Here is a 205,794-nt window from a genome sequence, read left to right as displayed (position 1 = left end):
CTTTATATTTTTCTGTATATCTGAAACTTTGTAACAATCATGTATTACTTATCAATCAGAAAAGGTAAGTGATGCATTGACATCCAAAATACATAGAGCTCATGCACCTCAACAAACAAAAAGCAAATAATCAAATTAAAAAATGGGCAGAGGATCTGAACAGACACTTCTCCAAAGAAGAAATTCAGATGGCCAACAAGCACATGAAAAGATGCTCCACATCGCTAGTCATCAGAGAAATGCAAATTAAAACCACAATGAGATATCACCTCACACCAGTAAGGATGGCCACCATACAAAAGACAAACAACAACAAATGTTGGCGAGGTTGTGGAGAAAGGGGAACCCTCCTACACTGTTGGTGGGAATGTAAATTAGTTCAACCATTGTGGAAAGCAGTATGGAGGTTCCTCAAAAAACTCAAAATAGAAATACCATTTGACCCAGGAATTCCACTCCTAGGAATTTACCCTAAGAATGCAGCAGCCCAGTGTGAAAAAGAAATATGCACCCCTATGTTTATCGCAGCACTATTTATAATAGCCAAGAAATGGAGGCAACCTAAGTGTCCATCAGTAGATGAATGGATAAAGAAGATGCGGCACATACACACAATGGAATAGTATTCAGCCATAAAGTAGGAAAATCCTACCATTTGCAACAACATGGATGGAGCTAGAGGGTATTATGCTCAGTGAAGTAAGCCAGGCGGAGAAAGACAAGTACCAAATGATTTCACTCATCTGTGGAGTATAAGAACAAAGAAAAAACTGAAGGAACAAAACAGCAGCAGACTCACAGAACCTGAGAATGGACTAACAGTTACCAAAGGGAAAGGGACTGAGGAGGATGAGCGAGAAGGGAGGGATAAGGGGGAAAAAGGGGCATTACTATTAGCAGACATAATGTAGGGTGGGGGGCACGGGAAGGGCTGTACAAGACAGAGAAGACAAGTAGTGATTCTGTGGCATCTTGCTATGCTGATGGACAGTGACTAATGGGGTATGTGGTGGGGACTTGATAATGGGGGGAGTCTAGTAACCATAATGTTGCTCATGTAATTGTAGATTAATGATACCAAAATAAAAAATATATATATGTATATATATTAAAAATAAGTAAGTAAGTAAGTAAATGACATAAATAAATGATAAAAGTTCTTCCTACACTGTATTTCATGAATCAGTCCACCGGGTTCTAAGCCAAATCACCCCTCACCTGAGATACTGTGGCTGCCTCCGCAACAAGTCCACTCCCTGCATCCATCCCAACCCCCTCCCAAAGCTTGAATGACTTTTTTAGAACACAAATCTAGTCAAGGGAAGGCTTAAGACCTTCCCAGTGTTGTCACTGTATCTGTATTTGGCCCAGAAAAGTGGTTTTCAAACACAAGGGTACCTACAAGTTACCTGAGGAGTTTACCCAAAATGGTGATTCCTGAACCCCCACCTCCAGAGCTTGTTTTTCTGGAGCCCAGAAATCTTCATTTTTATTAAGTACTCCAAGGGATTTTGCAGTTGGTCCTCTCCTTTTACTTAGGGGAAAAAAAACACCTAGAAGCTTCTACATGATCTGGTCCTTGCCCACCTCACCTCTCTTCCCTTGCTTTCTGTACACCAGCCATTGTGGCTTTCTCTCATGTCCCTGAACACTGTGCCTCTTGCTCTTCAGGGCCTTTACACAGGTTTTTTTTTTTTTCCTTTCTGGAATGCTCCCCTCTCCTCTTCTCTTTGCCTGGCTAACTTTTACTCATCCATAGAGCTCAATTAACTATCACTTCCTGAAAGAGGCCTCCTTTGACCCTTTAAATTAGATCCCCTTGTTATATTTGTTTTCATTGACCTTGATAACAATTTGTAAATTTACAGTTATGGCATTATCGGTTCAGTATCTATCGCTTCCCCTAAACTGTAGGCTTCTTGAATGCAGAAACCACACATCTTCTCCCAGCACAGTGTCTGGAACAAAAAAAGACTAGATGGATATTTGCCTATTTGTCAGATGAAATGAATGAGTGTTAGAAGATTAAGCTAAGATAAGCACTTTCTCACTGGACAATGGACTCTCAGCAGAAAGGTCACCACCATGGAGCCATCCCGTGTCACTCCAAGACAGAGGTCCTCTTGCCTGCATCCCTTCCCATAACAATGGTGCCACCCACTTGCACAACCTTGTGATGCCTCCTGGGCAGTTAAGCTGGGTTGGGACTTTGCTTTCTGGTGCTTATGTTTTGCCTCCCCAGAGTGTAAACCACTGGAGACAAGAGGTAAGATCAAATTTCGTTTTGCTTTTCCAGTACCTACCACATCACCTTGCGCAGGTAAGGGCTTGGAGGCACTAAAGACTCTGGAATTTCTTCTCTAGAGATCTCAGAACATGGGGAGAGAACCTCCCCATCTGGGATGATAGATGTCAATAACTGTCTTGTGGAGCACCTTTGCCAGGCACTTCCCCTTCCACAGATAAGGGGATGAAGGCTCACAGAAGCTAAATAACTCGCCCAAAGTCGAGTTCATGAAAGCAAGAACTGGGATTTAAACCGAGGTCTTTGTGTCTGTCCTCCAAATCCAAGGAACAGGGCCTTGTGCTCTTCTCTGGAGGTCCCTTAGATTATCACCTCAGTCCCCAGTGGCCAAATGCCCCCAGAAATGATGAGAATTCACCACATAGTGCCTCAGGGAGCACTTAGATTTCCCCTTCTGAGCTAAGTGAACATTAAATAATTCCACATCGATTCTACATGTTTCTTTAGTTCCTGTGGTAGGTGTTGGGAATATAAAGATAAATCTGCCTGTAAGGAACTTAGAGTTCCTCTAAGAGATTAAACTGTCTTTTGTTATGAGTCCCTCGGGTAAGTCCTTGCCAACATCATCCATGACAGAAACAGGGGTAGTGGGGCTATCTGGTTAACCACTGCCTCAGTTTTCCAATGTATAATGATCCTGCAGATGGGATCTAGTAGCTGCCTGGGGACCTTCCGATCCTGGGACCCAGCGGTGAATTTGGCATGTTGGTAGGAAGTGATCAATCTCAGAGGAGAGACAAGCATATGACCTCTATATAGCCTACAGGTTGGCTGCACTATTGGACTTGGAGAAGGAGACATTAAGGCTCGGGAGAGAAGGAGGAGTAGAGAGTAACACTGTTAGGGGCTCTGGGAGTAGCTACTCCTGCTTAAATCATGAGAAATGTCCTGGCCTATACTTAGAGCTGGAGAGGAAGCAACCTCCCTGCTCAGTGACAGCTGGCACCCATCTCCTCCACATCCCCTCTCATTCACCCAGGGTCTATGTCCTCTGAAGCCAGCATTGCCTGGGACCAGACAGGACACCCAGTTCACTCCAAACTCGCACCCAGAATTCCCCCTGGGGTAGAAATCCTCAAATCTATGGGCAGGATTCGAGAGGCTCTGGGGAGGCTCTGGCCAGAATGGTATAGTTCACAGTTCTGGTCTCTGGTGGAGCAATACCTAAGTGGCCCTGTGGGCCTCCAAAGAGTGCCTGGGGTGGAAATAGTCCAGTTCAGCCTAAATATGGCCTTGGGCAGAAAATAATATACAAGGAAGAACTGAGCTGCTAAAACTAATCAATAAACATTTATTAGATATTTATCAAAGGAAATATGCATAATTTTTTAAAGCTTTTATCAGCTACCAAGGGCAACTTGTACATAAGGCATCTTGTTTCTGTTCCACACAGCAAGAATTTATTGAGCATAATGAAAAGTTACAAGGCCAGCACAATGCTAGGTACTATGGGGACGCAAAGTAATAAGAAAAGAGGACAGGAGGTGAGAAAACCTGGGTCCTAGGTTCAGCTCCTTCCTGGTGCTGTTACATGAATCATTTCCCCTCCGGGCCTTGGTGTCCTAATCTGGGAAACAGGACTCACTTCTGTTCTCTGAGGTCCCCTTCAGTTCTGACACTCTGTGAGTTCTGAATCAGATGTGGTGACAGACATAGTAGAGTCCAGGACAGTGCTGGGCTTCAAATTTTAGGCTTTAAAGTCTAGTCCTGCTCTTGGGCTGTTTACAATATGCTCAAGATCCAGGAGAGAGTTTATTTCACGGCAAACTATCCATGTGCCCAAGGCACAAAGCAAAGGCATGTGATTGAGGACTGAATTATGCAGTGTGTAAAGAAAACTGCCCCGGGATATCTGAGTTTGGCCCAGTGTGTGACCCTGGACAAGTCCCATCCCCTCTCTGGGCTTTTGTTACCTTACTTGTAGGATAAGAGCGTTGGACTGGATTTCCTTACTTTCAGCTGGAGACATTTCTGGGTGGCCCAACAAGGTGAAGTTCCCCTTCCCATCTCTCTTGCCCCTTCCCTGCTGGGACCCTATCCTCTGGGCTGAAGGAAACTGGTTTGAGGCCAGCATCCTGCATATAGTCATGCTTGACTATAGGCAGTGTTTGGGGGAGGAGCAACAGACAGGTGCCTGAGCAAGCTGCCACTCCTTTGACCTCAGCTTCCTTGTTTGTAAAATGGTATGATTGTGTGAATGATTGGTGAGGATTTTTCTAGATCTGTGAGCTAACAATTCTGGAGTTATAGCTAAAACAACAAACAAACAAACAAACAAAAAACAAGGAGGGCCTGGCTGGAGGCATGGGTCTCAGTCATTTTTCACTTGAGAGCCTTTGCTGGCTCTTGACACCTTCTGTCCCTTCTAAGGCCTCCTAGCTCCTGCCTTCCTGGCCCAGAGACTGCAAGCAGGCCACACTTAGCAATGGTCAAGTGTGGGGAAAGCCAGCATTGCAGCTCCTAGAACAAGCTATGAATTTGTTTAAAACTAAAGACTATTCTGGGTGCAGCTACCACCATTTGTCATGGGGCCTAAAGAATAAATAAAAGAGTGTTGTTTGTATGTGTGTGTGTGTGTTATCTGGAGAGAGCAGAGCAAAGCAGCCAGTCCCGTGGTCTGCAGGTCCCACATCAACCCAGAGCCTCCTACAGCAGCCAGGTACTTGCTAAAGGCCTGGGACAGAGATAGGACCTTAGGCCAAAGTTTCTCAGCCTAAATCCCCCAGGGGCCTGAAGTGGCCCACAGTGAGCATTCTTAACCCCCTAGCAGGAGCAGGAGATCCATGAGCATGGCTGAGAAGAAAGCCTATCCTCTTCCTCAGCTCCCCAGTGGACCTGGCAGTGAGGCCCAGGATTTCCTGGACTGTAGGGGGTTCCTGCCTGCCAGCCTGCTTAGGAGTCAAGGCCACATGAACACAAGAGTTGCAACTGACAGCTGTAGCTAGTCACGTCCCACGTGTCTGGATTCCTTCAGAGTGTCTTCACTAAGCAGAGATGCATGTTTGGGAAGGGACAGAGACTGTAAATGTGCCTGCCTGCCCTCTGGGAGATTACGATCCTGTGGAAACAAGAGGGCCCCAAGAAGCAAGGTGGAGCAGTGCAGGAGGAGGGATCCTGGGAGCCACAGGCCAGTTCTGTCTTTAGAAGCTCAGGCAAATCATTTGCCCTCTCAGAGCCTCAGTTTCCCCTCTGTGCTTGGCAGGTTGAAACCTGTGATCTGGAAGGCCCTCTTTAGCCCTGAGGTCATGAAACAATAGAGAAAAAGATACAGTGGACTTATATGCTACATGGAGGGGCATGGACAACAGCCGCACAAAAACTGGCCCAATTGCCTTCTCTCCAGCAATCGGTCTTTGGTTAACATCCATTTGCCCACCTCTCTTTGTAAACACTTATTGGGTGACTTCCTTTTGAAAGGTCCTGTCACATATATGATCATTCACAAGAAGTCTACACGGTAATATTATGTACATATTATGTATGTTTGTATGTGTTATGGACTTCATCTTATAGATAAGAAGATGGAAGCCCAGGAAGGTTAAGCAATCAAGTAGCAGGGCCAGAGCAAAACCAGGCTCTCTACAGGTAGCACCAGGTGAGGTTTCCCCAGGTTACAGAGGTCTCTCCCAAATAGACATACATGTGTCTTTTTTTTCTGGGAACCCCCCTTGAGGACCCAGGACACCCCAAAAGTAAGCCTTGATTCATGTGTCTGGAAGGCACATTCATCATCCTTCGCAGCAGGATGTCTGGCACATCCCTGAGGACACATCCAGCCCCACAGGGCACTAGACAACAGACTTTACCTGCACCCTTCCTGCTTCATCCTCCAAACTCCACAGGTGGGCATTATTATTATTACTATTATCCCCATTTTTAAAATGAAGGACCTGAAGTTCAGAAGACTTAAAGAAGTTGCTAAAAGCCACTAACCCAGGAAGTGAGGATGGCGGGTTCTGATTCCAGGTTATTGGAGCCCAGAGCCTGCTTTAACCGTTGGATTCCACCCCAATGAGAGGATAAACACCTTGACCTGGTTGGAGGCTCTGCCACTTACCAGTTGTGAATTTGGAAATTTACTTTATTTCTTAGAATCTATTTCCTTATCTGTAAAATTGGACATCCTCCTCCTCACTGGGTTGTGGGGCATCACATGGAGTACCTGTGCGGAGAGCTAGCACAGGGCATGGCAGAGGGTAAGCCCCACCCTCCCCTCCAGCCTTGGGGTTATTGCTCCCTAGTTCTGGGCCAGCTGAAATGCTACTGGCCACGCCCACCCCCTGAGCAAGGTACTCACCTTTCACACCAGAAATGGGTCCTCTCCCATCTCTCTTACCCTGGCTTTGTAGAATTGCCCTGGGGCACTGGGGGTGGGAATGCAAGCCCAGATGTCCACCCCAAGTCTGCTTCCCTGCCCCAGAGATCCTGCAGGAACAAGGACTCCAGACTAGGGTTGACAAAACTAGCAAATGAAAATGCATACAGGATGCCCAGTTAAATTTGAATTCCAGATAAATAAGGAATCATTTTGTATACTTACATTAACAGTTCATGACTTTTGGACTTATTTATTTTTATACCTATATGAAAAAATTTTTCCTTATCTGAAAATCAAATTTAAGTGGGTGTCCTGTATTTTACCTGGCATCCCTACCCCCAGACCTTGAGGTCAGGTTAAAAGACTTGACATTAATGGCAGATAGCCCAACAAATGGCTTTTGTTAAGAGGTTTTAAACAACTTTAAGTATAATTCACATAACACAAAATTACCCATTTTAAGTGTACAATTCAACATTTTGTAGTAAATTTGCCAAGTCGTACAACCATCACATAATCTAGTGTCATCATCCCAGTAAATGTTCCTCTAACAGTGAATTCCCACTACCGCCCCCATGAATGGCATTTTAAATTATGTAATAAATTAATTATTTTTCTGCTGTAAAAAGTCACAAAACTCTTAATGTAGAAGTTCTCAGGGGGGGGGAAAGTCTGAAGTACAAAGAAGAACATAAATCACTCCTAAATCCATAATCTAATGAGAACAATTGTTCATAAGTAGGCAAAAATTTTTCTAATTTTTTCCATGTACATATTTTTTCAAGAAAAACTGTTTCACACTGTATACAATATCTTACAATCTAATGTTTTATGTAACACATCATGAAAATATTCCCACGGCATCAAATCTTCCTCCATAGAATCATTTTCAGTGGCTGCTAGTATTCCACTCTTTGTTTTATCAGTTTCTTTGCTCAATCCCCTTTTGATGGACATATGGGTTGTTTCCAATTTTTCACCTTTTTAAATAATGTTGGGATGCACATTTTTATAACTAAATCTTTGTACACATCAGTTATTATTTTCTTAGGATAAATTCTTAGCAGTGGAGCTGTTCTGTCAAGGGGCCTACACATTTTTAAGGCTTTTGAGGATATCTTCTGACCCTGTATGGACATCACCATTGAGACAGGGACCATAGGCTTAGATTGAATAGGGTGAGGGCCTCTGGAAAAAGCAAGGCAGGATATTTACAGTCAGAGCAATGTAACTACATGCAAGAAACCCCCTACCAAAACTCTGTTAAACATTAAGCTCTAGAGTCATTCTTCAGAGAGATAAGTTAATATTACCCAGATAAAGAAGAGTTGCACATGTTTTTATTATGCTAATCATTTGTAATCATGTGTAAGATTCACTTTAGCATGCTAAAAGGCCCAGGCCTATATGCTGTCTTTCCTCCTTCAGACCTGATGAGGTGATTTGCAAACTGGGCAACTAATTTAGCATGCAGGCCCATCCATAAACAACATAGTAAAAGGCAGGAAGGATTCCACCTTAAAGACAAGATTGCATTTTAATACAGAGGAAGTTAAGAAGTAAGATTCTTAACTTATTCTTTAGCGAACAGACAATAAATCTGCCCACCTTGGGGGTTGGGCAGGTGGCCTTGTTTGATATGCTTCCCGACCAAGACTCCGGTATCCCAGGGAGAAATTGGAGCAGTAAATTTCTTGTATTAAGTTAATTCTAAATATTCAGGGACCACTTAACAAGTCCACACCCCTAAGCTTTTATCTGGTTCCCCCAAATCCTCAACTGCCTATAAAACCCCTAGACAACACACCACTATGGGCTCTCTTGCACACCAGGAGCTCTGTCCTCTCACTGTATCTCTCAATAAAAGCCTCTCCCTGGCTCTCCTGCCTTGGCTGTTTGCTAAGTTCATTCTTCTAATCTGCAGACAAGAACCCCGGCATCACCATGACACCCAGTTGTCTAAATCAGAAGCTTCAGGTAAGATTCAGTCCCAAGAGAAGTCTGACTGATGGAGGGGGAGGTGGCCATACAGTACAGGTGGGGTAGTGCAGAGGAGAGAAACTACCAGGCTCTGAAGATTGTCAGGTACTGGGGAGACACTTTGTGGAACTTCACTAGAAACCAGAGGAATACTGTTACTCCCTCCCCCTCCCCTCCTCACCACTACTACAGGTGCTCCAGGTAACAGGGCTTCAGTATCTCCTTCCCTGCTGTCCCACCCCCCAGTTTGTCTCAATGAGTCTCCAAGCAAGCTGTATGCCAGCTCTGGAGATCCAGCCAGCTGCAGCCTGCCCTGAGCCCCGCCCACTAGCACAACCCCGAATGGATCAGCCCCTTTTCCAAAGGCAGACCCTGGCACCCCCTGGTACCCCACCAGGGGTCCAGCTTCCTTGCCCCCACCCTCCAGCCTTGGAGGTGCACCAGCTGCGAGAAGCTTGGGAAAAGTGGGTGCTGGATTGGGGGCAAAGATCTTGAGATGACTCACATGCTGTCAAGGGGAGAAACAGAGTGGGGGTGGGGGGAATGAATGGATTGCGAAACGGAGGGAGGGCTAAGGAGTTGAGCGTTGGTGCCTTGATTCGCCTGTGTCAGTTTCTTCAACATCTGCAGTGCGTGGGGTTGACTGATCCCACTGGGGGGTTGTGGCTGGGAGGATGGCTGACGTTTGCTTTCCGCTGCCTGGGTTGGCCCAAGCAGTTTATGAATGACTCACCTCATTGTCAGGCTGATTCACTGCTCGCCTGGGGACTTAGGGGGTTGAAGGAGGCGGCAGCAGCCCCCACTGTACGTCTCACACGCTCACACACACGCGCACACACGCACAGGCTGGCCGCCAGCGGGTCTGTTTACCTGCTGGGGTTAGAAAGAAGTAGATGGGTGTTAAGTCCGGGGAAAGGAAATCCTGGGGCAAAATACCTCTAAACACCGAAATCAAAGGGAAAAATAAAGTTTAAAATCCGTTTATTGCTTACAAACTGCAGTCCAGGGCCATCTCTCTTCTACTCTGGCAGAAGCCAGCAAACCAGCTCCTCCCTTTAACCTCTCAGGTTCAGATAAGTCCTCAGTTGCCCAGGTAATTACCCACTGATACGGAGACGAACTTCTCTCCACCCCTGAGGATATGCAAATGCACTAAAGCCAGGCAAGATATTCTGGAAATATTGCAATTTTACCCACAGGCCACCCCTCCAGAAATCTTGCCTTACAATCTACTCGTTCCCCCTCTTCCGCAGTGGTCCCTGGGCAAGAAAACTGGAGCATTGTGGCGAGACTAATGACATAGCAAAGCAACAGCAATAAAATTATGACAATCCTCAAGGTGCAGGATTCAGCTAGGTTCAAAGTCTTACGCAGTAAGTCCATAGCTCGTCCATTCCCTAGGCAGGCAGTAGCTGAGGGTTCAGAGCAATCATCATGCGGCAGCTGCAACCAGGGGGCGCACTCAGGCCACAAGGTCTGTAGGAGAAAATAACCTTAAGGGCGATAAGATACATGTTTTAATGACACCAGCATAGGCAAATCTTGTCCATCGGGTAGGATACAGGCAAGAGAGTGGTCCTGTGATAAAACAGTGGCAGAAATCGGATCTCGTCCTAGTCTAGTGTACCAGACTTTCACCCCCCTCCCTGTCGTAGTTACAGATGGATCAATATACAGGGCTACAGGAGGTATATGCACTGGCCATAAAGACAAAACTTACCCGCAAGATGCTCTTACCTCCTGGACGTTTTGGGTACACTACCGTGATCTTTGGGGGCCACTCAGCTGTTATTCCAGGAATACACACAAGGCCAGCTTCCAGGCCTTTCCCCCAAGGTGCCAGAAGGGTCAGCGGTTGCTGGTCCATGTGTCAAAATGTCCAGGGCCACGTCCATTCAACAGTGTCTCCAGGGCTTAATGCAGTAGGGGCTGGCAGCAGGGTGTTGCTCTGCTGGCCATATCCTGGCTTCAATAACTCTTCTTTGGTTTGGACACACAATTGCATAGTAGAGGCAGCAAGGTGTGTGAGCATATCACAGGGCTCAAAGCCCCTTTACATGGCTCCTCATTCAAACGCCTCAACACTATCCATAGGCGAACTGACCAACCCCATAGATTATTGGTGTCTGACTTTAGGCCAGATTTCAACAAACCATTGTACCTCTCTATCATGCCTGCCCTGGTAGGATTATATGGTACATGAAATTTCCACTTTATTCCTAATTACTGCACCCATTCTTGTAATGCATGTACAGTAAAGTGGGAGCCTTGAGCACTCTCAATTACCTGCAGCCGGCCATAGGCTGCAAAGAGATGCTCCAGGCCTCTCTTGGTGGTTTGCTGATCTGCACAACATTCAGGAAAAGCAACCAATAGTCCAATAGCCATGTCCACACAAGTCACGGCACACTGATATCCTTCTGATATGGGCAGAGGCCCAGTATTGTCTATTTGCCACCTGACAAGGGGTTTTGGCCCCTTTGCTATTGTCCATGTTGCTGTGGGACTTGGTGTAAGTCCCTCTTAGAGCACACAAGGCACTCCTTCTGGGCTCTGCTGACTTCTTCAAAGGTCAATGGCAAGCCCCACTGATGGGCTACAGCCCACATTGTCTTTTGCCCCTTGTGCAACAAACGCTGGTGTAGCCATTGGACCACATCAGAGGCAGGTTTTCCTTCTAGCCAGCACACCTGGGCCAATGTGTCTGCTTCATCATTCCCTGGGGATGCCAAAGGCAAGTGGCCAGTCACATGATATACATTAACAGTCTTAGTCTGACCAGAGGCCCATAGGTCTTGTCACAACTCTTGCCCCCAAAGGGGCCGGTGACCAACCATCCAGCTGGCATGGTACCACGTTGGTAGCCATGGGGTCAAGCCCTGATAGACGGCCCAGCTGTCGATGCAGACAATTATGGCAGAAGGCTCCTGGGTGATCACGACCCATACTGCCTGCAACTCAGCGCATTGGCTGCTCTTCCCCTCTCCATCCTCTATCCATAGTGTCTCAGTCTTAGGATGGAAAGCCACAGCCCTCCACTTCGGGGGCTGCCCATGACTGGAGCCGTCTGTGTACCAAGCATCTTCAGGTATAGGGGCTTTTCCCTCCTAATAGGAAATATTGGCTACCAACGGCTCAAAAGCAAGTTCTTCCTGCTTTCCGCTGGTATAGGTCACTGGCCCCAATAAGCGTTGGAGTTCTCCACTTAAGGGGCTAGTAGAGAGGGCGCTGTGCTGCTGTAAATATGCGCCCCATTTGGCCAGTGTAGGTGTCTGTGCCATGCCACTCTGTGGCCTTTGGGTCCAGTCTTACACCCACCCCGCGATGGGATAGGTGGTTATTACCTTGGTCAGAGCTGTTCCAGCAATGGGCTCCGTAGCCAGCAAGGTGTGGTGCACAGTAGCCAGTTGCTTCTCTATCAAGGTGTACCGGACCTCTGCTCCTTTCCATAGTTGTGACCAGAATCCAATAGGTTGGCGTGTCTGTTCAAGCTTCTGTAAGACTCCATCCATAACCATTTTTGGTTACATGAACATCTAGTTCACAGGACCTTGATGAGTCCATTACTTTCAAGGCCTGTACAGCCTTGACTGCCTGCCTGGCAGCAGTAAAAGCAGCCGCACATGTCTCATCCCAGCCCCACCTGATGCCCTTTCGTACCAACCAGTGTAAGGGCTTCAGAATTTGTGCCAAGTGCAGGATAAACACTCTTCAGTAGCCCAAAAGACCCAAAAACTCTTGTAGTACTGCCACAGTGGTAGGGGTGGGGAAAGCCTGGATCTTGTCTATAACTGCTTCACGAACAACTTTAGTTTTACCTGACCAGCTAACCCCCAAGAACTTCGCAGACAAACCAGGTCCCTGAACCTTGGTGCTGTTCACAGCCCATTCTTTTTCCTATAGATGCTGCAATAGTCTAGGAACTGCCACTTCTAAATCTGAAAGAGAATCAGATGTGAGCATAATATCATCAATGTAGTGATACAACCGCACTGTTTGTGGTTTCTTCCATGTGGCCAAGTCCTGGGCTACAAGTCCATGATAGATGGTGGGACTGTGGAGATATCCCTGTGGAAAGACAGTGAATGTCCACCGCTGGCCTTCCCACGTGAAGGCAAACTTGTTTCTAGCTTTCCTGTGCTATGTCAATAGAGAAGAAAGCATTAGCAAGGTCTACTACATAATGATATGTTCCCAGCTCATGGCTGAGAATGTCTGCTATAGAGGGGACAGCAGCATGCAAAGGGGGTGTGACTTTATTCAATTTCCTGTAGTCCACAGTCATATGCCAGGAGCCGTCTAGCTTTCTCACTTGTCATACTGGGGAATTAAAAGGACTACGAGTGGGTTTTATGATGACCACCCTCTCCAACTCCTGTAGAGTTTCTCCAATTTTCTTGTGCCCCCCAGGCAATTTATACTACTTAGTATTTGTCACCTGCCGAGGTACAGGCAGAGCTACAGGTGGGTGCTTAGCATGCCCCCTCAGAACTGCCTTTACCGCACATACCCTCAGTCTGAACTCACCTGCAGTGGTCTGTAACCACAGGTCCTGCAGGATATCTACCCCAAAATATATTCAGGGATGGGAGAAATGTACACGGTACACTCCTTTGGGGGTAAATGCCCTATCCCCAGTGAGATTTGGGCTTTCTTCACTCTAATTGCCTTCCCCCCATAGCCATCTATCACAGCAGGGGTCCTGGGAAAACGCTCAGGGTTACCATGAATCAGAGAACACTCAGCTCCTGTGTCCACCAGTGCCAGGACACATTGTACATTCACAGGGGACGAATGAATTGCTAATTCTACATGTGGCCTCTGGTTCCCACCATGTCCCCCACATGTCATCCTGTGGGGGTGAGGGCTCAGCTGAATCCTGAGTACTGTCTCCCATGAATTTTTCAGGGACACAGGCTGGGCATGAGGCCTTGACTCTTGGTTTCTATGTCCTGGACCTCAGTACCTGGAACTGCTGCTCTGACTTTAATTGGTGCCACAGTTCTAACAATATTCTATTGGGCTGCCTATCAAGTTTTTCTTTCATTAACCCGGCCTTTATCTAATCAACCTACATCTGGGTCCTCAAGACCTTCATAGGGCCTTTTGCACTTCTTTCAGTTGTAGCCCATACTTCCCTCCGTGCCCTTATTGTTTCAACCTCCGCCAGATCTGCTGAAGAACGAGTAGCCTCACTTATGGGTTGCCCTAGGTGGGGGGCCAAGAGTATTCACTAGAGACCCAAAGAGAGATGGGGGAGCTGTATGCAGCACGAGATTTCTCAGTCCTACAGTGAACACTTCCTCATCATGGCCCTGGGGGTCCATTTTATAGGTGATATTTTTCATACCCAATTCTTGCAGTACCTGTTGGAGCTCTGCATACATTTTCTAACTACTGGGAAAACATGGTAAATCACCCTGATTAGGCCAAACTACCCTGATGGCAGCTGTCAGCCATTCCAGGAGCATCTGATTCCCTAAGGCATGAAGGGCATTTTGCAACCACTGCTGGAGGGAAGGGTGAATCGTCAGGGAAGCCATTCTACTCATCTCAGTACCCGACATAACAATGTTTTCCATTCCCATATCCTAGAGATGTAAAAGTCATGTAAGCAGAGATTCCAGTGGCCTCTGCCTAAACTTGACACTCATGTCCACCAGCTCATCCTGGGTATAGGGAAAGAGCAAAGAATGCTCTACAACCTGGGGAGGGAGTGATACCTCCTCCACCATCTCTGGGGCTGAAGGCACTACTCTTTCCTCCCTCTCCCCCATGGTCTCCTGCATCGGGGCTTTTCCTGCCATCTCCCCCTCGTTGTTGCTAAGGAATCTCCTAGGAGAGTGACCTGCCTTTTCAGAAACTGTCTCTCTTCTTTAATAGCATCCCATAGGTTACCGCCCAGCTCCTCCAAGTGATGCTGAGTGTGTCTCTCTCCTGCCTAAGTTCCTCTCTCCTGTATAACATTTTCCACTATCTCGATGAAAAAAGAACCTACAATGCCAGCTGCTACACGACCCCCTAAAGTCTCCAAGGTCCAAGCAGTCTTCCAACTCATGGAGGGCTAATTCTGCAGCTTCTGGTGTTTCCACCCTTCCCCAGTTCTGGGGAAGGCCCCACCCCTCTAAGAGGTAATTTGCCCTAGACCAATTCACCACTATGGGTTCCCAAATTGGAAGCCCCACAGCTGGGGGGATAATAACAGGTGAAGCTGCACCCTCTGCCACTGCATCCACTGGGGCCTCCTTGCCATTCACAGGGGGGCTTCTGGGCATTTCCCCACCATTTCTAGGGTCAGCCCTCCCAAAGGTCACACCCATTATGACAAATTTCGGGTTCAGAGGAATCCTGCCGACTATGCCAGATTTAAGTCTGGGGAAAGGAAATCCTGGGGCAAAATATCTCTAAAAACCAAAATGAGTCAAAGGGAGAAATAAAGTTTAAAATCCGTTTATTGCAAAACAGCAGCAGAATCACAAAACCCACGAATGGACTAACAGTTACCAAAGGGAAAGGGACTGGGGAGGATGGGTGGGAAGGGAGGGATAAGGGCGGGAAAAAGAAAGAGGGCATTACAATTAGCATGTATAATGTGGAGGGGGTACGGGGTGGGCTCTACAACACAGAGAAGACAAGTAGTGATTTTACAGCATCTTACTACGCTGATGGACAGTGACTGTGAAGGGGTATGTCGGGGGGACTTGGTGAAGGGGGGAGCCTAGTAAACATAATGTTCTTCATGTAATTGTAGATTAATGATACCAAAAAAAAAATGCGTTTATTGCTTACAAACTGCAGTCCAGGGCCCTCTCTCTCTCCTGCTCAGGCAGAAGCCAGGAAGCCAGCCTCTCCCCTTAACCTCTCAGGTTCAGATAAGCCCTTGGTTGCCCAGGTAATTACCCATTGATATGCAGACGAACTTCTCTCCACCCCTGAGGATATGCAAATGTACTAAAGTCAGGCGAGATATTCTGGAAATACTACAATTTTACCCACAATGGGTCTCCATGGTAAGAGGGAGGGGGATGCACACCACTCAGTCTGTAGAGACCAGGTGAGAGGTTTCTGTCTATAGTCTACAGTTGGCTAATTCACATTTAAGTTAATTAAATTACATACAATTAAAACCCCAGTTTCTCAGTTTCACTAGCCACATTTCAAGTGCTTGAAAGGCAAATGTGGCTAGTGGTTACTCTATTGGGCAGAGCAGAAGAAAATATTTCCATCAACACAGAAAGATCTATCCAAGAGCCCTGATCTACACAGCTTTTACACACATAAAGCCACACAAAACAGATCAGCTCTCTCCCACCCCCATACCCTCAGTGCCTGCACTTTCTGCAGCATGCAACACACATTTAATTCCACACACATTCCACCTACTCCACATGCAACACCCACCCACCAACACAGCCACATAGACTCTCAGCGCGTGTATACACTTTCAGTGTATGCCATTGTCCATACCAAGGCAAATGTAAATATAAACACATAAACACATCATTACACGGATTCACATACAACTGTTCATACAATAAAAATTAGGGCAAAATGCATTTACAAAAATGCTGAAATCGATATAAACTCAAGCCATGTGGTTCCCATTACAAATCTCAGCACATGTTTGCAAACTCAAGTAGAGGGGAAGGGAACCCACGTTGTTGAGCCCCTGCCAACACACCAGGCATGAAGTTAGCCATTTCAGTGCATTAATTCATTTAATCTCACAGCAATTTTTTTTTTTTTTTTGTAGATAATTATTTTTTATTGAAGGGTAGTTGACACACAGTATTGCATTACATTAGTTTCAGGTGTACAACATAGTGATTCAACATTTATATACATGACAATTCTAGGTACCAGCTATCACCATACCAAGCTGTTACAATATCTTGACTATATTCATTACATCCCGGTTACTTATTATTTTACCACTGGAAGTGTTTACTTTTTTTTTTTTTTTTTTTTTTGTGAGGGCATCTCTCATATTTATTGATCAAATGGTTGTTAACAACAATAAAATTCTATATAGGGGAGTCAATGCTCAATGCACAATCATTAATCCACCCCAAGCCTAATTTTCGTCAGTCTCCAATCTTCTGAGGCATAACAAACAAGTTCTTACATGGGGAACAAATTCTTACATAGTGAATAAATTCTTACATGGTGAACAGTACAAGGGCAGCCATCACAGAAACCTTCGGTTTTGCTCATACATTATGAACTATAAACAGTCAGTTCAAATATGAATACTCATTTGATTTTTATACTTGATTTATATGTGGATACCACATTTCTCTCTTTATTATTATTATTTTTAATAAAATGCTGAAGTGGTAGGTAGATACAAGATAAAGGTAGAAAACATAGTTTAGTGTTGTAAGAGAGCAAATGTAGATGATCAGGTGTGTGCCTGTAGACTATGTGTTAATCCAAGCTAGACAAGGGCAACAAAACATCCACGGATGCAGAAGATTTCTCTCAGAACAGGGGGGTGAGGTTCTAAGCCTCACCTCTGTTGATCCCCAATTTCTCACCTGATGGCCCCCCTGAGACTGTGCCTGTCTTAGGTTGTTCCTCCCTTGAGGAATCTTACCCGTCTCTGGCTAACCAGTCATCTTCTGGGGCCATACAGGGAAATGTGAAGTTGGTAAGTGAGAGAGAAGCCTTATTGTTTGAAATGGTTAGCTTTTTATTTCTTTGCATATTTATGCCCTGTAGCTTCTATACCCAGCATTTGTCTTGAGGTATATTTACCACTTGGAAGAATTATGATACTCGGTAAATCTCACAGCAATTTTATGAGGAAGATGTATTACTCCATTTTCATAAATGAGACAACTAAGGTTCAGAGAGGTAGGATCACACAGCCAGTTAGCAACAGGGTCAAATATGAACCACTATTTGTCTAACTGCATAGCCAATGCAGCATGCTGTCTCCAAACACAAACTAACTCTCTCTCTCTCTCTCTCTCCAGGTGTGCCTTCCTTTGTACCTAAGAAGGTGAGGCTCCTCATTCAGTACCTGCAACTATTTTTTAATGTGAGCATGGAGTTGCCCAGGCTTTTACACTTCTTCCTGACAATGGTATTAAGTCATTCAACAAACGTTGGCTGAGTGTCTTCCATGTGCCAGGTGCTGAGCCAAATGCTGATTCACAGAGGTGAAAAGCCATAGTCATTCCTCTGAAGGAATTCAAAGTCCAACAGGGAGGTATCAGGGAAACCTGAACACAATACAAGGCATATAAGAGACCCAAGTTATAATGGAGATAAGCCCAGAATGCAGGGAGCCAATGAGGAGGATACCTGGGTCTGCCTGGGGCAGTTAAGGAGGGCTTCTTAGCGTCAGCATTTGAGCTGCAGCATGAAAAATGAGTGGGATGGGGAGGGATTGGTATTGATTGGGAGGTTGGTTGAGAAATAAAATAGGGCAGGGAGGCAGATGACAGGGCACTGTAAACTCTGGGGATTATATATGTCATCCTCTGGTAATTGGGGGGATTAACATTTTTTGTGGTAGAAAATAATATCCCATTTGGATGTTCAAAACAATGGACAGAAGGGAGGAGAGCTTGAACTAGGGAGACCATGCAGGAGGCGAATGCAATAGTCCATGCAGGAGATGGTAAGGCCTGATGTAAAGTGTAAGGCATCTGGACAACATGAGGGGTGGGTGGGGTTGGAGGTTGGGGTAGGGTATATCCTGGTCCTGAGAACGTGCAAGGCAACAGGCTCCTGACACCTGAAAATGTGATAAAAGCCACAGATTTTCTCTTAGGACAAGGCATACATGCTTAGGCACATGTTTTGCACATAATTATAGGGAACTTATATTCCCAGAAGCCCCAGGTTAAGAATCCAGTTCCTTGAAATTCTAAGAGGCAAAACAATGTAGTGGTTAAGCCTATGGATGCTGGAGTCAGAATGCGCGGTTCACCATCTCAGCTCCACCATGTGTTATATGAGTTTGGGCAAGACATTGACCCTTTCCTCCAAGTCACTTCTCCAAGCAGAAGTGATCCTAGCACCTATGGCCAGGTTTATTACAATGATCAAGTGAGTCAGTACCTGTAAAGTGCCCAGAACCTTGCCTGAAACACAAAGTTCTCAGAAAGTACTGGCTGTTACTATCAGAATGTTAAATCAGAATGCTATTGAGACTCCCTCACTACACTCACTCCCTCTTGTTTTCTGGTGTGAGCCCTCCTGCTGAAGTCCCAGCACCCACCTTTTCCTTCCCTGAACCCACCCCTTCCTGTTGGTCTGAGTCTCCGTTATCCTCAATCCTGGTTACTAAATTTAAGCCCACTAACACCTTTTCTAAAGGAGGAAGAAGACAACCTAGGCCCCATCACACAGAACCCGAGTCCTTGCTTTTACATGAAGGTGACAGCATTAGGAAGGAGAAGACTTTTGATTTGTAGAGGGGGAACCCTTCAGCACGAGGGTCCTTTCCAAGTCTAAAATCACAGACAACCTTCTCATCTGTCCTACCTACCCCTCTCTGAAATGTCCTCGGTCCACATTTTCCATTTGCTCCAGCCACTGCCCCCACCTCCGCCCAGGTTCTAACAGGAGGTGGAGGCAACAGATGCCAAATTCATTTAACTTAGAAAAGCAATGGAGGAGAAAACACAGGATTTCCCACTGGAAGATCCTCCACTGAGACACTTTGTGATGCTGAAGAGTCCCTTCCCCTTCTGAGCCTCAGTTTTCTAGTCTATAAAGTAACACCTGCTGCTTACCCTTCACGGGGTTCTTTGTGAAGACAAAATGAACTAAGGTTAAACTTGGAAGCTGTAAACTTCATTGTGCATATTATTCTGCTTGGGCAGTCTAATCTCCCAGCTGGAGCTGACAGAGCCCGAACCCATGGGAAGTCCTATAACTGGGTCTCCAGGACTAGCCACAGCTGGGCAAGATGAGCTTTGCTTGGGATTCCTGTGAGATCAGGAGACCTGTAAATGGGGCTTTGTTTCCCAGCTCAGAAGCACAGAGGCCTTGAGGGAATTCCTAACCTGATTGATAAGAGTTAGGGGTCCAGGTTCCACCTCCCACAGCCATTCTGACATACGACAGGTAACGTGGTTCACATGAAGCTATGATGGAAGCCACAGGCTGCCCAGAGGTGAGGCCAGGCCAGGCCCCCTGGGGAGATTCTGGGTTGGCTCATAACTTGAATCAGCTACTTTCCTCCTGCCTTCTGAGTCCTCAAAACTATGCAGCCCTAGTTGTCACTCCTGTAGTGACAAGCAAGAAGAGACACTGAAGTAGGACTGAGGGTCATTAACCACAGCAGGCTTTCATGACAAGAGCTGGCTTTTCCAGCTCACTGGGCCCCTGCCCATCCCTTTGCACAACTCTCCTGGACTCTGTCTTTTGACCCGTGTCTCCCTGTCCTGTGAACTTGAAGGCACATGGAGTCTTATTCATTTCTCTATCTCCATTGTCAAAGCACTGTGCCTGATACATAGTAGTCATTGTGTCATTCATTCAATAACTCTATTGAGCATTGTGAATACTGCTGGGGAATCAAAGTTGAACAAGCAAGGTCCCTGCCCTCATGGAGCTCATATTCTAATAAAGAAGATATGCAATAAAAATGTAAACCATGACAATTATAAATTATGAAAAGTGCTGAGGAGATAGTATTGTTATGGGAAAGGGTGTTACTTGAGAGAGAAGGTAACAGTAAGATCTGAGATCTCAACTGAAACATGAAGGGTAAAAAGAGCTAGACTAAGAACATGTTTGCTTAATAAATATGTTGCGAGAATAGATGGTTGAATTGATGGATGGCTAAATGAACAGACAGATGAACCAATGGGGCAGATTCTGGTGTGCATTAGCATCACACTCTAGTACTCAGTCCCTAGTGCGCTTAACACAGGAGAGGAGGGTGGGCAGGATTGGGCATAAGGAGCCCAAGATTCCCAACCTTGCTCTCACCTGAACGCGAGTTGAACCAGCGGACTGGGCCAGAGGGGCCGCTAGGGGGCGACTGAGAGCCAAACAATTTCCGTTTAGGGCCCGGGCGGAAAGCTGGCAGATCACTGTCCTTTCTGTCGGCGGATAGAAATAGGTCTACCCCTTTAAGAGGGAGGAGACGCTAGAGTGGCGGCGGCTTCGAATGAGGCCTAGAGTGCTGGCCCCCAGCTCCCCGGCGGCCCTCCCTCGGCCCCCTCCCGGGTCGCAGAGGTGCCTCTCTTCCCGACTTCGTCCCAGAAACATCGTCTCCCAGACTCCGACCCTCCCTCCCTGGCCAAGTCCGAGTACCCGGCGACCCCTCCAGACGCAGCCTGCCCGGCTAACCCAGCGGCCGAAACCCACCCGTCGTCGCCATGGTAATGCCGCGCCAAGGGCCGCTGAGTTGTGTAGTCCCCCAGGGTCGCGGAAATTGCCTTCCGGGTTCCAGGCCCTCACCCGTACGAGCTTCAGGGCCAGATGAGAATTTAGGTGAAAGCTTGATGGCGTCGGGAGATCTGGGTTCTAGTCTGCGCGTGGCATGGACGTTTCCGGAAACCCTTGGGAAAGCCCTCTCCACCCACCTCCCTGTGGGCCTCAGTTTCCTTCCTGTTGCCTTCCGTCTCTTCTAGGACTTCATCCTTCCCCTAAATGCTTCCCCGTCATGCCTCCTGAGCCTGACCCCCACCCCCTAACCTGTCCACTCTGATCCTAGGACACCGGGGGCTAGGTAACCCTAACTGTAGGTTTTTATGAGGTGCTCTGGCCCCTGGGATTAGGCACAGCCCTTGGCTCTGTGTTTGACACACATCTAAAAGCTGACCACAGCAGCCCTCTGCCTAGAAGGAAAGAACTGGACTGGGCATACCACCGGGCTTGGGACCCTAGCTTTTGGGTATTGGACTAGATAGAGGGAAACCATTGGCTTAGCTTTCAGAAACGAGGCCACTGTTCTGGGCATGCTTGGATTTATGCTAGTGTCTCATGTTTGACAAAGGTTCCTCAGGCCAAACCTTTGGGCTGTTACAAAACCCTTAGGCCCACGGGGACAGTTTTCTGAGTCTGAAGAGTGACCCATGCTCCCTTTGGCAGCCTTCCCTTTGCCTCCTCCCCACTTCCAAGATTAATGCAGAGGGATCTGAGTGGATTATTTTATAAGAAAGGACTCCAAGTCATCTAATTCTTTAAGTAAATCCCATCTCTTTTCTCCTCATCCTTTATTCCTCCCCCAACACTAGCCAAAAAAAACCAAACAAACAGTACACCTGATGGTCTTGTTAGAATTGGAAAGAAGCATGGTGAGGACAGAATGTACTTGCAAACAATTATTTCTCTTCTAACCTCAATTGCTTTGTTTTCCTTTCAGGCATGCAGTTTGCAGAAGCTGTTTGCTGTGGAAGAGGAGTTTGAAGATGAGGTAAGGAAGTGTTGGTGATCAGAGACTGCAGAGGAGGTCTTAAGATATAAACACATAGGTCCAGAACATTTTGGAGCAGTCTGTCCCCGTCTCCTTTTACTTGACATGTGTATCTTTTTCATCTGTGAGAGGCTGAAAATGATGAGAAATGTAAACAACCTACTTAACTGTCTTAGAAACAAAAAACCAGCAAGATGAGCTGCCTAATTGTCATACCTTTAAAATGTAAGGGTCCTCGCCTGGCAACTGTGTCATGCAGATGATTTGATTCACCTTCATAATGACATCCTGGAGGTAGGAAGAGCCAGAGACAGCAGTTACTAGATGGCAGGAGGTCTGGGCTCACCAACTGGCTGTGTGAGCCAGGGCAAGTTGCTTCATTCTCTGGCCTTCCATTTTCTCTTCTACAATATGAGGAGCTGCCTTCTGCCTCAAATACTCTTCCTTCCCTCCCTTTGTTCAGAAGATGAGGGATTAGACTAGACCTAAAGCTGGGACATTCGAATCACCCCTGTGGAGGTCCTGCCATACAACAATTAAATCAGAATTTCTGGGGATGGGCCCAGGCAGTGGTATTTCTAATCTCTGGGTGCAGCCAGAAACCACTGAACTAATGATCTGCACATCTCTCTTCCCGTTCAGATCCAGTGGGTATAATTTCATCTGGGAGGCCCAAAATGCTACCTGAAATCCTTTTCAGAAAGAGGCAGGATTTAAGTGAATAAAGCCCAAAAAAGTAAAGTAACCTGCATAAGAATAGGGTATCAATGGCCAGGATGAGTCTTGGTCTCCTGACTCCAGTCTAATATATATGGCAACTACTAAAATACATTTATAGAATAAAATTGCTCTATTTTATTGTTGATAAGCCATTCAAACCTACTTTTTGTCTCCCAGCACTTTGCTTTAAAAGTCACATGTAGAATTTGTCCAGATGACTAATTTGTGTCTACTGTGGTGATGAGTGCTGTACCAGGGACCCTTCTGGCCGCCCAGCCCCACATTCCCTTTCCTTTAAGGCTTTTGGTACCTGAGGTTTGAAGGGAAAAACAGACCTTCCTCAGACCTCTTAAAAATCAGTCTGGCTTGTCTCATTTATTGAGGCCCTAAGGCGTAGTGACAAGGGCATGTAAGGATTCTAGTCCTGGTTTTGTGAAGCTGCTTAACCTCTCTGAGTCGCAGTTTCTGCATCCATAAAGCAGGAATAATAATAGTACTTATTTGAACCCTCCTACACTATTGGTGGGAATGTAAATTGGTACAACAGCTGTGGAAAGCAGTATGGAGGTTCCTCAAGAAACTAACAATAGAAATACCATTTGACCCAGTAATTCTACTTCTAGGAATTTACCCGAAGAAAACAAAACCCCTGATTCGCAAAGATATAGGCACCCCTATGTTTATCACCACATTATTTACAATAGCCAAGTTATGGAAGCAACCTAAGTGTCCCATCAGTAGATGAATGGATAAAGAAGATGTGGTACATTTACACAATGGAATGTTATTCAGCCATAAAAAGGGAAATCCTTCCATTTGCAACAACATGGATGGATCTAGAAGGTATTATGATCAATGAAATAATCCAGGCAGAGAAAGACAAATCTGTATGATTTTCACTTACTTTTGGAATACAAAAACAAAGCAAAACAGAAGGAACAAAACAGCAGTAGACTCATAGACACTGACAAGTGACTAGTGCTTACCATGGGGGAGGGGCTGGGTTGGGTTCGTGGGGAAGGTGAGGGGGATAAAGGGGCACAAAAATTCTCAATCATAGTATAAGTCGGTCACAGGGATAGTAATGCAACCTGGAGAATCTAGTCAGTGATTCTGTTACATCTTTCTGTGTTGACAGTTACTGTACTAGAAGGGGTAAGGATCTAATAATATGAGTAACTGTTGAGCCATTGTGTTGTATTTTTGAAACCAATACAAGATTATATTAACAATACTTCAGTAAAGAAAAAATAATAGTACCTATTCCTAGGACCATTGTGAGAATTCTGGTAAAATGTTTGTTGGTCCCTGACACCCAGTGAGGTTTCAGATGTTAGATGTTTTTGTTATCACTTGGGGACTTGAGTTTTGTTTTCACAGACAATTCAAAACTGCCAAGTTTGTCAAGGACGTGTGTCCTTGTCTTTATCTTTCAGCTTTGGAGATGTGGAATTACAGGCTGATAAAATGACTGTGAAAGTGACCCTCTTGGGTCTTACCAGGTGATGGTAGGGCTGCTAGGCCAAGCAATGGAATTAAGAGAGAAGGACTGACAGCTCAAGTTTCTGCTCCATGACCTGACCTTTTCCCCTTCCCAAGGCAGGTGACATCATATCTGAGAGTGAGCTGTTCAGGGGAAAAGGGATCTATCAACCTCCAGGTCAGCAGGATTCTATTGTTGCTGTAATTCTGATATTATTATTATTATTATTATTATTATTGCTGAATCCTAAGGCAGTCCTGCCAGAGTATGCTACTCCCCTGGTAATACACAAGCAGGAGAAAGCCTTCCTCCGACTCAGTCAGTCCAATGCAGCAGCAGGGGTTGGGTGGAGGAGACCTTCCTATCAGTTAAATCAGCAGTTCTGACTCAAAAAAAAAACACCTTCAGAACAGGTCTGTTGCTCTTGAAGGTGTCAACCTCACCTTGCTTCCCAACTGGAATCCATACTTAATTTAACTCGCCTAAAAAGCTATATTTAACTTCTGCCTATTTTGCTGGATCTAAGGCCTCTCTGGCTTACTGGGGTCAGGAATGGGTTGAGAACAGGCAGTACAACCAACCAGACAGATCCCTTGCATGGGCTGGACACCAGAAAGCTAGTTTTCTTCTGGACACCAGAAAGCTAGTTCTCTTGAGATGGGTGGGTGACTGTGGGTGATTGGTTTGACTCTGGTGCACTGGTACATTTACCTCCTCTAGCTACTCCCCAGCTGCCGCCATTCCCCCAAGCCCCACTTGGGACCTAGTGCTGTGGGTACCTTTCCTGCCTGAGACTGGAGAAAGAGAAAGAAGCTACCTGAAGTCTTAGCCTTAGAGTGTTTCTCACAGAAACCGGGTGGTGGGCTCATGAGCAAGGTCAAAGGTAGTAAAAGACTCCACCACTGCCTTTCATGCCTTGGCTCCTTGCTTACATGTCTCTGCACATACATACATATCACATGCCTGAAACTGAAAGCAGAGTGTTTCTCGATCTCCAGGTGCCAAGACCCACTGTCTCTTCTTTGTAGGATTTCTTGTCTGCTGTGGAGGATGCAGAGAACCAGTTTGCTGGGCCAAGCCCTGTGACTGCTGGGTGCCTGAGACCTGTCTCTTCCAGGCCGCAGGAAGCTGTGCAGGTCCTGTCTTCCACGCAGCTGCCATCATGCCCCACTGCTTCTTCAGAGGCCTCGGGCCTGCCAGCCCCGGGGCTCCTCCTTCCTACCTCCGGCATGCCCAGGGCTGCCAGGGCTCCACCTTCCACAGGAGTACTTCCCCTGAGGCCCGTCTCTACTTCCAGCAGCTGGACTGGTGACCAGAAAAGCATGACACTAACAGAAGTGCTCAAAGAACCAGCAAGACCCCAGTCCTCAGCCTCTTACCCCCTGCTTACCTTTGAGAGCCAACAGCAGGTGATTGGTGGCTTTGAGAGGTTTGAACAAGATGAATTTGATAAGGTGTTGGCAAGCATGGATCTGGAGGGGCCTGGCGTGGAAGTGGCACTTGGAGTCAGCAGTGAGGGCACAGGAGTCCTGCCTACCTGGCAGCAGGAGGACTTGGTTTTGGCTAAAAAGGCCCGAGTAGCTGCTCTGAGCAGATCTTGCCAAAAGGGGCCCATGCCCGCCACCCACATAACTGGTATCATTTCAGCCCAGGGTGATCCTCCAGGGCCTGTTGTCCACTGTGGGACCCCACAGCCCCACTTGAGGCCTGGTGCCATGGGGAGTCTTCCTATCTCAGCTGCCTCGACACTTCCCGCTCAGCAGCCCCACTGGGAAGTCTGTCCCAAAGGTCCTCCTCTTCGAGCCCCCCAGCCTCTCCAACCTGCTGACAGGCCTGTTCAGAGCAGCCCTCAAAATCATTGCCCCAGCCAGTCATTCCAGTCTCCAAATGCCTGCTTAAGTGGCAAACCTCATTTCTGTGGACCACGAATGCCCAGCTCAAGCTGTTCTACTCCCTCAAGGACTATCTCTGGATTATTTCCTCGGGAGCCCGTACGACCCCAGGCTCCATTGTCTTCTGTCGAGTATCCTGTCAGCGCTCCAAAGAGCCCCCTTTCCTCTCTGGTTTCCCAAGCAGCGCTGCAGACGCCCATAGTCACCAACCACCTGGTGCAGCTGGTCACTGCTGCCAACCGGACACCCCAGCAGCCCCCCCGCCCTCCCACCCATATCAAAACACGCCGCTTCCCCGGCCCAGCGGGGATCCTCCCTCACCAGGTGTGTGATGACAGCTTCTCTGGCAGAAGCCAGAGCCATCCAGGACATCGTGGGGTGAGGGAGAGAAGCAGAGTTCCAGCAACATCCAGCCCCGGCGTATCTTCACTCCCGAGGGGGAGTGAAGAAAAGGTGGAATTGCAGGGGGGTGGGGGAGCTTTCAAGGTGTGGAAGAAGTCAGAAGAAGTGGGAGGGAAGAATTAAATACTTGAAAAACCACACATGAGAGGGGTGCTTAAGGTGCTGAGCACTTCACAATTTTCATGCTTTTGTTGAGCACCTACTGTTTACTAGCACTGGGGCAGGGACAGTCATTCACTTATATTTACTAAGGACTTGTATGTGTTGAGCAATTTGCTTGGAACTGAGAATATAGAGAGTAAAATGGAAATAGTTCCTGTTCTAAGGAGCTTGTAGTGTAAAAGAAGCAAGTGGGAACAAACTGACACATAAAGGCACAGTGTGCTTCTGTAGAGGTCATCCCCTGGGTGCCGGGGAGACCCTGGGCTCCTTGGGCTTGCTGAGGGGGCTTTGGATAGACAAGTAGGAGGTTAACAGGTGTGCGTGTTGGAGGACGTAACAGCAGTGGGAAGACGGCACAAAGATTTAAGAGCAGGTGCTCTCGCAGATCTGCGGAACAGTGTTGTGGCTGGGGTGTGGGGTCAACGTGTGGAAGCTGGGGCTGGGCTGAGTGTGGCTTACCGCAGTGGCAGAGGGACAGGACCCATCAATCCAGTCTTGGGTCAGATCCGAGATAACTGGACTCTGAGGATCTGGTGTGGTAGTGATAGGTGCACCACTTTGCTCGCATTTTAAGGGCGTTTGAAACATTTTCTACATGTTACTTGCTCTTCCCTAGCACTTTAAGAGAATTCAAAGAGGACATCTGTATTCCTCCTGGACTAGATCTCTGTAGGGAATGGTTAGGTCCCTGAGAAGGGGCTGCGGGAAAGCTGCCCCGTTGCATATCACAGGCCCCTCTATTGGGGTCATTGCCCTCCTCAGGAGGCCCTGGGTTTTGCTCCCAGGCAAGCTCCAGCTTCCTCACATTCCTAAAACAATCCCCAAAGTGTCTTTTTTGAGCTGCCAACGAGGCTCCTGAGACTTCGTTAGGAGAGATGTAATATGTGTTAATTGTCCCTGATAGTTTCCTGAGCTCATTATGTAACCCAGACAAGAAGCTGTACTTGTAAATAACAACTGCTGAGCTTGCTCTTGCCTCCTCTCTCCTGTTGCAGCACAGTGGGAAGAATCTGGAGGAGATCATGGTTTCCACACCCCAGACTCCGACTCATGGGGCGCTAGCTAAATTCCGGACAGAGGTAACCATGGTATTCCAGGCAAATGTTAACTTCCTGGGCATCATTTAAGAGTGAGGGATATCCTTGCAAGTTTCAGGAGGTGAGAAAGTCGATGCCTCTAGGCCACTCCCTGGGATTGCACACCTAAGGGCATTTGGGGAAGGCAGTTTGGGGATATGGCAATCTTACTGGCATTAAACGAAGCCTATCCTGACGTCTACTGGTCTATAACAAATGCCATGGGTCCAGCCTTTTTCCCCATCTAAGAAAAGCCCAGCTAATCCTCCCTCAGGGGTGGAGATTGTAATAAGTATTAGGAAATTGTATCTCAAGAACGCTTCCTTAAGTTTCTGGGAATTGAACTGGCAGGGATCGATCTTCTCCTTGCCTCCAGTGGGTTCCCTTTTGGTGGATGAGAACCATCCTCCAGCCTCGCTGGGATTCTGGCTGACCTGCCCTCCCCTCAGACCCACTTTTTTTTTTTATTAAAGTATCATTGATATACACTCTTCTGAAGGTTTCACATGAAAAACAATGTGGTTACTACATTCACCCATATCATCGAGTCCCCCCCAACACCCCATTGCAGTCACTGTTCATCAGTGAGTCACTACTTGCCTTAGACCCATTTTTGCTTTCAATTTTCTCTAGCCGTTTTTCTCTTGGCTGCAATTCCAGAGAGCCACCGGTCCATTTCAGATCCAAGCGTAAATACTCATCTGGACTCAAAGCATTTTTTAATATAAGGAGGTTAATAGAGCCACAGGCATCCCAATTAAAATACGACTTGTTTTGAAATGACTAAGGCACTCTGGGAGTGTGTAAATGTATGTGGGGCTCCTAGCTCTAAGACTTTTCAAGTCTTTTACAAGAGGCAAGTCTTTTGTAAGTGGTTCTACTCTGGATAGCCTTTTGCTTCAATGTAATTCAAGTCAGGACCTGATTTAAAATAAAGAGCACCTTTGCTGTTGCTGCTGAGTGAAAGATATGATACGCAATGAGATTTCACATACCACTTTCTAACCTGGAAGATGAGGGAGAAACTGCGGCCTCTGTGCTACAGGAGTTGTCTTCCTCTCCTGCCCCTCCAGCTGTCTCAGTCAGGGATCCATTAACACAGGCTTTCTCTGCTCTGTGGTGACAGATTGTTACGAGTTCCCAGGCATCGGTGGAAGAGGATTTTGGGCGCGGACCATGGCTGGCCATGAAATCTGCTCTGGGCCTGGATGAGAGAGACCCCAGCTGCTTCCTCTGTACCTACAGCATCATCATGGTGCTGCGGAAGGTAAGGCTCCTGGTATGAAGAGGAGACCATTTTTATTCCTTTCCCTGGCCTGCAGTCCCACTCCCCCTTAGGAAAGGGACTCTGTTTGCTCCCTCTCCCTGCAGACCTGTCTCTGTATGGCGCCCTGAAGTCTCTTTGGTTGTCTTCCACACTCACCTCACTACTATCCACAGTACTGGCCATAAGCAGAAGGAGAGAGTAGGCTATGGGCCATGTCTGTGCATATCCAGGCCCTAGATGGGGTGGGATCAGCACCCTTAGCGCTTCCCAGGGTCAAGGGTCAGGTGCAGACACATGTTAGTACATGTGCTAACATATCCCTGCCCATGGCCTGCCATGGTAGAGCTCTGTATGAATATGTAGACACTCAAGAAAGGAGGCAGGGAGAGAAATGAAGGACCTGCCAGCTCCAGGTTTTCCAGAGGGAGATGGGATGAGCCCTTTAAACCACCCCTTTGCCCTCCACAAAGCAAGATCATCACACTTGTCTGCCCTTCTCCCACCCCCTGGTCTGCCCTGCACACTTGGGAACCTTATAGGCATACTCAGCAAATGCTCTCTTGTAACCAGGCAGCCCTGAAGCAGCTTCCCAGGAACAAGGTCCCCAACATGGCAGTGATGATCAAGTCCCTAACTCGGAGCACAATGGACGCCAGCGTGGTTTTCAAGGACCCCACGGGTGAGGAGTTAGGTCTTGGGAGTGTCTGATGAGTGGCCTCCATTGAGGTCAGGAGGTGAGGAGGAGTCACCCTCTCCATCTGCAGATGGGAAGATTGAGGCAGTGAGCAGCCTGCTTCCCAGCGAGCACCCAAACCAGTCACTTGCACTGTCCTTGACCCCGAGACTGATGGGCCATGTGGTATTTGCAGGAGAAATGCAGGGTACCATGCACAGGTTCCTGCTCGAGACACGCCAGAATGAGCTGAAGCCTGGCTCAGTGCTGCTTCTAAAGCAGGTAGGGGGGCTCCTTTGGAGACCTGCTCTCCTTTCCTCCCGCCCTGGAGAAGGCCCCCAGGTCACCTGTATGGCATCTTTCCCTCCCAGGACCCAGGCAAGGGGTGCTAGACCCTGTGCTAGACCCTGGCTTACTGGAGCTGAGTAAAGGCCTGACTCCGATTCTTCAGGGCTGGTTGGGGATGGGGCTTGTGCTGTGAGGTGAGGAGGATGTAATAAGTGGTTCTACTCTGTCACCAGGGATGGGACAGGAGCAATTTGTGTGACACTGGTGCAGCAGTCACCAAGGAAAAGGCAGGTGGGGACCAGGTGGCCATCTGGCAGCACCTAGCACTCCATCAGGGCACTGACCTTCCCTTCCTCAATTCCAGATTGGAGTGTTTTCTCCTTCACTCCGAAATCACTACCTCAACGTGACACCCAACAACCTGGTCCATATTTACAGCCCAGATTCTAGGGATGGGAACTTCCTTAAGCCTCCTCAGCCTTTCCCCAAGGTAAGAGGAACAAGACGGAATGGGGACTGGTAGAGCCATTTTCTGCCTATATCTTCTGATATCTTGCCCTCCACCCTGAGGAGCAGAAGTATGGAGAGATGCCTTTGGGGACAGGGCCACCTCATCCTGTCCCTGGTCCAGCTGCCTGCCAGATGGCACAGTAACAGGACTTAGAGAAGCATTCTGAGTGTCTGGTTAGGAGGGTTGAACATCAGAGAGGGTTGGAGTCACTTCTGAACTAACCAAGTTGAGGGTCCACCATAGGGCAGTGGCCCTCAGGAAGTGACTAAGGGGCAGATTTGCTACAGGTGGTGGTGCAGAGAACAGTGAGCTGCAGATGGCCTGTCAGGTGAGCCACACACCCGCTTTGGGATCTGAGAGAGACTGGGGTTCCAGGCAGCTCCACTCCAGGGTAAGAGTGCAGAGCCTGGCCTTGAATTGGCACACAGTGTCCCCTCTGTGGCCACCCCCACCCTTCCTGGGATCCTGGGCTGGGGGTCAGGAGACCTGGGTCATGTCCCCGCTTCGCTGGTAATCTGTCACATGACCTCAGGCAAGTCCTGTCCTCTCCCTTGCTGTTGCTTCATCTGTAAAATGAGTGGGTTAGACTCTGACTTCTTGTCAGGTTTTACCTTTAGCTCTGACTTGCTATTTCCATTACTCTCATCTTCCCCTTAACCTTCCACATTCTCTCAAAATACCCCCAAAGTCATCTTTATTTTTGTTTTCAGTTTCAAGTCATCTATACTCATTGAAAAAAATTGCGGTGGTACAGAATAAAGCAAAACATGAAATTTACCCTTCCCTACTCCCATGCCCCAAAGCTAAGTAACCATGGTTAAGGGTTTATTTACTAATTTTAATTACCTGTCCAAATATTAGCTAGTTTGGGGATTGTTAACAGCTAATTTTTAATCCCAGGCTAACTTCTTACCATATTTCTGAATGGCCTTTTTACTCTCTGCTCTAGTTACATAGATTCCCTAAAACATCAGCTACCAACAGAACTAGGAAAGAAAATCAGCCCATAAAATGTTTTATTTTTTAAATTATCTGCTGTTTTGGGTATTTGACATTTCAGCTCCCTTCTTGCAACATGGGCGTGGTTGGCTGGCCCCTGCCGCACTCCATCCTGTCTTTCCTGAGCACCCACTTATTCCTTTGAGGTTGTCTAGGCAGAAATGGTACTATCTGAGGGATTTCAGAGACACAGGCCTTGGTAACTGGATCCTCTGTCCTCAGGATTCAGGAAGTTTCCATGGCCTCCAACATGAAAACATGAAGACTAGAAAAGGCCACATAACAGCACGGAACCCAGACGCAGGAGCACCCTCTGAGGAAGAACTCCCAGAAGCAGGTAAGAAAGGCAGCCTGCCCAGGAAAAAAAGACGTTCTATTTCCTCTTGTTCTGGCTGCATCTTGTTCCCCCTTCTGTGAGTCTTTGGATCTTATGGAACTTTACAGAAATCAGATGTGGTGTCTTCTCTGACAAGACTGTAAAGCCACACACTAATTAACAGTGTAATAAAAGCCAATAGAGTGTGACCCTCAGGCCTGCACAATTCAGAGCCATGTGCTGTTAGCTACAAGGAGGAGATGGACTGGCACCATCCTTGTGCCATGCTCTGAGTCTTTTGTGGGCTCATGGCTAGACCACAGAGGCAGATATCCCCAACCTAAGTTCAGAAGCCCTCCAGACAGCGCTGACAAATCAGACATCCATGGGTTGGGGTGGGATGAGGATACAGGTTTGTGAGGCCCGAATACAGACCTCTCATGGAAGGCCAACTTCTTCCTCAGGAGGTAGCATCACCCAGGTGAAGCTCGCAAAGCCCAGGTCTGGACCTTGGCTTTGGATTCCATAAATTCTATCCTGCCTGGCCCCGAAGTTCATAGGATTATGGGTAGGTGTCCCACATTAACCAGATTCACAGGAGATGATGGATAAACCAGAGTCCATTTATTTGTATCTTATGAAGAAGTATTTACTCCTTATGCTGGGATCTTCTCTGGATCTTGCATTCTCTCCTTATAAGTAAGCTTGATGACAAGCCAAACCATCACCAGGAGGTTGCTAGTGGTCATGGAATAAGAGTGAAGAGAGTTGCCTGGAGATTGTGGCTGGTGTCACATTCACATCTCTACTGTAGGGACAGACCTGCCAAGCAGGCAGCTGCTAGTCGTGGCTGGACAGGGCTTGGAGATACAAAGATTCATTCTTTATATATATATATGTATATATTTAATTAAGTATTATTTGTATACGCTCTTATGAAGGTTTCACATGAAAAACAATGGTTACTACATTCACCCATATTATCAAGTCCCCCCCCATACCCCAATGCAGTCACTGTCCATCAGCGTAGTAAGATGCCACAGAGTCACTGCTTGCACAAAGACTCATTCTGACTTTGACTTTAGGTTTCCTAGGCCCACACTGACTGCTCATTCCCCTTCATCTAACACAGTGTTTCTCCAAATACTATAGTGTGTATCCAAATACTGTGGCTAGTGAGGGGCAACTTGTTTTGTTATAACCAAATTCTAGCCCTGCTTTCCTGAGTACAGTGCTGGCCACCCTAATTAAATTTGGAATGGCCCCAGGCCGACTCCTATCCTTCCAGGAGCAATGTTTATCAAGTCCTGTGTGCCAGCCCGGGACCTAGCCTCTGCAGGTTAGTTTCCAGTCTGACTTAGTCTTAGGGCTGCCTGATTCCATCCATTAAGCAGGAATTTCCTGATTGGAAGCTGTTGCTGTGGTGTCAGATGGAATTTTGAGTATGCTCACCAAGGGCAAGTTGTCTGACCTCTTTAAACCCTGTTCTCTCAGGTGAAGTGGGGATTATAACCAGAAGTACCATGGATGCCCTACGAAGGGGTACTGTGAGTCTGAATGAAGTGATGAGTGTAACACGTGTGGCCCTGTGCCTGGCACAGAGCAAGCACTTAGCAAGTGTTAGCTGCTGTTGTTAACAGTAATAGTAGCATAGGGATCACGAAGGTCAGCTCTGTTTCTAGTTCTCAGCCATAGGCCCCATGCGAGAACTGTAGTCAGGAGTAGTGACTTTTATTTCCTGTGCCCCCAGAGGCACCTTGGGGACAGGGTTGATGTTCTCTTCCACTCTTCAGGGGAGAAACCAGATTAATGAACAGCGTGGTTCTGAACACCTCTAATGCCTTTTCCCAGCTTTATTTCTCCCCTACCCCATGAGAGGGTTGCATTAGGGGACATCTGAAGCCTTTCTTCTCAAGCACTGTGCATGCCTCTGGATGGGAAGAGAGGGAAAATTGAAGCCCCAGGGGAGCCTCTTAACAGAATGATCTTAAGCGCTTTGCTGTGTATGGGTATGTGGCTAACAGGGAAGATGGAAGGCAGGCTAGCCTCAGGCCCATTAGCACAGGCACCACTGCCCAAAGGGAGCCTCCTCCCCGACTGTGCAGCCAAGTCCAGGCCCTCCTGAAGGGCAAGAGCTTTGGTCCGGAGTCACGTGGAACCCTAATGTGTCACTAAATCTACTCTCCTCTCCATTCCCCTGCAGATGACCTGGATGGACTCCTGAGTGAGCTCCCTGAGGACTTCTTCTGTGGGACCAGCGGTTGGGACTGCTCCAAGGCAGGGCACCCACCCTGAGCCGACCGCCTCTCAGCACCCGGGCAAAGCTCTGGTTGTGTCTGATAATGTCCAAGGTTGAGAGGAAGACAAGCACAACTGGAGAATAGACAAAGCTCGGGACTTCTGTGGCTGCCTCCGCCTGAATGCTTTCCCAGGATTGCCTCACCCCTCGGACTCTGCACTGCCACCCCTTTGGCTCTCCCTCTGGCCTACCAGGACTTGGCCCCAAGCTGGCTCCCTGGCCCTCTGTCCTCCAGGGTCTTGGGTGCATCGCTCCTTCTTCTGCCAGCAGGGAAGGTGCATCACTCTCCCACCTCAGCTTGACTTTAAAGTTAGACAGTTGGCCCAGGCTCTTAACTCCCTAATTCCCGGACAGCCGAGGAGCCACGCCACAGCAGCAGTGACCTGTCCCCCTGGGCAGGGAAGGAACACACTCAGACTTCCCTAGGCTTTGTCTCTTGAGGCTTGTAGCTGTCCAGCTTGCCTGTACCCAAGGTTCCCAGGTGTGGAGGCAGGGGAGTGGCCATTGTGCCATGTTCTGAAATAAAGCAGCTGCCTGCTTCACCTGCGTCTCTCTCTTTTCCACCCCTGCTTCTGCTCGTCCTGTCTGCCCTGCCAGTGGCACTTTGGGCCAGGGCAGAGCCACACTACTCATTTTCTTTCTCTTTCTCTCTCTTTATTTAAATAAGCTTTTTTATTTTGGACAGTTTTAGATTTATAGAATTATTATGAAGGCATTACAGGGAGTTCCCACGTACTCCACATCCAGTTTCCCCTGTTATTCCCACCTCACATTAGTATGGTAAATTTGTCACAACTGAAGAACCAATATTGATCCATGATAGTTAACTGAGCTCCATACTTTATTCAGATGTACTCAGTTTTTCTGCTCTGGGATCCTGCATTACATTTGTCATCGTGTCTCTTTAGGCTCCTCTTGAGGCTGTGACAGTTTCTGAGACCCTTGCTTTTTATGACCTTGAAAGCTTTGAGAACTTTGGGTTGGGCATACTGTCGGATGCTCTTCTATTGGAAATTGATGTCTTTTCATTAGCAGACTGGGGCTATATGTTTTGGGGAGGAAGATCACAGAGGCAAGGTCCTATTCTCATCACATCATGAAAAGGGCTGATGTTGACCTTGATCACCTGGTTGAAGTAGGATTTGTCAGGTTTCTTGACTGTAAAGTTACATACTGTTTCTTCTCCCTTTCCGGACTGTCCTCCTTGGAAGGAAGTCACTATGTGCAGCCCACACTTAAGGAATGAGGAGCTATGTTCTGATTCCTTAAGGGCAGAGTATCTACATAGATTATTTAGAATTCTTCTGCATGGGAGATTGGTCTACTCTCCTTCATTTTTTATTCAATCATCCATTTATATCAGTATGGACTCCTGGGTATTTATTTTATACTTTGGGCTATAATTCAATACTAGTTTATTTATTTTGTTGCCAAGTAACTCTTTGTCACTTTAGCTTTCTGTACTACCTTTCAGACCAGAGTTGGGAAAGGGGCATGGTCAGGGGGTAAAAAGCCTAATCATACCAAGTTGTCAACCTTGTTTTCTGTAATAAAGGGAAGAAAGGAAGAACCTCCCAATTTATGGTTATGGGGTGTGGGTTAAAGATCCCAGTTTGACCACCAGCCTGCCCTGCCTCAGCCTTGGCCTTCACCAAACACCCGTGAGTCTGGGGTCTCCAGTGTGCTGCTCTGGGGGAAGGTATTAATCTCCCTTTTCCCAGACAGGCTGATGTGAGCAAGTGCTTTAAGAACTCCATGTGCAGCTGGTCGCAGGTCGCAGTGGGGCCCTGTTCTAGAAGACTTGTGTTCCAAGCCCACAAGCAAGAAGGGACAAATTCACTAGCACCCTTGCCCCTTCACACTACCTGAGCAGACCTGCACTTCTTTCTCTTCAACCCACTGCTGATAACTCCTCAGCTCTGCCTACATAGCTTAGAGTTGGGCCAGATCCCACCTATGCTGTGTGGTCTTCTGCACCTAAGCTACCACGTGCCCCTGGCCTGCAGAGGCCTTCCCCACCCAGCCTCCTGGAGCCCTGGTCTCTACTGCTCACAGTCCTGACAGATGCCCTGGTTCCCTGTGGTGCTTCATCTCCCCACAGGCTCTGAGCTTTATAAGGCAGTAGAGGTGTCCAATCGCCTGGCACTGTTCCTGCCTGTCAAATCGGGTTCCCTGTGGGCTCCTGTGTGGGTTGAGGTAAAGGCCTCCTTTTTTGCCCTCAGGAAATTAAGGCTAAGGACAGGCGATAACATGGTATCTCTGGGGCCTGAGCTTTAGTCAGGGCATCTTCAGGCATATGTGACGAAGGCTGCAGAGACTCGGGCGCACATCCCTGGGCCCCAAAGGCCATGACTATTGTGTGTCTCAGGAGGAAGGAGACACCCACCCTGCTTCTGGCCCCACCTGCCTTGCCAGCTCCCAACCCTGAGAACCTAGCTGTGGGTGCTCAGCCTGGCCGTTGGTGGGGCAATTAAAATATCGAATGGGTTCCAACAGAGTTAATCACAGCTGCTTTTATAAAAGTGCCTTTCTCTGAGGATCTCCAAACCCTCACTGCACATGATCTCATTCCTCCTCTGGGATCCCCCACCCTGGGATGCCACCACCAAGCTGGGGCCAAAGTGGGTGAACGGCAGAGTAAGGGCAGTGCTGGAAGCAGTCAGACTTCCACCCACTTGGGCAGGCGGATAAGTGTTTGCTGTGGCAGAGGACAGAGGCCCTCTGTCAATGCACTACACATAAAAAGCCAGCCTGCTACAAGCAAGTGCTTCCAAACACAATGTCCAGACATACCATGTGCCAGGCCCTGCTGGGTACCAGATACCCAACCAAATAAATTCAGGTCCTGCTCTGGAGCCCACATCTGGCATGGCAGACTGTTCACAGTACACTGAAACAGGAGCTTTACAAAAGGCACATGAAATCGTTCAGGAGCATGGGTTGGGGAGCGGCTGGAACCGTAGGGGTGGGGGACCTGGGTTGCCATAGGAATGTCTCCCAGAGACATTTGAAGTAGACTTTGAGTAATGAGGAAGAGGGAATTCCAAGCAGAGGGGCAGGGTGAGGAGCCACATGGGAATGCTATGTGGTTAGACCAAACCAAGGAATCGGGCTTAGTTGGAAAGGACAGGTGTCAAAGTCAGCCAAAGTTTCATGCTTGAAAATTAGCTGTTTTAGATCATTCCATCTGGGCTGTGAAACAGAGGGGACGTGGCTAGAGGGAAGAGCATGAGGTAGGGCACTGGGCTGTCCAGGTTAGAGGCATTGAGGTGGTGAATGGGAGCTAGAACTTAACTTTGTGAGGGGACCAGGGAGATGAAGTTAGGGATAACTGAGCAGGCGCTGCTGCCTGGCAGGGAGGAGAAGGACAGTGGGCAGAGGAGCCGGCAGTGGGGGTGGGGTGGGGGTGCAGCGCGATGGCAGACCAGCCCTTCCCTGAATGGCCATGGGGCCAGCCCGCTGACACCCTGTGAGCTCCAGGTTAGGAGACCTGAGGCCAGGGATGGCCTTCCTCCCTCCTTTCCCTTCCGCGGCTGGGCAGCCACCCGACTTCGTGCTGTTTCCTGGCCTCATTCCTCCCCCTAGAGGCTCCTCCTGGAAGCAGAGCCACGCTCTCCCGAGGGCGAATGGGTCTGTGGCTTGAAAGTCTCTTTGGTCAGAGTCCCCAGAGTTGTGAAGTCAGCCCCTTGGCCCTCCTCAGGCAGGCATGTGAGCCCTTTCAGGTGCTGGGGGGGGAAAAAAACAAGACTCAGTGAAGGCAGTTTCTAGAGACCATGCAGTCCTGCTTGGGGAGTGGGGAGAACCTCACAACTGTCTTCAACCTCACATGACCACAGCAGCTGGAGCCAAAGTGTACCATCTATGGAGTCAGGCGTCCTGGTGTCCTAGTCTTGGCTCTGCTCCTTACAGACTGTGACCTTGAGCAAGTTGTTTTACTTTACTAAGCCTCAAGTTCCTCATCGGTAAAATGGACATAAGACCACCCATCTCAGAGATGTTCAGCTGTGACATTTAGCCTGATCATGTAATTTATTGTCAGAACCAAGCTTACTGTTTACCTAGCAAGTCAGGAAGTATGGTCACTGGAGTGAGGATGGATATAAAGGTGATTTAAGTATTGTAAAGCCCCGTGCATATATGTGCAGAGTTACTGCTATTATTACAGATCCTGGGAAGAGCTGTTCAAACTCTCTCCCTACCTGCCCTTCCTCCTTGGGCTGGGGTGTGCCCTCCAGCCCACATCGGAGAGTCTGGGGACTCTGGTTCTTCCTCTCTCTCTTGTCCATCTCCCTATTGACTATTTCATGCATCTTGCACCTTGCCAATCCAAGATGCTCAATCCAGAGAAATGAGAGGATGCAGACCCTGGGGTTAGGGGTGGCCTCAGCTGAGGGCTGACTGCTCAATTGGAGGGTATCAGCAGGGGTAGGGGTTGGCCCCAGGCCTGGCTGAGGGTTGGCCCAGCACCTTCTCTGTACCAGGGTCATGACTCTGGGCAACTCATGTTTATCAGAGCAGGGAAGGACCTATTTATAGCCCCAGCTGCTCCTCTCTGGGTCATCAGTGAGGGGGCAGGGTGGCTCCCAGAGCAACTGTGGTAGCTAGGCTGAGGACACCTGGCTCTGCCCAGCTGCCACTGCCCAGACCCCTGGCCCCTACCCATGGCAGAGAAGACCTTCCCTTTCACCTCCTCCACACCGTGCGCTCTCCGCCTGCAGCGGGAGTGGGTGGAGTGGGAGGACCGGCAGCGGGCAGCGGCCCAGCAGTGCCGAACCTACAGGTGCCCCCCAGGTTCCCGGGCCCAACTCACTGGGCCTCGCCGTTCCTGCTGAGACTCTGCTGTCCACAGTGCCCTGTTCTTTGGCGACCTGCAGCAGGTCCAAGCCCTGTTCCAGGGTGAAGAGGCTGGCAACATGACTGTGGAGACTGTGAGCCACTAGCTGGCCTGGTCAGCTGGACAGGGTAGGGAGTACCAAGCTGGGGCAGAAGTAGAGGGAGAGAAAAGAGGGAGCAGGGTTGGGAGGGGGGAGAGTCTCGGCCCCATCCCCTCTCTCCAGACATGAGGCTGGACCATCCCTTCCCGCCGCCCATTCTAGCTCCCTCTTAAACAAGAGATGAGGCATACGTCGTGGTTTGTGGGTCTTTTTGGAATTAAAATTATATTAACATATTAATTACATAGAAACACAGTTATGTTCTAATGCAATTTTTTCTCTGAACATATATCCACACATACAATTATTTTTTCTTTCATGGAATGAAATTGTACTCCGTATGTTATTCTATGATCTTGATTTTTTTTAATGTAACACATATGTGAATAACCATAAGTCCACAAAATATTTTAAATAAGTGCATGAACTATTGTATGGGGGTGCTATGGCTTATATAACTAGCCCCCATATAGAATGGGTAGATTGGGCTGCATTTTTTTTTTTTTTAGTTGTTGTAAATAGCAGTGTGACAAACATCTCTGGGTACTTGCCAGATGATTTCCTTAGGATCTAATCTGATCAGAGGGTTTGTCCCTGTAGACCAAATACCTAAAATGAGATTACCCAGCTCTTAAAGTTTGACAGGAGATTGCCTTGAACCCCACCAGTAGATTTTGGGGTTCAAAATCCTTGGAGAGCTTATGCTTTCATAGTCACACAGGCCCCAAGTTCCTGCTTGGCTTGGATTGTTAGAGCTGTGGCCCTTCCCAGCACATCCTATTCTCATCTACAGCACGTGCATCATCCTCCAGGTGGAACTTGGCCTCAATTTCAATCCTCATTAGAAGCAAAACCTGCTTTACCCACGATTTAAGCAACCCAGGGATATATTTCATTGCAATGCAAACAACTTACAGTTGGATATTAGACATCTATGTCTTTTAAACATCCTTGGCCATTTCTACAATTCAGATCCAATCTCAGTCCCATGATCAAGCCCTCTCCCTACTCCTCCTTCCCTCACCCCCACCTCTTATTCTCCTCCACTACCTCGCCCTACCTCCACCCCACACTCCCTGCCCCCAGAGTGTCCTAGAACTCCCAGCTCGGCTCCTTTCTCTCTGCTCTTTGGCCCCTCCCAAGCTCAGCTCCAGGTCCTCCTGTGCATAAGTCCCCCCATCACCAAAGTCAGAGCACCCAAGGGAGCAAAGGAGTAAGCGACTCCATCAGTGGCTCAGAGACCCACGGTTTCCTTAGCAAGATTCACCCTCCTTAGTTGCCCTTATGGTTTTAAAGAGCAATTAATTTTTTTTTCTGTGACACACATATGTTTTGTTACAGATTAACAAACTGTTCTAAAAGGCTGTTTAATTTACACTCATGGTTAGTGGGTCTTCTTAGGGTTTGAGTGAGTCCCATTCCACATGTATAGCCTGGCACAGCACTGGTGCTCAGGGAAGGCCAGCGTCAACTACACAAGTGCCCTGCTGGCCGGTCTCACATACTGCCACCACACTGCCTGGTTTCACCAGGGTTCTGGGTGCTGACCCCCAAGACCAAGCAGACAGCACCCCTCACCATCGTTGCTGCCCGAGGCTATGCCGACTGTACCCGCCACCTGATCCAACAGGGGACCAGGCAGCCTTGCATGAGGCCTACGCCCAGGCCCAATCTGACTGTGTGCAGCTGCTGCTGACCTTCGGTGCCAAGGCCAATGTGTTGTCTGAGGAGGACACAACCTCCTTGCACCTCTGCACAGCCCCTGAGTCCTTGCAGTAGGTGCCCAGGGACTGAGATGGTTTGGGGAGTGGTATGTGTGTCTCCAGCTCACATGGTCAACAGAAGGGAAAACACCTCACATATACACGTCCTAACAATAAGCTGAGAGACAAGTCTCATTTTATGGGTGAGAGAACTGAGGCTCAGGAAGGTTTAGTGACTTGTCCAAGGTCACATCAGGAGGCAGAAGCCCCATTGCTTTTTGGATAAACCCTGTTTCAACTGCAGTCTCCTATTTCCTGTGAATCGTCTGTAACCAAAGCCTAACTGTTTTGAGGTAGCCATCAAGAAAGATTTTGCCCGGTGTTTCCTAGCCTTAATATGAAAACCCCACATTTTTCAGATCAAAGTTTCTTGGACCCTCCTACATGTGGTATTTGCACTTTTACAAAGCAGGTCCACAGAAGGGGCCAGCAGGGATCAGGAGTCAAGGGCTCCCGAAAGACACTCCATAGCCCACATGCTGGCAACCTCTCCCCAGCTGGATCTAGATCAGTGGTGGACCCAAAAGTGATCTACATTTTCTAGCCCTTTCTTGAGTTCTTATGTTCACTTTGCAACAAGCTTTATCCTTTTAAGTGACGTGAGAATAGTTCTACTTACTGGAGCCCTATTGAGTGAGTTTTTCAGTGTGATTTAAATTTAGTATTTAGAGATACAAATTAACCCATGATTAGAATTTACCAAGGAAATAAATTCAGTAGTTTAGGGATGACTGGCTCCTACTCAACTCTTGGCCTCTGAGCAAAGCATCTACTGGACATGTGCTCTGAAGGGTGAGCTGGAATTCTGGCCACTTTGGGGAAGAACACTTAGTCATCAGGGGTTCATCAGGGCTGATAAATCTGCTCCTAAGTTTCCAATGGCTACCACTGTACCTTTTAAATTATAAATTACTATTAGTTTAGTGTGATCATTCATTTAGTGTGCTGTGTATTGGTTTATCCCACGGTGGTTAATGATTCCTATTTATTTCAACAGTGTTCTGAACAGAAATTTTTCCAGGAACTAGAAGACTGTGAAATGTGCTCCTTAAAACCTGGTGTTTGTTGTTTGGTTCCGTTTTCCCTCAGGGAGAGTGGTGTAGGCAGGTCCCCCAGTGGCCTCCTTGCTTGAGTGGGTGTGGCTGGTCTGGAAGAGTGATCCTCATGTTTGGAGGCAGGAAGAAGGTATTAGGACTTTCATTTCTTTTTCTTTTTTGGCTCATAGTGCACACAGTGGTGGGTTTTCAAAACTTTCAGTGCTATCAGAATGTTAGGAGACCGGAGCTCTGGGTCCCAGTCCCACTGGGGAGTAATAAGGTAGAATCTGGGAGGGAGTGTTTGAGTATTACTGAGTACTAATTCTGGCACAGTCACTAACTTGCTGTGAGCCTTTGACTACACTGTGACCTTCCTGAAAACTGAAAATACTCCTGGTGCCTTTGATGGGCCTTCCACCTCTGCTGTCTGTCCTGGCGCATCTGTGAGTCTGATAGTAGACACCAGGCTCTTCTCAAGGGGGGTGGGGGGTGTAGGAATAAAGAGGGTAAGGGATGACGGCAGGCTGACAGGTTCTCAGACCAGGCCTTGGTCCCTCAGGATTTGTCTCTGGGCCTTGGGCCTTGCCCCTAGATGCTCCAAGCTGCTGTTGGAGGCAGGAGCGACTGTGAATGGACTGGGCAGAGCGGGACAGCAAGGTGATGCTCCTGCAAGTGGCGGCAACGCGAGGCCTGGAGGACCACGTGGATCTCTACCTGGAGCATCGGGCGACATGGGCCTGCGGACCAGCCAGGGCCGGATGGCCCTGAACGCAGCGTGTGCAAGGGCGGAGGGTCCAGGTGGCGGCCGGCAGCACCAGGCAGTGGCGCGCCGGCTCCCGGAGGCGGGGGCTGATGCCCAGGCGGCTGGGCGCAAGTGCCACACGCTGCTGTACAACGCCTGTGCCAACGGCTGTGGGGGCCTAGCGGAGCTGCTGCGCTCCACAGGGCCTGCGCTGGACCAGCAGGGTGAGCCACACTCCCATGGACTGCGCTGCATCCTGCAAGCAGTCCAGGACACCCCCAACGGGGAGCCTGGGGTCCTCTTCACAGTGCTGTTGGACTATGGGGCCCAGCCTGTCTGCCCTGAGGTGTGGGGAGAGGGCCTGGGAAAGGAGGCTCCAGCTGGGTGGGAGACCCTGAGGCTGGAATTGCCCTGCTGTGGGGGAAGGGCCAAGAGAATGAGAGCGCCCCAGAGGTCTGTCCCTATCTTGGGAAGGACCAGTGAGGGCTATAGGGGAGGATGTCCAGAGCAGAAAAGAGCTCTCAAAATAACTGGCTGGGGCCAAGAGGTTGGAACACACTTGTAAGTGGGGTAAACTGAGGTATAGGAAAGGATGAAGAGAGACTCAGACCTTAGCCTCCCAAATTTGGGTGTGTGTGGGGCTTTGGCTTAGGCTGGACTTTGGTCTGTCCTTCGTTGGGAGAGGCATGGTGCCCTTGCAACCCTCTTTTGATTCTTAGATGCTGAAACACTGTGCCAACTTCCCGTGGGCCCTGGAAATTCTGCTTAATGCCTACCCTTGTGTCCCATCCTGTGATACCTGGGTCGAGGCAGTGCTCCCAGAGCTGTGGCAGGTATGTCCATCCCAGGGGCACTGCTCCTTCCTGGGCCCTGGGAGAGGATAGGAAGGATGAGTCCCAGGCCTATCCCTCCAGGAGGGGCTTCCTGGAGGGAGGAACACGAGGGCCCCTGGGCCAGAGGACGGGCAGAATGAAACCCCTGGGTTCCAGGGGCTCCCTGCCCTCCAGCAGCTCAGAACAACCTTTAATTCCACACTCCTCTCCAGCCTCTCTCTCATCTGCATCAACACATTTCTCAGGTATTTCTGACTCAGTGGGCACTGTGCCAGCATCTTGGAGTGGGGTGGGGTACAGACATGGCTGAGACCCTGCCTGACCATGTGGTCCCAGCTTCCATGGCCCCTGCAGGGTTTCTCTAGCTCTGAATCTGAGTCCTCTAGCAATGTACCAAATATCCAGGTGGGTGCATGTTGAAAAATCCCAGAGCCTCCACCACTAAGTTGCCACCAGATGGAAGGACAGAGTCAAGGGTGTTGGGCCATCTGACACTGTTCCATTCCTGGACTAGGAGCATGAAGCCTTTTACATCTTGGCCCTGTGCAGGGTGAACTAGCCCAGGAAGCTACAGCATCTGGCCCGGCTGGCTGTGCGTGCTCAGCTGGGTAGCCGCTGCCAATAGGCTGCTGCCCACCTACCACTGCCCCTGCTCCTTAGGGACTATCTGCTGCAGTATGCAGAGGGGTGCATCCAGTGACCTTCATGTCAGGCTGCTCCAGAGCTTGTCCTGTGCCCTCCATCTGTCATCCCTCCCACCCAACCCTGGCCCTCTTGTTCACATTCCGCATGCCCTCCTGAGCCAGCTCATCCCTCCACTGGCTTCTTGAGCCACCTGCTGGTCTCCAGCCCAACTGCAACTTCAGCTTCTCTCTCCCCTGGGAAGTTCTGCAGACTTAGCCTTTGCCCACCTTCTCCTTTGCTTATGTGGATGGCCCCTCCATCTGCCCAGTCCCCAAGCCAGGAGGAAGTGATCCTTGTTGCCCCCCTTCCTTGCCACCCATGTACCTGTTTGGTCAGTTAAAGAGTGACAGACTCAGCATTGCCGCTTCCCAACCTGCCTTTGTCACTTGAAGGGAGGACCTCACTGACTGGCCTAGAAATCCATGTCTTGCAAGGATGTAGAACAATCTTTGGGAATCATAGCTCTGATCATGCCCTTCAGTGGCTCCTCACAATCTTCAGATCAAAATAAAAATTCAACAAGGCAGACAAAGATTCTAGCCCCTGCCTCTGCCAAGCTCTCTTGGCCTCCTGACGTGCCTTCTCCCTTCTGAGGTTTGTGTAATCCAGCCTTAGCAAACTAGAACCAGTTTCTGGAAATGACCTGCTGTCCTTTGATTCTAGGTGTCTGCATGTGCTGTTCCTTCTGCTTGGTATACATACCCTTCCCCATTGTCTGTCCTGGTTGAGGCTGATTTAATCCTCAAGACTCAACCCAACAGCACTCTCTCTGCAGAACCTTCCTTGTACTTATTTAATTAAGGGCCTGTGTCTGCCTCAACTAGGCTGAGACTGGGACTGTATTTCTTGAACAGGCATTTCATAAATAGTTGTTGAGGGAGGAATAAGTTCATGATGCCTGGGACCCATTTACAGTGGTGTCCCCTACCTCCACCTCTAGTGACTCATGGTGTCTTAAACAATGGTCAGTAGTACACTTGTAGTCTCTGAGGGCCTGTGACAGCCATCAGCTGTCCACCCCCCTTACCTTCTCCTCTGCTCCCAGAGTCAAAAGTACCACCATTTACCTTTAAGAGGAAGCTTTTCAAGCCAAGCACGTTTTTATTAACACAAATATATGATCTGTGCATAGAACCAAAGCATGGATGTTGTTAGGTTGAAATGCGGCTGAGAGTTCTATCACTCCATGTTTATTTTCCCCTTTGTACTTCTCAGTGGTTCCCAAGTTCTCTATACTGAGCAACTTGACAGGGAAAAGGATCTAAGAACACTAGGCCCTGCCAGATCCTAAGCCTGTAGTACCCACTGCAGGAGGGACTGAGGAGGGGCTCCCAGCAGCCTGCTCTCCGTCCTTTTGCTGAGGGGCCTGGGCTCTCCCCTTGTACAGTCATGGGAGATGGGTCAGAAGTCCCGGGGCCTGCCTTTTGCAGCTCTTGCTCAGCTTCCCCTCCTCTGTGGAAAGTGTTATCTGTGAAGATTCTCTTTCACCAACATGAAGACCATCTTCTACCTAGTTATGAAGAGCAGCAACCTCTCCTTTCTGGACAAACTTTTTGCCTTAATTTCCTAGAGTTAAAAGGCCCAAGAGAAGAGAGGGAAATCTTCTTTCAATCCTCCCACAGTGTTTCAAATCTCTCTTGGTGGGAAAGGAAATTGACTTTTGGTGGGCAGTTTAACAGTACCTTAAATATTGCTCCCCAGTTACACAAAAGGCTGGTACACATGGGAATATTCATCCCAGCATTGCTTGCAACAACTCAACATGTGGGAAGTGATAAACAAATCCATACTAGGGAATACAAGTTAGTCTTTACAAAAGGGTTGTCCCTGCAGTGTCAAAGAACTGGGGAGGGGTTCCAAGTGACCAGCACATGCACTGCTGTGGAAAGATTTCCAAGATTGTCGTTAAGGGGAATACAATATGTATAACAAACAAAACCAAACTCCATGACTGTAAATGAATAGAAAAAGGCCCAGAAGGCAGGTACCCAAAATTCCTCTCTAGGGAGGAGAGAGAGACTGGGCCAGTGGACTCTTATGGTCCATATTTGAATTTTTAAAAATCCTACTATGCTTTTTTAAAGTTTTTTTTTGTATTTAATTTTTTTACAAAGGGGTACCCATGGGTTCTTATGAAATTAAAAATAAAGTTTTTTAAGAGAAGAAAAGGCAAAAGGCCCAAAGTTAATTTGGCTATCAACAAAGTGGTTGATGAAATATGAAAAATGTGCAAACTCACTAGTAATCCAATGTTGCAGATTAGAAGAACAAACAACCTTTTGCCTATCAGATTAGTAAATGTGAAACGAATAAGATCTAGTGGCTAGGGAAGATACACTTTTTATTTTTTAATAAAACAGAGTTATAAATGTATTTAATTAAGGCAGCATCCCAGGATTTACATTCACTATTCTATAGCCATCTTCATTGCTCATAAAGGTATAAGAATACTTAAGTTAAAAAATTTAGGAAAAACAAACATCTCATAAACTATATCATAAAAAATGACCAAGGAATTAAGATCCATTAAAATACTGTTAATATTTAATTACTATTATTTTTAAAAGAGACTGGATTTTCAGCAGTGCTGTTGTCCCAACTGCAGGCTGCTTTTCTTTCCTTTCCTTTCCTTTCCACCTTGAAAGCTCTTCTTTCAAAACACCCTCAACCGTATCTTGTCCTTTGCCGTACACACTCACAAAATGCATCCGATCCGTTGTCAGACTCAACCTCCACTTTTCCAACCCTTCATCCCAGCTGCTGATCATTCCAGTCTGTCACCCCTAGCCAATCCTTCCTTCTCCCCTTCCATCCATTTTCCTCACTGCCTGGGCCATTTTAAGACTTCACCTCTGGCCTGCAGATGAGAGATCTCTCAAATTTCCCATCTCTTCGCCACAGTGTCTCTGAATCCATCCATCATTCATTTAATAAATTTTTATCAAGTATTCACTGCATGTAGACATTGGGATAAATTTTGAAGGTACTGGAATAATAAAAGAAAAAACATAGTCGTCTTCAAGAAATCTGGTAAGCTATAAAAATGAAAAATGACAATGTAGTGTGACAATCTTATGGCAGATATCAGTCCATGCAGCTTGGGGAACAATGTAAGTACCTAACCCCAAATGGATGGATCAGGTACCTGGGACAGTGGCAAAGCTGGATTTCCAGCCTCATCCCCAGCACAGTCTTGGCCACTGGCTCAGCCCTCCAGAGCTCCAGAGGTCACTGCTCAGTTATTTCCTTCTCAGATTACCTTTGTCTTCACTTCTCCCCTCTCCTCTTTCCTCTTGGCTTGTAAACATCTTCAGGAGTCACATCTTTCTAACCTTCCGGTCCGGGTCTAGCTTCTGCCCTGTTTTGTGGGAAGGGAACACTAGGGGGTGCTACTCACACTGCTGGTGGGAAGGGAAATATTTACAACCTATAGGACAATGTATCAAAAACCTTAGAAGTGTGCATGACCCATGACCCAGGTTTGTCCATTTTCAGGAATTTTTCCTGGGGAAAAAAATCAAGGATGTGTACAAAAATCTGCCAGCAAAGACATACAAAGATGACTATATAAAACTGTCATCTGTCAAAACACTGTATAAAAATACAGTTCTAAAAAAAATCTAAATGTTCATCCAAATGAGACGATTAGTTTAAAATTATGGTGCAACACGGAAGGTAATACTGTTGAGGAGCTCTTTAAAATTATATTATGATGTTGTAAAAATAACCAGTGACATGGGAAAAGCTTCATGGTATATAGTTAAGTGAAAATAGGGGCCCGGATATTGGCAGTAAAATCAAATATATGTATATATATATATATATATATATATATATATATACACATATATGGAGAGCGAGAAAGAGGGAGGGAAATAGAGAGGGAGACTTGTATGACTAGCTATAACACTAACTGCATAATTTGGACAATTATTTATTCTCTGTGAGCTTCAGTTTTCAACACTGTAAAATGGGTACAATAAGAACTACTTGATAGGGATCCATGAGGTGCTTAGCACAGTACCTGGCACATAATAAACTCTCAAAAGCATTAACAGTGGTTCAATTTATTGGTTTATTTATTCCCTTAAATATTTATGGAGAGCCCTTGAACCTGATATTTTGTTTGGAATTTTGCTTGGTATATCTCTACCCTTTCTTCAAAATTCTGTTTAACAGTACTATGATAAATTTCTCCCTCCTGTGTTCTTCAAAATAAAAACACTTAGCTTTAAATCCAAATGGTACATGTATGCAGAAATTAAAATAGTACCTCTCATCTCACAAACATACTGTTGATCAAAAGAGGCCAGACAAAAGAATTAGAAGCAGGGACTCAAACAGATAGTTGTACATCAATGTTCATAGCAACATTATTTGCGATAGACAAAAGGTAGAAACAATACAAATGTCCGTTAACAGGTGAATGAACAAAGAAAATGTGGTATATACACACAATGGAATATTACTCAGCCTTAAAAAGTAATGAAATTTTGATATGGTCATCAACATGAATGCTTGAAAACATGCTACATGAAATAAGCCAGACACAAAAAGACAAATACTGTATGACCACTTACATGAGATACCTAGAATAGGCAAATTCAGAGAGACAGAAAGTAAAACAGAGGGGGAAAATGAATGGGTACAGGAAGTAGATAGTGGAGATGGGTGCACTCCATAGTGAAGGTATTTGATGCCATTGAATTAGCCACTCAAAACGGTTTAAATGATAATTTTAAAGCATATTTTATAAGTATATATGTACTATATAAGTATACTTTACCACAATAAAGACTTAAAAAAGAAAAAAGACACCAGAGTACACACTGTTTGATTCCATTTGTGGAAAGTACAAGAATAGGAAAACTAATTTGTGGTGACAGAAGTCAGAATAGTGACTCTTCTTTCTAAGTTAGTGGCTAGAGAAGGACAAATAGAAGGGTTATGGAGTGATTTTCTATTGCTTGATTTCAGTGTTGTCTCCACCTGCATGTTCAGTTAAAAACCGCCGAGCTCTTCTCTTGAATATGCATTGTTTATACTTCAATCAATAGTTCACCAGAAAACAACAAAAACTCCAGGACATCTTTAGAAAACATTTTAATTGCAAAAATCTGAATAAATTCTTGAAAGCTGAACCTTTTCCCGTTTTGGGGGGCTCTTGCTTTTCTTGTGCTCTAAGCCTGCGCTGAATCTGTGCCTTATTTGAAATGCTTTCTCACCTTATTCACCGAGGTGCCACACTACCTCCGCATTCTCCGAGCACCCGATGATAACTGAATTGCCTCCTGGTCTATTTCCCAGATTATCCCTGAGTTGAACTCTCCGAGGTCAGAGAAACCAATTTTTACTAATTCCGCTAACACGGAGCTCAGTGCGCGTTACAAATCCAACAGCTCGGGAGGCTGGGATTTGTTACAAAGCATTATAAATCCAACAGCTCGGGAGGCTGGGAGCAGGGCCGGAAGAACAGGCCTGGAAAGAGGGAAGCGCACCTCAGGTTTGCCCAGCGGGGACAGCCGACTCACTCATCCAGATTCTAAGCCAAGAACTTTCCAAGCAACTTCCAAGCACCTCCCCCATGCTCCCGGGCCCCGCCCCTGCCTCGCTAGGGTCCCGCCTAGTGGGCGTGGCCCTGCCTCGGGAAGGCCGCGATCCCGCCAACAATGACTCCGCCCCTCCATCCGCGGAGAAACCTGTCCCTTTTATTTGAAGAATACGTTTACGTCAGCCAGCCTTACGTAGTTTTGCGTCATCGGGGCAAAAAGTGGAGGCGGGACTTCCGGTCTCTGGTTCTAACAGCTTCCGGGAGAAGCCGGAAGGGACGGGATCGTGGACACAGTCAGGGATAGCCAGCCCCTCCCCCGGCCCCTACGGAAAGGTGAGTCCATGGGCCGTTCCGGCGAAGTCAAAACACTTAGTCTGGCTGTTTCAGGTGAGAACCTCCTACCCTATCCAAGCACAGTACAAGTTCAGTCCCCCTTTAATTTCCCATAACTCCCCGCGTACTCAAGCCCCGCCCTCAGTCCCTCGGCCCCGCCCCGAAGTTTGAGGGGTGTGGATGGTTTGTGACCCCCTCACCCGACTCTACTGCTCACGGGCTAGGAGAACTGGGCTTAGGCACGGCGGTCGGGACCTGGCAGCCTTTCGGCTCGGGGGGGCCCACGGACCTCTCTCCAGCGCCGCGAGAATAGGACCGCCCAAACATCGAGCCTTCGTCTGAAAAAAGATGGGGCGGGGACCCCTCCTCACCGTGCGATCAGGGTTGCTCACAGGTAGAGAAGAGAGCAAAGGCCTCTGAGGTGGAAGGCTTGGGGTCCGCCCGGCTCTTGCCCACGAAACTTCCCTGTGCCAGTTGTTTTCGCCTCTGTTCGCTGCCGTTTCTTTCTCTGTAAATTAGGGTTAATGACATTAATTAACCTTACCATCAGGAGTTAGTTGTGGGAGTGATAAACAATTGGTACCATTTATTTATTGAACAATTTGCAATGTGTCAGACACTGTGCTAAGTATTTTGCTTCAATGATTTCTCGTCATCTTCAAAACAACCTTGTGAGGTAGGTACTATTTTTAAGTCCATTTTACTGATGAAAACGTTGAGGCTCTGACAAAGTTATCCTAGGTTACAGAGCTAGTTAAAAGTAAGACCAGGATTATGATGAGTTGTTTTTGTTTTGTTTTCTGACTTCAGGACCCATGTACTAAATAAGGATGTTGAAATTATTCAGATGTTGATATGTTCCATAAATATCCTTTGAGCAACTACAATGACATGCTGGGCAATGTAGCACATAGGGAAATACATGTGATCCTTGCCTTCCAAGAGTCTAGTAGAGAAAGATGGACAGGTAGATAAGTATAATGAAGTTTATAGGTGCTTTGAGAATAGTCTGGTAATGATAATCATCAGACTGGCTTTGCCCAGGGACAGCTGTGAAAGCAGCAGATTCTCCAAGGAAAAGAGTAGGTACTCCAAGGAGCAAGCTGAGGTCCTTCCTGCCTTTCTAAGAAACTGCTGAGGGAGAGCCTACACAGTACAAGAAGAGAGATTGTGTTGTGTATTGTGAGAGCTATTTGGGAATCTTCCAAATCAGTTCCACTCAGGTAGTGGTTTTGCAGTTGTGAGCCTATGGTGATCTAGCAAAATGGTGTTTCTGGTGTCTGTCCTACCTCACTCCCCAGGGCTTGCCAGAAGAGTTTCAGAGGAGGCAGATACAATGCCTGCTGGATAGTGCCTTTTGATGGCCGCAACAGAGTTGCTCCTTTGGGGTGGTCTGGCTCTGCTTTTGAAGATAAAATTTTCTTTGGCTCTTGACATCTGGACCTAGATATGTGACCATGAATGAGAGTTCACATAAGACAATCTGATAAGAGTGGCTGCACTGTGTCTCCAAAGAGGCCCCAAAATAAATTATTCTAGGCCTTTTGGTCTCTCTGAGGTCACCTTGGAGATTTCCTCCGGGGGGCATAGTTGCTTGATCGAATGTTAGACATCCTAGAGAAGCACATGTTTTCCCCTCACCTACCAAAAAGGCAACAACAATAGCAGCGGGCCGCAAAGCTGTAACATCCATGCTCACTGGGGGTTTGGAATGTGAGAGAGGAAGGGTGGGGGACCTGAAAGCTAGCGTTTCACAATAGAGGCAGAGGGTAAGTCCTTAGCTTGAGGTTGGGGGGTCCAGAGTTAGGAGGGGTTTGTTCCTTGTTCTATAGGACACTGAATTCCATTTTCTTTCAGGGCTGAGTCAGTTAGAACCTAAACAAACTAGGAACCTTGTTGCCACGCCACATGCCCTGCTCATGCTATCCCCTTTGTTCCTGCAGCTTGGACCCAGTCAGCAGCCAGGCCATGGAACTCTCTGATGTCACTCTCATTGAGGGTGTGGGTAACGAGGTGACTGTGGTGGCAGGTGTGGTGGTGCTGATTCTAGCCTTGGTCCTAGCTTGGCTCTCTACCTACGTAGCAGACAGCAGTAGCAACCAGCTCCTGGGCACTATTGTGTCAGCTGGCGACACATCCGTCCTCCACCTGGGGCATGTGGACCATCTGGTGGCAGGCCAAGGCACCCCAGAGCCAACTGAACTCCCCCATCCATCAGAGGGTAATGATGAGAAGGCTGAAGAGGCTGGCGAAGGTGGGGGAGACTCCACAGGGGAGCTTGGAGCTGGGGTTGGTGTTGAGCCCAGCCTTGAGCATCTGCTTGACATCCAAGGTCTGCCCAAAAGACAAGTGGGCCCAGAGAGCAGCAGTCCAGAGGCACCCTTGAGATCTGAGGATAACACCTGCCTCCCTCCCAGCCACAGCCTCATCAATGTGCGGCTCAAATTCCTCAATGACACCGAGGAGCTGGCTGTGGCCAGGCCTGAGGATACTGTGGGTGCCTTGAAGAGGTGAGTGGGCTGGAAAGTGGGAGACTGCTCATAATCCATGCCCTCAGCCCTTGGTCACCTCTGAGGAGACATGGGAGCAGCAGGGAAGTGTCAGTCCAGCCCCTACTAGGGGTGGGCAGGGTACTTCCTTAGAAACCCACCTTCAATTTTCTGGTTACGCTGCTTTGTTAGTCCAGGTCTGTCTGCCTTCTCATTCCTCCCCCTCTGCCTTTCCTTCTATCTCTTCTATCCTTACAGTAAATACTTCCCTGGACAAGAGAGCCAGATGAAACTGATCTACCAGGGCCGCCTGCTGCAGGACCCAGCCCGCACCCTGCGTTCCCTGAACATTACTGACAACTGTGTGATTCACTGCCACCGCTCACCACCAGGGTCAGCTGTTCCAGGCCCCTCAGCTTCCCTGGCCCCCTCCTCGGCCACTGAGCCACCCAGCCTTGGTGTCAGTGTGGGCAGCCTCATGGTGCCTGTGTTTGTGGTGCTGTTGGGTGTGGTCTGGTACTTTCGTATCAATTACCGCCATTTCTTCACAGCACCTGCCACTGTTTCCCTGGTGGGGGTCACTGTCTTCTTCAGCTTCCTAGTATTTGGGATGTATGGACGATAAGAACACCGGGAGAATATGAAAGGCATGGTCTTCCTCCTTTATGGCCTCCCCCGTTCCTGGCCAGAGCTGGGCCCAAGGGCCTGGGAGGGAGGGGTGGAAAGGATGTAGTGTGTCCTCCTCCATGGGGCATTGGAGGCAGGTATGGGGCCTCCCCTTCACTTCCATGAGGGTAGGGACATCCCCTCTGTGTAAGCACAACTCAGGTAGAAACGAAGATGTCATCTTCCTTCACTTTTAGGGCCCTGACGTTCAGCATCGAGTTGGTGACCCAGCTCATTGGGGAGCCTGGGCTCTGAGGATTCCCTCCCAGCTGTGGGCCTAGCTCTTCCCATTGTCCTGCATGTTTGCCTCTCAGCACCCAGGGCTGCCTGCTAGGGCAGCTCAGCATGGCCCCAGCCATACTTTTGTGGGGAGCCTGGAGCATCTTCCAGTTCCTTGGGGGAATATCCATCTCGAGATTAAAATCACACAGGCAGGAATGAAGTTTGTGTCAGCTTTCCCTATAGGCACCTTGGCACCTCTGCCTTCTCCTTCCTGCACCCCTGTAGCAGGATAGGGTGTTCTTCATGTTCTGGACAATTTCCAGTGTTCTTTTATCAAAGCACTTTGCTTTTTTTTTTAATAGACCTTTATAGAGTTCAGTCAGGAAGGGGGTGGGGCACAAAGCCAAGCCCCCAGCGTTGGGGGAGGCCAGGCCACAGCTGCTGCTCACCCTAGGCCTAAGGCTGAGCTCTGGCCTTAAGCCATTGTCCTACCCTGCCCAGCTCCAAGGACTAGCTCTGGGTATGGAGCACGGGGCCCCAGGCTTTTGCCTCTGGAACTCCTGGATGGAGGGTTAGTGTCTAGCTGAATAAAGTTACATTTTGTGGCTGTGGATCATCTTTCTGTGACATTGAGAGAATGTCTTTGCTCTGTCCTCAGCAACAAGATAATGAGGGTGGGTAGGCCAGGCTACCAACAGGAGATGCATTTTATTTACACCAGCAGCCATGGGGGCAGGGGAAATACACAGCATTTACAAAGTTAGCTACCTGTACAGGATGGATTACATATGCAAAAATAAAAATCTCAAAAGACCACAGGACAGCGTGAGCCCCGCCCCACCCCCCCTCCCCCAATGACCCCAGCATGCGGTAATGCCAGGCGGGTGGCCCCTGGGCATGCGGGGGGGAGTGATGCATGGAAGGAAAAGCCACCGGCCATGGAAATTAGTACAGAACCCCCCCCAAACACACACTCAGACACATGATAGGATACAGGGTGGACAACACCTAGCCAGGGTGGGAAGGATGGGGCTTGAAGCCCACACAGCCTGCTGTTAGAGGGAGGGGAGTGGGGAGATCCTGGCCCGTTCAACTACATGGTAGAGGGGCACACTCTCCCTGAAAGGAAAGGATTTTGTTTCCTCAGGGTCCCTGCTGGACCAAGCCCATCCCTTACCCAGCCTAGGTAGGGGGCTCTGCCCTGAGGGCGGGCCAAGGAACAATGGGGAAGTGGATGTGGACAAACCAGTTCCCAAACTACTTCCCACTTCTCCCTCCTCCAACCAGAAGGGAGAAAGGGAGAGGCCAGAGGGGAAAGGGTTTATTAGGGCCTGAGCTGTGGCTGCCTCTCGGGAGGCTGGCCCCTGGCCTTCCTCCCTTCACCTTCAACCCACTCCCAAGACTTCATTTGGAAGCAGGCTGGAGGCTGGCTGAGATCCTCCTTTTCCTCTGGCTTCCCCTTAAGAGGGGGAAGACTGTGGAGGGTCAAGAACAAGAGGAGCCCAGGCCTCAGGATTTATTCTAACTCCTGCCAAAACTGGCTTTTTAAAAAATAATCACAATTCTTGGGTTAAAAACCAATTTGTAACCAGACACCAGCCACAATCAGAACCACCCCAGGGGGAGATTGGGGTTCCCTGGACTGGGTTACTACAGCCCCATCTCTGTTGTTTCCTTAGTCCTCTAGGGATTCAGTCAGTCCAACCAGTCCTGGGTACTAGCTACCCAAATGTGGGATGGCTCCTTGGAGGAGGAGGGCAGGGGCCACATCCAGCAAGTACCAGAGAACATGGCTCAGGGTCAACTCCATCTCTGTCAGTAAGCTCTGCTCCCAACCCAGGCTGCAGTCCTCTAGCTTGGCTCCTGGGACGGTGCCCACATGGAGGTGAGATGGTACATCTCTTCCAGATGTAAACTAGGCAGGTGGGCACACTGGCATGACGGTCCCACAGTGGGGCAATGCCTAGGCATGACACCCCCCCTCCACTGACAGCCCAGAGCACAGAGATCACTCTCTCTTCCCACTCCACTCCTAGGAAAGGGGGAGAGGTAACAGATAGGATTTTCCTCAGAGCCCCAAACCACAAGTAGAGAATAAATAACTTAAAAGCGGCTAAGGAAGGGGAAACGGCAGGCTTTGGAGGCAGGAGCATTTAGAGAGGAACCGAAGCTGGTCAAGGTGAAAGAGGGGGATGACAAGCAGCAGTTGGGAACTTGGGCTGCCCTAGTAGGGCAGTGGGGCAGGGTAGGCAGGAGGAACATGGGGCCACCCCAGGAGGGTGAGGCTGGGCCCCTTCCTGGGGCAGGGAATGAGGTAAGAAAACATTTCAAATAAAGCAGCACCGTTCCCTCTCACCTTGGGGCCCCATTCCTCACCAGCTCTGGGTAAGGGAGGAAAGGTAGGGGGGAGTCATTTTGATATACAGCTTCCTCTCCTTACCCTCCCCTTGCCCATTCCTGGAAGCTGTAGAGGCTGGAGGCCCTTTCCTGGCACCCAACAACAAAAGGACAGCTCCTGCTGCCCAGGAGGCCCATGGGGACTGAGGGGAAAGGGCTGCCCCTGTGAGGGGCAGGGAAGGCAGCGGCAATTCCGGACACCCACCTCAGCAGACAGCTCACTGTGCCTGCTTACCCCCGGGATTGGGGGTATTTGATAGGATTTTGCACACAGACAGGACACACCCAGCCCTGCCCCTCAGCTCCAAGCACCGGACCCATTCACAGTGCTGAGGGCAGCTGGGGGAGACCCCCTCCAGGCTCAGCTTCCAAACCACAGCCTCCCGGGTAGCCACAATGCTCCTCGGCAGGGCTTATAGTCCAGTTCCTGGGGTGGTGGGCAGGCAGTGCCCTGGCATAGTGCCCAGGTCAGGCCCCTGGCCTAGCTGGACATCCAGTAACTCACAGAATAAATAGGAAAACCGCCTCCCCACCAAACTTATGTCCAAGGCATAACATGTCCAGGTCTGAGTCCCGCATGCCGAGGGATCGTGCTCCATCGCAGAGGACACTGACACCCCCCAGGGGTGCACAACTGGATCCTCTGCCTGCCTCGCCCACCAAGCTTTCCAAGCCCAAACCCCCAACAGCTGTCCATCTGCCAGGCTCTGCCACCTGGGTGGGGGTTGGGAGAGAGGGCTCTGCTCAGCCAAAGGCTATTCCTTGCACCCAAGTCAGTTGATGTCATCATAGATGCTGGGCGTTGGGGGTGCCGGTGGCTTTGGCTTCTTCTTCTTGTTGGAGCCCAGGCTGGAGGCAGTCCCTACCAGGCTCAGATGGGATTTCTTTTTCTTAGTTTTCCGTGACTCAGAGCTGTTGGTACCTGAAGAGAAAGAGGCACAAAGGTGAGGATTGGGTTCTGGCAAAAGAACACAAGGTGCCCCCAATTCCTTTGCTTCGGACAAAGAGACTCTGGAGCCCAGTTGAATCACCTACCTAGACCCCATCCCTGATTCTCACTCGTCTTGGAAGAGCCTGAATCAGAGGGAGAGAGATCAGAGGAGCCGTCCCACTGAAGCCGGCTGATCAGGGCCTGGCTGTCAGTCATGTCAAAGCTGTCATTATCCAAGGAACTCTCGACCTCTGGGAGGACGCTGGAAAAGTGAGGGGCCAAAGAAGGGCTTTAGGAATACCAATCACTGTCCCAAACATCCACAACCTATCACCCTTCTCAGAGGTCACTTACGCTGAGGGTCCGAGGAAGTAAATCCGCACGGCTCGCCGCTGCTCATCTGTGTGCTGGGGGCACCGCAGGGACCTGGTGGGGAAGAGAATTACCAGACCCTGACGAAGCAGGAAGGCTCTGAGGAACCCAGGTGAAGTCCCTCCCCTCAGCAGAGGCAGAAGGGATGGACACAGACAGGGAAGGGGTGAACAGAGAGCCCCCAGATTGTGACCTAAGGCCTGACCGTTAAAGGAGGGGAGGGGAGGGGAAGGGTGGGAGTGCCACTGCTCAAGTCCAGGGATACTCCTGACCCATGCCAGGGTGAGTGTGCAGGAGGGCCCCTGACCCCCTTTTCTAGGTTCTGAGCTCACCTTGTGCACATCTTCTTGGTGTGTTCAGAAATCACCCCACATTGCTGGAAAAGAAATATAAGCTGAAAGGAGGGATGGAGGGGAACCTACTCTAGACCCTAGTTATTCTCTTCTGTACAAATGCTAGATTGCACAAGCAGAAATGGCCCCAAGGTGTCCAGAGCTGACAGTCCCAGGCCACCATTGGCCAGGAAACCTAATTCCAGAGAGAGAGCAGCTGTATGGCCCTGACTGCTACATCAACTTCCTCCAGGGCTTTGACCACTGTTATGGCTCCAGCCCACTCCCCAGGGCCTCCTCTTCCCTGGTCCCTCACCGTGGTGAGCAGGCTACGAAGCTCCTCTGGCCCCAGGGTCTCATAGCTGATCCCAGCTGAGTTGTTATACTGGGAGAGAACCAGAAGTACAGGTTAGAGAAGGGGCAGCCAAAGAAGGGGGATGGGGTAAGGTGGGGGGAGGAATCAGTCCCTCTCATCCCTTTGTAAAGAAGACCTTAGGACTGCCCAGCAGTTTTCCAATGAGTCTTTCCATCCCACCCACATGGATAAGGACCCAGAAAGAACATAAATATCCAAGACCTAAGTACCCCATCCAGTGCTATGTTTGGCAGCATTCTGACCCGTCTGTCCAAATCCCACCCACCCACAACCAGGAAACTAAGGGAACCTAAGAAGGGCAGTCTCTACTCACCTTAAAAGGATCCGAATTGCTAAGTTCCCCTGAAGAAGAAAAAAGAAGGGGAAGGGTGTTTGATGCAGTGGTACAGACAGAGAACCCTGAAAATAACCAGAGAGGAAGTGGGGGTGACAGAACGATCACAGGCCCTCCCTCAATAGCCCTGTCACCCAAGCTCCCTACCTCCACCCCACAGCGATTCCCCAAAGACACAGCTACAAGCAAACCCATTGTTCCAGCTCCACTTACCATTTTTGTGTTTTAAAGACTTGGATCTTCGAGGGGAATTGGGGTTCTGGAATGGGAGATACCATAGCTTTGGGGAAAGGGTAACGATAAGGGGAAGCCGAGAACCCAGGGAAGGAAAAAAGATTTGACAAAGAAATATCCTCAAATTCCTATTCTTCCTCCCCTCTCTACCCATATTCCCTCTTCCCCCATTCCCTCAAGGCCTCTGCTTCCCTCCTGCCCACCAGACACCCTTGCCCCAAAACCCGGAAAGATACCCAGTGACCTCAGACTTGAGTCAAGATACTGGAGGACTCCCTGCCCAAAGGGGAGGGTATTGGTCCTTCGCCCAAATTTCCCTCATGCTTGCCCCCAGCTCTCACCTTGTCTGATTTTCTCTTCTTGGCTGTGTAGGACAAAGGATAAAGGGCAGGATCACTTTAAATTCTCAATCTAAGGGCACCTAAAGGAAAGTGCAAAGCTACACTCCCCCCAAACTCAAGATAACAACTTGTGACTGTTTCATAACCAATTCCTGCTTGCCCACCTCACCCCAATGCTCCCCAAATCCCCAAACACCTTTCTTCTCTGAGCCGTAAGACCAGTCGTTGTCATTGATGTCATCGTTATCCTCTTGGTCACTCTCAGACTTGTTCATATTGTTGCTATTGGCAATCCTACCAAGGGTAGGGAAGAAAGAATCAAGGTTGCCACCTCTCTCTGCCCCCAACTTTAAAGGTATAGGGGAGCATCTGGGGCCAAGCATGCCTACCCTCTATACCCTACAAACACCCCAGGGGCCTACACCATGGTGCAGGCTGCAAAAGGTGAGCTCTGGTTCTAGTAGGGGGAGAAGCCCTCACCGGCGGTTGGCGATTCGGCTGCTGTTCCGACCCATTCCCAGGCACTTTTCCAGATGGGGAGCAAAGCGGGAGGCAGCAATGCTGCGGCTGCAATTGGGGCAGACACACTCCTTGCTCTTCCACTGGTTGAAAACCTGTCCAAAGATGTCCAACCCCGGCTGGTCCACGATCTCTGGGGACAGGAGAGGCGTGGCGATCAGGGCAGGCAGGAGAACCTCACCTCTTGTTCCCACCCGTGGCCCATGGCCTATCCAAACCCCCTGCCTAAGCTCACAGGAGCTCCAGGCTCTACATCAGGTCCAATTTCCAGAGAAGAAATCTCCAAGCACTCCCAGGGCAAGGCTAGATTGCTCTCCTTCAACGCTGAAGCTCACCAAAATCCTTCATGCTATCAGGGTCTGTGTCGTCCAGGAAGAAGTAGCCACACTTGACAGCCCGGTGTACCTCAAAGCAGAATCCCAAACAGGAATCCTCGACCAGGTCCGCATATATCTCCTGAGCGATGGCCTGGGCCCAGGGGAGAATATCCATGGTCACGAGAGTCACAGCCCCCTGGACTGAGAGCAACTCTCACCAACCAAATCTCCTGCCAATTCGCTCTGGCCCAAAATAATGCTTTCTTTGCCATTTTCCCCATCTTGACTTTATGTTCTTTCTTCCAGATCCTTGGGCCTTTTCAGCTGGCTATTCACTTTAAGGAACGAGGCTGACTACCCAAATTCCTCTTTGGCGTGGATGCTGGATATAGTGACGTAGAGACATCAAGAGAAAGAACTAGAGGCACACGTGGGGGAGCCCTCACCTCTAGTTTGCTGTTATCCAGGCCAGACAAAGACATTTCCTCCATTTTCATTTGTAAACTGTTGTGGAGACGGCGCTCTGACTGCTCATAGCACAGCGGGCGGCAACACGGCTGCACACATGGGGGTGGGGGTGTTGGTGTGAGTCCAAGACACCTCTAAAGACTGCCACCTCCCCTCTGTACCTCCAATGCCCAGAGCTTAATCCTGCCATCAGGATGTACCCTCCCCAAGGCCTAGGATCACTAAGTCTGGACGGTCCTTCAGGGCCTGAAACCAAAGGTGGCCTAGTACTTCCCAGGCCTGAACTCAAGGCCTGGACTCTACTGCCAATCAGGGTCTGCATCCATAGGAGGCAGCAGCTCACCCCAGCTCCCCAAAACTCAAACCCCTCTTCCATACCCATGGTGCAATGCAGCAGGGGGAGGAGAAGGAACTCTAAGGCCTGAAAGCAAACCCACAGGGTGTGGCAAAGAACTGCACACACTCCTAAATACAACGCCCCCCTCCCCACCGCCAGGCTCTCCTCAGAGTCACCTCTGCTTTCAGCCAGGATGTCCACTTGGGGGGGTACTGGTACCAGAAGTAGAAATGGCCCTAGGACCCTAACAACCTTCACACTGCTGTCTTCCGTTGAAATAAGCCTGCCACTACAGGAAGAGAGCAGAGCTCACAGGAACCTAGAGCTAAAGGGGCACTTCTAGCCACCATGAGCAAGTGAGGGTACAGCCCAGTGGGATGGCATGCCAGGAGTGGGCACTCCCTTGGCCTGTTCTTCTCTCAGATAACCGCCCTCCCTCCCTCAGGACCAGCTCGGAAGTCTCTCCAAGAGCCCCAAAGTCCAGGAATCCCCACCAAAGGATTCAGAAATAGTGCCCACAGTCCTTGGGCCTCTGAACGGTGGGTACGAGTTTGAGGATCTGCTGGCCTAGAGTGGGGTGGGGACTGACAAATGAGCCAGGGGCACTGGGGAGGGTAGGAAGCCGGGCCTCGGCTCATCCCCCGTCCCTGCGGCACTGGTGCTGCATCATACCGACTGGGGGGAGGAGAGCCGAGCCGCCGGAGGCCAGCGCCGGTCCGGGACAGACCGATCCCTAGAGTGGGGCAGAGTGGGACGCGTCCTGGCTGCTCTCCTTCCCAGTCCGCTGACTGCCCTGGCCGGCCGGGGAGAGGAGTCCGGGAGGGTGTCTCTATTGTCCCGGGGGCTGGGGCCTGGCTCCCTAACAAAGGCCCCGCGCCCCCTCCCCGGCCGGCCCTGCCCCGCCCAAGGGGGACCCAGACAGGGGGAGAGCAGGGGGCCCCGGCCCGGCCGGGAAGCCGGGGGAAGCCGGGCGTTTCCGCGTCGGCCGGGGGGGAGGGGAAGGGGCGCTGACCCAGACCTGGGGGGAGGGGGCCCAAGCCCCGCCTCGGGTCCCGCCCCCCGCAGGCCCCTCCCCCGTCCCCGTCTCCGTCCCGTACTCACCCCGCCCGGGGGGCCGCGCCGGGGCCCGGCGGCCTCTCAGGGCCGCGTCCTCCGGCGGCGGCGGCGGCGGCGACTGCTCCGGAGCCCCATGTCCGTCGGTCCGTCCTCGCCTTTCCCCGGGGCCCAGGGCCCGGGGCCGGGGGGTCGGGCCGCCCCCCCGCCTCGCCGGCTCACCGGGCAGCCATGGCCCCTTCCCCTCCCTTCTCGTCCGGTCGCCGCCTCCTCCTCCTCACCTCACCCCGCCCGCGCGCACTCCGCGCGCCGTCCGCGCGCCCCTCCCCCCGCCCCCCACTCCAGCCCGCCTCTGCCGGGCGGGGGGTGCGGCGCGAGCCCGGAGCGCGCGCGCGTGCCGCGACCGGAGGATGGATGGATGGAGCGAACGAGAACGCGAGCGTGCGCGCGCGCGCCCCTCTCCCCCTCCCTCCGCGCGGGCGCGAGGCCAAGCGCGAGCGCGCTCCAACCTCCTCCTCTTCCTCCTCCCGCCCCCCTCAACACCCCGCCCCCGCCCTCCCTTCCTCTTCCTTCTTTCGCTTTCGCGCGCCCAGCGACTGCTCGCGCCTGCTAGAAGGGCCCGAGCGCGTGCATCTGCCCCGCGGCCGCAGCTCGGCAGCATTTGCTCCAGGGGGCGGGGACCGGGCGGGGAGGAGGGGCGCCACGCCGCCGTCCAAAGTACCGGCGGATGGGGACGAGGGCGGGGAGATGGGCGAGGCCTTCAGGAGCTACCTTGGCCAATCGCTGTCTCGCCTTGGCCTAGCCGGCCCAATAGGATGGCAGTGGGTGGAGCGGCGTTCAAGGTGAGGTGCGCGGTGCGCTGGAGGCGGAGACGTTGTGCCGTCCCGGCCGGCTCCGGGGCGGGGGCAGCGGGTGGCGTCGAAAGAGAGCGCCGGCTCCCAGCCGATCCTGGGACGCCTTCCGGCCCAGGTTCCCCCGCCCTTCCCTCGGGGCTCCCTGCTTTTTCCCCTGACACCCCCAGCCCCGCCACCCCGGCATTTCCCTGAAGCGTGCAGCTACTTCTGTGAAGAGACCAGAGTTGAAATGGGGCCAGTTAGCACCTCAGGACTGAAAACTCATGGAGCCGAAAGGCTCGTCCCGAGTTTCCGTTTCCCCGTTTCTGGGCGGGTCTTATCCCACTCCTAGCCTGTGAACCACGAAGCGCCCGAGAGAGGAGGGTCCTCCGCTGAGCGGGGAGGCCGGGCTGTGCCCTTCTGAGCGGAGCGCCCTCCCCTCCCTCATCCTGATTTAGCTCCCACACCTGCTGGCCTTCCTTCTTCTGGAACCCACGCTGGACCCTCTGCCCCTCAGCCTGCCTGCCTGGTACTAACCAGACACTTCCCCAGACCCAGTGTTGCCCCCCTGGCTGTGCCCATGTCAGCGCGTTCTCACAGTGCCACTTTACCTTCTGGACGAAAAGTCCTCTCAGCCGCAGTAAATGCCTAGACTAGAGCTTCCATCTCGGTTACTCTCTGTGGGGACAAAGTGTGACAGCCCCCTCCGATTAGAAGAGAAGATTAAACGAGGAAAGTTTTAAATACTTTGAGGCCATCACGGGCTCTTCAGTCTTCAGGAAACGTTTATTGAGATGATAGTCCTAAGTGGTAAATATGAGGAGTCAGTTCTGAATTTAAATCTTTGGGCTTTACAAATGAGCTTGGGCAAATGAGCTCTCTGTTGCCTCTGTTTCCTCTGTTGTCCCTGGGTATAATGATACTACCTATCTTATTAGGTGGTTGTAAGGACTGACAAGTCAGTGCATGTGACACTCTTAGCTCAGGGTAAGTGCTCCATTAAGTCTTAGCTGTTACTCTTACAGTTCTCTGTAAAAATTCCTACCATGCATACATGCTAGGACGCAAAGATCAAGTAAGACAGTTGTCTTCCTCAAGAAGTTCACAATTTGTGAGCTGGACAGACATGTAGAAAAATAACTGCAAGCAGTGTTATAAAAACAAGAGAAATATGCATAGGGGGCGGAGGTGGCCCAGAGGAGAGGTCAGATGATATAAGACAGTTGGTCAGGGAAGGCTTCTTGTAGTGAGAGATGGACCAGGTCAAGGTAGGACAAGAAGGCACTAGACACCCCAAACAGTAAGCTTTAGAAGTATGGTTCAGTCTGGGGACTGGCTGAAACATAGGAATTGGTGGGGAAATAGCAGGAAGTGAGCGAGTCAGACTATATAGAAGTAAAGGTGTGCTGAGGGATGCAGGTTTTAACCTAATAGGCCATGAGGAGTCCTCAAGGGGGATCATTTGACCAGACTTGAATTTTAAATAAGTCACTCTGGAATACCTTAGAAGCAGTAGGTTGTTTTTTTAAATTTAAGTATCATTGATACACAATCTTCTGAAGGTTTCAGTTGAACAACATTGTGATTTCAACATTCACCTGTATTACAAAGTCCTCCACCTCCCCCCGTTGCAGTCACTGTCTATCAGTGTAGTAAGGTGCTATAGAGTCATTACTTGTCTTCTTCGTGCTGTACTGCCTTCCCTGTGACCCACCTATGTTGTGATTGCAAATTATAGTGACCCTTAAGCCCCTTCTCCCTCCCCACCCACCCTCCCCATCCCCTCCCTTTTGGTATCCACTAATCCCTTCTTGGAGACTCGGAGTCAGAAGCAGTAGGTTTTTATTATCAATTGAGGTGCATGGGATAAAGGAGAAAAGCCCTGAAAACACCTTTAACCAAGATGAAGAGATGTGAGGATACCGGAGAATGACAAATTCGGTTTGGGATAGTTGGAGTTGCTGTGGGATCAGCTGGTGGAAACTCTCAGAAGGTGGTTGAGTCTTGAGAAACCTCCACAGTATGATCAGGAATTATCCACCCCAATGATGCTGTTCTGTTTCTTAGGCTCTAAATATGCCCAGTACATCCTACCCTGAGGAATTGATACTTGCCCAGGAAACCTTTCTGTCTCCTCCCTATATACCTAAATCCTTCTTCACTTATCCACTAGGGCCATCCTCACACCAAACTCCTTTACAAATGGATTGCACTATTCATTCTGCTCTTGGCCTGGGCTGCTCTGTGGTGGTGACCTCTTTGGGCACGTGCCTGGTCTCCACAGTTAGCACCAGTCAATAAACACTAAGGACTGCACTGGTCCAGGCTCTGGGTGAGGCCCTGGGGTTACCGCAACAAGCCAGAGAGACACACTGACTTTGTCCTAGTAGAGCTTACAGCCCAGTAAAGCCTGATGTGGAAGAAACAAGACCGAGTGTGAAGGCATCCAGGTTGCGAGCTGCTGAAGAAACAAATGGCATAGAGATCTTTTTGTCAGGGGTTCATGGAAGCCTATTGCCCCCAAAGTGATCTTTTAAGTGGAGCCCTGAATTAACCAGGCAGAGAGTGAATAGGAACATTCTAGGCAGAGAGGAGGTTATGTGTATAGGCAGAGCATGTATAGGCCCTGGAGGAGAGTGTTGTGTTTGAGGCACAGGTGGCTTGTGTAGCTGCAGTTGCGCCAGAGAGACCAGCAGAGGCAACAGATCATCCGGGACCTTGTGGGCCATACTTACTCCCTCATTCAGTAAATGTTTCTTGACTGTCAAATGTATGCCAATCAATTTTAGGTGCTGAGATTACTGTAACAAACAAGCAGATAAAGTGTCTGCTTGGAGAGAGAGACAATAACCAAGTAAACAGTTACAGAAACAAGGAGATTTAGGAGGAGGCCTCTATAGAGAAAGTGGTCAGGGAAGACCTGTCTGTTAGGTGATATGTGAGCTGAAGCCTGAAGGATGAGAAAATCAGCAATTTGTAGAGTTAGGAGAACAGCATTTTGGGCAGAGAGAACAAATGCAAAGGCCTTGTGATAGGCATGTTTGAGGAACACAAGGGAGAGATCACTTGGCTGGTTCATTGTGAATGATTGGAAGAGGGGGGCCAGAGAATGTGGGAGAAGGGAAGCAGGAGAAAGGCCTTGTTGGGCATGGGAAGCCATGGTAAATTTAAGTACAGAAGTAATCAGATTTATTTTTCAGACAACTTGCTGTGTGCAGAATGGACTGTAGGGGGCAAGAGTGTAGGCAGGAAGACCAGTTTTAGGAGGTTTGCAGAATTTGAGCAATGGCCTTGACTAGGACCAGGATGGCAGCAGTGGATAAGGGGAGGCAGATGTGAGAGAGACAGGAAGTGGAATGGACAGGTCTAGGTGTACAAATAGATGTGGAAGAGGGAGAGAGTAGTCAAGGCTGATACCCTAGTTTCTACATTGAGTGACTAGAACATTTTGGGCGTTGAGGTATAAGATGCCTTCAAGATATCCCAGAGTATACTCAAAAGTCAACACAGGTCTATAGCTTGGGGAGAATGGTCTCTGTAGATAACCACATCTTGGAATGGTTACCTATGGGCGACAACTGGAAGTTCATAGGGCAACATGAACACTTCAGATAGAATGAGGAGGAGGAGCCCATGCCATTAAAGTAGACCAAGATGTCAAGAGACAGGTGTCCCCTGGATGTAATGATGAACATTACATAAGGTGGTAACCTTAGAGAATCCCCCCGGGGAAGTGGTGAGTGGGAGATGAGGAAGTGGGAGACCATGAGAAGCAAAGGGCTTTTCAGCAGTTCAGCAAAAATAGAAGAATGTGGGATTGAGGAAGAGCCCTTGAAGGAAGCCTAGATCTTCAGCCTTTGGTGGTTACAGGAACCCAGCCCGGGCTTGTGCACGGAAGGCTGTCTTCCTTAACCAGAATCATCTAGGCCCAGCCTGCTTCCCATCCGATGTCTGAGTGGCGTCAGGAAGTCATCCCTAACCCTAGGTTATGGCTGAGGGTTCAAGGTGGGAGGTGACCCCAACTCTCAGTAAGCCCTGCATGACCAGAGTGAACCCCTGACCCTAAAAGTTCATCACTCCTATTTTTCAAGGCAGTGCACTCTGGGAGAAAATAACATAGCTGTTCTCCAAATTCTCACTCAGAGTCCTTAGTGTGTCTGACTACCCAAAGTGAACAATTGAGAAAGTCCAAGAAAAGTAGCGTGTAACAATGTGAAGGGTAGGTTGCTTGTGGAGTCTTCAGGAAAGAAGGGGCAAACAAGCTGGCTTCAAGTATCTTTCCACACTGAACCTGTTGGGTCTCCCCTGCACCCTGCCCTTCATTGATTCCAGTGACCACACAGCAGTCAAACCTTTGTTTTTCACTTTATTGTACAAAAAAAAGGGAAAACAAAACTTCCACAGTTGACCTTAAGCTTAGGCAGACACCTCTAAGCCACTCCCTCCCACCTCCCATGATACAAATTCAGGTTGTGGTGGTTGTTGAAACCTACAAAAATCACTCCTTAAATATTAGAAAAAAAAGGGAGGGGGAGCAGATGTCCTCCCACCCCAGCCATTCCATCCCAGTGCCAAAATGCACTCAGAGTGACCTCTTACAGTACCAACACTCCCATCCCCACAGCCCTGTTCATACTGTAAGAATTTTTCACTTTTTAAAATGGGGGAAAAAAGTGCCCCAAAGTTGTTTTTAAATGAAAACACATTCCACTAAAGCACAACAGTGCAGGGGCACCCAAATAGGGAAATGGGTTCTTTGCAGGGGCTCTTGGTTAGAAACGGAACCTACGAACCCCTGTACCAGGGTCATGACAAAGGAAGGGGAGTGGGAACGGAGGGTCCCTTTCCCCACCCCAGCACCATGTCAGAGGCAAAGTCGACTGTTTGCCTTTCATTGGGAGCGGGACCCCTCTTTCCCACCCCTCCTCCTAGGCAGAGTTCCCACTCTTCCCCCATCCTTTGGCTTTCATTCAGAGCGGGAAGGTGGAAAAGCACCAAGCCACAATAGCTCACTGACATGATTAGAAAAAAAAAAAAAAGCCAAAATTTAATAAAAAAACAAAAACAAAAAAATCCAATCCAGACAAGGTGGCTTGGCTTAAGATTCTAAGAAAGCGGGGCACCAAAAACTTGGGGATGGCTGGGGAAGGTTAGAGAACGAGCTGCAGAAGCTGCTTTTGCAAACACCTTCCCCAGCTGTGAGTATTAGGGGTGGGTAGGGAAGGGAGCAGACCTGAGAAATCAAAGGAAATGGGGGTGGGGTGCTGGAGGATATGGGGAAGAGGCAGGAGGGACGTGCTTCCAACACATTTCTTGAAACCGAGGTTCTGAGCCCAGGGGTAGCCAGGCAACACCTCAGATGAGCTGGAGAGGTCTTTCCCACCAAGTAAGAGCTTTACAGTTCAGTCTGTCTACCCCCCTACTGTCCTGCTTGATCCTGGAGATCAGCAGCAGCTCAGCTATGTGAGCCTGGCAAAGGGAAGGAGGTATAGGAAGCATCAGAGAGGCTTCAGTATACCCTCCCAAATGGAGTCAAGATTAGGCAAAGCAGAGGATGTTGAGAAAGGGGCTTCCCCAGCTGTTCCCACCAGGACCAGTATCTCCTTGGCCCTCACAAACCCTTTTACCAGATTCACAGACTGAGGTGGGCTTCCCCTTCTCTCTCTCTCTCTCTCTCTCACACACACACACACACACACACACACACACACAGCCTTTGCACACATCCACAGGGCACCCATGCTATGTACACACCACACACACATACACATACACACTTCACCATACACATCAAGACTGTTTTAAAAAAAGTCCCAAACCTATCCCCTAAACCCTCCCCCTCCAAGAAATGACAACAGAGACGGCAGCCGAGATCGGTAGGAAACGTCTCGTTGACAGCTCAGAGCTTAAAAAAAAAATATATACACATATATAAAAAACACTTCTGCCCCCTCCCCCACGAATGGGTCCAGGCAGCTCCTTCCTGCAGGGGCAGGGGAGAGGGCTATGGAGCAGCACCTACATTCTCATAGGCGCCCGCCTCCTCCTCTCCCAAGTTCCCTGCCTCCAGTTCCAATGTAGGTCCAGGCAGCAAGCTCCTCTGGGAAGGGAGGGGTCCTACCCCCCCCCAGCTATCACCCTCTCATGGGTTGGGCTGCAGGTGTAGAGGGCCTCTCTCAACGCTTTGGGACCCCCACCCAACTCCCAGGTCCATTGTCCATGCTGGAACTGCAAGTGCAGAAGACGGGTGGGCCGGGCGGGTCCAGTGGTGGCTCAGTCTGATGGTCGCACTCCTGGAGGGCCCCCCAGGGCTGATGTCTCTGAGGCTGCAGAGTCCTGGCCTGGGCTCCTCCAGCCCCTCCCCCCACCATATTTTGTTTAAAAAAAAAGAAAAGAAAAGAAAGTAGGGGAGGCCAGGGGTGAGGGAGAGAACATGGGGGAGAAACAAAGGTGGTGAGTTTGGGAGGGAGCCCTGGTAGGGGCCGGGCCTCAGTTGGAGTCCGAGTCCGAGGAGTCCCCGGAGGAGGAGGAGCTGGAGCTGCTGCCCTCTGACTCATTGTCCTCGTCCTCGTCGTCATCCTCGTCGTCGTCCTCATCTTCATCCTCCTCCTCATTCTGGGGGCGGGGGGAGGCAGGGAATGTGCAGTCACCAGCTGGCCACCCTGGGGGGGCCCACCTGCCCCTCCCGCCGTGCCCCGTCCACCCCACCTCATCCCCGTCCTCGCTCTCATCCTCGCTGCTGGACTCGGAGGAGTCCCCGCCATCCTCGGAGGAGTCCCCGTTCTCCTCCTCCTCCTCCTCTTCATCCTCGTCCTCGTCCTCCTCCTCCTCTTCATCCTCCTCCTCGGACTCCTGGGGAGGATGGAGGCGTATCAGACCTCTGCCACACCCCTCCAGGCACCGCAGACCCCCACCTGCCCCCAAGTTTGGGAAGAGCTCCTTACCGACTTGGACTGTAGGGTAGTCCGACTGGATTTGGGGTTCGGGCCTCGCAGCTTGGTCATGCTCTTACGTTTCTACAGGAGAGGATGGGGACACAGACAAAGGGAGCAGCCGTGAGCTCCAGGTACCTCCCGCCGCCAGCCCAGCCCAGTGCCACCCTACTCCCAGACTCACACTGGAGATATACTCTTTATATGCTGCACGGTCCTGGGGAGACAGACTCTGGGGAAGAAAGAGGAAGAGAAGATTGCAACACTGCCCCAAACTCCTGCTAACCAGTGCCAGGCAATAGGTGAGCATTTATGTGCCACCACCCCATCTGTACTCCCATACGTTGGGTCTCTGTGGAGAGCCCCTGGAACCTGAGAACGCAGCTCCAGTGTTTCTGCTTTAAGATGTCCTGAATCCTTTTCTAAGCCACCCTGTCCTAAGGCTACTGGTTTTCATGTCCCTCCTGTTGCTGTACCCAAATGGAAGCTCAAATCAGGGCCTTCCTCAACTCAAAGAAGCCCCCCATAACGATTCCCATAGCCTGGCATTATCACTCCCATCCAACACCAAGTCCACAGCTACTGATGGGACAATCTGGAGCTCGCCCAACTTCTGGAATACCTAAAGCCTGCTCTTTTCCTAGGTCTTTGACCAAACTGCCTAGGTGGCTGGGAAAGGCATGGGTGACTCTCCCCACTTTACAGATCTGACTTTGAACCAAGGTGCAGAGGGGGGGCTCAGAGACTGGGGGCCAAACCAGAGTCTAGGAGAGGTCCCAGATGGAGAAAGGAAAAGGTAGTCTGACTTGGACTGTTCTACTTCTTAGCTGTTGATATTAGGTAAGTTACTTAATCTCTCTGAGCCTTGGTTCCCTTATCTTCGATAGGAATCATTACCCTGTAGCACTGCCGGGACACTGAATGAAATCATGAATGCAAATCAATTGGCACGATGCCTCACTCTTCCCCTGCCCTCTCACCTTGACCCAGAGGTCCAGGTGCACTTTGTACTGCTTCTGCTGCTCCTCTGCCAACTTTTTGTAGTGCTCCTTCTGGCTCTGGGAGATGCGCTGCCAGCGGCTGCCAATCTCCACCATACGCTCCTTGAGAGGCAGGTGGTTCAGCTCCCCGTTGGACAGCAACTCCTGGGAGAACTTCTGGTAACCGTTCCTAGGAGGCAGGGGTGGTGCAGAGGGTCAGGATGCCAACCAAGCAGTCCTCCAGCCTGGACCCTGTCCACCGCCAGGGTAGGCTCCAGCCCCCAGACTCACATAGGAGGCTTCTTAGGTTCTCCCTGGAACTTCATCTTCTTGGATGAGTTTGTAGCAGCTGGTGGTGCCCGCATCTCACTCAGCTCTCTCTGCAGGGAAGCCGGGCAAGGTCACCCTCATCCCATGCGCCATCCCTGAAAGATTTCTACCTCTTGCCCCATGCCATCAGTGCCTTAGCAGGCTCGCCTTTTATATATCAGGAAGGAGGAGAAACTGAGGCACAGCCAGGAAGCAACTTCTTAACAACTCACACCTATGTCAGGCACTGTTTGGAAGTGTGTTCATAGTTGCATTAACATGACTGGTATCACCCTGATTTTACAGATGTGTGACTGAGGCTCAGAGAAGGAAGGTAAGGGACTTGCTCATGGCCACACAACCAAGGCTGGGTGGGACTTCTGGCTCCAAGCCTCCCACGGTTAAGGAAAGCTGCCCAACCAAAAGGATGCTTCTGAGTTTTATGTGGAGGGAGGTGGCCCCAGCTCCACCCCACCCACTGTGCTAACCAGCAGGCCCTTCCCACCTCATATCGCTTTTGGTCTTCAGCTGCCTTCTTGATCCACATCAGTTTTTCCTTCTTCTCCATGTTGTTCCAGGTCATCTCCATGGCTTTCAAGGCCTTCACCCGGTCATTCTAGGGATAGGCAAGGATGTCAGCTTTGGGAGGGGTCGCCTGGGGATGGAGGTGGCCTGCATGGGCAGGCTGCAGAACCCCTTTCCCTCACCCTGCTACCTTGAAGCGGGCCAGGTAGTCGCCGATGACACTCTGTTGCCAAATCTCCTCGGCCCTCTTTGGTGACTCTGGCAGCTTGCCCCGATCCTCACGATCCCCACCTGGCTTCCTCTCAGACTGGGCCTTCAGTGCTGCCTCACGGGCCTTGTACTTGGCCTGCAGAGGGACAGCAATGGGCATCAGCCTTCTGGTGGCCACCTCCAGGGGGCGTGCGTTCACCATCCAGCAGCTGAAGGCACCTCCCCCTCCCCCCCACTCCACCATCGGCACCTCCAGGGTGGGGCAAGCAAGAGGCGTGGGCTGGTGCAGATGTCTCCAGCCTGGGGCTCAGCCCCACCAACCGCTCTGCTCCCTAGGGAGCTAACAGCCCTCAGCAGACAGCTTCCCACCTTCCCGCTTCCTGGACTCTCAGCCCCACCGTCTGAGCCAGGCCCACGTGTGGCTCATGCTGGGCAGGGGTGAGGAAGTGCAGCTAGCCCTTCTGGGAGAAGCGGCCCAGACTCAGCCCCACAACCCCTCTGGTCTGGTGGGCCTGACCTTCTTCTTCTCTGACAAGTCGTTCCACATGCGGGCCAGAAGGCGGGTCAGTTCACTTTCTGAGAGCTCAGGCCGTTCCTCCTGCAGCTGCCGCCGCTTCTCTTCAGAAAAGATGAACATGGCTGACACGGGCCGCTTGGGCTTCTCTGAGCCGCCCTGTAGGTGCACAAAGAGGATCAGGGTCCATGGGTGTTGACAAGAGCCCCGCCTTCCCTGCCCCAGTGCTGTGTGGTCATGCTCCCAGCCTACCTTGCCCCCTTCCTGGGAGGGCTTCTTAGAGGCTGGGCCAGTGGCTTGCTTCTTGCTGATGTTCAACATCTTCTCCTCCCCCAGGACCCGCTGCTGCTCCTCCTCAGGCAGGCTCTAGTCCAGGGAGAAGAGGTGTTAAGGGGCTGCATGCCTAGGTCCCAGGCTGTCCTGAGGACTTTGCCCACCAATCTCCAGGCCTCTCTGCCCAGTGCCCCACCTAAATGAACACTTACCTCAAGGAAACGGAGCAGTTCCACCTCGTAATCTTTTTTTTTCTGGGAAAGGAAGGGGAGTCAAGGTCAGTCTCAGGGCGGATCTTCCAGTGCTTGGGGAACAATAGCCCTCAGGAAGATGTCCAGAACCTAGGGCCTAGTGTCCTCCACAGACGGAAAGCACAAGGTCTGAGACCGTCTGCCCAAGTCATGTCTGACCAATGACTGACTGACGGTGGTTGGGGTCGGACCTCATGCTTCAAACGACCGAGGCAGGGCCCAGGAGTCTCCAGAAGTCCTTGCCACACAGCTCACCTGGTCGCACTTCTTGTGGTAAGCATCTTTCTCCTTCTGGGAGAGCAGCTTCCACTGCTGGCTGCATAGCACCATGCGCTCTGTGCTGGGCACATCCTTCATGTTGGCCATTAGCTCTGCACAGTACAGCGAGTAGCTGTTCCTATCAGAAGAGGCAGGACGGGAGGAGTGTCCCTGTGAATGACCAGGGCAGCCCAGGGCAGTGGGCTTCCTCACTTGCAGAGCCTGGCTGAGGTCCTTCACCGGCCCAGCTAACTGCTCCCTTGCCCACTCACCCACCCGCCCCAGGGCAGCGCTCACGGAGGTGGCTTGGTGGGTCGCCCATCAAACTTGTCCTTGAGCTGGCGTTCGGCCTTGGTGAGGGTGGACTTGGTGATGCCCTCCTCACTGATGTTCAGCTCAGGGTGCTTCTGGATATAGTCACGCATAATCTCCTGCAGAGTGAGGTGGGGGAGGATGGAGGGCAACGGGGTGTGGGGTTAGTCGGGGCTGGGGAGGGGGGAGAGCCGCTGGGGAGGGGAGGCAGGGAGCAAAGCTGGGGGTGGCCGTGTGTCTGCTGTGTCACACGAGATGTGGTACCCTGCCCTGCCCTAGCCTGAGATCTCATGGGGGGAGGGGCGGGGGCCTAGGGGCAGAGGTGAGGGGCCCAGAAGGCCCCTCCCTCAGTGGAGGGATGGAGAGTGACTGCCTCCTGCAGAGTGCGGAGGCCAGAGTCAGAGGGCAGAGGCTCGTGAAGAGCCGGATGGGGAGGAGCGCAGCGGAAGCCTAACCTCGTACTCCTTCCGCTGCTCCAGGGCCTTATGAATCCATTTCAGCCTCTTTTTGTCCGAGAGCTGAGACCACTGCTTCCCCAGGGAGTCCTTCACCTCCTTCGTAGTGGCCTGCAAACCAAAAGCCGTCAGACACACACAGGCAGCCAGGGGCAGGGGGAGGGGAGGGGGACGGGGGCACAGAGGCCCCCACCCCCTCAGGCCACAGGAGGTCACACAAGTGTCCCCCACAGGCCAGGAGGGGAAGGTAGAGAGGCGGGGGTCCCGCCTGGGTGCAAGGGGGACAGGCTCACACACGCTCGCACGCACACGCTCGCACGCCAGCTGGCCCAGGCCCTGTCCATGCAGCCCACCCCTGGGGAGGGGCCTCCTCTCCTGCTCCCCTGCACCGGCTGACCTGGTGCGGCTCCCCCCACTTGCCACCACCGTGCGCACTCCGCCCCCTCCCCTTGGCCGGACACTCACATCTGGCCGCACTTTGAGATACACCTTCTTCTCATGGGTGTACCACAGCTGCTGGGGGGTTTTGGGCTTCTCAGGGATGTCCGACTTCTTTGCATTCTGGATTAGGTCAGGGTGATCCTCCCTAGCCCAGGCATGGGAGCAACAATCAGCAGGTAGAGAAGGATCGTGCTAGGGAGGCCCCAGCTACTGGCCCCACCCACCAAGGTTCCTAGGCCTATTAACTGGGCCTAGCAGGACAACAGCTGTCTGCTTTCCCTGACCTTGAGCATGGCCCACTGAGGTCTACATGTAACCCATCCATCTTTCATGCCTCACAGAGAGCAGGCTCAAGGCTCTGATCAGTGTTGCCCTATCCTGCCACACCCAGCGCCCTGTGGCCCTCCTTGGGCTCCACTGCCTTACCTGAATCGGGCCAGGTTTCGCTCGAACTCCTGTTTCTCTCTCTGGAAGTCCTGAATATATTTCATCTGGGGGGAGGAGGGGACGGGGTCATCCACGACCCAAGGCCTGAGCTATAAAAGTCACTGAGTCCTCCTTGCTATTTTGCCTCCCAGTGGGTAAGGTAGACTAGAGAGAGCAGGAGCAGGCACAAGATGGCAGCCTGCGTTCCAGTGAGCTGGTGGGACTCAACCGTAGCCCAGACTGTTGGCTTGGAACCACAGACAGTGAGAGCTACAGGCATCTCCCAGGACACATCCTACATCCTATTCCCTCCTTTTATGAGAGGGAGAGTCCCAGAAGGGGAACATGGCATTACCCAGTTACAGTGAGCAGTGACATGGCTGGGATTCCCCATGACCCTACCAACGCAGCTTTCCCCAACACCACAAACTCTTACAATACCAAGTCACGAGAAGGTGTGGCCTTGTCCCTGTTGCTTCCTACTACCATGTGGTAGCTGGTAGTGGTCTGCTCCCTCAGAGGTGGCCCACAGGGCCAGGGGCAGGCTGAGTCCAGCTTCCAAGGCATGAGGGCAGATTGTGTTGACGGGGACCCAGGATCAGTTTTTGTAATGCTAATGACATCTTAATAGACCTGTTTCCCGATTTTGGATTCCCCCCCCCCATCTACTCCCTCTGGGTCCCTGGTTATCCTTTGCACACCTCCACCATTCTGACCCACTCCCAACTCCCCTTAACCATCACCTCCTTCCTGCCTCCCAGCTCTTCCTCCAGGCTGCCTGCCTCCTCAAACCTTCCCTCCCTCAGCCCACTCGTTCTCTGCCCCTTGGCTTCTCCTCCTTCACCACCCACTTTCATCAGCCAGGCCTCCCTTCCCACTATCACCTGCTCCTGCTCTGCAGCTTTCCTCCCTCCCCACATTCCTCACTCTTCCTTTCCAGTGTCCCTCCCTCCCTTATCCACCTCCTGTCCTGGCTCCTGCTCAATGTCCATCTTTCCTTCCTTTTTCCCCCAGTTCCCAAATCAGCCTTGGATGGGGTCAGGGCTCATGGTGATCAAGCCCAACCCTTGCCTCTCACAGAAGAGGCACCAGGTACAGGGAGAGCAGCAGCCCCACTTTCTCCTGGAGTTCCTGCAGAAAACCAGGAGCAGAGCCCAGCCTCCTCTGCCCCAGTCTCAGCCCTCAGCACACTAAACAGCAGCTTTTAGAGCAGGAGGGAGGCACATAGATCAGGCTCACCCTCCACACCTCAAATAAAGACCAGGCCCAGAAAGCTAAGTGACTTACCAAAGGCCACACACACAGCGGTTCAGTGGCAGTCAGGAGAATAGGCCCATGTCTTGTATCCGCCAGGCCGGCACCCTGTCCACTCTACCACATAGTTTCTCCCATCCCTCTCTGGTCCTCAGACCTTCTGCCTCTCCCTCCCATTCCATCAGTGTCTGGGTGTCTCATGTACAGTTAGCTCTGCAGTGTCTCCATCAGAAAGGTCAAGAACTCCAGCCAATTCATCCTCTTGCTCAGCTCAGACAGCAGTTGCAGACAGCTGGTTTTACCCAGCCAATTAGATCCTTTCTTGGGTAAAGAACCAAGGCCATGTGAGCCCACAGCCAGAGTGCACAGACCAGGAAAAGAGCTACTCACAGTGTGATGGCTGGTGCCATCTGCCGAGAGCCGGTTATGTACAATTTTTTTCCCTTTCCTGGCAAATGTGCCTTCCTGTCTCTCCTGCTTCCCCTCACCGACATCTCTCCCTGGCTCCATTTCACCACCCAGCATCTCCTCTTAGTGTTCATCTCTCTGCCCACCCCATCTTGTGTCCTAGCTGCAGGCTCCTCCAGTGATGTGTTGCCTATCTCTGTGAGGGACCACCTGACCTCACCATGCTCAACTGTGTCCACCCCTGCCCAAGAGGCTGGGGCAACCTCTGCTCAAGGTTAACATGAGACCACAAGGGACAACATGCATCCTCAGGCAAATGTGTATATGGAGGAAGGAAGCCCAACTAATGTGTGGATGTGGCAGTGAGAAGAGCATTAAATAGGGAGTTGTGAACACTAAACTGAAGTCCCGGTCTGGTGTCATTAGTTCTGTGACTTGGGTAACGATTCCCTCCCAAACCTCAGTTCCTTTCCCTCATAATTGGGATAAGCCCTTCTCCTGGAGTTCCCTTTATGAGGAATATTGCAAGCATCAAATGAGATAATGTGGGGAAACATCAGAGGGTAAACTGCTGTGCAGGCCTAACAAAATGCATTCCTGGGAGCAGAGCTCTGTGGAGGACTCTGCAAATTGTCTGGGGGTGAGAGGTTGGTCTGAGCACTTGCCTCAGTCTGGGTTATACCTTCGACTGTGCCGTACAGTATGTGGGCCTGGGAGGGGGTGGTCAGGTGGAGCTACCCAAGACCCTACACTCTGCTCTGCTGACCCACCCATATCCCTGATGCCAAGTCCCTCTAAGTACTGCCCCCCAACCCAATGGCTGACCTACACTACATCAGCTGCTCCCAGCCGCCTCCCTTCCCCCACTTTAGTCCCCTCCCCCCACCTTCTTCTTCTCGGGCAGCTCTTTGTATTTCTTGGACAGAATCTTGGTCAGGTCCAGGTTGCTCATCTCAGGGTGCAGTTTTGCGTATTTGGCCCGCTTTTCCATGAAGAAGCGGAAATAAGGGGTTAGGGGCTTCTTTGGGAAGTCCGGGTGTTTCTGGAAGGAGGGACAAGGTCATGGTGAAGGTCAGACACCATCCATTCTTTGGACCATTTCTCTCCTACCCTTCATGTTCCTCCACCTGGAAACTCACCTTGAGTTTTTTGCCTTTGTAAGGATTTTTAACATGTTCCTGAGCATCAAGGATCAATTCTGTCAACGTACGGAACTTCCTCACCTGGAGGGAGAAGGGAAGTGAGTGGAACGGGAAGTTCAGAAAAGATAAGCACCCAGGAGCATACCCCCATTTCTAACAGATCTCCTCTACTTCCCACTAGACTGAATTTATCAAAGGAGGAGAGGCAGAGGCCAACAGCCACACAACTCAGGAAGCCCCTGGCACCCAGGCAGACACCCAGGCACTGGCCCATGCTTACTGCAGAGGCCCAGGCAGTCAGTACACACCAAAGGACAGCAACAAAGTGACCACCTGACCTCGATGTGGTTGTCCATGCCAGCACCTCATTCAATCCCCAGAACAGCTCAGGCGACAGAAGCTCCAAGACGGTAAGTGTTCAAGGCCACAAAGCTAGAAAGTGGCAGAACTGAGAACTCTAGGCCAGTGCTGTCAACCATGCCACCTCCCAAAATGCACAAGGGCGACCACATGAGCACCTCGCCTGGTCTTTTTCCTTCCTGTTTATAGGCTTGTTTCATCTCCCCCACCAGGAAGGCTGAGGCAGGGGTACATGTATGCATACATCAGGAAGGGGAAATCAGTTACCTCATTAGAAATCTCCACCCATTTGAGCTTGCACATATCTCCAGAAAAGTCTTTAAATGCTACTTTTTCCCAGTCCATATGTGACTCAGTGGTTTTGAACTTGGAGCTGTCATTGGATGGTAGGTTGTTCTTCATGCATTCCAGCAAAGTCAGCATATCTTCCTGGGACCAGCGGTCTGCAGAGGGGTTAAGAAAGGCGATCACGCCTGGCTTATGCTATCTCCCCATCTGTTCCCCAGTCTTAAGTGTTCAACCCTTCCTCCCCAGAGTTTCCCAGATCCTTGGTTACCTTCCCTCTAAAGGTACAGACAAGAAAAGAAAAACTGTGGTCATATAGATTAGAGAAGGGACTCTAGTCCAGACAGCATCATACCTAGTAAGCCTGGCTTACTTCAAAGCTATTATCATTTCTAACATGCCAGGCTGCCATGGGCCTCCGTTTATTGTGGGGAAGGGGAGGAAATGAAGCTACAATGATTCTGGGCCCTGAGGGAAGACAGCTAGCTTATCGGAGAAGGAAGGGAAGGAAGCAAGGAGGCAACACATCTAAATGTGTCACCAAGTTCAAGTTCTAAGTGGATACCCTAAATGTGCAAGGATTGCGGATGGGATGTGGGCAGTAAGGAGAAGTCAGGCAAATGTTTCCCTCCAGCATAGCTGGAAACCAACATTAGAGATATGTATGTTCTATCAACCCCCTCCCTCTAGGCCCCTCAAGGGAGACCAAAGAAGAATTTTGGGCAAGTAAGAAAAAGCAAATGGAAATGAAGAACCACACAGGGCAGCTGTGAGGCAGAACAGGCAGGTGGGCAAACAATCTCAATGCCCTTCCCTGAGTTGAACCTCCAGAACTGAGTTGTCTTCTCAGTTGAACTCCCCAGAGAGGAAAAAAAAAGAGGGTCTGGACCAACTATTTCCAGCCACTGAAATGCAGCTCCAGTGAGGTTACTGTGGAGGGTGGCTATCCTGACAAGGTAAGCTGGGACAATAGCTACCCAAGGCTAGGAGTCAAAAGGGCTCTTCATTTGCATTTGCATCTTGGAACCTGGGCCAGGGACACAAGACAAGTCACATGGATCCATAATCCTTTTTCCTCTCAATGCCCAGATGAGAGGATGCTCACTGCCAGATGCTCAACCTCACCTTGCTCCCTGCCCCCATACACACTGGATCCCTACTGGACAGGGTAGGGTCTAGTTATGTATCTATCTCCATGGGTTGGAGCCTCAAACCACCAAAACACCCTTTCTCTCCACCTGTCTCACCACAACCTTGTCCTCCTCTTCATAACAATAAAAGCCTGGAAAGCCTTCCCAACCCCTTTCTCTTTCCTCCACATTCCTCATCCTTCCTCCTATTCCAGGCCACTGGGCTAGACTCCTGGCTGACTGGGAACCCCAGAAGGAAGGTTTGCACATGCTGCCTCTTCTCAAACTTGGGGGGGAAGGAGTATGAGAAATACTTTTTATAGGCTCAAAGCCAAATGTTTGGAGTTTAGTTAAACCCCCAGTGTGAGATATGCTTGACTCTTATAAACACTAAGGACCACCCCCTACCATCTCAATTCAGAGACAAATCCTTTGGAAGAGGAGTGGGCCCTGCAGGCAGCCCTGTGAGAAAAGAGGATTTAAGTTAAAGAGGGATGAGGATGGGAGCTCCTACCTTGGCCTTTGGGGGCGGCCATTTCCAGGTCTGTGGGGCAGTCGGCTTCTCCGTTCATTCTCTAGCCGTCCAGCCACCTCCTCTTGCTGGCCGGGCAACCCGGGGTCAAAGCGACCTCAACCTTTGGAAGAGATATGTCCCCAACTCAGGCGGGCTGAGAGGTAAGGGACTTTCTGTTCCTCCCTCCCCTTTCGGGGTAAGAAGGTACAAGTCCCCAATTTCATAGAGACTCTGCCAAGACCCTAGAAGACTTAATGGATCGGTCCGTGCGCGAACGCCCTCCTCTTCCTCCTATATCCCTGTCCCCCACCACCCCCTGCAACCTGGGTCCGCGGCGTGCGCCCTCCCCTGCCCACGCAAGAGGCTGCTTCCAGCTCCCGCGTGCAGCTAGCGCCCGCCCTCCTTCCCCCACCCAGGCCGAAAAAAAAAAAACTCCTCCTCCGTACGCCCGCCCGGGGGAGGCCCCAGGCTGGAGGGCGGGGGAGGAGGAAGGGCGGGTAAAGGGCGCGCGCGGCCGCGGAAGCGGCCGCGCGCCACAGTCTCCTCCTCTCGCCTCCCCCCGGCCGGTTACCCCCGCCTCCGCAACCCGGCGGGGACCCGGACGCCGCGCAGCCGCCGCCAGCCCCGGAGCGCAGCGGCCGCACCGCCCCCGGGGACCGGATCCGGATTCCCGCGACCCCCCCTTTCGGGCTCCCGACGCCGTCCCCGCCTGCCTGGGCGGGCAAGCAGCCGGAGAGAAGCGTCCTAGCCTGCCCCCCGCCCCCGAGCCACCCACCCCGGCCAGAGGCGCCGCTACCGTCCAGCCACCGCGACGCGCCCGGAGGATCCCAGCGCAGAGGCGCGACCACGGCGGCAACCGTCGCCTCCTCCCCCGAGCTTGCGGCCCAGCCCCGCCGGCGCCCCCGCCCCGGCCTCCGGGGAGCCGAGCCAAGGAAAGGGCGGGAGGACGGCGGCCGGGAGGCGGGGGCGCAGCGCTCACCGGCCCCGATGCCCCCTCCGGCGGCCGGCGAGAACTGCGCCTGGCGGCTCGGAGAAGCGCGGGCTCCTCCGCCCGCGGCCGGGGCTCGGCTCGGGCCTCGCTTCCTGCCCTCCCCTCCCCCGGCTCTCGGCGTCCTCTCCAGTGTCCTGGTTCTCCCTGGCCCAGTCCCCTGCTGGGAGATCGCCCTGGGGCCCCTCCGGGCGTCCACCGCATTCGCGGGTCGCTCCCCGCCGCCCGACCCCGGCGCGCGTCCTCAGCTGCCTCGGTTACCCGGAGCAGAGCGGCCTCCACGCTTCCCGCTCCAGCGGCTCCCTCCCCAGCTCTGAGCGGCGGCGCCCTCCCCCGTTCGGCCGGGCACAGCCGCAGCTCCCTCCCGCGGCGGCAGCGGCTCCTCCTCCGGGCGCGGCGGCGGCGGCGCTGGGCGGCGGCTGCTGCTGCTGTGGCGGCGGTGGCTGCTGCTTGCTGCTCCTCGCGGCGAAAAGCACAAAGCACAGCGCCCTCCGCCTGCAGGCAGCCCGCCCGCCGCCCGCCCGCCGGCCCCGGCCTCAGCTCGCACACCCCCTGCCGCCGCCGCAGCCTCCGCCGCCGGAGCGGGGAGGAGGAGGGAGAAGGGAGGAGGAGGAGCGGGAGGGGGGGCAGGAGAAGCGGGGCAGCGAACGCGTCCTTCCCCGTAGAGCGCACACCGACCCCCGGGGAGCGAGCGCCAGCCCGCCCGCCTCGCCGGCTCCGCTCCCTCCCACAGCCTGCCCGGGCGGGCTCCGCGGGGGGCAGCTGGGAGGAGGGGCGGGAGCTTGGGGGGACCCGGGCGGCCGAGGCGGAGGAAAGGAAGGAGGGGAGGGGGTGGTGGTAGTGGCGGCAGCGGCGGCTGCTGCTGCTGCCGCCGCCGGGGAAGGGGGGGCCGGGGCAGGGAGACACGCAGCCGCCCGGATGGCGGCGGGGCTCGGAGCCGAGGCGGGCGGGCGCCGAGAGCGACCTCGCCAGACCCGCGGGGGAACTAGCAGGCTTCGCCGGCGCGGGAGGGAGGGCGCGAGGCGCGGCCGCAGAGAGGGTGCCGGGAGGGCCCCCAGGCGGCCAGGGAGGCTTGGGGTGCCTGCAGCCTTGCTATGGAGCTCTCCCCGACGTCCTCCCAGCTCGGATTCGGGCTTCCATTGCAACCCTTTCCCGCCTCCCAAGCGGGCGGTCCGCGCCCACCCTCGTCCCCGGACCGTGGCCACCAGCTTGGGGCGCACGCCCGCCGATAGCGGCGCCAGGCTTCTTCGCCTACCTCGCGGTTCCCTCGCAGCCGAACAGCACACACACGAAACTTAAAAAAAAAAAATTACCTCTACAAAATACTCTCCCTGCTAATTAAAAAAAAAAAAAATTCCCTTCGCGCCTTACACCCAGGAAACGGCGAGGCGACGACGGGTTCCGGCGTTGAAGGCTCTTTGGGAGCCGGTTCAATCCAGCCCGGCATGGCTCCCCGGGCCTGCCCGGGCGCATGGAGATCGGCGCCGCCGCCACTCGCAGCAACCCCTCTCCCCCGAAATCGGCCGCGTCGGGGCTCACTTACCGAGCGTGTAAGAGAGCGCGGGCCAGGGATACCTAGGGTTGCGGCGGGCCGAAGAGCCGAGCCGCAGCCGACGCCGGGGCAGCGAGTCGCCAGACAAAGCCCGAGATGGCGAAGCGGAGCGACGGCTAATGGCGAGCCCCACGCGCCGCGCTCCGCCCGCCCCGCTCCGCCCGCCCGCCCGCCCGCCTCGGCGCAGCGCAGCGCCGCTCCGAGCGCTCGCCCGTCAGAGCCTCCTCGGCGCCGCCGCCTCCCGGGCCACCCTGGCCTCGCCTGGCCCCTCCGCCTCCTCCGGGCGGCTCAGCCTCACCCCTCCCCTCCCTCCGTGTTGGGGGCTGCACGAAAATAAAAAGAGAAAAATGCTTTTTTTTTTTTTTTTTTTTGCAGGGCGGCGTGTTGAGACTTTAGGGTCTTGCCCCCAGCTCGCACTCACCTGCGGAGCCTCCGGGATGGCTGGGGGTGGGGGCGCGCGGGGCTGGAGCCGGCGAGCGCGGGTTGAAAGCTAGCCAAGCTCTGCAGCGCCCGACCCGGGCGTATACGCCGCCGCCAGTCCCCGCAGAGAAGTCGTCCTCCTACCCCCGCCTCCATCGCTCTGCGTTTCTCTTCCAATCAGCCGGTCGCTTGGCGGCTCCTCCATTCTCCGGCCAAGCCCGCTGCGTAGAGCGAGCTCCACTCTTCCATCTGCTTGCCCGGCTTCTCGCTACCCTGCCGGGGCCGGCGAGGCGATGTGAGGCCGGAGGGGGATTTGCGAGGGAACCTGCCTCCTTTCCCGCTCCCATTGCTCCCCTCGTGCTGCTGCCTCCTGCCTCCTGCTTCTCTCCTGCGTCTTTCCAACTCTCCCCTGTCGCCACTGGTGTGTCTGAGTGTGTGCGCGTTTTTTTTTTTTTATTGCTCTTTGCTTTTGCAACCCTGAAGCCGGGGAGGGGGGCCGGGGGGGAGTTACCAAAAAAAGCGAGAAAGAGCTTTTAGATTTGCAACACACTGAAAAACCGGGGGAGCACCTCGCCGCGTCCTATCTTAGTGCCCCGCGAGGGCCTTCCGGGTTTCAGAGCGAGCTTCTCGTTCTCAGTGACCCTCACCTCCTCCGGGTTTAGGATCCGAGGAGTTCGGGCACAAAGTTCTCCCCCAGGGCCGTAGCAAGGGGTGTCAGGGTGGGAGTTGGGGAGATTTCTCGAGAAGCAGCAGTTATCCTTCCCACCCCGGCCTTGGTGGCTGGGCCAGGGTGGGGGTGGAGAGCAAAATCCCTGTGGGTTTGAGCGACGGAGCTTCCGGAGCGAAGTCGGAGTCAAGCGACCGCGCTTGGCGCATCTCCCCCTCGGTCTCTGCCTCCTGTCCCCTGCCAGCTCCCCCTTTAATTTTTTTTTTTCTCTCTCTCCTTTAATCTAATTTCTTCCAACTCCACCTTTGTTGTTACCGGCGTCACGCCTGGGCCAGCCAATCCCCGCCACGCAGTCAGCTTGTCAAAAAGGCTCGGCCAGCCCTGGGAAAGCAGGCCGCGGGCGCTGCCCCCCCGGCGGCGACGGCGGCGGGGATCCGCGAGGGGAGCCTGGCACCCGGCCTTGCCGCCGGAGCAGCAGCCGGGCAACCTCCGCGTTCCACCATCCTGCGGACCGGAGGTTGAAAGACCTGGGAGGGGACCCCCATCCACCCTCCGACGGCTGTGTTTCTGCCTCCGCTCCTCAAAGGAAGAATTATCGGGACGCAGGGAGCCAGAAGACTTAAGACCGCCTGCTTCCAACAGCCGAGCCTACTGTTTGGGCCATCGCTCCGGAGGCAGCGCCATTGCTCCCGGCTTCCAGGGCTTCCAGGCTGCCAGTCTCCCGCACCGACACGGCTACTGCCCACATCTCGGCCAGTCGGCCACAGTCCCTTCAGACCCTCCTCTGGCACACAGCCTTCTCCATCACACAACGGCCTTGCTGTTGCTGTAATTCCTCTTGTCTCCTAGGAGAAATGACATTCCGTTCCCAGGACTTCCACAGTCCACATCTGCCACGTTTCACAAACGGAGGAAAACCCTGTCAAGATCTGGTGTGTCCGGATTTTTTAGTGGGCAGGAGAGGCCGCCTTTAGTAGGAGAGGCTATTTACCTTAACGCTAATGAATCTTAAGCTTCACGACCCCTCATTTGCAGGGCTTGTGCAAAGCCCTGTACTTATTTTTGATTCATCTTTTGGTATTATTTTTGTTAAAGAGAGCTCCCCCCCTTCTTTTTACAAGTTTTGACCCCACAAATCCCGCTCTGTCTTTGGAATGTACACAACATTTTGTGTAGGATCAAGCCATCTCACACCGTACGTGAATCGAGCAGAGACTGACTTTCTTGTTTTAATTGGTGAAGAGTAAAGGGTTTGGAGTCAGAAGTCCCAGCTCCAGTTCTCACCTTTCACCACCTTCATAATAGCAGCGTGTGAGTTTGATCAAGTCACAACTTTACCTGATCTCAGTTTCTTTGTCTATAAAATTAGAATAGCAGTTCTTTCCTCTGCTTTCCTCCCCAGCAGTTGGAAAGTAAAACTGTAGGATACCCCACAGTGTCACTTGCTGCAGTTACAGTGGGAGAATCTTAGGTCCCAAGAAATTTCTAAGTCTTTCACACACAGATTTGGAGTCCAGGTGTTGAGGCTCCTGGCTCTGAACTTCTTGGCTGTGCCATAGCACCTTTTGGTAAAGTGCTTTGGAATAAAATAGGGTGAACATGAATCATAAGAATGATTATTATTGATTTTTCATTTCTTGGGCAACAAAAATCATGGCTGGCACTCTTCCCACTTGGAAACCAACTGGCTTATTTTACATCTACTGTGTCCCTGGTGAGGTCAGGAGTCTAGGACTTGGGCTATGGGCCAGAGATGAGAGAATCTGCAGAGATGAGAGAATCTGCCCTTGGTCCTTTTTCTTTAAGCCCCTTCTCCCTGTTCATCTCGTATCTCCCAGTTGTCTTTCCTCCATCTTGAAGCAGAGCCTTAGCATTCCACAGCCCCAGCCCAGGCTGGTGACAAGGCATAATCCTAGCTACTTTCAGCTTGTCCCCGGTCCTTCCCTGGATTGTCGGTATCCCAGGACTAGTTCACATAAAACCCCTAGTGTACCTGGAACACATTAACCACAGTGTAGTACTTGAATTCCTAGTATATATGGAGTAATTTAAAATGGTATACAGATGAACATACTATTTCAATTATATAAAATGCATATATATATTTAATGTGTATTGGAAATGTTCTGTTTTTAAGTTTTTCTTGAAGAGTTGACAAAGACTTTTTCTCTTTTAAGCTACTGTCCCTTATTTATTTATTTATTTATTTATTTATTTATTCTTACTGAGGTGTAACTTACAGGTAATAAAGTGCATACATCTTAAGTGTACGGTTTGATGATTTTTACATATATATACACAGTATACATATTGCATATATATACCATGTAACCGTGTAACCCACCCAGATCAAGATATTGACTATTTCTAGCATCTAGCAAGCTCAGGCAAAGTCAATTTTCTCCTCCAAATGTCATTGGTATTTGAGCTTTATTGCCATTGAAATAGCCTGTTTAGCCTGTTTTTGGAATTCATATACATGGTGTCGTGTCGTACACTATATACTCTTACAAATGGTCTTTTTCATGCAACATTATGTCTGAGATTAATTTATGATGTTGCATGTAATAGTGGTTTATTCCCTTTTGTTGCTATGTAGTATTACATTGTAGAAATACACCACAATTTATGCTTCTACTTCTAAGGGCATTTGGGTTGTTTTCAATTTTTGACTATTATGAATAAAGCTGCTTCAGACATTTCATGCATATCTTTTGGGGAATATATTCATTCCTCCTGAGTATATTTCTAGGAGTGAAATTCCTGCATTATTACATGTAAATGTATTGAACATTAACAGATATTGCCAAATGGTATATGGCCAGTATTTTTAGATTTTGGCCATTCTGAGATCTCATTATTTTAATTTGCAGTTCCTTAATGGCATATAACGTTGAATATCTTTTTATATGCTTAGCTGCCATCTGTATATCTTTTTTGGTGAGCTGTCTGTTCAGATACTTTGACCATTTTTCCATCAGGTTGTTCATTTTCTTATTGGTGAGTTTTAAGAGTTCTTTGTATAATTTGGATAACAGTCCTTTATCAAATGTGTCTTTTGCAAATGTTTTCTCCCAGTCAATGGCTTGTCTTCTCATTCTCTTGATACCGTCTTTCAGAGAGCAAAAGTTTTTAAATTTAATATCCAGTTTATCAGTTATGTCTTTCATGCCTTTGGGATTCTAGCTTAAAAAGTCGCAAGGTCACACCCAAGGTCATCTAGGTTTTCTACTATCTTATCTTCCACGAGTTTTATAGTTTTGAGATTTACATGTAATTCTGTGATCTGTTTTGAGTTAGCATTTTGTGAAAGATGTAAAGTCTATGCCTAGATTAATTTTTTTGCATGTGGACGTCCAATTGTTCCAGCACCATTTGTGGAAAAAATTATCTTTGCTCCATTTTTGCCTTTGCTCCTTTGTTGAAGGTCAGTTCACTATATTTATGTGAGTCTATATCTGGACTTTCTATCACGATCCATTGACTATTTGTCTATACTCTCACCAGTACTATACTGTCTTGACTACTATAGCTTTATAGTACATCTTGAAGTCAAGTAGTGTCAGTCTTCGGACTTTGCTCCTTTCCTTTGATATTACATTGGCTATTCTGGGTCTTCTGTCTCTCTGTACAAACTTAAGAATCATTTTGTCAATATCCACAAAATATCGGGATGGGATTTTGATTAGATTGCTTTGAATCAATAGATCAAAATAGGCAAGAACTGACATCTTGACATTATTGAGTTTTCCTATCCATGAGGAGGGAAACCTCTCCATTTCTTCTGTTCTTCTTTGATATCTTTCATCAGAGATTGGCAGTTTTCCTTATGTAGCTCTTATACACTTAGATTTATATTTAATTATTTCAGTTTTTTGAGTGCTAATGTAAGTGATAATGTTTTTTTCTTCTTATGTTGGTTTCAGGGCTACAACACAGTGATTCGACAATTATAACACTCAGAATGGTAAGTGTAATTCCCATCTGTCAATGGACAAATGTTGTGTTTTTAATTTCAAATTCCTCTTGTTCATTGCTGGTATATAAGAAAGTGATTGACTTTTGTATGTTAACTTTTCATCCTGCAATCTTGCTGTAATCATTTATTAGTTCCAGGAGCTTCTTTTATTGGTTCTTTCAGATGTTCTATATTGACAATTATGTCATCTGCAAAGACAGTTTTTTTTCTTCCTTCCCAATCTCTGTAACTTTTCTTTTCTTTTCTTCTCTTATTGTATTAGCTAAGATTTTCAGTACGATGTTGAAAAGCAGTGGGGACATCATTGCCTTGTTTTCAATCTTAGTTGGAAAACTGAGTTTCTCGCCATTAAATATTATGTTAGCTGTATGTTTTTTTGTAGACATTCTTTATCACATTGAGGAAGTTTCCTTCTATTACTAGTGTACTGAGAGTTTTGATCATGAATGGGTACTGAATTTTTTAAATGCTTTTTCTGCATCTATTGATATGATATGTTATGTAATTTTCCTTCTTTAGCCTCTTTATGTGATGGATTACACTAATTGATTTTCAAATGCTGAACCAACTTTGCATACCTGGGATAAATCCTATTTGGTGTAGTATATAATTCTTTTCATATATTGTTGAATTCAATTAGCTAATAGTTGGTTGAGGATTTTTGCTTCCATATTCATGAGATATATTATTCTGCAGCTTTCTAGTAATGCATTTGGTTTTGGTATTAGGGTAATGCTGGTCCTCATAAATACATTAGGAAGTATTCCCTCTGTTTCTATCTTCTGGAAGGGATTGTAGAGAATTGGTATAATTTCTTCCTTAAATATTTGGTAGAAATCACCAGTGAACCCTTCTGGATATGGTCCTTCCTGTTCGGGAAAGTTATTAATTGTTGATTCCATATCTTTAATAGACATAGGCCTGTTCATGTGGTCTATTTCTTCTTGTGTGAATTTTGGAAAATTATATCTTTCAAGGAATCGGTCCATTTCACCTAGGTTATCAAATTGGTGGGCATAGAGTTGTTTATAATATTCCTGGATTATCCTTTTAATATCCGGGACATCTATAGTGATGTCTCTTTTTTCATTTCTGATATTAACAATTTGTGTCCTCTCTTTTTTTCTTAGCCTGACTAGAGGCATATCAATTTTATTGATCTTTGCAAAGAACCAGCTTTTGGTTTTGTCGATTTTTTTCTGTTGATTTCATGTTTTAAATTTCATTGATTTTGACTCTGATTTTTATTACTTTTCTTATGCTTAATTTAGATTTAATTTGCTCTTCTTTTTCTTGTTTCCTAAGGTAGAAGCTTAGATTATTGATTTTAGGTCTTTCTTTTCTAATAGATGGATTCAATACTATAAATTTGCCTCTAAGCAATGCTTCTGCTGCATCCTACAAACTTTGATGTTGTATTTTGTTTTTGTATTATGGTTCAAAATATTTAAAAATTTCTTTTAAGATTTTTTCTTTGACCAATGTGTTATTTAGAAATATGCTGCTTAATCTCCAGTGCTTTTTGGGATTTTCCAGCTATTTTTATGTTGTTGATTTCTAGTTTAATTTCATTATGGTCTGACCATACAGAATAGACACTGTATGATTTCTGTTCTTTTAAATTTGTTAAAGTATGCTTTATGGCCCAGAATGTGGTACTTCTTGGTGAATATTCCATGTGAGTTTGAGAAGAATATGTTATCTGCTGTTGATGATGAATAGTCTATAAGCATCAATTATAGGCAGTTTATTTATAGTGCTGTTGAGTTCAACTATGTCCTTACTGATTTTCCACCTGCTGGATCTGTCCATTTCTGATAGAAGGATGTTAAAATCTCTAACTATAATAGTGGAGTCACCTATTTCTCCTTGTACATCTATTAGTTCTTTCCTATGTGTTTTGACCCTCTGTTGTTAGGCCCATAAACATTAAGGATTGTTAATGTCTTCTTGGAGTATTGACCCCTTTATCATTAAGTAATGCCCCTCCTTGGCTCTGAAAACTTTTCTTGCTCTAAAGTCAGTTTCAGCTCTGTCTGAAATTAATATAGCTGTTGTCACTTTCTTTTGATTAGTGTTAGTATGATAGATCTTTCTCCATCCTTTTACTGTGAATCTATATGTATCCTTATATTTAAAGTGGATTTCTTGTAGGTAATATATTGTTGAGTCTTTTGTTTTGTTTTGTTTTTGGTAACATAGGGACACAATTTAATGGTTCTAATATTTTTTGTAGTTTTTTTTTTTACAAGTCAGGTGCCATAAACATTCAAATAATCCATCCTTTAATAAGTGTGTTTATAACATCACAAGAATTAAGATGAAATATAAACCTTCTTACTTACAGTTTATATACTGATTAACCAAATCACAAATATCACAAATAAGTGTTAAATTGTAACAATATAAAGAATAAATATTCAGATTCTTAGTAAAATCCTCCTTTGACATTTTTTAACTTATCATTATTCTAAATGATCTATGCAGAGTTTTTGGAGGTACAAGAAGGTACCAACAGTACAAAGCAGATACAAAGCAATTTCAGAACTTTCTTGAGTGCCCACAACAAAGAGGCAATGTGCTTTAGGTCAACCTGGGCAACCCTAGAGAATTTCCTCTGTATTCCCAGCCATTCCTAATCCATTATGCCCAGTTGGATTACAGTGAGAGAAACCACATATTTCCTCTACTGTTACATGCTTCTCATCTGCACTGTAGGAGCATCATATTTCAAACCCCAGCATAACAGTTTTAAAACACAATGCTTTAAAAATATGTTGCTCAGCTTTTCAAAGCCACTGCATTTATAAAACTATTTCCCTTAAACTTGGGATTGCTCCAAAACACTGATCTACAAATATTAAAGTCTTATGGAATTGCGTCTTGTTTTTTCATCCACTCTTACAATCTCTATCTTTGAATTGGTATATTTAGATATTGATGTTTAAGATAGTTATTGACAAAGTTGGATTAATAACCACTGTATTTGTTACTGTTTTCTATGTGTTGTCCTCGTTCTTTGTTCTCTTTTTGTCTATCACACTTTTTCTGCCTTTTCTGATTTTAACTGAGTATTTTATATGTATCTGTTTCTCTCCTTTAATAACATCTTATTATATTTATTTTTTCATATTTTTTAGTGGTTGAGAGTTTACAATATATATTTACAATCAATCCAAGTCCACTTTCAAATAACACTATATCATTACATGGGTAGTACAAGTACTTTAGAACCACAAAATAATCCGAATTCTTCCCTCCTGTCCCTTGTATCATTGTTGTTTCATTTATACATAGGCATACATAAGTATATATACATACATACATATATATATATATATATATATATGCACACACACACATACCCACAAATATATTGTTGCTACTATTATTTTGAACAAACTATTACCTATTAGATCAACTAAAAATCAGAAAAGTAAAGTTTTATTTTATTTTCACTTATTCTTTCTCTAATACTCTTCCTTTCTTAATGTAAATACAAGTTTCTGACCTATCATTTTCCTTCTCTCTGTAGAACCTCTTTTAACATTTCTTGCAAGGCAGGTCTACTGGCAACAGATTCTATTCTTGTTTGCCTGGGAAAGTCTTTACTTCTCCTTCACTTTTGGAGGATAATTTTGCAGGGTACTGAATTCTTGGTTGGTGGGATAGTTTTCTTTAACTACTTCACTTCCTCCTTTCTTGCTTACATGGCTTCTGAAAAGCTGGATGTAATTCTAATCTTTGCTTCCCTATAGATAAGGAGTTTTACCTCTGACTTCTTTCAAGACTTTTTCTTTTTTCTAACTTTTTCTTATTTTTAATTTTCTAAAGTTTGAATATGATATATCTAAGTGTATATATATATATTTATTTATTTGGCATTTATCCTGCTTGGTGTTCTCTGAGTTTCCTGAATCTGTGATTTTGGTGTCTGATATTAATTTGAGGAAATTCTCAGTCATTATTTCAAATATCGCTTCCATTTCTTTCTCTTTTTTCTCCGTTTGATATTCCCATTATGTGTATATTAGTCCTTTTGTATTTATCACACAGTTTTGGGTATTCTGTTTTTTTTTCTCTCTCTCTCTCAGTAATTATTCTCTTTGCTATACAGTTTTGGTCATTTCTATTGTATTGTCAAGCCCAGATATTTTTTCCTCAGCCATGTCCAGTCTATTAGTAAGTCTGTCAAAGGCATCCTTCATTTCTGTTATACTGTTTTTTATGCCTAGCATTTATTTTTGATTCTTAGAATTTCCATCTCTCTGCTTACATTATCCATCTGTTCTTGCATGTCACCTACTTTTTCCCTTAAATCCCTAAGCATATTAATCATAATTATAAAAAAGTTCTTAGTCTGATAATTCCAATATTCATGCCATATCTGACTTTTGTTCTGATGCTTGTCCCAACTCTTTAAGCTGTTTTTTGCCTTTTAGTGTGCCTTGTAATTATTTGTTGAAAGGTAGATATGAAGTACTGGGTAAAAGGAACTGTTATAAATAGGCCCTTAGTAATGTGGTGGCAAGTAATGTGAGAGTGGGGGTGGGGAAGTGTTCTATAGTTCTGGTTAGGTCTCAGTCTTTTGGTGAGCCTGTGACCCTAGATTATGAACTTCACCAATCAACTAAAAATCAGATCAACTAAAAATCAGAAACTAAAAATGCTTCTCAGTTTTTCCTCCCCCTTAGGTGGGACAGGATGACTATAGGGGGCTGGTGTTGGATATTTCCCTTACCAGTTAGGTTAGGCTCTGTTAAAATAATTTCTTCTATAGGGCAAAACTTGTTAGGAAGAGAATGTTCTGGCATATTTCAAAATTGCTCATTTTTCTCTCCCCCTGCCAGAGCAGGAGGGGATTTTTCTCTGAAATTTACTCTGAGGACCTGGTAGAGCTTCTAGAGATAAAACTCACCAAATTTGTCCCCTTACCCCATGACTGGGTCACCCTAGAGTTTTTAACTCTCAGACATGTCCACACTAAGTCTCCAGCAATTTGTTAATTATGGTTCAGGTTTTTCTGTCCTGGCCTGGTTTCCATGCAGGTTTTTGCTCAAGTAAATTGTGATTCTCTGTATCTGCCTGTCTGTCTCTCCAATTTTGGGTGGCAGTGGTTTGCCCTGTGACCTCACTTCTCTGATGGATCTAAGAAGAGTTACTGATTTTTCCGTTTTTTCAGCTTTTTACTTGTTAGGATGGAGTGAAGACTTCTAGGCTTCTTACATTCCAGACCAGAAACCAGAAGTCTTCTATTTCTTTTTTGTAGTTTTTCTTTTTGTTTTCTCTTGCTATCCTATTTTATTTATTATTTTCCCAAATTTATGGCAAAATACATGTAACAAAACCTATCATCTTTCTGCTAATTGATTTCTGATTTAACTTCATTATGGACACCTATTACTTTCATGATTACAATTCTTTTACATTTGTTAATGTTTGTTTTATGGCCTAGAATATGGCCTATTTTGGTAAATGATCCACGTGCACGAAAAGAATGTGTATTTTACTTTTGTTGGTTGGAATGTGCTACAAATGTAAATTAGATCAAGTAGATTGATAATGTTCTTGTTCTATATCCGTAATGATTTCCTGTGTCCTTGGTCTATGGGTTATTGAGAGAGTGGTTGGAGTTTCCTATGGTAATTACAGATTTGTCCATTTTTCCTTTCAGGTCCATCAATTTTTGCTTCGTGTATTTGAAGCTGTTTAAAAGTTATATATGCTCTATTTAAAAAATATGTGAATTAATGATTAGATATAAATAAATCGGGAGGAATATACTCTGAATTATTAACAGTAGTTATTGGGGGAGTTGTTGGCAGAGAGCTTCTAGTCTCTGTTAAGTAGTTCTATAATTTGAAGTATTTTATAAGGTACATATTTGTGAAATTTGAATATATAAATTATGTTTTAAAGGAGGGGAAGAGATGGTTGCCTGACTCATCTTGGAAAAAAGTCAACTGGGTGCTCTCTGCCTATCCCCCTCCTGCCAAGCTCCCAGACCATGGCCCACACCTCCTGCTTCTGCTTCCTTACCAGCCCTTCCTTCCTCACCTCCTGTCAGCTGGCTTTGGGCCCAGGTACCTGGGAAAGAAACAACTTTCTGAGGTCACTATGTGGCCTACCAACCCAGCAGACTTTCCACCATGTCACTTGACTTTGCTGAGCAAATTTCAGCCACTTTATCTTCAGTTATTTCCATTTTCTAGACCCTTATTCCCTCAAGACATCCTCCCTCCCAACCAACTTTTACTTTTCCTCAGGAATGAAAGCAAACATCTCTGCCTCCAGGAAGCCTGCCTAGCCCTAGTGCCTCTCTCCTCCCACCACTCCCTGCAAATACTTATCACTCCTGCTGAACACCTGGCTCCCGCACTGACTGGAGGTCCTGTGAGGATGGGGGCTATGTCTACTTGCTTTTGCTATCAACTTTCTTAACATGCGTATTCTCAGTTTGCCTCCTTGCAGCCAATCCCTCCTGTATAGAGCTCCCAGGTGAATCACTTTAATCATGTCACTCTCCAGTTCAAAAACCTGCAATGACTCCCTAGTGCCTACTGAATTAACTCCAAATTCTTCCTCTTGGGTATATTCAATTACATCAAAATTAAAGATTTCTGATCAATGAGGTGGATAAAATTAAGAGATGATGAAATGGGAGAATATTTTTGTAAGGTCTAAAACCAAGAAAGGATAGAATCTTCCAGGATCTCTTGTAAATCAACATCCAGAAAGTATCAACCTCAGTAGATATATAACCATATAATATGAAATGACAATTTATATTAGAGGAGATCTTAAAGACTAGTCAGCCAGTGCAGAGATGCTCAAACTCTTTAGTGATCAGAGAAATGTTAAAAACCAACAATGAGGTAATACCTCAGCCAGACTAGCAAAAATCCGACAGCTGGATAATGTCAATCACTTAGGGATATAGGAACCTCCTGGCTTGCCTGTGGGAGTGTGGGTTGGTACACACAACATGGAGACAAATATCACCATATTTAGTCAAGTAGAGACAGGATATTTATATCCTATGATCTAGCAAATCTACTCCTGGCTCCTAGGTATATAACCCAAAGAGACTCTCACCAGATTCTTATGGGTACATGCGTGAGGACTCACACTCATTGTCGTCTGTGGGAGGGGAGTTGGGTACAGCCAAGTGTCCCTCCCTGGGAGAGTGGAAAGGCCAAAGGCGGAGGTGCCCTATGGAGCACCTTGCAGCAGTTAAAGCAACTCCATGTTCACTGAGCAGCCTGGATCTTAGAACCTCAGTGCAAAAAGGACCAATGGAGGGAAGCCTGGGATGCGATGCTGGTGCAGTACAAAGACACACCCATGTTGAGCCAAGTGCAAGGAGACATTTTGAGAAATCTGATCACGGATTGGATATTAGATAACACCAAGGCATTTGTGCTAATTTTATTGGATGTGATGATGGCCCTGCAAGTAGGTCAGAAAATGTTCTGTGTTGTGGGGAATGCATAGCTGAAGAATATAGGGGTGAAGTGACATGATGTCTGGGATTCATTTTATCTTTTCAAAGGTAAATTAAAATGATTTATTTTTTTTACTTTCAGAAAGGCCAAATAGATTATTATTTCAGATAATCTATTTAATGGATAATCTTGGTGAGGATGTTGGTGAATATTCTTTTTTTTAAATTAAAGTATTGTTGAAATACAATCTTATACTGGTTTTAAATATACAACACAGTGGTTCAATTATTATTAACTCCTTACCACCTCCTCCCCACAGTGTGGTTACTATCTATCAATGTAGTAAGATGTTACAGAATCATTGACTCTATTCTCCATGCTGTACTACTGTCCCTCTGACCAGCTTATATTGTGATTGTCCCTGAATATTCTTTTTTAAATTGAAGTATAGCTGATATACAATATTATTATTGGTTTCAAGTATACAACACAGTGATTCAACAGTTACTTTACACACATTGTTAAATCCTCACTCCAACTAGTGCAGTTACTATTTTTTTTTGTATCATTAATATACAATCACATGAGCAACATTGTGGTTACTAGATTCCCCCCATCATCAAGTTCCCACCACATACCCCGTTACAGTCACTGTCCATCAGCATAGTAAGATGCTATAGAGTCACTACTTGTTTTCTCTGTGCTATACTGCCTTCCCCATGCCCCTCCCTATGTTATGTGTGCTAATTGTAATGCCCCTTATTCCCCTTATCCCTCCCTTCCCACCCACCCTCCCCAGTCCCTTTCCATTTGGTAACTGTTAGTCCTTTCTTGGGTTCTGTGAGTCTGCTAGTGCAGTTACTATTTATCAACATAGAAAAATGTTCTAGAACCATTGGCTATGTTTTCTATGCTTCACTTCCATTCCCGTGACCAATTTATATTATGATTGAGGTTTTGCTTTTTAATCCCCCTCACCCGTCCCCCCAGGATTCATTTTAAAGTATTTAGTTCAGCAAAGAGGGAAAAAAAAGAGAAAGATAAAACAAATGTTATTTTAGGCAAAGATTTAAGCAAGACTTCAAGGCCAAATCTTGATAGTATTTGAGGCTGGGAGATGAGTATATGGGTGCTTGTTGTACTATTGTCTCTACTTTTGTGTATGTATTAAACATTTCATAATAAAATTCCATAATTTAAAACAATATCAATGATACATATTTTCAATAACATAGTCACACACAAAAATACACATTAAACATGTTAGAGTGGCTGCCTATGGTGGGAGAAGAAAATAGGAGTAAGGGAATTAGACAAAAGGAAGGGCAGAAAGGAGGAAGGAAATAAGAAAGGTTAGTGATCATCTGTCCTGAACTGAAAAGGATGAATAACTTAACCCTCTGCCCCTGAAGTCCAAATGAAGAAGGAAAAAAAACTGGAAGCCCCCACAACTCTATCACCTTGGCGTTGTAATTTCTTCTGTCTGTCTAAACCTCTAACCTTCAATCCTGTGTACCTGTTCTTTTCCCCACAGCTGTCACCTTAACAGTTACATTCCTTTGTGCTGTGCTTAACAAGCAGGAACAAACTTTGGCTTATAACTGCCAGCACTGGGCTAGGACTTCTAGGTATGTGATCTCAATTTATCCTCTCAGTGACATTGTGAAGTATCATTATCTCCATTTTATAGATGCCAAAAACTGAGCTCAGAGATAAAATTCTTTTTCCAACTCCTACTAAGTCACAAAGCTGGAATTTCAGACCTCTTGGACTCAAAGGCCCTGGATAATGTGATTGCACCAAGCTAATCCAATGACTCCTACACCATTATTATTTTTAAGGCCTGCCTAGTAGTCCAAAAGCAACTCCATGTTCACCAAGCGGCCTATATTGATGGAAGGTAATTTACTGTAATTTAGTATCTGGGCTCTTTCTAGTTTTTTGCTTTTGTAGATAGTCCTGCAGAGAATATCTTCAGGTATAGAATTTTTGGATTCTGTTGAGTTATTACCATGCCAGGAGTGGGGTTACTTTGTGTTTACATAAAAGGGTGGATTTTATTACCGCAGCTAATTGACATTGTAGTAGTTTACAAGAAAGGGTTAGACAGGTGAGCAGGATTTAAAACTGCAGAGATTTTGAGGGAGTGTGTTTCTTGGAGGGTCCGAGGAGAGCAGAAGGGAAGCTCTTAGAGGAAATTAAGGGGGTGGGGAGGGTGGGGGAGGGCACAGCTGGGCAGGAAATGCAGGGGGAGTGAGGCCTCTGGCCAGGCGGGATGTGGGAGCCCATTGATTTCTGTGGCCTTCACATTTCCCTAATGCCTTCCTGCTCAAGGTGGCCAGTTGAGTTCTGGCAAGCCCTGGGATCAGGGCCAACTGCTGTGGGGACTTGAAACTGCTGTGTGTCAGGAGTAGGCGTCTGGGGCCACTCTCCCTGGGGCCAGGGTAGCTCTCTGGCCCTTTGGTGGCTGCCCTGGCCAGCCTGGGAGCCGTCAGCTGGGGAGAGGCAGCAAGTAAATATAGATCCAGGGAAGGAAGCCAGGAGGCCCGGCCCTACACTGACCTCTCGCTGGAAGACTGGGGAGAGATTACGTCCTGGCACCCTCCTCTCAAGGAGTGCGTGACACCTTGCCCAGCAGCCCCCTAGCATTGCTGAAAGCTCTGGTAGTGGGGGGCGGGGTAGAGGCTCCAAGGGGATCATAGTGGGGGCTAGTGGAAAGCGGTCTGGAGGTGCTGTTCCTGTGTGACAGACGGCAAGGCGCATTGCCTCCCTCAAGAGGAGCTGCCCCGTGTGATGAGGAGCAGCCCCAGGCTGAGGGGCTGACTGGTCCAAAGGGATTATGGGGTCCACAGTACAAGGGGCAGCATCAACGGCCCCTTACAGCTCCCCTCCCCACTCCGTGACTTCTCCAGAGTTCACACTTGTCTTCCGCTGCTCTTCCACCCCCCCACTTGTTGCTGGCCCTCTCCACCCTAGAACTCAGAGCCACCAGCCCTGCCCCACCCCCAGCTCCGGCGCTACACCCCCAGCCTGGCTTTCCTTGGCCCCCAGGGCCACAGCCCTGCACCAGCTCCGCACTTTGCGTAACATGTCCTGATCCAGCCAAGACCCCACGGCCCCACCGACTCTGGGAGTGGAATTCTAGCAAGGCAGTCCCTCCACCACAGACACATTCATAGGCAAAACCTGTTCCCAAACATTGAGAGGAAGGGTGTTAGTGGAGTAGGTGACTTTTTTTCCTTTTCTTAGCAGGGCTCAAGGGGTAAAAAAAGGGAGAGGGCTAGGGGGAGGGACACCTCGATCCAAACAACAATACCAGCAGCTGACATTTATTGAACTCTTCTGTAAGGCTGAGGCCAGGCTGTTAAGCAAGCATATTACATGCACTGTCTCATTGAACAGTAACAACCTTACAGAGGCAGGTACTATTATTGTCCCCATTTTACAGATGAGGAAACTGAGGCAGCAGTCAGCCTTCAGGGATGCACCTGAGAGCCGTCCATTGGGAGCCCGTGGCCTCCTTTCTTCTCTGTCACGTTCTGGTTCTCAGTTTCTTTTTATTTTGGTATCATTAATATACAATTACATGCTGGTTCTCAGTTTCAACCATCTCTCACCACTTCCAGTTCTTTTGAACTCTTTTTACATTTTTGTTTTGTAAAAAAATAGGTTTTGCCCATATTCTGCAGAACCTACTGTCTCCTACCTCCGTTGGCCAAATCTGAATTTTCCTCAAGATTCCGTTTGGGTAGGGTTGGGGACAGTGGGTCTCTAGTGGGGGACCTGGGCCAAAGTACAGTGTGTGAAGCCAAAGTACAAGGAAAGCTCTTAGAAAATACACAATCAATAAATTACAAACCTCCCTCCCCCCTCCCTACCTCCCCACCCCTCTCCCACTCCCCATCCAAATCTAGAACAGACTATGCATTGCCCCCCACCCCCTACCCCAGGGTAGGGTCTGTCTCTGCGTCTGTAGGGTCCAGGCCCCTCGGTAAATGTTTGTGGAAGGACTGACTGAGTGTAGTATGCATGAGAGTACGGAGGGGAGGGGGCAGGGAGAGAGACCCCTGAGTCCCAGCCCCGCTCCTACGGTTACTGGCACCTTGACTGCATCAGCACCAGGAAGCCCCCCTCTGCCCCAGAGAAGAGAGTCCCAGGGGACAGGGCAGGGAGGGTGGGTGACTGAAGCAGAGCACAGAACTCTGACCTCAGGGTCAGGAGACCCGGTTCGAAACGCAGCTGTATGGCTCAGGAGCTGTGTGCCCTTGGGCAGGCTTGAAGCAGAACCATCACTACTCTGTAATAGTCCTTGCTATTTGCTTGAGTTTATAAAGCCCTTTTTTCACATTTATCTTTGGTCCTCAGTAACCCTCCCGTTAGGTGGGCATCATTATAAAAATACCCATTTTACAGAAGAGGAAACAGAGGCTGGAGAAGTCAAGGGACTTGCCCAAGTCACACAGCAAGCAGGGAGTTGAACTCCACCCCCCATTACCGCCCTTGCTACAGACCCCGCGTGTGCATGAGGAGGTGGGGCTCAGATCTAAGTCTCCCAGCATGGGATACCATGTGGCAGGGTGGCAGCAAGGGGGCCTGGGCAACAATCCCCTAATGTGGGTCCCGCTGGCCATCTCCAGCCTGAAGAGCCAGTCTGCTCTTCGTGGAAGGTTTCCTAGATGCCCTTTCCTTCCCCCACCCCCAGCCCTGGGGCCCCACCTGCTGCCCCAGGAGGGAACTGGGAGTCCATGAGATGACCATGAACTGTTTTCCTGAGAGAGTGGGGAAGTGGGGTGGTGAAGGGGGCTCCGGGGCCAGGGCCCCCCTCACATGGGCATAGGCACCTCGTCGTATTCATCCTGACCCTCCTCGTCAAAGGTCGGCTTGGCATCGTCAGCATCCAGCTGGAGGGTGGGGTAGGAATGACAGAGGGTTAGCGGCCCAGGGGCCAGATGAGCCCTTCTGCCAGTGCTGAGCGCTCCCTGGAGTTAGGAGAGGGCCTGGCTCTCTTTGAACCTTGGACAAGTCTGTCCTGCCCCTCAACCTCTTTGTTTGGTCTGGATGAGTGATTTCCAAAGGAGGGGAGCCCCTGGATAAGTAGTGGTCCAGCGGGACAGGGCCGGAGGGTAGGCAGGGAACCCTTCACAGGGCAGCCCTACAGTGACCTGGGTCATGTTGGGAAGGATGCTGTTGGAAGAGTGCCTCTGTGCAAAATGATTTGGAAGACTTTAGGACAAGCCACTCTGGTCAGGAGAGCCCACATGGAATGCACCTGTGTGTCTCTTAACTCTCTCACCAACTCTGCTTTTATCCCTCCCTTATAGGTGAGCAAACCGGAGGCACAGGGAAACAAGGCCACTTGCTCTGGGTCTTACACTAGGATCTGGACTCAGGCCAAGACTCACACCTTAACCACAGTGCTCTTCTGCATTCCTTAGTTCCAACAGCCATCCCTCACTCCTCCCAGCCCCTCTGATGACCCCTTCAGCCTCTGCCCTCTCTGCACCCTTCCTCCCACCCCAGGCCCAGAGGTCGGGGCCTGGGGGCTGGGAGCAGCCACTCACACACTGGAGCTCCAGATTCCTGAAGATGACCGGCAGCAGGAAGCGGCGCAGGGGCACTGTGAGGATTAGGATGAAAGGCAGGGCCAGCGAGGTGCTCTGGAAGGACTTCACCACCCACAGCACCGCCAGGCAGATGATCTGGATGATCGTGAACAAGTGCATGCGCCAGGTCTTTACCTGCAGGCAGAAGCTGGGGTCATCGCCTGCCCTGCCCTGGCACCCAGCACCCCTCACCCCACCCTGAGCTGGGCAGTTGGGAGGGCCCTGTACCCGCTTGACGTAGGGCACATCCGGGTGGTACTTGGGTGGCTTGAGCAGAAGCAAGATTCGGTCAAAGAGCTGGATGCCACTGAGGGATGTGACCCCCATGTAGAGGAAGATGCCAAACAGCACAGCCAGGGGGATAAGGGACAGTATGGGCCCCATGAGGATAGACAGGCCTGTGGGGAGAACAGTGCACCCTCAGCCCCAGCTGCCCTGGAGGACCAGAACCATCACGGGCTGCAGAATGCAGCCACCAAATGGAGCCTTTTCTGTTGATCTCCTTAATAGGCATTACCCCCAAACAGACTCAGAGAGGTGAAGCAACTTGCCTAAGGCCACGCAGTAGTAAGTGGCAGAGCAGGGAGTCAAATTCCTGCCTGCCTGACTTCAAAGTCTATTCTTTTCTTAACCCAGGAGGGCCACAGAGGTCAGTGAAGCCCACCTTTCCCCTCACCCCAGCCCCGAATGCCTCCATCACCCTCCACCTATCCAAATCTGAACTCCCCGCCAGCTGATATTAACTTCACCTCCTTTAAGAAACTTCCCTGGCCTCTTCATCAGCAACCATGGCATGGCCCACCCTGAGCCCAGTTAGATTTTCAGCTGCTCCAGAACTCAGATCAACTTCAGTGATCCTCATTCTTCTCCTTCCCAACCCCCAGATTATGCCCAGAACTTTGCCCTTTGCATCAGTCATTGAGCAGCTGAGCTAGAGAGATGGCAGGGGTATTTAATGAACCCTCTCATGGTGCAGACAGGGAAACTGAAGCAGGGGTAGACCTCCCTCCCAGTTCACTGAACTTGTGTTGGATAAGCTCTGAATATAGGGTACTGCCTAGAGAAGGCCTCAGGAGTGGGGCCCCCTCCTTCCTTCCCTGTTCACCAGCCCAGTGCCTTGGGGATTTCCTCCAGAATTTTCAGTGTGAATAACTCACACTGGGGAGATGTGGGCAGAGTGTGTGGGGAGCCTGGTGCAGGGTGGGCAGGACTGGAGGGGGCACTGGATCCTAAGGGGCAGGGCAGGGCCACAGGTTGGTGGGGAGTGGCCAGACCTCACTCACCCACAAGCAGAGAGACCAGGAGCCCACTAATCCGCTGCTCCTTGACCTCCTGGACCTGGGCTGCAGCCCCTGGGGTGCTGGCTTTGCCCATGACGGTGAGGGCATTGGCGTGGGTGACAGAACGCACGGTGGTAGCGCTGAGCCAGGGCATCCCAAAGAGGGCAGCCACCCCACCCATGACCATGACCAGCAGCAGGTCCAGGTGGAAGCCAGAGCCCTTGATCATCTTGCGCTCCGGTTTGCTGATAATCAGCCTGGGGGTGTGGGAGTCAGAGGTAAGCAGGGCTCTCCCCCACCCTCACTCCCCTGGCTCCCTTCTCCCTTCCCCACATTTAGGCCCCTCTGTACCTCAGTTTATCCTTCTGTGCCCATATCCCTTGGAGTTCCTTGCTCCCCTTCCCCCCACCCCATCTTGAGAATGCAGAATTTAAGGGCAGTGTCTTCAGATGTCACCTAGAATGTCCACAGGCAGATTTCCTCTGAAGCTAATGAAGTGTAAACTTCAGGGAACCTCACTGGTACTTTCAAATTCTTGCACCTGATTTTATAATTCTCATTTTGTATACTTTTTCTTAAAAAGGGCTCCCCAAATTATACAATGTTGGGGCCCACAAAACCTGGGCCTGCCCCTGCCTGTCCTTCATTCCTACTAGTCAGGAGGGCCATACATCCAGCTGGACCAGTGCTGAGCCCTTGGTATCTCGCCTGCCCCTCTTCTTGCCCCAGACGCTGGCTCTTACGTGGTGATCTGGGTCTCAAGGAAGATGAGAATGAAGACCAGCAGGGCAGGCAGGGCGGAGGCGAACATCATCCAGATGGGGAAGTGGGAATACAAGCCCAGCGGGTGGATGATCCAGCCCCGAGCTGAGGAGTTGGACACCGTGAGGCCCTCAGGCACACTGAGTTTCTGGGGGAGGAGGATGCTGGTGAGAATTCCAGGGCAGGGGGATGGGGAAAGGCAGGGGCAGGGGGAGCCAGGGTACCGGGCACGTGGGGACTTACTTATATTTGGTGTCTACTTTGTACCTAGTCACTGCACTGAGCCCTTTACATGTATGTTCTTATTCCCAACTTTATAGATGAGGAAAGAGGAACGGAGAGAGGTTATGTAATTTACCCTGCATCTACAGCTATTAGGTGGCAGAACAGAGATTCGTACTCAGATCTTCCTGGCTCCAAAGCAGGTCCATTCCTATTGCTCTGGATTAAGGAGTAAAGGGGCAACCGGGCCCAGGCCCTTTCTTCAGCCAGAGGGGTCCTATAGGACTATGGGGCTCCCAGGGGAGGAAGGGATGGGACAGGGGTAGTTCTAGCTGGCTTCAGGTTTGAGAAAGCTGTTCTGGGAAAGGAGCGTGCTGGGGGGATGAGGGTGGGAGGAGAAGGTCACCTGGGTGTAGGTGTCCTGGATGAAGAAATCCACCAGGACCATGATCAGGATGGAGATGGGAACGCCAAAGTCCCCGATGACCCGTCGTAGCTGAGGGCAGGTAGAAGGACCCGTGGTTAGTGCCTGGCTGCTCGGGCCTCCCAGTTGCCGCCCTCCTGCCCCAACCTCATTCAGGGGATCCATCAACATCTAATATCCTGTCCTGCCCCTCAGAACATCTACCTCCATTCTTCGCCCCCTGGCCCAGCCCCATCCTGGCCCCACAGCTTCCCCACCCCCTTCTAAGAACTGTTCCTGGCTCTCCATTGGGTTCTCGTCTGGACATGCTGATAAAGGGAGACAGGCCGGCCTGAAGGGTGAAATCTGGGTGAGGAGGGAGCCAGGGAGGCTTGGAATTGGGAATGGGAGTCAGGATGGGAAGGGGAGCTAGCAGCATCAGGGAAGCTGGGGGTGCTGGGACTGGGAGAGGGCAGTGCAGGCAGGGGCCGGCGGGGAGGATGTGCTGACCTTGCCGGGGAAGTATGAGCTATTCTTGAACTTGCGAAGCACCATGGCTAAGAAGAAGGTGCCGGCCATGAGCACAAGGGAGAGGAGGGCTGTGTTAGGCAAGGGAAGCTGAGGGCTGGGCACCATCGTCACGTTGTGGTGGTAATGCTTCTGCAGTGGGTGGTTCTGGAAGATCTGCAGTAGAAAACCAAAGAATCCTGTTCCCTCCCATCCATCCATTCTCCATCCATCCTCCTTCCATCCCTTATCCATCCATCCATCCCCCATCCATCTACCTATTATCTTCCTCAACTGACATGGTAGCAGGGGGGCTATAGCTTGGTCTCCAGGAGTGAGGACCAGGCTCCATCTGGGTGGAGTGGGCCATGGAGGCAATGAGTTTGTGGGGGGGGGTGTATGTGTGTGTGTGCATGCGTGTGAGCATCAAGGGCCTGGGAAATGTGAGATGACCGCAGGGCAGGAAATAAGTGCCAAGGAGGTTGCTAAATCAGGCCTCAAAGACTTGGAAACAAAAAGACCCACCAAATAACAGAATCAGGGGCAGATTTATAGTGTCCACCCTTCCTTTATATAAGGCACAGATATGGAGGCTTGCACAGTTTAAGGTGACAGAGCTGGGAGGCAGGTGTTTCATTCATAGGCCCTGCAGTTCTTGAGGGCCAGATGGAGCAGGAGTGGGAGTGGGGGAGCCTCCTGAACTCCCACAGTCCCCATCATGCCTACTGTTTCCCATGTTCAGACCTACATACATACTTGCCCATTAGTCATTCTGTATATGCTTATAAACATGGACGTGTGCACACAGGGCACCTGCTCATGCACAGTTACTCTGTGCATCCATGGCAATAATACCATCTCACAGGCAGCAGGTGTCAACATGGATGTGGTCACAGTCACGTACTATGGAAACACGGCCACACAGATGCCTTTCAGACATGTATGCAATGACACACATTACATGGTTTATGGACGGGCTCACACAGGCACACACATGCTCGTTAACACTACCATGGACCCCACCTTGACCAGCTTGGTGAAGGTCTCAAAGATGAAGATGAGAGAGATGAGGAAGGAGAAGATCTCTTGAGTGTAGCGGGAGATGAAGCGAACCAGGAAGCTGCCCTCAAAGGCCACCATGAGCACCACCAGCAGGATGAGCCAGAAGCCGATCCACACACGGCCCACGATGTACTCCAGGCCATTCGTTTCGCAAAACTGCCGGGCAGTCAGAGGGAGCTGGGGTTACCCAAATTGATCCAGGCACCGTGCATCAGGTAGATGGGGTCAGGGGCCAGTTACAGGGTCACAGTGGGGCCAGAACAGAGCTACCGAGAAGAAGGCTTCCTCAAACACAAGGAGGGGTCCTGAGAAGCCAACCACAAGCAGGGGCTGAGCCCCCAGCAGGGCAAAGAGAATGCCCTGCACAGCTGTGGAGATGAGCAGCTCCGATACGCCCATCTGGTTCCGGGTCTTTTCTCCTGTGGGTAGAAGTTACAGTGGGGTCAAGGTCAGGAGAGAATTTCCAGGGTTCAGTAGAGCATTTCAAGGGCAGGCCGATGCAGGGGTCCAGAGTATTAGAGTGGGTCAGATGTCAAAGCCGACATAGAGGCCACAGGGTCAGAGGTGAGGGTCAGGGAGACAGGCAGAGGCACTGACCCAGGAGGCCGCCAAAGGTGATGGCCGGTGACAGGGCTGCAAAGTAGATGAAGATGACGGCAGCCAGGACCTGGGGGCTGAGCGCGTCTGTGATGTCACTCAGGTAGCGGGGGTAGCGGCGCCGGATGTCCCGCACTAGGCCCCCAAAGAGCCAGCCTGTTCGCTGCAGAGGGTCATCGGGGCCACCAGGGATCCCTGGGCCCCCATTTAAATCTGTATCAAAGGACAGGACCATGGTCACAGGGGTTAGCAGGGGGAGGTGTGTGGAGAGGGGAACTGAGAGGGTGTCTTCGGATGAGAATGGGTCAGCCAACGAGGCTGGGAAGCATGAGGTCAGGGAGAGGGGACACCAGGGTATATGACGGGAAGTGGGGAGGCAGGGGCTCATAGGGACGTGCTGGGATGTGTGAGGGTCTGTGGGGGCTCAGAAAGCCTTGGGCTGGGTAGGGCAGATACCTAGGCCCTTGTAGTAGCTGGGGTCTGGCTTGCCAGAGCTGGGCAGGTAGCGTCTCCGCAGCAGCTCCTTCTGCACAGGCACCAGACTGAGCAGAGCCTGCTCGGAGGGGACATCTGAGGGAGGCAGCACCAGGCTGCAGTCCAGGAAGTCCTCCAGGTTGTGCACCAGCTCTGCCTGGCTTTGGGCCAGGTATGCATCAGTGCGGAACACCTAGGGCCACAGAGAGGGTCAGGGCTGCCTGAGCTGCTGAACAAAAGGACCCAGGAGTCCACAGCCAGGGCTTCCAGGGAGCAGAATCCTCTCACCCAGTGTCTTGCTAGGAAGTGCTTTTCCTTCCCCTACCCCTCCTAGCCCCTACCACAAAAGGGCTTTGGGGCTGGTGCAGACAGGGCCCTGAGTGGAGAAAGGAGAAAGGACTAGGGGACACCAGATGGCTTACAGCAGACCGGATGGAGCTAGCACAGGCCCGGCAGGCCCGCTCGGAGCCAACCAGGTAGAACCCAGTCGGAGCGGCCGGACTAGATGAGGCCAGATCAGGCAGGCCCAGGACAGACTACGTGGGCCTGCACTACCCCTGGTCAGACTCGACAGAAGCAGCTGGATGCGGCAGAATGGGCCACAGTAGTGAAGCTGAAGTAACCCAGGCCGGTGCGGGCTGGAGGACGGGCCTCATCGGCCACCTCGCCCTCTGGGGTCTCCCAGCCCCGCCCGCCCTTCCTCACCCTCTCCGACATGAGGGTGGCAGCAGCCCGACCAAGCTGGGTGTAGTCGGTGTGCGGGGCCTCGGGTCCCAGCAGCACGAAGAGGAAGCGCACGGGCAAGGGCAGCTGCACGGCGTCCAGCCGCACGGCCTCCAGCAGCCGCACGAAGCCCAGCACTGGCCGCTCCAGGAACACTGCTCGACCTTGGAGGGGGAGAGGCGATTGAGGTGGTCAGGCCAGACTGGGGGGCTGCTGGGGTCCAGGCTTAGGGAGAGGCGAGCTGTGCCACGGCAGGAGGCAGAAGCTGGGGTGTGGAGCAGCGAGGGGTGGAGGCACCTGCCGCCTACCCACTAGCACCAAGGCAGCCTCTGAATCCTGGGGAATGGAGTCCTCCATGATTCCAGATGCCACGTGCCCTTCTGTGCCCTCTTCTTCCTGGTGGAAGGAGGGTGGTGAGGGGTGTCCTCTGGCTACTCTGGATCCAGACCTGACCGTCCAGGCTCCTCCTCCGCTATGCCCTCTGGTTTCTAACCACGTTCAGGTGGAGGGCTTTCCCACTCTCCCCATCCACCCCTGCTATAACCTTACCTGCTCGTGGAAGAGCTGTGTCTCCAGTGAGGGGTGCTGGGGGAGCAGAGGCTGTAAAGCACCCCCAGAACGTGTCACAACTGCGGGCTTCACACCCCCCAGGGCCTCTAGGTCTCCAGCATGGCTGCAGGACACACAGGGGACATGGGCTGAGTAAGCTGCTCAGGCTGGGCTTCCAGCAGAGTGGGGGACCGGTGGCAGGAGGGATCAAGTGGGACTTCCCAGTGACCATACTAAAGAGACCCTGCGTGGGGGACGGGGTGGTGGGGAGGAGATTCTGCCTACTCTCAAAGGGCATTGTAACTGTAAGCTGAGGACCTCCGGAGGAGCTGGAAGAGTGGATGGAGGGAAGGGTCTTAGAGTCTGCCCTCCTCGGGACCTGTGGCCCCCACATCTGAGCATGGAGACATGGCCACCCTTTGAGAGATGTCAGAGGCAGGAGCTATTGTGGAAGAAAAGTGGGCCCTGGCCTGATGGGGAAGGAGTCATCTGGACCCCCAGGGAGAGCTTGGGGCGGGTGGGCTGGGGAGGTGGGCCCTTGGGGTACGGAGTCCAGGTCCTGGCAGACGGGGGCACCTGCGTTTGAGCAGCAGGACCCGGAGCAGCTCCTCTCGGTCCTGAGGCCGGATCTGCTCCTCGTAGATAAACCTGTCCAGCAGCTGGCTGGCCACCCCGGCCAGGGAGGTCTCCGACAGGTCCAGGAGGACAGTGCCTGAGGCAGGGAAGGGGGGAGCTGCAGGGCTGGACTGTGGCCCTCCTGCCCACCGAACCTCACTGCGGGGGCCACAAGGGGCACGATGGGGCTCACCCTTAGTGAAGGCTCTCTGCAGCTGCAGGAGGCTCCAGAAGGAGAGGAAGGACAGGTGCGGGCGGCCCCAGGTCCCATCCGCCCTCAGGTTTTCCTCCAGGTGCACCCAACGTGCTGCCTCCATCCACTGTAGCTCCTGGTTCTTCTCATCCATCACCAGTTCCTGCAGCTCCACACAGACCTGCGGCCCCACAAGCCAAATGAGTCCATCAGGCCCAGGGCAGGCCCATGTGGAGACTGGAAGCCCAGAGCCTGGTGGGCACTCAGCAGGAGGCCCAGGGTCCTGGAGCACTTGGGGGCAGACCCTGAGCTCAGGGGGGACTGTCAGCAGCTGCAGTGGGGAGCCCTGAGGGAGGGGGAAGTGTGGTCCTGGCTCTGTGTGGTGCTGCCCACACCTCTGGCTCTATATCCCGACTTCCTAACCAGGCCCCTCTGCCCATTTCAGAGGCATTTGAAGAAGCTCTGGAGCAAAAAGCCTTTGGGGTCCTTGGGCTGGTCTCCTGCTTCCAAGATGATTGCATGGGTTCAGCACACACTTGGGTTTCCTTGGGGCCCAGTGGCCACTCCCAGGGCCTTGCTGAGGACAAACCCAGTTTCCTAACCAGCTAGAGAATCTGGTGCCCAGCAGGGATGTGGGGGGCCTGGTGGGCCTGGGCAGAAGAGAACATGTATTTCACTCTGTGCTTCCCTCAGGAGCACCTGGCAGCCCAGCCAGGGCCAGAGGACCTGGGGGCCCAGGCCCCCAGCAGTCAGATTCTCTCCACCCAGGGAGCTCCTCACCCAGTGGAAGGGTGGCCCAGGTCTCCCAGCTCAGTAGGGGATGTCCTCTCCCCTCCCACCTACTTCTGAGATGCTCAGCCCTTCCCTGATTCTCCACTAGGTCTCCCTCCCCTGAAGCTGTCTCTCCCTCTGCTCCTCACCCCCACCTCCCCATAGAATTATGGGTCCCAAGGATGACACAGGCAAGAGATCTGCAGGAGGCTGGGGGTCTTCACCTTGTGGATAGTTGGTTGTGAGGTGGTGTGATAGTCTGTGGCTGTCGGTTCAGTGTGGTCGTCTGTGGCTGCTGGCTCGATGTAGTAGTCTGTGGCTGCTGGCTGGGTAAAATAGTCTGTGGCTTCTGGTTCGATGTGGTCGTCTGTGCCCACTGGCTCTGTGTAGTAAGCTGAAAACCCAGAGGCTGTTTAGTGTTGCCCCCAGACAACACCCCCACCACCCACCATGAATCTCAGATTAGCACAGATGATGCCCCCACTTGGGTGATGCCCTGCTCCGCACCTTGTTCCCCCTGGCTGGAACCCCAGTACCCCAACCCCACGCCCCACTGCTCAATGGCTTGTGCCCCCAGTGTCTGTTCCTGGCTTATCTTGGCTCTGTCACTCCCCATCTGAGCACTGTGGAGGGCCCCTGGGACACATCTCAGTGATGACGGGACGGTCATCTCTGCGGTGACCGGAGAGTCCTGAATGGCACTTCTCAGGATCCTCCTAGGGTCTCCTCCCTCTCCAGCCACCTGCTGCGACCAGATTCCTTTCCTTCTGCGCGCCTGCCTTAATGGTCCCACCAGCCCTGGAGCTTCCCAAGGGAGATCTGGGAGCCCGGGCGGGGTCTACCCTTATATTGCCCCCTACCCCCACCCCCAGCCCTCATTTCCCAGGGGAGCCTCTTATCTTTAACACAAATTGCCAGCACTTAAGCCCTGTTGACAGTAAATAGGTCCCTCCTGGGGCTCCCCAGCTGAGACCTTGGACAGGCTCAAGAGGTTCCTTGATGTCTCTCTGCCCTGGGGAGTCCCCGTGACCCCCCATTTCTCAGGACCTCTGGATCCCCAAAAAGAATGATATTCCCAGAACAGACCCAGTACTTGGCCTAGAAGCTGGCATTAGATGGGCACAGGTGGTATGTGGACACATGCCCTTGTCCCAGTCAGGCCTGGCTGCCTTCTCACAAATCTGAGGGGCACAGTGACAGGTGACTGGCCCTGCCCCAGCCCTCCAGTCACCTCCTGTGATCATTTCAAACAAAACTCTGTTTATCCTTCAATCAACCAGGATTGTGGGAGAACTGGCCCTGAGGGGCGGGATAAAGAGGGAGGACAGCAGTTCCTCCCAGCAGGAGAGGGAGACGGGGCTCACCTGCTGGCTCCTCCACAGGAGGCCCAAGGACACCTGGGTCTTCATATTCTGCAGGCTCTAGAGTATTCTCCATCTCCTCTTCATAATTCTCCTGTGGGAAGTGGCCATAAGGGCTGGGCTATGAGGGGCTCCTCAAGCCCCCACAAACTAAGACACCCGAATGGGCCAGGTTCCCAGAGCCCCCAGATAGAAGCCCTGCAGGTGTCAGGAAATACTCACCTGTGAATCCCCCACGGTGCTGTTCTGATCGTTCAAATCCTCCACAGTGCTGTTCTGATCATTCAAATCCTCCACAGTGCTGTTCTGATCGTTCAAATCCTCCACAGTGCTGTTCTGATCGTTCAAATCCCCCATGGTGTGGACCTGTTCGCCCATCTCCCACATGGTGTGGTCCTGATTGTTCAGTTGTCCACAGTGATCAGAGCTCCCAGCATAACCCCCACTTTGGGTCCCTGCAGGGGACAGACACCGGCTGAGTGAGACACAGGTCATCCTGGGGTTTTCTGGTCCTCCCCCCACAGAGGGGTGGCATTTGAATGAAGGGGGGTCCCAGGTGTTGGGAGACGGTGGAGTCAGAGATTGGAAGGGTGGGTAGGAACTTGGGGGAAGGTGCTGATTTTTAAGTGAGGGCAAGGGCCAGGAGAGATGGGCCAGTCCAGGAAGAAAGAGCTTGGCTGGCATCAATCTAAGGGTGTTTGGGAGCATAGAGGGTGTCCTTCAAATCTGACTCCTACCTCTGTACCCCAGGCCTCACCTGGCTTCTTTTCCTGCCCATCCCTAGGACTCAGCTAACTCCAGGGTATGACCTGTCCCCTCTTCAGGCAGCTTAGCTCCCCGGAGTCTCCACAACATACTCTCTTCTCCCAAAAATGGCTGCTCCCCTCTGGGCACGGGGCTGCAACATTCTCAGGAGTGGCTCACAGGTCCTGGATGGTATGGCCCTGCTTCTCTCTCCCATCCCATCTTGAACTCCCTTGCTCTCTCACTGCCTATCCCATTGGCCTCCTCACCAAGCTCTTTGCTGCCCCAGGGCTTTTGCACATGCAGTTGCCCACATGGTAGATGCCCCTCCCCTAGCACCTCATCCCTTCTCACACCTCAGCTCACGTGTTATCTCTTCAGATTCCCTTCCCTACTACCCTAACATTCACTAACCTAATCTCTCATTTTCTGGCTTTTTTATTCAATTTGTGTATATATCAGCTGATGATGCCTGTAGAAGGCAAGTCACATGAGTGCTAACACCCTGCATGTCTCAGTCCCCAGTGAGTCCTGCATTCCTAGCAGAATGGTTGCCAATAGTAGGTAATCAATAAATATGTATTGAATGAATGTCAGAAGGACTCTCCTCTTTCAGGCTTGGGACTCTGGGACTAGGGAGACAGGATGACTAGGACCCAGCCAGGAGACTGCTGAGTCCTGGGCCTCAGTTTTCTTAGTTGTGCCTCTAGCAGAGAAGAAGGTATGGCCACTCCAGGAATGTGAGGATCGGCCAAGGGGAGCTCAGGGTCTCCTGGGGTGGCCTCAGACGTTCCCCCTCAACCACTGTAGCTCAGGGCGCTGAGGCAACCTGGATTTGGGTCAGGTTGACAGATGTGCCCAGTCTGCTTGCATGGTGCTGAGCAGTGAGACACTGAGATGAACAAGACACTGTCCTTCCTCTCAAGAAGTTCCCAGCTCTGACTGGGGACACAGGCTGGCAGCACATGACAAGTTAACTGGTTCAGGAGGTAACACATTCCCCAGACTAACAAGTAAAGAGTAGACTGTGCAGGGTGCCAAGGGTCTGTATGGCAGGAGGAGGACCAGGACTCACTGGCGGGACTGGGCAGTGGAGTGTCTCTGGGCGAGCGGCACTAGCACTGGGCCTAGAAGCACTGGCTGCATCTGACCAGCTGGGAGAGGGAAGGCAGGCAAAGGTGCAGGGCAGGGCCCTGAAGGCCAAGGCTGGACGTTGCAGGAGGACTAAGGCAAGGGTCTATGTGCAGAAAGAACTGTACAAAGAACTTCCTTTCTGAGGAGTGGCTGGCCCTGCAGTCCTTAGAGGTAAGAAGAGGGGCATAACCAAGCCCCACCAAACTGAGAAGGTCAGGGGTCCCTTCCTGGGGTAGCGGTGGGGCGAGTGATGGCAGTGGGAGGGTCCCAGAGCCTGAGGAGGGAACACCCCTCCTGCTGGGACCTGCCCCTTTTCCCATCCCTTCTGTTCTTCCCTGTCCCCTTTTCCCCATACATCCCTGACTTCCTCTTCTCCCATCTTTATTCTTTCTCTTCCTTCTCTGGCCTGGCCCCAGCCTGGTCGTTAGATCCCTAGCAGCCTCAAGGGTATTCAACCCTAGGTGCTAAAAGTCTCACCCCTGGGGCTGGGAGTGTGGCCTCAGTCTCCCATCTGAGAAGTGGGATGAGCAGACAGACGCCCCAGAGAACCCAGGAATCCAGGCTGCCTCTTTGCCACTGACTTGCCCAATGGCGGTGGGCAGCTCCCAGCATCTCTCTAGGTCTCAATAATCTCATCTCTTCAATGGGAGGGCTACCCTACCAGGCCTCTGAGACATCGGTGAAAGAGAAGAAGGGAGAATGGAGGCACCTTGAGCTCAGCGGGGGCCTTAGAGGGTGCTCCCATGACCCAGATTGCTGCCCCACCGGGCCCAGCCTCTGCCCAGCTGCAGGCCCTGCCCTGCCTGGCACCGATAAGAGCCTGGGCTCCGATCACGGCCCCAGGTCTGGAAGTACACCAAACACCTGGCCGGCCAGCCAGCCAGGGCAAGGCCAGATAAGGGTGGGCAGAGCATCTGGAGCCCAGACAGCAGAGCACAGCTGGGAAAGGTGGGGGGCCTGGGGTGACCGGACGATGGGGAGGGCTCCCTGGTGGCACAGCACCGCCGCTGTGTATCGGCCCCGCACTCACAAAGCTGTGCTGTCTCATCTCTCATGATCCCCAAACCACTTTGTGAGGTGTGTAATGTCACTAGATCCATTTTGCAAATGAAAAGGCTGAGGTTCAGGGAGGTTTACCTGCTTCAGTTCCCTACTATGTGGGTATCTGGCTATCTGATTAAACCCTGGCCTACCTGACTACATCTCTAACCATGGTGCTGAGTTGCCTCCCAGAAGAGAAAACAGCTGCTAGCTGGTTTTGTGTTAGTGATTAAGGACATGGACTCTGCAGTCCAACTGCGGGGATTCAAATCCCAGCCCTGCCACTTACTAACCATGTGCCCTGTGTGACCTCAGGCAAGTGACTCAACCTCTCTGTGCCTCAGTTTTCTCATGTATAAAATGGGGTAATAAAAATACCTACTTCCTAGACCTGCTGTAGCATGGAGTTCATATAAAGCACTTAGAGTAATGCCTGGTACATAAAGAACACTATGTAAAGTTTGCTATCATTATCAGCGCTACTGGGGATCAAGGCCAGACTTTCTGTTTTCATCTCCCTCTGATTTTCCTTCAATTCCCATGGAATTCGCCAAGTGCTTTGAGACCCTCAGGTGGCGGAGGACTCCTTCTTTCCTGCTAAACACTCCCTAGGATGGGGACAGCGCCAGGTCTCCCTGGTAGACTCCCTGGAAGTATCCCAGATGGGCAGCAGGGTCAGCTGACAGCTTCCCTCCCAGGAGGGAGCGAGGTGGCCTGGGTAACCCCGTACATGTAGCGTGAGGCCTGAGTCTGTGGGCTTCAAGGGGCTGGTCAGTGGGAGCCTGACAAGGACCCACACATGGAGAGGGATCAGATTTGCCTGTCCCCTGCTCCCTCCAATTCACACACCAGCTATATACACCTCTGCTGGGGTTTTTCCCCTAACATCTACACCCTGGCTCTCCCCAGCTGCAGGCGCCTACAATCTGGTGCCCTTAGGGGTAACAATGCACATCTTAAAATTCTCACCCTACTTATCAGGACAACCCCTGGGAGGTCAGGTTTCTGACCTTACAATTGACCACTTGGGCATAGATTCAGGCTGGGCACCTGCAGATACCCTCAGGACAGGTGCCACAGGACCACCCCAGCGCTGCCCGGCCCTGCTCACCTGTTCACGAGCCTCGGGTTCCCTCAGTGAACTCCTGCAGCTGCCACTGGTGCCCTCTGTGCCCATCTGAGCTCACACCCACTCTAACAGCGCCAGGTCCTTGCTCCTGCACCCCAGGGGCAGCTTGCAAACCCCTGACTCATGCCCCCGCCTGCTAATCTGCCCGCCCCATGGCCCCCAGGAGCCCCTTCTCACCTCCCGCCCTGCTCCCTCTGGATGCCTAGTAAACAGAGTTATCTCTCGTGCACATCTGGACAGCTGTGAGTCTGGCCCACTCCACCCCAGCTGGCCAACCCCCAAGACTTCCCTTGGCCCTCTGGTCCCTAGGAGTCTGCTGGGTGTTCTTCATGGGCTACAGTTTGGTGGTTGGGTTCTTGGAGCTCCCAGCCTCCCAGCAGGTCTGCCAGAGCCTCTGGAAGCCCCTATCCTGCCTCTGTCCATCCTCCCTCCCAGGGTCCTCTGCTCTGGCCCCAAGATGCCTCCTTCTCTCTCTCTCTCTCTCTCTCTGTCTCAGTGTCCTCCCTCAGGGCTCTTCCTCTGCAGCCTTGCCCAAGGGATCTGCTCAGTGTTCTGGGACCCAGGCAGCCCCTCCCCTTCTTGCCCCAAACTAGGGTGCCCTAGCTACCCTCTCCACAAGACCCTGGGTGGCTCCAAAGAGATGGCCCCTGGCTCTAAGATGCTGCCACTCAGTCAACCTGAAACAACATCAGGTCAACAAAAACAACTGTCCCACAGGGAGCTCAGAGCTCATGAAGCCCCACTGTCTGGGCACACTGGCTCTGTGGCCAGAGCAGCCCCACATCCTTAGCCCCCACCATGTGTCCCCCCATTCCCCAGCAGGGCAGTCTCTGCTGGGGGAAGGGGAGGGCTGGGGCCTGTCACCTATTCTTAGTCTCTGGTTGCTAAAGAAGCAGAGACTGAAAGATGAGTTCAGATCAACAAGAATGAAGAGAGGTTTTAAAGCAGACAGAAATAGAGTTTTGTGGACGCTGCTCTGGGCATGGAGAGAGAAAAGCATCCTAGCTCAGCTCTAACACTGACTGGCTGTGAAGCCCTCTCCGGGCTTCAGTGTTCTGATCTATAAAGTGGGAACACCCAGTTCTGTGGCCACCAGCTTGGGGATCCCCTGCTTCAGATGCAAACAATAGAAACTCAGATTCAAGGACAGGGAGATGGGCATACCCAGCAAGCCCACCACCATTTCCGGGGCCTTGACCACAGGCCCACACTATGTGCCGAGCCCTGGCAGATAGAGAAGGTGGCATCTGGTACCCAGAGCTGGAGTCCTGGATGCCAGCCGCTGTGCTGGTGGTCGCACTTAATCCTTATAGCCTCCTCATTTTACAGGGGAGGAAACGAACATGATGGAGAGGGAAGGTGGCTTCCCAGTAAAAAGAACAACTGTGGATGGGCACTGGGTGGTGCAGGCACTGTGCCCAGCTCTTCACGTAGCTCACCCCTCTGAGCTCTCCAAGGCCTTCTGAAGAAGGCATCACTTATTGTTATTATCTGCTTCTTACAGCTGAGGGAGCCAGGGTGGAGAGCTGGGTGACCGGTGGGGCGGGAGCAGGGACTTAGGCCTGCATCCTGCCTGATGCTAAGCCCTGTGCTCCCTGGTGCCACCCTCGGCCATCAGGCCAGTGGGGATAGAGAGGCCCCGGCTGAAGGGGCTGGGAGACACCTCTAGTCTCTCCAGGATTGGTGCTCACTCTCCAGGCTGATGGAATCTGTCCCAAGTTCAAGACTGGGCTGTGGCCTGTGGCAGCTGGCAGCAAGGGCCAAGTGAAGGCTCTGCCTCCCACCACAGCCTCAGGGCCCAGGCGCCTTGCCCCATTGCCTGTTCCAGGAGCCAAGAGGTGCTGAGTGCAGGAGGCCGCAGTGGAGCCCCTCTCCTGGGGCCCAGAAGCCCTGGCAGCTAGCTGGGTGGGGGGCGCTAAAGGGGCAACAGACGGAAACATCTGGCTTCGGAGGAGAATCTGTCCAGCTGTTTGGCTGCTCTACAGGTGCCACCCCTGGCAGACCACCGGTACCCATGCAGCAGCAGAGCAGGCCTGCATCTGGCCCTTTCCACGCACTCCACATGTTCTAGGTCATTCTTGCTGCCCTGACTGACTGTGGATGTTTCCCCAAATCTGCCCAACAGCACATTTTCCATGTTTTCACTTTCCCAGGAAGAAATGAAGGCTCCTCTCACTCATTTTATTCCAATTCAGAGTTGAGCCAGTTTAATTCAGCTGAAGGCCCCATGTGCCTGGCACTGGGCTGGATGCCGGGGAAACAAGACGAGACAGAGTCCTTCCTCCCTTCAGCCACACCTCGGGGCTGGGCAGACATGGTCAGAAAGCCTGGCATTTGGGGGAATTGAGCAGGGCCCCCGGATGCCTTGAGAGGGTATCCTGATTGGCCACACCCAGCACAGCCTGCCCTCCTCCCATGGAGTCCCTCTTGCCAACCCCCTACCCTGCCATTTCCTAGAGCATCAAGGGAGGAGCCACCAGGCTTCCCTCCCCAAGGCCCAAGGCCCCTGGGTGTCCTTGTCCAAGTCTGTGCTCATAGAAAGCTGGCAGCCAAGGGCAGATGCCATCTGGAAGGAGGTGAGCTGAGGATGGGCCCCCAGGCTGGGCCTGCAGAAGCCACTCTAAATAGTGATTTGGTTTCACCCCCCATACTATGTTATTCCAGACCACACAGTCCAGACTGTGGGCTGAGACAGGTTGTCCCAGAGGAAGAACCTGTGAGCAGAGGGTGGCATTCTCCTGAAAAGATGAGACTTTCTCATTTCAATCGTGCTGCAGTCAGTCCTCCGTGAAGACTTGGGAGTGGGCCTTGGAAGGGAGGCCCACAGGAGAAGAGGCTTAGACTCTGGGGTCGAGGGGCATTTCATGGTGACTAGGTAAGCTGTCCCTTGCAATGGGCTTGGCAATGAGGCATTGGGTTGGAACAGTTTGGGCCTATGACCACGGAAGTCAGACTCATCTCCTAATCTCACACCTGCTCTTTGGTGCTCAGAGGGGAGTCTTGGCCGTTCTTCTCAAGTTCCCAGCAAAGCCCTGCTGGATGGTTCCCCTGTGGGACTTGAGGGAGGGTTGGGCCCCCGCTCAGGCAAAGCAGGCTATGGTTTGCAGTGGCAGCTAAGGTGAGTGGATGTCCAGATGGCATGGGGTGACCCACAGAAGGGAGCCAGGGGGCTGGCAGAGGGGCGGGGTCTAGCCAGGTGACAGGGAGGGGCCCCTCAGTATTCCCTGGTGAATATATGACTCCCTATGCCTTCATGGATTGGGGACTCAGACCCTGGGATTTTGCAGTAAAGGAAAGGGCCCCACAACTGGGCCATTCTGGGGCAGGAGGCTCTGCCAGTGGGCCAAGTGACCTTGAGTTGGCGATACCCTCTCTTCACTCTTGGTTTCCTCTCTGGGCTGTTGTGAAGACCAAATGGGATGGCAGCTGGGAAGGAGCTTGAGAACGTAATCTGCTCTGGACGCAGGGAAGGGGCTGAGCTTTGAGTGGGGAGAAGGAGCCGTGGGGACTGAATGTTGCTTGTGCATCAGGTGACCAGGACCATGCAGCATCCCTCCCAAGGAGTTCCCGTCCCATGGGGAGGATGGGTGCGGCACACAGTAACCTCACAGTGAGATGACAGGAGTATGAACAAAGGATGGGGGCCAGGGGACAGTGATGTGGAAAGTAGAGTTGACCCCAGGCAGTCCTCTGAGCTCAGTCTTAGAAAAGTTTGTCAGGAGAAGAGGGAGCAAGGCCCCCCAGGTGGAGGGTGCAGGGGTGTGAGGTCCAGCATGAGCTGGGGGTGCAGAGCAGGCTGGGGTAATGGAAGTGGGCAGTAGCCCCAGCACACTATGAATAGACCAGTCGTCGTCTGGAAGGCATGAGGGAGGAGAGGGTGGGAGAGTCGGGTAGCAGGGGGTGGGACGGAACCGGAAAGGCACTAAGGAATGAGCCAGGCCAGCCCCTTCCGTTTCATGCCCCCCTCCGTGTCGCTCCTCAATCATCCAGGAGCCTCCCACTCATCTTCTGGCTTCACTTGGGCCCCTAGGTGCCACCCAGCACTCAGAGTGACCTTTAGAAACAAATCAGAAGACATCACCCCCCTGTGTACAATCCTTCATGACTTCCCCACCCGTGGAGTAACCCCCATTCCCTGGCTTGGGCCGCTCTTGCCCTCTGCTTACCCTGCTCGATCTGCCCCGTGAAGGTTCCAGCACCACTCCTGCCTCTCTCTCCCCACACTGCCTGGATGCTCCGCCTCAGTCTCCCTGAAGCTGGCTCCTTCTCACCATCTGGGTCTCAGATCATATGTTACCCCTGCAAAAAGCCTTCTTTGACCACCCATTTAGAGATAATCCCCAGCCACTCTATCACTGTGTCAAGGAAAATCAGGGTGGGCTGTGTGAGAGAACACACACACACAGTGGCTTAAGCATGACAGGAGTTTACTTTGCTTTGATGTAAAACCTGGAGGTAGGAGGCCCTAGGCTGGTATGGTGCTCCACAGTGTGAGGGACTCCACCCAGGTGCCTTCTATCTTATGGCGTCTTCAGCTGGTGGCTTTCTCTTCATAGTCCAATATGGCTGCTTGAGCTTCTGCCATCACCTCTGCATTCCAGCCAGCAGAAAGGAGGATGGGTAAAGATAGATGTGCCCTTTCTCTTTAAGTACATTTCCTGGAGGCTGCTTCTGCTTACATCTCATTAGTCAGGACTTAGTCACATGGCCTCACTTAGCTACAAGAGAGCCTGGGAAATAGTCTTTATTTTGGAAGGTCATGTGTCCAGAGTTCTATTACACAGTAAGAAGAGGAGAATGGAAATTAGAGGACACCCAATAATCTCGGCCAGAATCACATTACCTGCTAAATACTCTGCTTTTTTCTACCAGCTAATAGTTTCCTGTTTAATTGTTTGCTTATTATTGTCTCTCTCTAAACTCCATGAGGACAAGTTCCTTGTTAGGCTTCTCCATCACTGTATCTCCAGAGCCTAGCACAGTGCCTGGCACAGACAGGCTTTTAATTTTTACTGAATGAATGATTGTATGACTCCACAATAATTGTTTGAAGAATGCATTGTCATTCCCATTTTACAGATGGAAAAAATTAGGCTCAGAGAGATTAGGTAACTCATGGAAGGTCACACAGTAGGCAAGAGGGCCAAGATTTGAACTTTGCTCTGTGTGACTCCAGAGCTCTCTCTACTCTTTCTACTTAACGCATTGGCTCCTCTGATCTCTCAGCTACACCCTAGGTCAAGTTAGAAGCCAGTAAACAATCACCTGGAGTCTGTCAGTGCTGTTTCTCTGGGAAATCCACCTCCAGTTCTTATTTATGGTGTGCCTTTAGTCTCTAATGGGTTCAACATCAGAAATGGTTGTTTGGCAGTAATTCCACATCTGGAAAACATCACTGAAGAAAACAAAATAACTAATTGAAAAGCATATATACACTCTTATGTTTATCGCAGCATTATTTACAATAGCCAAGATATGGAAACAACTTAGGTGTCCATCTATAGATGAACGGATAATGATGTGATACGTAAATAAAACGCAATACTACTTGGCCATAAAAAAGAATGAACTCTTACCTTTTGCAACAACATGGATGGACCTAGAGGATGTTAAGCTAAGTGAAATAAGTCAGACAAAGACAAATACTACATGATTTCACTTACAGGTGGAATCTAAAAAACCAAACAAATGAAGAAACAAGAAGAAAACAGAAATAGATTCATAAACACTGAGAACAGACTGGTGGTCGTCACAGGGGAGAGGGGTGGGGAATGAGCCAACTAGGTGAAGGGGATTAAGAGGTACAGACTTCCAATTATAAAATATATTAGTCACAGGGATGAAAATACAGCACAGGGAATACAGTCAATGATGTGTGCTGACAGATGGTAACTATACTTACAGTGGTAAGCAGTTAGTAATGCATATAATTGTCAAATCACTATGCTGTACACCAGAAACCAATATAATATTATATATCAACTATATTTCAAAAAAAATTTTTTTTAAAGAAAATGTTGTTTGGGACATTTCTGTAACCTTTTGTGCAAGTCACTAGGTGAGGATATTATATTGAATCCATGAAATACATTCCTCATGGAATTAAGCACTAGGAAGAAGTCTGGAACTTCAGATGAACTGACAGCTTTCTTTGTTTCAGGTAACAGAGAACTACTGAACTCATCAGGTTTTTCTTTTCACCTCAGTTGCTAGGAAATGCAGAGTTTAAATCATATGTGCAGAGCAGCTCCAGCCTCAGGAGAAGTGCTGTAGGGGACTGAGCGTGTGGGACTTGGAAACAGGGAGCCAGGAGTTGAGTCTCAGCCAAGGTTCTGTGAGCAAGACATTCAAACTTTCCTGGACCTTAGAGCCCAGGTTATAAACATATCGTCTTCCCTCCCAGGGCTGTTAGGAGGATTAAGTGAGTTAATATACGGGAAAGCTCTCTAGGAATGACTCCATGATGCACAGATGGTCTGCCCTGTTCAGGTAGGAACAGGAGCACTCAGCTCGCCAAGGCTAAGCTGAAGCTTCTCAGGCCCCAGGAATTCTCCAATAGGAGAGCGAAGTGGTCAGGGAAGGCTTCCAGGAGAAGGTATCTTGAGGAATACTTGGGACCCTCCGATGCAGAATATTTGACAGTATTATATTTATCCCTGTCCCCTGCCACGCTCACCTCTGAGGTAATTTCCTGGCTCCATCTTCCCACCTTTTCATGTCATCTTATTTATCACTAATCCCACTGTTTAACCTCTGTTTCCAAGCAGTGAAGCACAGCCCACAGGTGGACAGAGCAGCTCTAGGCTGGCTCACAAGTCCCTGGAGACTGCAGGACTTCAAAATGAGGAAGAGCTGAGTCTTGGAGCAGGCCCCAGCCCAGTGAGAGGCTGGAATCTAAGCCATGTCCCCTGTCTCTTCCCCATTAACTAGCAACCTCTGACTCTCTGCTTCCTTATCCTTATAAAACGTCTTAATCACATGCTATAATGACCACCCTCAGGAAGGTATATTGTCTTACAGGCTCTTCTCAGTGAATCCTCACAATACTTGAAGAAAGTGGGGGCACAGAGAGGTGAATAACTTCTCAGAGGTCACACAGATCATAAGCAGTGGAAATGGAACAGAATTCACACACAGGCAGCCAGGGCATAAAGCTTGGGATGGGGACAGAAAGGGAAAACCCTCAAGGAAATGGCTTTTTTTGGTACTGTGGTCAAGCCGGTACACGCGCGCCTCTCAGTCTCCAGCAGGGCTGCAGGTTCCGGTCCCAGATCCACTAAGGGCCTAGCTTGTGGCACACAGGCAGCAGCAGAGAGGGCAGAGAACCTGTGGGGTGGGGAGGAGAACCCGCAGGTGGCTGGCATACCTGGTCCTGTGTGCGTGGGGAAACCCACACGTGGGGAGCCCTGTGTGGATGGAGGACCTGGGGACAGTGTCGCCTCTTCCTTCTCACTGAGGGTAGGATGCATGTGCCCCAGGGGCCAACCAACCCTGCACTCCCTGCTCCACTCCCAGCTGCTCCTGGCGGCTTCGGGACCAAGTCCAGCTTCCTGCTTCTGACTGGGTTTCTGCCAACCTCCTGGCCTGGCTGCTTGGCTGTGAACTTGCTCTTGATCCCAGGCCCTGCTGTACTGGTACTGATCTCTCTTCGCCTAGCTAGATGTTTAAAAATTGAGCCCAGTCCCTCCTCCAATCCAGCCACTTCCCCTTCTGTTGACTTGTCAACCGAGCACCTCTCGGGCTCCTCCTGCAGGGATCACCACCACAGTGTTCCTTTCCCTCCTGAGCGCCCCCTGCCACTCAGTCACCCTCTGCTTTCCGGCTGGGCCTGCACCCAGTAGGAGCTCAGAACTAGGTGGGGCAGGCGCTGACCACGGACGATCCAGGCCATGAACCATCCTCTGAACACTGCCTCTCTCTGCTCTGTCTCTTCCACACCCAGGCCTTTGAAATACTCAGAATAATGGGTGGCATCTTTTGCAAGTAGATGTGTGTTGTTGAGGGGGGGGCCAGGCAGTATCCCTGGAGGCTCCTGATGCCAGGAGCGAGGACAAGGGGTGCTGTGTCTAGAGTCACACACTCCGGAGCCCCTGAGCAACTAGCCCCTGGAACCCTGGCATTAAGGAGGGGTCTCCCGTAGACTCCCTCTCCTGCACACTTTATTTGAAAACAACCACGAGCTGGTAAAATATGTATCACCACAGCTGCAATTCCACATCACACCTTAACAGTAATAACTGACCGGGACCACACTCCCCGGGCTAGGCCTGGCCTAGGGTATGAAGGGGGAAAAGGAAGGATGGGAGTAAAGGGAAGATTCCAAGGAATTTGTGCTGCCGATTCCCTAGTGAGTGTGTGTGACAAGACAGTTGTTGGTACACGTGAAGGGGAGAGGAAGGAGTTGGGGGTGATCAGCTGCCATCTGCGCCCTCTGTCTTGTCTCTCACATGCATCCCTTGGGGTTTCTCTCTGTGGTTGACCCACCCCTCCTCAGGGCACCTAGGTCTCCCTGTCGGTCTGGGTCTCCCTTCTCTGGCCATGAGGGCCCCTTCTCTCTCCATCTGTCCTGGAGGAGAGGACAGAAAAGGGCGAGGTCTGATTTGGGGGCAGCCCCGCCCTCTGGGAAGAGCTGCATCCCTTCTTGGTCTCTCTTATCTGATGAGCCAGATGTTCAGGGCCTCTGCCTGACAGCTGATGGCAGGGTCTGTCTTAGGGCCTGGGCCTATGGGTGTGTCCCTCACTGTGTGTGTGTGTGGTGGGGGGGCGGGGTTGGGTTGTGTGGTTAAGCCAAAGGCTTTGGAGTCAAACCAGTTGGATCTGGCCTCTTACTAGCTGTGTGACCTTGAGTAAGTTCCCAGATGTCTTTAAAGTCTCAGATTTTTCATTCATAACATCCAGCCTCCCAGAGAGATTGTGCAGGTAGAATGAGCTATTGTACGGGAAGCCCTTAGCACAGCTCCCCGCACATCAGAGAGCTGGATAAATTGTAGCTGTTGGAGAAAACCCCAATCAGCATTGAAGAAAACGGAGTTTCTTGCCAGTGCCCTCCATATGCTGCCCTCTGAGGTTTGGTGCTCCCAGCAGGTGGGGGTAGATGCCCAAAGGCCTGGCTGATGGGGAAGAGGAGGAGCAAGGCCTCTGGGCCCCCAACCCCTCATCCTAGCTTCTCCTCCTCCATGGACTGTCCAGTCAGGGGACCTTGAGCTGCCCACCCCTAATCCCAGCAGGAAGGTTGAGCTCTGGGGAGACTTGTGCGGAAAACCTCAGAAATCTCTGTTCCTCCCATGTGCCTCCGTCTTCCTGGGAGGAAGGCCAACCAGACTCCCGCAGACAGCTCATGATTCAACTGCCCCTCCAAGAGCCTGGAGGAGGGCAGGGAGCTCCCAAGCCCAAGTCGGAGCTCTTGTTTCTTTTTGAACCTACCTTGGAGCAGCCAATCAGGGCTCAGAGCCTCAACGCTGCCCCTGCTGGTTAATTTCAACTGGCCCGTAGCCAATGGTGCAGAAGGGGCCCAGGGCTGGGTAGGGTGGAGAGTAAGGAGTGATGTCTGTAGGGCCCAAACCCCTATCTCAGGATCCAGTGCTGTCTCCTGGGATACTTGGAAGGGGACAACATTAACCCATTTTGCTTTGGAGAAAAAATACTAGGTCTGATATTAGGCAGGAGAGAAGGATGGGGTAGGAGTTTTCAGTCTGTGCCTCAGTTTCTTTTGGATAACTGGAGGAAATGAGGTTTCCTAAGCCTCACCTTTGACAAGATGGGGGCATTAGTTCATCAGTTCATCCAAGGAGTAGGTTCACAACATTTATTTTGCACCTATTAATGTGTCCAGCGCTGTGCAAGGTGCTTAGAGATAAAGAAGCCCCAAACCCAGGTTGAAGTGCCTCAGGGACAGTAAACATTGTACAGAGAAAGGCAGCAGCTCAGAACCCATGGGAGCCTCCGGTGCCCCAAGCCACACATGATTTTGGCCAGTAAACCCCAAGAGTAAGCAGGGCTTCCCTCCTGTGGTTTAGTGGAGAGGTAAATAGATGAGCTCAAAGCACAGCAGCAGGTGTGCTGAATGGGTTTACAGTTTGGTGGATCCTGCCATCCCCTCTCCATCTCAGACAGGGGGGCCCAGAAGGCAGACACCAAGAAGGACTGCCAGGACCTGTAATGTATACTTCATCTCTCTGCCTCACCTGCCAGCAGTCCTTCACACCTGGGACTGTGCTGTGGAAGGACATCACTCAGCCCAAACGTGGCCCAGCACCAAGGCTGTGCTCTCTAAGAAGTTGCCCACTCAAGGGAAATAAGATTCCCAGGATGGCAGTGGTTTCCATGTCCTGGGGTAGCAATAAAACTCCCAAGGATGCTGAGGGGCAGCACCAAGCATTTTCTGCCAGGCAGGCAAAGTTTGAGCATCAGAAAGACGAGGATAATTAGGCTAGCCTGAAATAGGCTAGGTGTGCAAAGTAGTGGGACAACACAGACAGGATGTCCAGAGGGTCAAATCATGCTTCTGATCATGGACAGGTCTCTGCAGGACAATCATCCATCCTTGTGCCCAGAGGGGCAGAAAACGAAGGCAAAAATGAACAAGGACATGAGAGATGCCTCTACATGGTGCTTTTAAGTTTCCTCTCCTTGTTTCGTACTTTAAAGACAGAGTTTAGATCATTGCAAAATAACCACTGCAAAGAAGCCTCAGTTTACCCAGTAAACAGACGTGATACATTTGGAAATAATTTTATTTATGTATATTTTGTGGGTATTTTATTTGTGTATATTTTGCCAGTTGTTCAAGGTGTTTAAAATGTGCAGAAAAACCAGCCATTGTTTTCATTACAGTGTGTAATTGTAGTAGAGATTATTGGGATTTTGGTTTAAATGCCAATTCTAACACTTACCAACTCTGTGACCTTGGACAAATCATTTCAAAATAAGAATCAGGTGATAATAATAGTACCTTCCTCCTGGTGGGGTCATGAGAATATGAAGGTATACGTGTGAGGCACGTCAAACAGTGACTGGCCCATAGAAAACACTATATTAGACATTACCTATTTTGTTGTCAGTGTTTTGGTAATTCATGTTTAAAATGTTTGGAGTAATTTAATTTGTCAAATTCCTAAATGTCAACTTTTACTTGGGTGAATAGCTTTTACTTGCGCTGATTGTTTAAAGCAATATCAATTATTCAGTAGATTCAGAAGGTTGCTAAATTGGACATGAAACCAAATAGGATTTCTCTCCATCAAAAGGCCCTTGGACTTCGAAGAATGTAATAAATAACCTCTCCTCCCCTAACCCCTGTGAACTGGTCTGTACTGACACCCCCTGTCCTCCAGGGGGCCCAGGCTGGTCAGTGCCACTCCTTACCCCACCCCAACAGTGCACACCACTTCCGGTCCTCCTCCAGGCTTCCCCTGTCTCCTGCTCGCTCCTTCCTGGCAACCCTCAATGGGCTCAAGCCTATCCTGTTAAGGTAAAATAACCAGTCTTCTCTTGACCCGGCAGCGATTGCTCTGTTGCTCTCCCCCTCACAGCTCAACTCAGTGACTAGCAGCACTCCCCTCTGCCTCCCCTCTCCTTCCCTCTGCCCACGACAGCCCGGCTTCCCTCGTATCTCCCCTTTCCACTAATAACCTATTAGCTGCCAAATCTAAAGGACACTCCTCAGCTCCCCAGCTGGGTTTCTCTGTAGTATTTGACATGCACAGCCTCTCCCTTCTTGGAAATATCTGTCCTCAGTTCCCCTCCTATCTCTTTGATGGTTTCTTCTCTATCATTTTGGTTGGCTCTTCTTCTTCCTATCACCTCCCCCATGTCAGTGCTCCCCAAAGTTCGTCTTTCCTGAGCTATCTTCTCCTTCCACTCTGCACACTCTCATAACTTGGCCTTCTTCCAAGGTGCCCTATCTGAGCCAGGGACACCCCAGCCCACTCATTGCTCAAGCCAGAAACCTGGGAGTGACTGCAGAACTTCTTCCTTATCTAGCCAATCACCAGGGTGCCATCCATCGGCTTCCTTGCAATGATGACCTTTCTGAAGGCCAAATCGGAGCCTGTCACTCCTTCCGAATGTTCAAATGCCAGTGTTCAAACCTCTATTTAATCTCTAGTTTCATTCTTCCTCTTCATTCCCTCCCCTTATATACCAAACTACATATAGGTCTTATATGATTAGCACAAGGCATGGCACAAGTAGGCACTCAGTGTTTGTTGAATATGCATGCTGAGACATAAAGGTAAGAAATGGGAAATATATACCCTGCAATTCCCAGTGACCAAAGCTAGAGCAATTTGAGCAACAAAATAAACTAGTACTAGATTATATTGATATATGTTAATGATTGAGTAAATTAATAAATGGAAGAGAAAAGACAAATCTCCCATGTAGAAGAATTCCAAATAATATATATTGATAGTCTATCCTCAAGGACAGGGAGCGTAAGTCCCCACTGTAAGTGCAGGCTGCACATAGTAACTCCTTTCAAAACGTTACAATTTGGAAAGCAGTGGAGGGGGAATCATTTTATGGTGGAACAGCCTGACAAACACTACCTTGGCCAGTGAGCCTGGGCAGCGTCATAAGTCCTAAGCTACATCGATAGTATGTACCCTTGATATAGTGGGAGGAAAATGAGCCTTTGGGATCTTTTTCGTGTGCAGCGGTATGATGCTTAGTTCTCTGTGCCAGCTTGGCTGGTCTGCAGTGCCCAGTCACTCAGACACTAACGGAGGTGTTGCTGTGAAGGAATTTGTACACGTGATTAACACCTATAATCTGCTGACTTTAAGTAAAGGATATTCTGGATGGTTCTCATCCAATCAACTGAAAAGCCTAAAGAACAAAACTAAGGTTCCCTGAGGAAGAAGAAATTCTACCTGTGGACTGAATTGTCAGTACCTGCCCTGCGGATTTCCAGCTTCCTAACCAGCCCCCACAATGGAGTAAACTGATTCCTTGACAATAAAGCAGTAAATTTCAATCTCTCTCTGTGTGTGTGTGTGTATAGATATATATATCTATACACACACATACACACACACATATACACTACATATGTATATTTATCTATAAAACATCAATCTATACTAATGTGCTAAAGCAGAAACCATAATAGAAATTATAAGATGTTTTGAACTGAATAAAGAAATATTTGTGGGATATGGCTAAAATGATACTCAGAGAAGAATTTATAGTCTTAAATGCATATATTTGGAAATAAATTTATAATGGATAATCTATGAACCCATTTCTATAATTTAATGGAAGAACAAAATGAGTCCCTTAAAAGTACAAAGAAGAAAAATAAGAGGAAAAAATATACATAAAACACAAAATAAAACAGCAATAGAGGGAATCAATAAAGACAGTTCTTTAAGAAGATTACTAAAATTTTAAAAATCTTTAGTGTGATTTGTCATTTAAAAATCACATACTGCAAATATCAGAAATGACAAGATGAACTTCACTACCAGTTTTAAGGGCATTAAAAAGATAAGAGGATATTATAGATGAATTTATTTTATGCCAAAAAATCTACAATTTTCAATAAAATGGACAAAGTCCTAGAAAATGATGACTGAGCAAATCAACTCAAGAAGAAATTTAAGGGAATTCTATCTCATCACAATCGAGTTCCAGGGCCTGACCTGTCTTGCTAGAAAAATAGACAAAATATATGAAACAATAGTTTAAGATACAGGTTTTAGGCAGTGCAGGGCTGAAATCTCCAGGAGAAGGGGAACAAAGCGAGCCTCATGACGGCTTCTGCATGAAGGCACTCTGTAGAGTGTCCCAAAGCAGTGGGTTTGCCAGATTGAGATGAGAAATCAGAGTTTGGGGAGGCTGTGACACCTGGAATTTGCAAAGTAGAGTATTAAAGAAAAAGGAGCTATGTAGAGAAAGAACTCCAGAAATATGCATCAGAGTGTCCTTGAGACTATTGTTAAACACTAAAACATGCACGTGAGGGTGAAACTCCATGCATCTAAGAGTCAGCAGCATGAGTAAGCTGAAGAATTCCCAGAGCTTACAGAAGACTAGGATGTGCCAAAGTAGAGAATCTTTGTCTCAGAGTAGAGACCCCAGAAAGGTAACACTTTAGTAGTAGGGCTATCTTACTTTAGAGTAAAGGGAAATTTAGACCTTCCCTAACACCTTAAAAATTAGCCTCAAGTAAATTAAGTTTATCATGAGTAACTTAACTAGTTGTCTGTGAGAACAAAGTCCAGCATTTTGGAAAACAACAAAATTCAGTACTTTGATCCTTACAGCAAGTCACAGTCTGGGAGAAAATGTTTGCCACACATAAATCTGACAAAAGACTTGTATCTAGAATACGTAAAGAAATCCTGCAACTCAATAACAAAAAAGACAAACAACTCAACAAAAAAATGCAAGACTTTAGCTGATACTTCACAAAAGAAAATATACAAATGGCTAATAAACTCATGAAAAAGCTCAACATTGTTAGTCATTGGAGAAGAGCAAATTAGATCCATAATGAGATACCACTATATCCCCACTAAATGGCTTAAATGTAAAGACATTGATGATACCAAGTGTTGGATAGGAGATGGAGCATAGGGAACCTTTCACATTTGTACATTGCACAAATGGTACAACCACTTTGGAGAATGACTTGGCAATTTCTTAAAAAGTTAATCATATACTTATCCTATGATTTATTCATTCACTCCTAGATATTTATCCAAGAAAAATGAAATATATGTCACAAAAACCTTGAATGAGAATTTTTGTGGAAGTTTTCTTCATAATAGCCCAAACTGGGAAAAGCTCAAATGTGTAATGAGAGAATGAATAGATAAACTGTGGTATACATCTCATCAATAAAAATAAACTACTTATACATGCTATAACATCGATGGATCTCAAAAATGTTATTCTGAATGAGAAAAGCCAGTGTCAAAGAGTATGTATTGTATGATTCTATTTACATAAAGTTCTAGAATAGACGAAACTGATCTATGGTTCTGGAAATCAGGTCAGTGATTGCTTCTGTGATGGTGGGGATTGACTTCCTGGGGGTGATAGAAATGGTCTGTGTCTTACCTGGTATGTGGGATACATGAGTGCATGTATCTATTAAATTGTTGAATGGCATGCTTAAAACATTTTGCTGTACGTAAATTATACTTCAGTAAAGAAGAAGCATGCTGAGGTACAACCACCTACCCATTGGAACAGCTAAAATTAAAACAAATAAAAATATGAGTTTGGGGGAATATATGAAGTAATTGGACCCCTCATACATTGATGGTAGGGATGTAAAATGGTACAACGACTCTGGAAGTTTCCTATAAAGTTAAATATATATTTACCATATGATCCAGCTATTCAACTTTTAGTTATTTATCCAAGAGAAATGAAAATACTTGATTACACAAGAGTTTATACCATTTATAGCTTTAGTCAAAATAGTGAAAAGAATTGAAACAATCCCAATATCCATCGACAAGTGAATGGACAAGTAAATTGTGTTATATCCATACAATGGAATACCAGACAACAATAACATGAATGAATTAATGATACTTGCAACAACATGAATGAATTTCCAAAATGTTAACCTTAATGAAAGAAGCTAGACACAAAATAGTATCTCCTATATAATTTTATTTTTATGAAATCCTAAAAAATACTAGAGTACAATGACAGAAGGTAGATAAATGACTCCCTGGGGTCAGGAGTGGGGCAGGGGATTGACTGGGAAGGGGCAAAAGAAACTTTTTGGGGATGGAACTGTCCCACATCTTGATTGTGGGTATACATCTCATCAATAAAAATAAACAAACATTTGTCAAAGTAAGCATTTGTCAAAACTCATTAACCTGCACGATTAGCATGGGTGCATTTCTTGTAGGTAAGTTATTCTTCAATAACGTTGATTTTTTAAAAATAGAGAAACAAATTGACAAAGTCAAAATAAAAACCTAGAAATAAAGAAAGAGTAAATAGACTACCTGGATAGTCTACAGCTATTAAAGAAATTGAATCAGTGGTCAAGATATTCCTATAAAGCAAGTTGCATGACCAGACAGCAGCATCATTAAATTCAATCACATATTCAAGAAGCAAACACTTCCAAACATTCACAAAGTATAGAAAAGGGAGCAGCACATCTTAACTAGTTTAACAGCGTGATTTTAATACCAAAACCTGGTGTGGACAATAAAAGGAAGGAAAATAACAAGTCAAGTCAATATCATGCATGAAAATAAATCCAAAAATCCTAAATAAATAAAACATTGGCAAACTGAAACCAGTAATATATTAAAAAGATAATACAACATGACCAAACTAGCTTATCCCAGAAATGGAGTTTGATAACATGACAAAAAATCAATTAATATAATCCTCTACATGAACATGAGTAAAGAATAAAAACCATATATTCATCTTAGAAACAGAAAAAGCATTTAATACAACTTGTCATCCATTAATGATTAACACTTTGAGCAAACTAAGAATAAAAGGGAAATTTCTATAACCTGATAAAATATCTATAAAAAACCTACAGCAAACATTACACTTAATATTGAAATCTTTCCTTCCAAGGTCAGAAACAGGATAAGGATGCTTGTTATTTGGTGAGGAAGAAACAAAAACCTGTTATCTGTAAATGACCTAACTGTGTAGCAAGAAAATATCACTAGTCATCAGGGAAATGCAAACCAAAACCATAACGAGATACAACTTCACACTTACGAGGATGGCTGTTACAAAAAATAGAAAATATCAAGTGTTGGTGAGGTCTTGGAGAAATAGGAACCCTCATACATTACTGGTGGGAATGTAAAATGGTTCAGCCGCTGTGGAAACAGTGTGTCTGTTCCTCAAAAAGTTAAACATAGAATTACCGTATGACATGGCAATTAAAAAGAATTGCAAACAGGCACTCAGACACCTGTACACAAATGGTCATAGTAGTTATGATGAAGGGCGATGAACATGTTTTGGAAACAGATGATGGTGATGGTTGTACAACGCTGTGAATGTACTTAATGCCACTGAATTATACACTTAAAATGGTTTCAATGGTAAATTGTATTATATATTTTTTAATACAATAAAAATTGTTTATCTGCACTACCAGCATTAGAAAATAAAATCTTAACAAGGTACCTTTTAAAAAATAACACAAAACATGTGAATAACCTAGGATAAATCCAACAAAATATGTATAAGACTTCTTTGGAGGAAGTTATAAAATTTTATTGACAAATTTTAAGGAAAAACTAAATAAAAAGAGAGATACACTATATCCAAAGATTGGAACACTCAGGATTATAAAGATGTCAATTCTATCCAAATTAAGCTATGGATTCAATGCAATCACAATTCCAATATAAACCCTAGTGAGGTTAATTTGTTTTTGTTGCACTTGCCAAGCTAATTCTAAAATTATTATGGAAACGCAAGAGGCCAAGAAAAAACAAGACACTCTTGAAGAAGAATAAGTCATAATTCTTATAACTTATACAGAATAATAACTTATAAAGTTTCGATAATTAATACATTACAATTCGGTGCAAGGATAGACAAAAGCCCACCGAAGCAGAATACAGAGCTGAGAACAGACCCACACATGTAAGGATGCCTGATTTAAGAGAGAAGTCACTGTAAAGCACAGGAGAAAGTACTTAAAAAAATGGTGCTGGATCAAAATGAAACTGGACCCACACCTCACACTATACACAAAATTTACTCCAGGTGAATTAGAGACTTTAAGGTAAAATGGCACTATAAAACAATGATTCATCTGGTTTGGGCAGGGGCCAGACTGATGAGTTAAATGGAGATATAACGGGACCACCACTCCTGCATCATTTGTGGACGCCTATAATTGCTGTCACTCCCCCTGAAATGGGGTATTGCTTCTGATTTACTATCATGGCAGGAGTAGGGGGCAGTTTCCACTTCACTTTTCCCACTCTAGTGGCTCTTACTTCAGGAAACAAATATGAGGGCTCTGCCAGCTGTTAAGGACATCTAGTCTTCTAACTATGGGTTCAGGGACCAGGGAAATAACCAACAGGTGAATCTGTGGACCTACTGGACCTGCTGTGAGAGGGATTTTCCCAGTTCCCTTCTATCTCCTGGCTCCGTCTGCCCCACTCTAACCTGAGTCCTTAATAGCGTTTTGATCCCCTTAGGGTCAGTGTCAGCTCTGATCCTGCATCCAAAAGCCCTTAGGGATCTGAGTGTTTCCCTTTCCCCAGTGTTCAGTTGCTCTGTTACTGCTGTTAAGTACCTTTGGGGGAGGAGTCAGATACTAACTATGATATAAACTTCCTGTGGCGCTGTGAGATTTTTCCTGAGGGGAACTGACCTCCCCTTCAATCAATGGGTTCTGCAGCCAAAAAATTGGTTGGCTTTGGAACCTGGGTGAGGGATCAGGAATTTCCTTTGCAGCGGCTAACACCAGCCTTCTTCTCATTCATTCTTTTTTTTATTTTTATTTTTATTTTTTATTTTGGTATCATTAATTTACAATTACATGAGCAACATTATGGTTACTAGACTCTCCCCATCATCAAGTCTCCACCACATACCCCATTACAGTCACTGTCCATCAGCATAGTAAGATGATGTAGAATCACTACTTGTCTTCTCTGTGTTGTACACCCTCCCCTTGCCCCCCACCCCTTACATTATGTGTGCTAATCATAGTGCCCCTTTTCCCTCCTTGTCCCTCCCTTCCCACCCATCCTCCCCAGTCCCTTTCCCTTTGGTAACTGTTAGTCCATTCTTGGGTTCCGTGAGTCTGCTGCTGTTTTGTTCCTTCAGTTTTCCTTTGTTCTTATATTCCACACATGAGTGAAATCATTTGGTACTTGTCTTTCTCCGCCTGGCTTACTTCACTGAGCATAATACCCTCTAGCTCCATCCATGTTGTTGCAAATGGTAGGATCTGTTTTCTTCTTATGGCTGAGTAATATTCCATTGTGTATATGTACCACATCTTTATCCATTCATCTACTGATGGACATTTAGGTTGCTTCCATATCTTGGCTATTGTAAATAGTGCAGCAATAAACATAGGGGTGCATCTGTCTTTTTCAAACTGGAGCGCTGCATTCTTAGGGTAAATTCCTAGAAGTGGAATTCCTGGGTCAAATGGTATTTCTATTTTGAGCATTTTGAGGAACCTCCATACTGCTTTCCACAATGGTTGAACTAATTTACATTCCCACCAGCAGTGTAGGAGGGTTCCCCTTTCTCCACAACCAACCCAACATTTGTTTTGTTTGTCTTTTCAATGATGGTGGTCCTTACTGGTGTGAGGTGATATCTCATTGTGGTTTTAATTTGCATTTCTCTGATGACAAGCGATGTGAAGCATCTTTTCATGTGTCTGTTGGCCATCTGAATTTCTTCTTTGAAGAAGTGTCTATTCAGCTCGTCTGCCCATTTTTTAATTGGATTATTTGCTTTTTGTTTATTGAGGTGCGTGAGCTCTTTATATATTTTGGATGTCAACCCTTTATCAGATCTGGCATTTATGAATATATTCTCCCATACTGTAGGATACCTTTTTGTTCTATTGATGGTGTCCTTTGCTGTACAGAAGCTTTTTAGCTTGATATAGTCCCACTTGTTCATTTTTGCTTTTGTTTCCCTTGCCTGGGGAAATATGAAGAAGTCACTCATGTTTATGTCCATGAGATTTTTGCCTATGTTTTTTCCTAAGAGTTTTATGGTTTCATGACTTACATTCAGGTCTTTGATCCATTTTGAATTTACTTTTGTGTATGGGGTTAGGCAATGATCCAGTTTCATTCTCTTACATGTAGTTGTCCAGTTTTGCCAGCACCAGCTGTTGAAGAGGCTGTCATTTCCCCATTGTATGTCCATGACTCCTTTATCATATATTAATTGACCATATATGTTTGGGTTAATATCTGGACTCTCTATTCTGTTCCACTGGTCTTTGGGTCTGTTCTTGTGCCAGTACCAAATTGTCTTGATTACTGTGGCTTTGTAGTAGAGTTTGGAGTTGAGAAGCGAGATACCACCTGCTTTATTCTTCCTTCTCAGGATTGCTTTGGCTATTTGGGGTCTTTTATGGTTCCGTATGAATTTTAAAACTATTTGTTCCAGTTCGTTGAAGAATGTTGTTGGTATTTTTATAAGGATTGCATTGAATCTGTAGATTGCTTTAGGCAGGATGGCCATTTTGACAATATTAATTCTTCCTAGCCAAGAGCATGGGATGAATTTCCATTTGTTAGTGTCCTCTTTTATTTCTCTTAAGAGTGTCTTGTAGTTTTCAGGGTCTAGGTCTTTCACTTCCTTGGTTAGGTTTATTCCTAGGTATTTTATTCTTTTTGATGCAATTGTGAATGGAATTTTTTTCCTGATTTCTCTTTCTGCTAGTTCATTGTTAGTGTATAGGAAAGCAACAGATTTCTGTGTATTAATTTTGTATCCTGCAACTTTGCTGAATTCAAATATTTGTTTTAGTAGTTTTGGAGTGGAGTCTTTAGGGTTTTTAATGTACAATATCATGTCATCTGCAAATAGTGACAGTTTGACTTCTTCTTTACCAATCTGGATTCCTTGTATTTCTTTGTGTTGTCTGACTGCCGTGGATGGGACCTCCAGTACTATGTTGAATAACAGTGGGGAAAGTGGGTATCCTTGTCTTGTTCCCTATCTTAGGGGAAAAGCTTTCAGCTTCTCTCTGTTAAGTATGATGTTGGCTGTGGGTTTGTCATATATATATGGCCTTTATTATGTTGAGGTACTTGCCCTCTATACCCATTTTGTTGAGAGTTTTTATCATGAATGGATGTTGAATTTTGTCGAATGCTTTTTCAGCATCTACTCTCATTCGTTGTTGCTCATTTTTGCCTACGTAAGTCAAGACATACTCTCATTGACTGTCCACCTACCTAGGAATACCATGGTCTACTGGCCATTACAGTAGGTCCCAGATTACCATTTCAGTCCTTCTACCCATTATGTCCACCTTGATGCTGATGACTAAGTGCTGTTATCTCTGTTCTGGACTCTCGTCATACACTGACCGTAGGAAGCCCAGTTCCATAGCAACTTCCACTACCTATCAACTTTGGCCTGCAGAGGAGAGCCACTACTGAGTAGCAAATGGTGCCAGTGGCCCTCCACCAGCTAGCACATTTCTTATCACTTTATTGAAGGGAGGAACACAATAGGCTGGAGGGTTCTCTGGTCATATATAATAACAATTTCATTCTGATGTGCCCACTGCTCAGAATCTTTTGACCCCTTCCCTGGTACTCTGCTAAGGAAGTTCCAGTATCTCCACTTTATTTGCTATAAGGCATAGTTTTTCCTAAACTTCGAAGATCTATTCCAGTAGCATATTCACCTGGCTCCAGATGTTCTTGCCAAGCCTTAGAAATGTTAAATCCTCATCATGGTTGAGTATCTCAGATGAATGAACCCTTCATTATCCATTTTTATTTATATTCCACCCCCTGACCCCAGCCCAGCACCCTCATGATCCATCCCTAAGCATGATCTCCCAATTTCTGCTGCTGCACATTAGCCACATCCTGCAGCTCTTTTGGTGAATAATTCCTTTCTCCCTACAGCTGGGATAGTACTTCACCACTTGGTACATGATGAGGCTTGACCATAGTTATTGGCCTAGAATCATGGAGGGAGTCAGGTTCAGATCTTGAAGAGGGCAAGTATCATCCTGTGAGGCATCTGCCTCAGGTAGCACTTTGCATGATATCCAGACAAGGAGAGGAGGCCCCAAGGGTTCTGGAAAATCTGGGAGTTCCAGAGCAGATAATGCCATACCAATTCTCAGGGTCCTACTCCTTCTCTATCAGGGTGTGGACTTGCTGGATCTTTAAATATATAATTCTACCACTCTCATAATCAGAGTACGGGACTGATTTTCAACACAGTCTGTCCTGCACAGGATGCAGATGAGAGTTCCTCTAAATGCTGCTATAGAAGCCTTCTGACTTTTATACTGTACCCTGTGAGTTGATGATTGGTTGATGTGAGTGTCAATTTTTTCTTTTAGCACTTGGATTGCACTTAACAACAACTGACCGACTCTACAATCCTTAGAATTACCATTTCCCTCTATAGCTCACATACTAGAGAGAGGCACAGGCTCCTTTCCCGTATTCACCACTGTGAGAGTTTTAGTAATCGCTGTGGTGCAGCTCTCCAGTGGATGCCAACACCGAATTTACCCCAACAACGAAATTCTTATTGCCATCTGGATGGTGAGTGATCCAATTTCAGAGTCCTTTCCTGGGGATCTGCTTCCTAGGACCCCCTCAGAAACGAATTGCATTTTTTTTTTTGGTAGAAGTAGAACACAAGTCAAGGATTTAAAGGCAAATTTATTTGAGAAATAATGCTTGGATCCACCAGGAAGTGAGTGGGAAAGTAACACAGGGAAGGAAAGGAGACTAATAAAAGGTGTGTCACCAAGCAAGTTGACAGTGTGGACAACTGGAGCTTAATCCTGCTGGAGAACTCAGGGAGTTAGTAATGAGCCTCAGGACCACCCCGCGGGAGGGCTGAAGGAGCTCGGGTGCTTACCCACCAATCCCCATTGGTTATTGCCTGAGGGTTGCTATGGATGAAAGTATAATTCCCCAGAACGTTCAGCCTGCCCAGTGTTAGTATCACAGGCTCAGTGGCCAAAGAGAGCTCTCGGAGAAAGAGTTGCAGTTTTTCTGGCAGTTGCAAGTTCATCCCATGTGCCTAGACCTGAGGGAATCTGAGAGAGGCATTGGCAGCATTTACTACACCAGGGGAGGAATCCCTTCACTAGATACAACAATGGCTCCACTAAACTGGAAATTAAGATTCTCACCAAGGCTCAGAACAAAAAGGGAGGTTACCCTTTGGGGTGATTAGTCCCAAATACCAAGGGGAAATTGGGTTGCAGCCACCTGGTGAACATAGGGAGGACTATGCCTGGACCCCTTGGGGTTCTCTGGTAAGCCCCTTCCTTCTTCCAGATCTAATAGTGAAAGTTAAAGAAAAATTACAACTCAATCCTGAGGATTTAGATTCTTCAAGAATGAAGCTTTGGTCACCTGATCTGGGTAACACATATGAACAAACAAGCCAACTGAGGTGCTAGCTGAGGGCAGAGAGAAAACAAAATGAGTAATGGAAGAGGAAAGTTATGAAGACCAACTTCTGAATATAAGGATTATAAAAGCTATAGGTATTTTCTTTTTTGCTTGTTTTGTATTATATATTCTATGTATTAATTTCCTCTTCTTCGTTTCCTTTATTATTTTGTATGAGGACCGTTGTTGGTAGTGAGCTTTATAACTTAGTCTTCAGGTTACAGAATCCTCTAGAGGAAATGTGACTGAACTAGGAGAGGTATTAGTTATCACCCAGAGATGGATACTGTTACTGTAGGGATTTTGCATCTTCACTTCTGGGGGAAGAGGCCAGAGCATCTGTGTGGAGGACACTTGCATGTTGTTAGGCAAAGGCATGATGTTGTTACTGTTCAAATATGTATAGAGAGGTGGTATGTGAATGCTGAGCAGGAAGAGGCCAGTTACTTATTTCTTGCCGTTCTGCTCAAAATCCGCTGTGTGTGTGTCTCTGGTCTCTGATGCTGGGTAGGCCTGGGACTCTGCAAACTTGTTTCTCACACTTCATTACTACTTGGCTTTCTGTTAGGTTCTGCTAATAGGAGGCACTAGTGGGAAGGCAGGAGGGGAAGGGACTATCTCCCCAATTTTTTGGTTTTGTTCAGAGTCACGCTATCATTGAAAGCTGACTCCAGTCTTCAGCTTCTTTCCGCATTCCAAGAATCGGCTTTGTAGTGGCTCCTCTGAGGAATAAGCGTCAGGCTGCTGGTGGCTCTGCCTGTCAACGTCCCAACTCTGCAGGGCACCACCTCTGGGCTCCTAGAGTATAGGAAGCACACCTCTTTCATTTTGTTTTTCTCAGCTCTTGCTGCTTCCTTTAGTTACCAGGTCCACACTGTCTCAGTGTTCTTTCTCTTTTTGCTCTTCCAACTCCGGTGAAACCAGTCCTCTAGATTAGATCCCTTCTAGTTGCAATACATAATGTGGTTTCTACTTTTCTGACTAGGCCCTGGTACACAAAGTCATCCTCAATGGTTGAATAGATAAATTGTGGTATTGACATGCTCTGGGATAATACACAAGGACAATGAATCTCCCTAACATGATATTGAAAGAAGCAAATCACAACTGAATGCATACTGTATGACTCCACTTCTACAAAGTTTAAACACGGACATTAAACTATATATTTTTTATTGATGGACATGTAGATTATAAACTATGAAGAAAAGCAAAGAAATGATTTTTGCAAAAGTCAGGATAATAATTATCTCTTGGGGGTATGGTTGAAGACGAGATCTGAGAAAAGCATGGGGGAGATCCCGGGGTGTTGATAATGGTCTGTTGCTTGGTCTTTGAGGGTGTGACAAAGTGTTTGCTTTGTAACTTTAAACTGCACATATGTTTCTGAGTGCTCTTTTGTGCATATGATATCTCTTGCAATCAGAAAACAAAAGAACATCATGATTATTATGGGTCTGGAAGCAGGAGGATAAGAGGGGCTTCTAGAAGTAAGATGAGGGAAAAGGCAGAGGAGTGACTGAAGAGACCAAGTCTGAGATCCCAGAAGCCAAGAACTGAGGCTGAGGCTGACTGAGAGAGATTGGTGCTGGGAGTCAGGACCTCTCCCCAACCTGCAGGGAGTCAGAGCAGTGTTGGGAACTTCTGTATGTCTTTCATCTCTTCCTCCTTTGTGTAACAAATGGTCATATTCAGATATGGATGCACATCTGAATCAATGTGGAGACACTGACTACCCCCTAGCAGAGTTGAGCAGATCTTGTAGGTGGGCAGAGTTAGTGAATAGATCTGAGCTGAGCCCTGTGATGGACATCCCTGAGGTCAGATGGAGAAATTGGGAAGACCTCCTTTAATCAACACAGAAAGTCTTTCTGTGGGAGCTGAGGATTTCAGTGGGTAAAAGAGAATAGCTTGAAAGGAGCAAGTGGGAGCAGGAATGGATAGAGTAATGGGGAGGCAAAGGATGGCGTGGAAGCCAGACTGTACCTCCATTTCCCCCACCTTCCTGTAAAAGTGCAATCAGCTTTTGGGGGCTCTCCTGTCTTCAAAAAGACGTGATGGCACCATGCAGCTATGTTGGCAGCCAAGAGGTTAACCCTCCAGCCAGTCGTCCCAGGAGTGATATGAGGGTGATGCCGGGGTTCTTGTTCGAGGAGCTGAAGAATGAGCTTCACAAACAGTCAAGGTAGGAGAGCAAGGTACAGGCTTTTATTTAGAAATAAAGTGAAAGGACAGAGCTCCCGGCTCACGCCAGGAGGGGACAAGAGAGTCCGTAGTGGTGTGTTGTCTAGGGGGATTTGTAGGCAGTTGAGGATTTTTCGAGAACATGAAAAAACTTAGGGGTGGGGACTTGTTAAGTGGTCCCTGATTATTAAAAATTAACGTAACTGTAAGGAATTTCCTGCCTTGATTTCTCTCTGGGACACCGGCGCCTTGGTCTGGGAGCACATCAAAAGGCTGCTTGCCCAGCCCCCAAGGTGGGCCGAGGTATTGTCAACTTGCTCAAGAATCTTGCCTCTTCAACTTCCTGGGCGTTAAAATGCAATCTTATCTTTAAGATGGAATTGTTCCTGCCTTTTACCATGCCGTCTACAGCTGGGTCTGCATGCTTAGTTGCTCAGTTTGTAAAATCACGTTGTCAGATCTGAAGGAGGAAAGACAGCACATAGGCCTGGGCCTTTTAGTATGCTAAAGTGAATCTTACACATAGTTACAAATGATTAGCATAATAAAACATGTGCTACTCTTCTTTATCTGGGGAACATTAACTGATCTCACTGAAGAATGATTCTAGAGCTCAATGTTTAACATAGAGTTTTAGTAGGGGGGTTTCCTTGCATGTAGTTACATTGCTCTGACTGCAAATATCCCGCCCTGCCCCCTCCGGAGGCCCTCACCCTACTCTGACTACACCTATGGTCCCTGTCTTAAGGGGGTAGGGCTGTGGGGAAGCAATGCCTTGGCTTCATCTCTCCAGTTGCTTTGGCACCACTGCGGGCACCAGCACTACCGCTCCACAGAGCCCATGCTCCCAGCTGCCAGCTCACTCCTCACTTCCTAAGGCGTATTCTGGATTCCCAACCCCCACCCTAGGAGCGGTAGACTCCACCAGACTGGTGCAGACAAGTCAAGTCCGGGAGCAGAGAGACAAATACGCAGTCTCTGACTGCCCTTGGCCTCCTGGGTCAGCAGCGTCGGGCCACCTGCACTCTCTGGACGCAGACCTGGTCCTAGTCTGGCTGGGAATGCCAATACTGAATGGGTGGAGCGCGCGTCTGGATGAGGGTACAGGAGGTGAGGACCTCCAGGCCCCAGGCTGCTAACTGGGAGAGAAATCTGAGATAGACACCATCAGTTACAGGTCAGAAGCAAGGGACTAAAGTCGTCAGAGCTCAGAGAGGCGAAACGAGGGGTCCCGGACCCTGAGTGTGGGAGAGGTGAACAGATCAGATGCCTCTTCTCCCTCCTTCCAGTCGCTGCCTTTTCCGGGGACGCCCCTCCTCCCTTCCTGGGGCCCCAGGCCTCTCCCCTCCCCCAATCCTGCACCCTCTGCGGATTGGTCCCCGGCCTGCAGGGGGCGGGGCCCGAGGGCCTTAACGTCACCTGCCGAGGGGGGCGGACGGCTAGGGGAAGGGGGTGAAGGGCCCCGGCTCAGCACCTCGGAGAGCTCCCTCACCGGCCTCATTTTGCTTCGGAATCGCCGCCGGGGGAGGGAGCCGGGGGGCTGGGCAGCAGGCGCAGGGGCAGTGGGATGGCCTTGGAGGGGTCTAGGGGCCCCGGCGGGCAGAGGGCCCAGCGGTGATCCAGCAGGGGCTGGGGCGCCGGGCCGGGTGCAGGGCAGCTGACAGCGGCAGGAGTTGCCGCACATCTGGATGGAAGCGGGCCTTGTCCAGACCACCATGGCTCTGGGGCTGTCCTCCAAGAAAGCGTCTTCCCGCAATGTGGCCGTGGAGCGTAGGAACCTGATCACCGTGTGCAGGTGGGCGCCACTGGCGGGCGGGGGTGGGGTGGTCAGGGAGAGGCGTCAGGGCGGGCTGCGGAAACCTGGACCAGCGTGCCCGCCGGAGGACGCACCGCAGCCGCAGAGAAAAGGGAGGAAGCACAGATAAGGAGGAACGTGTCCACTGTACCTGACAGGCCCAGACCCGGATGGGGCTTGGGGGTCTGGCCCCTACTCTTCTAGGCCAAGCCAGGCCCATGCCCAGCCTGGGGCCTGGGGATGAGGGGTGTTTAATTGGCACTGCCGCTTCCTGTGAGAACCAGGAAGTGACACTGTGTGTGAGGGGGAGGGGTGTGGATGGCTGGCTCCCCTGCTGGGGCAGGGTGGCGGGGTGGGCAGAGGAGTTCTGATGGGGTAGGGGCATGCACCCCTCACTCCCACCGTGGCACCTCTCTGGGGTGGGGCTTTCCTGGGCAATCTTTGGATGCTCAAATCCTGGAGCAGAGAGAGTGCTCTCCTCAATCTCTGGGCAGCTGCAGCCTGTGGCGGGCCAACTGGGCATGTGGGCCAAGCCCCTGAATCCAGCCAGTGAAGGGTAAAGGACACTACTCTGCCAGGGGAAGGACTGAGGGCTGGGCCAAAGCAGCCTGGGTGTTCTGGGTTCAAGGGGAGGAGATCCGCAGGGCAGGGCATTGGTCCCTGATGGTGGGGCTGTTGCAGTGTTGGGAAGATTCATCTGCTTTCTTGGGGCCCAGCAAGTGAACCTTTCCACCTTAGCCCTGCAGTGACTTACCCTCCCTGCCCTACCCTGAAGCCAGGAATGGCCAGTTACTCAGCCACTCTTCTTCAACTCCCACCTGCATTTGTGTCTCCCTCCACCTGCAACCGCCCCAAACCCCATACCCTCTCTGAGGGCAGGCTGCTCCCAGTGCAGGGCTCAGCTGTTTTCCCTCACCAGCCCCACCTGCCTGCACCTGAGCCTGGCCCTGCTCCTTCTCCTGGGAATCAGTGCCACCTGATGCCCCGTCTCCTGTCTCCTACAGCTCTATCCAGGTTCCTGGGTGTACACCAACCATACTGCAGGTTTCAGACCTTTATATCACCAGTGCCTAGCACAGTGCTGTGCCCGTCAGGCCTCTAAAAATGCCTGGAATATTATAGATGGAACGAGTGCAGCAATGGTCCAGCCCAAAGCACAGACCATTGCCTCACCCTCTCCACCACCCACTGCCAGTGTGGTGTCAAAGACTTCTGTCTTTCGGGCCAGATGGTCTTGGTTCAAGCTCTTCATCAGTTATTAGCTGTGCGACACTGGGGGAGTCTTCTAGCCACTCAGGGCCTTGGGGGCCTCATCATCCCCACTGTAGATTTAACAGCCATGCCAAAGAATGGTAAAGACATGATTGTGTAGGAGTCTAGCCCAGAGCCTAGCCTAATCCATGAAAATAGCCCTGTCCTGATAACACCCTTCCTGGCCTCTCCTCCCTCTTGATCTCCTGGCTCCACTTTTTGACTGCCAGGACATTGGCATCTCTAGAATGTGTGGGGAAGGGGTGAACTCCTCTTAGCCTAAGCTGGAGAAGCAGAGATACTGATGGATTGGAGGAGTTTAGAGCTGGGGTGTGAGGGCTAGACTCTTAGGGGGGGATTGGGGGCATGACAAAAGCTCAGAAATCCCTCAGGCCTCTGCCCCCACATCACTGTCACATGGTTCACTTACAGCTCCCAAAACAGTTCACTTTAGCAGGCGGAGGACTCCCCTGAGCCCGTCTGGCCTCCCTGTCTCCATGGTAACTCGCAGCAGCCACTGTACCTACTGGCAGGGAGCACAACATGGGGCTCCCGGGGACGATGACCAGTTTCGCAGCACCCCTGGGGACCATGGCAGATGGCTGCCGCGCTGAAACCAGCCCCAGGCCCCCACTGCGGTCTGACCCAGATGACCAGAAGAAATCGTGGGCATGGGGGATGCGTAATGAAGTCCAGATAATGCCCCGAACACAGGCTCCTTCTGGCAGGGCCAACCTTCCCATTAACTGCCCAGCTCCACACCACCCCTGCCCAATGGCCCATATACACTTACCTTCTCCCAGTCCTTCCTGGGATTTCACCAAAATTCGGTGAGGCAGGTACTATTATTGCTGCTTGCATCTGGGAAATTGTGCCTCAGAGAGACTGACTTGTTCAAGGCTACATGGGTATCATAAGGAAACAGGCTTTGAGTCCGCCAGGCCTCCCCTAGTGCAACCCCAACGCTGACCTGGCTGTGATCTCAGGCCAGGCCAACTCTAAGCCCAAAGGAAAGGGAGAGAGGTCCATGGCTCAGCTGTGCCATTGGCCTAACAGCCTCAGAGGCCAGTGCTCAAGGGCTGGAGCCTACAGAGTGGAGGAGAGAGAACAAAGAAGGCAAGGGATGCTGTGGCCTTGGTAATCATGACAGTCATCAGGAGGCCACAAAATGTGGCAGAAAGAGCAAGAACTTTGGAATCAAACATACCTACTTGACTCCTCACACGCTGTCAACCTCTTGGACCCTCAGTTACTTTACCTGTAAAATAGGGATGATGGCAATGATAGGAGGACCTCCCTCCCAGGGCTGTTGTAAGAATGGGTGAGATAATACATGCAAAGTATTATCTTTGGCACATTTCAGGGCTTGATAAGCTTAGGAGGAAAAGGACATTACCAAGCAGCCCCCCATCCCTGGACACCCCGCACCTGCTCTTGCCTCCCACAAAAAGGCAAAAATGGGATATTGGGAGCCTGTCCTCTTCCCAGCCCCTCCCCACTGCAGCAATGGCAGGTGGAGATTGCAGGGGTAGGGACTGCAGAGGAAGCTGAAGCTTCAAGCAGGATTGGAGAGGAGGACAGGGGCTGCTGAGCTCTAGTCCCTCAGCCTCACTGGCTTCTTTTGGCTCCCTTCCTCTCTGAGAAGCCAAGCGTCTGGGTCCCCAAAACCCCTCCCAGAGATCTGTTGCCAATGCCCCCTCCCACTCAGTGTGTGTGTCAGACCTACGCCCTGCACCTCCCCCTGGCCAGCTCTGCACTGCCTGGTTCTGGGCAGCTGGTGTGTGGGCAGCCAAGCTTAGAAAGAAAAGGGGGAAGGCAGGCATCTGTGTGCTGAGTCCACCTGGCCACCCATGCATGCCCACGCTCCATGTGTTCCTTGCCAACTCACATGCCCTGGCACAGGTGATCCCCCCATCCTAAAGGGACTGAAAGGTGTTTCAGTAAAAGCAGAAGACAGCTCAGGATAGGGGCCTAAATCAGCTTCTAGATCTTAGCTGACCCTCACCACACACACACATAGAAACTGTAACTCAAGGATGAAGGGCTCTGGGACAGCCTGTGGCTGCCTCATCTTTCTGCCTGTTGTTCCATTCCCTCTCATATATTGCTCCCAAAGCTTCCTTTCTCTGGCTGTCACCTCTTCTGTCTCCCACCTGCCCTATCACTCCTACGTTGTAGTGCCTCTATACTTTCTCACCTGACTCCCACCCTCTTTCGCTCTGCCTCTCCTCACAACCATGGGCTCTTCATGACCCCTTTTCTGCCCTCTGTTCCCTCATGTTGCCCGACATCCTTCCACTACCATTACCCTTCTCACCTGACACCCCCCTTCCCCTTCTTTCTGCCCACCATCCAGGTTCTCTGTGAAAACATTGCTAGAGAAGTACACGGCGGAACCCATCGATGACTCATCCGAGGAGTTTGTGAATTTTGCAGCCATCTTAGAGCAGATCCTCAGCCACCGTTTCAAAGGTGGGTCCAGATTCCTGTGCCCCATGGCCCAGTCCTTGTATCTCCCAGCCTTTAGCTTCCAGCCATCCCACTCTGATCTACTCTGTGGCTTTTTGAACCCCATCATTGACCCTGGTCCCAATTCTGGGCCATGCACAGAAGCTCATGCACAGAGCTGGCAGGAGGGGAGCAGGTCTTCTAGGCACAACACAGTGGGTGCTCACAAGCCCTACGAACAGGCATGCAGTTGGGGCAGGCACTGTGTGCATGCGTGGCTGCTTATACTGATGCATGTGTGTGCCACATTACATGGCCCCATCCCTGCCCTGGCTCAGCCTGTGCCCCAGCAGGTCCGGTGAGCTGGTTCAGCTCAGATGGGCAGCGGGGCTTCTGGGACTATATCCGGCTGGCCTGCAGTAAAGTGCCCAACAACTGTGTCAGCAGCATTGAGAACATGGAGAACATCAGCACAGCTCGAGCCAAGGTGAGGAGCCTGCAACGGGCAGGGCCAGGGCAGCTGCTCCCTGCTCTGGATATGGGGGACTGCCTGTTCCTTGGTTCTCAGCCTGATGGGCACTGGGGAGAAGGGCCACAGGAGCTCCAGACCCAGCGATGTCCTTCAGATTAGCAATTAAAGGTGAGCACACTTTCCAGGGCCGGGCATGGATCCGGGTGGCACTGATGGAGAAGCGAATGTCAGAATACATCACCACAGCTCTGCGGGACACCCGGACCACCAGGTCAGACCCTCTCAGCAGGGGCCACGGGTCCCACTGTGCAAGTTCATTCCTAAACTCACTTGATCCTTAAGTACGGGCAGCAACCTTCAGCACCTGGACTACAAGTCCCAGAATGCACTGCTAGTTTCCCTCTTTCAGATTGTCCATAGGTCAGCCCTGCCTGCAGTGCCAGAACACACTTAGCGCCACCACCATCTCTTCCAAGTCACATTCATTATTCCCCATCACTCCTCAGCACCCATCTCATGCACAGCTCTACCCTGAGACGCATTTCTGGACAAGCCTCAGCTGTGAATCTTCTTTGTTGGCCTTGTTCCATGCCCTCTAACATACAGCCCTAACTGCTCCCCAGACAGTGGCAGCAGTCTGTACTTGCTACCCATGAACTGCAGAGTCCCAGCATACAGAGCTTCAATCCTTGCACTGTGAGTGTGCAGAGTAGGTCGCAGGGGCAATGTCACAGGCAGGCTGTGTCAGAGGGGATGGTGTGATCAAAGCTGAGCACAGTCCTGAACATGATCCCCGCCCACTCAGTGGTCATACCCAACCTAATGTTTTTACGGCATATTATTTCTAGTCTGTCCTCATCTTTCTGAATTCATATCAACATATTTTTGAGTACCTAACATATGCCAAGCACTAATGCTTAGCACTTGTTCCCCAATGTTCAGGATCTGGATAACCCAGTACTTGTGGGGAAAGGGTAGTTCAGAGGAGGAGGAGAGTCTGTTAGGGGACACAGGGTCTAAAGGCTAATAGATGGAGACACAGGCGCTATCCCTAGGGAGCCCCAGTCTGAAGGGGAAACAAGATCCACACCTGGGGGTGAGCAGGCAAGGGACACCCCCTTCCTCTAGGGAAAGGCTGTACTAAGCAACAAGAGAAGTCCTGGGTGGGGGGCCTCCCTGGGAGGATGCCGCACCATCAGTCCGTCCCTCCTCAGAAGGTTCTACGACTCGGGAGCCATCCTGCTGCGTGAGGAATCCACGGTCCTCACCGGGATGCTGATCGGCCTGAGCGCCATAGACTTCAGGTAAAGTATGCGGGGCGGGGGACGGTGGGGCGTTCTCAGCCAATGTCCGCACTCTCACACCCTCAGACCCACCCCCAAACCTGTGCGTCTGTCCCCAGCTTCTGCCTAAAGGGCGAAGTGCTGGACGGGAAGACCCCCGTGGTCATCGACTACACGCCCTACCTGAAATTCACCCAGAGGTGAGCTGCCTGATTGTGTTGGTGGGAGCGGCAGACTCACCTGGGGGCGGGGATGGCGGGAGGGGGTCCGGCCGGCGGGCAGGCACGTCCCGCTGCCCCCGGGGGCTAGTCAGGGGCGCGCCGCGGGCAGGGCCGCCCGGTGCCCACTGCTCCTTCCCCCAAGCTACGACTACCTGACGGACGAGGAGGAGCGGCACAGCGCCGAGAGCAGCACGAGCGAGGACAACTCGCCCGAACACCCCTATCTGCCGCTCGTCACCGACGAGGACAGCTGGTATAGCAAGTGGCACAAGATGGAACAAAAGTTCCGCATCGTCTACGCGCAGAAGGTGCGCGGGGCGCAGCGGGGGGGGGGAGGAGGGGCGGGACTGGGCGGCGGGGGTGCTCCGAGGTCGGTGGCGGCCGCCGGGGCCCTCCTCTGGCCTCCCGGGCTGAGCCGGCGCCCCGCAGGGCTACCTGGAGGAGTTGGTGCGGCTGCGTGAGTCGCAGCTGAAGGACCTAGAGGCGGAAAACCGGCGGCTGCAGCTGCAACTGGAGGAGGCGGCGGCGCAGAACCAGCGCGAGAAGCGGGAGCTGGAAGGCGTGATCCTGGAGCTGCAGGAGCAGCTGTGAGCACCACCGCCGCCGCCGCCCTGACCCCGTCCCCAGTCACCCCGACCACGTCACCCCAGGGAACCCCCGAATCGCCTCCATTGACCTTTTTGATACTGGCATCAAGCTCAACCAGGCGCTGGCATCAAACCACTTATCCCCCAGTGACCTCACATTATTCCCAACATAAGATCCAGGGAACCCCCAACCCCCCTAAAAGAAAAACGGACCCTCACTTCATCCTAAATTACCCGAAATCAGCTAGAATGGCCATTGAACATTACTCCCGGGATCCCAACATTACTCACAAGAACCTCTAATGTCACTTGGCGACCTTCAACATGATTGCATGACTCCTGCACAACGGTCCTCTGATCTGCACACTGACCGTCATCAGTCGGTGACCCACGACCTCATCAGCCCTACCAATTCCTGACAATTCCCCCTAAACCTTTTTGTTACCCTATGAACCCCCAGCATGATCCCCAAGATATCCCATTACCATTCAGGATTCCCTCGCTATTCTCCCCCATCACCCTGATTCCTCCAACACCCATTCCCTCCAACCGCCAACATGAGCACATTAATCCTTGTCCTCCCTGATCCCCAGTACCCTCCCCTGACTCCCAGGATCTGCCCCATTGCTCTTCAATATTCTATCCCCAGGCTTCATTTATGACCTCTCCCCCACCCCTTGCTGAGCCCCCCTTCCACACTTCTGCTCCTTCTCCCAGACAGGCCTGACCCTCCCTCCCCATCCCAGGACAGGTCTGATCCCTGGTGACCATGCTTCCCTGGCCCAAGGTTCCAAGGAGCTCACCACACCCCTGGTCAACCAATGGCCATCACTGGGAACGCTTAATGGGGCGGAGGGTGCCAACAACCCCAAGCTGTACCGGAGGTAAGCTCCAGCCAGGCTTCATTGGGGCTAAGGGCTAGTCCCTCCTGGGGAACAAGGATCACTGGGGGGCTCTGAGCCTCTGCCCCCACACCAGCTTTCTGCTCTGCCACAGACACAGTTTCATGAGCACGGAGCCGCTGTCAGCTGAAGCCAGTCTGAGCTCGGACTCCCAGCGCCTGGGAGAGGGCAAGCGGGATGAGGAGCCCTGGGGCCCCATTGGTGAGCCCCCCAATCCAGCACCTAGCACCCCTCCAAGGAGGGAGGTCAGGCCTTGGGGCCTGTAGTCAGGCCCTGGCAAATTCGCTCATCCACTCAGCCCTTCCAGAGAGCTTAGAACAGCAATTAAAAGCTTGGTTTGGGGTGCTGGGCAGAGCCTGGTGCAAATCCTAGCTGCGCCTCCTCTGGTTGAGAGCTTGGCCATTCACTTCATCTTGCTGAGCCCTCATCTGGTGGGGATGCTGATTGAAAGGATCACCAGTGTTGGTATGTGGTGAGGGCTCAATAGCTTTTTGGTATTGTGATCTCCTCACAGGCTCAAAAATTCTTGGGGCATTCCTCACCTAATTTGCTCTTGTCTCATGCACTCTGAATGCTTGCCTCACCATTATTTCCCTTTTCTTTGGCTGCCAGGAAGCTCAGAGCCTAATTAGTGGCTCCCTTCAGGCGAATGTCCGGGACTTCAATGCATGCCTTTTGTGTTGCCCTCCCCCTGGCTTCACCTTGGTTTCCCACCCTAGCTTCTCTGGTGCCTGGACTTCTTTTCTAAAACCACACTGTACTGGATGACCTTAGATCTTCCTAGAGACAAGGCAGACTATGGACGTGTGACCCCACCACACTGTGTTTGTGATTGTCCGTGTGTCTGTCTCCCCACCAGACTGTGAGCTCCATGAGGGCAGGGACCATGTCTCATCCGTTCTCTGTATCCCCAGTGCTTGGAACGGAACAAATGCTCACCGTGTTTAATAAATGACAGAGGATGAACCTCAGGGGGAGACAAGAGACATAAACTGACGATCACAACCCAGTGTCCCAAGCAATGTGCATGGCATGGGCAGGTGCTTTTCAAAGTCTAATTGAAAATAGCAAATGCTACAGAAATGAGGTGTTTCCTGGGGGTGACCTGAGGGCTGCCCCTTACTCCTGCGCCTGCTCACCGCCCCCAACTCCCCTCACCACGGAAACACACACTTGCAGACTGGTTGCCTGGCCTCACTAGCCCTCTCTCCCCAGGGAAGGACCCCACGCCCTCCATGCTGGGCCTCTGCGGCTCCCTGGCCTCCATCCCCAGCTGCAAGTCCCTGGCGAGCTTCAAATCCAACGAGTGCCTGGTGAGCGACAGTCCCGAGGGCAGCCCGGCACTAAGTCCCAGCTGAGGAGCGGCGTGGGCAGGGCCGGCCCCACCTGCCAGGGGAACAGACACCTCCCGCCTTAGTTCCCCAACCCAGGCCACCTTTTCAGAGATCGCTGCCCATCCAGCCAGGGGTCTCTGTGGAAGGACATCCTTTGCTTGACCAGTTTAGCTTCCTGCACCGAGGTGGGAGCTGCAAAGGGCAGGTTGGGCCAGGAGGCAGGGGCACCAAGGCTACCGGCAGCCCTTGGGGAAGCTTGTTCCATTCTTCTGACAGCCCTGATGCCTGGCCGGTGCCCTTCTGGACTGTCTTTTGCTCATCTGCCCCACCCTCCTAAGGAGCTGGTGGCCCAGCCTCAGCACCCCCAACCTCCCATACCTCTCCGATCTGTCCCTGTGTATTCCCTGGAGTCACCCCTTCCTCAGCCCCCAGGGCAGGGGCTCTGAGGGGATCAGGCAAATAAAAACCAGAGGACTGAGGGCAGCCTTGTCTGTGGGGGGGCTGGGACAGGGCTATCCTGAAGTGGGCAGAATGCACTGAAGCCAGTGCCAAGCCCATAACCAAGGGGATGCTGGGCCAGATGGAATCAGCGTGCACCTCACGGGAGCAGACCAGTCAGAACAATTCAGGGAGTGCGCAGCTTCTGTGTGAAGTGTCCTAAATACCAGTCTGCTCAGGGCAGGACTAAGCCATATAAGCACTCCTTCAACCTAATACTCTAATGACTTGCTTAACCAAGGCAGGGAAAACACTGACCATCCTGAGAGGCCAAATGGGGGAGGTAAGCCCTGGCAGGGCCATTTCTGTTCCATTGTCCTGAACAACTCAGCTTTAGCCCAAAGTTGCAGACCTTTCCATTAGGACAAAGCCTGACAGTGTGAAGCAACCCTGCCTCCTCTGTTGTCACAAGTGAGCCCTTGGACAGGTCTTACCACCCTTCATCCCGCCCTTACCACTACCTGTCACCCTAGGTACCTCTACTCAACTCTAGGTCCTCACCCTGCTCTGGTTCTCACTAAGCTGGGTAGTGGGGGGAGGTCCCTACATGGGCACTACCTGGACAGGCTCAAGGTCCCTCTCAGGCTCTGTGCGTATCACTCACCAAGCCCTGCTTTTCCCACCCACTCCCTGCAGTCACAGGCACTGGAGCAAGTAGTTCATCATCTTTAGACATAGAATTAACAGGGGTGGGTGCAAACTATGCCAGGCCCAAGGTTTTGTGGCTCCAGGGGACTGGCCCAGCTACAGCAAACTCACAGGGTAATGGGGGAGCAGGAGAGGAGATGGGGCAGTTACAGGTTTGGTCTTGAACTTGGAGGGCTGAAACAGTGATGATCCTTGGGGTCTGGGAATGAGGAGCAGCAAGAAAAAAGCTGTCTGAGGCAGACCCCAGGGGAACAGCGCCCTACTGCTGGGACTCATAGTTGAGAGTTAAGGGAAAAAAGACCCCTCCCCTCAGTGCTGAGGACAAGGCACTTGGCTCAGTCTCCTGCCCCACCCCAATCCATGGAAGAGATGTGGACCTCATCTCCCAGATTCTTTCAAGAGCCCAGAGGCTGCTCCCTGTTGAGCCTCTGGAAAAAGCTTTTGCCAAACTCATAAGTGCTGATCATGATGGCACAGGAGGGGGCTGCCTTGATGATCCTTGGGAGGAAGCCTGCAGTGGGAGGGGAAGGCTGGGGTCAGGCATCAGAATCCCAGGGGGTCCCAATCCCTCCAGGGAAGGACACACACACAGACACTCACCTGCGAAGAGTCCCCTGGTGCCTGACTCGGCCTGGATCCTCCGCAGCAGCAGCCAGGTGGAGTCGGAGTGTGGGGGTGTCACTGTAAACGCAAGGCCCGGCCCAATGAGCCCCCACTTGGACCCCTGCCTGCCCCACCTCACACAGCTAAGCTCCTCACCTCTCACAGCCTCCACAGCTCCCAGCGCTACCTGGCGTTGTGTCTTCACCACATCAAAGGGTAGAGTCAGGATGGCCGCCACCTGGCAGGGGGTGGGCAGAGGGCTCGTCTCCATCCCCAGGACCCCCATGCTTTGCATCCAGCTAAGGGTCTGCCAGCCTTAGTTAGGGCTTCGCATGGGGGAGGAGGGGCGAGCTTGCTCCATGCAGGCAAGGCACCATGATACGGAGCCTCTTCCCCAGAGCATCTCCAACAACCCCCTAAAGATACCTCTGTTGACCTCATCCCCAGCCTGGTCAACTCACCGTCCCGGAGATGCCACCAGCCACAAAGCTGATGCCCACGGATGTCTTGTCTTTTGTCCTGAGACCACTCAGCCAGCTCTTCACCAGCTCATAGTTGAACCAGTACAGGGCTTGGGGACATGGAGGTACACTCATCAGAGATGGAGACTGCTGGGAAAGACCTCCCATCTGCCACTGACCTACATCATGACAACCAGTCCCTCCCAGTTACAAGGCCTGCCTACTACATACATGTCAGTTTCTATAACAGGCTCTTAGCACAAATTGTCCTGTGAAAACCTAGGCGAATACCTTGCCTGCTGAACCCATTTCACAGATGAGATAGTCAAGGCTCAGAGAAGTGAATTTAAGTAGCAAATCTGGGACTTGACTATAGATCTCTTTGTGCATCATCCAAGGGCTCCCTTACCCAAGCCTGCACCCACCTGAGAACGGCACATCCCGAAGGGCAGTGGGGCCCCAGCCCATCCACAGTGAACGCCAGCCACCCTGAACCACAGCAGCTCGGACACAAGCACCCAGCTCCCGGTATGACACATGCTGAGCCTGCAGCTTTGTCCGTACCAGCTCCAGGGGGCTGACAACAGTCACGGTGCCCACTGTAGATAATAGTGCGGAGGGGTTAGCTCACAGGTCCCAATGGCAGCCCATCCCAAAATCTGGAAGCCTAGGACAGCCCCCACCCCTAAATTAGCAGTGGCTGGGGCTGGGAACCAAGACTGGGCTCCAGCACAGGTGGGGTCAGAGGGAGACGTAAGGCCCAGGGCTGTGCTCACAGCGAGCCAGTGCACCAGCCACCATGGGTGTATAGAGGTCCGACGTCAGGGCCCGACCACGTAGGAATGCCTTGAGTTGGTCGTAGGCAGTGAAGTAGATGGCAGTGGCTGGCACAGTCATCACCCTGGGAATGTGAAGAGAGGCAAGCTGGGACTCTCAAAGGCTCCCCAAGACCCCGGGCCTCCTCTGCCCCACCCAGCCAAGCAGGCAACAGAGGAGCAAGGAAGGGATCAGTAGGGTATGGGAGAAGCACCGGGGTACTCACAGTGTGGCTGGGAGGCCACTCCACAGGGTCCTGGTGCCCTCACGTCTCACAATCTTCACAAAAGCATCCTGGCCAAGCAGACACCAGCCCAGGGGGAGGAAGGATGAACACAGAAAAGGCCTGTTATGGAGCTGGCCCTGGCTTGATGCCCTTGCCTCTGCCCACATCCCTGGGTCCTGACAGGCAATAACCCCTCAGGACTCCACACATGCAATTCCCCGTACGGCTCCAGGGGGGCGACTGTCCACCCTTCAAAAACTTCATGGAGGTACTGCTTCCTCAGGGAGGACCCTCCCAGACGGGCCCTCTGCATGCTTTGTACTACCCATTCTTCCCTGGGGCTGCTGCCCGACCAGCCTGGATCCCTCAGGAGTGCCTACAGCCTCTGCTGAGGGTGCAGCTGCTCCTCACCATGGTGCCAGTGAAGCGAGTAGGGTCCTGAAACCAGGTGGCACAGCGGGTGCCATTTGGGCACAGGTACAGGGGCTCCAGGACACCATTGCAGTACAGGAGGCACTTCCCTGTAGATGGGAGAGAGGAGGGAACTGGGGAAGGGAGGGGGCATTAGGGTTTCAAGGCCCTGGAACATTGCAGGGAGGTAGTGAGCCCTGAAAGGCCAGCAGAAGCTAGGTCCCTAGGTGGACATTCTTGTGCAGGATAGAGGAATTATGGATGCAACCTGGAAGCGTGTGCTAGTTCATGGCTGTGGGGCTTATAGGTACCCTGGGGAGACTGGGACATACCCTTCCCTGGATCCTCAAAGCCTCCCATGGCTGGGGGCACTCACATTTGGCGTAGGAGAGGCTCCAGAATCTGGAGTGAGGCATCAGTTCTAAAATACAAGGCAGCCCCTAAAGTGAGGAGAGCCCCACACCCACCCCAGGGACCCCATCTCTGGGAGATCCTGGTTTTGCCCAGGCACCACCCCCTTTTGGCCCCAGGGTTGGGCACTCACCACTGGCTGCAGAGGGACGCTGAGACTGCAAGCGTACCTTCACCACGTCCAGGGGGGTCACTGGGGGAGGAGGCACGTTTGAGGGCTGCTTTTAGGACCTTGCCCCTGAACCCTCCTCCAGGGCTAAGCCACCTCCAATCTCTGGTCTGCCCAGTCCCCAGCTGCCCCCAGGACTTACTGAAGAGGGAGGTGACCACAGCCCCAGCACCTGAGGCCACCATTTGTTGCAGGAGGCTAATGCCCCCAGGGTCCTGGTCAGCCATCTCTTAGCTTCAATACTGAAAAACAAACCTCGGTCATTTGGAGCACCAATTCACAAAGCAAAAGTGGGTGGGAGGGGGAGAAATGAGGCAGGGCACTTTGGGACTTCACCCAGACCCTCACCCCATTCTCTCTTTGAGTGTGAGTTCAAGCAATCCCCACAGCCTCTTTAAGCAGTTGTCAGCTCCACTTTGCCTTTGGGAAGACTGTGCCCATAGAGGTTTGGTGACCTGCCCAAGGTCAGCCTGGGATTTAGTAGGGAATCTGAGATAGTCCCCTATTGGTTATGCGGCAATAAAGACCCACAGCCATTTCCTCATCCTCGTGGCATAGGCTTACTGTGCACTTGAATGCTGGCGCCCGACTTGGCCCCAGGCGCCCAAAGATCAAAACGTCTGAGCTGCCCCCCTGCGCCCCCTACTTCGGCACCCACCCCCAAGGCAGGCACATTCGCGCTCCGCGTCCCCGGCGTGGAGAGGTGGAGCCATATGGTGAGAGAAACAAGTCTGACGGCGGTGAAGAGTCCGTCCGCTTTCTCGGGACTGCGGGCTGGAGTGTCGGCCCGGCCCTGCCCCGCACCCTCCTCCCGTAACCGGAAGAGCCAGTCCGCGCGCCTGAACGGGAAAGAGAATCTCTCTCCTCTTTCTCCCCAAAATAGAGGCCGGGAGGCTCCGCCGAGGGGGCTATAAGTAGGGATGGGGAGACAGGATCTTTCCTTGCCCCTCGGAGACGCTTCCTGCCTCGGTCCCGCGTGCAGGGGGCGCCCGGTGGGGCAGAACAAGTCGGCACAACGGCCCTCCACTCTGGGCCCCCAGTTCAGCCCCGGCTTGGGCTCCTCGGGCCCTCCAGAAACCCGACTCTGGCCTCCGTCCCCAGTCGGGCCCTCAGCCCCGGACCACCCCCGCCCACCTGGCTCTAGGCCGGTGCTCGTGCGGTGCGGGTCCCGGGGCCCGGCGGACCCATGGCGGATCCGCTGCCGGTGCGCGGTGGGCGCGCTCTCGCCGCGCACAGAGGCCGACTCGGAAGCTGCCGAGCCCGCCCCGCCCGCGAGGCCCCGCCCCCTCTGGCCGACAGACTGCACGCCCGGAGTGACGTCGGCCGGCCCACCAGCGGCCTCCTCCTCCTGGACCCGCCTCGCCCGCGTGCTCGCGCCGCTGATGCGCCGCCGCACCCGCGGGCCAAGGTCGCAGGTCTCCACGTCGCGCGTGACCTGGCGGGAGCACCGCCCTTGACAGACTGTTCTCACAAACCCCACCCACCAGTAACCCGGCGGAGCGCTGCACCCGGGCCTCAGGCTCCCACTAACTTTCCAGAACAGCATGGGTGATGCCCTCGCTCCCTCTCCTCATCTGCGTGGCGGCGGGGGTTCGAATTAATTCTTCCAAGACCGCGCGGCGCTCAGATAGTGACGGCCAATAGTTACATCCTGAGCTTCTTGCTGAGGTTTTACGACTTCAGGGCGACCGGACCAAACAGGAATTAGTATCATCCCCATTTCACAGATAAAAGGACTGAGGCGCAGCTCCAAAACAACTTGACAAACGGCAGGGTGCTTGAGGGTGTGGGCAGTGAGGATAGACGAGCCGTAACCCTGCCCTGGCAGGCTGGACAGAAAGCAAAGGGCGGCCTGGCAGCCGGGAAAACCGGGTTCAAGTGTGCTCAGCCAGGGCTTCATCCCACCTCCGTGTTACCTTGGGCAAGCAACAACTCCGTTCTGGGGCTCTGGTTCCTTCTTCGCACAGGGACAGAACTGAGTAGGGGAGAAGCGGATCGACATTTTCATGTTGGCTACTCACACAAAAGTTATTTCTAGTATGTCTCAAGAGTTTTCGAAGTAGGTTATTGTTAACCCCATTTTACAGAAGATGAAACTGAGGCCCAAAGAGCCCGGAATTGGAACCGGCCAGGTACTTCTCCCCACGAGGCTTCCTCCCCGGGTGACAGATGAGTTTACTTACATCCAGCGCTGACGTCTCCGATCGCGCTTCTCAGGGAGCCATAACTCTTGAAGGTCAGTCCAGTACCCGAGACCCCCACCACCAGCCTCGCCTTTAAAACTTTTGTGCCCTAACAAAAATCGAACCCAGAATACGAGCCTGTGCCTTTAAGAAGGATAGACCGTGACTTCGACGTCACCAACTTCCCGCCCCTCCGTCCCATCCCATCCCCTCCGTCCCATCCCAGGCGGGGGCGTCCGGGCCTGGAGCAGCCCTGCGAGCAGGCGCACGAGGGCTTAGCACGTGGACTCCAAGGGGCCAACCGTCAGTTTTCCCTGCGAAAAGGCTTTGCTCCTCCCCGCTGCTTGGAAGCCCGAATTCGGGGGCGGGAATTCGGGGGCGGGTACCGACTGCGGGGGACGCTGGCGCGCTTTCCATTCCCTTCCCACATCAAGCTGAGGTCTGAAATGACACAAAATCATCTTATAAACTGTCGCTTAAGGCGAGAACCCAGCTTCTATTAAGGTCCTTTACAGCCTCGAAGTTACGGTTTACCCGAACAGTTTCATAGCCAACAGCTAAGAGATTACTGTCCTCTTTGTACACAGAAGGAAACAGGTCTTTGTGTGTAATGATTCCTAGTGTGGCGTACAACTCGGACTTCTCCCAGGCGATTTCCCATTTACAGTGAGAAAACGAGGCCCTCAGAGGTCATATCACACCAAGGTGAAAGAGCCAAAATTCAAATCCCAAGTTCAGAGAAGTTCCCACCCCACCCCGTTCTCAACCGGGGTGACCTGCTCACCTGTGAAGATTTCATGTTCTTGCAGGCCTCAGGCTCCAAGAACTCCAAGCAATACAGCGTATACAGGGCAGTGCCTCTTACCTGCCTCAAGATCAGAGCATGTGGGAGGCAGGGACCTGGCTCCAATCTGCCTCCTACAGCAGCTGTGGGACCTCTAGCGAGAATCTTGACGCCGCTAAGCCTCAATTTCCCCATTTATAAAATGAGCTTATGGGGATAATGGATCTATCTCACAGGAAGTATGTAAAATTTTAATGTGTTAATACTTGTAAAGTGCTTAGACCCTTGCCTGCCTTTTCACAGGCACTTAGTTACTATTCTTATTATTACTTATTGCACCCTAGGACTTATGGCACAGAAAGCTCTGGAAAGGGCCTTTAGAGAAACCAGGTTCTGGTCCTGTCTCTGCCTCCAAACGCAGGGACAGATAGTAATAACTCCTTATACCCCTTCCTTCCCAGAGCCATAATTACGTAGGTGTGACATAGCACAGCCAGGAATCAAACCTGGTGACCTTTCAGCTTCAGTTTCCTCCACAGTAGAATGAGAGGCTTGCACTCAATTTCTGCTTTTTTTCTTGTAATAGGATGTCTTTGAGATTTATTGCTATACCTCAGTTTCCTCATCTGAACATAACGATGTCACCTGTTGGGCCTAACTTACAGACTCAGCTAAAGTCATGTCTCTGAAAGCTGTGTGGAGAGTCTACAAATGGTTTTGTGGCCCCAGTCAGGGACTGGGGGCTGAATAGATGATAATCCTTGCCTTCCCCTGCATATACATGCTTATAGTCTGGGAAAACCTTCAGGTATCATTGGTGTGACCAATGGGACCTCCTCTTTGCCCAGTGTGGTGGCAGCAATCAGAGTAGGCAGGGGAGGTTATCCGTGAGTGATGAGGCACCACTAGAGCTGGTAGAGGTGTCTCCCAAGGATGGTCATGGCAGCAGCAGGGCGGATACGAGCCCTGGGATACCCATGAAGCTCTAGAGCCCTGGCCAGACTCCCCTGCCCATAGGAGCAAGCCGGGAGGCCTGGGGTGGAGGCAGCCACTGTCCTGGCTGACTCAGCCACAGTTCATACCACACACCCTGTGGTTCTTCCAGGGGCAGCATGTGGCCCATCACCAGCCTTCTCATCCAACAGAACCTCCTTTCAACTATAAAAAGGGAGAAAATAGTACCATTCCCCAGGGGCTGTTGTATGGACTGATGGACAAGTCCTTGCCTGGCACTGGGGGAGTGACATAAACAGAAGGTGGTTTATTGTTAGACTGCATTCTTCCAGGCCCTGGGGCAGGGGCAGTGTCACCTCCAGCTTGTACTCCCAGGGCATAGGAAGACATTTATGGGAGCTGAAGTAGGGCTCAGATCTTTCCAGTGGACCCCACTCACTCTTCTGAGTTTGGGGTCAGCACTGTCCCTACCTAGAGCTGCCTTCCTGGAGGCAGGGTGTGAGGCTGTAGGACCACTGAGCCAAGATGAGAAATCCAAACTCCAGGCCCATAGCTAAATGCCATGTCAGATGTTTTTATTGGACCCTAAGGACATGGAGGGGTGGGGAGTTACAGAGAACTTTACTGGGACAACTGGAGAAAACTGAGTAAGTCCAGTGTGGCAGAATTTACTTTATCAATGTTGAATTTGAAGTGTGATAACTGTACTGTGGTTTTGTAGGAGAATGTCCTTGTTCTTAGGAACTGCACACTCAAGTGTTTAGGGGTATGTACCTGCAGCTTAATCTCAAGTGGTCTGGCAGAAATAGAGATAAAGCCAGTGTAGCAAAATGTGAACAACCAGTGAATCAGTGTGAAGGGTATATGGGCTCACTGTACCATTCTAGCAGCTTTTTTTGGAAGTTTTTAAGGTTTTCAAAATAAAAAGCTGGTGGGGAAAAAAGATTTCTACCTCTGAAATACATTTATATTACTTACAGAATGCAACAATGCTGTCTTTTTTGAAGGTTAAAAAGATAAATAAAGGTAACAGCTAGAATCAACCCGCCTGACAGAGCTCCGTATCTCCCTCAGCCCTCACTGCCTGAGAAGGTGGGTTGGGTTTCTGGACACCCAAGTGGTCTGAGAAGGTGGCCTCTGGAGGGAAGGGTTGCGGCTAAGACCTTTTAGAATTGTCTCCTGGCCACTCCCAGTCCCCAGCCTGACTCCCAGAACTCTGCGGACAGGTTCTCTCCTGTTCTGGGGAAAGAGATTAATGTACCTCTGTGGAAGGCAGTTTTGGGCCATAACTCAAAGTTCCAAATGCCAAACCCCTATGACCCAGCCAGGCCACTTACAAGAATTCCTCCACTTTCCTCAAAAAACTAAAAATAGAAATACCATTTGACCTGGGAATCCCACTCCTTGGAATTTACCCAAAGAATACAACTTCTCAGATTCAAAAAGAAATATGCACCCCTATGCTTATCACAGCACTTTTTAAAATAGCCAAGATATGAAAGCAACCTAAGTGTCCATCAGTAGATGAATGGATAAAGAAGATGTGGTGCATATACACAGTGGAATGTTATCCAGTCATAAGAAAGAAACAAATCCTACCATTTGCAACAACATGGATGGAGCTGGAGGACATTATGCTCAGTGAAATAAGCCAGGTGGAGAAAGACAAATGCCAAATGATTTCCCTCATTTGTGGAGTATAACAAAGAAGCAAAACTGAAGGAACAAAATGGCAGCAGACTCAGAGACTCCAAGAATGAACTAGTGGTTACCAAAGGGGAGGGGTGTGGGAGAGCAGGTGGGGAGGGAGGGAGAAGGGGGTTGAGGGGTATTATGTTCAGTACACATGGTGTGGGGGATCACGGGGAGAACAGTGTAGCACAGAGAAGGCACATAGTGGATCTGTGGCATCTTGCTGTACTGATGGACAGTGACTGTATTGGGGTATGGGTGGGGACTTGATAAAATATGGGTAAATGTGGTAACCACATTGTTTTATCATGTGAAACCTTCATAAGAGTGTATATCAATCATACCTTAATTAAAAAAAAAAGATGAAGAATTCCTCCACGATGCTCATGGCACATGTGCGAAGTGATATACCAACTTTGCCTTCGTGGTAGCCTTGTTTGTGACAGCAGAATGCCATCCAAAGGGAACTGCCTGACAGAACCTCCATCTGACGAATACCTCAGCTTTGAAAGAGATGCAGAGCTCCACATCATGATATAAAACAATCTCAAAGACAGAGTTAAATTCAAAAGCAGGGCGCTTGAAAATGTGCTGGGAAGTTGTTTTCGACCAGAACACTATCGCCCCCTAGGGGACACTTTGGAATTTTATGAGGCCGTTTGTGGTGGTGGCAAGATTGGGGCCCCTGGCATTTGGTAGATAGCAGGCCCGGGATGCTAAGTGTCCTGTCAAATGTACAACAGTCTGACACAGCAGGAATTGTCCCGTACACCTCTCAGCTTTCTCTGTCTTTCTGAACAACCACATGCAAGAGAAACCTGTTCATAATTATCTGAGTTATGGTTGTGAGTAGATCACAAGCCTTGCCTTCCAGCTTAGAAGCTGGCTGTTTCACCGCTATCTTTTTTTAATGGTTTATGAATTTTCGAGGAATAAAACTACCATGCAATTCTAGGGAAGATTTGGATTTGTCTCCATTAGACCTTTACGAAGATCATTCACCATTTCAGAAAGTCTAGTCTCAGTGACCACCTGGCACACGTGAGCTTACTTGCTCACACAGCAGTCTGGCATCAAGTCTATGCTTAAGATTTCCCATCTCCAGTGACGTGCGTGCCTTTGCCAGCTTCTATTCCCTCCTGGAGTTGAGTCTGAGCTTTTGCATATGGAAATTCATATTGTTTTATTATAAATCACTTCCCTTTCATTTTCCCTCTATATTGCAGTGTAAATTTTATACACATTTCTAAAACTGTGCATAAGAAAATTATATTAACTGTAAGTTCCATTTCTAAAAATGTATTAAAGGAGAGTTATAAAATACATACTACCAAAATCAGACTTTGGATCTGATTCTACTGAGTACTTCAGAAATGACCGTGAGCTCACCGAGCACTATTCCGTCCCATCTAGTACCACTGCCTGCTGGGGGCTGCAAGTTCTGCTGCTCAGTGTGATGTGTGACAGAGGCTGCGTGGAGTTTCAGCCACCAGATGAGTGTGGCCATGCCAGGGCTGAGTGCCCATTGCAGTGACCCAGACGGAGGAGGAGCTGCCCCAGCTGGGCCTGGACCAATGGCCTGGTCTGGGGGCATCTCTCTGTTTCTTGTTTTGATTTATTGAGTGCTTCTCTCTCTTTTTTTCTTTTTTTAAATTTTGGAGTATTTGTTGTGTGCCAAATACTGTTAGAGGCTCTGGAATAGGGCAAGGAACAAGACACACAAGGTCCTGCTCAAACTTTCTAGGGCAGAGGACACAAACAAATGAGTACATAAATAAGACCCCTGCAGGCAGCAGGGACACCTGTGAGGGCAGTAAGACAGGTCACATGGTAGAGAGGGCCTGAGATCACCTGGAGAAAGGCAGACCTAGGGGGTCAGGGAACACTGATGGAGATTAACCCAGGCTGAGGGCCAAGGCAGGGCGGGGCAGGCTGGAGGAAAGGAAGTGCTCAGAGGAGGGGCAGGGATGTCACAGTAACTTACACTGAAACACTGTTGCCATCTTTACAAGCACTGGATCTGGGCCAGAACTTGATTGGATTTCTGGCTTCACTTCTTTTCAATTACATGACCTCAGAAAAGTTGCTTAACGTCTGCACCTTCCTTCTTTCATTGTAAGACAGGGATAACAATTGTACCTACCTGGAAGGGTTGCATTAAAGATCAAAAGGAAACTTAGTACAGAACCTGGCACGATGTGTATCTTAATAAACATGAACAAGAATCACTTCTTAAAAACACTGAATCCAAGAGTACTAGCCACTATCCTAGCATAAGAGATTGAATTCAAGCCCCCTGATGCGCATTTATGTACAGATTTCTCTGCTAACTCATCTCCTCTCTGGACCGTTTCCTTCATCTTTCAAATGGGAAGAATAATATTCCTGGCCCTTCTTCCTTCCTGGGACTGCTGAGAGGTCTAAGGTAAGACAGATGAGATGTGTAAAGGAGGTTCGTGCCCAGGGAGGGGTGCCTTTTTCTCCCCTCCGGCCCTCCTTACAGCTGCCTCATCTCTCTGCTCTTCAGGTTCCTGGAGTTGGGCCTGACCTGAACGCTCTGAGCTTCTTGGAGGGCAGTTTCCTCACCCAGGTCCCAGCCCAGTGCTTCAGAGACAGATCATCAGATTAACAAGAGGAACCCCTTTGATGTCCTAAAAGGAATTCCTCCCATGTTTAATGTGCCAGTTTACAAGGTCTCTTCACATCCATCATCCCATTTGAAGCTCACATGACTGTGCAGAGGGCACATTGGGACTTATTGTGTACCCATTTTACATATGAGGAGACTGAATGTCAGAAGAGTTAAGTGACATGGCCAAGTGACTTGGAGCAGGTATCTCCTGAGCCTTAGGGGGCCTGCCTGGAGGAGGGCCAGGGGAGCTCGAGGAGGCTGGAAGGGCTTGGAGGGAGGACTGGGCTGAGCTAGTGTCAACATCCAGTGGAGCCTGGTGTTGTGGGCAAAGCTCTGGGGTCTGATCAACTTTAACTCAGATACTGACAGCAAGTTAGTAGCCAGGTGACCCTGGACAAGACCCTTTGCATCTCATACATCTGGAAAACGGAGATGCCACTCTGCAATGTTGTTATAAGAACTCAGTGATGTGGTAGAGTAGGCATTCAAACACTGTCCTGGTTCTCCCCTTACTGCCCCACCCAGCCCCCTGAGCTCCTTATCTTCCATCTTCCCTGCTCTAACGGTTGAGTCAGCAATGCCCACGGCCCAACCTGTTCTTCCATTTCCATGACCCAACCTGTCCACTCGTTGCCTTTGGCAAAAGCCAGGCTCCAACTCCTGGAGTCCATCAGCAACTGAGCGACTATTCAAGGGATTCTCAAGTTCAGAAAAAGGCACAGGGTGGGACAATGTACTCCATGTACCTACAGGGACGATTCACACTAGCTGGACCACCAAGGGGGCCCAGGTCCCCCAAGCCTTCCACAGTCCAGTGATCACCCCCTTTCCCCCAGAGGAGGGACAATGAGTCCTCACATGTGGCCTCAGGGCCTTCCCCACCGGAGGAACTTGGGACCTGAGCCCCTGTTTGGGGTTTGGGTAGATTAGTTTTCCTAGTGGGGTCAGATTTTCTATCACTGATTTTGTACATTTTAAAAAGAAAATAAATTCCCTAGTCCTGAATAAATGCCATTTAGTTGTTGACAGAATTCTTTCAAACATAGGAGTGATGGAGAAGGAAATGAATTTATTAAGAAACGACTATGTGTGGCCCATTCATACATGTGTTAGCACATTCAATCCTCCCGAACACACTGTAGGTAATAATTACACCATTTCACAGATGAAAGCATTTAGGGTCAAAGAAAAACACCAAAGTCAGCTGGCAGGAGGCAGAGCTGGAAGTTGAGATCAGCAACAACAATGAGGTCCCACTGTTTGGATCCCAGCCTATTGTCCAGGTCCAGGAAAGAGCTGAATCCTGTTCCCTTGCACCTGGTACTTACCTGTCCCGGAGGCCACTCTGGCTTCCTGTAAATTTGCTGGGATCAGTCCTTGCCCTCACCAGGAAGTTCTTCTCCACATCCCTCCTCCTAGAATTTGAAAAAAAATTGCAGCAGTAACCCAGAAATGTGCCCTCTCTCCCGACGTCTGGCTGGGAAAAGAGAAGTCAGCCCATCCTACTGCTATCAGGCAGCTGCGTCTGGGGAGGTCTTCCCTTGCGTACTAGGTGGCACTTCAGCCTGGATGGGAGAGGGTTCTTGACTCTGAACAAGAAAGAATTTTCAAACTGGTTGGACGAGTGTAGGTAAGGAATGAATCCTTTAAAGTGAGAGTAGCAGGGAATGGCAGCTACCTTGCAGGCAGCAGAGCAAGGAAGAGCAGAGGGAGAAAAGGGAAGCTCGCTGAATTCCTGTTCAGCGTAGGGGGAATCTCTTGCCGACTCCTAAAGCCAGGGTCACCTGGCGTCCAGTGTCTGCTTGACTCTGCATGGCATGTTCACATGCTTCTGCCACCCCAGGATTTGGGGGAGCCACAGAGCACTGGATGGAGTGAGATTATGTTCTGAGAACTTCCCAAAGGCGAAGGGAAGAGACTTTTGAGCAGGCTGCTAAAGGGCATGATCGTACAGCGGCCATTCTGTCCAGGTCATGGGGACTTGCAAGCCCAAATCAGAGATCTCAGGGAGCCCGTCCATGCTTATCTGAAGTAGGTCAGAGAGAGGGAAGACTTGTGCTTAAGTCTAGAAAATTGAATTAAATAGCAAAGTAACAAAGATGCTTGCCACTGGAAGAGGGCAGAGACAAAACACAGTAAGGTGAGAAGGCTTTATTTTAGGCGAAGTACATGCACTCGCAAAGAAAGGGAAGTGTGAGCAACCTTGGAGAGGAGATGTGTGTAGAGGTGTCTGCCTTTTAAGGCTTCGGGGCAAAGGGCTGGGCAGGGATCGGGGGTGGGAATAGGCTTGACATGTGGTCCCATGATGTCTGTCTCCTGTGAGAGACATTGTGTCATGATCCGTAGTCTGCCCTAGATATTCTGTAAGATAACCTTAACACAAATAATTTATTGATCGTGATCTTGATAGTGGTTACCCTCAAGCAGTGGGGACATACTATTTAGGACTAGTTGCCATGCATTAAGATAGAGTCAGTTATTGTCTGATTACCATAAAATATGTTGGAATCTTACTTCCTAACTCTCTGATTTTAAAAATGGAATCTTAGCCTTAAAATGGAATCCCTCCTGTTCTTTCTATACTGTTTATATCAGTTTTTTTTATCATAGGCAGGAAAGGTTAATCACGATGCTCGTCCCAGGTCCCTGCCCTGCCTTGTTACCCTGTGTCACTCCTACCCTGACCCCGTCTCTGAAGGACTGATTCCTCTTCTGCCACACTCTGCCCTTGTCTGGCCGAGGAAACCTGGTGGTTCCAGTCTGAGGCGTGCCCTGCACGGGGATCCAGAATGGACCAGGTGCAGATTGCCCCACATGGACAGTTCTGGACCCCAGATCAGCAGGACAGGATTGGGTGCAGCCACATGAGGGATCCGGGTGTGTTTCTGGGAGGAGAGACCTGGGAGCCAGGGCTAGGAAAGAGGCGGAGGTTGGCAATCTCCCATGCTAAGGGGTGGGGGGGAGGTGCTGGGAAGGCCCAAGAAGAACCACCAAAATGGTGGCAGATTTGTTCATTGAGCACATACTTGGCTGGGGCTCTGTGCTGAGGGCTCCACAGGCATTACCTCACTCCAGGGAGGGAGGTGCCTCAATCTCAATGTTAAGTAAAGTCACACAGATCGTAAGAGGAAGAGGGACAGGAAAATCGTTTCCACACCGAGTACTAGGTTCCTCACTGTACTAAAAAGGGGTTAAGTGAGATGAGGGGTCCTCAGCCCTGCACACCAGGCCCTCTGCAGCTGCAGAAGTTCCACAGCTGATTCCAATGGGTAGCTGGAGCTGAGAAGCCCAGGCCAGATGACCCGGGAGGCCCCTCCAGCAAGGGCCTCTGCAGAGCCAAGTAATCTGCTCTCCCTACTTGTCTTCCCCTTCCCGTCCCCTCCTTCCACTCCCACCCTGCATCCTGCACCCCACAGCTGGATTGAAAGACACCATCCAGTATCACTCTACCTACACAGAGGTTGATAGCGAGCAGGGCGGTGCTCGCCCACTGCCTAGATGGTACACAGAGGCCAAAGGCGAATCCAGAATTTGCATCCACACACTGATTTAGAAATGTAAGGGAAACTCACAGAAGAAATTGTTACAAGGTTTGAAAGAGGACATCTGGGGTATGAAAAGAGAGAGGACAAGAGCGCTGCTTTGTGTTACAACTTGGCTAAAATTTATTTGCATGTTACAACTTGTTAAAATAGCAGTTGATTTAGGTACAAGGAAAATGGCCTGCTCACTGGCTCTGGGTTAAGTTCATGGCCTGTGTTGGGACACAAATTTCCTGACTTCGGCCAGTACCTTTGTTGCCAAATACCCTGCCACAACCTCTGGCCGGGCACTGGCCTGGCCCTGACTCCCCTCCTCACCATGCACCGAACAGAGTGCCACACTCACTCCAGTTAGGTGCCTCTCGAGCAGGGTGGGCACCTCAGGAACTGGGGCAACAATTGCTCACTCCAAGGTGACTCACGCAGGAAGGGGGAGGGGGTAGGTGTGCGTGAAGGGGAGGCTGTTTTGGTGTGAAGGGGAGGCCTTCACTCCAACCCTGAACTTCAGAGCTGCTAGAGTTAGCAAATAAAAATACAAGATGCCCAGATAAATTTAAATTTCAGATACACAATGAATAATTTTAAAGTGTATCTCAAATATTGTATGGGACATACTTACACTAAAAAGGAATTGTTTCTCACAGAGAAGACAAGTAGTGAGTCTACAGCACCTTACTACGGTGATGGACAGTGAGTGTAAGGGGTTCGTGGGGGGGGACTTGGTGAAGGGGGGAGTCTAGTAAACATAATGTTCTTCATGTAATTGTAGATTAATGATAATAAAATGAATTTAAGAAAAAGCAAAAAAAAAAAAGGAATTGTTTCTAATCTGAAATTCCAGTTTAACTGTTGACCTGTGTTTTATCTAGCATCTCAAAATTTGGGGGGAAGGTCCTTGTCTTGTGGCAGCTGTGACTCTTATGGAGGCAGAACAATAATTTTGGATGACAAAAATTCTGCAGGGATGACTGGAAGAATCAGGGAATGACTGAAATTAGTGGAAGGAGGGAGAGAGAGGGAAGCTGCCCAACCCTTTATCCAGACCACCACCTCTGAAAGCAGCCCTGGGGCTGAGCTGGAGGAACCTCTGAGACAGAGGGACACATCCAGGGGCCTTTCTCTGTCAGGCTTCTCAGTGGAACCTCTTGTCACTTGTGGTGCTTCTATCCAGGGCTGGCATCTGTGCTCCAGTCCAGCTGGGGTTGCAGCTGAAATACAGACCATGGAGAACACAATTATAACTTCTTAAGCAAGGTGGGAGAAAAAGGCAGAAGCCACAAAAGAGATTGATTGCTAGATTTCAAATGACATAACAACAATGCAACTTCTGACCATAAAAGGTACCACAAGCAAAGACAAAAGACACATGACAGATTGGGAGGAAATATCTGCAACATATGTAATATCCAGAACATATAAAGTGCTCCCACAGTTCAACAAGAAAAAGGCAATCCCAGGAGAAAAATGAACAAAAGATAATGTGATGTTTACTTTTATGTGTCACCTTGGCGGGTGCTTTGGATGAGATTAACATTTAAATCAGTAAATTGTAGCTAAAGCAAATTGCTCTCCACAATGTCAGCAGGTCTCATCCAATTGAAGGCCTGAATAGAACAAAAATATTGGCCTCTCAAACAAGAAATTCTCCATCAACTGCCTTCAGATTTCTCCTGAGTCTCCAGCCTATTGGCACACACTGCAGATTTTGGACTTGTTAGCTTCCATAATCATGTGAGTTAATCCTTTTAATAAATGCCTTTATATATCAGAATCCTAATACAGGAAAGAACAGGCAATTCACAGAAGAAATACTTATGAAGAAAAAAACATATGCAAAAATGCTCTGCTTCCCTAGAAATTAAGGAAATTCAGGTAAAATAACTAATAACTATCTTCTGTCATTAGATTGGCAACTTTTTAAAACTTTCATAGCCAATGTTGGTGTGTATATGGGAAATAAGTTCCCCAAAGTACTTGACTGGGAGTATAAATTGAAAAAATTTTAAGACAGTTTGGCATTACTCTTTCAAATGTGTATACCCAGCAATGTTACTTTTAGGAATCTAACCCCTACATACGCACTGAGAGACACATTCGCAAATGCTCATTGCATAATTATTTGTAACTGAGAAAAATTGGGAACACATAAAGTCTATTAAATGAGACTCATAAAGTAAACTGTGTACTATCTATAGTGTGGAATGCTTGGCAACTGTCAAAAAGAAACTGATAAATTAATGGAAAGACATCCCATGTTCATGGATAGGAAAACATTATTATTAAGGTAGCAATATACTCCAAATTGATCTATAGTTTTAGTGTATTCCCTATCAACTCAGCTGTCTTCTTTGCAGAAACTTATCCTAAAATCCACATAGAAATGTGAGGAACCCCAGAATAGCCAAAACAATCTTAGAAAGGAAGTTGGAGAACTCCCGCTTCTCCTGTTTTCAAAACTTTTTACAATGCTATAGTAATCAATACAGTGTGGTACTGGCCATGGATAGACATATTGATCAATGGAATAGAACTGGGAGTCCACAAATAAATGCACTTTCACAGTTAGTTGATTTTATCAAAATGAGGAATCATGAGAACTGGCCAAAGGGGGATGGGAGGGTTTGGGGTGTGGCACAAATGGGGATGGACACTTTGATATAAAATCTCTTTGTGACTCTGGAAATTTGCTTCTTTTCAGTCTTACCTGTTCACATAATGATATACCCACCTTAAAAGCAAAAACCAAGGGGAGAGAGAGTCATGAATTGGAAGGTTTAAGGACACTGGGGAGTTTCTTGACAAATATAGGGTGTTCTGCAGTCCTCAGGTGAGGACTTCACTGAAGTGGAGGCTTGCTGAATCCATCCTGACAAGCTGTTTAGTAAATTAGTTCACATTTCTTTGCCATAATGTTGCCCGGCAGCTGCGTCTGGGGAGGTCTCTCCCTGCACACTAAGTGAAACCTCAACCTGGATGGGGGAGAGTTCTTGTCTCTCTAAATGAGAAAGAATGAAAGAATTCTCGAGCAGGTGAGAAGAGTGTAGGTAAGGAAGGAATTAATTAAAGTGAGAGCAGCAGAGAACGACAGCAGCCATATAGGAAGCAGAGAAAAAAGGGAGAACAAAAGGAGGAGAGGGAAGCTTGCTGAACTCCTGCTCAGCAAAGGGCAGATCCCTTGCCAACTTCCAAGGCCAGGGTCACCCGGCATCCAGGTCTGCGTGAATCATGGAAACTAAGCTCCTATTACTCCAGGACTGGAGGAGCTGCAGGGCACTGGATGGAGTGAGATTATCTTCTGAGAACTTCCCAAAAGCAAAGAAAGGAGATTTTTAGGCAGGCTACTAAAAAGCATGATCCTGCAGCTGCCTGGGTGACTCAGGCCACAGGAACTTGCAAGCCTAAATCAGAGATCTCAGTAGCCCTTCCCTACTTGCCTGAAGCAGAACAGAGAGAGAAAAAACTAGTGCTTAAGTCTAGAAAATAGAATGAAATAGAGAAGTAACAAAGAGGCTTACCACTAGAAGAATGCAAAGACAAAATGCAATAATTTGAGAGAAGGCTTTATTTAAAAAGTACACTCTCGAAAATAGGGGAGTGCAGGCATCCTCAGAGAGGAGGCGCACTTAAGGACTTAGGATTCTGTCTTTTAAGAACTTACAAGAATTGGGCAAAGGGCAGTGGTGGGGGGAGTTGTTGGGCATAGGCTTGACTTGTGGTCTCATGATGTCTGTCTCCGGGGAGAGACATTATGTCACTATCTACCGTCAGTCCTCTAGATAATTCTGTAAGATAAACTTAACACAAGGAATTTATTGATTTGTTTCTTCTCCAAGATGGTGGTTTCCCTTAAGCACTGGGAACATATCAGTTAAGACTGCTTGCCCTGCCTTAAGACTGCGTGAATTATTGTCTGATTACCAAAGAACATGTTAAGAATCTGACCTCCTAACTCCCTGGTTTTTAAATGGAATTTTAGCCTTAAGATGGAGTCTCTCCTGTTCTCGCTATCCTGTTTATTATCTTGGCATTTTTCATCATAGGCAGGAAAATTTAATCATGATGCTCATTGCATGTCCCTGGCCTACCTCAATAGCAATCAGAGTAAGTGCACATGGTTCAGATTTTTCTGAATGCTCAGGCTTGTGCTGTGACTATCAATTACTGTACTTTAAGAGTGATGCCTGTAAGGCCCATGGAGTTGTCTAGTACTGTTTGCTCAGTCCTAATATCCCAATATCCCCAGGAGGCTGGGCTTCTAAGTTCTTTGGACTGCTTTTTGCTTTTTCCTATTGAATGCTTTTCATCCTTGTGAAAACTCAAAAAGTGACTGCTTTTTTCAACGCACACATCCCCTGACCTTTCTACAATCTACTGTTGCTGGGAAATCAGATAACAACATTTATTTTAAAATACATGAATAAAAGAAGAGAGGGTCTGTGGAGGAAAACTTTGTGAACTCTTTCGTGGAGAAAGTTTATGATCTCTTAGAGGGTTTCTCAGCCTCAGCACTCCTGACATTTTGGGTGGACTAGTCTGTGTGGTGGGGCCATCCCAGGCATTGTGGGGTGTTTAGCAGCATCCCTGGCCTCTGTCCACTAGACGCTTGCAATGCTTCCCCCAAGTTGTTACTACCCAGAATGTCTCCACACTTGGCAACATGCCCAAAGTGGGCAGATCACCCCTTTAAGGATACTTTTTCTGATACTGATTTCAGTCTACGTTTGTTTTTTTTTCTGCATGTATTTTTTTTTCTGGTTCTGTGTAGTTGTGATTAATAGGTTCATTTACTAATAATTTGCCTAACATTTTGTGAAAATTGTGTGCACAAGCTTTGTCAACAGAAGCATATGCAATACCCTCTTGCCTCAGGATACACAGGAAGGAAAATATGCGCAAATGTCACCAGCGTGAATAGTCCTGATTCTCAGCAGCAGCCTTATCTACTCTCTGGACCCTCTCTAGTCCCAGGCACCCACAGGCATCACTGCCACACAATCCTCAATCCTCTCTCTCCTTCCTTACCCAGACTCCCACCGTCGCTGAGTTTGTTTGTTCCCTACCCTGGCCTCATCCTCAGCTCAAGTTCTTTGCTTAGCCTTCAGTGCTCTCCAGCCACTCTCACAACCAAACACTGCCTGCTCTCCAAGGCCCAGCACCAGGCTTTCTCTGGCCTCTCCTCTCCCTAGAGGATATCCCATCATCCCTCTCTGCCTGGGCCAGGCCCTTTGGCATTGAGCAGTCTGGCTCCTGTAACTGGTTAATCTGTTGTGCATGGTACATATGCTCTCCTCATCTACCACGTCACCTCCTGGAAGGCAGGGCTGATTGAAACTAGGAAGCCACTTCCACTATGCCCCCACCCCTAGCCCAGCCTTGTGCCAGGCACCCAGCAGCTCCTCAAGCCCACTATATAATTAACTTGGTATTCAATACCTGCCCAAGGCTGCTCTGCCATCTGGTTTCCTAATGCTCTTCTCAACACACTATCCAGTCACTTCTCTAACCCCTCATGACCTGCCAGTTAAAATCCTCCCAGACTCAGCTCAAAAAGGTGCCCCCAGGTGGAATTAAATCTCTTATTCCCCGCCTAGCGCCAACCTACTACCTCTTCCCTACTCACATCCACAGCACCTGACACTAGACCTCGTACTTTACCTTAGATTTAATCTGAGCCCGTCTCCCCTTCTCCACCCACCCGTGCCCTGCCGTGAGCACCTTGAGGAAAGGGCCTGAGGGCTGTTCAGTCTTGCCCTCACAACTCTCCTTCAACCCCCTTTGGGGTTTGGTTGCCCAGCATTTAATCTGAGTTTACTTAATAGAAAAGAAACAAGACATGATGCACAAATGTCCTCAATCCAGAAGTGGACATCCTGTAAATGCCCTTGACCACACCCTCTAAGGCCAAGCACCCTTCGTCGTCATCGTCTCCAGACCGGCGGCGCTGTCCCTTCTCGGGCAAACTCTACTAGGCGCCCGCCGCAGGTGGGAAGGCGGTCATCCGCAGGCCAGCTGAGCTGGCCAGGGCATCACATGATTCTGCGATCACATGATCCCCAGAAACCGGTTGTGGGGAAAGAGAAGGGAAGGAGGAGGGTGAATTCAGTAGGAAAGGAGTATAGCATTCCAGGATGGCCCCGCCTCTATGTCGAGGATTAGCCAGTGAGAGTGCGACAGCCCGGACACACTACCAATGGAAACTGAGGTAGGCGGGCCCTCGCGCTGTGGTCTAAATCGGTGAGCTGCCTCCGGCTTGCTACCCAGCCAGCGCCGCGCCGGACGCAGGTGAGGGGGTGGTAGTGCAGACCTCTTGTTTGCTGCTTCTCCGGGGCCTGGCCTGGGGGACGTGGGGACTTGAGGTTCCTCTGGAGTTTCAGCCGGGAGATGAGAGAAGGCTGGTTTAAGAGAAACTCTTTTGGGGGTTTCCAGTGCACTGGCGGGAGTTTTATCGGGGGTGGGAGCATGCAGTAATTGCAGTGGCCTGCATTCGAAGGGGGCTCTCTCCCTCTCCAGCGTCTCCGGGAGCCGCAGCCCCTTCCCCTACAGCTGAGACCACGCCATTCTCGAGCTGGCTTCGCCCCCACGGCGGTATTGGTGGTGCTGGTGGTGGTAGTGGTGGGTGGGAGCGGGAGAGGCGCCTGCCCCTGGTCCCCCAGCTTAGAGGCCTGCGAGTAGGACCTGAGAGCCTGACCTCCTCAGAGGTAGTAGGGACTTGGGAGTGGTGACTGAACCCCTGGGCTGTGTCTGGCTCACCCTTCCTCTCGTGACGAGGGGCGGAGGGGAACGACAAGCTAACTTCCGCCTCTCCCAGCCACTTTTTCCTGCTCACTTGCGTGGGGTTGGCTCACCTTTTGGGAATCTGTCCTGGCACTCTGAGTTGGGGGGCTGCCACCTAGTGGAAGATGATGGAGTTGGGGGCCTGAAGAGGCTCCTGTGCTCCGTCCGCTGTAGCAGTGTGGGGTGGGGGCGAGGGGCCGCCTCTCCGGATCGTGCTGAAAGGCACCCTTTTAAGCCTAAGTCAGGGCGGCCGGGACAGCCTGTGGCGGGTTGAGGTTGAACTCCCAAGAAGCAGGCAGGACAGCTGTAGATGCCTTGCTTGGGAGCTATGGATGTAGAGGAGAGGGTGACAGGGCCGTGGTCAGGGCCAGTCTTCACCCTCATCTGACTAGGAGATGGCCTGCTAGGGAGGAGGCATTGAAGCAAGCCAGGTGAGGGAGAGAGGATGTGAGTGATAGGGTGGGTGCCAATCCCTGCAGTGTGCAATGTCCACGCATAGACTCAGGGGGAACTGAGGCTTAGAGGCAGGGAGCAACTTTTAATGCTGTCACGGTCAGTGGTGGCAGTTCTAGGACTAGGACCCAAGTGTGTATCCAGGCAGCCCCTGCACTACCTGCTTCTGTCCTGCCTGGTTCACCTGCCCAGGAAGTGCCTCTGTCTCCCTCCTCTGCTTGGACCCCAGGCCTGTACCTGCCTGGGTTTGGGGTCCATTCCTGGGCACTGTCCATGGTGCCCCTTGTGACATGACCCAGGTTCAATATGCTCTGGAGCCATCAAAGTCTGTCATCTCCATGACTTGATATATGATATAGGCATGTTACTTAATGTCTCTGAACCTCATTTCCTCCTTTGAAAAGTAAAGATAATAATTACTTCTTTGGGTGGTTGTTGCAAAGAAGAAAGAAAATAATTGTAGAGTGTTTAACTGGCTCCTGAGAGGTTCAGCAAACATTAGTGTTTTTGCCCCTCTAGGCAGGGCAGCATTTCCCAGGCCCGCCCCACTGGACTAGCAAGGCTGGCTGTTTAGGAAGTGAGAGGCTGCCCCCCACCAAGACACTGAGGCGTGGTTCCTTCTGCTGACTGAGATCAGCAGCTGGGTGGGCAAATGTGGTCTCGTTCCACATGTGGCTGAGTTTCAGCTCCAGGGTAGAGGGGGAGGCAGGGGTTAGGGGATGCTATTGCAGGAGACCTTAGAACACAAGTGTCTCAGAGGCTGACCCAGTGTGTGTGTTGCTTTCCCTGGGTGGAGAGGGGACAGTCAGCTGGCCAGCAGTGGCTGCTGCTGGGGAAGACAGCCCAGATTTCACTGGCCACTGTACTTCCTTTTTCACAACCTTCTCAACCCCATAGTTTCCCCACATCATTGTGCAGCAACAGGCCTCAGCAGAGTGCAGGTGTGAGCATAACATCAGGCGAGGAGGCATGTGGAGGGGTTGGCTGGGGAAGTGCAACCTGGCTTTTCTTCAGGAAAGGCCTCCCTCGCACACCACTCCAAGACTACTGATGCCCCCCCCCTCCCCAGAGGTGGCCACAGATCAGCCCCATAAAACCCACAGATCTTCCTGCCTCTCACATCTCTATACAGTCACCCACAGACCCAGGTGTTAGGCCACATTTTGGGGACCCAGATTTACACACGTTTATGTCAGTATTCATGCTCATGGGTGTACACACACTGGCACAAGAATCACACACACAAAGGACACATGTAGGAAGCTGAATCTCAAGCCCCACATCTTCCTTCCTGCCTGGACAAGGGGCTGTTGGGGAAGCTCAGTAGTCTGGGCCTGGGCTTGGGCCTGGGGCTGGGGGAGTGACTGCCTTCAGAATTGAGGGTAACATGGGCTTAAGCTAGTTGTCAAGGGCCTGTTGGTATTTTGTAGGCAGACCATGTGGACCCTGGTGAGCTGGGTGGCCTTAATGGCAGGGTTGGTGACTGGAACGCAGTGCCCAGATGGTCAGGTCTGCCCTGTAGCCTGCTGCCTGGACCCTGGAGGAGCCAGCTACAGCTGTTGCAGTCCTGTCCCGGTGAGTGCCCTTCAGTCCAGGCAAGAGCTGACAGCCTGTTGTTTCCCAAAGGGTCATCTTGGATTGACCAGAGCAGGGGGCAGGCTCCAGTCCTTTGGTTTATCCTCTCCTCTCACTTCCCAGGACAGTTGGCCCACAGCACTGAGCAGACATCTGGGCAGACCCTGCGAGACTGGTGCCCACTGCCCTCCTGGCTACTCCTGCCTCCTCACCGTCTCAGGGACTTCCAGCTGCTGCCCGTTCCCAGAGGTGAGCGTGCCATCAGTGTGATGGAGAGGTTCAGGTTGCATTTATACTTTTCATGCACTCTCCCACCACCGGCATCTCTGTGTGTCACAGGCTGTGTCATGTGGAGATGGCCACCACTGCTGCCCACGGGGCTACCACTGCAGCGCGGACGGGCAGTCCTGCTTCCAAGCATCAGGTGCAGCAAGGGTGGAGGTGGAGGGCAGGCGGATAGGCAGCACGTAGAGCCTGGAGTGCCCAGGAACCCAGCCACCTGGGTGACACTGATTCCTGCCTTGGTGCCCTTGTTCATGTGGCATCTGTACTGAGCAATCCCCTGCTCTGGACAGAGGGACAGCAGTGGGGCTAGGAGGGGCAGGAGAGAATGCCAGGCTCCAGGCCCACAGCCAGGCATTTCAGAGGTGGGGAGAGGCCAAGCTAGGCTGGTTTAAGGCCAACCCAATCAATGGATGCCCATGCCCTGTGCCATTTTGCCGAGACCATGATTGGCTTGTGGAGAGAGGTGGTTCGGAGTGCCTGGGATAACGCTGAGCCCTAATATAGTGACCTTCCCTGACTGGGTTGGCAGAATTCTGGGTCATCCTGTCCACAGACAACAACCCCTTGGGAGCTGTCCAGTGCCCTGATAGCCGATTTGAATGCCCCAACTTCTCCACGTGCTGCATTATGCTTGATGGCTCCTGGGGATGCTGCCCCATACCCCAGGTATGGGTTTGGGATGGTGGGGAGGGGAAGGGCTGGAGGGGGCAAAGACGGAGTCAGGACCATCTCTTCTTAGGCTTCTTGCTGCCAAGACAGGGTGCACTGCTGCCCCCGTGGTACCTTCTGTGACCTGTTTAATGCCCGCTGCCTCACTGCCACAGGCACCCTCCCCCTGGCAAAGAAGATCCCAGCACAGAGGACTAATAGGACAGGTAAGGAGGTGGGAGAGCATCCAGTTGGGGGCTGGGGAGAGGAGAGGCTTTGTCTGGCTCCTGCTGGGGATGAGTTCCCCACCACCTGGCTGCTCCTCAGTGCTTCTCTCCCTTTTCAGTGATCTTGTGCCCCGACGGGCATTCTGAGTGCCCTAATGATTCTACCTGCTGCAAACTGCCTGATGGGAAGTATGGCTGCTGCCCAATGCCCAATGTGAGTGAGGGGCTGTAGCCAGCTGGGCTATGTGCTCACAGCCACCTAGCCCGGATACCTACCTTGCAGGGACTGCTGGGTGGAGCTTGCTGCCTAGTTGCTGGGAGCCTGGCTGCTCAGGACTCATGCCACCCTCTAGTGGGGGGTTGAGGCAGTGCCAGCTGTCTACCTGGCAGCTACCTAAGATGGACTGGAACTGAAAGTCACAAAGACCTACCCCCACCTCCACCCAGGCCATCTGCTGCTCCGACGGCAGGCACTGCTGCCCCCGGGACACTGTGTGCGATCTGATCCAGAGTAAGTGCCTCCATGAGGAGAATGCCACAGACCTCCTCACCAAGCTGCCCGCATACACAGGTAACAGCAGCAGGCCGCAGACCCAGTTTCACCTGCACCGTAAGGAGCTCCCCACCAAGTGTACAGGAACAGATACGGGGTGGGGGAATGGTGTCCCATGGAGGAGCACTGCAGGTCCAGACCCCTTTTTTCCACACCGGGCCTCCCCTTAGGATCACTGCCAGAGGTGGCCTAAGCCTCCATCTGCAACATCTGCTTCTAACCTGGGGTCCCCCAAGAGTTCCCAGTGCCGCTGTTGACCTGTCCTCCTTGCCTACCTCACAGTGCAGGAGGTGAAGTGTGACTTGGAGATGAGCTGCCCAGATGGCTACACCTGCTGCCGTCTACAGTCTGGGGACTGGGGCTGCTGTCCTTTTGTCCAGGTACCGACGAGTCGGGGCTGGGCTGGGCTGGGCTGAGCAGAGGGTGGCAGCCAGGTAGGCCCCTGTGCCCACTATTCCCTCTCCACCTACCCTAGGCTGTATGCTGTGACGATCATGTACACTGCTGCCCAGCTGGGTTTAGGTGTAACACAGAGAAGGGTACCTGTGAACAGGGGGCCCACCACATGCCCTGGATGGAGAAGACCCCAGCCCACCACAGCCTGCCAGGCCCCAAAGCCACGGAGGATGATGTCCCCTGTGATAACGTCACCAGCTGTCCCTCCTCTACCACCTGCTGTCGACTCATGTCTGGGGAGTGGGGCTGCTGTCCTGTTCCAGAGGTGCATGGGTAGGGGGATAGTCCTGGGAGGCGGGCCGTCTTGTGGCCTGAGCCACTGGCCAGACTCCTATTGCCTTGCTCTTCATGCTCTGCCCAGCCCATGGGTGGCACACCAGCTCTGTGAGCTTAATTCCCAGCTGGAGGAGCTGTGAGCAGGCGAGGCAGAGTGGGGGGAGGTGGGGGCTCAGTGTTTCATCCCACATAGTAGCTTCCTAGACCACCCTTTTCTGTCCCCCACAGGCTGTCTGCTGCTCCGACCACCAGCACTGCTGTCCCTGGGGCTACATGTGCATAGCTGAGGGACGGTGTCAGAGGGGGAGCAAGATAGTAATCGGACAGAAGAAGAGGCCTGCCTATCGGACTTCCCTGTCCCCACCCAGAGACATGGGCTGTGACCAGCGCACCAGCTGCCCAGTGGGACAGACCTGCTGCCCAAGCCTGAGTGGGGGCTGGGCCTGCTGCCAGCTGCCCCATGTGAGTGTACACCTGCCAGCCCCTGGAGAGGGCAGCTAAGTCTCAGGAGGGCAGGCGGGCAAGAGCATCATGCAGTTCTGTCCCCATGCCCCAGGCGGTGTGCTGCGAGGACCGCCAGCATTGCTGCCCAGCTGGGTACGCCTGCAATGTGAAGGCCCGGTCCTGTGAGAAGGAGGTGGACCCTGTCCGCCCTGCTGCCCACCTGGCCCGAGGCCCTCCCATCGGGGTGGGGAATGTGGAGTGTGGGGCGGGCTACTTCTGCCATGATAATCAGACCTGCTGCCGAGATAGCCGCGGAGGCTGGGGCTGCTGTCCCTATCGCAAGGTCAGTGCCGCCCCCCGTCCCGGGGCTGGGTACCGGCGGTGGTCAGGTCCAGGGTTTCCCAACTCTCACGCTTCCCATCCCCCACCCCTGCTCTACCATCCAGGGCATCTGTTGTGGAGATCAGCGTCACTGCTGTCCTGCTGGCTTCCACTGTGGGGCCAAGGGCACCAAGTGTTTGCGCAGGGAGACTCTGCGCTGGGACACTCCTCTGAGGGACCCAGCCCCAAGACAGCTGCTGTGAGGAGGACGCAGGACTGAAGGCACTCCGCAGCCCTCGGGACTCTGCTCAGAGGGATCTATCCACTGCTCAGGCCTCCCCAGCTCCTCTTCTCCACCAAATTCTTCCGGACCCCCCTTTTCTGAGTCCCCCATCACTATGGGAGGTGGGGCCTTCTGAGGCCTTCCCTGTCAGTAGGGGGGCTGTGGAAAAAGCCACATTACAAGCTGCCATCCCCTCCCCCAATTTCCACGGACCCTGTGGCCAGGTGCTCTTCCCTATCCACAGGTGTGTGTGTCTGTGTGTGCTGCAATAAAGTTTGTACACTTTCTTAACAGTGTGTGACTTAGCCACTCTGCTTGCCTTCCCCAGGGGACCCCTCAGCAAGGGCCCCATCCAGTGTCCACATTCCCCCGACCCCACAGAAAGACACGATGTTAATGTCACCAGTTTTATATTTGCTGTTGCCCACAGCGATCCCATCACATTATCCCCTAGACCCCAGAGCTGCCCCAGTCACCAGTCCTGTGACATCATAGCGCAGAGGTGGGCTAGTCAGCCAGCAGCACCCCCTCCCCTCCCAGGGGACCACAGAGAATGGCCCCTCCCTTCCCAGCCCTCACACTAGCAGCTGAGGCCGGGTTGTCCCTCCTGCATTCCCACGACAGAGCTTTCTATGTACAGCCACGTTTACGCAGGCACTGCTTCCCCCCTCCCAGCCCTCCTCCCCAGCACCTCCCAATGGGTCTGGACCTCTCCCACCAGGCCGACATAGACAGAGTCCCACCCACGACATTACCCAGCACATACCACTGGACAGCCCCGCAGACTCCTGGGCACCTATCCGGGCTGGGGACTAAGAGCGAGTGCCCCCGCAGCCCGCCCAGGCACGCACCCTGGGGGCAGGTCTGGGCGGAAGGGGCGGGGGCCGACTCGGAGGCTGCGCCAGATCTGGCCCCGGCGCTACTTGACGTTGAACACCATAAGCGGCCGCTCCTCCCGCCGCTGCCACGGGCTCTTCTTGTCGCCAGCCTCGTCCCCCACCTCCGCCCCCAGCTCGTCCTCTGGGCTGGTGAGAGAGTCGCGCCGCAGCTCGCTAGCGCTGCTGCGGGAACTGTCCCCGCGGCTGCGGCCCCGACCCCGGGGCACCGTGGCCGCTCTGCCCTCGGGCGCTGCCACTTCGTCCAGCAGCGGGGTCAGCGAGTTGTCCTCCGGGGAGCAGAGACCCGTGCGGCTCTCGCTGCTGCTGGGCTCCGTGTCCTCGCTGAGCGCCAGGCGCGGGGGCGCAGGGGGCGGCGGCGGGGCGGTCGTCGGAGCGCGCTCCCGCTCCTCGCGCAGAGGCCGCCGGCGCACAGGCCGCGCCTCGTGCACGTCGACACCCGAGTCCAGGCTGGCGTCGGTGCTGCGGCCGCCGCCGCCCGCCTGCAGGTCGATGTAGGAGTGACGCACTTGCGAGTTGGAACGCCCATCGAGGGACACAAACCAGGCGCGCGGGTGAGGCTTCACGCCCAGTTCGAGCAGCTTCTTCTCGGTCAGCGCCTGCAGCTCCCCGTTGAGCTGCGCCATGGTGGACTCGTTGAACAGCACCGGAATAGTGACCGAGCCGCTGACCGGCGCCGAGCGCCCGCCCCCCCAGCCCTCGCCGCCGCCACCCCCACCGCCCTCGCCTCCCGCGCCCGAGTGGCCCTGCATCAGCGGCCGCTGGGGGTCGGGCTGGGGAAAAGGGCGCGCCGGGCCGGGAGCCGTGACCTCGGGCGGGGCAGGCTCGTCGCTCGCCCCCGCGGCGCCCGCCTCAGAACCGAGGCGCACATAGTGCGCGGGGATCACCAGGGTAGGCATGACGTTGCGGTAGACACTGTCCTTGAGGTGGTCGATGGAGCCGCAGAAGATGAGTTGCCCGGCCTGGCTGAGGGACGGCGGGCGCGCCAGCTGGTCCACGGACTGCGACAGCAGGAAGTCTGGGGTCTTGCTCTCGGTCGCCCCCTTGTGGCCCAGGTAGTGCTCGAAGGGCGGCGGCGGCGAAGGTGATTCGTGCAGGAAGGCCGCGGTCCCGGAGGGCCCCCGCCGGTACTCCTCTAGGCCTGGCTCCAGCCCGCCGGGACCCTCGACGGAGCGGACGCCCTTGAGCCCGGCGCCCTCACTCCCGCGGGCACCTGGAGGCTCAGCGGCCGGACGGCTGGCAGAACGCGGCTTGCTGCGGAAGAAGTCGTCCCGAGAGGCGGCCAAGTCCCGGGAGCTGGAGAAGGCCGACTGCAGGGGGCCTGGAGGCGGAGCCTCGGGGTCTCCCAACGGGGCGGGTTCCAGAGGTCCCCCACAGATGAGGTGGAGCTGGGACATCGAGGTGGCCTGGTCTCGTTTGTTACCGTCGGAGGGCCCGGAGAGCTGCAGCTTGCGGTGCTGTTGCCTCGGCTTTAGGCAGCGCCTCCTGGAGAGGAAGGGGCAGACCCTCAGGAATGGGTGGGGGCCGGAGCAGCTCCCTAAGCCCCTCAATTTCAAGGTGAGGAATAGATATAGTTGGAGGGGTGGGGAGAATGCCTGGGACTCAGGAGAAATTTTGGGGAGCCCAGATGGGCCCTGGGAGAGGTTTGTGGAAAGCATGTCTGTGGGAGTCCAGCCAGCAGCTAGGCCCATGTGGGTACCCCAGGGGAAACTGCACTCCTTCCAATGCAGAAAGTGCACTGAGAACCTGGGGGGAGCACTCAGGCCAGCCAGGGGCACGACTGGCCTGAGGTCCCCCGGAAGTGAGGGCAAGGGGGGTAGGGCAGCGGCAGCTTGTCTCTGGAGGGGCCTAGCCTGCAGGTCCTGCCTCCTCTCCTGCAACTTCTCTCAAGCCACCAGTCGTTCGGTTCTTGGCATGTGCGTTTTCAGTTCTTTCCTGTCAGTGTCCTGAGGATTGGCATTGTGTTTTATGCCTCTTTGGGGCCTGAAAGCCCAGCACAAGACCAGGCACAGAGCAGGCCTCAGTCTGCATGGGATGAGAGGAGGTTGGGGTGGAGGGCGGGCATGAGGAAGTCTGGGAGATTGGGAGGCAGCAAGGGGCATTGGGAGGCACTCACCGGCAGTAGTAGATGAGCAGACACAGCAGAACGAGCACCAGCAGGGCCAGGGCTGCCAGGATGGTGAGCAGGAAGATGGTGTGGTAGGTGCCAATGTCCTGGATGCCTGATGTGATAGTGACCAGCCCTGTGCCAGGGAGGGGCTTAGTATTCCAGGTGTGGGGGTCCTTCCTGCCTTTCAGAAGGGAGTCCACTCTCCCAGCCTCCTTCTTCACCACTGCCCGTCCCCCCCTCCCCCATCTCACCAGCTGTTGGGGAGGCCATGGCAGCTGCCCAGTACCCCAGCTGGGGGGAGATGAAGGTCCAGTAGAGCTGCCGGCCCTCCTTCCGGATCACACCAGTGCCATTGCGTACCCAGAGCCCTGGGAGAGGCAGGGGTTTCGTCAAACTCAGTGCCCTCCCCCCAAGTCCCACTTTTTCCCCCAAACTCCAGGAGCTCCAACCCCCTGAGGCACTCACCACTCTTGGGGTCAAACCTCCAGGCTGGAATGCTGGTGCCCACCGTGAGGGCACGAGGCTCTGAGGGCACAGGCAGGGACAGGTGAATGGGGCCTGAGAGCGGCACCTCTGTCCCATTGCCTGTCAGCAGGTGTACACTCACAGCAGCCAGGGGCATCAGCTCCAGCCAGGAGCCATTGCCTGGGCAAAGGGGACACAAGGGCTGAGGGCTACACCCTGGGTTGGGGGACTAGAATATCCCTTCCATGCCTGAAACCTAGCATACCTGAGCTGGTAGCCTCGGTGCCCACGAAGGCAGGGAAAGCCCGCATTTCCTGCTGGGTGCTGGCTGGTGTGAGCGAGGCCCAGAGTTGGCTGTAGGTGGAGCTGACTGGCAGGCGGGCAGCCCGGCGCTGGAACTGCACCCAGGGCTGGGAGCGGGCACCTGGATACAGAGAGGGGCTGCTGTGGCCTGGCCAGAGACAAGGTTCCCCAGGGTCCAGAGCAGAAAGCAAGTATCTAAGGAGAAGGGGAGCCATTGGGTCAGGCCGCTTGGGAAGGCCGGGGAGGGTGGTGACTTGGGGAGAAACCTGGGCAGTCATAGATTGTTAACCCGGAATGGGCACGGACCTGAAACCTCCTCATACTGGTTGTGTGACCCTCAGCAAGTTACTTGCTTTCTCTGAACCACTTGTTTCCTTACTAACTTACAAGATGATGAGGTTCAGGTCCTCAATTACTATTATTTACTGTGTGGCAGGCATTGTGTTAGGTGCTGGAGATACAAAGATGAGTCAAACACAGTTCACAATTTCCTGCCTTCAGGTTCACAGTCTAGTGCTCTGCTATCCATTGCAGTGCCCATTAGAACTTTAACTTTCTGCTGTGATGGAGGGTAGTGTTCTATAGCTGTGCTGCCCACTACAGAACCCACCAGGTGCACACGACTATTAAGCACTTGAAGTATGGCTAGTGTGACTGAGGAACTGGATTTAATTTTTTTTTAATTAATGTTTTTAATTTATTTAAATGTAAATAGCCTCATGTGGCTGTGACTGCTGCATTAGACAGCTTAGATTGTATGTGTGTCTGTCTTAGGATGGAGGGGACACATAAACAGAATTCTGGTATGATATGGTAACAGCTAGCATTTATTAAGCTTCAAGACACTGGACACTGTTGAAAGCAGGTTACCTATATAAGCCCCTGTAATTGGCACAACAGCCCCTGAGGTGGGTGCCTTTATCAACCCCCTTTAACAGATGAAGATACGGAGGTGAGAGGAGTTCAGGAACTTGCCTAAGGTCACCACCCTGGAGCCTGCCTGACTGAAGCCCAGGCAGTGTGGTGCCAGCCCACCCTCTCACTCGCTATTAAATAGCAGGGTGCAAGGGGACCTTGCCCTGCCCATCTTGGGAAGGCCCTGTGGAGCCTGGCAGGATGAGGAATACTCAGCCCAGAAAGAAAGTGGACAGGGACTTCTGGGAGAACTGACATGAGAAAGGCCCGGAGGCTCAAGGCAGCGTGCTGCTCAGGGGCTCCAGGTGCCTAGAGCAGGAGGTCAGGTCCCTGAGGGCGCAGTCAGCTTTGCGAAGGAGTCCAGGCTTTATACTGAAAACAGTGGGAGGGCTCTAAGCTAGGGGGCAACAAAGGGTTCACCTGGCATTTTAGAGACCTCCAAAGACATTTTTGAAGGCTCTGGTTCAGGATCAGGGAGATGAAGATGAGGAAACGAGTAATTTGGGGACAAGGGCCCAAGCTAAGAATATAAATTGGGGATGGGGTTCTCCAAAACCCACTTGTAGCTCCCTACAGCTGGCCAGATGGAGTCTGCCCTCTGCTTGGCTTCATCCACCAGTCTGCACAAAGCACTCCTCCTCTTCGCCAGACCAGAACATTCCCTGCACCTCAGTGACCCCTCTGCCCCTGCATCACTCCTCTCCAGTAAAGGTGCCTTCCCCCTCTTCAACTGGCACGGTCCCACAGCTCTCTTCCCCGAAATTCTCTTGCGCTGCTACATTGGCAGGTTAGGGTTTTCTCAATATTGAACACAGCTGCCCTCTACTCCACTGCCCTGCCGGCGCTGTGATCACATCAGGGTTCGCAATGATCAGCTTGTCTCTCTCTGCAAGGCTGGGGCTGCTCTGTCACTGTTCCCCAGCACCGACACAACACCTGGCATGGCCTAGGTGCCGCAGTCATTGGCTGGGTGAGACTGAAAGCCCATGGGTAGACAAGGACCACTGCAGGCTGTGCCAGGCCTTGCTTTCTGTGGGTGTGTGATTCCTGTGGAATGACCCTCGTGGCTTTCTAACAGAGCCAGGCACCCAGGAGGTGCACAATAAGTTTGTGTAGGTACACTAATGATATAGGTGGCAGGGAGTAGGAATTCCTAGGAGTGGAGGGAGAACAGAAGCACAAGGAGTCCCAATAACAAGAAACATTTATCAACCACCTTTTGTGCTGCTTTTCGCATGCTTGATATTAAATCTATACCTCAAATTGGTTATGTCAGTACTACCAATTTTCACATCTTACAGATGAACAAACTAAGGCTCAGAGAGATTGACTTGCCCAGTGAATACGTGGAAGAGCAGAGCTTTCTATATCCAGACTGGGGGAAGGAAGAGGAGCTGGGGTTGGGTGGGGTGGGGTGGGGAGGAGAAGGAACCTTACCGGGTGAACCCAAGAGGATGTGCACGAGGTCCTCATAGAGGATGAGGGTGGCTGGCCGCTCGGGCAGCAGGTAGAGGCTGACTGATGCATACACTGCGGAAGAGGTTGGCCTGTCAGCTCCAGAGAAAGCTCACCCAACCCCCAGCCCCACCCCACCCCAGCCCAGGCATTCCCTCCATCTGAATCTCGGTGACTTCATCCTCCCTCGGTCTGCTCTGTGTACCCCAGCCCAGGCAGCAGCTGCTGGAGAGCCTGCCCCCTCCACCCCTGGGACTATTTTGGGAAGGGGCTGATGGGGGCAGCTGCTGCCCCTGCCCCTCCACCTGCCCCTGCACTCACGGGGCAGCTTGTCAACACGCCAGGGCACAGAGTTGGTGAGGAAGCCAGGGCGGGCAGCAGTGACTAGCACCCAGGTGCCCAGGCGATAACTGAGGGGCAGCGTGGCCACACCGTCTGAGTCCGTGGTACCAGCAGCTAGCAGCATCCGGTTCCCAAACACATCCACTGAGGCCCGGGCCAGGGGCACCAGCTCCCCACTCACATACACCTGCACCTTGATCAGGATCTCTGTGGGCAAGGTGAGATGAAGAGAGTGAGGAGAAGGGAGGGGCAAGAGGTAATGAGAGAGCCCTGTGATCAGAGGAGGGGGCTGTGGCTTGAGAGCAGCTTTGGGATGAGCCTACACCAGATACAAGAGCCAGCACTTAAAAAGTCCTCATTTTAACCTCACATTCACCTTTGAGGTAGGTGGTGTTATTGCCATATTTCACCAAGTCTAACACATGGGCTTTTTCCACATTTTAGCATTTCTGAACTCAGGCTATGCCTGTGATTGATGATGACATAATTATAATTGGCAGCATTTTTTCCCTTTCTTACTGGTACATGAAATAATGGTGCATCTTACAGTCAATGATGTATTAGATTTGATAAAATATGTTCTCAGGCCATTTTGCAGATAAAGAAACTGAGGTGCAAAAGCATTTAGATACTTGTACAACAGTTAAGTGGGAGATCTGGGATCCAAACCTGGGAGTCTGCCTCTAGACCCGAATTCTGCACCCCTGGACCCTAGGGGGCTGGTGTCATGGAGAGGAGAGGGAAGGAGGGGCTGAGAGAGGATAAGTAAATGGAGAAACATCTGCAAGTGGAGAGGAGAGAGGTCAAGATTCAGCCATTTGGAAGGGAGGAAGGAGGGCTGGATCAGAGTTTGAATTCTCAAGAAAAAACTAAGAAGGGGACACTAGGGAGCTGATTGTTCCCTTCATTAATCCTCTTCCCAGAATCCTTTGCAGAAGTGTTTCCTTTCAGATTTAGGGACTCATCTTAACCCCTGGGCCCAAACAAGTACCTCCTGACCCCTCCTCCTCATACATACTCCCCGCCCCCTCCCAGCTAGTCAGCTACAGTCAGTCACCATGGCAACGCCCTCATTCCTCCCAGGAGATGGGCAGAGAGCTGGGGCCCTGGCAAGGGGAAGGAGATCTGGGGGACCGACCCAGGCCCATGGGAAAGTGGTGTGGAGGGGGCTGGGAAGGAAAGTCCAAGTCTTGCCTTGCCCCTGGTCCCAGGATAGTCTGGCCATGATAAGCCTGAGGTGATCTGAGCTCAGGTGGGGTGACAGGGGACGCAGGGTATGCATGTGTGTGTAAGAGACCAGGACTTGAGTTGTTCTCATGGATTCCCCAGGCAGCCTCTCTGATCCATAGTACCATTCACCCCATCCACTCAGAGCAGCCCCTCCCTCAAGAACATGCCTCACCCCTACCTTGCTGCTAATAATGGGAGTATGTGTCATGCCTGGAAAGGTACAGAGGCCTCAGTGCAGGGCCCAGGAGGCAGGTGGGGAATGGGCTCAGTGCTGGACACTACCCTAGGGGATCCAGGTACAGAAAGCAGAGCTTGGAGCTGAGAGCAGCAGGGCACTGGGAGGTCAGGAGGCCCCATGAGTGGAGCCTGACACTCAACAGTGACAGGTGTCTTATCTCAGGCTTCCGACCCAGGACCAGCACCACGCCTGCCCCTGGCATCCCAGCCAGCTGTTCGCCTGAGCCCACCTCCCTCTCTCCTCCCAGGCCAGAGCCCAAGTGGGCACAGTGGGTGCACACACTTGACCCTTCCCTGCTCTCTGGGTCTCCCAGAAACTGGCAGCACCCCTGCGCTCACTACCAACCAGCAGAAATTCTGAGAGGCTTAAAGGGGCCTGGCTACTCCCCACCCCTACCCCAGGCTAGGAGCAACTGGATGGAGCAACTGGGAGGAGGGGACCCAGGAGTCTGGAATATGGCCATTAAGGGAAGGCCTTGGGTTCAAGAGCCGACGCCTCGGAAAAGGGCAGGGGAAGAACACGGGGCTGGGCATTTTCTGAAAGAGACTTCAGTGCCAAGCTGGGGAGCAGGTGGTCAGGTGCCTGCCTCGTAGATTCCCTTCCCCTTTCCCCTCATCTGGGCCCCCAGCCAGTGGCCTGGGGGAGCCCCCTATCCTAGTGATATTCCAGCCAACACCCTCCTCTAAGGTGCAGCACTTTGAGGGAGAGGCTCTTGAGAAACCAAAGCCCTTTCCTACCCATCAAAGTCTCCTCTCCTGGAGCAGAGAGCAGGGAAGACTGAGACCAGAGGAGAAAGACATTCCTCAAAGCCTGACATTCCATACAGTATCTGCCTCTCCTGGCTTCAGCCCTGCCTCATTCCAGGAGGAAATCCGACCCTCTCCCTTCGTCCGGACCCCACTTCCCTCATCAGGAACCCCCCACCCTGCTTTTCCTGCCAGCCCCTTGGTGGGGAGATGGGAATGTAGAGCACCACTGTTTCAGGCAGAGATGGGGTCCAGAGGCGGGAGAGGAGGGAGCAGAAGCTGGGGTGGTGGGCCGGAGACTGCGAAGCGGGAAAAAGGACTGGAGTGGGGAGCCGGCCCTGGGGGCCTGGGCGTCGGTAGAAGCTTAGTCTAGCTCTCTCGCTGCAGGAGCGACCCCACCCCCACCCCACACACCCACCTGGGCCTGTGAGGGCCGGAGGGTCTCCTCCACTGCGATGGAGAGGTGAGGTGAGGAGGCGGTGACCTGAGGGGTAGGTTGTGGACAGGAGCAGCCGGAGGCCTGCTGGACCGGGACCCAGGCACCTGCCCTCCCAGCCGGCACTGCCCTCAGCCAGCTAGGCAGCTCAGCATGGCTCCCCCACCACGGCCCTGCCATGCGCCTTGAGCTGGGAATCACAACGTACGCCTTTTGCCAGAGCCCCCCATGCCAACTGCAGCCCCTCCTTGGCATGGGCTGATCAGCGTTTCTTTGGTTCGTCCCCGATTCTGAGCCCGGGGCGCCGGCTGGGGGCTGTCAGGCTCTAGGGCGAAGAACCCCATTCGCACAGTCAATCCGCCCACCGCCTCACCCACCCCTCCTTCCTCCTTCCCCCCTTCAGACCCAGCTCTAGGCGCCCTGCCCCCGTCCGGGCCCAGGGTGGCAGCCGCTGCCTGCCCGCCCACCCAGCCGGGGACGACAGCGAGCAACCCGCAGGGGGCTGCGGAGCGGGCGCCCGTCCCAGCCCGCCCCTGGGCGGGTGTCTTCGGTAGACAATGGCTCAGGCAGCAGCGCCTCGAGGACCAGGAGGGAGAAAAACAAGGCGGGAGGGGGCGGCGGCGCGGAGCCTGGGGATCCCCGCTCTTCCCATTGTGTCTCCCCCAGACCCCCGCCTCGGCAGTCTCCCTCTCCCTCCTTCCTCTCCCGAGTAAGCGCCGACCAGGACCCCTAGCTCCCCTCACGCAAATCCAGGGAATGGAATACCCCCCAATTCACAAGCCCCGCGAAGAGGGGGCTGGCGGACGGGAGCCCGATGAGGGGGACAGGCCTGCGGTCGCTGCCCCTCCTGGCGGAGACTCACCCTGCGGGCTGGGGGGCTCCGGCGGCGACTTGCCGGGAGCACGGGAGGCGCCGCCGAGCAGCAGCCCCAGCAGCGGCAGCAGCCGCGCGAGGACGCTGGGGCCATTCGGCGGCGGCATTGCGGGGCTCGGCCCGGCCCTAACGGCCCATGGCTCCCGCCCGGCCCCGCTCAGCCCCAGGTCTGCGCCGCACCGCTCGGGCTCCCGCTCTGGTTGCGACCGCCTCCCAGCGCGATTGTCTCCGCCCGGAGCCGCCGCCAGCGCCCCCTGCAGGACGCGCCCTAACGGCGGGCCTCCGGGCACCGCCCCCTTACTGCCCCGCTCTGCGCGCAGCACGCCTGCCCTCCGCTCGCCTCGCGGCCCCCACCCCGCGCTCCCAGATCCGGAGCTGCCAGCGAATGTATGGGATCCAATCTCTGGGACTCTTGGAGTTCCAGAGCCCTCGAAATTTGGTGCAAAATTTTGGGAGGGGAAATGGCAATTGCTTGCAACACTCAAAGGGGTACGAACTGTGTCCCAAGTGTCTCCAGAAAATCTGAAAACTGCTTGGTTCTCTGCACAAAACACGTTGGGGAGATGGTGCGCAGCCTCCTTGGGAATCAGTCCCAGTTCTTGTCCAGCTTCTGCCTCTTATTGAACCGTGAGCGAGTTTCTTAGCCTCTAGGCCTCAGCCTTCCTTCAAAGTGAGAATTGTAATAACCTCCACCTTGTGGACTTACTGTAATGATGAGATGAGATAATGATATAAAAGGTCTAGCTCATGGTTGACAGGAGCAGGGGCGCAATGAGTGGTATTACTGTTGGTCCAGGGTGAGATAGGCGCTGGACAGTGTTTAATGCTTAGGAAAAATTTTAAAGATGGAAGCAGCCTTTCTCTTCCACTGAGAATGACGGTTGGTCCCATTAGTTCTAGCTCCTGAATGACAAACAAGAGTCTTTTCCTTTGTCCTTAGCCATTGAGCCCCACATGGGCTCACATTTGAAGCCTGCCCTAGCCCCAGCCAAGCTCTCATTCCAGTTTCTGGCTGTCATCATCATTCAGTTTCTGGTGGCCAAATCCTCATCTAATCTGGTGTCCCTGCCATGATTCTCTCTGGTTTGTCTCCTCTTCCTCACAGTGTGGTGCCACAGAGGGACTGGGCACCTCACTCACCAGAGGACAGCAGGCTTCTCTCCTGGCTGGGTCTGATGACTTAAGGGGACCTTGCTATGAGCCTGTGGACAAAACCACCAGATTCTTGCCTGCCTGCCTGCCTTCCTGCCTTCCTCCCTTCTTTCCTCTCTCCCTCTTTCCACCTTCCCTCTTTCCTTCCTCTCTCTTCCCTCCCTCGCCCCTCCTTCATGTTCTTTCTTTCTCATACATTTCCATCTAACCAGATTTCCCAGTCCTGTTCTTATGTAGCCAATTTTTCACAACTTCAGCACAGGATTTAGCACTCATCCTTGGTGAATTTAATCTTATTGGTTTCAACCCAACTTTACAATCTGTCAAGACTGCCTTGAACCTGCTTCAGTCACCCGTTGTGTTGAAGCTCCCTCTCAGCCCGCAGCCATCGGCAAGATGAGGAGCAGCTTTCCTGCCTCCGGTCAAGGGACTCATGACAATACCAGGCAGCCCAGGGCCAGGATGGAGCTTTGGGACCCCATAGATATCTCTCTCAGCTCTATCAAAATTGTTTGGTCTTAAATCCAAGTCTGTATCATGCAGCTCACATTTCTGTCTTGTCTATAAAGGACAAATGCCAAATGCTGTGGATCAAGATAAATTGTCTGGAACCATCCAATTGCAATGGCAGAAGGAGGAGGGAGTTTGGCTGGTGTTCAAGGATCACAGCTTAATTTTTTCCTAAGTGGTCACAGCCACCCAACTAGAAACCTGTTCTGGAACTTGCCATGCATGGATGTCAAATTGTTCTGTTCTTTTCAGGATTTGCCTTTTACCCCTTCAGGTAAAAGTCCTCCCCATGGTCATAAAGTGATGCCTGCCTGTCCCCTACCACTGACCTCATCTGAACCCCTCACCCACCTGCAGCCCATGGGCCTCCTTTTCACTTGAACGCATCAAGCCTGCTCCCACTTCAGGGTCTTTTCACTGGCTGCTCTTTCTGTCCAGGGCACTTTATTCCTGTGAGCTGCCTGTCATTCATTCATCTCTGCTCACTTCATCAGAGAGGCCTACCCTGACCATTCTGCCTAAAATGTCAACATCCAAATAATTCTATCACTATCTCCTTACCTTATTTTTGCTCCCAGCACTGACCACCATTGGTTTGTTTATTCTTTACCCTTGGTTGAACATAAATTCCATGAGGACAGGGTGTTTGTTTCATTCACTGCTCCATCCCAGGACTGTACTGGGATAGTACTGGACATGTGGAAAGTGCCCAACAAATACTGGACACGTGAATCCACAAAAATCTCTTAGGACTGCAGGTTCCCCCCACCCTCCCCAAGCCCCTGACTCTATACTTGGCAGGGAGAATTATGGTCTGCTCCTTGCCCTTCTGAGAGTTCCTAACTGGAGACCCTTCTCCTTGCTGGCGGTGAAGGAATAGCAGCAGGGAAGCCAGACAGGAGTACCTGCTCTTCTCTCCCTGTGGGGCACTGCCTTCCTCAGACAAGGGCTCAGGCAGCCTCCTCTGCCCCTCCTCACTCCCAACCAGCTTTGAAGGCTTTATGTTACAGGAGAGGGGAGAGTGTATGAATTCTCCAAATCTCAGGTCATCTTGACGTTCATCTCTCCAAAATCAACTGCCCATCAGGGACCTAGCCTGCCTTCCCCAAGGCTCCCCTACTGCCACCTTCAGTCTCAACTGGAGGCCCTCTACCCTCTCCCTTGCTCCACCCCCACTCTCCACTCCCCAAGGACAGTAATTTGCAACCTTTTCCCTAGCAGAGACCCTGTAGCTCACACATCCACCAGCCCCAGGGCCCCACTCCCAGTATCACCTGGGCCCTCCACTGACTCCAAGAGGAAGCAGCACACTGGGGGCTGGGGCTCGGCCTCTTTTATTAGGTAGCAGGAAAGGGGGGGGCCCAGTTCTGGTAGGAGGGGGAGGTCATCAGGAGGCCTCCATGGAGCTCCAACCTGTAAGTGACCAGAGCTGGGGGGCACTCGTTGGAGAAGAGGGGCAGAGGAGGCACTACATCCAGCCTTCTAGTTAGGACAGCGCATGGGCCGCCCCCTCACTCTCCCTCCTCCTCTGCTTCTAGGGGCGGCCGATTCCGCTTGAAGAAGCCAACCTGTGGGCGCACAGGGGCAGGGGGCAGGGTGTAAAGATGACCCTTAGATCCCAGAGCAGCACACACCAGCCAGTCTCTAGATCCTCTCCCTGAACCAGCACATAGCACGGACCCCACTGTATGCACAAATGGAGGCCTTTCCCCTGTTTACAGATAATGCATGTAACAAGTTGTTGTTTGAAAGGAATTTTAGCTTTTCTCCCCTGAATTTTTCTTAAATACTTACGATTATGTTTATGTGACAAAATCGCATGATGGTATGTGTTTGATTATTGTAAGTCTAATGTGTGCTTTTCCCGGGGAGTACCATGACTTCCCAGGGATTGAGCCCTGCATTTTAACCAGTTTGTTTTTCAGGTGTAGAGGAAGGGAGTGACCCACCAGGGCCTCCCTGCAGGGTCTAGATCAGACCTGTGCCTCCCACCTCAGTCAGGGGTAGGGCCAGAACTGGCGGAGGGGAGCCCTGCCCTCCTCAGCAGCTAGGACAGTCCCAAAGGCAGGACTTGTTTCCTGTGATTCTTCCTCTCAGGGGGGAAAAGGGGAAAAGGCCTCAGGATTTCAGGTGCCATCTCTCCCAGGGGGCTGTGCCCACTGGAGAATAACACTAATAGTGGAGCTGTAGAGCAGATGGGCCAGGGTCACCCATTGTGGCCACCATCTCTCTCTGCCTCCTTGTGAGGTAACAGGGCCAAGCCTGTGCCCACCTGGGGACCATCCCCACTTCCCTTCATTCCTCACCTTCCACATGGCCAGCACCAGGAGTGTGAGCAACAGCAAGCCACCCAGCACACCTACCAGCACCCACCACATGGGAATGTCTCTTTCCTCCAAGACCCGAAACAGCTGCGTCTCCACCTGGGGGCAATCCAATGTGTCTTCTCAGTCACACTAACACCTGTCTTTCCCAAAGACGTGTCTCCTTGTGATGTGACCCCCGAACAAACCACCTACCTTTCTCACCCCTGAGGCCCAAGAAGGACCACCCCCATCCTGCTGGTCAAGGGCCCATGGGAAGGCCAATGAGTCCTGTAGGATCCATCTCTCCCGCCACCAATCCTCCATACTCACCTGAACTTCCCCACTAGGCAGGCGGAGGGCGGGCACGGCGTAGGGAAGGGAAGAGACATTGAACCAAGCGTGGGACTGCAGCACAAACTGGTCCAGGGGCCTCTGGATACCGCGGGAATGAATGCTATTTACACGAGGCCTACTGGTTGCAGGAGTCCCAGCCCAGCCCCAGACTCTCCCTTGGGGAGCCCTGGCCTAATCCGGTGCCCCGCCCAAAGTAAAGCTGGCCCGCATTCCCTTCCAGTTTCCTGAAGCCCCGCCTCTCCCCAGAGCACACTCGGTCCCGCCTCCAGAAAGCTCCGCCCACCGGCATCCCGCCCCACCTGGTGAAGGCTGGGCAGCCACAGGAAGGCCCTCACGGTGACCATGACCCGCTGCCCGCGTGCCATCTCCTGCAGCTCACAGTGCACCACAGTACTGGGCGCCGAGTCGCAGCTCTGCGGGGAGGCGTCGTTAGTCCTCAGCCCCTTCCGACCCTTCATCCCTCAAGGGCCCAACAGAGAGGGGGGCCGAAGAGGGCAGTCAGCTCAGGCCTCTCCCTCGGGAAGGGTCTCAGATTCAAGCTTCGGATGTTCTCTCTACAAGCAGTTGCTCACACAGTCCCAAAGATTCAGGAGATGTGGGGAGAAACGGGTCATCATCCAGCATTCAATACCCAGAATTTTTGTAGCTCTGTTTTGGCATTTAATCATTTTCTTAAATGTACCGGGAACCTTTAAAAGTGCAAGTGCCCCCACTCTGTCCTAGACACCAGACAGGCACAGTCCTTTATATTCCGTGGAGTACTCTGTGGCCAAGCTGGTCCATCGGAAGCCCCGGTCACAGCCCCTGCAGCTCCTGCCTCCCATCCCTCTGCCCCTGGGCCCCAGGGAGGCCCCAGCTGGAGACCGCAGAGCCTGCTCACCACAAGAACTGGACCCTGAAGCCTCGAGGGTTGCTTCTGCTCTGGCAGGAACACCTGTCTGCGCTCCCGCTTGTGATGGGCCTGGGGGGAAGGGCTGGGGGTAGGCAGACCCCAGTCCAGCTGGGACAGCAAAGAAGCAGTCAGAGCCCACACTCTGCCCATCTCCCCACCTTCCCAGAGGTGCTCCGGTTGATGGGCCACAGACCCACCCACAGTTCTTTCTTCCATCCAGGCTCTTACCTTCAGTGGGTTGGGAGAGGGCTGTGGGGAGCACTGAAGTCCCCCCTGAGGCTGTATGTCCAGGATGTAGAGCAGGTCAGAGGGCTGGGACTGGCCAGGGAGGCAGAGGTGGAGGCGGAGGCCACTTACAGTACCAGGGCCTTTGTTGTGGAGCTGGTGGTGGTGAGGAGGCAGGACGTTAGCTGGCTCAGCACTCAGACCGTAGCTCCTGGGACCCTCCCACCCCAGCCTGGGGTCTGGAGACTCCTCCCTACCTCATAGGTGTGCTCCACTTTGGGGCCCTGGCTGTTGGAGCTATTCTGCCTGTTGCCTTCTTCTGCCACCACTACCAGGGAGGCTGGAAAGGAGTTCCTGCAGGGGCCCGAGTCCCCAGAGCGATCTTGATCCCCTGACTTGCCTGTGGGGGTTCCCCCAGGGCCGTCTGAACCTTAGGGCTCTGCCTGCCATCTCCCTTACCCACCCCAGCTTCTCACCCTCGCAACTCCACACGGGCCTCTGCCCGGACTGGCACATCCAAAAGCACAGTCTCACTGTGAGGATTCTGGCTGTTCTTGCTGGAGGGGAAGGGATGAGAAGAAGCAGGTCAGGGGCACCAGCCCAGTGAACATCGGGATTCTCTGGGCTGGGGCCAGAATATCAGAGGGCTTAGGGAGAGCCAGCTCCACAAACTGAAGTTAGACCTGGGAAAGGTCTCCAAGACTCAGAAGCAAGTGTCTGAGGAACAAAGGGAACGGGGAAGTCTGATGGGCAAGCATCCCAGAAAACCCTTCTGGATGGAGGGCATCTGAGGGTCTCTGCATTGGGATCAGATAGGGGAAGGGTGGTGGGTAGGAGTGCTCCCCCATCCAGTACCTCCTGATCTGCAGCTGGAAGGACACATGCTCCCCAGCCTCCTCCAGGTTCTCCACGCCCACCAACATTGTGATTCCTATCTGAGAGATGGAGATGGCCAAAGTCACTGCCCAAATGCCCACTCCTGGCAGCCCAATGGCCTCCAGTTATCACCCTCCAAGGTCACCAGGATGATCTTCATTTTACTCAGAATTCCACTTCGAGAGGGAAAGTCACTCACCTGAGAACACACGTAAGAAAACACAGCCAGGGAATGCAAAGACCAGGATTCCAGCCCAGAGCTATCTGACTCCAAACACAGCTCCTAACACCTGGCTGCCGATAAGCCCCTGGTAGAAGACCCAGCGCCCGGGACTTGGTGGCCTCACCTGGGCATTCCTCTTCATGGGGTTGCCCAGCTCACACAGTACTACCTTGGTCTCATTCTCCTTCTTCTGGTTACAGACAAGCCTCTCAAAACCCTTCAGGGAGCCAGTTCCAAGAAAAAAAAAGAATGGTTACAGAACATCTCATATAAATTTGAGCTCCCTTGTTAAGTCTGGGAGAGACTTGTGTGCTAGGGCGGAAGGGGAAGATTCTTGGGGTGGGAGTGCAAGGCACTGTCACATTCCTCTTTATGTATTACTATGGTACCTTATTATTTTTTATGAAATTTTTTGGAAAGAAAAAACACAAACATTACATAGAGTATGACCCTGCCATGATAAACCACAACAAAATAAATATGTATCTATGTGAGCATCTGTCAATGCTGGAAAAAAAAAGCCTGGAAGGAAATCCACCAAATGTTAACAGAGGCTCCTGTTAACACTTAGTTCCTGGGCCATTTTTGGTTTGGGTTTTATAACAGGGTCCTTGAATTTTGTGCCATTAGCAAGTACTTGTCTTCTAAATTTAGAAAAAATCAATCAGTTGTTATAGGAAAGCATAAGAGAAGCAGGAGCTCCTATACCTCCCAGATCCCTGGTAATGCCCCTGGGGTGGGGGTCTCACCTCGATGTTGCTGAGGGCCCGCATGTAGTGAGCACCTGGGGGCAGGTGTACAACCAGCTCAGCCTCGTAGGCCCCCTCACCCTCATTGGCTGCGTCCATTTGCAGCTCCAGCACATTATCAGCTCCAATTAGGAGTGGAGAGCCTCTCCTGTGGGGAGAAACGAGTAAAGCCAAAAAGGCAGATCGAGGCCCAGGGTCTGGGAGGAAGAGAAGGGCTGAGGACAGAGTATCAGGCCCCAGGTGGAGAGTGGATGTGTGTCACTGGGGCAGGTAGGACCAGGGTAGGGTGGCATGGGAGGCCTCCTCACACGTTGGCAGTGAGCTGGAGCTGGGGCACACACAGGTCATCTTCCCCACAGTCCAGGATGATTCGGGTCTAGAGGGGGCACATCAGGGTGTATGGATAAATTGGGTGCATGTGAAGTCTGGAGGGGTCACAACAGGACTTAAGGAGTTAGAGGTCTGAGAATAAACAGAGTTTGGGGATGACACCAGGGGTTTGCACCAGAGTTTAGGATGAAGATAGGGTTTGGGTAGTGACATCAGGGTTTGTGGATTTAGATCAGAGTTTAGAGATAACATCGACACCTGGCATTTCCACCAAGTTCAGGGGATATTGATATTTTGTTAGGGTTTAGAGTGACATCTCTTAGAGATTAGGTTTTAATTTCAAGATTAAAGGTGATGCCAAGGTTTTGGAGTTCACATTACAATTTGGACACTAATCGTAACCCTCACTTTCTGGGAGGGGTCCTCCACCTCCCTTAACTGCCCTGCCCTGCCCCCACCTGCTCCTGGATGTGGGTATCTCCATGTAGCACAAGAGCAGGGGCTATTCCATCCTTCTCGGGCTGCAGGGACACATTGAGGCTGAGCACTATGGGGCTCAGCTTGTCCCGGAAGTCAGCCTCATCCTGAGAAGGGAACAAGAGTCAGGCCATCTTGCTACCATGCATCCTACCATGCATGTTCCACTGAGTGCCCAGAACCTGCAGCACCCAGTCCATGGTCCAGGGCTGGAGGTGAACAAGTTTATACACCCAGCCCCGCCCATCCCCAGCCCAGACTTACTCGGAGGAAAGCAGTGGTGGTGTGGCAGATGGGGCTGTGCCTCCCGCCCAGGTCCAGGTGCAGGGTGGTGCCTGCCTGTTGAGAGCTCAGCAGTAGCACTCGGCGGCCCTGGCGGGGTTTCTGCCGGTCCAGCTGCAGCTCGGCATTCAAGACTGGCAGAACAGGCAGAAAGGGTCAGGGTGTCTCTGGCCAGCCTCTAGGAGAGCCCAGGCCCACCTCCCTCCTGTCCCCACCATGACACTCACACAGCTTCTGAGGAATGTTGTACCCAGTGGCTCCCACGCACATCTGGATATTAAAGCTGCAAAGACATGTGTGGGGCTCAGGAGCTAGGGCCTTCCTGAGGTCCCAGATCCTGCCTGGCCAGTGTCCTCCGCCTCCTTACCAGCTCACTGGTGTCTTTGTCTGGGGCAGAACACATTTCTTCACAGCAGGATTCAGAGAATCTTGCACCAGTAGCTGAACAGTGGTCATCACCACGGGCAGGGCTCTGGTGGGATGGAGGGAGGCTTTCCATTGTGGCCCTCCCTGACCTGGGCTCCTGTGATGGTGTGCCCCCGCACCTGCCCGTGGAGTCAGTGCTCACCTGTACACAGCCACCTTGTTGGCCCCATAAGCTCCCACCAGTAGGTCTGTAGAAAAGGGGGTGGTGGTGGTTAGAATTGGTCATTAGAGAGGGCCTGGGGTCCTCACCCCATTTTCTCAGGGGTTTCCCACACCACTTCCTCCGTTGGAGGTCTCACCTGACTACCCCCACCTCCTAGCCCCACAGCCGGGTCAGAGTTCTCAGTGGGTCACAAAGTCAGGCAAGGCCCTTGGCCATGTCTCTAAAGCATGGCCAGTTAATTCCCAAGGGCCCTCCTTGTCTAGTTGGAGGCTCCAGAAGCACCTGGGTATCCATTGTCATCGATGTCTGTGGCACCTCGCAGGGAGAAGCCGAAGCCAGAGCCTGTGGGGAAGGGGCTGTCCAGGACCTGGGAGGGGCGTGAGCTAAGCCCCTCACTCTGACCCAGGAATACCAGCACCTGGCCCCGACCGCTGGAACCCCCATATGGAGCAGCCACTGCAATGTCTGGAAGGAGCAACAGAAAGAGAGTGGCTGCTTGTTAACCAATTTCTCCAGGCAGCCCTGTAAAATTTTCCCGAGCTTCTTCTCTGGGTAGACCCCAGGGGACCAGGAGAAGGATGCAAAGGTCTAGGTCAAGGGGGCAGGCGCCTTGCCTTCCAGGAGTTTACAGTTGAGTAGGAGAGAGACCTATCAAGTAGGATTATTATAAAAAAATAACAGCCCTCAGTATCTTTTGAGGAAAACATATTGACATTTCATTTAATCCTGAAGATCAGGCATTGTCATTCCCATTTTAGATGAGAGACTGAGTCCCAGAAGATTAAGTAACCAAGACCTATTACATCACGGCCCCCTCTTTCCCAAGGAACCTTCACTCCATTCCCCTTCCACCACGCGAACCCAGCGCCACACCATGGGCTTGCCATTACTAATAACCTTTATGATGACTCATAAAAATTAGTTAATCATCATTATCATTAATTTGTAAGCATTCTTTGCATATGACAGAAACTAAGATCTTTGATATGTACATTGTAACTGTTTCCTTTGTCTTCAGATTTTGTTTTCTGTTCAGTTTTCTTCCTTTAAAAGTCATTATTGATTTTTCTAATCAAGTTACATGGAATTTACCCAAATAGACTACTCTGACCACAGTCTCACCCCCAGGCCCTGGGCCTCCACTGTCTCCTGATCTTTGGCTTCCTCATCTCTTCACTTATTTCTTAACCAATCAATCACCCTTGCCACATCCTCAGCTGTTTTGTCCCATTGTCAGTCCTGGGAAAACCTGGTCAGACTCCACCAGATTGGGGATCATGAGGTCCTGACTTCCAGCCTCCACTAGGGGCCTCCATGCTGCCCAGCAGCCTGCGGGCATCCCTCGGATCCCTCTCCTAGTCTGCTCAGCACCTATGTCAAACATTCTCCATTCTGTCAAGCTCCCAAGCCCCCCCACTTCCTTCACAAAGGGAAGCAACCCAAGCGTTGCACTATAAATTCACACACATCCCTTTACCCTGCCACTGAGTTGAGTATCCCAACCCCACATCCACCAGGCATTGCAGGGACCCTCCTCTGGCTCACTCTCCCTAACCCCATTTTCCCACAAGATCATGTTCCTCCACATTTCACCTACTCCATGTTCTGAGAAATTAAAATAACCTTTCCATGACCCTCATCTCCATTCACTAACCATCTTTTCTCCCATTTCATCATCCCGCAAACTGGTTGAACACACTAGCTACACTGGCTGCCTCCAATTCTTCATCTCTATTCATACCTTATCCCATGGCATTCTGGCTTCTGTTCCTACCCAGCTCTGAATCAGTTCTTGTCATTGTCACCAATGACCTCCTTCCTGCTAAAGCCTATGGATACCTTTCCAGGCCCACCCATTAGCAGCATCTGGAACTGCTGACACCCCTTCCTACTGTGTAAAGGGCTCTTTTCCTTTGAGTTCTGGGCTGTCACATTTGGTTTCCTTCCTCCCTCTCTGGACACTCCTCCATCCCCTTTGCAGACTCACATCCTCTGGGAGTCCCCTAAATGCTCTTGTTCACCAGGCTCTGTCCCGGGCCTCTTCTCACTTCCTCACCCACTGTTCCCAAGTCCCTACATCCCACTCAGACCTCTCCGGTGGAAGTGAGGGAAGCCACGCTCAACTCTTCTCTGGACATGTCTGCCTAATGTTCCCAAGCCCTTAAATAAGATAAAAAAGTCCAGAGCTGACCTGCTGATCTGCCCCCATATCACCTCCCCAGCCTGCTGCATGGCCTGAGTTCCAGACAGTGAAGGCAGCATCAGCCCACCTCCTCTCTCTCCTTTGGCCCCACAGCCAGTCACTAATAATCCAAGTGCTAAAAATCTGTGAAATCACCCTCATCTCCAACTCCATTGCCAGGATCCACGTCCAGGCGGCCATCATCTCCTGCCTGGGTGAATGCAAGCAAATCCCATTTGGTCTCCTTTAATTCTCTCCTGCTTAAAGCCCTTCCGGGTTCCCGCTGCCCTCAGATCAAATCTATGGTCCTTGCTGTGGCTGTTAACCCTTCTACAGCAAGTGGGGCTCCTCTCCTCCTTTACCGTTGTAGCCATCCCGGTTGAGGTCGCCCAGAGGCGTTACGGCTGAGCCGAATCGCCCGTAGAGCTGCGTGCCAGTCAGCAGGAGGCTGGGCGCGCCCAGCACATAGGGACCTCGAGGCTGCAGGAACAGATACACGCGCCCCACCTCGGCCAGATTGCGGTCCGCGCGGCTCTCCATGTACAGTGGCGCCCCCACCAGCAGGTCGTGCCTCCTGTAGGCCAGATGGGCGGTTCGGTGGGGTGGGTTTAGAGGTATGCGGCGGGCTGGGGCCAAATCTCGCCCATCCTCGCCCTCCTGGTCCCCTCCACTCACGTGGGGGAGAGGGCTGGGAAAGGAGGAGACGGAGGGCAATGAAGCCCTCTGGTATTGGAGACCCAAATGGGTAGGCGTGGGGCGCCCCCTTCCTCACCCGTCCCCGTTGACGTCAGTGACTGCCACCGAGTGCCCGAAATACGAAGCCATCTGCAGGAAGCCAAGGCGCACCTTAATTGCCGTCCCCGGACCCGCATCCTCTCTTATACATCGTCAGTCACACCTTGCGGAGTATTCTACGGTCCCAATCCACCGGTATGTACACACACACACACACACACACACCGGGACCCGGCCCCCACCTGCTCTCCATGCAGCCGGTGCAGCGTCTGGTAGTAGGAGCCCAAAATTTCCACCTGCGCGGACAACGCACAGGTTGCAGCGCGTCATTCTTGCCCGCCCCGCAGCCGCTCGCTCAGGGTGCAAAGGGCAGGAGATTTAGCGGGGGTTGCGGGGCCGGGGACTTCGCGAAGCCGAGCGGTGGGTGGGGTCAGGGGGCACTCACCGCTCCCAGGGTCCAGCTCCAGGTAGGGGCACCGAACACATACTCTGGGGAGAGTCGCCCGGGAGAATGAGGTCCTTCGAACCCACCCACCTCCCACCCGCTGTTCCGCACTCAGGGGAGGCTGCAGTGACGGATCTGGAGGCGCTCTTCCTGGAGCTGGCCTCCCCAACCCTTGTGCCTAAATGGATTTCTTGCCTGTAGTGCTGAGATCCCCGTCAAACTCGCCCACGGCCACTGAGTACCCTGAAGACAGAGCGCAAATTAGTCTTTCCAGGAGCGCAAAGCAGGGAGGGGCCGAGGGCGAGGAAGGAGGGCCCTCAAGAGACCACCCAGTCCAAACCGTGCATTGTGTATACGGGAAAACTGAGGCCACGGAAAGGCCACGACCTGCCCCAGATGCGCAGCGAATCCAGGGCGGGCAGGGCGAGTGGGAGCTGGATGGTCTGCGGGGGAAGGTGCGGGAGCAGAAGGGGCCTTAGCGCTGGGGCTGGCCAGCCGGCTGGGTATGGGAATGCTCCCGCAGGAGCAGCACCTGGCCGACGGTGGGGAGGTGTCAGAGTGCTGGGAAACCTAGAAGGGAGGTGCCAGAGTTACCCCGGTAGCCGTCGAAGTACTCTGGGTTGCCGGAGTCGAAGGTGGCACTCTGGGTGCCCACGTGCCACAAGAGGGTGCTCGGGCGGTAACTCGAGATGATATCCGCAATTGGCGCCCGCACCAGGAGACCTAGGGCGCGAGGGACGGCGGGTGTGGAGGCCCAGAGACCACCCCCGGGGCCGAGAGAAGGGCGGGAAGTGTACCGATGGGCACCTACCTACGAAAAAATAGCCTCCAGGGGCCCCAAGCACCAGCTCTCCAGCCTGAAAAGGAAGCCCTGGAGGTGAGATGGGGCCCTGTTTGGACGCCCCGATGCCGCCGCTTGTGCTCCCTACTCGCCTCAGTGACCGCGGAGCTGAAGCCCACTTCGCAGTAGCGCTTGTCGTTGTCTGGAGAAGACAAGGAGGAAAGGTGAGCGAAGGGGTGCATCAAGGAGAGTGCAAGGGAGCCTGGGGCGGCGCGGAGTGGGGCCGGGGCCATGGCGGGTAGTATAGAGGCGCGGCCTTTAATCAGCGCCCGGCGTGCCCCGGGGCCTGGAACTGGGCCTTTGGGCAACGCAGGTTTGAAAGCAGGACTTGCGGAGCTGGGATAAGGATAAGATTGAGGGCGGGGCTAAGTGGCTGCTAGTGGGCGGAGCCAAAACGGAGGGGGAACTCACTGAAGCGATTTGCCACATAAATCCTGCTCATGGTGTTGTCCCGGCAGGGCGAGTACTCCGCGCGGCCGCCGTCCCGGAGTTGAGCCACGAAGCAGCCACCTACGGGTGTCTTCTCACTCTCCTCGTTCTTATGTAGGGCGTTCCAATGCTGCCAGGGGGCGCAGGCCTGGGGGAAGGGCCACAGGAGAGTGGGGAAGGGGCGGGACTCGGGTTCCCCCTTCCACGTGTCCTTGCCGCCGACTCCTCCCTGGGCTCTGACTCGCGGCGCCCACCACAATGTTGTCGTTCCAGCTGACGACCGACGCCCCTAGGCCTTGCCGGGCCTTGAAGGTTTGGAAAGTTTGGGAGTCTATCTTTCGTATCTCATCATCTGGAGGGCACAAGAAGAGGTGGGACGCTGAAGCCCGGCCGTCCACGATCCCTCTTATAGCCCCTCCCTTTCCCTCCTTGCTCGGAACTCACTGAGATCGAAGGGCAAAGAGGAGCACTGGCCTCCCTCTGCCCTCCAGGGGCACAGGAACACGCCGCCCGTCTCCTCCTGGCTTTGATCTAGGGTCCGCGGGGCGCCCACCACGATGGCCACGCTGCGTAGAAAAGCTGGGTGAAGGAGACGCGGATTCCGGGGTACCCCAGGCCGCCGTTCCCGCGCCATGAGTGCTATCCAGACTGGAGGTGTGCCTTGAGGGGGGTGACTGGATCATCTTTCTTCAAGGAGACTCACAACCATCAAGGTCAATGTTTTCATTTGTGACCAATGAAACTGACTCCCAGCGAGGGGAAACCACATGCGCATAGCAACCCAGCGAGTTAAGGGTGAAGCTCGGACTATAGCCATTTTGTCTGGTTTTAATACGAGTGGTTTGATATCCTTGCTGAAAAGACCTCAAGTTCTGTGCACCATGTACAACTCCCCAGCCCCTGTCCCCTCCTCCAGAAGTGGGGGCGTTTATATGCTCCCTGGAATGTTAGACTGTTGCAAGATCCCTTCTTGAGAGCTGGTTTAATGGTGAAGAATTAGGGAATCTAGTGGGCACCTCTAAAGTGGGAAGTGGGGTACTGTTATCACTGGGGACCCTAGTTATCTACATTCAAATCACAGGTTGGCCATATTAAATACTGTCAGGAGAAATAAAAAGAAATGTATGAGGGACATTGCATGGTGCCAGCCAAATATATAACAAGTGCTAAAAAAATGCTGTAATTTTTTTTTTTAGCCCATGGGATGTTTAAATAGTACCCATAAGATCAGTATCTGTGGAAAGGAAGGGAAAGAAGCAGGATTGGGCAGAGAAAGGAGTGGAGTGGAGATTCTGGTCCAGTTGCAGCCATGGGCCAACACCCTGGAGGCTCTGAGGCTAGAACCTTTAGAACTGTCCCAAATCAAGAGGATGGGATGCGTCCACTTCTCTCCTTTCTAAATTCTCCTCATTGGTCCATCATTGGTTGTATGCCACACAGGGAAGGGAACTGGATTTGGGGGGAGGCAGCTCTTTTCAGCAGAGGAAATTCTCCAAGGGGCTGATCCTGGAATGCCATGTGCTATTGTCTCTGGCCAAAGCTGGACATCAGTGTGCACCACGATGAGCAACTAGTTCAGGGTATATATACTCAGTGACTATAAAGAAGAGGAGCCAGGACTCTAATCTTGGGGGTCTGATTTCACAGCCTGATTAAGCCCAACCATTAATGCTGTATCGCTTCTTTCATACATCTATAATTTTGATGGGGTTCAGAGGAATGGAGAAAAGCGAGGTGGGGGTGGGTAGATGATTTTACAGTTTTGCAAGTCAATTTAAGACATGTGCTCCTCTATATTTTAAGGGGATAAGGATGGAGTGGGTCATACAACTGACCCTTGGGGGAGAGAGAGTCATCAACTTTGTCATCCCTTTGTTCTTGCTGTAGTTCCGGTGCCCATCTTCCCGTGGACATGCCTCCCTGACACCTTCATCTGAGCCAGTCCCTTCCCAGTGCTCGTAACAAGAGCTCAGACCGAATAGACCCTAGAAGTCACTTTGCTCAACCTCTGTCATAAATGGGGAGTTCGAGACCCACAGAATCAGTGAAGGCAATCTCTCTTGACACCCAAACTTCCCCCAGAACTCACCTCCCATGGCTGTCCTTGTAGAAGTCCAGTGAAAACCCAAAATGACTGCCATTGGGGCCCGTGTAGAAGGTGAGCTGCACTGGGTCCAGGTTCAAGGCTGAGGTTGGAGGGGCAGCACCAGGTCCCAAGAGCAGCTGCACCCACTCCAGAAGCCAGAGGGCATGAAATGAACACAAAGCTCTGGCCATCGTCCTTCTCCCACAACCTCTTGGCAGGAATGTGCAAGCTCTTTCCTCTTCCTTTCAGTTTCCACCACAGGAAGTCTTCGCTTATCAAACTGGAACCCATTTGCTGAGTAAATGGCTATATAGGCAGAGCAAAGGGCTATATAGGCCCTGGACCCATATGGCTTTTAGGATTGCCAGGAAGGCAGTGAGGCCACTCAGGGGTGGATGCTTATGGCTAAAAGCCATTACTCCTCCCTCCGTTTTCCTGAGAGTACTTTATCACCAATCCTGTTGGTTCTACCTCTCCACTATGTCTTTTGAATCTTCACCCCGTTTCCACTACCATGCTTGCTAAGCCACCATTGCTTTCTGCTTGGCATAGTCCAACCAGGAATTAACTGGTCTGTACACCTCCACTCTAGCCCACAGTTCTGCAACTGCTCCTCCCCCTACAGCTGCCTGCACTGTGGTGACACGCTGTGACTTGGTCAGAGGTGGGGGAACGAGTAAGGAAGCTGCTACCGTCTGATAAGACCTGAAGGCTGCTGTATCCTTTCGGATAAGGCACTTCTCCTCTTCCTCCTTCTGGTGCCTTGGGCAGTGTCACTCAGCCACATTGGTGCAGCAGCTTCCTTACTCTTTCTTCATCCCAGCCAAGTCTTAATGCAGCCAGAGCAGTGCAGCTGGTGCTAGGGAAGGGGTGGTGACTAGATCTTGGCTGAAGGGGAAAGGAGATGGGGTGGAGTCCTTCCAGAGTATTCAGGCTCAAAGGCTCTGAGGATATGCACCAGCTGTTCAGTTGAAGGCAGGCCCTCTCTTCTTGTGTCAGAGAGCTCTTGCCCAATCATCAAGACTTGATTCTAGTAGGTCACTGCCTAGGGGGAGCCTCCTCCACCCCCACCCCCGACTCCTCAGGCTGACACCCTGGGGGTAACACAGTACATGGGGCACAGCACTCATCACACTATTTAGTCATGGTCTGTTCACAGGCTGTGTCCACAAATGCCTTGAGAGCAAGGTTCCTTTCTGCCGTCCCAGGGGTCTAGCCAAGAGCCCAATACAGTAGGTACTGCTGCAGGAGAGACTGAAGGGAAACATGCACTGAGAGTGGAAGATACAAACATGAGGTCACATAGTACAAAGAGAAGGAACAGTTTTGAGCAGAAAGGCAAGGTCATTTTCTATGGATGAGAGGGAGGAGTGCCGAGTCTTATTGGTACTTTCTTGTCTTCACAACCAGTAGGTTCTCAGGAAGGAAATTCATCACTGAGATCTGATAGGGTTAAAAGAACATAGCCACGTCCTCCTTTTGCTCCGTATTTTCTGATCAAACTTACGCTATTTCTGATTAAACCACTGTATCCTGCCCACCTACCTGTGCCAGCCCAGGATCCCTTGAGCTCCTTCCTCCCTTTCCCTACTAATTCACCTCCCCAGCACACAGCTCAAAATCCTGTCCTTTGCTAGGTTAGCTCCTTGAACTTTAGTCTAGGCCTTCCTCACTGCTGAATTGCCAGTGCCAAGCTACTGGTAGGCACATAATGCATTTGTTAGAATGCTTAGTCCTAGACGTACCTTCCACCTTCCCCATCTTCTCCTGAGTGGTATTGCTACTGGTGTATACTGTATAGCCTAATACTAATTCTCATGCCACAAGTGTTTAACAAATACTTAATTCTGTTCAAGGCTGATAAGGGATACAAAGATAATTGTCAAAGATCCTTAAAGAATTTAGTCCAGAGGGAGTTGACATGAATGCACATAACTGCAGCAGAGGAATAGTAAAGCATGCCTTGAAAGGGTGGAGATTATGATCAGCTGATGTCATTTGCTCCTAAGAACTCTGAAATAGGTGTTAATTGTATTTTATAAACACGAGAACTGTGGCACAGTATTTTAGGTAAACTGCCCAAGTTTATACAGCTAGTAAGTGACAGAACTAGGATGCAAACACATTTGTGCTTGAATCCATGTTAACCATTACACCATGTTGCCTTTTGTCAGAGAATTATGGTGTTTTTAGGTGCAGGAAATAATATAAGCAAAGAGAGCAGCAGCAGAACAGAGGTCTATTATGTGGAAAGGCAGGAAGTCTACTCAAGAGGGTGTTTCAAGGGGAGGACGGGGGCAGGAGGGTAGAAAGGAAGGCTAGAGTCAAATCACTGGAGGTTCATCTGAATGCCTTGTTTAATAATTTGAACTTCAATCCATAGGAGATAAGAGAATCAAAGATTTTTTAAGTTGGGGAATAAGAAACACAGATGGAATTATGCTCCAATTTGAATGATCACACGGGCTACCTGTGGATAGAATTGGAAATGGCAGGACTTACAGGAAGATCAGATGGGCACTGACTGCAATCCTTTTGCTTAAAGGTGGTGAGGCCTGAACCAGGGTAGACAGCAGAGAGAGCGAGCAGAGGTTACACAATCCACAACTGGATATGGTAGGGAGGTGTCAAAAGTAATTTGAGGCCTTAGTGCCCAGCTTAACTGGTAGGACAGTGGAGCCAGTAGCTAAAATTGGTTAACAGGTGGAGGATCAGACTTGGGAAGGGAGGAGCTTGGTATTCAGTAAGGATCCTGTCCCGTGGGTGTTCCTGTGGGGTCAGAGCTGGGTTGGCCTCCCTTCTGAAAGTAGGCA

General features: G+C 51.0%; 13 protein-coding genes and 1 long non-coding RNA gene across 46 annotated transcripts; 7 read left to right on the top strand and 7 right to left on the bottom strand.

The window, feature by feature from the left end:
• Positions 1–20,730: 20,730 nt before the first annotated feature.
• HROB (homologous recombination factor with OB-fold) lies at positions 20,731–34,840 on the top strand. Its single transcript, XM_036883242.2, has 10 exons — positions 20,731–20,950; positions 21,937–21,987; positions 25,219–26,406; positions 27,642–27,725; positions 28,849–28,989; positions 29,560–29,668; positions 29,859–29,944; positions 30,315–30,440; positions 31,683–31,797; positions 33,980–34,840. Exons 1-10 carry the CDS (start codon positions 20,948–20,950, stop codon positions 34,069–34,071), a joined length of 1,995 nt encoding a protein of 664 aa, XP_036739137.2. The 5' UTR covers positions 20,731–20,947; the 3' UTR covers positions 34,072–34,840.
• A 3,852-nt stretch (positions 34,841–38,692) lies between these two features.
• Positions 38,693–44,725, top strand: ASB16 (ankyrin repeat and SOCS box containing 16). Its single transcript, XM_036883200.2, is given in 8 exon segments — positions 38,693–39,037; positions 40,542–40,640; positions 40,643–40,784; positions 42,402–42,444; positions 42,446–42,530; positions 42,533–42,897; positions 43,271–43,384; positions 43,899–44,725. Coding segments are annotated over 8 exon segments (1,335 nt in total). The 5' UTR covers positions 38,693–38,736; the 3' UTR covers positions 44,085–44,725.
• Positions 44,726–49,859: 5,134 nt separating this feature from the next.
• On the top strand, positions 49,860–53,940 carry TMUB2 (transmembrane and ubiquitin like domain containing 2). 6 transcript variants are annotated; one of them, XM_036883224.2, is made up of 4 exons: positions 50,059–50,628; positions 51,896–52,206; positions 52,285–52,462; positions 52,700–53,940. In XM_036883224.2, exons 1-4 carry the CDS (start codon positions 50,594–50,596, stop codon positions 53,064–53,066), a joined length of 891 nt encoding a protein of 296 aa, XP_036739119.2. In that variant the 5' UTR covers positions 50,059–50,593; the 3' UTR covers positions 53,067–53,940. The 6 variants fall into 6 exon arrangements, with proteins under 6 accessions (XP_036739118.2, XP_036739117.2, XP_036739119.2 ...); XM_036883226.2 differs by having other exon boundaries at positions 50,060–50,628; positions 51,896–52,173; XM_036883223.2 differs by lacking the exon at positions 50,059–50,628 and adding an exon at positions 49,860–49,952 and having other exon boundaries at positions 51,896–52,462.
• Positions 53,941–54,018: 78 nt separating this feature from the next.
• ATXN7L3 (ataxin 7 like 3) lies at positions 54,019–61,607 on the bottom strand. Of its 7 annotated transcripts, none has more exons than XM_036883208.2 (13): positions 61,389–61,607; positions 59,929–60,039; positions 59,501–59,633; positions 59,127–59,298; positions 58,843–58,940; positions 58,647–58,669; positions 58,285–58,351; positions 58,051–58,136; positions 57,678–57,746; positions 57,362–57,405; positions 57,012–57,083; positions 56,762–56,919; positions 54,019–56,648 (listed from the first exon to the last, which is right to left on the bottom strand). In XM_036883208.2, the coding sequence occupies exons 2-13, from the start codon at positions 59,977–59,979 to the stop codon at positions 56,500–56,502; spliced, it is 1,122 nt and encodes a 373-aa protein (XP_036739103.2). In that variant the 5' UTR covers positions 59,980–60,039; positions 61,389–61,607; the 3' UTR covers positions 54,019–56,499. The 7 variants fall into 7 exon arrangements, with proteins under 7 accessions (XP_036739103.2, XP_036739106.2, XP_036739107.1 ...); XM_036883211.2 differs by having other exon boundaries at positions 58,285–58,330; positions 61,389–61,604; XM_036883212.2 differs by having other exon boundaries at positions 58,051–58,079; positions 61,389–61,598.
• Positions 61,390–66,713, top strand: LOC118911174 (uncharacterized). The gene is made up of 2 exons (XM_036882898.2): positions 61,390–62,182; positions 62,632–66,713. The coding sequence occupies exons 1-2, from the start codon at positions 61,572–61,574 to the stop codon at positions 62,828–62,830; spliced, it is 810 nt and encodes a 269-aa protein (XP_036738793.2). The 5' UTR covers positions 61,390–61,571; the 3' UTR covers positions 62,831–66,713.
• A 1,333-nt stretch (positions 66,714–68,046) lies between these two features.
• On the bottom strand, positions 68,047–82,249 carry UBTF (upstream binding transcription factor). 6 transcript variants are annotated; one of them, XM_036883158.2, is made up of 21 exons: positions 82,114–82,249; positions 79,153–79,273; positions 77,491–77,666; positions 76,861–76,944; positions 76,608–76,763; positions 74,060–74,124; positions 73,658–73,778; positions 73,193–73,303; positions 72,723–72,856; positions 72,423–72,564; positions 72,129–72,170; positions 71,896–72,009; positions 71,647–71,802; positions 71,110–71,265; positions 70,900–71,010; positions 70,377–70,465; positions 70,086–70,275; positions 69,290–69,337; positions 69,118–69,189; positions 68,882–69,025; positions 68,047–68,788 (listed from the first exon to the last, which is right to left on the bottom strand). In XM_036883158.2, the coding sequence occupies exons 2-21, from the start codon at positions 79,208–79,210 to the stop codon at positions 68,663–68,665; spliced, it is 2,295 nt and encodes a 764-aa protein (XP_036739053.1). In that variant the 5' UTR covers positions 79,211–79,273; positions 82,114–82,249; the 3' UTR covers positions 68,047–68,662. The 6 variants fall into 6 exon arrangements, with proteins under 6 accessions (XP_036739053.1, XP_036739048.1, XP_036739049.1 ...); XM_036883153.2 differs by lacking the exon at positions 82,114–82,249 and adding an exon at positions 81,684–82,013; XM_036883154.2 differs by lacking the exon at positions 82,114–82,249 and adding an exon at positions 80,402–80,526.
• Positions 81,612–84,383, top strand: LOC130683272 (uncharacterized). The gene is made up of 3 exons (XM_057499531.1): positions 81,612–81,688; positions 82,103–82,533; positions 83,115–84,383. Exons 1-3 carry the CDS (start codon positions 81,612–81,614, stop codon positions 83,609–83,611), a joined length of 1,005 nt encoding a protein of 334 aa, XP_057355514.1. The 3' UTR covers positions 83,612–84,383.
• Positions 84,384–98,516: 14,133 nt separating this feature from the next.
• Positions 98,517–109,416, bottom strand: SLC4A1 (solute carrier family 4 member 1 (Diego blood group)). The gene is made up of 18 exons (XM_057501553.1): positions 109,329–109,416; positions 108,189–108,358; positions 107,194–107,374; positions 106,962–107,097; positions 106,386–106,509; positions 106,145–106,232; positions 105,819–106,000; positions 105,096–105,306; positions 104,640–104,852; positions 104,313–104,461; positions 104,004–104,198; positions 102,984–103,157; positions 102,477–102,566; positions 101,830–101,996; positions 101,090–101,343; positions 100,035–100,204; positions 99,765–99,941; positions 98,517–99,104 (listed from the first exon to the last, which is right to left on the bottom strand). The coding sequence occupies exons 1-18, from the start codon at positions 109,399–109,401 to the stop codon at positions 99,027–99,029; spliced, it is 2,832 nt and encodes a 943-aa protein (XP_057357536.1). The 5' UTR covers positions 109,402–109,416; the 3' UTR covers positions 98,517–99,026.
• An 8,378-nt stretch (positions 109,417–117,794) lies between these two features.
• Positions 117,795–120,992, bottom strand: LOC130683591 (uncharacterized). The gene is made up of 3 exons (XR_008997402.1): positions 120,740–120,992; positions 118,639–118,768; positions 117,795–118,146 (listed from the first exon to the last, which is right to left on the bottom strand). It is a non-coding gene; the product is annotated as an uncharacterized LOC130683591 (long non-coding RNA).
• A 19,127-nt stretch (positions 120,993–140,119) lies between these two features.
• Positions 140,120–149,442, top strand: RUNDC3A (RUN domain containing 3A). Of its 8 annotated transcripts, none has more exons than XR_008997400.1 (12): positions 140,123–140,466; positions 144,074–144,189; positions 144,516–144,652; positions 144,823–144,908; positions 145,852–145,941; positions 146,040–146,120; positions 146,284–146,449; positions 146,571–146,728; positions 147,475–147,612; positions 147,725–147,831; positions 148,243–148,670; positions 148,846–148,942. XR_008997400.1 is itself a non-coding variant. In XM_036883191.2 (11 exons), the coding sequence occupies exons 1-11, from the start codon at positions 140,360–140,362 to the stop codon at positions 148,986–148,988; spliced, it is 1,341 nt and encodes a 446-aa protein (XP_036739086.2). In that variant the 5' UTR covers positions 140,122–140,359; the 3' UTR covers positions 148,989–149,442. The 8 variants fall into 8 exon arrangements, 5 of the variants coding, with proteins under 5 accessions (XP_036739092.2, XP_036739089.2, XP_036739086.2 ...); XR_008997399.1 differs by having other exon boundaries at positions 144,504–144,652; XR_008997401.1 differs by having other exon boundaries at positions 140,124–140,466; positions 144,519–144,652.
• Positions 149,443–150,112: 670 nt separating this feature from the next.
• Positions 150,113–154,486, bottom strand: SLC25A39 (solute carrier family 25 member 39). Of its 4 annotated transcripts, none has more exons than XM_036883217.2 (12): positions 154,342–154,486; positions 153,350–153,449; positions 153,172–153,231; positions 153,004–153,048; positions 152,628–152,737; positions 152,217–152,284; positions 151,951–152,075; positions 151,600–151,773; positions 151,175–151,284; positions 150,870–150,951; positions 150,711–150,791; positions 150,113–150,621 (listed from the first exon to the last, which is right to left on the bottom strand). In XM_036883217.2, the coding sequence occupies exons 2-12, from the start codon at positions 153,432–153,434 to the stop codon at positions 150,506–150,508; spliced, it is 1,056 nt and encodes a 351-aa protein (XP_036739112.2). In that variant the 5' UTR covers positions 153,435–153,449; positions 154,342–154,486; the 3' UTR covers positions 150,113–150,505. The 4 variants fall into 4 exon arrangements, with proteins under 4 accessions (XP_036739112.2, XP_036739109.2, XP_057357538.1 ...); XM_036883214.2 differs by having other exon boundaries at positions 152,628–152,761; positions 154,342–154,485; XM_057501555.1 differs by lacking the exon at positions 154,342–154,486 and adding an exon at positions 153,866–153,904 and having other exon boundaries at positions 152,628–152,761.
• A 16,653-nt stretch (positions 154,487–171,139) lies between these two features.
• Positions 171,140–177,580, top strand: GRN (granulin precursor). Of its 4 annotated transcripts, none has more exons than XM_036883169.2 (13): positions 171,140–171,276; positions 173,652–173,796; positions 173,920–174,045; positions 174,136–174,220; positions 174,611–174,747; positions 174,821–174,956; positions 175,076–175,170; positions 175,404–175,527; positions 175,792–175,889; positions 175,985–176,230; positions 176,470–176,703; positions 176,798–177,028; positions 177,132–177,580. In XM_036883169.2, exons 2-13 carry the CDS (start codon positions 173,659–173,661, stop codon positions 177,267–177,269), a joined length of 1,788 nt encoding a protein of 595 aa, XP_036739064.2. In that variant the 5' UTR covers positions 171,140–171,276; positions 173,652–173,658; the 3' UTR covers positions 177,270–177,580. The 4 variants fall into 4 exon arrangements, with proteins under 4 accessions (XP_036739064.2, XP_057357530.1, XP_057357529.1 ...); XM_057501547.1 differs by having other exon boundaries at positions 171,141–171,276; positions 174,635–174,747; XM_057501546.1 differs by lacking the exon at positions 171,140–171,276 and adding an exon at positions 171,409–171,579.
• Positions 177,581–177,682: 102 nt separating this feature from the next.
• Positions 177,683–187,542, bottom strand: FAM171A2 (family with sequence similarity 171 member A2). Of its 2 annotated transcripts, XM_036883151.2 has the most exons (9): positions 187,288–187,542; positions 186,408–186,473; positions 183,755–183,982; positions 183,416–183,508; positions 181,026–181,184; positions 180,761–180,940; positions 180,547–180,663; positions 180,302–180,428; positions 177,683–179,670 (listed from the first exon to the last, which is right to left on the bottom strand). In XM_036883151.2, exons 1-9 carry the CDS (start codon positions 187,403–187,405, stop codon positions 178,209–178,211), a joined length of 2,550 nt encoding a protein of 849 aa, XP_036739046.2. In that variant the 5' UTR covers positions 187,406–187,542; the 3' UTR covers positions 177,683–178,208. The 2 variants fall into 2 exon arrangements, with proteins under 2 accessions (XP_036739046.2, XP_036739047.2); XM_036883152.2 differs by lacking the exon at positions 186,408–186,473 and having other exon boundaries at positions 187,288–187,537.
• A 2,722-nt stretch (positions 187,543–190,264) lies between these two features.
• ITGA2B (integrin subunit alpha 2b) lies at positions 190,265–203,206 on the bottom strand. 3 transcript variants are annotated; one of them, XR_005024395.2, is made up of 30 exons: positions 202,985–203,206; positions 201,340–201,461; positions 201,150–201,247; positions 200,878–201,043; positions 200,559–200,608; positions 200,437–200,482; positions 200,220–200,348; positions 199,821–199,868; positions 199,626–199,669; positions 199,423–199,476; positions 199,218–199,270; positions 198,808–199,019; positions 196,546–196,728; positions 196,243–196,288; positions 196,042–196,146; positions 195,902–195,957; positions 195,657–195,808; positions 195,374–195,499; positions 194,894–194,961; positions 194,586–194,733; positions 193,961–194,053; positions 193,593–193,672; positions 193,214–193,294; positions 192,995–193,091; positions 192,741–192,893; positions 192,501–192,620; positions 191,921–192,033; positions 191,597–191,707; positions 191,267–191,383; positions 190,265–190,528 (listed from the first exon to the last, which is right to left on the bottom strand). XR_005024395.2 is itself a non-coding variant. In XM_036883148.2 (30 exons), exons 1-30 carry the CDS (start codon positions 203,170–203,172, stop codon positions 190,472–190,474), a joined length of 3,108 nt encoding a protein of 1,035 aa, XP_036739043.2. In that variant the 5' UTR covers positions 203,173–203,205; the 3' UTR covers positions 190,266–190,471. The 3 variants fall into 3 exon arrangements, 2 of the variants coding, with proteins under 2 accessions (XP_036739045.2, XP_036739043.2); XM_036883148.2 differs by having other exon boundaries at positions 190,266–190,528; positions 191,597–191,698; positions 191,920–192,033; positions 202,985–203,205; XM_036883150.2 differs by lacking the exons at positions 194,586–194,733; positions 194,894–194,961 and having other exon boundaries at positions 191,597–191,698; positions 191,920–192,033; positions 202,985–203,205.
• Between the last annotated feature and the right edge of the window lie 2,588 nt (positions 203,207–205,794).

Source organism: Manis pentadactyla, chromosome 4 (assembly GCF_030020395.1).
Source record: "Manis pentadactyla isolate mManPen7 chromosome 4, mManPen7.hap1, whole genome shotgun sequence".
Classification (NCBI taxonomy): Eukaryota; Metazoa; Chordata; class Mammalia; order Pholidota; family Manidae; genus Manis; species Manis pentadactyla.
This window is presented reverse-complemented; position numbering and strand designations above follow the sequence as displayed.

Bases quoted from the DNA above. Each gene is read 5' to 3' on its own strand.
- SLC4A1 (XM_057501553.1), bottom strand. From the start codon at position 109,401: ATGGAGAATACTCTAGAGCCTGCAGAATATGAAGACCCAGGTGTCCTT. The intron at 103,158-104,003 runs GTGGGGTCCATG...TTTCTACTGCAG, and splicing joins CCTTCACCAAGCTGGTCAAG to ATCTTCCAGAACCACCCACT. The intron at 99,942-100,034 runs GTACAGGGCCCT...TTCTGCCTGCAG, and splicing joins ATGTGCCCTACGTCAAGCGG to GTAAAGACCTGGCGCATGCA.
- UBTF (XM_036883158.2), bottom strand. From the start codon at position 79,210: ATGAACGGAGAAGCCGACTGCCCCACAGACCTGGAAATGGCCGCCCCC. The intron at 72,857-73,192 runs GTTAGGCTTCCG...CTCACTCTGCAG, and splicing joins AGCAGCGGAAGGAGTACGAG to GAGATTATGCGTGACTATAT. The intron at 68,789-68,881 runs GTGGGGTGGACG...CCCCGCCCCCAG, and splicing joins AGAGCGAGGACGGGGATGAG to AATGAGGAGGAGGATGAAGA.
- LOC118911174 (XM_036882898.2), top strand. From the start codon at position 61,572: ATGGCCCCTTCCCCTCCCTTCTCGTCCGGTCGCCGCCTCCTCCTCCTC. The intron at 62,183-62,631 runs GTGAGGTGCGCG...ATCCTGATTTAG, and splicing joins TGGGTGGAGCGGCGTTCAAG to CTCCCACACCTGCTGGCCTT.
- GRN (XM_036883169.2), top strand. From the start codon at position 173,659: ATGTGGACCCTGGTGAGCTGGGTGGCCTTAATGGCAGGGTTGGTGACT. The intron at 174,046-174,135 runs GTGAGCGTGCCA...TGTGTGTCACAG, and splicing joins GCTGCTGCCCGTTCCCAGAG to GCTGTGTCATGTGGAGATGG. The intron at 175,528-175,791 runs GTAACAGCAGCA...CCTACCTCACAG, and splicing joins CAAGCTGCCCGCATACACAG to TGCAGGAGGTGAAGTGTGAC.
- FAM171A2 (XM_036883151.2), bottom strand. From the start codon at position 187,405: ATGCCGCCGCCGAATGGCCCCAGCGTCCTCGCGCGGCTGCTGCCGCTG. The intron at 180,429-180,546 runs GTGAGATGGGGG...TCCCTGGCACAG, and splicing joins CATGGCCTCCCCAACAGCTG to GGCTGGTCACTATCACATCA. The intron at 179,671-180,301 runs GTGAGTGCCTCC...CTTCCTCTCCAG, and splicing joins CTGCTCATCTACTACTGCCG to GAGGCGCTGCCTAAAGCCGA.
- TMUB2 (XM_036883221.2), top strand. From the start codon at position 50,594: ATGATTTCTCGTCATCTTCAAAACAACCTTGTGAG. The intron at 50,629-51,895 runs GTAGGTACTATT...TTGTTCCTGCAG, and splicing joins CTTCAAAACAACCTTGTGAG to CTTGGACCCAGTCAGCAGCC. The intron at 52,463-52,699 runs GTGAGTGGGCTG...CTATCCTTACAG, and splicing joins ACTGTGGGTGCCTTGAAGAG to TAAATACTTCCCTGGACAAG.
- SLC25A39 (XM_036883214.2), bottom strand. From the start codon at position 153,434: ATGGCTGACCAGGACCCTGGGGGCATTAGCCTCCTGCAACAAATGGTG. The intron at 152,762-153,003 runs GTGAGTGCCCCC...TCCCTTCCCCAG, and splicing joins GAGCCTCTCCTACGCCAAAT to TTCCCTCCTCTCTCCCATCT. The intron at 150,622-150,710 runs GTGAGTGTCTGT...CTCCCACTGCAG, and splicing joins CACCAGGGGACTCTTCGCAG to GCTTCCTCCCAAGGATCATC.
- HROB (XM_036883242.2), top strand. The intron at 28,990-29,559 runs GTAAGGCTCCTG...TCTTGTAACCAG, and splicing joins TCATCATGGTGCTGCGGAAG to GCAGCCCTGAAGCAGCTTCC. The intron at 31,798-33,979 runs GTAAGAAAGGCA...ATTCCCCTGCAG, and splicing joins GGAAGAACTCCCAGAAGCAG to ATGACCTGGATGGACTCCTG.
- ITGA2B (XM_036883148.2), bottom strand. From the start codon at position 203,172: ATGGCCAGAGCTTTGTGTTCATTTCATGCCCTCTGGCTTCTGGAGTGG. The intron at 200,349-200,436 runs GTAGGTGCCCAT...CTCGCGCCCTAG, and splicing joins TGGAGGCTATTTTTTCGTAG to GTCTCCTGGTGCGGGCGCCA. The intron at 194,054-194,585 runs GTGAGACCCCCA...GGCTCCCTGAAG, and splicing joins GGGCCCTCAGCAACATCGAG to GGTTTTGAGAGGCTTGTCTG.
- RUNDC3A (XM_036883191.2), top strand. From the start codon at position 140,360: ATGGAAGCGGGCCTTGTCCAGACCACCATGGCTCTGGGGCTGTCCTCC. The intron at 144,190-144,503 runs GTGGGTCCAGAT...GCCCTGGCTCAG, and splicing joins CCTCAGCCACCGTTTCAAAG to CCTGTGCCCCAGCAGGTCCG. The intron at 145,942-146,039 runs GTAAAGTATGCG...GTCTGTCCCCAG, and splicing joins CTGAGCGCCATAGACTTCAG to CTTCTGCCTAAAGGGCGAAG.
- LOC130683272 (XM_057499531.1), top strand. From the start codon at position 81,612: ATGGAGATCGGCGCCGCCGCCACTCGCAGCAACCCCTCTCCCCCGAAA. The intron at 81,689-82,102 runs GTGTAAGAGAGC...TCTTGCCCCCAG, and splicing joins TCGGGGCTCACTTACCGAGC to CTCGCACTCACCTGCGGAGC. The intron at 82,534-83,114 runs GTGTGTCTGAGT...CGCCTGGGCCAG, and splicing joins ACTCTCCCCTGTCGCCACTG to CCAATCCCCGCCACGCAGTC.
- ATXN7L3 (XM_036883208.2), bottom strand. From the start codon at position 59,979: ATGAAAATGGAGGAAATGTCTTTGTCTGGCCTGGATAACAGCAAACTA. The intron at 58,352-58,646 runs GTGAGAGCTGGG...CTTTCCCCAAAG, and splicing joins AGAAGAGAAAATCAGACAAG to CTATGGTATCTCCCATTCCA. The intron at 57,747-58,050 runs GTGAGTAGAGAC...GTTCTCTCCCAG, and splicing joins GCAATTCGGATCCTTTTAAG to TATAACAACTCAGCTGGGAT.